The 241,267-nt window shown below is 53.7% G+C and overlaps 4 protein-coding genes across 8 annotated transcripts; 1 reads left to right on the forward strand and 3 right to left on the reverse strand.

Moving 5' to 3' along the window:
- Positions 1–57,526: 57,526 nt before the first annotated feature.
- On the reverse strand, positions 57,527–60,125 carry SOCS3 (suppressor of cytokine signaling 3). Its single transcript, XM_054047369.1, has 2 exons — positions 60,028–60,125; positions 57,527–59,574 (listed from the first exon to the last, which is right to left on the reverse strand). The coding sequence occupies exon 2, from the start codon at positions 59,504–59,506 to the stop codon at positions 58,877–58,879; it is 630 nt and encodes a 209-aa protein (XP_053903344.1). The 5' UTR covers positions 59,507–59,574; positions 60,028–60,125; the 3' UTR covers positions 57,527–58,876.
- Positions 60,126–66,999: 6,874 nt separating this feature from the next.
- Positions 67,000–110,230, forward strand: PGS1 (phosphatidylglycerophosphate synthase 1). 2 transcript variants are annotated; one of them, XM_054047809.1, is made up of 10 exons: positions 67,000–67,169; positions 82,465–82,654; positions 84,645–84,722; positions 86,370–86,469; positions 87,217–87,406; positions 87,968–88,146; positions 91,133–91,666; positions 97,431–97,579; positions 101,134–101,276; positions 108,783–110,230. In XM_054047809.1, the coding sequence occupies exons 1-9, from the start codon at positions 67,000–67,002 to the stop codon at positions 101,251–101,253; spliced, it is 1,710 nt and encodes a 569-aa protein (XP_053903784.1). In that variant the 3' UTR covers positions 101,254–101,276; positions 108,783–110,230. The 2 variants fall into 2 exon arrangements, with proteins under 2 accessions (XP_053903784.1, XP_053903783.1); XM_054047808.1 differs by lacking the exon at positions 108,783–110,230 and adding an exon at positions 103,645–103,733.
- DNAH17 (dynein axonemal heavy chain 17) lies at positions 102,678–190,219 on the reverse strand. Its single transcript, XM_054047581.1, has 80 exons — positions 189,875–190,219; positions 188,342–188,535; positions 187,719–187,911; positions 187,518–187,617; positions 187,119–187,204; positions 186,701–186,826; positions 185,674–185,829; positions 185,437–185,523; positions 184,086–184,253; positions 183,722–183,838; positions 182,398–182,663; positions 182,003–182,198; positions 181,545–181,691; positions 180,925–181,033; positions 179,879–179,982; positions 179,606–179,746; positions 178,846–178,989; positions 177,198–177,380; positions 174,388–174,642; positions 172,828–172,997; positions 172,022–172,244; positions 169,659–169,775; positions 168,572–168,658; positions 167,896–168,048; positions 166,405–166,653; positions 165,000–165,122; positions 164,376–164,723; positions 164,195–164,286; positions 163,506–163,632; positions 162,715–162,867; positions 161,523–161,648; positions 160,369–160,476; positions 160,099–160,230; positions 159,511–159,671; positions 159,181–159,337; positions 157,631–157,735; positions 156,611–156,768; positions 156,152–156,290; positions 155,367–155,594; positions 154,316–154,453; positions 153,274–153,406; positions 152,804–152,931; positions 152,521–152,669; positions 152,083–152,365; positions 144,909–145,082; positions 143,046–143,253; positions 142,782–142,947; positions 141,670–141,772; positions 141,225–141,372; positions 139,262–139,353; positions 138,922–139,083; positions 137,584–137,748; positions 137,193–137,384; positions 135,081–135,347; positions 133,481–133,642; positions 131,995–132,228; positions 131,254–131,418; positions 129,922–130,017; positions 129,325–129,542; positions 128,772–128,979; positions 128,369–128,484; positions 127,435–127,627; positions 126,505–126,740; positions 125,456–125,578; positions 124,163–124,367; positions 123,057–123,221; positions 122,746–122,886; positions 122,434–122,604; positions 120,611–120,733; positions 118,681–118,874; positions 117,377–117,525; positions 117,095–117,222; positions 115,515–115,742; positions 112,693–112,884; positions 111,344–111,523; positions 110,699–110,881; positions 107,439–107,621; positions 106,496–106,639; positions 105,228–105,453; positions 102,678–103,826 (listed from the first exon to the last, which is right to left on the reverse strand). Exons 1-80 carry the CDS (start codon positions 190,217–190,219, stop codon positions 103,579–103,581), a joined length of 13,392 nt encoding a protein of 4,463 aa, XP_053903556.1. The 3' UTR covers positions 102,678–103,578.
- A 10,136-nt stretch (positions 190,220–200,355) lies between these two features.
- CYTH1 (cytohesin 1) lies at positions 200,356–241,052 on the reverse strand. 4 transcript variants are annotated; one of them, XM_054047812.1, is made up of 13 exons: positions 240,978–241,052; positions 213,941–214,023; positions 211,723–211,787; positions 210,558–210,624; positions 209,895–210,013; positions 209,088–209,168; positions 208,749–208,861; positions 208,254–208,402; positions 208,034–208,145; positions 203,710–203,786; positions 203,228–203,299; positions 202,489–202,643; positions 200,356–202,184 (listed from the first exon to the last, which is right to left on the reverse strand). In XM_054047812.1, the coding sequence occupies exons 1-13, from the start codon at positions 240,997–240,999 to the stop codon at positions 202,106–202,108; spliced, it is 1,194 nt and encodes a 397-aa protein (XP_053903787.1). In that variant the 5' UTR covers positions 241,000–241,052; the 3' UTR covers positions 200,356–202,105. The 4 variants fall into 4 exon arrangements, with proteins under 4 accessions (XP_053903787.1, XP_053903785.1, XP_053903786.1 ...); XM_054047810.1 differs by lacking the exon at positions 240,978–241,052 and adding an exon at positions 230,930–231,170; XM_054047811.1 differs by lacking the exon at positions 240,978–241,052 and adding an exon at positions 224,632–224,753.
- Between the last annotated feature and the right edge of the window lie 215 nt (positions 241,053–241,267).

Raw genomic sequence — 241,267 nt, forward strand, 5'->3', positions numbered from 1 at the left:
TCCCCTTGCTTGGGCTATGGCAGGGAGATAGTGGCTGTGCCATCCCCAGCGCGCCCAGGGCAGCAGAGGGGGAGTGTAGGTTTGCCTGCAGTGAGTGAAGACTTTGGCTGGCTGGGGCAGGCTGTGTCGGTGAGGAACGCTGGGACTTCAGCTGTGCAGTGCATGGGGCCTCCTTCCGTGGCAGTACCCAGTTGGGAGCTGGAGGGACACAGACGAAACATTGCTTGTGTGATGGGCAGGAGAAGCTGGGCACGGCCAAGGGGCTCTGTGATTGTGTCCTGGAGCAGTGGACGGCTGTAAGAACCTGCATAGAGCAGAATGGGCCTGGGGGAGGGTCCCTGGGGAGCTCTGTGAGCTGGCTGAGTGCATCAGCGCAGCTGAGAGCCAAGCACTTCCCGCAGGTGTCTGCTGGGTCACAGGCATGGGGTCTGTAGCAGCCCCGCAGGAGGGGGCGGTGTAGCGGGCTGGTCACCCGCTCCTGCCCTGAGGGGTTTAAAACAGCCCTGGCTCAAGAGGGCTGTGGCTGGGACGGCTGATTGGGAGGAAGCAAGCCCAGCTGGCCCTATAAAGGCTTGAGACCGGAGCTCAGCACAGCCTCTCTCTGCATTCAGTGAGAGAAGGGCCTGGCTGCAGGGAGCTTAACCAGGTATCTGGAGTGGAGCAGGGCTGGGGAAAGGCCGCGGGAGCTCCGGCCTAGGAAAGTCCCAGGCTACAGGCCTGGTATGGCTTATTAGGTACTGGGGTTGCAGGGGGAAGCCAGAGACAGCAGGTCCAAATCCCTTTGCCTGTGATGAGTGGCTTATACATTGTAGTTTGCCCCACTGAATGGGGGTTAGATGAGGACTGGCAGTAGCCAAGACTGAGGCAAAGTGGGGATAGTGGGTGGGGGTTCCCCTGGGTGGGGAGACCCTGAGACTGAGGGGTTACTGCCAAAGGGCAGCACCCCAGACAACAGGGCACCGGGTCTGGGAGAGACACAGGGGCCAAGCGGTAGCGGGACACTGGCCTGCAGAGGGTGCTCCAATGGCTGGAGAGCTAATTCCTGAGATGATCAGCAGGAGGCGCCGCAGGGCTGAGTCGTGCACCTTTACAGGCGGGTTCAGTGCCAGAACCTGCCTGGCGTGTGGAGAGATGTCCCTGATATGGCTCTGAGCACCAGGATGCAATAAACCCCAGTGTGTCTGCCCCAGGAGCCCAGGTTGGGGTCAGTGGTTACAGGGAGGAGGGCAGGACGAATGCTATCATAGCACCCGGGGCCATTCCCCAGGTCAGGGCAGCCCTTGGAGCCAGGCCTGTGCCAGCACTGTCCTTAGAGACTCACTTCGAGCCCTGGTACTGGTCAGTCTCTAGCCAGGGAGCAAGCCCAAGAGGGGGTCCACCTCCCTCTCTGTTTGTGCTATCTGGGCCATTCCTGTGAGCAGTGTGTGGGGGTGGGGAGCATGGTGCATGGCCCCCAGTGCGCCCCCCCTTCTCCCGTCAATGGGCTCTCTGCACAAGCACCCCCCTCCCTGCACATAGGTGCTGGAACTAGGGGTGCTGCTGTACCCCCTGGCTTGAAGTGGTTGCCATCATATACAGGGTTTACAGTTTGGTTCGATGCCTCTCAGCTCCCCCACTATAAAAATTGTCCCAGCACCCCGGTGTACAGCTGTACTCACACACCTGCACGGCTGTACACCCCATCTTGCACAAGTGCACGCTGCTGCTGTCCAAACCCATAGCATACCCACCTGCACACTGCACAAACATCTGGACCTTGGTGTAGATACACACACACACACACACCTGTTTGTGTCACCCACACCCATCCTTCCCTTTTACTCTTCACCCAGCTGCCGTCTGTGCCATGCAGCCCCATAAAGTGAGTGACTGAGCCATAAACAGCCCTTCACAGAGATGTTTTTCACACACGGAGGCCATATGTTAACAGTTTCTCTTTATTTACTGCCTCTATTTCCTCTTTGTTCCAGTAACTTGTCCTCCAACTTCGAGCTGCCTGTGATTAGGCAGAAAGGCCTCTAATCTCTGCGATCTGATTTACCGTCACTGAGAGCAGCCGCTTCCCGTTACTGGTCCTGGACTTGGGAACATGGTCAGCTCTGCCCGCTGGCTCCCCTCTCCTCTCCAAAGCTTCCTTCATTACACGCTCTACCTTCCCAGCAGCTTCCTCTTCCAGTAAGCGCTGGGCTGTGGGTCAGTTACACAGCAGGCCAGGAAATGCAGAGTGTGGTGACGGGGAAGTGGGGCGACTAGGCCTGGGGATAGGGCAAGGAGCAGTCCAGAGCAGGAGGCAGGACTGTACACGCCTCACCTGCTTTCCAACGGTGGCTGCTCGCTTCTGGGGAACGGCCTGTTGGACTTTGGATGTGACTCACTTGCCTTGCCATGGTGCAGTTCACCTAGTTCCAGTTAAACATGGGCCTCGCTGGATCGAGGGGCCGTTTTCAGCCTGAGTCACTGCAAAGCCAGCGCAAAGCAGCCCCCACTCTCCTCCTCGTCAGATGCAGGAGCCATGGCCTAGAGTGGGCGGGGTGGCTCTACGCCCTGGCTGTTTTCCAATGTCACAGCACCTCGAAGGGCTGCTGGGGCACAAAATAGGGCAGCCCTCACGGCCAAATCAGCCCCGGCAGCCCTAAGGAGGGGAGGCATCGCCCCTCCCTTGCTGCAGCAGTCTCCGCACCACGCCAGGGACGAATTCAGGCAGCCATGGCTACAAGAAGCAGGCGACTGCTGCCTCAGCCCTCTCGCTGTGCCGTGAGCCTGCTCCAGGCACGTCTCAGCTAGCACGGGCAGGGCACCACTGAGGGAACATGCAGGGCAGGAGTGCCAGCTGAGGCACGTGGAGAGCTGGTGTTGTGCTGCCACTCAGTGCCACTGCGAATGCTCCGCACTCCCTGCCCAGATCAGCCGTGGTCTTGGCAGCCGTGCAGGAAACGACTTTACAGGGAAGGCGGCTCAGGGAGGAGTCCTTGCCCACAGCGGCCACCTCAGCCATGAGGTAACAACTGAGGGTGCCAAAGCTCTGAGATCATGCTGGCCGCCAGTGCCCTCTGCTCCCAGGTGCTGGCTTTGCTGGGCTCCTTGTGGGGCCAGGTCTGCTCCGCCAGCTGCACTGATCACCTTCATCGTGGTCAGCACCCACCACGCTCCCTCCATGCTGGCTCTGGCTGGGCCCCGGCCGCATTGCTTTGGCCAGACACAGGAGATCTGTGCTGTCCCCTTCCCTCTTGAAGAGCTCATCCCCGAGACTGTGCTGCAGCCACCTCTGAGGGGGGGCCCTCGGAGCTTGGCACGGCCAGGCCTGCAGAGCCATGCACACCTAGGGGCAATTTCCCCTGCGATGCCTTCTCGGGGCAGCTGCGGGGAAAGTCCCTCCCAGCGGGGGCTGTAGGGTGACAAGGCGGGGGGCTCGCTAAGGGCTCTGTCTTGTCGCCGCCACCTGCAAGCTTTGGTCTCCACCTGCTTTGCCTCTTGGGGAATGTGTCACTGCTGCTGGGGGCGAGGTCCTTCTGCATGGCTGGCCTCCCAGGGGCTAAAATCAGTTGCTTGGCTTTTCCCAAACAGCACAATCCTTACCCTGGCTGGGCAGACTTGAGGGTCCCTCCCTTTTAACTGGAGCAGACAGCTTCCCTGGGGATTCCCAGAGCCCACAGAGATGCTTCTCCTGTCTCAGCTGCAGCCTCGTGCCTCTTCCACAGGGGCAAAGACCCTTCCCGGGAGGGGCTGGAGCTGTGGGTGTGAATAGGGCACATCACAGACGAGGGGCCCTTCTCCACTCCACACATGTCCCTGGGGTTCCTCCCGGGGGAGGGCGTGGGAGGCTTCCCTGGCACACACTGCCTCTTGGCCTAGTCGGTACCAAGAGAATGGCTGCGTGGGCACAGGCAAGGGCCGAACAGCCCACTGGCTCCACGGATTTGCTGGGGGTGGCAGGGTAACATGAGCAAATCTTAACAGGGAAACCCCTGGCCAGGTGTTTTGAGACCAACTTTGGTGGCAGCCTTCAGCCTGCCCAGGGCCACGCGTGGGCACGGGAGATGTGGGCTGAGAGCTCCTGCAGCAGGGGCCTAAATCCCCTTAATAAGTCTGGAAGAATTGGCAGCCCTGAGTGTCACCTACCTACTGGTGAGGGCAGGAGGAGTTAATGAAAAGACAGAAGGGGCTGCAGGGCTGGGGGAGTGGGGAATGGTGGCAGGGGGTGACGAAGCGGGGCCTGCAGAAGGGGCTAGCAGGAGGGGGTGGCTGATGAAGCGGGTGGCTGCTGCAAGGGTCCTACAAGGACTCTTTATTGTTGTTGTTTTAGCTCTTCCCGCATGCTCCATGTCCATCTCTCTTCTGTGCCGCTCTGACCCCTGTGCCAGTTGCCAGGGAACAGGCTTGTCGAGCTCTGGGGGCTGGAGCAGGTTGCCCCTGAGAGCTGTTTGCACAAGCCCAAGGGTAAGCGGAGAGTCAGATCAGTCATGGCTGATGCAGTTGCCTGGGCATCGGGTGATTCCCACTCAGCAGAGGTGCAGCGCGGTGCCGGGAAGGACGGGAAGTTCAGCCGCTTTGCACACTCGGCTCCTGGCTAGTGTCTGGGCCTTGCCGTGATGTGGGGCAGCTATCAGAGTGCGTGGCTGGAGGGACGCCTGCCTCCCGTGGAATCCGGCTGACTGCAGGAGTGGAGCCCGGTTGGCTAATTGCTCACTGTGACCCAGGGATCAGCGTGTTGGGCCCCACCGACCCCCTCCAGCATGAGATCCCCTCACTTTGCTGCTGGGCTGGCTCCTGGCCTGGACATTTTGCCCCAGGGATGGGTCCTCGCTGCCTGGCTGAGGGGCTGGCAGTTCCCCCCTCCCCTGACGAGGTGCCACGCTCCCCGTTCAAACGCGACATCCAGACGCATCCCAGCTGTGGGTCACAGAGCCTAGCAGGCCAGCGCTGGCTTTCCCAGCAGAGATGGGAAGAGGAGATTGTCATTGTCTCCCCACTTACAAAGATCTCTGTGGAGGGGAAGTCCCATGGCAGACAGAGCAGGTTTTTGAGCAGTGGGAGGGCTGGGCTGGGGCAGACACAGGTTGTAGGGAAGCAGCCCCACAACAAATTCCCAATCCCATGCAGGATGCGCCTCAGGGAGGATTCCTGGAATGTATTCTGCTCCCTGCCCATCAAAGGCTTGGCAAGCAGACAGGGCTCTCTCTAGACTAATCCGGCACTGTGACGAAGTGGGAATGTTCTTAATGTTTTCTTTGACTCCTGGGTGGGTGCCTGTGACGCAGCAGGGAGTGGGGAGTGTTGGCCTGGGAAGGTTGCAGGGGAGTGTGGCTGGGACTGTCTGCATTGGGGGGAGACTTTCCTTGAGGGAAGATACCTGAGCATGTAACAGGAGAACCCAGGACGGGGGTTGGAGCCAGGTGACACCTCTGCCCGGGAAACTGGACAAAGGCTGGAGGAGGAGCCGGGGGTAGGGTGGGGCAGGGAGGCTGAGTGAGAAGTCTGGAGGGAGTTTGTTGGAGCTGGCTGGGGAAATGGGGGGGCTCTGGTCATCCTGCCTCCCCAAGATGGACCTGACTTAGGGGTCCTGTTTCCTGTACCTACAAGCTCCGTTTTAGACCATGCTCCTGTCGTCTAATAAACCTTCTGTTTTACTGGCTGGCTGAGAGTCACGTCTGACTGTGTAATTGGGGTGCAGGGCCCTGTGGCTTCCCCAGGACCCCGCCTGTGGGTACTCGCTGTGGGCAGGGCCAGCTCCAGGCACCAGCTTACCAAGCAGAGGGGCGGCACGTCCAGCTGTTCGGCAGCAATTCAGTGGACAGTCCCTCACTCCTGCTCGGAGCGAAGGACCTTCCGCCGAATTGCCGCCGCAGATTGCGATCGCGGCTTTTTTTTGGTTTTGTTGTTGTTGTTTGTTTGGCTGCTTGGGGCGGCCAAAACCCTGGAGCCGGCCCTGGCTGTGGGAAGCACACGGGGGGCAGAGGATGCTCAATGCTCCAGGGTCAGACCCAGGAAGGTGAAGTCGTGTGAGCTTCTTTCCTGAAGACAGTCTGCTCCCAGAGAGGAGGCTCCCGCAGAGTCCTGCCTGGCTTCGTAGGGAGCCGTTCCAGAGCATCGCCCGGGGACCCCGTGACAGGCACATCAGAGGCAGCCAGCATCAAATTCACTGGGCAGGAATAAGGCCCCCAGTGCTGCTGGCAGGCTGAGGTCAGGTGGCCGAGGAGCCCAGCTGGGCACTGCGGTACCCTGGCCTGGTGCTGCTGTAGCTGGAAGGACAGGCTGGTGCTGTGTTGGGAAAATGCTGTGGCATGAGGCTTCCAAGGAGAGGGCATGGCTGGGAATTCAGGGAGAGATCCTCTTCTGGGACCCCATCCCGGCGTGAGACTGCTCACCCCCAGGAAGGCAGGATAAGGCAGGCAGCCAGCAACGCGCCGGAGCAGAGACTGAGCCAGCCGGGGCTGTGGGCTGGGAGCTGTGTGGGAGCCTCACGCAGGAGGGCTGGCACCTCTGCCTGGGGAAGGGAGGCTGCCCCCTGCCCTGCCTAGGTGAGGCATTAGCAATGCCCACCCACAGGGCCCAGAGCCGTGCTGCTGGCTGTACACAGCTGGAGGGGGAGGGGCAGGGCTTGGGCGGCAGATGGTGGCCTTTAGGGGACCCAAACGCGCTGGGCATCCTTCTCAGGAACGGCCCCAACGACAAACCCAGCGGGGCAGAATCCCAGCCCCCAAGGCTCTTGCATTCACCAGAGCCAGTGAGAGCAGCCCAGCCCCTGGCCTGAAAGAATGGACCAGCCTCATTGCAGAGACCGCTCTGGAGAAATGGCTGCAGCCTCTTGGCCTCAGGCCAGGCGCTCTGGCATGCCCACATGGCACTCCTGTTAAGAGGATGCTTGGAGTCCCGGTTCCCAGCCGTCTCCCTGGTCTGCGAGCCAGCTGCTTCAGCTCATAAAAAGCAGTTCAAACCCTGGTGGTCTGTGGGCCAGGAACCAGCTAGGATATGGCAAAGGGCCACTGATAACAGCTGCCAGTGACTGCAGAAATCCACAGGATTAATTGGTGTGAGGCTGGAAAGAGCCAGCCAGACCTGCAGCAGAGCTACGGGACGGAGAGTCCTTGAAACTGGAAGTGAAATAGTTCCATAGCGAATGGCTGTGCAACCCCACTCCCCCATGCCACTCCATGAATGCACGGCTGGAAGGGACAAAGGACTGGACAAAGGACAAAGGTCTGCAGCATGCCTGCCCTGGTAAGAAGTGACTTGGCCTGGGCACCCCCATCATCAGCTCCCAGGACTGGGGCAGAGAGAAGGGCTATCGCCTCCAAGTTACCCACATACGGAGCAGCAGGTGGCTCACTCCCCCACCCCCCGTTCCTATCTGGGAAATCCTGAAGCATCAGCAGTGTGATGGCAAAGCCCACGTCCTGAACTAGCCCCAGGTGCCTGGTCAGCAAACAGGCAGCATGTCACAGCACCTGAGGCTTCTGAAACATAAAATGTTAAACATAAACATAAAACAAAAATCACAATAAAAGCAGAATCTAAGCCGGATTGTGCTGGCTTGTGTATTTCCGCTTATTGGAACCTCACACCACTTGGCAAATTGTTCAGCGATGCCCCCCTGCTCCAACCTTGCTGTCTCGTCTTTCTCAGCTGCAAGGAGACTAGAGCAAGGTCACTCAGCCGTGTCTGTGACAGTGCTGAGCACACATGGTTTTTACACGTCTTAATGTGCTCTTTATATGTTCAGCACTAGCCACTCCAACTGGAATGGTGAGAAACAGTCAACACAACGCTTCCATTGCTGGAAAAACGTCATCAAGAGAACCTGACACTGAAATTCAAGTAACTCTGGACGCCCAGTGACAAACTGATCCCTTCTGTGTCCTTTGTAAATAACACATCTTGAAAGACAAAATCTCATAAACCAAGTCTAAAGAAGAAGATGAGTATTTCCTCATGAGTTTAAGAACTTCCTTCTTTGCCTCTTCTAAAGTTATATTTTGAAATTGCCTGGGATAGAGGAACCATTTTGAAACCAAATAGGAAATCAAAGCACAATGGCCATTTGATCCGCATGGCTAGTATCCACGGTTGCATCTGCAATGACAATAAAAAATGTAGCTTCTTTGCCGCTATTAAGTATGTGCCTCCTGGCTTCTGATGCTAAGCAATTTATAAGTTCATCAGTAATGTCTTGCTCAAGTATTTGATTCTCTTGGTGTCACTGCTCCATCCAGAGGTAGTAAATTATATTTTTGTCAAGGTCCAAATTTCTTGGTCCAGGTCTAGTCAAGGTCCAGATTCCAGAGAAAATAATAATAATAAAAAAACCCAATAATGATGATAATAAGTAAATAAAAAGATTTCAGGGTCTGTTTAAAAGCGTCTGGTGGGCCGGGTCCGTCTATTGACTATCCCTGCTTGATTGGGCAAAAGTTGGATTATGTCCAGCAAATAGCTTAAAGATGCTCAAGTAAATGTCCCAATTGTTGCTCTCCAGCACTTTACGGGCTAGCCATGGAAGGGGAGACCTAAACTAGCTCTAGTTTTGACAAGGTCAAGCAATGTTTGTAGTATTTCTTGCCATTTCCTAATCTTATCAGGTGTTTGTGTATCCAAACATGCACCGATACCGTGACCCTTCGCGAACGGCAGAGCGGCCACATGTGAATGCTCCTCCCATGAACAGACATTGACTTGTGCATATTCTTCCAGTCATTGAAACCTGGTACCCAGGTTGATTTTTCAAGTTTCTGTATCCCTGAGCAACCAATAAATGTGACAGGATGCATAATCTGAGGATCTAGCCACATGACATGCAAATCGTCATGCAGTGCATTTTTCAGTCTGTAAAATGCAGATGAAAAATGGCAGTTTGTAGGAAGAAAAGGAAACTGTCTTTTCGACACATCACTCTCAGTGGGCTGGCAAGGGCCATCTGTACAAGCATACACGATTGCTCAGGTGATAAAGCTGAATCTTATCAGATGAGAACTTCAGACCCGTTTCAGCAGGAAGACTGCTTTGACCTGCTTCATTGTGGACCTGCTCATCTACAGGGCCTTTGGGGGGGGTTTCAGATCATTTATAGGATCTTTGGCTTTGTTGATCTGTAGCTCATCTGACAGGGTCTTCAGTTGAGCTGGTTTCAAGTTTCTCTGGAGATATTAGCTACTCCTTCAGTGGTACTGCACAACTCATTTTCCTGATTTAAACCTTGACACATGAACAGATTCAGCCCAGAATTGACATGCAGTTATTGTGTTTCTACTTCAGTCTGCGGGGGTTGATCAGGAAGTTTACAAATGATCATTTCTGCTGCTTAGGATCTTTGGAGGCAGTTTATAATAAAAATGTCTTTTTCTTTTTGTTTTCTAAAACCAGACCTGTATTGGTATTTATGGTTTTCATTGTCAGATGTCTTCTAATATGCGAATAACTAAGTTGGAAGCAAAGACCTAAATAAAGTGCATTTATGAATTGTGCTGCCTAATTCATCCTTCAGCTGTGGGGGTAATTCTAAAAAGTGTTGATTTTCTGTGAAGAATCTTCCAGAGATAGGCAGAGCTAGAGTGGGGCTGGCCGGAGAGAGCGCTGTGGGGCTGGGAGAGGTCAGGGCGGGCTGGAGAGAGCGCTGTGGGGCTGGGAGAGCCCAGGGCAGGCCGGAGAGAGCGCTGTGGGGCTGGGAGAGCCCAGGGCAGGCTGGAGAGAGCGCTGTGGGGCTGGGAGAGGTCAGGGCAGGCTGGAGAGAGTGCTGTGGGGCTGGGAGAGCCCAGGGCAGGCCGGAGAGAGCGCTGTGGGGCTGAGAGAGGCCGGAGCAGGTGGACAAATCTGCTCAGTGGCCCACAGCAAGAGGAGGCTATGGAAACAAACTTTTATTTCCCAATAGCAGTGGAGCATGCCCAGTGGCTGCAATCCCTACAGGGTGGGGTCGAAAACTCAGACGAACATAATAATGGCCACACTGGGTCAGACCAAAGGTCCATCTAGCCCAGTATCCTGTCTGCCGACAGTGGCCAATGCCAGGTGCCCCAGAGGGAATGAACAGAACAGGGAATCATCAAGTGATACATCGCCTGTCGCCCATTTCCAGCTTCTGGCAAACAGAGACTTGGGACACCATCCCTGCCCATCCTGGCTAATAGCCATTGATGGACCTATCCTCCATGAACTTACATAGTTCTTTTTTGAACCCTGTTATAGTCTTGGACTTCAGAACATCCACAGGTTGACTGTGCGTTTTGTGAAGAAATACTTCCTTCAGTTTGTTTTAAATTTGTGGACTATTAATTTCATTTGGAGACCCCTAGTTCTTGTGTTATGAGAAGGAGTAAATAATACTTCCTTATTTATTTTCTCCACACCAGTCATGATTGTATAGACCTCTATCATATCCCCTTTAGTCATCTCTTTTCCAAGCTGAAAAGTCCGTCTTCTTAATCTCTCCTCATATGGCAGCTGTTCCATACCCTTCATCATTTTTGTTGCCCTTTTCTGAACCTTTTCCAATTCCAATATATCTTTTTTGAGATGGGGCAACCACATCTGCAGGCAGTATTCAAGATGTGGGTGTACCATGGATTTATATAGAGGCAACATGATATTTTCTGTCTTATCTATCCCTTTCTTAATGATTCCCAACATTCTGTTCACTTTTTTGACTTCCACGCCCCACTGCACATTGAGTAGATGGTTTCAGAGAACTATCCACAATGATTCCAAGATCTCTTTCTTGAGTGGTGACAGTTATATGTATTGTTGGGATTATGTTTTCCAATGTGCACTACTTTGCATTTATCAACATTGAATTTCATCTGCCAGTTTGTTGCCCAGTCACCCAGTTTTGTGAGATCCCTTTGTAGCTCTTCGCAGTCTGCCTGGGACTTACCTATCTTGAGCAGTTTTGTATCATCTGCAAATTTTGCCACCTCACTGTTTACCCCCTTTTCCAGATAATTTATGGATAGGTTAAATAGGACTGGGCCCAGTACAGACCCCTGGGGGACACCACTATTTACCTCTCTCCATTCTGAAAACTGACCATTTCTTCCTACTCTTTGTTTCCTATTTTTTAACCAGTTACCAGTCCATGAGAGCATCTTCCCTGTTATCCTATGACAACTCCTACAACAACCAGCCACTTCTAGGCATGCTCAAATGTGATGGGCTTTTGCAAAGGCATTGCAGGACTGGTGAGTGTGGGTTCCCTAGGAGCCCTGTAAAGGTGGGGGCTGTTGGCCAGGGGCAGGGTTAGACACATGCAACCCATGCGATTGCATCAGCTGTGGCCGTGGGGCAGTGAGGGGGCCCCATGCCTGACTCAGTTACATAGGAGGGCGGGGCCCCCGAATAGCAGGGGGAGGCGCAGATGGCACTGGCAGAGGAATACCTGCTCGGGGGCCATGCTCAGGGATGCTTGGCCACACAACACGTGCCTGGGGCAGGCTGCGCCATTGTTTGCGGAGGGCTGGAAGCTAGTTTAGAAAGAGCCATGCGCTGGTCCCTGCTGCCTGCCCAGGGAGGGACACTCCAAAATGGTGGCTCTGGCATGGATTCTGATGAGTGGGAGCACCACTTTGGGGGGAGGCCACCCCCCCGTTGCCCAGGCTAATTCAAACGGGGCAGCAGGCACCAGCACGCTGCTCTTCCTGGCGGCTCTGGGGCTAGCTGTGGGGGCAGCAGTGGGGCTTGGCGGCTTTGCCGCCCATGACAGCTGGTCTGGCTCTGACTGCAGCAGTAGGACTGGCGCAGGGCCTGGGCCAGAGGGAGCCGATGGCAGGGCATGGAGCTGGGCGGAGGTGCAGAGGCAGGGATGAGGGTGGGGGAAGTGAGTTTATTTGGATGTGGGATGGAGAATGGCATGGGGGGAGGGGGCAGGGCCCGGCTATCTGTCCCTCTGCCACTGGCAGATGGGAGAGGGTGTGGGAGGTCCCGGAGCAGTGGGGCACGGGCAGCATTTGCTGACTGTTACATCGGCCATTGGCGTTGCCCGGCCTAGGTGTGAGGGCTGCTGCAGCTTTGGGGTGTGGGGGGGGCTAGGCCTGCCTGGAGATCCCTGTGAAGGGGGGCTGTGGAGTGCCCCGGCCCAGCTAACTGCCCCATGTCCCGTCCTGTTGCCTGTGCGCCTGGCTCCCCCGGGCCCCTGTGGAGGAGCCAATGTCTCCCTCCCTGCTGCTGGGGCCAGAGCTTTGGGAGGGAAGGACACCACCAGCTAACCTGTCACTGCTGCTGGTGTTGCCATGGTGACCCCCCCACCTTCGGCAACAACTTTTCCAGTAAAACCACTGCAGAAATCCAGGCTTCCCGACAGGCCCGTCCCCCAGCTGTCTAGTGTGTGGGGGTGGGGACCCGGCGTGTTGCTTAACCCCTCGGCGCCGGGCAGAGCCTGCGAGCCAGCCAGGGAGAGAAGCAGCCGGTCTGGCGCTGGGAAGCAGGGTTGTTGTTGGTACCTTGCCTTGTGGGAACCTTGCTCATCTTAAGAGATGCAACAGGTCTGTGTCTCTGGCCCTCCCCAAGCCAGCTGCTTGTCCCAGCCCTGGGTGGGGGAGCTGGGGAGGGAGCAGAATAAATCCGGAGCAGTCACAGTCGTCACCCAGAGCTGCAGAGAAGAGGCTAGTGGGACAGGGCTTGCTGATGTCCTTGTGGTGAGTCCGCTCCCAGCTGCTCAGAGCCCCTGGGAAAGCTCAGGGCTCGGACCTAGAGCGAGCGGCTGGTGGGACGGGCGGGTCTAGGCCCAGCCAGAACTGAAGGGCCGGTCCCTCAGCCAAGGGGAGGAACCACAGAACCCAGGCCAAAATGAACTCTTGGGGCAACAGATGAAAAACCGGAAATGGGAGTGAGGGTCAGAGGTTGAAATCAGGGACCCGGGGGGGACACGGAGCAGAGAAGCCTGGGCAGCGCCCACTGCTCCTCTGAGGTGCCAGAGTCAGCAGGCACTGCCCAGAGGCACTCCGCCGGAGCTGTGACTTACCCAGGCCCCATAGACCCCAAGCCCCCTCCAGCCTCCCCCTCCTGGTGTGAGGGATGGCCGTCTTTGCTCACGCCAGGACGCGGCTGGCAAGAGGTCTCATGACCTTGTGGGACGTGTAAATGGGGAGGTGGGGGGAGTGGTGCAGCCACAATCTCAGTGAGGGGTTCTGGAGAAGCTGGAAGAGGGGCTGCAGCCTGCCACACTCTGAGCGCCAGAGTCTCCCTCTCCCCGCAGGAGGGACAGGCCTCAGGAGATTCCGTGAACCTTGCCACATACGCGCCCATCCTCACAGCTCCATGGAGGAGCCGCCAGCTAATATTCCCACTGGGCCGTGGAACCGGAGTGCAGTACAGGCTGCCCCCCCGGGGCTCCCCACCCTCTGCTGATAGCAGCACCTCCTCCCGCCAGGTGTTGGGCAGGGGGCGAGAAAAGGGAGGGGTGCACAGGCAGACTGGTAGAGGATGTTGTTCAGTTGACTCAGGTGGCATGTCAGGGATGGCCAGGGAGGGTCACGGGACAGGGGCCCAGTGACAATATTCGGGGGGTGAGGAGTGGAGAGGGAATGCCCTCCCACACAACCTGCTTGAGATGTGCTAGAGAAATGGGGTCATGGCTGCCCTCACCTCCTGGAGTACTCAACGGGGGAGATGCAGGGTGGACAATGCATGCGCTGGCCGGGCGCCAGGGGGTCCACCTGTTCCTCTGGCTATAGTCTAGGCGGGTCTCCAGGTCTGGGCTACACCAGAACCATCCTCTGCTGTAACAAGGAGGGCGAGAGGCCCCATCTCGAGAACAGGGAGCACTCGGCAGTCCCTGCCAGCCTTTCCTGGGAGGAAGGAACAGGGTATGTGGCCTCAGGGAGCAGCAGAGGGAAGTGTGGACGCTCCCTTTGCGAGCCAAGGGGCTAACGCTGAGCTGCCAGGGGCTAACCCTGGGAGAAGCCAGCGGGACGAAGAGCTTACGCCCACGGCTGGCACGGCAGATGCTTGTTTCATACTCTGTGTCTGGGCTTTGAGTTGACTAGTGGCCTCCGGGGAACCAGTCGCTCTGATTGGAGAGGCAGGCTACAGAAGAGCCCAGTGTCTGCATTATGGTGATGGAGCAGACTTTGTGAGTCCGATTGTTTGGAAGCATTGATGTTAACAAATGAGCCTGGAGTAAGGACATTACTGAATCAATGAGCAAAGATGGAGTTCATGAGAAACCTCATGATGGGGAAACTGAGGCTGTAGGGCCTGCAGGGCCACCTCTAGCCAGGAGGGGGAGCTCCAGGAGGATCTGCCTTTCTCTGGGGGGGCGGGGTTTGCTGGGGTGGCAGTGAGGCGGGGGAGTATGTGGAACTGACTTTCCATTCCAAGCCCCTGGGGAAAGCTGGGCCTGATACTGCGAGAGGGAAGGCTACAGGGATGGCATCACCCTGCAGAGTCAGGGATGTTCCCCCGGGGATAAACCCCACCCGGGCAGGTGCTCAATGTTCTGTAGCTCCGGGTGGCAGCTCACCTGTACAGCCAGGGGTGATGTGGGTGTCCCCGCTCACGGGGAGGGCTGCAGGGGCTGGGCAAGGTGGAGTTTGCACTGCAGCCCGTGGCCGGCTCGCGGAGAGTCTCAGCAGCCCGAGGGAAGTGCTGTAATTGTTTTCTCTGTGGCCTGGGATGAATAATTGAGAGGTCTTTGAGGAGAATTAATTTGCTGTTCATTGGCAGTAAATGCTTTTCCGAAGATGATAAAATAAATCCTGAGCCACACGAGGGGGTGGACGGATGTCGCTGAATGTGAGCGTAGGCCCCTCTCCGTGTGCTGCGGAGAGATGGGGCACCGGCGCTCTGGGCTCGACCCTGCCTGGGCCCTCCCTGTAGCCACCCAGTCTGGGCCAGTGGACACGGCTGCTGGCCATGCACTGCTTTGCCCCGGGCCGCTGCTGGAGAGGTGTTTTTCGTGGGGTCTCTGTGCCAGCGCCTGTGGGCTGTTTAATTCTCTGTGTAACCTTGAGTCTGTGCTGGGTGCCCATCTGGCATGGCAACGGGAGTGTAAAATCCACAGAATAAATAAGCACAGGGCTTGCCTCCCTGCCACCTCTGGGGTGGAACACATCTGCCTGTTAATAACTGGACCACGCACCAATGGCTGAGGATGGGAAATGAAGACTCCTGTATCCAGTGGAGACTGCCTGGGGTTAGTGGGCAGAAAGGGTACTGGAGCAAACACTGACTCTTGTTAAAGTGCCTGGGATCCATAGTGAGCCGGCAATCAGGCTGGGGGGATGTCCCCCAGGAATTGGAACCCTGTGTGGCATGGTAGCCCCTAGTGCCACATCGTGGGCAGCAAGTTAGTTCTGGCTGTGAGGTAAGCATGCCACCTGCTGAATCACGGCTTCCCCTTCCGGCGTGCTCTGTACTGACCCAGCCCAGCCCTGCTTGGCTGCTGAGATCGCAGCCTCAGGCATCCATCTGCCAGTCAGTCCTCCCTGTTAACCATCCCAGTATCCAGTTAGCTGCCTTTCTCCTGCTGTCAGGTCAAAGTCTGGCCCTGTGACAGAGCACCCAGCCCCCCTCACCCCCCGAGGGCCAGTGGGGTGCAGCTGGCTGGGGGAGCTCAGTGAGTGTAGCGCGGCTGTGCTCTGAGTTCCCTGGGGCAGCAGGGTCCGACCGGCCGCCTTGTGCACCAGGGGCTTGGAAGAACAGAGGCCCGGGGCAGGGAAGCTGAAGCTGTCCTGGCAATGCGAGGGTGGCTGTGCACGAGAGCTCGGGCTGGCAGGGATTCCTCTACGGCATCTCCACTCCCTCCCCAGCCCCATTCATTAGAGCTGTGTGGCAAGTCACATGACTTCCCGGCATCTTGTCCATCAGGGACAGGCTGGTTACCCTCCTGCGTGCTTGGAAGAGGAGATTATCTTCGTGGGATGAGTGTGCAGAGATGAATTGTTACCAGAGCCACACGTGTACACAGCAGCCCTGGCTGCAGGGGAGGTAGCGCTAGGGGCCTGGTGCCCGGCTTCCCCCGCTGCGCAGAGAGCAGCGTGTCTGGAGGGCAGCAGCAGCCCAGCACGAGGGAGCACGAGGCCAATGAGCGGTGTGTGTGCCGGGCTATTTAAACCATGGCTTCTCAAGAGGCAGGCCGGGAGCAGGCTTTCAGGCACTGGCTGGTGCAAGCCTCCTCTCCACGAGGGGCTCGTTTTCTGCTGGAAACAGGCCCGGCAGCAGCGTCCTGGGCCATGCTCACACAGCTGCTGCTTCTCCCCTCCTCGTTCCCAGGGAAGCGCCTCATCCCCTGTGCTAGCGCTGCGGGGAAAGCCTCAGGCCTGCAAAGACCCTGGAGCGGCTCAGGAACGGCAATTAGCCAATGTGCCTCTGCCTCTGCTCGCCCCGTTTCCAGCGCTGGGTTTCTTGGCAGAGAGGCCTTTGGGTTACGCATTCTGCTTTTAGACACGTGAATTTCCTAGTGGAAACCAAATTGATTCCACTGCCCCGCACCTGGCTCTTTACTGACCCGAGGATGGGGACTGTGGGCGTCTCTAGACCAGTTCAGAGCCTCCCTGCTGGCAGAATCACCCCAGGTCACTTCCCAGCCATGGTTCAATGGGCAGCCCTGGGTGTCTCTATTGATCACAGGGAATTCTCTTGTGCTCTTGTTCCGCTCCTTGCCCTGGGGTGTGTGGGATCCAGCCGGACTGGGGGCCCGAGGCCGTGCCGCTTGGCGCGTCTGCCCTGCGGTGTGTGGGATCCAGCCGGACTGGGGGCCCGAGGCCGTGCCGCTTGGCGCGTTGCCCTGCGGTGTGTGGGATCCAGCCGGGCTGGGGGCCCGAGGCCGTGCCGCTTGGCGCGTTGCCCTGCGGTGTGTGGGATCCAGCCGGGCTGGGGGCCCGAGGCCGTGCCGCTTGGCGCGTCTGCCCTGCGGTGTGTGGGATCCAGCCGGGCTGGGGGCCCGAGGCCGTGCCGCTTGGCGCGTCTGCCCTGCGGTGTGTGGGATCCAGCCGGGCTGGGGGCCCGAGGCCGTGCCGCTTGGCGCGTCTGCCCTGCGGTGTGTGGGATCCAGCCGGGCTGGGGGCCCGAGGCCGTGCCGCTTGGCGCGTCTGCCCTGCGGTGTGTGGGATCCAGCCGGGCTGGGGGCCCGAGGCCGTGCCGCTTGGCGCGTCTGCCCTGCGGTGTGTGGGATCCAGCCGGGCTGGGGGCCCGAGGCCGTGCCGCTTGGCGCGTCTGCCCTGCGGTGTGTGGGATCCAGCCGGGCTGGGGGCCCGAGGCCGTGCCGCTTGGCGCGTCTGCCCTGGGGAAAGCAGCACAAGTGGGCAGTGGCTCTTTGTCTGAGTGGAATCTCTGTGTGGGCAGGAAACACAATCCTTCCACTGAGGCGGGCAGAAAAGCACAGGAGCCTCTGCAGCTGGTACACGGAGGGGTCCCCCATTTTGTGCCTCCCCAGGATGAAAGCCCCTTTAAGTCACTGCAGGGAAAGGGCTCTGAGCTAGTCCTGTGGGGGAATGCTGGGCACTCGGTGCGGCTGAGCATAGCATCCCTGCTGTGGGCTGGGACTGGCGGGGAGCTGGCGGGGAGCTCTCCAGCCTGCCTGAGTTAATGCCTGGAGCGGGGAGCTTGAGCCCTGCACCCTGGTTTGGATTTGTCATACAAAAACGCCGGAAGGTTTGGGAGTGTTGTCACTGGGGAATTCTGGGCGTCTGGCCTGGCCTGGCCTTCTGGAGTTTGCTGGGTGTTTTCTCCGCTGACTTGGGGAGGGCGTCTGGGAGCTCTCGGTTCCTAGCGGGAGGGGCGGGCTGCTGCATCGCTGCCCTCCCAAAGCCTTGGAACCAAGGAGCTGCTAACAAAACCCAAAGCTTCGATCCCAGTAACTCGGGCATCGCTTCCAGAGTGCCACCGGCCTCCCAGCCAAGCACAGTCCGCCGGGGCACCTGGAGGTCAGTTCCTGAGAGGAAAAGCACGCAGAACAATAGCGAATAGCCTCCTGTCTGCAGTGTACCCTTCCCTCAGGTGGCTGCTCCCCACCCCGAGGAGCAGCCCCTGCTCTGTGGGTTGGTGAAGTCTGAGTCCATCCTGTCCCCCAATCCATCTCTCTGCACCTCATTCCCTGTGCCTGGTGGTGGGCAGCGGGCACATGGGCTGGCAGGGTACTGGGGGCCGGGAACACCTGGCCAGGGACTCGCTCTCCTCCTCAGGACACGAGGGAAAGGGCAATGTGTCTCCAGAAACGCTTAAACAAGGATTTCCTTGTTGCTGTGCAGGCTGTTTGCCTTGCTCCCTGGCCAGCTGTTAATGAGGTTTGGCAGGAGGCGCTGGCAGCCCCAGCCCTTGGATTTCGATAAATCAGCCGATGTTAATGGAGAGGGTGCAGCCTGCCCAGCCTCCTCTCCGCTGGATGCCCCAGCCAGCAGCGCGTCAGGGAAGGGCCTGTGCTGAGAGCATGGAAAGGGGGAGCGCTTCCCCCCACACCTGCCCTGCAGAGCCCTGGAAGGGCAGGCACCGAGCTGTGGTGGGTGTGCGTGGAGCACAGACCAGGGGCCCCCAGGGCATGGAATCGCTCAGGAATGCTCAGGGGTGGCTGGGGAGTTAATGATCCACCACAGGGTCAGTGGGAGACTCTGGCCCCTGACACACCTGCCCCAGGATGGCTTTGTCAAGCCGGGACCTGCTGCTGTTCGCTGGGAGCCTGGCAGGTAGAGGGCAGCTGCAGCCACTCGGTTCCTAGGGGAAGCTATAAAGCAGTCCCAGTGAGGCCAAGCCTAGCAGTTAGCATCCTGGAAAGGGGACGGGGGTGGGGGGAGGACTATGACTTCCCAGCAGGCAGGTCTGCAGAGACCCTGCCAGCTGTTTGTTTCCAGTAATGACGGAAAGTGCAAAGCAAAATAAAGCAGCCTCCCCAAACCCCACTGAGCCCTGTCATATCCTGACTCCCAGCCCCCTTCCTTTCACAGCCTCCCTCCTTCCCTCCCATTGCTGTGCCCCCTCACCTCCCCGACTGGCTAGAAGCGGCTCTCCCAGTGCAGCAGACTGCCTGGCGTGGTGGTGGGTTCAGGCCGAGCTCCCTGCTCTCTGGGATGGTGCTGAACGTACGTGTCTGCTGGGGACCGTGGCGCGTTTGGGGCAAGCTGAAGAGTGCTGGTCACTTGTCCGTAACTGGAGGGGCTGCAATGGAGGAGGGAGATGTGGGCCGCATTAGGCCCCATGTCCCTGCTAGGAACCTGCCCCCCAAACAAGAGGGGCACCGCTAGTCTGGCCGCAGGCTGCCCCAGCAGAGCCTCCTGATCCCCAGGGCAGCAGAGCCGTCCTGCTGCACATGCAAATCGCGGCAAGCAAATCACCTGGCCCTCCAGGAAGTCTGTGCCTCGGCGTGGCCAGGTGGCCGTGCTGTCTTGGCAGGAGGCCACTCCTGCACATGCTGCCCTGTCCCTGTCCCTGGCCACCATGCCGGCACTCAGCCAGCCAGGAGAGTCCCAGGCCCCAGGCCGGGCTGTGCTCTGAGGGCCAGAGCCCTTCCCTCCCGCCAGCCCTGCCCGGAGCCTGAGTGCTGGAGAGAGGAGCTTGGGGGTGGTGGGTGGCATATACTTACTGCTCAGCCCATCGCCCTGCCCATCCCCCCTTCCACCAGGGCAGACCCCCCCCCCCACCCCTCACTATCCCTGTCCCTCCCAGCACAGCCGGAGCAAGGGATGGGGAGTGGGCTCTAGCAGGGCTGCCCAGACAGGGACCAGGCCCTGCTGCTTCCCCCGAGCCAGGCCCTGTCTCCCCAGCCTGTCTGGGCTAGTCTCAGACCAGGCTCCAGGACTCTACTTCGCTCCCTCCCCCTGGCCAGAGGAGCCAGGCCAGTCCCTGACCCTTTCCTCAGGGAGCCTTCTGGGCTGCCCTGCATTGGATCCTCCCAGTGGGACGGGGCCCAGGCGAGAACCACACTGGCAGTGGGATCTTGCTGGTGTCTCCAGTTGTATTCTCCAGCTCCCTGGCCCTCGATCTGACCTGAGCTGCCCCTGGGGCTTGCTGGAAGAGATTTGCATTGAGAGGGAGCCTTCTCGGAAGCCTTTGAACTCAGAGCTTTGCTCTGTTTTGTGTGTGTGTGAACTGTTTGTCCAGGAAAGGAGGAGCCAGGAAGTGGGGACCTGTTATCTCTGGTTTCCTAGGGTGATGTGCTGATAGGCTAGCAGAGCCCCAGTGCACAGCTGAGTGGTGCACGGGCCGGCTGGGTGCTGGGGGAAGGATCCAGGCTGGGTGTGTTTGTTCTCTTCACCTGAGTGTGGTTTGGTTGGTTCGGGGAACCAGAGCAGCCAAGTCCTCCCATCCCACCCCCACCCGTCTCTCGCCACACAGCGCAGCTGCTCACTGACACAGTCGCTAGTGGCAGGTGCTCACTTTCCCTTGCAGAAATGGCCTTACCAAGCAACGAGCTTCCGCTGCAGCCCAGCTGCAGACAACCTGCTTTCACCCGTAGGCAGTAAGGCAGGGCCAGGCGGCCACAGGCTTTGCATCCCAGTCCACTCATGGCCGACGTGAGGAGAGACCCCATGTGACCCCAAGGAGATCCAACCTCTTGTTGTGTCCATGCAGGGGATCCGGGTTGGGCAGATGAGACATTCTGCAGCCCAGCTTCGAGTCCCCCCAACCCTGCAGAGGAACAGCTGCAGCGCTCTGGACGGCTGCACTTTACCTCCCACTCAGACTTGACTGGCCCGTTAGAACCCAGCACTTACTGCTGGTGTCTGCTACGGGCAGGGAAGGAAATGGTTAAAATGAAGCACTGTGACCCCAGCTCCCTACAGCAAGCGAGAGCGGGAGATGGATGAACGTTGCAGCTCAGAGCTGCTGCTGCCTGTGGCTAATGGTGCAACATGGGCATGTGTGTGCATGGGAGCCCACCCTCAACAGCCCTCTGCCCCAGTGGGCTGGGCACAGGTCTGCTCCCCCTGGGGAGACCAACTCTGCTAACAGCTGGGTCATGTGGGCTCCTAGCAGATCCCATGGTCATTGTCCCAGAGTCTGGGACTGCTCCCCACAAAGCCAGTCAGGACTTTAGGGAGCCTCCTCTCCCTTGGAGCAGACTGTCTTCAGGGCACGAAGCTCACACGGCTTCACCTCCTGGGTCTGACCTTGGCGCATTCAGCATATGCCGCTCCGTGCGCGTCCCACAGCGAGTCCGCCCCGGCGGGGTCCTGGGGAAGCCAGAGGGTCCTGCACGCACCCCCACTTCGCAGTCAGACTTGACTCTTAGCCAGCCAGTAGAACAGAGGTTTATTAGATGACAGGAACACGGTCTAAAACAGAGCTTGTAGGTACAAAGAACAGGACCCCTCAGCAGGGTCCATTCTGTGGCCCAGTGAGCCAGACACCCACGTCTGCACTCACTCCCTGTCCCCAGCCAGCTTCAAACTGAAACCCCCTCCAGCCCCTCCTCTCTGGCCTTTGTCTCTTTCCTGGGCCAGGAGTCACCTGATCTTTTTGTTCACCTTTAGCTATTCCCTTGCAGTGGGGAAGGGCCCCAGACATTTTTTGCCAGGAGACACATTGTCGGCCATATATGCACACTGGAGACTTAAGAAATGCATAGGGGAAACCGAGGCACTCACACAGTATTTAGAGGAAACATTAAAAACAATTCCACTTCGTTACAGTCAGGAACTGGCATTGATGGTAAAGCAAGTTTGGCCCCTTGCTATGTGGAATTCATCAGCGGACTCTGGAATCCGGGTGGGTCTGGAAGCCCTGTGCTCAGTGAAGAGCCTGGAGCATTTTCATGAGGGATGAGTGCTCGCCCTGGCATCTCAGCCAAGTGCCACTTGGGGAGCCACGTTCTGCCACTTCACTCAGATACGGGGTGTCGTTTGCTGCCCGGCCAGTCCCAGATCAGTAACGCTGCACCGTGCACATGGCTTCTCGTCCTGGATTAACTCAGCTCTGGCTGCATCTCCCACCCCTCGCTGTGACACGGGCAACTGTGTGGACATGTGTGAAGGAACCTGCTGTATATTTAACGCTGGTTTTGTGGTGATGTGAAGCCTGGGTCTCCTGCCAGTGTAGTGGGGTGGCCCCTCCCGCTCTGCTTGTATGTGCTTTTCTCTGTCGAAGGCCTTGTACGAACACATGCCCCCCTCCCCTAGTGTGGACGCAGTTCTACCAGGCTAACAGTGCTTCCGTGTAGTGTATTCCTAAGGCAATAGATTGTACTGCTACAAGCCACCTTTGCCCCAGCAGAGCGGCATCCGTAGTAGGGCTTGTGCTGGTAACAGTGCCCTAACCCCTGGTTATTCCGGCACGGAGGCTGGGTGCCGGGCAGGCCAGGGGGTTAGCTTCGCCTCGCGACACTCCTGCTAAGTGGGTCTGACCACTAGGTGGAGACGAGCGTTTTGTATCCCCTCCGGGAGCTGCACCGGTTGGCAGCTGCTGCCTGCTACTGCAGGCTGGGTGGGGGTGCCTGGTGCTCTGCTGCTGAGAGGGGCACATAGCTGCCACCCTCCTAAATGTGCTGCCACCTTCTGGGGTGTGAGATGTCCAGGATGCAGGCCACTTGGCCCAGGTGTCCCCTACAGTCAGGGTTCCCTCCTCACCTTGGTTCCCTGAGTTCCCTGGCGCTTCCAGGAGCGGGTGGCAGCTCCTTGCACAATATCTCCACGTTATAGGGAGTGATTCCTTCCGGTGCCTCTCACTAAAGGGCCAGTGCCAGGCCTGCCTGCCCAGCAGGGAGCGAGGGGCTGGGCAATGGAGGTGAGCGGGTCTGGTGTCTCGTCCCCCTCGGTTCAGGCTAGGGCTGCCTGTGGCAGGGGACAGGGTGAGTGAACCCCTGGACTACCAGGCTGCAGTGGGCAACCTGGGACCAGCCAGCTGCAGTGGGGTGGGGCTGCAGGGGTAGTGGGCTGGAGCAAGGGACTAGGAGTTAGGACTCTCGGGTTCTTTTCTCAGTTCTTAAACCCTCCTTGTGCTTCACTCTGTATGAAGTGGGGCTAATACTGCTTGTCTCTGGGTGCTGGAAGCGGTGGCTAACAGCCCCGATGCCTGGTAGGGTGTATGTATCCATCTGTCTTGTGGCCAGTTGTCCAGGAATAGACAGGAGTGACCAGTGATCAGTGATGCTGGGGTGGGGGAAATCCTAGAGAGATGTTAAAGCCAGGGTAGAAAATGTGGCATATGGACCAATTCCCTTCCCACGAATGTCTGAGTGAGAGACCCATGGAGGATGAGCACCCCCGTTACACATTCAGCACAGCGAGCGCCCGCCCAGAGCTGCCCCTGTAGCATCCCCACCCAACTTCACTGCGCTCCCCAGCCGGGATCCCCGAGCTCCCTGCACATCCCAGCCTGGATCCCCGAGCTCCCGGCGCGCCCCAGCCCGGAGCCCTGAGCTCCCTGCGCATCCCAGCCCAGATCCCCGAGCTCCTGGTGCGCCCCAGCCCGGATCCCTGAGCTCCCTATGCTCCCCAGCCCGGAGCCCCGAGTTCCCTGTGCTCCCCAGCCCGGAGCCCTGAGCTCCCTGCGCTCCCCAGCCCGGATCCCTGAGCTCCCGGTGCGCCCCAGCCCGGAGCCCTGAGCTCCCTGCACATCCCAGCCTGGATCCCCGAGCTCCCGGCGCGCCCCAGCCCGGAGCCCTGAGCTCCCTGCGCATCCCAGCCCAGATCCCCGAGCTCCTGGTGCGCCCCAGCCCGGATCCCTGAGCTCCCTATGCTCCCCAGCCCGGAGCCCCGAGTTCCCTGTGCTCCCCAGCCCGGAGCCCTGAGCTCCCTGCGCTCCCCAGCCCGGATCCCTGAGCTCCCGGTGCGCCCCAGCCCGGAGCCCTGAGCTCCCAGCGCGCCCCAGCCTGGATCCCTGAGCTCCCTGCGCATCCCAGCCTGGATCCCCGAGCTCCCTGCGCGCCCCAGACCGGATCCCCAAGCTCCCTGCGCGCCCCAGCCTGGATCCCTGAGCTCCTGGTGCGCCCCAGCCTGGATCCCTGAGCTCCCTGCGCTCCCCAGCCTTGATCCCTGAGCTCCCGGCATGCCTCAGCCTGGAGCCTCGAGCTCCCTGCGCACCCCAGCCCAGATCCCTGAGCTCCTGGTGCGCCCCAGCCCGGATCCCTGAGCTCCCTGCGTATCCCAGCCCGGATCCCCGAGCTCCCGGCGTGCCCCAGCCCGGAGCTCCCTGCGCTCCCCAGCCTGGATCCCCAAGCTCCCGGTGCATCCGAGCCCGGAGCCCCGAGTTCCCGGCGCTCCCCAGCCTGGATCCCTGAGCTCCCGGCGCGCCCCAGCCTGGATCCCCGAGCTCCCGGCGTGCCCCTGCCTGGATCCCCGAGCTCCCAGTGCGCCCCAGCCTGGATCCCCGAGCTCCCGGCGCTCCCCAGCCTGGATCCCCGAGCTCCCTGCGCTCCCCAGCCTGGAGCCCCGAGCTCCCGGCGCGCCCCAGCCTGGAGCCCTGAGCTCCCTGCGCTCCCCAGCCCGGAGCCCTGAGCTCCCTGTGCTCCCCAGCCTGGAGCCCCGAGCTCCCGGCGCGCCCCAGCCCAATGTCGGGAATCCGGGCCTGCTGCAGAGCCAGTCTCTGGCCAGCGTAACGAGCAGAGGGCCTGGGGCAGGCTGCCTGATCGGCACAACCACCATTGACTGCAAGGGGCAGCAGATCGGCTCTTGAGCCCAGCAGTAGCAGCCGCTCAGTGGCTGCTCACAGAGTTTGCCTGCAGCTGTGCTAGCCCCCGGGTCTGACCCTTGGCTCTGGCTCTGGCCGCTTGGCCTGACTGCCCACAGCCTGGTCACCGACAGTCGGGGCTTGTGGTCCCAGCGTGGCCCTGCCCACCCACAGCCAGGGACAGCTCAGGGGGTTGAATTGCTTTTCGCAGAAGGTCCGAGCCCTCCCCCAGAACCGAAGGGCTCTCAGCCACAGCACAGGGTGCCAGGCCGGGGGGTTGTGCTAACTGGTGGGGGTGCGAGAGGAGCCTCCTGGCCAACGTGGTGATCACTGAAGCGCTGGGGAACCAGTGGAACTTCCAGCCCCCGCCCCAGCAAGGACTGAAAGGCAGCGCAGTGTTTCCAGGAAGGGTGTGGAAGAGTCAGGAGAAATGCCTCAAATTCACCAGAAACATGATCAATAGTGCGCTCTGGAGCGCAGCCGGCCCCGTCAGACCGGGGTTCTCACTAGTGCAGCCCGCGCAGGTTTCCACGCCCCCTCCCCTGCTCGCTGCACCCTCGCTTTAGTGGAAACGGGGCCAGCTGAGCTGACTGTATTTAGCCACTGAGGAGCCCCGCGCCTCCCACACATCTGCTTCCTGTCAGGTGGTGCCTGCACTCCGTGGGCCCTTGGGCTGTGCTGGGGTGTCAGAGCAGGAGCGCGGCACAGTCAGAGGCTGATGTTCTCTTTCGTTTCTTCCTTGGACACAGCCTCCCTTCCCCTTTCTGTGTGTTGGCGGGGTCAGGGAGGGGGCGGGGGGATTGCGTCTCTTGTCCCTTCTTGGAACTGGGGCCGGGGAGGGTGGGACGTCGGGGGCGGTGATGTCATTGTGCTTGGGGCAGGGTTTCTATGCACCGTGTGGGGCCTTGAGTCCAGGCTGGGCGCCAGTGCAGGATTGTCCCTGCACCCCGGTCCCCAGAAAGTATCCCAAGGACTAAGCTCCCCTTGGCCCTCAGGCATCAGTCTGACAGCCATAGGTCCCTTCTGCCGTCGCCCTCGCCCTGCTTGGGGTGAGCACAGAGTGGGGGCTGACGCTTCCCTCCCTTCGGTGCCCCCAGAGCAGCTCTTGGGGGGAACGAGAGGAAGATGGAGACAGCGCAGGCTGTCCACTGGCGAGCGCACAGGGGCCTAGCCCTCGCTGCTGCGCTTTGCACTCTACAGTTACTGCCACAGCCTGCATGGCAGACTGCTGGCGCGGGAGCTCCCTTCTGGGGAGACGTGCCAGGACTTTCCGTCTCTCTGGGCCGCCTTGTGAGCAGTGGCCGGTTCTGACTGTGTGCTGTGCTGTTGAGTTTCCTCTGGAAGCTCGTTTCCTTGTGAACTGGCCCCAGTGCTGGCTAGCAACCATGGGCCCCCCCACTCCACGAATCCTGAGTCTCCTTGGTGGAGATGTCCTGGCTCCTGGCTTTAGGGCTTCCCTCCCATGTCCCACCTCCTGCTGCAGGGCTCTAGTGCCACTGGCTGCTGGACCCGTCTCTCTCCATCCCTCCAGCCATGCAGCCTCTCGCCCGTGTCCACTGTATCCCATTGTCCCTCCCCTCCGTCCCTTTCTCCCCAAGGGCCACCCTCTAAACCCCAACCCCCTGTAGCTAATACAGACTGGGGCAGCCCCTCTCTGGGACCCTGGCCTTAGGCACCACATCGCCCTGTGTTGGCAAAGCACCAGGGGATGTAATGGTTATCTAGAATAATCCCTGCACAGGTCAAGGGCAGCTCACAAGGTCCAAGTCCCCCGTCTGGCAGAGCAGGGCTGCTTGGCTGCTGCACAGGGGCTAGGAAGGCAGGGGCAGGCCCTAGGGATGGGGGAGGGAAGCCACCGCCAAGGCCAGTGCACGGGGTCTGCATGGCGAGGCTGTTACCGGCCCAGCAGCCCGCCCGGCCTTCCTGCGGCTGGGACTGAGGCACGCGGAGCAGCTCGGCTCTGCAACGAAAGCAGCAGGGACTGACCCCTCCCTGAGCCCTGAGACTACCCTGGGGGATCTCCCAGGGACCCCTGGGCCTGGCTGTTGCACACACAAAACAAGGGTCCCTGCCCAGGGCCGCCCAGAGGATTCAGGGGGCCTGGGGCAAAGCAATTTCGGGGGCTCCTTCCATAAAAAAAAAGTTGCAATACTATAGAATACTATATTCTCATGGGGGCTGTGACGAACTGGGATTGTTCTTGCTGGGGTGTGGGAATGCTGACAGGGGAGTGTGACTAGGATGGTCTGCATCGGAGGATGGGAGTCGGCCCGAGGGAACATACCTGGGCTTGTAACATGAGAACCCAGGAGGGGGTTGGAGGTCAGGTGACTCCGGGGCCCGGGAAACTGAACAAAGGCTGTGGGAGGGGTCGCTGAAAGCAGAGTGCTGGAAGCAGGCTGGAGAGATGGCTGGGAGGCAGAGATGGCTCTGACCCCCCCCCCCCCAAAGGGGGGTGGGCTGGCATGCCCTGGGACCCCAAGCTGGACCTAACTGAGGGGGTCCCTGTTGTCTGTGCCTGCAAGACCTGTCTTGGACTGTATTCCTGTCATCCAAATAAACCTTCTGCTTTACTGGCTGGCTGAGAGTCATGGTGAATCGCAGGAAGCCGGGGGTGCAGGGCCCTGAGTCCCCCAATACTCCGTGACAACTGGTGGCAGCGGCGGGATCTACTGCACCCCGTGGACGGTGCTTCCTGCAGTAAGTGACTGGGGAGCAGTAAAACGAAGGGGGATTGACGGGGACCAGGCCTGCTGAAGAGTGGGAGAGAGACGGTTATTACCCCTGGGAGTGTGTGACCAGCGAGAAGGACTTTTGCAGTAACAGGGTCCCCCGGGGGGATCGCAGCGAGTGGTCCCAGGGGCGGAGGAGTCTGCAGCTCGACCCTGGCAGAGAGGCGGTGACCTCGAGAAGGGCTGGCACACTCGGGGTCCCCCTGGGAACTGTGGGGAGCTGTGAGCACACAGGCCGGTGAGTGGCCAGCAGGAAGATGTATGCCAAGCGGCTTAAGAGCGACCTGGTGGAGCTGTGCAAGCAGAGGCGGCTGCGCATTGGGAGGCTCACCAAAGAACAGCTCATTGCCCAGCTGGAGGCGGAAGATCGCGCGAATGAACTGATCCCTGTGTCTCAGGGAAGCAGCCTGGCAAATGCAGCGCAGGCACCAGTGTCTGTCCCAGCTGGGAGTGGTCAGCCGGCTGCTGAGGGCTTCCCGAGACCCCTCCTTCCTATGCCTAGGGGAAGGGTGGGGAGAAGCCCAGCAAATACCGAAGGTGCTGTGGCCCCGCCGGCCAGCAGAGGATCCTCCCGGCGACGTTCGGCATCCGTGGAGCGGAATTGGCTGGAATGGGAGAAAGAGCTAAAACTGAGAGAGCTGGAGGATCGTGAACAACAGAGACAGCATGAACGGGAGGAGAAAGAGAGACAGAGACAGGAGAATGAGAGACAGAGACAGCATGAAGAGAGACAGCGTCAGCATGACCTGGAACTGGCGAGATTGAAGAGCAGCGAACCCCCGGCTGCGGTGAGTGAGGGGGGACCCAGGACTGCACGGAGCTTTGATAAGTGCATCATGGCCCCATACAAGGAGGGGGAGGACATGGATGACTTCCTGGAGGCCTTTGAGACGGCCTGCGAGCTGCACCGGGTTGATCCCGCGGACAGACTCCGGGTCCTTACCCCCTTACTGGACCCCAAAGCCGTGGCATTGTACCGCCAACTGGGAGAGGCAGAGAAAGGGGACTACGAACTATTCAAAAAGGCCCTGCTACGTGAGTTTGGGCTGACTCCTGAGATGTACCGGGAAAGGTTCCGGAGTCAAGATAAAACCCCTGAGATCTCATATCTGCAACTAGCCGTCCGCATGGAAAGATACGCCAGCAAGTGGGCTGGTGGGGCCCAGACGAAGGAGGACCTGATTAAACTGCTGGTACTGGAGCAACTGTATGAGCAGTGCCCATCCGACCTGAGGCTGTGGTTGGTGGACAGAAAGCCAGAGAACCCGCGATACGCCGGGCAGCTGGCTGATGAGTTTGTAAAGAGCCGGTCAGGGGGTGGCAGGGAGGAGCCCCAAAGGAACAGGCTCGCCGCGATGCAGAGAGAGAGTCACCCTGGGACCTCCCAAAGGGGGAATATGGGGAATCCCCTCCCACGGGGAATGCCCAGCGTCAGGGACAACCGACCGGCTCGAGGGGACCCACAGGACATGAGCTGCTATTACTGCGGCCGAAGAGGCCACGTTCGGGCCCAGTGCCCCAAGCTCAAGGACAGACTGAGCAGACCGAACCCGCATAGGGTTAACTTGGTAGAGGCCCAGACGGACGAGGGGCAGGCTTCTCACGCAAGAGGGGCTGGCAGCTTATCAACTGCTCAAGAGAGAGAAGGGCCCCAGGCCAGCTCCTCTAGGGGGCTGGATGCCCCAGACTCAGGGTTTTTGGTTTATACGGTGGGCGCGGGGCTGTCCCTCCGGAGAGAGTACCTTGTTCCCCTGGAGGTGGATGGGAGGAAGGTCAATGGATACTGGGATACGGGCGCAGAGGTGACGCTGGCCCGGCCCGAGGTGGTGGCCCCAGATCAGGTGGTGCCCAACTCCTACCTGACCCTGACGGGGGTGGGCGGAACACCAGTCAAAGTGCCCGTGGCAAGGGTACACCTGAAGTGGGGGGCCAAGGAGGGCCCCAAGGATGTGGGGGTACACCCGTATTTACCCACTGAGGTATTGATGGGGGGGGACCTGGAGAACTGGCCAAGCAACCCCCAAAAGGCACTGGTTGTGACCCGCAGTCAGAGCCGGCGAGGGGCCCTGCGCCCTGGCCTTGGGGGGGGTGCCTTGCCTGAGGTGCAGGACCCTAACCTGGTGGGGAGGGAACGCCCAGGGACACGGCTCAGGGAGGCTGCAGCTTCAGACCCAGCGGGCGAGAAAGAGCAGGTGGCCATCCCTGTCCCAGCTGCTGAGTTCCAGGCCGAGTTGCAGAGAGATCCCTCCTTGCGGAAGATAAGGGACCTGGCCGACCTCAATGCGGTACAGACCATGGGACGAGGTGGCCGGAAAAGGTTCCTGTGGGAGAAGGGGTTCCTGTACCGAGAATGGGCTCCCCCAGGGAAAATGGAGTCAGGGGGGATCAGGAGGCAGCTGGTGGTACCCCAGAAGTATCGCCGCCAGCTGCTGTGCCGGGCCCATGACACTCCCCTCTCAGGGCACCAGGGAACCTGGCGTACCCAGCAGAGGCTGCTACGGAGCTTTTACTGGCCTGGGGTCTTTGTTACTGTCCGACAGTACTGCAGATCCTGTGACCCCTGTCAGAGGGGGAGGAAGGCCTGGGACAAGGGGAAAACAGCTTTAGGACCCTTGCCCAGCAATAAGGATCCTTTCCAGAGGGTGGCCAAGGTTAAAAGGGCGGCTCTAAACCAAGAGAGCCCAAAGCACAGACCTCCAGACTGGAGCGCTGGGAGAAGACCACAGTCCAGTTGGAACCCCAGAGGTATGGGGGTGGGGAAAGGGCACAGGCCGCATAAACCTTCCCACATGCGAACTGCGAGTGCCATCAAGCACCCCGACCTAAGGGGGGGCGTGAAACTGAAGGGGCCTGGTGTAATTCCCACCAAGGAACTGGAGGGATGCGGGGGCATCCATGGGAACGGGGGTAGGTTCGAACTTCCCCAGGTCACTGGCTAAAGTGACCCCGCTCAGTTCGGTCTCGAAGGGGGGAGAGATGTGACGAACTGGGACTGTTCTTGCTGGGGTGTGGGAATGCTGACAGGGGAGTGTGACTAGGATGGTCTGCATCGGAGGATGGGAGTCGGCCCGAGGGAACATACCTGGGCTTGTAACATGAGAACCCAGGAGGGGGTTGGAGGTCAGGTGACTCCGGGGCCCGGGAAACTGAACAAAGGCTGTGGGAGGGGTCGCTGAAAGCAGAGTGCTGGAAGCAGGCTGGAGAGATGGCTGGGAGGCAGAGATGGCTCTGACCCCCCCCCCCAAAGGGGGGTGGGCTGGCATGCCCTGGGACCCCAAGCTGGACCTAACTGAGGGGGGCCCTGTTGTCTGTGCCTGCAAGACCTGTCTTGGACTGTATTCCTGTCATCCAAATAAACCTTCTGCTTTACTGGCTGGCTGAGAGTCATGGTGAATCGCAGGAAGCCGGGGGTGCAGGGCCCTGAGTCCCCCAATACTCCGTGACAGGGGCCCCCATGGCCCCAATTGTCCCACTTGCCCCCCCCCCCCCCAACGGCCCTGCCCCAAGGAACTAGTGCCCACATGGGAGACGAGCGGCGCCAAGGCAGAATGTCCCAGTATGCCCAGCATGCTTCTGAGCAGTGCATGCTGGGAGCTGTCTGGGCCACACTGCACTGCCCCGGCCGCCCCAGGGGCATGTGGCAGGATGGGGCTCTGGCTGGCTTAGAGGAAAAGCCGCTGCTCTTGCAAGGCGACACTTCTCAGTTCCTGCTTTGAATGTGTTTCCCCCTTTTCAGGAAACCCCTCTGCTCTCCCTCTGAAGCAGGTTTCTGCTGTGGACAGAAACCGAGAGGAGACTGAGCTGAGCTGTACCTGCCAGAGCTCTGAGAGTCCTGGGCTCTCCCTCACATCAGCATCCCTCGCTTGGAGGGTGGGCGGCTGCAGGGCGGGTCAGTGCTGGTTACAGGGAAACCGCCTCGTGCAGCTTCGCCCCAAAGAAATGGTGGTTCTCCCCTCTGCTCTGCATGGACTTTGCCTGCCTCCTCCTGCTTTTCCCCAAAGTCGCCGGGCTCCAAACTCCCCTCCTGGTTCCTAGTCCTGCCTCTGACAGCCCGAGTTTTGGACTCTGGTTTTGTCTTAGCTCCAGAATTGTACCTTGGGAAGGACAAGGAGGCGAGTGCAGAACCCCAGTGCATGGAGATGCCTTTGCCATTTGTCTTCATGGGAATTGTCCTTCTGTCCTGAGCCAGATGCCTTCTTTCCCACATCAGCCTGCTGCTCTTCTCCCTTCTGTGCTGAATGCTGCAGTCAGGAATCCTGGTGCCTGGAGCTGAGTTTGGAGAGAGCCCGGTTTCTCCAGCTTAGGTGTGAGAGGATGTGCATGGTCACTTAGAGCTGATGGCACAGCAAATGCATCTCCTGAGCATGGCACTGCAGGTGCAGTTACTGGGGCTGTCCCTCTCCCCTCCCAACCTGCCTGTTGTTCTGGCTTCATCTGGGGGGCTCTGGGCTGCCACCCGCAGGCCAGAGCCACTTTGCTGGGCTGGGCTGGCTAAGAGCTCTGCTGCGGGAGCTGATCCTGAATGCCAGGCCTCAGCAGCCAGGCTGCTGCCGGTGGCCCGTGGCCCCAGAGGGATTTCAATGGCAGGGGCTGCTGGAGCCTGACTCTGCTGGGGGGTGAAGGGGCAGCTTAGCAAAGGGAAAGGGGGGGGGGGGGGCGCCTCTGATCCAGTCGGGAGCCTGCGGGCAGCAGCGTCAGTGGGTTGAAATGCTGGGGATGGATCTCCCCTGAGCACAGGGTGGACTTGCAGGGATGAGCAGAGAGCTGGCTCCCCTCCCCCACACTGGGCTGACGTCTCCTGGGGCAATTCACCGGTGGCACCAGGCCCCATAGCCCCTCTTAGCTGCACCCAAAGGGACGCTGGCTGTGTGGCTGCTGGGCTGTTAGGTGAAGTCGCAGCCCCTGGCCCGGGATCCCGCTGTGGGCGCCGGGCGCCCCCTGTGCCAACATTACCGGTTGTGCTGCGGGTGGAGGTGCAAAGCAGTAGAGAAGTGACTGATTGTGCCTGGGGTGGGGGGTGGGGCAGGGAGTGGTGGCTCCAGTATCTCCCACCCCCACCTATAGCTTAGGCTGAAGAACAGATGAGATGGGACGGTGCAGCCCCTTTCTCTCCGGCAGCGCTGCCCAGCACTGAGCACACGGAGCGTTCTTGGAAGCCACTGGCTGCCCTAGTGAAGCCCCCTGGGGTGTGTGCTAGGAGGGGTCTCCAGCACATCTCTGTGGGATGTCTCTTGGGGGAGGTGTCAGGGGGCGTCTCCCCATTTCTTGGGGGGAACTAGAGGGGGGCGACGTGAGAAGCCCCGGTGCCCCTGCTCGGGAAGCTCGGTGCTCTCGTGGGGGTCGCTCCCCTCCAGGGTCTGCAGCAGCGGCTGCCTGTGATGGAGCCAGAGGGCTTTGGGGGCGTTTCCTGTGGGTTTGCTGCTCTGCCTGAGAACAGGAACCTCTCCTGGCAGGTTGTGTAAGGCTGAAGGCAGATGCTCCCAGTGCTCGCACGTGCCCAGGGCGAGGGCAGCGAGGAGCCTGACTTCCCTCTGCTCATGTCGACATTCCGCCGCTCAGACAGAAAAGCCCCTGGGCAGAATTCCTGCAAGGCCATGACTCAGCCCCCTGCCGAGCTGGAAGCGATGACTTGACCGGCTCCGGTAATAGCTTCAGCCACGCACGCAAGCCATAGACAGGAGCCAGGGCAGCGGTGCCCTGCCCTGGGCTCAGCCAGCGTGTGGTACTCCTGTGGGCAGCTGTGGGGAGAGTGAGTGGGAACGTGGTCCCGGCCTCTCCCCAGGCTGTGGGGCTGGGGCTGTATGGGTGCCTAGCAGCAGGCGCTCCTGCCCTGTCCGTTCATGCCCTGGTGCATCCCCGGTGCCGCCTGCAGCATGAAGATCTGCAGCTGGGTTGGGAGCAAGAGCAGCTCTGAGCGCACAGACGTGGCAGAGGGAGGCTGCCAGGGTCGGGGGAGGAGGGGCAGTGCCTGGGGATTGGGATGAGCCCACTCCCTCTCCCTCTCCAAAAAGGGATCTGGTGGTGGCCTGGGCACTGGGCCTTGGAAGCCAAGCCCCCCAGCTGTCTGAATGCCATGGCCAGGTGCTCGTGTGCGGGGCTGTGGGCCACTCACCCAAACATTTGCACATGCTGTGGAGCCCTTTCCAGTAACTGAGCAAGGGAAGCCAGGCTGCCGAGTTCCCGACAGCCGTGGTAGCTCTGGTTTTAATAACAGCCAATCAATGGGTGCCTGATTCCAGCCAGAGCAAACTCACGCTGCTGTCCGCTTAGTGCTTCTCGAACGTTGCTGTTTCGTTTTAATGGATGGTAAAAGAGACGCAGGGAGAACAACTCCTGACCTGGCTCTGTCCCCGCGCGCCCTGTCCCCACGCGCCCTGTCCCCTGCATGCCCCATCTCCCTGCTCCCTGTCCCCTATCCCTGCCGCGCTCCCTGTCCCCCCGCACCCCATCCTCACGCGCCCTGTCCCCTATCCCTGCCGCGCTCCCTGTCCCCCCGCACCCCATCCTCACGCACCCTGTCCCCTATCCCTGCCGCGCTCCCTGTCCCCCCGCACCTCATCCCCGCGTGCCCTGTCCCCTGCATGCCCCATCTCCCTGCGCCCTGTCCCCTATCCCTGCCGCGCTCCCTGTCCCCCCGCACCCCATCCCCACGCGCCCTGTCCCCTATCCCTGCCGCGCTCCCTGTCCCCCCGCACCCCATCCCCATGCGCCCTGTCCCTGCGTGCCCCATCTCCCTGCACCCTGTCCCCATCCCTGCCGCACTTCCTGTCCCCCCGCACCCTATCCCCACGCACCCTGTCCCCTATCCCTGCCGCGCTCCCTGTCCCCCCGCACCCCATCCCCATGTGCACTGTCCCTGCGTGCCCCATCTCCCTGCGCCCTGTCCCCATCCCTGTCGCACTTCCTGTCCCCCCGCACCCTATCCCCACGCGCCCTGTCCCCTATCCTTGCCGTGCTCCCTGTCCCCCCGCACCCTATCCCCACGCGCCCTGTCCCCTATCCTTGCCGTGCTCCCTGTCCCCCCGCACCCGATTCCCACGCGCCCTGTCCCTGCATGCCCTATCCCCACGCGCCCTGTCCCCTATTCCTGCCACGCTCCGTCCCCCTGCACCCCATCCCCACGCACCGTCCCTGCGTGCCCCATCTCCCTGCGCCCTGTCCCCTATCCCTGACACGCTCCCTGTCCCCCCACACTCCATCCCCACGCGCTCTGTCCCTGCGTGCCCCATCTCCCTGCGCCCTGTCCCCATCCCTGCTGCACTTCCTGTCCCCCCGCACCCTATCCCCACGTGCCCTGTCCCTTATCCCTGACACGCTCCCTGTCCCCCCACACTCCATCCCCACGCGCTCTGTCCCTGCGTGCCCCATCTCCCTGCACCCTGTCCCCATCCCTGCTGCACTTCCTGTCCCCCCGCACCCTATCCCCACGTGCCCTGTCCCCTATCCCTGCCGCGCTCCCTGTCCCCCCGCACCCTATCCCCACGCGCCCTGTCCCCTATCCCTGCCGCGCTCCCTGTCCCCCCGCACCCCATCCCCATGCGCCCTGTCCCTGCGTGCCCCATCTCCCTGCGCCCTGTCCCCTATCCCTGCCACGCTCCGTCCCCCCGCACCCCATCCCCACGCGTCTTGTCCCTGCGGGCCCCATCTCCCTGCGCCCTGTCCCCTATCCCTGCCACGCTCCGTCCCCCCGCACCCCATCCCCACGCGCCCTGTCCCTGTGTGCCCCATCTCCCTGCACCCTGTCCCCTATCCCTGCTGTGCTCCCTGTCCCCCCGCGCCCCATCCCTGCTACGCTCCCTGTCCCCCCGTGCCCCATCCCTGCCACACGACCCTCCAACGCCCCGTCCCTGCCACACGACCCCCCCGCACTTCGTCCCTGCTGCACGACCCCTGTGCCCTCCTTTCTGACGGGGGTTCTGGCTGGGACCCTTCCCTCCCCCTCTTAGTCCCCTGGCTCCCGGCTTGCCCCGAGCTGTGTTTGTGGGAGGCCAGAAGAGAGAGGCTGCTGGCTGGGGAGCTGTACCCAGAGCCGGCGTGTGGTGGTGCCTGAATTAGAGGTGCTGTTCTCGGGGCAGGTTTCAATGACGAGCCAAGGGCAGCTTGGCCGAGGACCCAGGGCCTTGTGCTCCCGGGGGGCAGAGCCCTGTGCCTGTGTGATCCAGGAGTGACCTTGGCTTTAGGGTTCGTGGTGTCTGGGCTAGCGAGAGGGCTGCGGGGAAGCTCCATGTGCCAGTGCCGGGGAGAGCAGTGGGGTGGCCGGGGCATGGGGGTACGAGGAAGCACTGAACCCTCTGGCTCTCAGCTGCCCCTTGGCCTTGGGACCCAGTCCTGCCCCTGCATGCTGAGAGCTCCACTCCTGACGCTTGTGCGGTGCCCTGGGCAGCTGGCGTCACTCCCTCGGCTGGCGCCAATCTCAGCTCCTCCTCCTCCTCCTCCTCCTCCTCCTCCTCGCAGCCCTGACCGGGATTCAGCCCCCTCCCCAGGGCTTTGCGCAAACCTTTCTGCTCTTTTCTGCTTGTTTTGAGAACAGATTAGTCACGATTCCCAGCCGGGCCCTTCCAGCAAACACAGCCCCAACGCTATGGAAACACGAGTGCAGCAAAGTGACTCAGCAGTGCTAGCACTCCTGCTCCCCGGGCAAGCTCCAGGCCAGCCTCGGGGGGCCTCGGTGGGGTGCGGCAGCTGGGCAGGCCAGGCAGGAGAAACCCAGGGGGAAGCAGGGAGTGTCACACCAGGGCTGAGGCTTTCACAGAAGCAGAAATTCCAAGTGGAAGGAAGGGGAAATGCCCGTCTCTGGTGGGCGCTGGGCAGCCATGGCCTGGCTTTGCTGGGGGTTGTGACGGGTGCTCACCGGGACCCCTTGCCACTCTGGACCCCCAGCAGCCATAACCACAGGATGTCCTTCTCCAGCTGCAGCTAGGGAGAGTCCAGAGTCCTCCCTGCCAGGGCAGGACTCGACCATGGTGACGCCTGACAACGTGGTGCCTCCGTCCAGGGCCCCCCACCGCCACAAGGCCATGCCTGGCCCTTGGCAACCCGCTGGCTTTGCTCCCTTCCCCGCACTGACTTCATCCCCAACCCATCACTCCTCCCAGGGCCTCCCGGGGCGGGGGAGGGTGAGTCCTGTGCAAGGCTGTGCAGTGCGGAGGGCAGATGCTGCTGGCTTAGCTGCAATGGGAGCTGTGTTTCTATTCAGGAGCCGGCGGCAGCAGAGCACCCATCACTGGAACTCTTCGGATGCTCCACTGAGCGCTGTGGGGCTGCTCGGAGTTTCCCTCTGGGACCTGGTGGGTGGCAGTGCCAGTGTCGGGTGACTGAGCTCCGTGGGCAGGGCCAGGGGTGGGAGGGCCCTCGCCTGCAGGGGATCCGGGTGAGGGGTTCCTGCTGTGCCTGCTCCACTGGATGCTGTGGGTGGCAGGTGGCCAGGACAGCCTGGCCACATGGTCACTCTTCGTCGCCGTTCGGGCTGTCCCAGAGCGATGAGAGGTGGGTCTGGGTGGGGAGTGGCTGGAGTCCATGGCTCACCTGGCCCTTACGCTCTCCCAGTGAGGGGGGCTGTACCCTGACTCCCGGGGACAAGCACTCCCCAGGCTGGCTATGAGGAGCTGTGGCTTGGCCGGCTGCACACGGGGCAGGCTGTGCTGCCAAGCCCCTGTGCCAGGCGGTGCCTCGGTCTCTGGACGCCAATCGGTGCCTGCTGCCAAGGATGGATAATTGAATTGCTGGAGTTACTGTAAAGAGCCACTCGGCTCTCATTCCCAATCATCAAACTGATAACGAGGGCTCCCGATTCCGTCAAGGGAAACGCTCCCCCAGCTGTAACCTTTGCCTGTCGGACGGAGCAGGGATCAGCGCCTGTCCCTGGGGTTTGGCACGGTGCCCCCCTGGTGCGGTAGGGACAGGGACCCTACTCCCCGCGGCTGGGTGGCAGTGAGGACGCAGGGCTGGTGTGTTGGAGAGCATGTGTGCGTGCAGGGTTATGACAGCAGGGAGTGTGTGTGTCTAGAGTGATGAGAACTGGGTGAAGCCAATCTGCAGCGTGTTGTGTAAGTGCTTCCCCACCCCAGCTCCACACCCGCTGCTGCCTAGCGCCAAGTTACCTGCAGGATGGGTCACAGGCAGCCTGGCTCTTGCTCAACCGGCAAGTGACTCCCACAGTTCTAGCTGGATGCAGGCCAATGCATAGCGTGCGGCCCCGAGGGCCATGGGCGACGGGAGGGGAATGTGTGGGAGCAAAAGGTGCGCGACTCCCTTGAACGGGACCTGCTGCACGAAGGGAAGGGCACGTTCCAGGGCCAGGCCAGGGGCTCCTCTCTCCTGCTCTCAATGCCCTTCCTCCGGTCATTGCTTGGTCCGGGCTCTGGACTCCCACTCTGGCTGACTCTGTCAGCAGGGGGTCAGTGACACCTCCAGGGGGTCAGTGCAGTGAGACGCCAGGGCTCAGACCCAGCCAGCAGCCAGTTGAATCAATGGTGCTACTAATGCCCCAGTCATGGCCTGATCCAGGGGCCACGTGGTGCCCAGTGGGGAGGGGTCTCTGGGGCCAGGCGGAGCCCAGTGGGAAGGGGGCTCTGGGGTCAGGTGGAGCCCAGTGGGGAGGGGGCTCTGGGGTCAGGTGGAGCCCAGTGGGGAGGGGGCTCTGGGGTCAGGAGGGGAGGGGGCTCTGGGGTCAGGCGGAAAGGACTTGTTTGGGTCCTTTCCACATCCACTCCCTCAGGAGCACTTGGAGGCCCTGTATTGTGCTGACCCTCTGGTCAGGGAAGGCTGCATGTGGCTTCCCAGGGCCCCTTCCTCCTGTGCACCCCCAGCCTTGCGGGGTTTGTGGAGTGGGGTGCTCTGGGGCTGCCGTACCCGGCTCTGTCACCTTGCATCATCTGTCCAGCTGCCACCAGGCTGGGCTACTAGTGCCTGCAGAAGTTGTGCAGGGCCCAGGGTCTGTTTTAGCCCTTTCCCCTGTGTTTATCAAAGCTCCCAGACCGCAGCATGCCTGGCACTCAGGCTGGCTGGGTGGGGAGTGCAGGGGTGGCTTGAGTTCTGATGTGTCTTGTTTATTCCACATAACCAAGCTGCCCTTGAGAGACAGCCTGGGAAGCGAGAGCAGGTGGAAAGCACCTGGGGATATTCCGGCAAGAGTTCCACCCAGGGCCACCTGCGCAGGGGAGGAGCCATGTCTTGGGCCAAGGGGGCTCAGTTTCAGGGAGGAGCGGGCACTGCTTCCCCTCCCCTGCTGTTTCTTAGACATAAGGCAGTTGGCTGAGATCCCAGCCCTGCTCCTGTCCCTGAGCAGCGTGAGTCTGGCTGCAGCCTGTGACCTGGTCATGACAGAGGACCCTGCCCTGATGGAGGAACCTTTAGCCCCAGGTCTCCTTTGCTGTGCATCTCGTGTTGTCATTTCCAGCAGTGCCAAGTGAGTGTCCCATGCAGTAGCTAGGCCTGCTCCGAGTGGTGGCATCGCACGATCCCTTTGTGCTGATGGAGACAGCGACACCAGGGGCAGGGCAATGGATAGCCAGGCCCTTAGTGTTAGCCAGTGACACACCTGCCTGCACCTCACTCAGAGCCAGGTCAGATACACTTGCAATTTGGGGGGGCAGGGGCAGGGGTGCTGGGGCATTTTGTTTCATAGATTCCAAGGCCAGAAGGGACCCAGTCTGCCCTGCTGTATAGCACGGGCCAGAGAACGTCCCTAAAACAATTCTTAGAGCGGAACTTGTAGAAAACATCCCATCCTGATTTATAAATAGTCAGTGATGGAGAATAACTGGACCTCCAGTAAATTGTCCCAGTGGTTATGCTCACTGATAAAAATTTACACCATATTTCCAGTCTGAATGTGTCTGGCTTCCGCCGCCAGACACTGGGTCATGTTAGACCTTCCTCTGCTTGGCTGAAGAACCCGTTATAAAATATTTGCCCCCCATGTAGGTACTCACAGACTGGGATCAAGTCACCCTGAACCGTCCCTGTGTGAAGCGAAATAGACTGATTTCACCAGGTTCTCTTCGATCAGTCTCGGGGCTCTTCTTTGAGCCCTCTCCAAGGTATCAACACCCTTCTTGGCCAATGGGCACCGGAAATGGTTTCAGTTCCCCAGAGGCTCCATCATTGTGTGGGCCAGCCTGAAGTGCAGGCCCCAGCCCCTCTGCATCAACAAACCTAGCGCCTTGGTCTAGGGGCTGGGCCTGCCTGTTTGTGGGGCCGGGGGGGAAGCTCCTGCTCTAACGGACCTTGGCGCTCTCTCCTCCATGCCCAGCATCCCCAGAGAGACAGCAGTAGCATTCAGCCCAACCCTTTTCACACTGGGGGCCTGCCCAGCTGACAGTGAGAGAGGAAATGGGTGGCAAGGGGCAGGGGGGCCGGGATGACATGGAGGGGGCAGGGATGGTGCAGAGGGGATGGAGGGGATAGGATGGTGTGGAGGGGACTCAGAGGGGACAGGACAGGGACCGAGGGGACGTGACAGGGATGGTGTGGAGGGGATGGGGCAGGGACCGAGGGGACGTGGCAGGGATGGTGTGGAGGGGACGGGGCAGGGACCGAGAGGACAGGGCAGGGATGGTGTGGAGGGGACGGGGCAGGGACCGAGAGGACAGGGCAGGGATGGTGTGGAGGGGACGGGGCAGGGACCGAGAGGACAGGGCAGGGATGGTGTGGAGGGGACAGGGCAGGGACCGAGGGGACATGGCAGGGATGGTGTGGAGTGGACGGGGCAGGGACCGAGGGGACGGGGCAGGGATGGTGTGGAGGGGACGGGGCAGGGACCGAGATGACGGGGCAGGGATGGTGTGGAGGGGACGGGGCAGGGATGGTGTGGAGGGGACGGGCAGGGATGGTGTGGAGGGGACGGGGCAGGGATGGTGTGGAGGGGATGGGATAGAGACCGAGGGGACGGGGCAGGGATGGTGTGGAGGGGACGGGGCAGGGATGGTGTGGAGGGGACGGGGCAGGGACCGAGGGGACGGGGCAGGGATGGTGTGGAGGGGACGGGATTGCTCCGTGGGGATGGGAGCTGAATTCCTTGAAGAGTCTCCAGATCAGCGAGGCTGTCCATTGAATACGGTGGCAGAGTTTGCGTTTGCACTGTGGCATTGGCCTGGCTGATCATTTGACCAGCTTGTGCCAGGCTAGTGCCAGCTGTATCCCCTTGGGTCAGCCGTGCCCAAGATGGGAGGAATGACCATGGGGGTCGGTTTGAAGAACTCCCCAGCCCCGAGCTGTTCTGTGAGCCGAGCCAGTTGCTGCTCTTGTTGTTTCTTATTCTTCTCCCTTGGCTGTGTCCCCGGATCGGGGGTGTGGGGTGTGTGTGGGGGGGTCTGCAGTGACAGCCTGTGGCTCCTGTTGCCATGACAACGCGGCTTTGTTTGAACCGATCCTCTGAAATGTCAAGACTTTTTTTGGGTTCCAGCTGCTGCTGCAGGGAGGAAAACTTCCTCTGTTTCCATAGAAACCGAATGGGATTGCTTTTCTCCTCCTAAACATCTGTCTCCGTACAGGGCTGAAAGCTGGGCCGGCAGCAGGGGGCGAAGCCTGGGGCTGGGGCGATGGGGCCCAGTACCCTGCCGTGCCAGTGCAGCGGAGCCAGACCCAGGCGGCACCCCCGGGCGCTGCTCCAGTGGCTGGAGATTGGCACCGTGAGGCCTGTAGTGAGGGTAGCCGGCCCCCTTGTGCACAGATCAGGTGCAGCCCTTGGGTTCTGGCTGGAGACGGCTCTTACCTACTGCTGCTGGGGAGGTTGCTGCCATGTTTCCGGGGGCTGCTGTCACCGCTCTGGGGGCAGGGAAACATGGCCGGTGCCTCAGGAATCCAGCCCGGGCCACAACATTTTGGCACCTGAGGTGGGGAGCTCAAACGACGCCCCCATGCGCCCTGGCTTGGGCCAAAACTTTGAAAGTTCTCAATTCTGCCTTCTCCCTGTTCTACTCCTCTCATGGCACTGCTCTGCTACCTACCCCAATAAAGGAGAACTAACAACTTAAAATGCCTTGTTCAAAAATTGTAGGTAACTCTTAACTTTCAAACGACTGAACAGCAAATGTAACTTTTCTTGTCTGCATAGTAAACACTGGCATTTTTATCTGTTTGAATAATCAAAGTGGTGCTTTCCGTGCCTTCTTGGTTGCAAAGATTTGAACTGCTTCCTGAAGGTCCACAGTCTGGGTCAGCTCATGCTCTATTGAAATGGTTGCAAAGCCGACCAGCCTCTCCTGTGTCATTGTGGAGCGTAGATGTGTTTTTATTAACTTCAGCTTGGAGAAGCTGCGTTCTCCACTGGCAACTGTTACAGGAAGTGTTAGAAGTATGTGCAGAGCAACAAAAGCATTTGGAAAGAGGGTGGACATCTTATTTGTGCACATATATTCCGGAACAGCGTTTGGAGTTGATCCTGCTGAAATGTATCTTGAAAGGGCTTTCAGTTCATCACCTAAATCACTCGCATCAATATCGCGCATGTCATCATGTGTCAACACTGTCTCTAGTGCCCTGCATTGCTGGTGTAGGTCTTCTTCAGGTATAGTGAGGAATTTTGGAATATCATACAACATCCCAAATATACTGCTGTGTTCCTTGAGCTGCATGAAACGTTCAACTGACTGTACTGCACAATCTAGCACCTGGTTAAAGAATTCAACTTTGAATTGTTGTTTGGGGTCTCTTAAGGGATTATCCCGTGCCTCGTAATCAAAATGTCGTCTTCTTCAGTGACTCTTGTGTTCTTGAATGGGTGGGGAAATAATGTCAGTATGAAGTTCCTCTGCCAACTTCTGTGCACTCTTCAGAACGTTTTGAAATCCCTCACCTGATTGGTAAGACTGTAGGTATGACTTTGCTTTGTCCAGTTTCATTGCTCCAGATATATCAAGGTCAACACCTTGGAGTCTCTTGCTTACAACATTTATTTCAAACAGTATGTCATGCCACAACACTACGCCATACAGGAATTTGAAGTTATGTATGTTTCTGGTGATTCCATTTCCCTCTGCCACTGTTCTCCCATGAACAGTTCCTGTCATAGCATTCTCCTCCATAATGGCAACTATGGCATCATCCATCTTCCCAATTTGGTGTTTAATAGGCTTTATCGCCTCCACTCGACTTTCCCATCGTGTGGCACTCAGTGGTTTCAGTGTCAGATGTTCCCAGATGTTGCTTCAAAATTTACCATCGATGAGTTGATGCAGAGAAAAATACATAGATGCTTTGAATTACATTAAAAAATTCAGCAGCCTCACTAGAAGCTAATGCTGCATCACTGACCACCAAGTTCAACGAATGAGAACTGCACGGGACAAAAAACCCCCGAGGGTTTAACTCTCTGGTCCGGGTCTGCACTCTTCTGTTCTTTCTTCTCATGTTGGCACCATTATCGTAGCCCTGACCTCTCATGTCAGCTATCGCAACTCCCGTATCTTCCAGCTTTTTAAGAAGCACATTTGTCATACCAGCTCCTGTAGTATCATCAATGTCAATAAATTCTAGAAAATGCTCTCTGACAGTCACCATTGCAGGGACGTTTTCGCTAGGTCCTGTTGTTATTACAAAACGCACCATTAAAGTCATTTGTGCCGTATGGCTGATGTCAGATGTGCAGTCCAGAATAACAGAGTAATATCTTGCTGACCAGGGCCGGCTCCAGGCACCAGCGCAGGAAGCAGGTGCTTGGGGCAGCCAATGGAAAGGGGCGACACGTCTGGGTCTTCGGCGGCAATTCGGCGGCGGGTCCCTCAGTCCTTCTTGGAGGGAAGGACCGGATGACGAATTGCCGCTGAAGAATGAAACAGCGCGGTAGAGCTGCCACCGAAGTGCTGCCAATCGCGGCTTTATCTTTTTTTTTTTACCCTTTGCTGCTTGGGGCAGCAAAGAAGCCGGAGCCGGCCCTGATGCTGACTTCAGATCTGCCACAGTCTTCTGTTAGACTTTTGTTGGCAGTAACTGTCTGATCTCAGTTTCAATTGTTTTTCCAAGGTAGTGTTGTGTGTACATTTCTTGGGTGGTGACTCTTCTTAGATGTTCCTGGAATACAGCATCAAATTCAGCCATCAGTTTGGCCGGCCCGGCATGGCACTCGGGGGAGGGTGGGGGTTTGGCTGGCCTGGCGCGGTGCTCGGGGGTTTGGGCGGCCCGGCCCGGCGCTTGGGGGGCTTTGGCCGGCCCAGCCCGGCGCTCCGGGGGGCGGGGGTTTGGGCGGCGCGGTGCAGCGTGGCGCGGCGCTCTGGGGAGCAGGGGTTTTGGCAGCCCGGCGCGGCGCTCGGTGCGGGGGGGTTTGAGCGGCCCGGCGCTCCAGGGGTTTGGGCAGGCGCTCGGGGCGGGGGTTTGAGTGGCCCGGCGCAGCGCTGGAGGGTGTGTGTTATGGCAGGGAGGCACTCTTCTTTTTTGCCTGGGGCGGCAAAAAAGTTAGAGCCGTCCCTGCTCCTGCCCAGCGCAATGCGTGGCCGTAGCAGGGGTGTGTGTGGCAAAGTGCCGGGGACGCTGCAGCAGGAAGTGGGTGGCTGGGCAGGGGGCTGGCCTCACTGGTGCCAGGCATGACTTCTGCTCACACATGCACCTGGAGGTGAGCCTGGCACTCCCTGCTGTGCACCGTGCAGGTACCACAAGTCCTAGGTCCCTGTGTCTTTGCCTGTGCTGAAGAGCTGTAGTGAGAGGGCCTGGCTGGTAGGTTGGAATCAGCTGCCCAGTCAGGCATGGGGCCACCTCTGCTGCCCTCTGTGTGGAGCAGATTCAAGGGCCTGTGGGGCTCGGGACACCTGCAAAGGGCTGATGCTCTCGGCACTTGCTAGGGAACAGTGTGTCCTGCCCCCCGGGTGCTCCCCCATGCCTCCCTCTCTTCTGCCGGGGGAGTACACTGGGGGGCTCAGGTTCGACTCAGACCGCTCTGCTATTCTGCTCATGGAGCTGAGCTGTTCCTTAAGGACACAGTTATCTTCCTATCCTGCCCCAGACTCCAGACTCAGCTTGGAGGCAGCGCCTGGCCCCAGGAGTTAGTCCTGACTGACCCAGCACCAGCCCGGGCTGGAGTCACTCTGTGCTGGAGGGGCCGACTCTGCTGGCATGTACCCTGAGGCCTGGGACCCCAATGCTTTCCCCAGGAGCAGGGTACTTGCCATCACTCCTGGCCGGGGCTGCGGGAAGCTGGCTGAGAGCCAAGCTGGCCCGAGAAGGAGGATTGTTGGCGTGAGGCCGGGCATTGCTGGAACTTTGATAACACGGGGGGGTGGAAATTTTGTTCAGCGAATGGGACAGGAGGGAAGTCCTAGTCCCTGACCCAAGCCCTCCAGTCGGAGCAGGGAGGATCTGCTCTCTTCCTCAGTGTGGCTTGGAACGGCTCCCTGTGGGTCCTGTTGAGTCAGGGAGCATCTGAATTTTCCAGTGGCATCTGTCTTCATGTTTCCACTGGATCCCACATGTCCCTCAGAACAGCTGGCACGGCTGCCCTGACACGCAGCAGCCAGAGGCCCGAGACATGCACATTGCTCCCCCAGAGACAGAGGCCCCTGCAGCTGGAGCTCAGGGGATGGTTCAGTTTGTTCTGGGCTGGCCTGGTTGCCCTGATCTAACCCTGTGTTGCTGGGAGACAGGGCTGACGGGGGCTGGGAGGGAGCCTGAGTTTGGCTCTGAATCCAGGAAGCCTCCCCTGAATGCCCCTGTAAACCCCCCCCCCCCCCCCCCCCCGGGAGCTCGGCAGTGTCGTGTGGCACCTGCATGAGCCGGGTCCTGTGACACCCCTGGCTTGGGGCCGAGTGCCCCAGGGCTTGTGGCAGTGACGCTGGTGACAGAGCCCTGGCCCTTCCAGAGGACTGTCAAGGGAGTCCTGCTTGCTATTTTAAACTGACAGATGTTGCTTCCTGTTCCTCCTGGAGCTAGGGCACAAGACAGGACAGGGAAATTCCAGCTAACAAGATTCACCTGGTCATGGAGCAGGGCCCAGGGGGCTGCAGCAGGGGCGGGCATAAGCCCCCAGGTCCTCCAGCAATCCTGCCCAGGGCTGCTTGTCAAATGGGAAGCCCCGTCACGTCAGCATGGGATTGGCATGACTCTATGCAAGCACCCTGGGTGGGGTTAGACGGGGCCTGGACCTCCCCCAGCTGTCACATTGCCCAGCAGTTAGTTCCCTTTATATCTTCCTGCATGCATGATGCAAACGAGGAGGGGTTTTCTCCAGCACTCAGACGTTGAGAGGCAGGCCACACAATCATTAGACTGTTTTAAAAATCAGGAAAAGTGTGGGGGGGGTTTCCTTGTGCTATGGTGTGCGAGCTGTGAGGGAGCGCTCACATCAGAGGTGTTGGGGGCTTGGGGCACTCAAGTTGGGGTCCTCATGTCAGGGGCACTGGCACACTGGCATTGGGGGGGCATATCCAGGGTGCTCGCTTTGGGGGTCTCAGGGTACACTGGCATCGAGGCACTTGAATAGCGGGTGGGCGTGTCGGGGCATCACGGGGCGCTTGCCTCGGGGCACTTACATCCTCTTGTCAAGTTTTTCTTTGCTAGCACAAGTAGTGGAAACGGGCGCTTGTCAGGAGCTGCGAGTCTCCTGCACGCTGTGGGTTTCGGCACTGGGGCTTTAAGACATCACAGAAACCCACGAGATGTGTGACGTCGTGAGTTGGCCATGGGGTGTTGTCAGGAGCTGGCGTGCCATACCCGTGAGCAGGTCACAGGCTGCACTCGGCGGGTTTAAACAGGGGCTGTCCACATGCCCCCCAGAGTGGCGCACCCAAGCTAGCCCCAGTTCTGGCAGGGCCACCCGGGAAGCCCCTGTGGAGAGAGGTTTCTTCTCCATCAGCTGGGCAATTTGTGCCTGTGTCTGAGGGACTGACGCCTCGGTTAGTAGGACCCAGACGCCCGAGGGGGAAGTGGGGCTTTGTTCCTAGCAGCTCCCTTCCCAAGTCCTCTTCCACTTCGGAGGAGCCCCCCCACAGGGACCCCGGGGCCGAGGGGCTCGCCCAGGCTGAGACAGAGGCCATGAGGGGACATAGAGGGGTGAGGAGCTAGAGCATCCCACAAGGCCCAGGTGGGCAGTGAGCATGAGGGCCTTCCCGCGCCCCTGCGGCAGCCCAGCTAGCGGGCACTAAGGCAGGGCAGGAGACACACTCCCCCCATCCCTGTGGATTCTCCTGTCCCTGGCAGTGCAGACACGGGCAGTGGGGGAACCTCCCTGTGGAGCTGGCTGCCCCCTAGGCCGTCCCCCTGCTCCCTGGGATGCCCTAGCGCTGCTGGCACAGGGGGAAGGGCAGAGGCCACCCCACTGCTTTCCCAGATGTTAGTCGCTAGGTTGTATTGTCTCCGGGGCTCAGGATTAATGGTTAATGCCCGTCAGACTGGGCGGGCAGGGACTGAGACGGACACAGCTGGGCTCCAAGCAAGCCCAGGGGTGCCAATTGTGGTTGGACGTATTCCTGGAGGTTTTATCACATGATTTAACACGTCTTTAATTAAAGATTGAGCTTTAAGTCCTGGAGACTCCATGACAAGCCTGGAGGGTTGGCAAACCTAAGCAATCCTGTCTGGCCCTGTAAACGGACCAGGCCTCCCACAAGCGTGCAACTGCCCCTCAGCTTCCACCTGAATACAGGAGCTTGCTGTAAACGTCTGGAGCTCCTGTGTGTGTGTGTTGGTTTGTGTGTGTATGTGCGTGCGCATGGGGTGCTGCGTGCGCATGAGCGGTTTGTGTGTGTGTGGTTTGTGTGCAGGGGGTGGTTTGTGTGTGTGAACGTGGGGTGCTTTGTGCGCGTGCGCATGAGCGGTTTGTGTGCGTGTGGTTTGTGTGCGGGGGGCGGTTTGTGTGTGTGAACGTGGGGTGGTTTGTGTGCGTGTGTGCGTGTAATTCCTGCCCAGTGATTCAGGCTTTGGGGGATTTTTCAGGGCTGCTTCTAAAATCTCTGGCCTTTGGCTGCCCTCCTGTTGCAGCCGTCAGACCCAGAGACCGTGGCGGAGCGGCGAGGTGGGCTGCAGATCCCATCAGCTCTGCGGCTGGGCACAGATTGCTCCCCTGTGCGTGTGGAAACAGGCTTTGTGGACGCAGTTTCAGGTGCCAGGTTTGAATAATGCTGCCCTGACTTGCACGAGAACCAGCCGAACTGACAGCGTGGAGATAGACAGCCGGGGGGATCCAGCCACACAGTTGTTCGGTGGTAGACGGTGTCTGCTCAAGGCCAGTAGCTTGTATGGAGCAGTCCCAGGTCCTTTGGAGCCCCATTCTCGTTGCCACTGCCTGGGTTTGCACCCCAGCACCTGAGCCCCTATCCCTGCTGCACACAGGCTGTGCCCCCCTGGGGAGGCTGTGCCCAACGCTTGGCCCCATTGCACCCCAGCTCAGCACATTACCCACCTGGGCCGTTGGGTCTCTTCTGGACTGGGATGGCCAATGCACTTGCTAGTTACAATGGCTGCTCGGCAAAGAGTGAGCGCCACAGGGAGCCCCAGGATGGGCCCTGCTGCGATGTCAGTTACGCTGAGTGCGTGCTCCTCTCCACTGGGACCAGCAGGCGAAGCTCCGCCTGGCTCAGCGGTTAGAGTGTCTGGAAAGCCCAGGGAGATGCTGGAGGGGAAAGCAGTGACATCATGTGTCTCAGACTGGGCAGAGAAGACTCAGCTAGGAACTGCACTGATGGAACAACTGAGGAATTTGCAGCTGGCTGGTTCCTTTTAGGAGTTTACGTAGCGCTCGCTGGAGACAGAGCAACAGCAATGAGTTACTATGGAAACATAAACAGGACTTTTTATTAGCAGCTTCTCTGTCCCAAAATATACATCAGCCCTGGCGTGGAGCGTCCCCTCCCCCTGCCTGTGCTCACACTTCTGCTAAAAGTGCTCAGTTCCCTGAAAGGCTGGGCAGGAGGCGGGGTGGGGACAGGGGAGGGGGAAAATCAGGTTCCAGCAACATGTGTCCAACATGCCGCAATAAAGAGCAATTCCCACTCCTATGGAGTCCCTAGCCCAGCTCCTGACCTCGAGAGTGGCCCTCTGCCAGAGATGCCAGGCCAGAGTCAATGGCTCAGCCTCGTCTTACTGGTCTGATGGTGTTTATTCCCGCAGCACCCAGAGGCCCTGTCTGAGACCAGGGTCCCTTGTGCTGGGCACTGCCCATAGAGGGAGACGGTCCCTACAAAGAGCCAGGCGGCAGAGCCGGGGCACAGCTGGGGAGTGCCATAGTGTGGTGGTGGGTTCCTCCATCGCTGTGGTATATCCATCCCCTCGAGAGGGAATCGCTAAGGTTAGCTAAGGCTCCTTCCATCAGGCTAGCCACAGCTACCCCAGCTTAGAGCGCCCGACCTACGCTGCCCAGGGCGTGACGTTTTTCACAGGCCTGAGCGACGGAACTGGGTCAACCGAGGTTTTGGTGCAGGCAGGCCTGGGTGACTGGCCCACAGGGCACATGTGGCAGAGCAGGGACGTGGACCCAGCCCCGCGCCAGAGCCACAGGAACATCGTCATGGGGCTGTGAGGATTCTTCCCGAGCCAGCAGGAAGGGCTGTCCCGGAGCTACACCCCGCCCGAGCCCCTTCCTGAGAACAGCAGCCCTTGGGGGCGATTCAGGGCGCTTCCTAATGTGCTTGTCCCTCTTAGGGGATGAACTCACCTGCCTCTGAGCTTCCTGCGTGCCTCTGTTTGCAGTTTGCGTTCGGGGACACTCAGCTCTGGGCTCCAGGCCCACCTGGCAGTTACCAGCCCTTCCCCTTCCCCAAAGCCAGGCAGAGACTGAAATCAATCCTAGAGCATTGCCAGAGGCCCCTGCCCCCCTGCCCGGAGCTGGTAGGGACCCCAGCCTGGAGGCAGCAGATGTTGGAACGTACAGGATCTGCTCAGGCCTGGCTCTCAGCTCTGCCATCCCCAGCCCTGCCCAGCAGCCCCTCTGGTGTCAGGAGCATGTTTGTGAGTGGGAGCTGGCACAGGAGAGGGAGCAGATCTCTCAGGCCAGTGTTCCCAGATCTCCCTGGGATCCCGGCCCTGGCCAAGAGCAATCCCCCTGTGAGGAGCAGGTGGTAACTGCCCCGCAGCAGCACAGCCCCTACCTGTGCCCTACTGGGAAGTTCTGCAGGGGATGCAAGTGTGTCCTGGAGCTGGCAAGGACAGAAGGGACAGCAGATGGGGATGTGAGCCCTGGAGCTGGGCATGCAGTCACCAGTCACTCACAACAGGAGCCCCCCTGCGGATGCCTGGGCCTACTCCTCTCTCACCTTGCACAGCCGTGTCCTGCTGACCTCAGTGGGGTTCCTCTGAGCTCCGCTGGGTGGGGGAAGGAGCCAGGTCTCTGTGGGTACCTCATGGGCCTGGAGCACGCAGGATAGAGACAGGTGATAACCCAGCCCCTGCACAGGAACAGGCCTTTGCCCGGGGTATTTCCAGTGCCGGGCACTAAATGTGACATTCTTCCCACCTCCGTGATAGCCTCGGGGGCCGCTCAGCGCGACCCTGCGCCTAGGAACTGTTGCGCAGTTTTGGGGCAAGTTCCTTTGTTTTGGGTCCTTCACCTTGTTCTGGAGGCCAGCCTCCCTGCTGTGTCCTGCAGCCAGCTGCTTGACCCGCCCAGGCCTGTGACTGTGCCAAGCAGGAGCAGGGGACCGTCTGGCTGGATCTCACCTGCAGGCCTGCACTCCACTTACAGCAGCATCAGCAGCCGAACCCAGCCCAGGGTGTCCAGACAACGTAGGTCTGGATCTTCAACCAGAATTTCCCTCTTAGCTGAGCCCCATTCCCCATGCTGAGCCCCAGGGGCTCTGCCAAACAGCCCCTCCGCTGCTCGCAGACAGGGCTCCCCAAGCCAGGCGGGTTTAGCTTTCCAGCGATACTGCCTAGGTGGCTGCACGGCACCTTGGTCTGAGCCGCAGCCCTGCGGCCTTCACGACTGATGGCTGCTGGTTTGTTGTACCAACTGTGCTGGGTTGAAAGCTGCAGTCCTGCTGGTGGGGCCCAGGTCCTGGTCATTTCCTGCAGCCCTTTGACCTGGGTTTCCAGCTCCTGGCTGACAGCTCGTTTTCTCTCTTTTGGTTACAGTAACAGGACTCAGACCAGCGCCACGGGAAACTGGCTGGATTCAGCATGCCAGCTTCAGAGCTGCTCAGAGCCCCTGGGCTCTGCCAGGCTCATGCTGTGACCCACAGACAGTGTCCGCAACAGGTCAGTGTCAGGGGAGTAAGGAGCCAGCGCAGAGGAGGGAAGGGGAGTCTCCTTTCTGAACTCTCCTGGGGGCAGAAGGGGGTCTCTGCCCATCACCAGCTGGGGCAGCCAACCGCCTGCCTCCCATCCCAGCATCACTTCATTCTCACAGGCAGACAGAACACAAAGGTTCTGACACCAGGCCTCAGAGCTGTGGACGTTTGGGTTTTTTTTTCCCAGATGTCCCTGCAAAGGAGCCGCACTCCCTATTTTGGGAGCTCCACATTGGCTATTTCTGAGCTCTCCCTCCCAACAGCCTTCCCATGTAGGGGGACCAGACAGCAAGTGTGAAAAATCGGGACGGGCGTGGGGGGTATTAGGCACCTATATAAGACAAAGCCCCAAAAAATCGGGACTGTCCCTTTAAAATCGGAACATCTGGTCACCCTATTCCCATGCCAGGTGTTTAGTGATCTATTTCCTGCTTTCAGAGGCTGGAGCCTGGCAGGCATGGGTCAGTCTCTCTTGCCCGCCAGTTCTAGGCGTGCTGGCTGCTATGATCCAGTTGTGCCGGTCAGCACAGTGTGGGGAAGACAATGACATTGGGAGGCAGGCGGAGGTTACAGTTACAGAGTGTTTCATGAGTTCCCACTCATAGGCCAGTTTCCCATAGTGCAGAACAGATGGCTGCGGGTTCCCAGGGACTGGTCAGTCCATGGGGCCTGGCGCTCCTCTTTTCTTCTAGCTGATGAATCACATTACAGGAAGCTAACAATCCCTCTCCCACTTTCCTGATGTCATCTTTTCCCGTGAGCAGTTGTGGAGTTGCCAAGGGACATTGTGTGACTTAGGGAGCTGTATGCATGCTGGTCTCCCTGTGAAGATGAACCCTGGGAGGTTGGAGGGATTGTGTGTCAATGTTTGTTCCTAACAAGAACATTCCCTGTCCTTACTGTAGAGCTCTAAGGCAGTGGTCACCAAACTTTTTTGATCGCGCACCCAACCAGTAAAATCTTTTTGAGCATGCATCCCCTGCTCCCGGCCGAACTGTCGAAGGGAAAAAAAAGCGGCGCTGCTCCGGCGGCACTCCTCCTGCCGCGCACCCCGACAGATCCTCTTACGCACCCCACTTTGGAGACCACTGCTCTAGGGAATCCCTGGGCAGAACACAGCCCCACTTCCCGAGGGCCTGGAAATCAGCACGCTCCCTTTGCAGACTGGTTGGATCAAAGATAGGGAGCATGAGTGGCTGTTCTGACTACGGCTCTGTCTAGACTAGGCCGAGTGCCTCGTACTCAGCAGTCTGGTCCCCCGCAAGCCGAGTTAGCGTCCTGTCCAGCCAGATGGGCAGTGCTGAATGTCTCTGGTTGTGTTCCAGAGCAAATGGGGCATCGTGCGGTGACATGCCACAGCGAGGAGAGCCCAGGGGCACGTCCCAATTCCTCAGCCAGGAGCACTGGAGTTAATGGGATCATTCCATGTGCACAAGGGATGCAGAATCCCCCCCCAGACAAACATCGCCTAGCTGTGAATGGGCCCTAGGTCAGGCAGGGGTGCCCCAGGAACACGCCTCGACTGCTCTCTACATCTTTGGGTCTAGTCTTCCCAGCGGGGTGTCTCTGCTCTGGCAGGGCCTTTGCCATGTGCATCTGACAGCATCTGTCCCTCAGGGCTCAGTGAGTGGAGCAGCCAAGTGCTCACAAGCTGTGGTTCTCCGCTGCTTTGCTAGCGTGCAGCCCAGGGGCTCCGGGGAAGCCCAGGAGCGACAGAGCTAGGAGCTTGCGGACCAGGAAGAGGACTGAGGCGGGATACACACAGCACCTAGGTTAATCTAGCGCTCCCTTGGATTGTGAGGGGAGTTGGGGCTGTGCTCACCGGTGGTCGCACACTGAGCCAATGGGAATGGTACTGCGGAGTCAGTGGGTATTATTTCTTGAGATCTTCTAAAGGCCTTTGACTGTGTCCCTCACCTCAGGTCATTAAGGAGAGACAATGACCTCAGGGCCAGGGCTAAAGCACTGAGTTGAGCTTCGGGTTAATTGAGGGGAAGCAAAGAGCTGGACAAATGGCCGGTTTTTCTGGTGGAAGGAGATATTTTGTTGGTAACTGTTGAAGAGCTGCTGCTTTCCACCCCAGAGGTGGCTGCATTTAGTGGCCAGAGAATTCTCATACTGTATGGCCAAGATTTTCACACCTGACCAGGGATTCTGGGTGCTGGCTTCAGCTAGCTGATTTTTCAGAAAGAGCTGAGCATTCACTTTCTCAACCTCCCCACCCCACCCCATCACCAGTCACTGAACATCTTGGCCCACGTTGGTTCCGTCTCTCTCCTGGGCACTCGGAGATGCAGGTGTCGGTGAGCCCCATAGACGAGAGGCGCTGAAGAAGCCCAAAGGGTATTAATTAAAGGGCTTTGCCCCCCTGCCCCACACTTCGGGCCCTGTGCCGAGAGCCGCAAGATCTGGATGAAACTCATTCCTGGCACAACTCCCCTGAAGCCCATGTGCCCACCAGGGACGAATGTGGCCCAGTGTCACCTGGAGGAGAGACTAGGCCAAGCCCCCAAGCACAGCTGGGCAGCTGCCAATCAGCGCTCCGCCCACTCACACAGGACACGCCTTGGCCCAGCTGTCAGTGAGGTGCGGGTGGGGGAGTCCGGCCTTTACCTTCATTTCCCTCCAGGAGAAACTTGCCTCAGGACCTTGGGGCTCTGACGTCCAGAGAGGCTACGGATATGGTGCGGCTTGGGTCGCCCTTGAGTGCAGTTAAGCAGCGCATGAGTTTGTTGCGATTTGCTGGAATCCTGTAGTGGGAGCCGCACTCCCCGCTCGTTATGCTCTGAGCTTTCCAGAGCTCCCAGCCCTTGGCCAGGTGCGAGGAGGCTAGTTCCTTCCCCTCAGGGCGGTTGGGTACCCGGGTGCTTTCGGTGAACTGCGTGGGAAAGAGCTGGCCATTTCTCAGGGTATCACAGGAACCAATGCTGCCCAGGACACGGGGAGCAGGCTCTGCAGGCCCCGGCCGGGGAGAAGTTATTGGCCGCTGAGGTAAGAAATGTTCCTCTCCTGGGAGAGTAGGTGATCCTGGAGCACTGACCCATCTCTGCTGTGGCAGCCGAGGTGCCAGACTTGGCAGATGGGTGGGGTTTTCCAGCCAGACAATACCTAGGTTTCTAATTGTGTCACTTAGGGCCTTTGTTCCCCTCTGTGCGATGGGGCTTACGTCAAAATGGTGCAGAGCGGGAGTTCGGCTGTGAGGGTACTGGGGGGTAGGCCCGGTCCCCAGACTCCCTGCAGCCTGGGAGCCCAGTGCTAGTTTAACTGTGGCTCTGCCAGGGCCTGGCTGGGTGTCACGTGATTCACTTCACCTCCTTCACCCTCACCAGGAGGGGTGGGAGGTGAACTGGTTAGTGCTAGTGAAGCACCAGGTAAGTGCGGAGTTCTAATCCCAGCTCCCATCCTCCACTGCTCTCCTGCCCCTTCCCGATGTGGTGCTCCTGCGTGGCGCCTGCCGGCCAGTCTGAGAGCCAGCTGGGCTAATGGTCAGGCAGTGGTGACACCATCTTTCTGGCCAGTTTATTCTAGAGGGGCCCTGGCTGAGATATATGCAGCTGGCCTCAACCCAGCCCGAGAGTCTCTTCCACTCCCCTTCGGGTTCTGCCATATGGGGATATGGGCTGATGAGGTAAATGGACACAAGCCCTCCCCCTCCATTGGGACTGACTTAGGGCCCTGGTGGGGTGATACAGTACCTGGACCACTCACTGGTCCACCCATGTTCTACTCCCCCCCCGGTCGCTTCCCAGTGGGCTGTGGCTTCTCCGTCGGGGCGTGGTCACAGCCGCAGCCGCAGGAGGATCTGTTCAGTCCGTCAGTGGGCTAACGTCCCATGCTTTGGGCGGGGGGAGGGCGGGCAGCCTGGTTCATGGCCGCGCCAGCGTAGCCTTAGCCCTGCTCTACGCCGTATAACAGGGTGTGGATTTCCCCTCCCTGAGTGATGCAGCTACACTGACCTAACCCCGCTGTAGGCAGGGCTAGGTTAATGGGAGGGCATCTCCCATTGACACAGTTATGCCTCTCGGGGAGGTGGAGGACCTGTCCTCGACGTAGGAGCTGTAGCTGCAGTGAGAACGCTGCAGCCCCTCCTCTCTCAGCTCCAGGCATCAGCCTCACTTCCTGGTGCAGATCCCCCAAATCCCCCTGCCCCGGCTACCAGGGTCCTTTTAAACGATCCCGCTGCCTGCAGCTGCAGAGGGAAGCCGAGAGCCATTGAACCGAACTGTGAACCCTGTATAGGATGGAACCACTTCAAGCTGGGGGTGCGGCAGCTCCCCTAGCTCCAGCACCTATGGGGTGGGGCCTCCCTAGCCCAGTGCTGCTCTGTGCCTAGCCCTGCTTTAGTGCGGGGTCTTCGAGCTCATCACAATGATCTGGTCCACCTAATCCCCATGTGTGGTGGAGCAGGTCTTCCTGGTCCAGGAAATTACTGTGCTGGTGAGCTCAGCCCTTCTCCCAGGCACAGAAGTGGGGCAGCGGGGAACTGACCGTCCATGACGCACAGAAATAGCTCCTTACGTAATGCAGGGTCAAGTCCATTTGGCGTTTCTGGGGGAGGCGAGAGGCTTGTGAAATCTCTGTCAGGGGTTTGCCCACTGGTCGTCCGTGTCACTGCTGCTGTGGGGCTGGGGAGGTTCCAAGAAGCGGGTAGCTTCACAAGGCTTCCCGCACTCTCCGAGTCACCAGCTGATTGCAGCACGGCACCGGCTCCTGAGGCAAAAGGGAAGAGGCCCCTGAGCAGAGGGAGAGGAAGCATCAGGGGTTCTTGTGGGAGGCCAAGAAATCCCAGGTGGTTACAGCAGGAAGATGAGGGGCTGGGGGCCAAGGAGGCTCAGGGGCCATGTAGACAGGACCTGGTATTGAAACAAACCTTGGCCTTCCTCTAGCACGAACAGGCCAGGGGAGCCACCCTCCCCCTGCACTGTGAGGCCCCAGGGTGCTCTCGCTTCTCAGGGGCTCTACTGGGGACATGCCTGGGAGCCCCATCACTGGTCATTGGGGAGTTGGCACTACCCCCAGCTGCTAACCTGGTGCTCTCTGCCCAATGCAGCCCAAGAGAGGGGGAGTTGAGTGGCACCCAGGTGCAGCTGATATGGGTAATGGCAGGCCCCCAAGGAGCTCTGCCGGGCTGGCTGAGGGCATGGCAGTGATGACCCTGACTGCAGGCCGCTGCCGGTCACTTGTAGCTTATTCTCTGGGAGCTGCAGCTCAACGTGGGCAAACTGAGGGCTCTGCGCATGTCCCGCTGCCTCCGAGGGAGCCCGCTGGCCTGTGGGGAGCACGGCTGAGGCCCCAGGAGCTGAGACACCCTTCCTGGTCACACTTCTCCCTGGGCAGCACAACTCCCCTATTCCACGGCCACTGAGGCGTTGGGAGTCTCCCCAGAATTAGCCGAGTGCTGCCAGCTCTGGCCCAGTCTGGCCTCCCACCATCTCCCCCCAGGGAGCCTTTGGAACAGCCCTTCCCATGCAAATCATTGGCCCCTCTCCCCACAGGCTACCCGTAAGCACCCCTGCTCTGGCCTCCCCGGCTACCCCCCCACCCTCCCCCAGGCAGCAGGGAAGGGGAGGGAGGAGCACGGCCTAATTTCCTGGCACTGGGCTGAGAATAAACAGTGATATTCCAGCCCTGTTGCCTGGGAGACCCAGCTCCGGGGAGGGGCGTGGGTGTGGTGTTTGGGATCAGATGGTGCTGACGTCGGGGATGTGCCTCAGCAAGGCCTGGCAGAGTGCCACCCACTCTGCGCTGCCTGGACATTCTTCGCATAACTCCCTCGGTTCCTGGCCAGGCTGGGAAGTCACTCTTCCTGGCAGGGCTGGAACAATGGGCTGGAGAGAATGGTACCAAAATAGAGAGGCAGCGAGCCAGCCTTGCGTGTGGCTGGGGGTGCGGCTGGGACCCGGGCACCTTTCATGGCCCCTGCATTTGGCTTGGTTCCAAAAAATAAAGAGTTTCTCCCAAAGTGCTGCTGAGTGGGTGGTGGGGGGGTCCCTCGCCCCAGTGCCAACTGTGTGAATTCCCTGGCAGCCCTGCCCACGCCACTACACCTCTCTTGCCATAGCCCTCTGGCACGGGGACCCTGCAAACCTGCAGCCCTCCCGCAGCACTGACCTAGTGGGGTATTAACTAGAATTGGTTTAATGCTGCACTGGATAGAAAGTGTCAGGGATGGTGGTGGGGCTGAGGGCCTGGCTGGTCCCACAGTGGGGAGGAGTAGGAGCCCCCCTGTTTTTCTGTCAGGAGGCAGAGCTGTAGGAAGCAGCCTTGTGCACACAGCACAGGGACTGAAGCACAAGGTTTGCCAGAAGCTGGGAATGGGCGACAGGGGATGGATCACTTGATGATTCCCTGTTCTGTTCATTCCCTCTGGGGCACCTGGCATTGGCCACTGTGGGGAGACAGGACACTGGGCTAGATGGACCTTTGGTCTGACCCAGTCCGGCCGTTCTTATGCCCTTGTGGGAGTTGTTCAGACAGGCAAACCTGGGCAGCCCCACGACCGTCTCCCCTGAGCACAGCTCGCGCAGCACAGGCTGCTGCTGTGTTCTTGGGGTGGGGTGGGGGGGGGGGGGAGAGAAATGATCAGAGGGTTAATTCCTCTGCATGTGATCCATCCTCTGGCCTCTCTTTACTTGAACTGGCAGGTTTATTTCTGGGCCTGGAGCTCATGCCCATGAAATGGTGCCTCAGAATAGGTCTCAGGAGGCAGTTAATACTTGTCTGGAAAGTGACTTCCCTAGGAGATGGTTTAATTACCTCTAGTGTTGGCAATAGAAGTCGCTTGTCCCTTCAGCGCCAGCAAGATTCGGGTAGCTGCGACCACAGCAGCCTGTTTGCAAACCAGCATCTAAGCTGCTCCGAGGTACTTTACAATACCTCGCAGTACTACTGCAGGCTGGCCTGTCCAATGCCACCGCTCTCAAGAATCGCTCTCGCCTGACATAAGCTATGAATAATTGTTAGATCCTGGCATTAAAAATGGTCTGAAACCAGATACTTGTGACCCCATTATCATTAAAGCGATGGCAGTGGCTGCATGTGGAAGGCTGTGTCTACCGTGTGTGTTTCACTAAGGTCTGGCAGGCAGAGGTGGGGGGCGCGAGACAAAACCAGGAGGTGGGGTTTTCATTAAAAAATAGTGCTCTTTATTATAAATTACAGAAATGCTTCCTTTCTGAATATAAATATAAATATGTGCAAAGTTTCTTCTGAGTTTGGTTTATGTTGAGTTTTCAAGCATGTTCAGCTCAGCCCTCAAGGCTGGAGGTGAAGGCAGAATCTTTATAAAAGATGTGATTCAGGCAGGGCTGTAAATGGTGCTTTCTCTAAAAACCAGAAAAACCCAACTGCCCTTCCCCACCTCGACAGGGACAGCGGGTACCAAGGGACCGGTTCCAGGGTGCTCCGTTGTTGCTACATTCCTGTAGGGATCAGTGCCACGGTTGCCACCATGGAGCAGTGCAGCTGGGGACCAGGCAAACCCGCAGCCCCAGATCCAGCCAGAGACTGTAGAGAATCCCAACTTCTGGAGCCCTCTGTGAAGCGGAGAGTCCAGGGGCTGGGGCAGGCTCTGGGAGAAGCCCGGATGGGGCAGCACTTCGGAATAACGGTCTAACAACTCATCCCGTTGGTGCTCGTCCTGCTCACATGAAACTCCTTGGTGCCGATGTGCCATCGGGACGGGCTCCTTTCCCGACTGGGATTCACGATTCATAGCCTGGACCATCATTGTAAGTGTTGCCTGTAATGTGCAGTAACCCAACCCATGGGACGAGGATGGAGTTTAAGGCTTAGTCCCCTGGATAATGGTAGTGAGGGAAAAAGGCAGCATCCTCCAAGTCTGGGGCTTGGTGTGAAAGGAGCTTCCACCCACAAGGAGGCGGTGAGAGGTAAAAAAAACACTTTCCCCTTAAAACTGAGGAAGAGTTCTCAGGCACTAGCTGGATTCCAGTGCTTTCCTTCTACGGTCTTCAGACTGGCTTTGTTACCAGACCAGCTCCAGTTTGGTCCTGGTGGCCAGAAAATGGGGGAAGAGGATCCGAGCCACAGCTGAGCGACAGCAGTTTGCAAGATACACACCTTGCACGTGTTGTTTGCAAACGGTTCAGCACGGCTCCTTCCCAGCAGCTGCCCTCATATCTGGTGGGACCGCCCCAGAAACAGACACAGTTCTCACTGGGCTGCAGAAGGGGAGGCAGGCTGTGTACAGGAGCTTCAGTATGTTAATCCTTAGTCAAGTAACGTCAGCCTCTTGCCATTACCGAGAGGGGCTCCAAACCCCAACACGCATACACAACTGCAGACGTCTCTGTGCTGGGCAGGGCCCATTGGTCACCCCTAAGTTCACGGTCATCCCCCCACTCCCTTTCCAAAGGGGAAGGGGGTCTGTTTTTGTCCTGCAAGTTCATGCTCCAGTAGATCATTGTGCCCCCTACCCTTTTGTGCTTGTGCCATATGCTGCTCCCTCCTCCGCACTCCTTAGAGGGGGGCATCATACTGGTCCAGGAACTCCTTGATGGGGCCTGGCAGTTGAGTCATCTTCTCGTAGGAGTCCAAGTGTCCATTGACCGTCTTGCGGCAGAGGTGCTGCAGGCTGGACACGTTGGAGGAGAGCGGGCGGCTGAGCACCAGCGGGATTTTCTCGCCCCCAGAGTAGATGTAGTAGGCACGTTTCGGGTGTGGGGTCCCCCCGGGCTGCTCGGGGAGGGAACACGGGGAAGGAGGCATGTAGTGATGCACCAGCTTGAGGACGCAGTCGAAGCGGGGCACGGGCTGGCTGCTGCGGGGGTCGCTCTGCAGAGAGAAGCTGCCGCCCTCGCACTGGATGCGCAGGTTCTTGGTGCCCGACTCAGTCTTGACACTGAGGGTGAAGAAGTGCCGCTGGTCGGAGCTGTCTCTGATGAGGAAGGTGCCAGCCGGCTCGGCGCTCAGCAGCAGGTTGGCTTCGCCGCCTGTTACTGCACTCCAGTAGAAGCCACTCTCCTGCAGCTTGCGCACAGCGTTCACCACCAGCTGGTACTCGCTCTTGGAGCTGAAGGTCTTGAGGCGCAGGCTGGTGTCCAGCGGGCGGCTCATCCCAGCAGCGGGGAACTTGCTGTGCGTGACCATGGCGCAGGGAGCCAGCTTTGCGAGCTCTGCTGTGCTGCTGCCTTGTGCAGCGGCTGCTAAACCATCACCTGGACGGAGGCAAGGACAGAGTCAGAAAAACAGCGCTCCAGTACCAGCTCCCCCTGCCCCCCCGAGGTGCCCCCCCTGGTACCAGCTCCCCCTGCCCCCCCGAGGTGCCCCCCCTGGTACCAGCTCCCCCTGCCCCCCCGAGGTGCCCCCCCTGGTACCAGCTCCCCCTGCCCCAAAGGGTGCTTCCCCCCGCCCCTGGTACTAGCTCCCCCAGTACCAGCCGCCTGTGCCCCTGGGGTGCTCCCCCTGGTACCAGCTCCCCCTGCCCCCTCCCCCGGTACCAGCTCCCCCTGCCCCCTCCCCCGGTACCAGCTCCCCCTGCCCGCGGGTGCCCCCGGGCGCTCTCTAGGCTGCACCTCGCAGCGTGCCGGGTTGTACCCAGCTGTCATGCCCGGGGCGGGCCGGCTCCCAGCGGCGCTCGGTGCCCGGCGGGCCGGGCCGGGGACAGTTACCTGGGGCAGGGCGGCGGCGGCGCGGATCTCGCCTGCGGGCAGGGCAGGGGCTGCGGCGGGGTCTCAGCGGTGCGCGCCCGGCTCGGCGCCTTCCAAAGCTGCCGGGGCCGCTCGGGGCCGCCTCTTATATCGCCGCGGCCCGGCCCGGCCCCGCCCCGCGCTTCCTGGAACTCGGCTTCTTCTTGTAACGCCGCGGCCCCGCCCGCCGGGCGGCCCGGGCAGCGCGCCAGGCAGCGCCGGCCCATTCCGGGCAGCGCGGGGCTCCCCCCGCGCCTCGGCGCGCGCTTTCCTTCTAAGAAGCGGTGAGTCTCCGGCCGGGCCCCCCCGAGCCGCGCCGCGCCGAGCACCTGGGCCGGGCGAGCCGGGCTGTCCGGAGCGCCCAGCGGCTCCCGGGGCGCTGAGCTCGCTGGAAAACCTGCCCGTGAGCCCCCCAGGCTGGAGCTTCCTTCCCTGGGGCAGAGACCTCGGGAGCTGCGGCTGCCTCTGGGGAGCTTCTCTGTTCAAAGGCAGTTCGCTGGTGGGGTGCGGAGTGGCTCTTCCAGCTGCAGGGCACTGCCCAGGACAGGTGATGGAAACTTACAGCAGCCTAGGCAGTGCCCTGCCTGCCCTGGCCGCAGTGGGGCAGCTGCTGCCCGGGACAGACGGCAGGAGGGTGTCAAGGGCCCGGGGCGCAGAGGAGATGGAGGAGGGAGGGCAGTCAGAACAGTGGGGAGGAAGCAGGAGAGGCGAGCGGGGGCAGAAGCCCAAGGGCTGGCGGGTGTGAGCTCTTTGCGGTGTAGATGGGAGAGGAAGGATTGGCCTGGGATCCAGACACAGAGAGGCTGGGTTCTGGTCCCAGCTCTGCCTCCCATGCCCTTTGTGGCTTGCCCCTGTCTTCCTTCCTCCAACTGTGAGCTGGGCTAAGGCTTCCCAGGGGCTGGAGGCTAATTCACCAGTGTTTGCAAAGTGCTTTGAGTGCCTTGTGTCGAAAGAGGCACTGGAGGCAGGCAAAGGTACCTGATGTGTCTGGGGCTCCAAAGTTTAGAGGTGAGCTCCCAAAAGGTGAATTGTTTGTCCACTAGCCTCTAGCGCAGCAAACCAATTGCAGTTTATACCCCCCCCCCCAAACTACAGCATATGGGGAGATGTAGTGGAAGAGCCAAAGTACAAACAAAAATGGCCTTGGAGAACCCTCCTGCCTCTTCCCCTGATAGACGGCTCCTTATGTTGCTGCCACTCAAAGGACATTGAGGGTTCCCGGTATTCCCCGCTAGCATGCAGAATGTGCTGCAGAAGCAGGCATGAGATCAAAAATTCCAGGGAGTTCATCTGGGAGCCTTTCTCTGAGAAGAACTGCCATCCCCTCAGCCCTGCTGGTGGGAGGGGAAGGGAGTTACTAATCTGTTATGGAAAGGTTTGTGGATCAAATGTCTTGATGGCTCTGAAGTTTAATTCAAGTACAACATTCCAGGCCACCGTTGACCTCATTTGCACTTCCCAGAAGAGCTGCAGGGAAGGAAAAAAAAACCCCTGATTTAACATTTGGGAACAATAAGGGTGAAACTCTCCCCTAACATGATTAAACGCACCCGGGGCTCTGAGAAAGGGGTCAGGTTACTGGATTATTCAACAACTGGATGTGCAGCAGCACTTAAAGTGCCTCAGTCAGTGGGGAGAGGAATGACGGAGCAAAGGTTAGCTTTATATTCCTAACAAAAATAAAGGCTTGATTCTGGGCTCAGCTGCTATATAGAGCTGGCTTGACTGGCCCCTGGGGATCCTCCTCAGTGCAGTCTTGGCATAGGCAGTAGTGTGCCAGCCCTCAGCATAGGGGTGTGTGCATAGGAGGGGACGTGTCCGGGGCACTTTACATGTAGGAAGCCAAGCCGCTGTTAGAGCAGCCCGGGATCCCCTCATTCGCTGGGCTGTGCCTCTTCATAGCCTAGCAAAGAATCTGGTCCACAGGGTTCTCCAGCCCCAGTTAGAAGGGACCAGACCAGAGGCAGGGGCCAACGACTCTTCCAAAGAATTCAAATACACTTTGCTGGCAGGTCAAGCTGGCCAGATGCTGTCAGAGGGGGAAGGGCCAGGAGGTCCACCAATGTTCCCCATTTGCTTGAGGATTTACAGTGTAGTTGCTGTGTCAGTCTCAGGGTATTAGAGAGACAAGGTGGGTGAGGTCACATCTTTCATTGGAGCACCAATTCCTGCTGGGAGGGAAAGCTGGTCTCTCTCACAACAGCAGCTGGGCCAATAGAAGACCTGGCTTCCCCCACCCTGTCTCTTGGAGGAGTTGCAAGCAGGCAGATGAGGATAGCTAAGCTGGCTTCTCAGCTGGTTCTAAAACTTTAATTTTGGCAATTGTCAACTTTGACCATACAAAACACACATTGTCCGTGGATTCTGTTTTAAATAGTTTCATTTGCCCTGGAGCTGCTGCCAGTCAGGAATAAACACAAAAGGAGTAGTTCTGGGAAGTGAGGCTGTGGTGAAACAGCTGGTCTGAAATGCAAACGAGTCCTGGAACTCTGCCTAAAGCAGGAGTGGTGAAATCCAAGGGAAGGAGGAGCGAGAAGGCCCTGGGTGGCAGAGAGCCCCTGCTGGCAGTGCCGGGCTCCACTCTACAGTGGGGAGGATGAGGGGAGGGGCTGCTGCGGAAAAGAAGCCCAGTCCCATTGGCTGGATGCTAGGTCTGACTCTGCAGCCGGGTGGAACTGAGGACCAATGTACCTTCAATAGCCCCTTTTGCTCTCTCCTGAAACAAGCCTTAGGGCTGGGGTTCCCCCATCATCACTGAGGTAGGGGAGACCCTCTGAGATAGGAGCATGCCTTCTCTGTGTGCATGGTGGATGGCCAGCGCCCTGCCACACGCTGAGCACACCCCATCCCGGGATCAAGTATCAGGGGGTAGCCGTGTTAGTCTGTATCTACAAAAACAACAAGGAGTCTGGTGGCACCTTAAAGACGAACAGATTTATTTGGGCATCCCGGGATGCCACTTCCGGGATTCCTCTTTGGAATTCATGGACTGTTCTCCACCCTCTCCAAATGGGGATGCCAGCCTGATGCCTGAGAAGGCTGCAAGTGGCCCCTCCCATGTTTTAGGCACAAATTTACCCTACCCCTCAGACAGGCAGCTTCGCTTCTATCAATGTAAATAGCAGCCTCAAGAAACCTAGGAGCTAGGAAATGTCATTTATGCTAAAGAAATGAACCTGCCTCAACAATCCCCTTCCTGTGGGTGAGGTGGCCTGGGGATCGGGGGAGGCTGAAGATTCAAAGCACAATTTTGAAAGTCCTACATAAATATATGGCAGGTTTCAGAGTAGCAGCCGTGTTAGTCTGTATCCGCAAAAAGAACAGGAGTACTTGTGGCACCTTAGAGACTAACACATTTATTAGAGCATAAGCTTTCGTGGGCTACAGCCCACTTCTTCGGATGCATAAATATATGGGTCAGGGAAAGTCTCCAAGCCCAGCTGCCTCCTGCCTGCCACAGACAATGAGCCCTTCCCCCTTTGTGCCAATACAATTGTTCGTGTTTTGACTAGTTTCTTCAAGACCTTGATCAAAGGCATGGGCAGAGGCCCAAAGCTCCTTGCAGACTGACCTCTGACTGCATCTGACACATGCAGGGAGTGTTTGACAATCAGGACTGCACCTCCCCCAGAATGCAGGCTAGCAGCACTCCCCACCCTCCATTAGCATTGCTGGGTGTGGCCTGGGACTGGAAACAGGGAATGCTGCTTGTCAGGCCTGAGGGGCACTGGCAGGGCTGTGCATGCGTGAGGGAGAACTAGGGTTGGAATAGCAGGGGCTGGAGGTACATTGACAGGTGTGTGTTGAGGTCCAGGGCAGGGGATGCAGGTCAGACCTTAGGGAAACTAGGCTTTGCAGGATAGTCCCGTTAACACTCATGTGCTGTAAATTCTGCTCTGCCCTGACAACTTCTGTAGCCCTGAACGCTGGGAATTCCCTCTGAAGTAACCTGATTAGATAATGATGTGTTTCCCTGCACTATCTGCCAAAGGATGACTTGTGTAGAAGGCTCCAGAGCAGCCCCTGGCTGCCTGCCATGCCACAAACTGCTGAGATTCCCTTGATATCAAGAGAGCTTCATTTATCTGCCTGCAGTTTACAAGCGCAGGGACAGGACAACAAACAAGAAGCCCCATCTAAGGGGATTCTGTTCCAGAAACCTGGCTGCAGGGAGGACATGTTCATTTATCAAAAATGAGCTTCCTACGGCTCCTTGGAGTTGCCGCCCGTGTGGCTGAGCCGCTGAGTAAGAGGCTGTTGGGCAATAGCATCTCAGATGACAAGATTCTGGACAATTTAAAATATAAGTTGGAAAATAAAACCCACAAGAGCTGATTGTGCTCTTTCCCCAGTGAACTCACTCTCCTTTCCCTCCCCCCAGGCAGAGTGGGGTCTGGCATGTGCCTTCCACAAGGCTCTGTCTCAGACTTTCATCTGTCCTCTGCATCATCAGCCAGAAATTGAACCATGCCTCCCCCGGGCTGCCTCTTCTGGGGACTAAATGGTGGACTTGGCTCTGGACAAGCAATATTCTCTTCCAGTGGTGACCTGGCAAAACCCTTTTGGGAAAAACAAAGCTTTGATGGGATGGAGAATTTCAGGTTTCAGAGCGCATGGAGGAACTGCATTTATCTTGCCCATCACAGAAGACAACATTTATCAGCTTTAGAGGAGCTGTTGCAAAATGTATTCTACTAAAGGTTTTTAGTCCATGGTCATCACTGTGGTATCTGAGCACCTTAGTGTTCTGATCACTTCAGGGGAACTCTGTGAAATATGAAAGAGCATCATCCACATGCAGCCATCTTAGACTTGGGTCCCAACTGCAACCTCAAATATGGTAGTCATAGACCGATATGGGACTGGGGGAAGAGACATCTGAGTATGTCTCCCCCATAGAGCTTGACAGGAGACTACACTTAAAAGAAAGAATCTTTGAAGTTTTGGGGCTGAATCACAGAAGTTTTTCACTGAGTTGATAGGTCTGTTTTTTCTAAAATCCCCTCTAAATCCTTAAGTAGGTTTGGTTTTGATCCTCCGACTCTGCTTTGGATTTGCTCTTTTCTGAACTTGCATGGGTGAATCTGCTAGTCCCTTTGGTTTCTGAAGGGCTCTGGAGAGTCAGAAGGCTCCAAGAGTAATATAACTCTTTAATATAGCACAGTTCCTAGTAGTCTTACCAGGGGGAGGGAGGAAGAGATGTACCCTTTTGTCTTATGTGGGAAAGTGGCAGATTATGGCCCCCCAGAAGGACCCCAGTCCAAATTTGGGCAGCAGTAATCTGCAGGACATGTGCACACACAGTAAATCTAGCTATGAGGATGGGACTCCAGTAGCTGACTGTTGATTCTGGTGTCCAGCTGCCAGTTACAGCAGAGACAATGGTAGGGTATGAGGAAAGGCAAAACTATGTTTTGATTAAAAAAAAATAATAATTAAAAGTTGGTTTTGGTCAAATACTCATGGGCATAAGCCAGATGGGGCCTAAATCTGAAAGCCAACAGCCGCTGGGCAGGGTGTCTTTCCGGCTGTTATTTGTGTTGGTTTTGCCTTGGGGGTGAATCACAGACACTTTGGCAGCAGCAGCCCTAACTCAGGATTTCCTGCTTTTTCTGAATCAGACGGTATCCACGGACACCGTAAAGAGCCCAGCAGTTCCTTACAAAAGCGTCTTACTGTGGAGAGATTTTCATTCTCTGGTTTCAGTACAGGGAATGTTCTCAGACATGCTGCCCCAAGCAATATTGCATTCTGCTTGTTTATTTGGAAAATGGCGAGAGGATTGAAAGGGAAGATGTAGAGGCTGGCATGGCCCTGACGTGGCCAGGCATTCTGGCTGTGGCACTCAGAAGATGGACAAAGATGTCAGGATTTCTGCTGAGTCCCTTGGAGATCAATAGTGACAATGCAGCACAGATGAGTAGGATGTCAAGGCATTTTTGTTTGACTTGTAATGCTCAGTATTCACGTTCACACCTCCAGCTGCTAGGTGAACCCTTTCATACTTCTGGGCCCAATTCAGCATTTGTGATGTAGGTAAAACTGCCACAAATTTCAATGGGAGTTTTGTCTGTGTAATAACTGCAAGGTCAGGTTACTTCTATACTTTGTATGTACATCTGCCTCCCTTCAGCACAGACACCATTGTCCTGCTGTAAACTCACTACCCAGGCAAACAAACCAACTTTCCTGTACCTAGATAAATGATGCATTATTATTAAAAGTGCCTTCAATGTGCTTAGCACTGTGTAGCAAGACAGTCCATATCCTAGTGACCTTACAATCTAGAAGATCAAGGAATGCTATTTTGTTGCCAAACAGGGTGTGATGCCATTATTGTCCCAGGAGGTTCTGAGCACAGTGAAGGTGCCCGATCATTCTCCGCAGCAGTGAGTTCCATAGTGTAGGTGCACTGCCTGTGCCGTTCCGTCGTTCACGCCCACAGGCCTCCCCGCACTGGCCAAGTGTCACTGTTTCATAGCTGGCGGGGTGGGGTGGGGGGAGGACCATGGACGCCAGGTCCAGCACGGAGGGCTTGAGCAGGACTCTGGCCCCGCTGGGGGACCCGGCAGAGCGCAGCACGGGCCCGGCGTTCATGGGGCCCTGCAAGGCTGAGCCAGGGGCCTGTGGAAGGGGCTGCCTGCCCAGGCCTCTCCTTCCTGTGACCTGCCCCACGTGCTGGGGCCTGGGCCCCTCTCTCAGCCTAGCCTGCCCAGCCCGCCGCGCCCTGACACCCCGGGGGATGCGGAGGCCGGCGGCCCCTGGGCCCCACAGCAGCAGCAGGCCCGTGCCCCCGGGGGTCCCAGGCTGGGGGACGGAACCCAGGCGTCCGGGCCGGGCCGGCTGCGCAGGAGGGCCCGTGTCCGTGCCTCGCGCCCCAAATAAAGTTTTCGCTTTTGAAGGCGGTGGCTTGTTCGCCCCGTGGCGGCCGGAAGCGGAAGTAGCGAGGTTTCCATGGCGGCGGCCGGAAGCGGAAGTAGCCTAGTCTCCATGGCGGCGGCCGGCGGTCCCGTGTTGTGGCGGCGGCTCTTGGGCCTGCTGCCTCACGGGAGGCTGGGCCTGGCCGCGCTGCTCGGGCGCCTCTCGGACCGGCTGTCCCTCGGCCGGGACCGGCGCTCCCGGAGGTAAGGGTGGCCCGTTCCCGTTCCCTGCCCGCGCTGCGAGCCGGCCGGCGCCGGGCGCGGGAACGTGGGGCCGGCTCCTGGGGCGCGGCGCGGCGCGGCGCGGCGGGGCGGGGCGGGGCGGGCGAGCCGGCAGCCCGTGGCAGCGTTGGGGAGGCAATGGGGACCCGCCACCCGCCTGCCGCCGGGGCGTGTCTGAGGTGCCCAGAGCCCACGGGGGCGGCGCGTTTGAAACAAGGCCTCGGGCTTATCACGGAGCTGGATACGAGCGAAGTCTGTGAACTCTTGGAACGGTCCGGGAAAGCGCGTTTGAATTGGCCCCAACCCGAGCAGCAACTGTCCCTCCGCTTCGCCTTGCCCGCCCTTCCGCCTCCGTTCATGGAGGGGAAGCCCAGCCACACCTGAGCGGCTCTGACCCCACCTGCCTGGCTCTACACCCAGAGCGAGGAGCCGGGCCCAGCCCTGTGGGACAGGGGCAGGGGTCTTGCTCTCCAACACTGCCCTTTCTGTGACTTGATTTCTTTTTCCTCACAACTCTGCTGTGAAATTTACTAAACATTTCTGTGTCAAAATCATAGCATCTGAATAGAAAGAAATGCAGATACTGAGTGTATTTGACAGGTTTCAGAGTAGCAGCCGTGTTAGTCTGTATCCGCAAAAAGAAGAACAGGAGTACTTGTGGCACCTTAGAGACTAACAAATTTATTAGAGCATAAGCTTTCGTGGGCTACAGCCCACTTCTTCGGATGCATATAGAGTGGAACATATATTGAGGAGATATATATACACACATACAGAGAGCATAAACAGGTGGGAGTTGTCTTACCAACTATGAGAGGCCAAGTAATTAAGAGAAAAAAAACTTTTGAAGTGATAATCAAGCTAGCCCAGTGTAGCGGATTGTGGGGGAGTTAGGGCCCTGCACCCCTCTTCCCGAGATTCACTGCGACTCTCAGCCAGCCAGTAAAGCAGAAGGTTTATTTAAGGACAGGAACACAGTCTCAAGCAGAGCGTGTAGGTACGACCAGACCCCCTCAATTAGGTCCCTCGGGGAGGTTCAGGGAGCTTAGACCCCAGCCTGGGGTTCCCTGCGTTGCACCACCCAGCCCCAACCGAAACTAAACTCTCCACTCCTCCCGCTGCTCCTCTCCTTTGTTCAGTCTCCTGGGCAGAAGGTGTTAATTCTCCCCACCCCCGTTCCTGGCTCAGGTTACAGCTCAGGTAGCTTCCTTCAAGGGAAGTCCCACATCCCCACTGCAACCCCCCTGCAACATTCCCAGGTCAAATCTGCCCTGCTCCCTGCTCCGTCACATCTCTCCCCCCTTCGAGACTGGACTGAGCGGGGTCACTCTGACCAGTGACCTGGGGAAGTTCAGGGCTCCCTCTCCGGGACAACGCGTCCGCTATCAGGTTGTCACGTCCCTTCACATGGACCACGTCCATGTCATAATCCTGCAGGAGCAGGCTCCACCTCAGGAGCTTGGCGTTGGCTCCTTTCATCTGGTGCAGCCAGGTCAGGGGAGAGTGGTCGGTGTGCACGGTGAAGTGACGCCCAAAGAGATATGGCTCTAGTTTCTTGAGGGCCCACACCATGGCCAGGCATTCCTTCTCGATGGCCGCGTAGTTCTGCTCCCGGGGTAGCAACTTCTTGCTCAGGTACACGATGGGGTGTCTCTCCCCCTTTTCATCCTCCTGCATTAACACCGCCCCCAGTCCTGTGTCTGAGGCGTCGGTGAACACCATAAAGGGCTTGTCAAAGTCTGGGTTTGCCAGAACTGGGCCACTGACCAGAGCCTCCTTCAGCGCCCGGAGAGCCTCCTGGCACTCCTCGGTCCAGACCACTTTGTCTGGCTTCCCCTTCTTGCACAGCTCAGTGATGGGGGCGGCTATGGCGCTAAAGTGGGGCACGAACCTCCGATAGTACCCTGCCATCCCAATAAAGGCTTGGACCTGCTTTTTGGTTTGAGGAGCGGGCCAGTCTCTGATCACCTCCACTTTGGCTGGTTCCGGCTTTAGGCAGCCGCTTCCCACCCGGTGGCCTAGGTAGGATACCTCAGCCATCCCCACCTTGCACTTCTCCGGTTTTACGGTCAGCCCAGCCTTCTGGAGTCGGTCCAGCACTTGTCTAACCTGGGATATGTGGTCCTCCCAGGTCTGGCTAAAGACACAGATGTCATCGATATACGCCACGGCAAAACTCTCCATCCCCCTCAGTAGCTGATCCACCAGGCGCTGGAAGGTGGCCGGCGCTCCCTTGAGGCCGAAGGGCAGGGTCAGGAACTCATAGAGCCCCAGAGGGGTGACAAAGGCCGATTTCAGCCTGGCATCTGCATCCAGCGGCACTTGCCAATAGCCCTTTGTAAGATCCATGGTGGTAAGGTACCGAGCACCTCCCAGCTTGTCTAGGAGCTCGTCCGGCCTGGGCATGGGGTAGGCATCGGCTACAGTGATGGCATTGAGCTTCCGATAGTCCACACAGAACCGGATCGACCCGTCCTTTTTGGGGACCAGCACCACCGGCGAGGCCCAAGGGCTGGAAGACGGCTGGATCACCCCCAAAGCCAGCATGTCATTGACCTCTCTTTCCAGGTCCTGAGCAGTTTTCCCTGTGGCTCGGAAGGGGGAGCATTTTATAGGCGGGTGCGATCCTGTCTGCACCCGGTGGACAGTCAGATTAGTGCGTCCAGGCTGGTTGGAAAACAGCTGCTGGTACAGATGCAGCACCCCTCCGATCTCAGCTCGCTGGGCAGGGGTTAGCCGATCAGAGAGGGGAATTGCTTCCAGGGGGAAGCCAACTCTTGTCCCAGGGAATAGATCTACTAAAGGGTCATCTCCCTGCCCCTCCCACTGTCCACACACGGCCAACACCATATTCCCCCTGTCATAATATGGCTTCATCATATTCACATGGTACACCCGGTGGTGGTGTGCCCGGTTCGACAGCTCCACCACATAGTTTACCTCGTTTAGTTGCTTGACAACCTTGAAGGGCCCTTCCCAGGCGGCCTGGAGTTTGTTTTTCCTCACGGGGATGAGGACCATCACCTGATCCCCAGTGGCGAAGGCGCGGGCCCGTGCTGTGCGGTCATACCAGACCTTCTGCTTCCTCTGGGCTCTGGCCAGATTCTCCCTGGCCAGGACCATGAGCTCGGCAAGTCGTTCCCGGAAGGTCAGGACATACTCCACCACCGACTCTCCGTCAGGAGTGGCCTTCCCCTCCCATTCGTCTCTCATCAGGTCCAGGGGCCCCCTTACCCGCCTTCCATATAGCAGTTCGAAAGGCGAAAACCCGGTAGACTCCTGGGGTACCTCCCTGTACGCAAACAGCAGGTGAGGTAAGTACTTGTCCCAGTCCTGCGGGTGCTGATTCATAAATGTTTTCAGCATCATTTTTAGCGTCCCATTGAACCTCTCCACCAGCCCGTTGGATTGGGGGTGATATGCTGAGGCCCAGTTGTGCCGGACCCCACATCTCTCCCACAAGCACCGGAGTAGGGCCGACATGAAGTTGGACCCTTGGTCCGTCAAGACTTCCTTGGGGAATCCCACTCGGCTGAAAATGGTCAGCAGCGCATCCGCCACAGTGTCTGCTTCAATGGACGATAAGGGCACTGCCTCGGGGTAGCGGGTGGCGAAATCGACCACCACCAGGATGTATTTCTTCCCAGACCGGGTCGTCTTGCTGAGAGGTCCCACTATGTCCATGGCCACCTTCTGGAAAGGCTCCTCTATGATGGGCAAAGGTCTCAATGCTGCCTTCCCCTTGTCCCGGGCCTTCCCCACCCTCTGGCAGGGGTCACAGGATCGGCAGTACTGCCGGACGTTGGTGAAGACCCCGGGCCAGTAAAAGTTCTGTAGCAGCCTCTGCCTGGTGCGCCGGATCCCCTGGTGCCCTGCGAGAGGGATGTCATGGGCCAGGTACAGTAGCTTGTGGCGAAACTTCTGGGGGACCACCAGCTGCCTCCTGATCCCCCACGACTCCACTTCCCCCGGGGGAGCCCACTCTCGGTACAGGAACCCCTTCTCCCACAGGAACCTTTTCTTGCATCCTCTCCTCATGGTCTGTACCACACTGAGGTCAGCCAGGCCCCTTAGCTTCCGCAGGGAGGGGTCCTTCTGCAACTCGGCCTGGAACTCGGCGGCTGGGGAAGGGATGGGGACCTGCTCCCTCTCGTCGGCTGGGTCGGAAGCCCCAGCCACCCCGCGGCCTGTCCTTGGGTGTTCCCTCCCCACCCGGGAAGGGTTCGGTGCCTCCGGTGGGGCATCCTTCCCAAGGTCAGGGCGTAGTGCCCCTCGCCGGCTCTGGCTACGGGTCACGACTAAGGCGGTCTGGGGGCTGCTTGGCCAGTCCTCTAGGTCCCCCCCCATCAACACCTCAGTGGGCAAATGGTGGTGCACTCCCACGTCCTTGGGGCCCTCCTTAGCCCCCCATTTCAGGTGTACCCTCGCTACGGGAACCTTGAATGGGGTCCCGCCCACCCCGGTCAGGGTCAGGAAGGTGTTGGGCACCACCCGATCTGGGGCCACCACCTCGGGCCGGGCCAGTGTCACCTCTGCGCCCGTGTCCCAGTATCCATAAACTTTCTTCCCATCCACCTCCAGGGGAACAAGGCACTCGCTCCGCAGGGACAGCCCCGCGCCAACCCTGTAAACGGAGAACTTTGAATCCGGAGCATCTGGCCCCCCAGAGAAGCTGGCCGGGGGCCCTTCTCTCTCTTGAGCAGTTGATAAGCTGCCAGCCCCTCTTGCGTGGGAAGCCTGCCCCTCGTCCGTCTGGGCCTCTACCAAGTTAACCCGGTGCGGGTTCGGTCTGCTCAGTCTGTCCTTGAGCTTGGGGCACTGGGCCCGAACGTGGCCTCTTCGGCCGCAGTAATAGCAGCTCAGGTCCCATGGGTCCCCTCGAGCCGGTCGGTTGTCCCTGATGCTGGGCCTTCCCCGTGGGAGGGGGTTCCCCATATTCCCCCTTTGGGAGGTCCCAGGGTGACTCTCTCTCTGCATCGCGGCGGGCCTGTTCCTTTGGGGCTCCTCCCTGCCACCCCCTGACCGGCTCTTTACAAACTCATCAGCCAGCTGCCCGGCGTGTCGCGGGTTCTCTGGCTTTCTGTCCACCAACCACAGCCTCAGGTCGGATGGGCACCGCTCATACAGTTGCTCCAGTACCAGCAGTTTAATCAGGTCCTCCTTCGTCTGGGCCCCACCAGCCCACTTGCTGGCGTATCTTTCCATGCAGACGGCTAGTTGCAGATATGAGATCTCAGGGGTTTTATCTTGACTCCGGAACCTTTCCCGGTACATCTCAGGAGTCAGCCCAAACTCCCGTAGCAGGACCTTTTTGAATAGTTCGTAGTCCCCTTTCTCTGCCTCTCCCAGTTGGCGGTACAATGCCACGGATTTGGGGTCCAGTAAGGGGGTAAGGACCCGGAGTCTGTCCGCGGGATCCACCCGGTGCAGCTCGCAGGCCGTCTCAAAGGCCTCCAGGAAGTCATCCATGTCCTCCCCCTCCTTGTGTGGGGCCATGATGCACTTATCAAAGCTCCGTGCAGTCCTGGGTCCCCCCTCACTCACCGCAGCCGGGGGTTCGCTGCCCTTCAATCTCGCCAGTTCCAGGTCATGCTGACGCTGTCTCTCATTCTCCTGTCTCTGTCTCTCATTCTCCTCCCGTTCCTGCTGACGCTGTCTCTCTTCACGTTGATGCTGTCTCTCTTTCTCCTCCCGTTCATGCTGTCTCTGTCGTTCACGATCCTCCAGCTCTCTCAGTTTTAGCTCTTTCTCCCATTCCAGCCAATTCCGCTCCACGGATGCCGAACGTCGCCGGGAGGATCCTCTGCTGGCCGGCGAGCTTCGCCGGGGGGACCCCCTGCTGGCCGGGGGGGTCACGGCGCCTTCGGTATTTGCTGGGCTCCTCCCCACCCTTCCCCTAGGCATAGGAAGGAGGGGTCTCGGGAAGCCCTCAGCAGCCGGCTGACCACTCCCAGCTGGGACAGACACTGGGGCCTGCGCTGCATTTGCCAGGCTGCTTCCCTGAGACACAGGGAGCAGTTCATTCGCGCGATCTTCCGCCTCCAGCTGGGCAATGAGCTGTTCTTTGGTGAGCCTCCCAATGCGCAGCCGCCTCTGCTTGCACAGCTCCACCATGTCGCTCTTAAGCCGCTTGGCATACATCTTCCTGCTGGCCACTCACCGGCCTGTGTGCTCACAGCTCCCCACAGTTCCCAGGGGGACCCCTAGTGTGCCAGCCCTTCTCGAGGTCACCACCTCTCTGCCAGGGTCGAGCTGCAGACTCCTCCGCCCCTGGGACCACTCGCTGCGATCCCCCCGGGGGACCCTGTTACTGCAAAAGTCCTTCTCGCTGGTCACACACTCCCAGGGGTAATAACCGTCTCTCTCTCACTCTTCAGCGCGCCTGGTCCCCGTCAATCCCCCTTCGTTTTACTGCTCCCCAGTCACTTACTGCAGGAAGCGCCGTCCACGGGGTGCAGTAGATCCCGCCGCTGCCACCAGTTGTAGCGGATTGTGGGGGAGTTAGGGCCCTGCACCCCTCTTCCCGAGATTCACTGCGACTCTCAGCCAGCCAGTAAAGCAGAAGGTTTATTTAAGGACAGGAACACAGTCTCAAGCAGAGCGTGTAGGTACGACCAGACCCCCTCAATTAGGTCCCTCGGGGAGGTTCAGGGAGCTTAGACCCCAGCCTGGGGTTCCCTGCGTTGCACCACCCAGCCCCAACCGAAACTAAACTCTCCACTCCTCCCGCTGCTCCTCTCCTTTGTTCAGTCTCCCGGGCAGAAGGTGTTAATTCTCCCCACCCCCGTTCCTGGCTCAGGTTACAGCTCAGGTAGCTTCCTTCAAGGGAAGTCCCACATCCCCACTGCAACCCCCCTGCAACATTCCCAGGTCAAATCTGCCCTGCTCCCTGCTCCGTCACACCCAGTACAGACAGTTTGATAAGAAGTGTGAGAGTACTTACAAGGGGAGATAGAGTCAATGTTTGTAATGGCTCAGCCATTCCCAGTCCTTATTCAAACCGGAGTTGATTGTGTCTAGTTTGCATATCAATTCTAGCTCAGCAGTCTCTCGTTGGAGTCTGTTTTTGAAGTTTTTCTGTTGTAATATAGCCACCCGCAGGTCTGTCACTGAATGACCAGACAGGTTAAAGTGTTCTCCCACTGGTTTTTGAGTATTTTGATTCCTGATGTCAGATTTGTGTCCATTAATTCTTTTGTGTAGAGACTGTCCGGTTTGGCCAATGTACATGGCAGAGGGGCATTGCTGGCACATGATGGCATAGATCACATTGGTAGATGTGCAGGTGAACGAGCCCCTGATGGTATGGCTGATGTGATTAGGTCCTATGATGATGTCACTTGAATAGATATGTGGACAGAGTTGGCATCGGGGTTTGTTACAAGGATAGGTTCCTGGGTTAGTGGTTTTGTTCAGTGATGTGTGGTTGCTGGTGAGTATTTGCTTTAGGTTGGGGGGTTGTCTGTAAGCGAGGACAGGTCTGTCTCCCAAGATCTGTGAGAGTAAAGGATCATCTTTCAGGATAGGTTGTAGATCTCTGATGATGCGCTGGAGAGGTTTTAGTTGGGGGCTGAAGGTGACAGCTAGTGGTGTTCTGTTATTTTCTTTGTTGGGCCTGTCTTGTAGGAGGTGACTTCTGGGTACTCGTCTGGCTCTGTCAATCTGTTTTTTCACTTCAGCAGGTGGGTATTGTAGTTCTAAGAATGATTGATAGAGATCTTGTAGGTGCTTGTCTCTATCCGAGGGATTGGAGCAAATGCGGTTATATCTTAGAGCTTGGCTGTAGACAATGGATCGTGTGGTGTGTCCTGGATGGAAGCTGGAGGCATGTAGGTAAGTGTAGCGGTCAGTAGGTTTCCGGTATAGGGTGGTATTTATGTGACCATCGCTTATTAGCACAGTAGTGTCCAGGAAATGGATCGCTTGTATGGATTGATCTAGGCTGAGGTTGATGGTGGGATGGAAATTATTGAAATCCTGGTGAAATTCCTCCCGGGGGTGTCAGGGCACAACGGGCTGGGCAGGCTAGGCTGAACATTGATTCTATCTCCCCTTGTAAGTATTCTCACACTTCTTATCACACTGTCTGTACTGGGCTAGCTTGATTATCACTTCAAAAGTTTTTTTTCTCTTAATTAATTGGCCTCTCAGAGTTGGTAAGACAACTCCCACCTGTTTATGCTCTCTGTATGTGTGTATATATATCTCCTCATTATATGTTCCATTCTATATGCATCCGAAGAAGTGGGCTGTAGTCCACGAAAGCTTATGCTCTAATAAATTTGTTAGTCTCTAAGGTGCCACAAGTACTCCTGTTCTTCTTTTTGAGTGTATTTGATGCATTAGCTGATGCTCTGGAGTGCAGAGTAGTCCAGAAACCTGAGGAGACCGTTCCTTGTTGTGACACTGCTGATGCCCGCTGTCCCTAGTAATAAACAGAAATCTGTAGCGTGAGTGATTATGCAAACTAATGGGTAATCGGAAAAGAATGACATCTCTTTTAAACTCTAAAAGGATCTGATTGTTTTGGGCTACAGATCAGTGTTTATTTTATCTGGCATGTGTGTTCCTGCTCGCCATCTCTGGAGCTTCTTGCAGTGTCTTTTGACTAAAAACTCAGTATCATCTCAAATTCCAAATCTACGCCTAGCTAACAAAAATCCCTCTAGAGTAGGGCAGAATAATTTAGTGATCTTTTTGGACTCCCAGGTTTGGCCTAATCCATGGCATCTCCAACTCTTTTTCATTCTGTGGATTCCTTGGTAACACTTGCCTTCCATTCGCAACAGCCCATTCCCCCAATTATTAAATTCATTCCTTTGGCAGATCACCAGGAAGCCCAATTTGAGAGCTGCTGGCCTAATCTTATGGAGGGTGACTTCCTCTGGAGAGATCAAGAGAAGGAAATTTAATTTAGGAAAGCTTATGCCTGATTTTGGTTGGAATCTTGTTTGGATTCTTGAGCAAATATTTAGTTTTAAAAGAAGTTACAATACTGTACAGCTTCCAGACAATCCAAAGACAAATCTGCAAGATTCTGCATTGTCACAGTCTCTTGAGATCTTGCTGTTTTCAGAGGAGCCTCCTGTTACTGAATGACACCCCCCCCCCAAAAAAAAAAAAAAAAAAAGGGGGAATGCAAAGTCTCAGGATATAAATTATTACTGAGAGGAATTGTAAATGCAGCATTTACAGAGCACAGGCCAGCTGCCTCACTGTATATGGCATGGTTTTGAAACAAAGCCCTTTAACAATTACCTTTTTTCTGGCACCATGTACGTCTTATTACCCTGCTTTCTGAGATTTCATCTGGGATAATTCCATGCACATCTCCAAATCTGATTCATATTAAGAAAAATCAGCATTCCTTATATCCTCAAATCATATCCGTATCTTGAAGGGAGGCATCCAGTTTTCTTTAATTTTTTCATTTCCCCTGAAGTTGGGTACAGCATTTTGTGTCTCTATCTTTAACATTTTTGCATCTAAATTAAGTATAAAGAAGTGATTGCTGAATTAGAGCCATGTTGTGGTTCATCCTCTACCCTTTTGCTCTCTTGTGTTGGAGCATAAGATGGCCACATGCTGCCCTTTACTCTGGGCAGATTGCATACTGACATTCCAAGCTCTGCAGCCATAAATTCTTGTAGAATACCATATATTGAGCTATTCTCAAGTTCAGATGAACTTTGACTTTAGCAGAAATCTCCTGCTGATAATGCTCTGCAGTTAGCATATCAGGGGCAGGAAAAGCTCCTCACTAAAAATGTTGGCACTTGTACAATAGGAGTGTAGTTATTATATGTTTAAACAGTAACGCTCACCAGCTGGTCACTTACACAAGATGTGTGGGGCATCCATGAGAGGTACATGACAGAAGGCTACATTTCCTTCATTCATCCACTAAATGGAGGCATCAGATAGAATGAACCTTGCTGAAGACTCTTGCTTTTTTAATGTGTGGTGTCATGTTTTGTAGTAACTGGCGAGTTGGCTACTTTTTCACCAGTGTATTTCTGTTAGATACCTACACCATCCAGTTGGAGACTGAGTGCCAACACTAGCAATAACTGCTACTGATGCCTTTTTGCAATGTACAAGAATTTTAAAGTCTTTAAATTGTCTTGGATAGTTGTGAGGCTTGCATTATTTGGGAAAGACCATCTGCTGCTCGTATTACAGGAAGTTTGTTACATTCTCATAACTATCTGACCTTGTCTCCACAGATGTTCTGACTATTCTGTTCTCACCAATTCACTTGGGTACAGTAAACTTGCTTAAAGATTTATTATCAAGAGATGGTGAACAATGAGTTCCTTATTCAAAAGCTGCCCCCACCTCTTGGCCAAGAGATGGGGGCAGCTTTTGAATAAGGAAGTCGTTGTTCGCCATCTCTTGATACTTAAAACTTACTTAAAGATTTCTTAAGTGGCAACCAAGCCACAATTTCTGTTGCCAATTTCCATGAAGTTGTTGAAAAAGTGGTTGGATGCATTAAATCTGGCTCGCAAAGCAACTCCAGTATTAACTTTCCATGTTGTCTCCTGGGCAAAAGGGTGCACATCTTTCTTGTATTTAGTCTACTTAATTGCTGGTATTTTTAATATAGTAAGTTATGTTTGGGGAGGGGTATCTTCTTATCCTGTGAATCATTGAAACTTTCATTTCACTTAACAAAATTCTCACAAGCATCTCATGGTGGTGTTTTGTTTTTCTAATAGTACAACTTCCACAGCATGAGCCAATGCACACATGACCTTTTTCATTTTACAACCTGTGTGCTGCTTTACCCTCCCTGGTCGCCTGGCATCTTCTTTCACTGATACTTTTCTAGTGGGTAAGAGGTGAGCAGCAGCCTGACCTGTGAATGCTGAAGTGACCTTATAGACTCCAGTGAGAATGGCTGGCTTGCTTCTCTCCTCGGTGGACTTAAAAACAGAGAGAGCAAGAGTCTGGGAAGAAAAGAACAGGCCATATGTTTAGCATCACACTGCTGCTTGGTCTTGGCAGTTCAAAGAAGTTGCTCTCAAGCTTCTCTGCCTGTTGGCTGCATCAGCGTTTTAACCACAAAATCAATTTTCAGACTCAGCCATTGACCCTTAAAGCTCTATAGAAACTGTATATACCCAAGTGCTGAATTTCAAGGCAAGAGCAACTTACAGATCCCACTGTGTGGTGACTTCTGTGTGGGTGAAAGGACTGAGCTGGATTCTGCAGTTTCAGTTCATTTCCTGTGCTGTAGCTGAGGTTTTACAGTGAATCGTTGCTTCTGAGTTCCCTCTAGTATGTATAAGTCTGCATGACAAAACCACAATTCTTAAAAATAGAATGTCCAGAAAAACTCCCATCTATAAATAGGGAATGGATTTTATGCAGAAAAGATTCGGTTTTACCTCTGCTAGTTCTGGTTTCTTTTTCAGATTAAATCGGCATTGTTTGTGGACGGACTTGAACGTTTTTTCCGTCTGTTCTTGGATACTGTCGGTTTGTTGGAAATGTGGGTTCTAGTGGGTTCTCCTTAACTTAGGGTTCCAATGGCTGTATAGGCAGAACGTTTTTGGGATGATTCGCAGGTAGTTGCTTGAGCTATTTTCAGTGGTCTGGGTACAGGTATCTGCTTCCATACACTGCTGTTAGTTACAGTTGACGAGCGCTAAATTTGTATTCACTTTGAAGGGTTTTGTAGCCCCACTTATAAAATCCTGTAGACTCCACCTCAAATTATAAACACCAAATCTGGCTTACAGAGATCAAGTGATGTACTTACACATTTTATTTTTAATCTTAGAGGCATCAAAGAAGATTACAAAGGGCAACCAATGCCTATCAACACACATAGAGAACCTGGCATAAAGTAAAATCTTTCCCACAGTGGCAAAGAATTTCCAGAAGAGTATTTATTAAGCTATACCTAGTTCTGGGTTTTTTATGGAGGAGCGTAGTTTAATTTCGTTCTTCAGACTTTCTGCAGTGAAACAACTTCCTTGAAATCTCAAAAATGCTATTGAAAAATTTCCTTTTGAAACTTGATTCTAGACCGTTGTCATGTATTTTGGGAAATGCAGTTTGCGTCAGGCTTGGCCAGCAGTCTAATGAGGAAAATATTGATTCTCGATTGTGTGATTCGCTAGTTGCTGTCATGTTGCATGTAAAATTTGCTGCCACCACCTCCTATGGAATAATTCTAGGGGTCAATAAGCCTTTCTGATTTAAGAGTAGCTTATAGTGCTGTCTCCATTGTGGCTCTCCAGGCCTTATACGTGTGTGTGTGTGTGTGTGTGTGAAGCATTTCTGCATACCAGTGTGAACTTGGGCAGTGTAAGCTTCCTGATTCCTCCTATTTCCCAGCTGGCTTCAGTGATAAGTCTGTTGCCATCACAGTGGGTCTCTGCTCAGCCTGTATCTGTGTAGGTCACGTTGCAGGACATAGTAAGCAAAGACCTTCATGTGCTTGCATGGTGCTGCTCAGCTCCTGTAGGATGCAGATGAATAACTTAAAAAAACAACCCTTAAAAATGCATTTCACATAGGGAGCTGCTTCTGGAAATGGCTAGGGAAGTGCTTTAAAATGCCTTTCCTTTGGGGAAGGTTTCCGTTCCTCTTCAAGATCAAAGTACTGCAGTTCATGGCTGCTAAGTTAAAGTTCAGTCTGCATGATCTGCTAGGAATTCTTGTACAAGCTGACTCCACTGAGATGAATAGGCAGTGACAAACTGTTGGATTTTTTGGGAAATGCCGCTGCAAACTGTCTGGCTTTTATGCAAGGGCTTTTGCAACCTTGTGAAGATTCAGTGTTTTATCATGAAGTAAATAAGTGAAATCATCTTATCTTCCTGGAACCTGTGGTCATTTTGGCTTTGGATGGTGGTAATATGGAGTTCCTCATAAAATTCTGGTAATACTCAAGAGGATTTTCTTTGTATGAGATGACAGTGTGTGTCAGGGCAGATCAAAATTACAGGGTTGCATGTTGGCCCTGAGGGACTAACCATTCCTCAAAGATATGAGGAGTTTGAACTGTTCTTTGAAACCTTTTTTTTTGTAAAAGTGTTTCCTGCAACTCATTTTCCAGTTACACTTTGTAGCTTCAGTGAGTGAAACCGTGACTTCCTCCTTCCAATCCCTTATGTTCTCTGTGACGCTGTATGTTAGCTGCAGTTTCTTCCCATTCAGTTTTCAGCTCTTATATTTTATCTGAGGCATACTTCAGCACTTGGCAGCTTTCTCTGGGTTTTTCAGTGAGGGGAGTTCCTGGATTGTGGTGTTTCTGGCTTGCAGCATTATGCATTCAGTGGCTTTGCTAGGACTGGTGTTGGGTGCTTTGGGTGTTATACATTTTGTTTCGGATCAGTCCTAAAGTACTTGGTTTATTAAAAATGTGGATTCAAAATGTGTCTTAAAGGCCACACACAGTTGTGAAAGTGGTTATAAAGCTCTTGGATTGGATTATAAGAAGTGTGTGTGTGTGTGCGCGCGGGGGGGGGGGGGGGGGGAATGACACAAATCAGAGTGGCTATAACAGAACGGAAAACAGCGTTTGGCCACAGTGAAGCTGATGTTTGTGTAGTAAAGGCAATGAGGAGGAGTGATTTGTCCCAGAGTTGGCAGAGAGCCTTTGGAAAGCTGAGTTAGAATGGGGAATCCTAGGAGTTAGCGTCCTCCATTTGTTCCTCTAGTGCAGGGGTAGGCAACCTATGGCACACGTGCCAAAGGCGGCACGCGAGCTGATTTTCAGTGGCACTCGCACTGCCCGGGTCCTGGCCACCGTTCTGAGGGGCTCTGCATTTTAATTTAATTTTAAAGGAAGCTTCTTAAACATTTTAAAAACCTTATTTACTTTGCATACAACAATAGTTTGGTTATATATTATAGACTTGTAGAAAGAGACCTTCTAAAAATGTTAAAATGTATTACTGGCACGCGAAACCTTAAATTAGAGTGAATAAATGAAGACTCGGCACAGCACTTCTGAAAGGTTGCGGACGGCTAAGTGTCTCTTTCTGCTCTCAGTGCCATTCATTGTCTTTCTTCCTCTTTGCATGTCTGCTCTGCTGCCCCTCAGGGAGCCTCTCCCTTTGTGGAATCCAGGGGAGTCACTGATATTCAGGTCTGCCTTCCTCTCTTTTGCTTGTAGTTTCCTTCCACATGTAGCTCTGGTGATCCTGCTGTGACACAGAGGTGAAAGGCAGTCTTAACATCCCTGAGATGTGTAATGCTGCAGGCCCACTTGCATAGACTTACAGACTTTAAGGCCAGAAGGGACCATCATGATCATCTAGGCTGACATCCTGCACACTGCAGGCCACAGAACGTCACCCACCCCTCCTGTAACAGACCCCGAACCTCTTGCTGAGTTACTGACGTCCTCAAATCATGATTTAAAGACTTCAAGTTACTGAGAATCCACCATTTACAGTAGTTTAAACCGGCAAGTGACCCGTGCCCCATGCTGCAGATGGAAGGTGAAAACCCCTGAGGGTCTCTGCTAATCTGGCCTGAGGGGAAATTCCTTCCCGACTCCAAATATGGCGATCAGTTAGACCCTGAGCATGTGGGCAAGACCAACCAGCCATACCCCTGAGAAGGAATTCTCTGTAGTAACTCGGAGTCCTCCCCATCTAGTGTTCCATCACCAGCCTTTGGGGATATTTGCTGCTAGCAGTCGCAGATTGGCTATATGCTATTGTAGGCAGTCTTATCATACCATCCCCTCCATAAATTTATCAAGCTTGAAACCAGTTAGATTTTTTGCCCCCCACTGCTCCTGTTGGAAGTCTGTTCCAGAACTCACTCCTCTGATGGTTAGAAACCTTCGTATAATTTCAAGCCTGAACTTGTTGATGGCCAGTTTCTGTCCGTTTGTTCTTGTGTCCATATTGGCGTTTGAATTAAGTAACTCCTCTCCCTCCCTGGTATTTATCCTTCTGATGTATTTATAGAGAGCGATCAGCTCTCCCCTCAGCCTTTGTTTGGTTAGGCTAAACAAGCCAATGTCTTTGAGTCTCCTCTCCTAAGGTAGGTTTTCCATTCCTTGGATCACTCTAGTAGCTCTTCTCTGCACCTGTTGCAGTTTGAAATAATCTTTCTTAAACATGTAGGACCGCACATAGTATTCCAGATGAGGTCTCACCAGTGCCTTGTATAATGGCACTAACAATTGCCGGTCTCTACTGGAAAGACCTCGCCTGATGCACCCTTTGCTCATGTACCTGGGCGGCGTTTGTAGGAACTGCAATTCCATCATGCAGAATTCCTCAGTCTGTCTTTCCTTTGCCAGGTCATCATGGCTGCTGGTGGCCCCATTGCTCACCCCTGCGGTTCCTCAGGTCATAGCCCCATCGTTCTGCGTTTGTCCTGAGGGGGCGCACAGGTTCCAGTGGATCAGGAACCTGGTTCCAGAGTTTGGGGTCTCCAGCTCTCACATCCAGGTGCTCTCCTCCCCAACTGAATTCTATGAGCTCATGAAGGTGAGTTGTGTGCTTCCAGCATGCATGTGGGGAGGCGGGGGCAGCTGTTAATGTGGCTGGTATGCAGGTTCCATAATGTATCTCTCCTCAGACATGCAACAGGGCTGGTGTGAGAATTTCCTTGCTCAGTTTGATTGTTTGGATCTTGTCACTGTTAAAATTAGCAACCCTACATTTCAGAAATTCTCAAATGTAGGGATGCGGAGTTCTTAAAATGACAGTGTTAGGATTGCCTTATGACTTGTAAGTTATTGGGGAACAGGATTGGCCAGATCGATGAATGAGTCAGTAGGACCTCCAGGAGCTTCCACAGACAGGCCTTCCTTTGTAAAGTCAGTGCTGGAGGAGAGATGCTACTGGCAAATGCCACATTTAACCTCTGTGTGGGACAAGTGAAAGCACCCAGAGGCATAGGTGCTGACTCTGTGGGTGGAGAACCCACGGGAAAAAATGGTGGGTGCTCTTCCTCCCCCCAGCACCTTCTGCCCACCTGCGGCCTCACGGATCAGCACCCACCCCCAGTGCTTGCCGCAAATGAGCTGTTTCGTGGCATCAGGAGGTGCTGGGGGGGAGGAGCGAGGGCACAGTGCGCTCGGGAGAGGGGCAGAACTGGGTGGGAAGATGCGGACCGGGAAGAGGTAGGGTGGGAGTGGGAAGAAGCAGGGGTGGAGTGGGGACGGGGCTGGGGCGGGGTCTGGGGGAACACTGACGGGCAGGTTAGAAACTCTGATGCCCAGAGGCACGGAGGCTCAGTCTCGGGGCAGGATGGAAACTTGAGCCCTTGAAGGGGAGGAGACAGGAATATCAAGCTCACTGGCTGGTCCTGGCCAAGGAATGCAGCAGCATTGAATCCTGGGGAAGACATGAATCTTGCCCTCTTGTCCAGAAACAAAGCATTAGGATAGGAATCAAGGGAGTTAAAATGACCCCAGAAGGAAAAAGCCTCGCTCTGTTGAAGTTTCAGGTGGTGCAGAGTGCCTCCTGTGCCCTGAATGCTTATTGGTGGTAGCTCCAGGGAGCAAGTTACCCACTTTTCTGGAGGCTGCATTGATTTCCTGCTTATTTCTGGATGAGAATGTGGATGTAAAGGTGTTGAAATTGCTCTATAAAGCCCCTACGTGATTTGCATCCTGGCCGCCCAAGACCTGCCTTTCTCCTTGCATTTCCCCACTGCACTGAGTGAGGGCTTTCCTGAAGAGTCCCTAAATCAGAGGTTCTCAAATATCATTGCACTGTGACTCCTTTCTGACAACAAAAATTACTACACGACCCCAGAAGTGGGGACAGAACCCTGAGGCCGTCCGAGCCCTGCTGCTCCGGGGGGAGGGGGGACCAAAGCTGAAGTCCAAGGGCTTCAGTCTTGGGCAGGGGACCTGTAGCCTGAGTCCTATCACCCATGGCTGAAGCCAAAGAAGCCCATGGACTTTTGTCCCAGGGAGTGGGACTCGGACCTTGGCTTCAGCTCTGGGCCCCAGCAAGTCTAACGCCAGCCCTGGTGACCCCATTAAAATGGGGTTGCTATCCACCTTGGGGTCCTGACTCACAGTTTGAGAACTGCTGTCCTGTATGGATGTCTGTGGGCAGGAGGTGTATAATATCCTTGCTAGAATGTTCCTGTTTGTCTGACAGAACCTGTGATGACCTTCTCAGACTTTCACCTGAGTGAGGTAGTTTGGGGTTGGGGTTTGCAGATGGGGAAGAGCCTATTTTTCACACATTCTTGTTTTGACACTTAGCAATTGGTGCCTTTATGAATTGGAGAATAAAAATAAATACTTGGGTAACACTGAAGGAGGGAAAGTCAAACCCCTCTAAACTGGTTGAAGTTAAATGTGTCCCATTGTGAACCTCTGCTGCTTGTCTGTGGCTTAATTCTGTAGCTGACAGGGCTACGAAAGGGATTTGGTGTTCTCTGTAGAACCAAGAGTGTTTATGAAATCACAGCTCAGCCTGTGAACGTGCACTTGTTTTCCTCTTTCACTGTCCTCAGGAACAGATAAAGGCAGCCAAGCAGCGAGTGGTGGTGGCTTCGCTGTACCTTGGAACAGGACTCCTAGAACAGGAGCTGGTAAGTGTGGATGGAGGCTTGAAAAAATACCTACTTGGGTAGGTGCCCCGTGCATTCACCTTTGCTCTAGCTAGAATGGGGTAGGTGCCCCGTGCATTCACCTTTGCTCTAGCTGGAATGGGGTAGGTGCCCCATGCATTCACCTTTGCTCTAGCTGGAAAGGGGTGTCCATCTGAGCACCTGGATTCAGACTTTCCCTATGCTTCCGTCCTCTCGCTTGGGAGCCTTTCAGCATGGCTTCAGACTGCACATAGGCTTGGCATGCAGAAAGGGCACTTGAAGGACAGGCTTAGGGAGCATGTGGTGTAAACCTATTACTGATCTAAGGAACTGTCACACATGCCACGAATCTGGATGGGTAGAATCATAGAATATCAGGGTTGGAAGGGACCTCAGGAGGTATCTAGTCCAACCCCCTGCTCAAAGCAGGACCAATCCCCAACTAAATCATCCCAGCCAGGGCTTTGTCAAGCCGGGCCTTAAAAACCTCCAAGGAGGGAGATTCCACCACCTCCCTAGGTAACGCATTCCAGTGCTTCACCACCCTCCTAGTGAAATAGTGTTTCCTAATATCCAGCCTAGACCTCCCCCACTTCAACTTGAGACCATTGCTCCTTGTTCTGTCATCTGCCACCACTGAGAACAGCCAAGCTCCATCCTCTTTGGAACCTCCCTTCGGGTAGTTGAAAGCAGCTATCAAATCCCCCCCTCATTCTTCTCTTCTGGAGACTAAACAATCCCAGTTCCCTCAGCCGCTCCTCATAACTCATGTGCTTCAGACCCCTAATCATTTTTGTTGCCCTCCGCTGGACTCTTTCCAATATTTCCACATCCTTCTTGTAGTGTGGGGCCCAAAATGGGGTTAAAAGTTATTGGCACAGTTTCTGCAGATTTTCTCCTACTGTAGGGTTGCTGGTACCCACACATTAGCACTTGCCTTCAAAAGAGTGGAAGTAGTTTTAGTGATGCTAATGTGGTAGTCTGTATCATGTGGCCCCTGTGTACTGCATGCAGGTGCAATGAGTGTGATCTGTATGCGTACAACTTCTTGTCAGCCTGTCGTAGCAAGGGGGAGGTCACTGTTTTGCCTCATGTTGCTTTACCTTCTCTGCTCCCTGTCTTGCCCTACTGGAAACAAGGCTTTTCTCTACAAAGAGCTTTGAGCAGAAATCTTGAGCCCTGAAATTATTCTGTAGCTTGAACTACAAATTCCCACTATGAGGACAAGTCCAGCAGGTGGGCAGATTGTCTTGGATGTTGATTTGTTTGGCTTCCTCTGTGGATCTGCAACTGATTTAAGACTTGTACACAGGACTTTAATTTGTTCATAATAGGAGCAGAACAAGTTCTGCAGCTCATGGGAACTGCTCCCTCCCCTTTTGGATGGCAGTGGAAGTCTCTGATCTAGGAGTGAGGTTGGACTCTCTGCTGTGCATAACTGGAGTTCAGAGGCTTGAATCATGGCTTTGTGTGCAGACAAAATCTATACCTTTGTTGTTTTTGATGCCCGAGATGTTGTTAGTGCTTGATATATTAAAAAAGAGGCAGGGTCGCTGCCCCAAAGAGGTTAGGTCTAAATCAGAAAGATTGATCACTGGAAAGTTTCACTTTCTCTGTGTAATGTGCAGTGTGACTCTTTCCCCTCAGGTGGATTGCATAGAAGAAACACTGGAGAGGTCACTGCAGGCAAGTGGGCCCTCTGACTTCAGAGTTTCCATTCTCCTAGATTTCACAAGGGGATCTCGAGGTAGGTATTATGGGGTGTCCCTCCTGCCCACTTCAAAGGCTCTTTTACAGCAAGCAAACTGGATTGGTCAGATGAGCTTGGAGGTCCTCGCTCTAAAATATAGCTTATCAGACCCAAAGATTTAAAATCTGCCCTCTTCTAAAACCAGCTCTGTTTTGCTATGAACCACAGGTCATCAAAATACAGTCACTTTGTATTCTCAGGTAACTTTCCAACATGGTAGTATTGCTTCAGAAAATAAATGACAGGAACGTTAAACTAGCTGAGTCAAATCCTGCCCTCAGTTACATCCAAGCAGCCCCACCAAAGCCAGTTCCTGTCAGTGGCATTTGCTTCCCCCCCCCCCCCCCCCGCTCCTTCACCTTGTAAAGGAGGATTGGAGTTGGCAGAAGTGGTGGTGCTGTAAATCCTCACTCCAGTTCAGTTACTGTTACATGTAGCCAGGGGAAGAAGCATGAATGTGATCATCCTGCTAAGTAGTTTATAAAGCCCACTCACCAGTGGCCTTGGAATGCTGGTTACATCATGATAACATTAATATAAAATGCAAATAAATCCTCTCTTAAAACAAGAAACCCTCTCAAAATGTCAAGCAAATAAAGCAACAGATCCTAGGGAAGGCAGCTTCCAGCTTGGGGGGGGAGAAGGGGGGGTCTATTTTTCCCTCTTGTTGGGGTCCTGTCTGGCAGATCTGGTGGTGTGGTAGAAAAGTGTCTCCATGTATAACTATTCCCATCTGTCTCACAGGCAGGAAGAACTCTCGAACCATGTTACTTCCACTGCTGAGAAGGTTTCCAGAGCAAGTCCGTGTATCCCTCTTCCACACTCCAAATCTGCGTGGGCTTCTCAAACGCTTAATCCCTGAGCGTTTCAACGAAACCATCGGGCTGCAGCACATCAAGGTTTACCTCTTTGATGATAATGTGATCCTGAGTGGGTGAGTCCTGGCTCTGTCCATCTTTATAAGTATTTTGTGCCGCATTTGGGTGAGGGGGAATTCCTGTCATCCTGACTAGAGTTACAGAGAGCGGTCCAGTCAGGGATGTGGTAAAGAAGCAGCACTGTTAGAGCTGAAAATGCATATTATTGTTTTCATTTGGAACCTGCTTGTACCTTAGTGAGCGGTATGGTGTTGCAACTGTCCCAGGATTCAGAGGGAAACCTCTTTGCATCTTGCTTTTGTGGCTCTCTTCCACATTAGCTGCACCAAGTTAGGGAGTGCATTGTAAGTTGTTTGGGCCAGTCCTCCTGTTCTGTGTTTGTACAGTGCCTAGTGCAATGGTGTCCAGGTCAATGAATAGGGCTCCTAGGTGCTAGGATAATACAAAAAATAAATATCACTCTTGTTGGGGAATGTTCTTTAAAAAGCGAAATCAGGGCATTTTGTATTGTAATTCTTCAGCTGTATCTAGGCCTGTGCAATGAGATACGTGATGAGGATCATATGGTTGTTCTCTTTATCCTGGCATTCTTACCCTCCTCTCCTCCCCTCCCCCAGCGCAAACTTGAGTGACTCGTACTTCACCAATCGGCAGGACCGCTATGTGTTCCTACAGGACTCTCCGGAGATTGCCGATTTCTTCACTGAACTAGTGGATGCAATTGGAGATGTGTCACTGCAGTTACAGCCAGATGATACAGTCCAGATGATGGAGGGGATGGTGCATCCTTACCAAGGTATGATAAAGTCATCTGACCTGTAATATGAGGGTGATATGGTCCAGGTGAAGGAGGGAATAACAATGGGAAGAGATGAGTGAGGTGGGTCTGACTCCAAATACTTTATGGATCACTGAGGGTTTGATGTTGGTTAGCTGGGTGTGGGGAATCCCCTTCAGCCCACCTGTTGCAAACCAAGATTACTAGGAATTGCCAGACTGGATCTGCCTGGAGGTCTGTCTAGCCCAGTACCTTGTCTCTGACAGCAGCCAGTGCTAGCTGCTTCAGAGGAAGATGCAAGGAACCGCAGAAGTCAGTTATAGAATAACCAGCCCGTAGGGTGCGTTTCTTCCTAACCCCACTAGTTAGTAATTGATTTAGGCCCTGAAGCCAGAGGGATCGTATCCTTTCCAAGATTCTTAGCTATATTAATATAGTTCCCTGTAAATATCCTGAGTGTATGTGTGACTCCAGTCTGTTTTCAGTGAATAGTATTTTGCGCTCAAATGTGTTCTTGGCTTTCAGATAAGTGCCCAATTGGAAGGAGGCAGGGACCCTATGGTGGAGGAATGGGCAGACAAGAGGGGAGAATATTTCAGATGACATGTGGTACTCTGGTAACAGGGTGTGTGTGGGTAAAGCTTATGCTGTGGACAGGAATACGTATTGCATAGTGCATTGTTCAGAGCATTGGATCCCTGTGTCTTATGGAAGCAGTACTAAACATAAGTCGGTCTCAAGTACAAGGCACGCAGGACTGTTGCTATGTTCCATGGGGAAGCCTAGTTCAAGAACTGCCGACTAGCAAAGCTGCTTCCTGGCAGCAGGATGTCTTAAATGTCAGTAACATTCCGATGTGGTGCTTCCAAAGCTAAATGTAATAGAAGTAGGTGGATCCAGTGAGCAATGACAACCCTTCAGCAGGCTGATTTTGTGTGGAATAATCCTGGAGGCAAATATGCCTGATAAAGAACCGAGTCCTTCTCAGGTTTTAGCTGGGAGCTTCTTTTTGGTGGGTAGCATGCAAATATTTATTTGCTGTGTCTAATCAGATAAATAGTCTTTTACAGTAAGACTCCTTAGTGTGTTTATCATTCACAGGCCTAACACCCCACTGACCGGTTGCCTAGACACAGCTCTTTTACACTTGGAAACTTGCTTCCAATGGGTGTAGATTACTTTAGTACTTGAGCTGGTTGTTTGGAGCAAGTATACACCCTCTGGGCCCTGTCAACCTTCATCAGCTTGCTTTACAGGGTGGTCCCTGCTAGGAGTCTGGGACTAATCTTTAAGCCCAAGAGAGAAGCCTGAGCATTCTTCAGTCGGTAGTTAGTGTTGAAGAGCTATATTAAATGTAGTGTGTAGCTCCCAGAACGGTGGTAGCAAAGGGTGCTTTCAGCTCATCCTGCCCACAGTGACGTAGAAGATAGGCCAAACCTACCAAAGGAGGATGAAAAAGAAAGGTCTCTCTTGAACGAAGGATGCACATCTCCTTACTTTGTAGCTCCCTGTTCTCTTCCACAATGGCTTGATAGGTCAACTTAATGCTTATCGTTGCTGTTCCTAAACTGGGCAGCAGGGGTCACTGAAAGTGACCTCAGGGTCACCTTCCCCTTGAGAGAGGAACAGGCCATGTCTGCAGCTGTTTAATGTTTCTTCCCCAGCCCATGGAGATCTGGGAACTGCCCTTCTGCTTAGGGGCATGTTATTCTGTGGCACTACAGTGTGGAGAATACCAGACATGGGGAACTGAGTGAAATCAAAGGGAGACTCTTTGAATTGAGCCACATTGAAATACTGTAGTCAGGCCTTCATCCATATGACATGATGTGGTTGGGCCTCTGGGTGTGAGCGCGTGTAATGGGTGACAGTGCTATCCAGTGGGGGTGTAGAGGGCACTCTTGCATTTCCTCATAGGACAGGTAAAATTGCTGAGTCAAATCACAGGCTCTAAGTAATGGGATTCAGCAGGAGAGGAAGGTGGAACAAACGTGTCTCCTTCACAAACCCACAGTTCAAATTGCGATGAGATTCACAGATCCACCATAGGCTTGTTAAGGCTGCACGTGTGTGTTTTCCCAGTTCTAGTTCCAGCAGAAGAGACCGGAGATCCCTTTGTTATAAAGTACAGTAGAAAGTTGCTGTGATCCTTTGACTGGAGCAAATTTCAGTCCCGAAGGAAAGCCCCAGTCTGATTCACAAGGGATTGTTCTGCTCTGCAGTGAAGTTGTGGGTGGTGTATCAGGTCTGCATCTGGCACTGCACTCTTGGTAAACAGCACTTTACCAGCACTCAGATACCACAGTGAGGGGTGCAGTGTAAGAACCTGAGCAGAATAGGGTGGCATCAGTTGAGTACTGTTCTGTGGGGCAGATGTGGCTGGTGTCTGCACTCTGCAGGTCAGAGAGAACCTTTTGTACAAAAGTAAATGAGCGGCTCTTAGTTCCCTCCGGCATTTGCCTAAAATCCCCATCTGGAAATTCCACTGACACTTGGTTCCTGAGGGTTCCCCCACTAAACCACCTGTGCAAATAGACTGTGCGAATATAGGCTGCCTTTGGCACCTTCCAGTCCTCTTCAGAGGGCAGTTGTGGTGCAGAGCTTTCCTGGACAGCCATTCTGCCCCAGCCCTGCTTGGAGGCTTTTCACTTCTCACTGAGCACGAAGTGCTGCCCACGTTCAAGTCTTCCCTCTATGAAGTGACTATTCTCCCTCTGTCATGTGCTGCCCTAGCTGTGCTAATGTCCACATTTTGGTCTTGGAGAGGCAACAGAAACTTTATTCTTTATTCTCACAGCAAAATGACTGACCAAGCATTATTATTTTATCAGCTACAATTGGTTAATAACTTAGGTTGGTTAATAATGAAATCACACAGTGATTTAATACCATGTGCTGCAAAGAGCCGCGGGAGACACCTCAAAGAGCCACTGGTGGCTCGCGAGCCTCAGCCTGAGTGTCACAGCTCTATATCTTCTGTTAGTCATTCCTTGTTTTCACTCAGGAGACAAGACGGCGTATTGTGAAGTGGCAAATAGGAGAGTAATGGAAGTGATCAACGCTGCCAGGACACGACAAGAACTCCACACGCAGACTTTTCATGGAAGGCGATCAGAAGGAGATCCGTTATTGCCCCAGCGAGAACCTAATGCAGGAAGGGACCAAAAACCAGAACCGGACACCTGGATTTATCCACTAATTCAAATGAAACCCTTTGGGATTCAAATAGATGAGAGAGTCACAGAGACGTTGCTGACAGAGGCAGAGCGAGGTGCCAGAATATACCTCACCACTGGCTACTTCAACCTCACGCAAGCCTACATGGATCTCGTTCTGGGCACCAGAGCAGAGTATCGGATTCTACTGGCCTCACCGGAGGTGAATGGGTTCTTTGGTGCCAAAGGGGTGGCAGGTGCCATTCCTGCTGCCTATGTTTACATTGCACATCAGTTTTACAACGAGGTGTGCTGCCTTGGCCAGCAAGACAGGGTCCAGCTGCAGGAGTACTCCAGGAATGGATGGACTTTCCACGCTAAAGGTGAGACAGCCTGTCCTTAGGAGGCCTTCTGTAGAGAGATTGAAGGTTAGCATAGATACAGAGCATCAGGCCAGTGAGAGGCTGGGTGGGGGCTTCATCCAGTTCTAAGCCATATGTCCCTGTCACAATATACTAGGTCCAAAACATGCATACATCTGGATGGTTCAGGGGACTGAGGATGGAAATTGGTCTCTCATCTCTAGGATTCTGATTCAGTTCCAGTCCAGTCCCAAGTCAGTAGTGACTAGAAGCAATTATTATTTAACAAGCAACAGATGGTCCTGTGGCACCTTTAAGACTAACAGAAGTATTGGGAGCATAAGCTTTCGTGGGTAAGAGCCTCACTTCTTCAGATGCATTATTTAACAGTTCTTAATTATTTGCACTTTGAGTAAAAGTCAAGGATGGACTGAGCTCCCTGCTCCTTTGAGCTGGCCTCTTCATAGAAGTTTAGGGTAGAGGAATCATGGTGTAGGGAAATCGTGCACTGTATTAAATTACAAAATTACTTTACCTCTCTCAGACATGTAGGTGGGGGGGAAGAGAGTGGTTCAGACTACACTTGGTGGGGGAGAAGAGGCATCTGGTTCTACTCATGACAGTGATAGCAGTTCTGATTCATAGTTTCTCAGTTTCCTGTTGCACTGATCTAACCGGTTTACAGAACAGGAAGTGATGCAATTAGTCTTGTTGTAAGGATGTGAAAGGGATTGGAGTGCAGGAAATTGGCAGGATCTTCAGTGTAAACAGGAGTCACAGTGAGCCAGCAGTGATTCCAATGTTCTGGGGTATCTAGGCCCCCATGAGGATGGGTCCCTGACCATCTTTACAAACCTAACGGAGGGCTGGATATACATAGAAGCATCTCCCTCTGCTGTACAAGAGAGTTCAGCACACAGAGACCAGCATGGCAGAATAAGTAGAGATGAGTAGGCAAATACATGTGATCTCTTAAAGGGAGTCCCTAAGAGATTGCTTCCACAGTTCCGCTGCAAGGAGTCATGTGCCAACCCGTGTGGCTACAGAACTTTTCTGAGCAGTAGTTAGTAGCTGCGGGCATGTCCAATTCCCACAAATCCAACACTGCTCAGATTGGGGCATAAATTCCTCACTTTCTTCAGCTCCTCTGTAGTCTCCTGCCAGAGCAGTGAGACCCATACTCTCCTGCTCTCCAAGTAGTTGTACATACGTAGTTGTAAATTGTTTGCAGTTCATGAGTGGTTTTCATAGTTGAGGGTCGGTAGGAAGTCTCTTTAATTGTTGTGTGCTTTGGTACGTAGGATTGCTGTGTGTGGAGTTCAGCTCACCTCTTTGCAAACAGCTTTTCTGTCTCTCTAGGTTATTATACAGCTCTATCCCATAGCATCTGACCTCACAAATATTCACGACTTATCTTTGCAGCATCCCTGTGATGTAGGAAAGTATTCTATCCATCTTGCACATGGGGAATATAGGCCCAGAGAGATTAAGCCATGGTCCCACAGGAAATCTTTGATATCCCTGCTATTCGAGTCCTTGGTTTCACTCAGCTCTGCTGATGGCCTTCAACCCCAATCCACAGCACCCGCTGCTATTCCAGTCCTCCTCAAGTAGAGCTGGGAGTTTTGCCAGGTCATGTGGTGGGGCACCCTCCCCTCGAGACAACTACAGGGTCATTGCATGCAAGATCTAGTCCGGTGTTCATGTTTGTTTCAAGACTCAGTTTTGCACTCTGCTGAGGGGCCTGCACATTGTCTGCAGCATAAATCCAATTAGAACAGTGGAACGGTGCAGTTAGTCCCTTGAGCCAGTAACACCACGTCCCAAAGGCCAGGGCCTGCAGTTTTTGGAGGATGTCTGCCTGTCTGAAGACACTGGCTGTTAATGATTGTGGGAATGCCACTATCTACCCTGGTTCCTGCAGGGCTGCTCGGAAGAGGGTTCAGAGGTGATGGGAGAGGAAGCTGCTGACTAAAGCCTTCTCTTGACTAAGAAATGTGTTTTTCCATATCTGTGCTACCAGTGGTGAGAGCATTAGTGGAGACAGCTGCAGACCTTTTTAGCAGCAGGTCCTCTAACCTGTGTATGCAATACCTATGCCACAGCTTACACTGCTTGTAGTACCTGTACAGGAGAATGCTTACAGATGGGCCTAGACTAGATGTATCCGTTCAGAAGAACCCGAGCCTGCTTGACTGGGTAGCAGTGGGTGTTTTGATGTCCAGGAATGACCTGCTCAGGTGTCTATGGAATACTCCTGCTGCTGGACAATGCAAGTCTGCAAGTGAGATTCCCCAGGGCAGGCATAGAGTGGTGAGCTAGGAAGGAATGCATTGCTTTTCCAAGGAACCGAAATGTTCCTGTGGAGCAGTTCTTTACCACATGGGATTTGCCTTCTTAGAAAGAAGCCAAAGCCTTTCCATGCACCTGGGCTTAGAGGTCGATTTGTTATGTTATCATTGCGCAGGAGCAAAGGAGTCTCTTGAGCTTCAGCAGGATCAGTGCTGGGGAAGATGTAAACCTGAAGAAACGTGGCGTGTCAGCCATTTAGATCTTGTTTTCCCTTCTGGGTGCTAGAGGGGCCGTCTCCAGTCCCCATTTCTGGTATGGTTCACCCTTTGGCTGATCTGTGATTCACCTGACTTGTTCTACTGTGACCCTAGGCAGCAGAATGATGCTCAGGGCTGAGAGTGGGCTGAAAGAGAAGCAGGAGGGGACCTCAGAGGCAGAGTTTGAAATAATCAAGCTTAGAGTTTGGGTCTTGGAACAGGGTGTGGGATCAACCCCAATTCTCCCTGCTTCTCAGCAGCAGCTGGACATCTTATTTCCTTTGACAGTCTTCAGAGGAAGGCACCCTTTAATCTCTTATAGGACCTGGCACTTCTATGCTACTGTGTTTCGGCCGGGCAAGCCCCGGTTAAACACTTGGTGTCCATACAGACAATGTTGCACAAGCTTTCCCACTGCTGCTGTGACTGAACTTGCCCTGAGTAAGGCTGAGTGCTCTTATAGCTTACACAGTTGCAGCGCCAGTGTGCATGGGAAATGTCAGTTTTGTACCTAAGGAGATTTCCATGGCCCGTGCCTGAGTGCAAACACGCAGTGGTGGCAGTTCCTGACCTGGTGAGATGAGGAGCTGTTGTCTCCTGCTCCAGTGTCAGGTGATCAGGTGTGTGTCCTTTGGGACCTAGATGAAGGTGCTTTATTGCCAGAGGGCTGGAAAACTCTGCCTTTCCTCTCCTGGAAAAGTGAGTCATTGTGTGAGCAATCTCCTCCTGGCACAGTCACAAAGCCAAGGCCACAACAAGGGCTGCAGGGTTCCCTCCCTTGGCTACATGAGAGAGGGAGGTGACTAGATTCTCCCTTTAATCACGACCCCAGCTTGGCAGGTGGGTTCTTGCCATCAAGTTTTTGCCCCAACCCCAGCTCTGGATCCCATATGTGCTGTTACCAGACCGGCCCTATCTGGGAATCTGCTCTAGTAAATCAAAAATGATTGTGGGACATGCTGGATCTCTGCACAGCTCATGTGTTTCTGTGGATTTCAGGGGCTCCCTGTGTGGACAGTGTCCAGAAATTCCTCCCAGGCTCAGTGGGTGTGGTAGGCTTGGGGAGCAGCCTCCAATCAGGCTGTGGTATGGGCAGCTGCCATTCTTGAACTGGAAGGTGTAACTGAAAGTGGCCCTGGGGAGGCTGCTGGCTTTGTGGTGCTGTGGGGGTGGGGCGTGTGTTACAGGAACAGGCGGTGAATCGGCAGCCTCTTACTCAAGGCATTCTTGGAAGTGCTCTTGGTCTGAATTAGGAAACCTGCGTCTATTCAGGGACTAGGTGGTTTTTAAGCTATAGCTTCTCTGCTGTGTTCTGTGTGTGACTTGTGGGCTGGGAAAATGCCTCTGTCGTTAGGACTCACATGTGCCCTGCTTAGCAGAGAGCAAGCAGTTCCCTTACATCAGCTTCTGTCCAGCAAGTGGCCTGTCAGGCTCCCTTCAGCCATAGCTTAATAGCACCTCTGGGCGCTCTTCCACCTTCCATCTTACAAACGCTGTGACGTGCCTGAGAACCAGGCCTGGGCTTGTGAACTGCCTTCCTGGTTGCATGACACCAGACCCTAATTCCGTTTATATCTGGCAGGGTTTGGGTTTCCCTGGAGCTTTAGGGTATGTTTCTCTTGTGACTAGAGTTGGAAGAATGAAGAGGAGCTCTCCAGTATCTTTGTTTGGAGACTGGGAGTCCCAGGAAATTGGATTGTGCTGTGCTATAAATAGGAGCAGTTTAATTTACCCTCTGGTGATGTTCAAGGGGAAGAGTGGATGCGATCATTTGTACCTGCCCTATTGGTAACAATCTTGTAGGAATTCACTGGCCAGAGCCAGCCAATGCCATTGTTCAGAGTCTTCATGGTGCCATCTCTTGCAGACTCTGCCCTCAGGACTGGGTAATGTGACTTACTAGCTCTCAGTCCAAGAGATTTTTAGATGTAACCTGGGGGCGGGGGGTGAAATTGGGCTTGTGCCCCTGCTATGGTATGGGTTTTTTTTCTTGCCTGGTGGAGAAGGTCCGAAAGCCATTATAAGCTTCAGAGAAAAGGCAAGGCCGTCTGCACACATGCACTGATTCCATTCAAAGTTTGTGGAGAACTCCAATGAAAAAGTTACAGAACTTCCCAACCACAAAAACCCGGGAAAAGTCGCTAAAGATGAGGCTGTTCTTTGCCAGGGTATCTGCTGCTTACTTAGAGAAATTGGAGGGATGTTATTCAAACCCTTTCATAACAGCTGACACCAGTGACCTGATTACCACAGTGCACGATGTTACCTTTAGATAGTGATGCACTGAGCCAATTTCCCTTGCACACAAGCTACTGGCAGTTGAGAGATACGATAAGGGAGCTGCTCACTCCCACCTGTAGTAAGGAGAAACAGAAGTGTAAAAATAACACAGGGGTGAGGTCCAGAATGGCGCTTAGTCCTGTTGCTGCCAGTGCAGTGGGCCTTTGGCTCCACGCAGGGAGGAACAGCCCCTCAGTGCAGGCTTGGGGGTGGATGACATGGCGCAGAATATGCTGCATAGTCCTCTGTTTCAAGAGGGCAGATCTGCTAGAAGGTGGGAGGGGCAGCATTAAGGATGATTGTTTTGTAGATGGACAGATTTTTGGGTTGCATGTTGCTGTTCAGATGTGATATCTCTCTAGGGGAGCATTGAAATAGCCATGTTTCCAGAATATCTGCCTGTGTTGGGGGGGAGGGGGAATGGAAACTGAGTCAGGATTGCGGTGCAGATCTCCAGGGCCTAGGGGATCAAGAGCTCTCTTTCCAGTCACTGAAGAGAATGCTGCAGACACATCTCTCCAAGGTATTTCCTGTGTGGCCTTTCTTTATTGGATACTAGCCATTTAGGGTTATGTTTGGAGTCTTCACGGGTAGAGCTGCTGTGTAGTGTATTAGGCTTGTCGAAATGATAGTGGTTACCCTTGGGAGAGTCGCCGATGAGACCCCCCTCAGAGTGCCAAAGCCACGTTGTCCCCCAGAGCACACACAGTAACAAGTGTAGAGAGCCAGAGCCAGCCGTGGCAGAGGGCTCTCCAGGGCTCCGCAAGGCTAAGCTGTCCATAAGGAAGCATCTCTGTTTCCTGTCCGCTTGCTTTGTGTCATGACTACTTGCCATTCCTGTAAATCTAGTAAAGCTTTTAAAAGAAATGAAAATCATTGAATAAGAGCAAGTGTTGGAGGCTACCATGGTCACTTCCCTTGTCTGCCCTATTTCCTTTCCCCCTCTTTTCCTGCAGGCCTCTGGCTGTACTTGGCAGGAAGCAGTCTACCCTGCCTGACTCTGATTGGCTCTCCTAATTTTGGGTACAGGTCGGTTCATCGGGACCTGGAAGCTCAGGTTGCAATAGTGACAGAAAATCGTGACCTGCAGCAGCAGCTCCATCAGGTTGGTGGCAAATATGCGGAGGTTTCATAGGGTGGGGGAGTGTTGGTGAGATGATTGCTTTAAAACTCTTCAACTACTAGAACTTCAAACCTTCCCTAGCACAGGAGAACTTGAGGAACTGTCAGTTAAGTGACTATTGGTGAGCTGTTGGCTACAAGTGCCCACTTCTGGGAACTAGAGGCCATAATGAGAATGCACAGCTGAATTTGGCCCTGGAGATTCACCAAACACAGATGAGCCATTCAGAGTAAAGCTACTTATTCTCGTACACGCTGCACATTCATGCCTTGCCTCCATGGCTTGGGCATCTGAGCTTGCGGAAATGGAATTCAGGTTCACTGAGTTGCTGACCTCTCACTTGTAAAGTGCTTTTATCAATCTACTTGCAACCAAAAGTGTCTCTAACCCCATGTAAATATTTATATAAACCCTACCCTGGCTGCCTTCAGAGAACTTCTTCTTCCCCAGGATTTGGGGGCTAGAGACGGGAAGGGGATCTGCACTCAGCATCTCCTCTACAGTAAGAGAATTTCTGTCCTCCTCTCAGGGAGAAGTGTGGTCCTATTTTTAATCCTGACCGTAGGCTCTTTTCCAGTGGTTTAAAGACCAGTGTTCCAGTTTAGTGTATAGTCAGCTGTAAAGGGGTGGGCAGCTTGGGTTGTTTGGTATCTTCTTGTCTCCTCTCTTAGATAGTTTTCTCCAACTGACCTGCTTTTCAATCTAGTCCTGGAATTGGCATCACCCCGAGTAATTCCTGTGATACCAAAGTGTTCAGCAGTGAAGCAAATTGGATCAGTGCGTGAGTTTTATGTGATGCTTTGCAAAACATGTATTGGATAAAACTCAGACCTGGCATAAGGCTCTGCCTGCATAAAAATCAATGGGAATTGCATCTCTTACCCCAGAGCTGAATTTGGTCCACTGAGTCAGCCTTGTATCTAATCCAGCAGGGTTCTCTGTCTTACTGGAAGAGTCACATGAATGTTTCACTTTATTTGGCCTGTATTTGTTTTTATCTGTAATGAGAAAAATCCGTGAAAATATTTTTGTAACAAAGGGATTGTGTAAAGCTGAGAAGGATGACTGCAATGACCCAACAAAGCATTTTAGCTAAATGCATATGGCTGAATCGCCCCAGTATACTAGAAGTGACCTGGAATTTGACCACCTGTTTCATTGCTGTTTGTGATCTTTGTGTGGAGACTGTTCTGTGCTGAGATGAAATCTAACAGACCCTCTAAGGAATCAGTCTCTCACTTCGTCCTTCCATTGTATGCTGGTTGGAATAAGTGTTAGAGACATTGTGCTGTTTTGTGAACCCTATGCAAAGCTCTCAATGAAGACTTCATTTCCAAATCTATGAACAGTTGAGGGGTTTGGATCTTCCCGTATTGTGAACCCTAGCATTAAAAAAACATGAGAACCTAAACTGTATTTAAAATATCTTTGCCTTCTCTTCTTTGAACCTGTAAGGTTCATGTTTTCATGCTTTTCTTCACAACCAAGAGGGTAGAAACTTATTTTTTTAAATGAAAGTTGAGATTTTTCCAATTCCAAGGTGCATCTTTAAGAGCAACAAATATTGTGAGCTGGTAGTACTGTTCATTTGTGAAACTCCTGTCCAGTGTGTATTGAACAGTTCAGTGTGAATCATTTCTCGATCATCTGCCTTGATTTGATGTGGGGAGGCCCAGTTGGCATTATGGGAGATAAATCACCTGCCTCACATATGGTAACTAAGATCTTGTAGTCCTATCTGTAAGTAAGGCTAACAGAAAAAGCACAGCCTCTGGGGCTACATAGTATTACATTACAGATTTGGATGGGGTGTCTGAGTCCCTTCTCTTCCCTACAAGAGACTGCCAGTCTTGACCTGCCTTTTTTACCCTCAGTGCAGCATGGGATCACCCCCTGTTCTGACACCCCTGCAATGGGGGGAAAGCAGCAGGCTTCATTTTGTTGGTATTTGGAACCTTTGTCACTTTTAGTTTGTTTCCTTTGTTGCTGATTTGTCAAATAACAAATTAGACAAACAGTCTCCTGTTAGCACAGGGGCTGGTGAGACAAATGCCTGACTAATGTATACTCCTCAAACGACTGACCTTCGGGTACCAGTAGGGTGGGGGCTGCTGTGGAACTCCATATGACTACCCAGGCCTTTCATTACTGCAGTCCTGTACATTGTATTGTTTGAGATGTTTCCAGTGCAGATTCCTTTAGTCTGAAGGAAATTGGTGATACATTTTAATAACCACTCTATACCTGTATTGTAATTGACAGCATGAACTAGAACCCACATTAAGCGCTTTGCAGCATTGTTGCAAAACATATGGACCGATCACTTTTCAAACTAACTCATCTCCGGCCATGTTTTTCAAACCAACCCAAGGTCAGGGGTTAGCCCATGTTGAAGTCCAACTTTCACTTCAAAAAGGAATGCTGGAGAAGATGCTGAGCAGTCCCAGATGGCTTTCTGGCTGCTGCAGTGAGAGAACCAAAGTAAATATTTTGTTACGAGTTTTGAGTCTCAGTACAAATAACTGAACTGCACCTAGACTATCGGCATGAAGTGATTGACACCCTGCCTCTAACGGAGGGTTTATAGTGGGATTTGCAACACTCTTCATTTCTAAAAGCAGGCTCGTTACTGCCAGAATCTTTTACATTCAGCCCTTTGTGTTTATTTCCCATAATTTGTGGTTCCTTTCCTGTTGTGTCAAAATTCAGAGTGCTTACGGGCTTTCTCACAGGGAAAGATTTCTGTAATCTGTGGAGTAGAAATTGAGGTATTTTGCTACATCTGACAAACGTCCTGCTTCTTGTTTGCATGTAGAGTAAAACCAGAAACCTTGCTAGTTTTGCAGAAAGAGCCACTTCTGCCTTTGATCAAACCACTATTTTTCATGTGCTATGTGAAATGTCTATTGTAACAGAGATGGTTCACTTCCTCTTCCAGTTGTATTGTTTATACTTTAAAGGCACTTAAGCATTTCTGGTAATTTAATTGAAATCATGACTGCATATTCATTTGAAAACACAACACTAGAGCTGTGTCTAGGATGAGTTCTGCAAACCAGTCTCTTGAGATTAAAGTCAGGTTTCCTTTTCAGGCAATTACAGCTAGGGGTTTGACTTATGTTATTCCTATAACTGTAGTTTAGTTACGTAATTAGGGATAGTTGTAGGGCCTGATCCTGCAAAGCCACCCACCTTGGGCCCTTTGAGTTCCAATGTTCAGGTTCTGAGTACATTTCTCCAGAATGTGATGTGAATGTGGCTCTTCAGAATGCAGCTGTCAAGCCTCAGGGGCAGCTGCCATGTGACATTCCCCATGCTCACAGCTCAGTGGCTGGGCTACTTGTCTACAGTTCACAGCACATGGAGGGGCAGGCTGGATTCTTAGCCCCTGATGTGTGTGCAGCCCTATGAGAGAAGGGTGATATGCCTCTCTGGCCAGGCAAAAGCTGTGACTGTAGGTGCACCAAATCTGGCTAGGGTGCCAGATGATGTGAGGGCGCAATGGTGAAACTGGCTTTTGGGATTTTGTCTTGTAGGAGCAGGAGCAGCTTTACCTCAAGTCAGGCGTCGTGTCGTCCTCTACATTTGAACAGCCAACCCGCTATGTAAAGCTGTGGGTGAAGCTGGTAACGCCTCTGATTAAGAACTTCTTTTGAAAGGAGAAAGGATCTTCCTCTGGGTGAGTCTGAAGTTTTGCTCCAGGAAGAACTAAAGCTGCAGGAAATGATACTGAGATGATTGCACTTATTAATGCAGCGGGAAGAATCAGCCCAATGCTTCCCTTGCATGGGGAAGGTTTTCAGTGCAGTGTGAAGCTCTTTCCTGAGGGCCTATATTCGATTTCCATTTGAGTGGGTTATATCTCCAATGCATGTCGTAGTCTAGCAGTAACTAAGGATCCTTTTCAGGAAGTGGGAGGCAGGAGTCCAAGTTATCCCCATGCATTGATAAGACTTTCTCTTCTGCAATGGCGACTTAACCTAGGGTCAGGCCTAGATTTTACCCTGGCCAGCCAATGGGAGACACTGTGGGGAAATCTAAGCTGCTCTCCTGCCTGAGTTGGGATTAAAGAGGGGAAAAAGTCAGCATTACCTCTGGCTTTTGCTTTGTAAGAATGAGGTCTCCTCTAAAATACCTTTATCACATGAATGTTGGCTGACACAAGGCCATTTGCTGTCTGTCTTCCTATGGCGGTGGACTCACTGATCCAAGACTTTTCACCCAGTTAATCCCCTAGACTTGGTGAAAATGCCAACTCAGACTTCAACTTTTGCCAATTTTCATTCCCAAGACCCTTAGTGCTGGAGCATGTGTATGTGTTTTCTGGTCCTTTACCTTCACTCAACCCTCTGGTTCTGGGAGCCCAGATTGCTTGCTCTGGGTAAGTGCCAGCCACCTGCCACATCAGGGTAACTGGTTCTAAACTTCCTCTGTTTCCAGGGATTGACGAACCAGGACTACTGAGGCCTCATAAATGGCCAGGCCAGCCTTGGGCCACAAGCAGCCTGGCAGTTGCCTGTTGCCCTGAGCATTCCTTCACAGCTCTCCCCTCTCGGCCAAAGTCAGTGTTGAAATAGAAGATGCTGAAGCACTGGGGTTTTATCATTTTGTCTTCAGGCAGTTGAGTGGTGCTAGCAGATGTTAAATAACAAACTACTCCATACAGAAGGGAGAGGGGGGTTGGGTTCTTCCGGGTGGTCAGCCCCTAACTATCAGTGCTGAGCTGCCTGGCCAGGCGGCAATAGCAGTGGCATGAAGGCGAACCCAAATCCTTTATGCTCCAAACAGCTACACCAAGGGAGCTTGTCCCTGCTTCTGCCACAATGTTCCCCTCGGGGGTGAGAGGGGAGTTCGCTTTCATGGTCCCTGCACACAGTACCAGCCGTAAGGGGCCTCCTAGCCACTGGTGACGGGCCTTGCCACTCCTAGTGCTTTGGAGAGCACCATTTCTCACCTTTTTTCTCTCTCGTTTCTCATGAGTCTTGTAACGACTCTGGCTGTATTTCAAAGGCTGGCTGTAGTGTGTGGCCTTGTCTGACACAACTGCACTTCTGGGAGCATAGGGACAGATAGACATCACATCCTAGAAACAGAAGGACATGTGCTTCCTGACTGACTCCCCCCCTCCCCCCCCAGCTAGAAAAATGGGTAGTAAACAGGGAGCATGGCCAGAGTGTATTCTTTATGCAGCCCTGTGGGACAGGTGCTGGAAGGCTTAATAGCAGATGCCTAAAGGTTGAGCGGGGTGACCTGTGTGCACGTTTCCACTGCTGGGAAGTAGAGGATAGCACAGAGGCTGTGCAGAGCGGTAGCTAAGGCACTGGACAGTGTCGGTACCTGGGCTCTCTTCCTGGCTCTGTTTCTCCTTCACTTTTTGTCTGGTCTGTTTACGTTGGAAGCTCTTTGGGGAAGGGACTGGAACTCCAGCACATAGGAGCACTGAACAGGCACTGAGGAATCCAGACGGCCACATACAAACTTTGGGTGTCTTCACTACTAAATGTTAAAGCGCTTTAACGTGGCCGTATAGTCACGGCACCAGTGCTGTGAGCACTGTAAAAACCCCACCCCCAGGAGGGGAGTATCTACACTGCCGCTTTACAGCACGGAGGGGGGTGTTTTTTCACCCCCCTGAGCAAGAAAGTTTCAGCGCTGTAACGTGGCGGTGTAGACAAGGCCTTTACTTTGGCTTCCTCCTTCTCTTCGGTGCTGGGCCTGTAGTGCTTTACTGTAACCTGCCTTGTGGAGTTCCCCACGGCTGGCACCTCTCTGATGTGTATTGTGACACCAATCCACCGCTGGCCAATTGTTTTATCTACCTGAGCACTAACACTTTCATTTCATGTTTATCTTTTATTGTCACTATTAAAATACTTTAGGGCAGACAAAAAGCTGGGTGGACTTTCTGACGAATGGGATTAGTGTTGAGCTGGGTGGTACTTGGGCATGTAGAGCAAGTACTTTGCAGAGGCAGTAAAAGTTTAAACTTGTAAGAGCAAAGCAACAGCAGCAAGAATCCACTTAGCTGGCTTCTCTTTTGTCTTTAGATTGAAGGTCCAGACGTAGGTGGGGCCTCGCATGCGAGTCTTGTAGACTGGGCACTCGTAGACGTTCTTGGTGTCCATACGGTCCACAGGGATGGCTCTGATGAAGATGACTGGCATCGAGGGCGTTAACTCCTTCAGCCGAGCGTCTGTGATGACACCACTAGGAATGTCCCACCGAGCACCTGCAGTGTTATGGCTTAGTCAGTATACCAGCTGCCATGGGGCTTTTTCAGTCAGAAGGTTCTATTTGCTGGGGGGAAGAGTTCTCCTAGAAGCATGGTTAAGGGTCAGCTGGAGGACCAAAGGGCTGTACTGAAGTAGCCTGGGCTTAGTCACCCTTAACAATATTACTAAGGATAAGATCTCTAACTACAATGGTCAATTCTGTCCTTACTCTCCCCCCCAGCGCCCATGTCAGCGGAGACTGCACAGCTTGGGGAAGAATGGTAAACATGGAAACTCTCCCATAGCATCTGCTGCGCATGGACCTAAGCTTGACAGTACAGTGATCCTGCCAGGGCCTCATCCCTCTGGGTTTATTAGCTGTAAGGGACCTCAAACTACAGCTGAGAGAATATTCCCTGAGTCCAGTCACAGCTTCCCTATGAGACCCCAATAACATCAGCTGTCTCTGCTCTGAGGTTCACCTGTAGCTGTCTTAATTTCCAAAATAAATACATACGAATGCTCACTGTCTGTTAGATGAGGGCTGCCCTCTGCTGGCATGTTTCTGACAATGATGCACAGTAAAGGCAGCTGCTACCCAAACTGAACCTGGCGGCTCTATTAATGGATTCTGTTTATTGCCAAATAAATGAGAGCTGGCTCCAGTTCACACTACACTCCTGCAGTGCTGACAAACATGACATCAGTTATTCCTCGACTACTGCTTGGGAAAGGCTAATTGCTACTTTATTACAGTAATAGGTGCATAAGCATTAACTAGGTAACTATCTGTACGCTACCTTAAAGTTTAGCAGGGACACAATGGGTATTAAGCTGCAGGAAATATCAGCACTGAGATAGCTTCCACTTTACCTGACACTGTGCTGAGTAGCGCTCACAGGTGGGGTGGAATCATTGTTGCAGCAGAAAAGTACAGGGACAGAGCAGGGCTTGGAGATTAGAAAGATGCACAGTGTAAACCCTGCTAGAAACTGCTGCCTCAAACCAAGCCAATTTAGGAGTGAGGCGGAAGGGCCTGGATCACTTACTGTAGGGCAGGAGAGCAAAGGCTGAGATGGTTGTGGAGAAGATCAGTACATGGTAGCAGGGTGCTGGAGATTAACATTCAATGTTCAAAAATAGGTCTGAGGAGCAAAAACTGTACAAATGCAGATTGCACAGCATTTGCCTTCAAGAAGGGGAGCAGGGATAGCTCAGTGGTTTGAGCATTGGCCTGCTAAACCCAGGGTTGTGAGTTCAATCCTTGAGGGGGCCATTTGGGGATTGGTCCTGCTTTGAGCAGGGGTGGGACTAGATGCCCTCCCGAGGTCCCTTCCAGCCCTGCTAGTCTATGATTCTAAGTGTGTGCTGGGCTAATTGTTCAGGCGTGGGTCTGCCAAAAAGAGGTGGTCCTGTACCTTCCATGAACAGCCCATGCACATAGGAGCCTTCTCGGGGTGGAGCCGTCATATCCTCCCGGTTTTTCTTGGTCACTTCCACTGAAAGACACATCTTGTCAAGTGGCCATTCATTCTTTCTGGCCATAGACTGCATGATAGCTGTGAGAAAAGACTGGGGATTGAAGAAGCCTGCCAGCCACACTGTTGTGGGTAGTGCAAAGTCAGTCGTCCAGGCCTCTAGTTCCTGAAAAATAAAGCAGCAGCAGTTTAAAGCCAAGTACATCGGCTGTGGTGCATCTGTTGAATTGGTGGAGTGATCCATTGGACTTGTTACTACATTTACTCCTGTAATCCATTTTGGGAGAACTGTCTTTACAGCCCCTCTTTGATTTAAGACCCCCATCTTCAGTGGATTGCAATTTCAGGAGGGCCAAGTTGTGAAAGTAATGGCATGTGGCAGATAGAGAAACACCTGGAGTAAGTTTCCAAAGAACAACCCTATCTCAGCAGAGCCCCTCTTGGATCTGCGATGCTGCAGGTGGACAGGGTCGTCACCAAGGAGAAGGGCACCAAGCTGAGACTCTTTGGAAAAACTAAGGCTTTGTCTTCAGTGAGGCTTTGCATCAATTGCTACCACTGCAAACCTCATGTGCAGGTGAAGAAGGTTGTGCTTTGCACCAGAAAATCTTTGTTGGTGCAAAGTGCAGCTGTCATGAGCTACCTTTTGGGGTTTGTACTAATGCAGCTCCATTAAGTGGCTGGACATTAAATGCTGGAATCAGGGCAAATTTATAATGAAGATTACAGATTTAGAATTACTGTTTGGTTCTCCTATGGCACCTCCCACACTGGTTTGTAATGCCAACTGTGTACTTGAGAGAAGAGCTACACTCCACCTTCCCTGCTTCTTCGAAAGCCCTGAATTCCAGGCACGAATTGAGGCAAGAGGGGCTTGCCATCTCTTTAGACCCTCAGATGAAGATGTAGCCCTGGCTCCTAAGTGCACTTAGCCCTTATCACTTCAGCACTGTGCTTTCAAGCCATGGTGGTGGTCTCAGCACCCCCAGGTTCTTGCAAAGCAAGCTAGATTTTCTGGGCTTTTGAGAAGTGTTTGAGCTCTGATGCTCCTTTTAGTACATAATTTAGATCCTTGCAAGCAATGCAAAGCACCTTCACATGCCCAGCCCTGGCCAGACAGCAATATATGTTCCATGAGCAACAGTTTGAAGGGAGATCTTTGGCCCACGAAGAGCCATGAAGAGAGGCTGGAGGTGTAGCAGACTCACCCGGACCCGGAGCAGTAGGTCAGCATACCAGGCTCCCAAGCCAAGTAAGGAGGGGTAGGCCCGGTTTGTCCAGAATTCGGGCACGTTGTCATAGAAGAGAGCATTAGACAAATCCTCCATGTCTGTTGTGATTGTCAGCTCCCCCTTCGAAAGGAAAAGAACCGTGCTTTAGTTAAGCAAGAACTGGCCCACTGTGATGAGAGCAAAGCTCTCGCCAAGATGGCACCCTGCAGGTCGGTCACAAAGGGCTCAGCGACTGGTTCTGGAGTTGGGAACATTAAAGCTTGGTTTACTGACAGGGCATTTTCCATCAGCCCTGGGTCTGTCTTTAGTCTCCGCCAACAGAGAGGGCCCCATCCCTTACGCCTGGGGCTCTACAGCAAGTCCAAGGGAGTTCAAATTCCTGTTAGAGATTTCTTCCCTGAGAAGTATTGGTGGGGACACAGAGCAGCTTTGCTATTTTTTTTGGAAACAAGCCAGCATTTTAGGCAACTGGGACATAGCCTGTCTTACATGTGCCTTTTCAGTGCTGACCTAAGGCCTCAAAGGCTATCTCAGCAGAAGCAACTGCCCATCATCCCATGGCCTCTGCAATCTGGCTCAGTCTCCCTCAGTGTAGGTGTTTGTCCCTTTGTGCATGTGCACCTGCGCACTCAGCTTTTAGGCTGCCGCAAACCTGCAGGAGTCACAATGAAGGAGAGAGTAGTGTTGGCTGCCTTAGAATGACCTGTAGTTAGAATGTAAGTTGTAGTGGGTGGCAGAAGAAGAGAAACTCATAGTAATCCAGCAGCTCACATTACCTTGGTACTAAACCTGAATTGAACATTTAGTTCCACTGACTTTGTAAAGGCTGGTATATTGAAAAAACCCAAACACACACACACAACCCAACAACCTTACCGAAGTTACTACCATGGTGTAAAACAGTATCGATGTCACACACCTTCAGCCCCAAATTTAACTCTTTCAAAGAGCGTCTCATTTCATTTGTCAAGATGTTCATTCTTTCACATTCCTGAAAGGCTACCACGACATACGGGGTCTTCTCTGCTGCTTTAGCCATGATTTCCAGCATATTAAATGGTTCGGGTAGCTTGTCAATGATTTCATCTAGGACTTGCTTGACCTGTAATACGTAACACCATCAAACATCTTTAGCAAGGGAACAAATTCCACGTACAGGGCATGTAAAACGTTGTTCTTCCACTGATTTAACATTTTCAGTCTCCTGAAAGAATTTATCACTAACCTTTAATAGCCTAGAATTAAATTGGCAAATGAACTTGGTCTGTAGAGTCCACCAGAGCCTTAGAATCAAGAGAGCAAACTGGGCAAGGCCGGACTTGCCCCTCCACAGGCTGGCGCTCAAAACCATCAAGGGTTGAAGTGGCTCCTGTTCCATTAAGTAACGAAGCTGGTGCTGCTCCCATGACTCTGTGGCTGAGTGGCATGGTACAGCAAGAACCCAGCACCTTTCAGCTCACCCAGGGGAATGGCTGCAATATCCACTGCCTGATTAGGATATAGCCCACTGTGACCACATGCTTTGCATGTTGTACGCGCCACATACCTGTTTATTGGCAGCCAAAGGGATATGAGCAGAGGTCAACAAAGAAGTGGAATGCAGCCTTAAAGACAGATTGTTCTGGGGAAGATGAGGTTTAGCAGCTGCCTGCGTTTCATTTTTATGATTACAAATTTCACCTGCTCATAATCAGCCCATAAGTACTCTCTGCCACCTACCTCAAAGTACAGTAACTGAGCAAACTCCCCACATCACTAGTAATATTCATTATTTTACAGGTGCAGTGCTAGAATCATAGACTTGTAGGCCTGGAATGGACCTTGAGAAGTCTTCCAGTCCCATCTCCTGCACTCCAGGCAGGACTAAGTATTATTTAGACCATCCGGTGTTTGTCTAACCTGCTCGTAAAAATCTCCAGTGATGGAGTCCACAACCTCGCTAGGCAATTTATTCCAGTGCTTAACCACCCTGACAGTCAGGAAGCTTTTCCTAATGTCCAACCTAAACCTCCCCTGCTACAATTTAAGCCCATTGCTTCTTGTTCTATCCTGAGAGGTTAAGAACAACAATTTTTCTCCCTCCTCCTTGTAACAACTTTTTAGGTACTTGAAAGCTGTTATCATGTTCCCCCTCCCGCCCTGTTGTCTCTTCTCCAGACTAAACAAACCCAATTTTTTTACAGTCTTCCCTCAGAGGTCATGTTTTCTAAACCTTTAATCATTTTTATTACTCTTCCCTGAATTTTCTCCAATTTGTCCACAGCTTTCCTGAAATGTGGCACCCAGAACTGGACCCAATACTACAGTTGAGGCCTAATCAGTGCGGAGTAGAGCAGAAGAATTACTTCTCGTGTCTTGTTTACAACTCTCCTGCTATTACATCCCAGAAGGATGTTTGCTTTTTTGCAACAGTGTTACATTGTTGACTCATATTTGGCTTGTGAGCCACTATGACCCCAGGTCCCTTTCCGCAGTACTCCTTCCTAGGCAGTCATTTCCCATTTTGTATGTGTGCAACTGATTGTTCCTTCCTAAGTGGAGTACTTTGCATTTGTCCTTATTGAATTTCATCCTATTTACTTCAGACCATTTCTCCAGTTTGTCCAGATCATTTTGAATTTCAATCCTGTCCTCCAAAGCACTTGCAACCCCTCCCAGCTTGGTGTCGTCCACAAACTTTATAAGTGTACTCTCTATGCCGTTATCTAAATCACTGATGAAGAGAGTGAACAAAACAAGACCCAGAACTGATCCTTGCAGGACCCCACTTGATATGCCCTTCCTGCTAGTAGAACTCTGGATCCAAAACGCAGGTGGATAATGTGCTTTGGGAACTCTGGTCCCACTGTCTCTTTATGCCCAGCGGTGGGGGTGAGCAGCTCCCAGATGCTTTAGGGCTCTTGCAAAGCTGAGTGCAGGACCTGAGGCGATGGAAAGTGGCTGCCAGCCAGTGCAGCTGGAGGAGGGGTTGTAGCTTTGGAAAAAGGAAGCCAAAGAGATTAACCATTTCCTCTCTCTCCTGCCTGTAATAGTCTCTGCCGAGGTTTGGCCCTCAGCAGGGCTGTGGGGTATCCCACCGCCTCGCTCTGGTCTGCCGTCAGTCCTGGTCCAGCGGTAGTGTGGGACAGCAAACACACGGTTAGGGGCTCAGGCCCGTAAGCAGGGGATGAGCCCTCAATCAGGGCAGAGCAGTAATCATGCAGTCTGGAGCCCAGGCCCTTAAGCAGGGGTTGGGTCAAGGAGCAAGAGGTCCCAGCCTCTCTAGGCCAGGGAAAAAAGGGGGAGTCTGCCACCCAAGGTGTGGGTGGCAGGGGGGACGCAGGCCCTCCCACTCCACTGCGTCCCAGCCCGGGGCCCTAGTAGCGGCGGAAACTCGCTGCTGTCAGTGGGGATCCTGGCCGCAACACACTGACATAGGCTCTGGCCGTGCAGCAGCCAGACTGGGGTCAGCTGCCCTCGGGCTACTTCCACACTCCCCCTCGTAGGGTACCTGGGCCGTACTAGTGTCCTCGGTGCTCTCCACCAGCATCGGTTCCTCTGGGTAGGAAACGAAGGATATGCTCGGCTCCTCCTCGGGATAGCTGGAAAGGGGCAGGCTCGGCTCCTCCTCGGGGTAACTGGAAAGGGGCAGGCTTGGCCAGTCCTCCTCAGGGTACCGGGCGAGGGGTAGGCTTGGCCGGCCTGCTGCTGTCTCCCAAGCGGGCGCTCAGCCACAGATGTCTGCTCTCTCCACCGGCTTGTTCTCCACTGAGCTCTGCAAGCGGGCTTTTATACTTCCGGGTCGGCGCCGTGACCTCTGAGGGGCGGGCGCCGGACCCAGTGGCTCCGCCCACGTTGGTGTTAGGGGAGGTTCAGCCCTCAGCGGGGCTGTGGGGTATCCCACCGCCTCGCTACACTGCCCTACTGAATAATGCAGGAGGCTGCAACTCTCTGCAGCCGTAGGCAGGCGTGCCCCTGTTCAGTTACTGTGCTAGTCCATGGTAACGGTGGGAGGGAGAACTTGGTCAGGAGCACTGAGGCACAAATGTGCTTAAGAGACCGTTGGAGGTTCTGTCACTGGCGGGAGATGAGGCTGTTACAGTATGGAGCCTCCCCTTAGTTGGTGTGTTTGTTTCTTTGAGAACAAACCCGCAGCAGATGAATTCCTGGTTAGCACCAAAGGACAGAAACGTTTCCTACCTTTTCCTCTCGGGACACACCCGTCCCGCCTCCAGCATCAGACTCCTTAGGCTGCATCTCCAGAACTGTACGGAAAAGCTTTTCAGACGTGACAGTGAGGAAGCCAATTTCGGCATTGGGGTGGAGCCCGTAAAGGTACGGGCTCTCTGGGGGGAGGTTCTCATCAATGTATTCATGATAACCCTAAAAGACAGGGCAGATAGCAAACACTGAGTGACTAGACCCCTATTCCTAGACGAGGCTTTTAAGACCTTTGGGCTCATCTAGCCCCACTCCATCATGGACTAGGAGTCTTTGGTGTTCCCGCCTGGAGAATATCTAAACCATCTCTCAGTCTCCCACTGAGGGTGCCGTAGACCTACTGCCCTCCCTCCCTAAGAAGTTTTTACTCATGTCCTTCCTCAGCTTTCTCCTGGTTTATTACTGAACTGCTTTTTCTTGTCCTGCCACTCTCCCTCTGGGAATCTCTCCAGGTTTCCATGGACTCTCCCCAGTGTCTCCTTATGTCATCTTTACAGGGTTCTTTACAGGTTTTGCAAGGCAGTGCTCTTATCACACATACATCCCCAAGAGAGCCACAGCCTTTTGACAGCTGCAGTGAACTGTGGAGCTCTCTCCCCATAGAAGAGAAGAGCCTTTCCTCACCTTGTAATCCGAGTTGGGTGGAACTAAAAACCCTGGAGCCAAGGCCATTTCTCCCTCCAGCATCTCCACCCGGATGTATTCTCTCAGGTAAGTTCTACACAACCTGCGATCCCAGTCATCTGTGATGTGTCCCCCATACATAATTTCACCAAAGAGATAGCGAAGATCGTCCCATGGAACCTAGACAAGATGCCGACTCAGTGCAAAGTGATTTCTATAGAATGCGTGTTCTGAAAAGTCCCAGACAGCAGCGGGAAGCTTCACATGTCAAGTTAGCTTTGCTGTGCCCTCACCATGCAAGGAGCGAGCCCTTGGAGTCAGTCACACATGAACAGCTCAGCATCAACATCGGGGGGGAAGAGCAGCATGGAGCCGTCACTTTCTTGACCATGTTCACTGGGGATTTCACCCCTTCCCCAGCACAAAGACAGCCCCCCAGAGTGGCGGATGAGCCTTGCCTCTAGATCATGTCTCTTTTCATCCCAACTGAATTTAATTAAGCTTTTGCCACTTCCATAAGGCCGGGAGTGTGCTTAGGGTTCCCATCTGTCCATATTTCCCCAGACATGTCCGGCTTTTTTGTCTTTAAATAGCCGTCCAGGAGGAACTGGTAATAAGGGTAAAAGGTCCGGGATTGTTCCCCCTCCCCTCCCTTCCCCTCCCCTTTCCCCCATGCAGAGTGCGGCGCGGCTGATTGGGCGGCTGGGTTTGATTGAGCTGCTCCCATTGGCCTCCAGCAGCCAGAGCCCCTTCCCCCCCCGCCTCAGCACTCTGCGGGGGTGGGGCTGTGCGCTCTGCAGCCTGGCAGCTGTTTTGCCTCCACCTGGCGCCAGCGGCTCCAGCGGCATGGTGGTAAGGGGCGTCCCGGAGGAGGATTGGATGAGTCGGGAGTTCTGGGGGTAGGGGTCTGTCAGGGGGTGGGGAGAGGTTGGATGGGGCGTGAGAGTCCCGGGGGTCTGTCTGGGGGCGGGGGTGTAGATAAGGGTTGGGGCAGTCAGGGGTCAAGGAGCCCCCGGCAGAGCCTTCTTCAGTCCAAAGGTTGTTGGAGCCCTGTGCTTCCACAATGCTCCCCCAACCCAAGAATCATAGAATCACAGAATATCAGGGTTGGACGGGATCTCAGGAGGTATCTAGTCCAACCCCCTGCTCAAAGCAGGACCAATCCCCAACTAAATCATCCCAGCCAGGGCTTTGTCAAGCTGGGCCTTAAAAACCTCTAAGGCAGGAGGCTGGGAGGGGGGCACGAAGGGCAGGTCTAAGCAGCACCCTGCGTTTCCCCTGTAGTGCTGCTTTTTGTAACCTGGGGACAATCAGTCTGACTTGCCGATGTTAAACAAGCACGTTCTAACCTTGACATTAGCCTCCAGGTAATTATACAGCACGTTGATGGATATAGTCAGATCTCCATTGTTGAAAGGATAAGACCGATTCCAGCCCTGCGCACCAAACTTACGCCTTTCAGCTACCACCGCATGAAAGTAGCAGAGAGCAAACAAGATGCACTTGAATTCAATTTCTTTGGTGCACATTTCTAAAGTGTCCTAAAGCAGAAGAAAGAGGAAAAGAACATGCTTGTGTGCAGAAGAGGAAATGTCCCCAATGGGTGTCTGAATATAAAAACAACTTCTCACAACTAGCCAGCAAAGACGGAGCTGAACCTTCTTTACCACAAAGTGCACGTAGGTGTCTCAGCTTACGCACGCTCTCAAAAGCTCACGTGTAGGCTCAGCAACATTCACTGCTGCTTGCCCAGAATTTACTCATAGTACATTGAAATGTGTGAGAGGGAAACTCCTGGCCTCGTCCACACACCTTAATGTGATGTGTTTATAATCTGATGAGAAATGACCTCTTAATTCTAACTGTCTGCTCGTTTTAAACTCTTGCACTCTATCAGTGAGTTAAAAATAACCAAAATCTCAATCATAGTAATTACTACTACAGCTACTGGTCACACGGCTCTGTGAAAGGTTAGTTGTGGTGCTTCAGAAGCAGGCAGTAGAGGCATATTTTGATCAGTCTTCTTCCTAGAACTGCATTATCTGTATTGTCTCTGATACTTAGGCACACCAAGGTGACCTACAATTCTTCCTTTCAGAAGCTCATCTTTTGCACCAGGCCCAACAATGCTCAGATATAGGAAAAAAGCGTTAAGTATAAACCCTGCCATGTTTTCTTCTAAGCAAGTCCAAGTTACCTAGTCATCCCTCTGCTCTCCTAGCCAGTACGTAGCTTACACTGTATCACAGGCCTGCACAACTCGTAAAGCGGCGAGGGCCATATTACTCCAAAGAAAATAGCTGAGGGCCGAAACCCCCCGGCCGTGCTGAAACAGGCCCCCCTCTCCCCCCAGTGCCGCCGAACCCCGTCCCCTCCCAACCCCCCCAGCCACGCCGAACCCCGTCCCCCCAATCCCCCCAGCCCTGACCCCCAGCTCCGAGCACAGCCCCTCTGAGCTAAGCACCCCCCGACCCCATCCCCCACCCAGCCCTGACCTCAGCTCCTAGCCCAGCCCCTCTGAGCTGGGAATCCCCCTGACCCCAGCCCCCGTGAGCTGCGGCTCGAGCCCAGGCCGGGTGCCTCTCCCCTCGCTCGGACTTGCCGGCTCTGCCTCGTGCCCAGTGCTTCCCGCCTCAGCAGCCCCGGAAGTGACGCTGGACGCCAGGCAGGAGGAGCGGGAGACGGAGACGTGGGGGGGGAGGGGGCGACCTCACCGCCCCACGCGCTGCGCTCTGACCGCCCTGACAGTCAGAAGCGCAGCTGCCGGGTTCGCCCCCTGCCCAGGGGTGGGGGAGGTCGGGCCCCCCTGCCCCGGCAGGGGGAGAACCTGGCTGCCGCGCTTCTGACTGTCAGGGCGGTCAGAGCGCAGCGTACGGGGCTGTGAGGTCGGGCACCCCGGGCAGGGGGTGAACCCGGAAACCGCCCCCCACCGCTTGCCCGCGGGCCGCACAGTGGGCCCACGTGGGTCGCGTATTGTGCAGGCCTGCTGTATCATGTAGTGTGAAACCAATTCAGACAGTTTGGAGAACACCAGTAAGCGAAACACCTGTACAATCCCAAAACACTCAACAAGAATGCTGCGCTCTATTAATAAATTGGAGACCTCATCTGTGGTGAAGGGCCCTTCCCTGCACTTAGTACCTGTGTCTTTGAAGGCCAAGGGCAGTAGGGCCCTTAAAAAGCTTCACCTGGTGGAAAGATTCTACCAGTTCTGGAACTGGCTGTGGAACATTCTAAAGGTACACACCATAGCATGCTGCAATTTTCTATTATTTACAGGCAGAGAAGAAATGACTCTTGCAATGACAGACTATAGTATATTAGCCTACAAATAGAAACTTGCAGCCAGGCAAAACACACAGCTGCAGTACAGTGCTTGTATAATCAGAAAAAAGAACAGGAGTACTTGTGGCACCTTAGAGACTAACAAATTTATTAGAGCATAAGCTTCCGTGGACCCGAAAGCATCGAAAGCATGTTATGCATCCGAAGAAGTGGGCTGTAGTCCACGAAAGCTTATGCTTTAATAAATTTGTTAGTCTCTAAGGTGCCACAAGTCCTCCTGTTCTTCTTTTTGCGGATACAGACTAACACGGCTGTTACTCTGAAACCTGTATAATCAGACAGGCTTGGCATGATCTCACCTCTTAACATCCCCATCACTAGCAGCTTTACATTTAATTATTTTTTAATATTGCTGAACAGGACTGTAAAGATTACAAATTTGCTCTGTCCCTAGTAAAATCTTATGTTATGGGAACACTGATACTAGGAACACCCAGAGATCTTTAGTGGACATCACAAGGGTACCTTTTCCAGTACAATGCAGAAAGCACGCAAAAACCTTTGAAAAAGCCCTGTAATTAATGCCAATGTGGCGAAGATGCCTTTATGAAGGGCATCAGTATGAACTAGTGCACTGAAAAGAACAGAGCTAAGAGGAGTCAGACTAGATGACTTAGGGGTAAACTATGAGTCTAGACTCTAAGAAATCCATTTCCTAGGCAGGCTGCACTCTCTCTCCTGGGGAGAAAAGCCCGAAAAGAGAGAGGCCTTACAACTTCTAATAAAGAGCTGTGACTGCAGAAAAAAAGTATAAAACAACAACAAAACAAACCCAAACAGCTTAAAAAAAAAAACAACCAAAAAATCAATCCTGTCATCTGAATACCTGAGTAAAGAGATCCAGTGCTTTGTGCAAGTTAGCATGCATGCCAGTTGGTGGCTCATTGGTAATTTTAATGGCATTTTCGAGGAGTCCTTGAGGAATAATATGCGAGTCTGGAGTGGGAGCAGGTTCTGCACTCATGAACACCCTGTAATCCTCGTGGCTGCCAATGCTATATCTCTCAACCTTCTTATCCAGAGTGCTCAGCCACTTTGCAACCAGGTGGATATTCTGCAACACACACAATTTGACTTTACTTCTTGCTCCTAAATTTGAATCCCGTACGGCCGAAGTCCCTCACAGTGCTAGGTGGGAAGTGCTGTGCTGGAGGAGGTGATGCTATTTCACATCTCTTAGGCCTAGCAGCCCTGAGTTGTTCCCTGTTGTTTCATTGGGATGTGATACACTGACAAGGCCCCATGCTTCCTCTGGTGACATAATCACCTGTTTAGATTTGACGCAGGTCAGTGGAAGCTGCCCACCAAATACTGTAGTCAGTCTCCTAGGGTTTGTACCCATCATCATCTTTTAACATTTGGATGAATAGCCTGGAAGGCCAGAAGAGACCATGAGCAGCATCCAGTCTGTCCTCCCGCATAACATAGGCCACAACTTCTGGTGGACGTAGAGCAGTGGCTCTCAACCTTTCCAGACGACTGTCCCCATTTCCGGAGTCTGATTTGTCTTGCATAGCCCAAGTCTCACCTTACTTTAAAACTACTTGCTTACAAAAATACAAGTGTCACAGCGCACTATTACTGAAAAATTGCTTATTTTCTCCTTTTTAACCATATAATTCTAAAATAAATCAACTGGAATATAAATATTGTACTTAAATTTCAGTGTACAGTACACAGAACAGTATACACGAGTCATTGTATGAAACTGTCGTTTGTACTGACTTTGCTGGTGCTTTTTGTGTAGCCTGTTGTAAAACTGGCCAAATCTCCAGATGAGGAGATGTACTCCCGGAAGACCTCTGTGTACCCCCAGGGGTACGTATACCCCTGGTTGAGAACCACTGATGTAGAGCACCTCTTTAGAAAGAAATCAAGCCTTGGTTTAAAGCTTCCCAAGTGATGGCGTATTCGCCAGTGTTTTTCACTGAAACATTAGACGTCCTTTACTAGATGCTATACAGGACATGCTTCTCCCAGCACTGTGCTGCTGTATCAGCTGGATGGCTAGCCATTCTCCGGGGCCCTAATGCACTGCCTACCGCCACAGTGGTCTTAGCTTCTGCTGGCCCATGGGAGTTAAAGATCAGATGCAGCAAATCATGCTGGGTGGCAGGTGATGAGGTAGAGAGGTGATGTACTCCAGAATCTAACCAACCAGGAAGTTGGGTAACATGATGGCTGAAGGCATTCAATACAGACAAGCGCGAGGTAATGCATTTAGGAAAGGACAGTTCACTTTGAGAGGAGAGGCAGGACTTTTGAACAACGTGCGTTATGTAGAACTCTTTGCACCGACATGGAGAATTTCTGAATGTAGAATGGGCTGCTCTAAATACTATTAGATCACGACAGAACCCACAAAGCTACAGCAGAGAACCGACAATGCAATGATGCGTCTAATACCTGCAGAATGACCCAGTGTCCTTGAACAGCAGCCACATCCAGGGCATTTTCTGCCACAACTTCCTGTCCTTGCCCTAGAGACACATTATGGATTTTGCCGTTGTCGATGGTAAAGCCTAGCTTTCTTCCTGGGGGGGAAGCCACAGGAACACATTAAAATTAAACAAATAAAAATAAATAAAAATACAAAAATTGCACGCAGTGTCTGCTCTTTATTGATAACGTCTTCCATGACTACCCTGCTACAGACCCTACTGTTAGTGAAGGGGAATATTGATTTACCCAGTGCCTCTACGTCTTTCAGTGGGTCAACCCCTGGAGAGAGGATAAAGAATATTGCAGTGGATGGGCTGCTCTCTTCATATGATTTAGAAAATTCAACACTTCTGCCTTCTACAAACTTACTTCCCATCTTCTCTTCCACAAAGTTTCTGTGAAAAAGAAGTTGATGCACAATTAGTCCCAGACTTTTTATCCGATTTATTACAAATAACTTGCAGGGCTAGGCCATGTGTTTCTACAGTTAGCCTCGAAGGCAGATCAGGGCATAGGTTTTAAGTACTGTATGAAAACAGAAAATGTTCCTACAATGGCTCAGTAGGTGTTAAGGGCAGAGAGTGGAGCTGCAAATCAAAATAATGCACAAAAATTTAATCCGAGCAAGGAAATCCCAGAGAAGAGCGGATAACAGAAAAACTGGATTACACAGCATGCCTGGAGCACTTCTAAGGAAAGTATCTGGGCCAGATCTACACCATTGTCACCTTGAACCTTTAGCTTGTGTAACCCACACATCTCCTGGGTATGGTGTTCTGTCCCACCTGGTGGCACCAAGACCACTTAGTGAGAGAGATTAATGAGCCGGCTCTAGCTCAGGCTGTAGAGGCTCCAGGTTTGATGCCAGCCGCTGACAACCGGGGTCTGTAGGTGTTACACTTGCACAGGCAAGAGAGTTCCCATCCCCACCATAAAGAGGGTAGCTCCACACCTCCAGTGACTTTATACATCCCTTCAGTGTTCCCCCTCAGCATTGCCATCTGCCAGGGCAGCCTGGGCCAAACGAGAGTGTTCTGCCGAGTTCTAGTTGAACAACAACCTCAACAAGTGTCTGCTCTAGATACACAGCGGGGCTGGGGCGGGAAGCCCTAGCAATTGCAGTGGGCGTAGAGGAGGTCTCTGCGGTTAGAGCTGGCTGCAGAAAGGATGAAGCTGAGGTGTTGGGGTACATGGCACACGTTCAGGACCACCACGGGCGCTGGTGTGGCATGGGTGCCGGAAGCTGGATGTCTCTGGGCACATGTCCCACAGGACAGGCTGGCTCTTCACAAGCGGACGAACAACCATAACCCCCCTTTTTCAAACGCCCTTTTGGAAGCCTATTACCATGCGACAGGCCGCATGCCGTCAGCTCTGTGCCTCATCCCCATGCCGCAGGCAGGTGTAGTTACTGCACAGCTGCACGCTCCATCATGTCCCATTTCTACTGCACCACCGTGAAATGCCTCCCCAGAATCACTCCGCGTAGGCTTGCCAAGACCCTTCTGGGCACTGACGGCACGGGTCCCTCCAGGATCACGAGAGAATACCTGACTGCGTAGGTCATTCTGTCTGGCCTCATGCACCTCATCATACACAGCTTCTGCAGAGCTGATTTATTCTTCCACTCCTTCGGGAACACTTCCTTCTCTGGCGCCTCCGACTCAACAAATTTTTTCCATCGCTTTGCCGAACCTTCAATGTCACTGTCTAAATTCTTGAACTCATCCATATCTGAGAGGACCTTCAAATACAGGAAAAAAGGACCAGCTGCTTATGTGTTCTAGTGCCTCCTCCTGCTCTGTGACCCAGTGGGATTGACTTGCTGGAGACATTGTGGCTTTTCACAGGTGTGGCTGACAGTAGACTCAAGTGCTGAGTGTTTCGTACAAACTGTTGCCAGTTACATGCTCTAGCCCAACATCTGGTAGCCTTTTATTTTTATTTAAAGTTAATTTAAGTGATGTAAAATCACTGCCTACAGCTTTCTGTGGCATCATGCCTAGGCTGTGAGCTTTCAGTATAAAGATACTCAGATACTCTGTTGAACACTGAAATAATCAAGATATTTGCTGCCATCTGAGAAAAATAAGGTAAGATGTGGTTAGCATTGGATTCCTGTTGTGGAGGCTTGGGGGTTCTTGTGGAGCAGGTGGAGATTTTGTGATGCGCCCAAAATATGCTAACAATTTAGGCTGTGCAATTATGCAAGAAATGAGAGGCACATGAAGGGTCTGCTGTGATAATGGTGATCCATGTTCACCTTCCCTCCAGCCAGAAACCATCTTTGGAGACAGCTAATAGTGGTATGTATAGGAGAAACTTAAGAGGTAGACATGTCTGAAGCATAGAAGAGGTGTCTAAGCTACTGACGTGGCACAGCTGGTGGTGCTAGCCAGGGGCGGCTCTATGTATTTTGCCGCCCCAAGCACGGCAGTCAGGCAGCTTTCGGCGACATGCCTGTGGGAGGTTCGCCGGTCCCGTGGCTTCGGCGTACCCGCCGCCGAATTGCCGCCGAAGCCGGGGGACCGTTGGACCTCCCGCAGGCATGTCACCGAAGACTCCCTGACTGCTGCCCCCACAGCGACCGGCAGGCCGCCGCCTGCGGATTGCCGCCCCAGGCACGCGCTTGGTGCGCTGGTGCCTGGAGCCGCCCCTGGTGCTGGCCCAGCCAGGGAGGCAGTGTAGGCACAAGAAAGGGAAGGATAATATTTGTGTTGAAAGTATCATTTTTAAACTCTCAACATCAGGATCGGTATTTTTTAACACCGTCATGTTCTCCCTCTAGATCTTATTCCATTTGTTGACTCTGACTTGCCTTATTCTCTAGGAGTGAAACCGTGGCTCTCTCCAGCACATGCCCACTGAAGCCAATGGGAGGTCCCAGTGTGGAGCAGAGGCATACAGTGCAGCGGAGAGCTGCCACATGGCTGTGTGTATCTACTGGGCAACATCCGTAACTCAGGGGCCAGTCAAACAAACATGAACAATGTTGATTTTAACGCCGATACTTTCACAAACAAAAGGGACATTAGCCGCTGCCCGGAAACACCTCAAAGCCTGGCTTCTTAGCTTTCAAACGACACCAACGCGAAGATGCCTTCCCAAGTGATGCTGGGTTACACAGTGCTGCAAAATTGACTGCTTCTCGTGCCACCTTCTGCTATGGTGGCTACTTTGGTGATTAGCTGATTATTTGATTAGGGGTTTTCTAATCAACATTATTTTTAGAGAAATATTCCAATAATGTGACTGTTCCACAGCAGCATTTTTAAGAGCTACAACTCCCAAGGGTGTTAGTTTAACCAATAATCTCCAGCATTATTAAACTTATCCTGTCTCCTGTTTCAACCTGCATATTAGTGGGCTCACAATAGTGTGGCCTGGTTTACTGACTTCCACAGTGCAGTGTCTTAGTCTATTCTGTGTAGTGTTTACAACACAAGATTTTGTACAAAATGTTACATTCTTCAGACACACCTTAATTCCTCCCCAACCTTGAGATTGTAAGAAATCCACAGGGGACGTCAGTCCAGCCTTGAACGGAAAGCGCAAAAGAAAGTCCAGTTCAACCGGGTTCACTTCTTTCTTCATTAGCAAGACCTGATGAGAAAGCAGAGATTACAATGCAATGTTAGGCCTCTTGCCCAAGGTTACATAATCCATTTCTGACCAGCGTGAGTTGTTAGCAGAACTGCTGTGTGTCACAAGCCCTGTGCTCACATGTGCTGGGAAAATGGACATTGCAGAAGTGGTGCAGATGCATGGGCTCTCGGAGGAAATGGGCTGGACCCCTCAGGCTCTGGCAGTGGAACTCTCTGTGGGCAGAGCCACGTTTACTGCGTTTGTACAAAGCCTCGCACAATGGGGCAGGGACCTGGCTGGCCTCTTGGCGCGATGCCACTGTAAATGTTAAATGCGTAACAGCAGCAGCACTGGAGAAGGCTGTTGGCCCACCAAGACAAGCCCACTGGGACCAATGATGGGGCTACAATGAAGGGAGGAACCCCTGTGGCTTTGTCTGCACTAGCATTCCATTTGGATCATTACTGCCAGCTGGATCGGTCACCTTCCTGCTTCTCCCCCCTACTCTACCCAGTGCAGCCATAAGGGTCACCCCTTTCCTGCTGCTCTGACCATGACAGCCCCTTCCCGCCTGCCCCAGTCTCCTCCTCTTCGCTTCACTCTCACACACACTTGGAGCAGCCCGCCAAGCACCTCTCCCCACCTCCAACTCACTTCTCCCAGGAACAATTGCTACCCTGCGTTCTCCCAGAGCATCTCAACTCTGCCCCTCCCCACGTGTGCAGGCCCAATCCTGCCAACACGGCTCAGCGCTCACTTACCCGACTAGCTCTCTGGAAAGCAATGGGATTACTCCACTATTGAGCATTGGGGTGAAACCCTGGCCCAATGAAGTCAGTAGGCATTTTGCCATTCTCTTCAGTGGGACCAGAGCGCCATACAAGGGCTTGATGCAGGAATCACTGAGTGAGATTCTGTGCTACACAAGTGGCTCGATCATGACGGTCCCTTCTGCTCTCACAAGTGTTGGTAGAACTGGGCCCCGGGGTTCAATGCAGTTGAGCACATTCTCAGGCATCCTAGTGGATACAGGTGTTGGGGCCTGAACCAAAGTCCCCTGAAGTCTGGGGGGAATCTTCCATTGACATCAGTGGATTTTGGCTCAAACTTTAGGATGTAAATTCTCCGGGTGAGAGCATGACTGACTGAGCCCTGACTGTAAAGCAGGGGGCGTTTACACACCATCCAGAAGATTATTATTAAAGCTACAATTTTGGCATGGAGCTCACAGTGTTCATGGCAATCGGAATTTTAATAAAGTCTGTGACCCTTGCAATGATGGCTCCTGTGGGCCTGGCTCTCTGCTCTGGAAATGGAGAGCTGGGCCATGTGGTCAGAGTGCCACTGGAGTCTGGTATCTCCACCTTTCCATAGCTGGAGATAGAGGGGCGGATGGGCCAAATTTGATTGGAGTGGTGACCTAGCGCATGGGGTTGCAACGCCCAGAGTGAGGAGCTGGACCCAGCCCTGCAGGTCAGGAACTGCCAGGGCAGGTGGGCTCGCACTCTAAAACCCCTCCCCACAGGCTATGACACTTCCTCGACTAGGAGTTTTTTCCCTGCAGCTCTGCCGTAAAAGTTTGCATGACAAAATCATCATAATAATAATTAAGGCTAATATGGGGGACACATGCTTTGCCCCAGAAATAAGAGACCACCATGTATTACATATCTGAAAAATTGTATTAGCTACTAATTTTAACTGGAGTCCAGTATTACCTGAAAGGCAACTTGGGCCATGAAAATGAGTTTGTCTCTCTCAAAGAGTCCCCGTGCAGTGTACATGAAGACTGAGTAGGTGATCTCATCTGTTAGGTTTATCACCCGGTGCTTCACGTCTTCAGCTGGAGGAGTTCGCTGGATGGCCTTCTCAAAGACTACATTGAATGCCTAGCCAGAAACGGTTAGAGATGGATGACCCAATTGTTGTTTTCAATAAAACACTCAGAATTGTAGCAACAATGACCCTTGTGAATTCTTTGAAAATCTGTTCAGTTACATAGAACTGTCTGCCCCATATTTGTTACTTACCTTTAATGAGAACTGGTAGATGGGGTCAATTTTGTTGAGGTCATTCAGTATAAAGTACAACAAGGATGCCCTTTCTGCAGCTGGCCTGTAGTTTTCTCTAGCTTCATTAATTTTAATTTCTGTAATTTTAGCTTCTCTCACCTTAAAAACAAACATAATGTTACTACAGCAGCTTTGTATGTCCTGGAAAACAACATGTCTCCCAGTCCTCTCCCCTGCTTTGATGGAGTTGGACACCAAATTCATTTTCTAAAAGAAACTCTCCTGGTTCCACAGTGTAACCCGCAGGAGCCTTGGGGCAGCTTTCTTACTTTTTCCTCAATTTCTATGGCTGTTTGCTTTGTTGTCTCTAGATTCTCCACCAATGCGGTGTCTCCCAGGAAGTTTCCTGATGCAGCAGAGAGGCGGGCAAGCAAAGAGTCCTCCAGCTCTTTCAATAAAATCTTAAATTCATTTTGACTTTTTGTGAGATTTGCCTACAGCATCAATGCACAAAAGAGGAAAATTAGTTAGCAAGGGATTTACAACTAAAACTTTCATAGCATCAGTTTGGAGTGATTTAAACTAGGTACCCTGGACAGGCACAATGGAATAATGCACCAATTAGCAGGTGCTATTGTTGGTTTTATGCTCTTTTACATATCAGTTTAGTTTATAATGTAGTTATGGGCTGTATAAGTCACTGAAGAAATGACGGAATGTATTCTATGTTTACAATTTTGCTGTAGTCATGTTGGTCCCAGGATAGGAAAAGATTATTATCTCACCTACCATTTCTCTCGGAGTGTATGCTACACTTTTATTTAAAATATATTAGCTGGGCCTGCTAACCACACCATGACATGAGAATACCACTAAAACGCTTTCAGAAGTGGCTGCAATGCAGGGGAGAGGCAGGCCCTTCATATTTAAATCACAACATTCTGACACATCCTAACCTTCATAGAGAACCAGACAGGGCAATGACACTCCTGTCCCGTTATGGTGGGGTTGCAACTCCAGAATGATATAGTCAGTTTAATGCATCAAAATAAAAATGATTGTACCCCACCATCTAGTGTGGATTGCTGAGGTTGAATGGATCTGATGCTGCTTCCCTTTTCTATAGGGGTAGAGTTATTAGATATAATTTTTAGTAGATCATGTGTTGTCTATTGATCACTGTTACATGTGTTGTACATGCGATCCACACCAATATTTATAATTTAAGGAGCAAATCTATCCGAACATTATCACTCTTATTGGCACTGGAGATTTCCTGGAGAAAGTACCTAGCATAGATGACAGTGAGTCCTAATTAGGGCTCAGTCAGTTTTCTGTAAACAGCGTAGGTCTGGCTGGAACAGCAGGTGTGTTTCGCTATCTGTAAGTAAAGTTACAGCAGGCTCTACCTTCTCTCCAGTAATAGCATCGATACCTTCAGTTGCTCTAGATCTGGCCTCTCTTTTGCAACCACTGCTGCCAACAGCTGATCCTCCAGTCCATCTCTGGTTACCAGGAAGTTAATTAAAGTGCACTGAGCCTGCATCTCTGGCTTGTAATGGGGGTTAAAGTATTTGGTGTGCAGAATCAGACGGAAGTCTGGATGGTACTCCACTTCTTTATCGCCTATCCTAATGTATCTGTTTAATTGAACAAAACAAGTGCTAAACCATTTGGCATTAAACAAACCAACACAGACACTACCCCTCCTACCAATGCCCTAACTGCTAGTTATGAGAGATTCGTTACTTTGAGCCCCACTTTACTGGAGCACATACAAAGACACAGCTCTGCAGCAGAGCATGGACTGGGATTGTCCCAGCAGCTGGAGGCAGGTAGGTGCCCAACTCCTGTTGGACTGCAGCTAGGTTTGAGCAACTAACTCCCTGAGATGCCTTTGCAAATGCCAGCCTGACAGTCTCCATTCAGACAAAGCACGGCAAAGAGAGGGCCAGAGTACAATAAACCCATCAAGCAGTGACTCAGTCGGGCTCTGACAGGTCAATGGGGAAATTCCTGCGGATGTCAGAGGGTTTTGGACCAGGTGCTAAGGCAGCCTCCTTAGTCAATAATGATTAACATCCCCAGCCCTGTCACACAGCAGGAGGGAGTTTTCAGAGAGCTTTGAATGGAGAGATGGAAAGGCCCGGAGAAGGGACTGGAGATGGGCACAGAAGCAGGAGTGGGAGAAGGGACCGACCAAGGGGTGAGGGCACTTGGAGTAGCTCTCAAGGAAAGCCCCCCACTGCTGGGTGTGTACCTGCATCTGCCATTTAGTGTAAAACAAAAGAAATCTTCTTGTTTATTTCACTTTATTGTGCAGCCCAAGCACCTGTGAAGGCTTCTGCTCTCAAATCATTAACCAACCGTGACTCAGTGGCCCAGAAAATTAGCCTTGTGGTAAAACACAGTAAGAGGGACAGTGAAAATCCCCCCAAGGAAAGGGTTGTTAAAAAGGGAAGGAAAACTGGTCAGAGAGTCACAGCTCTGCCCAGAAAGGTCTGGTCCCAAATCTGCCAGCACATTTCAGTGGGTTGAAAATTGAACTGCTCAGAGCAGAGGATTTTCAAAGAGGCTGGCTAGCCATCTGTCTCGGATGGTTTAGACACAGCAAATGCTACATCTTGGCAGGGGATCACACTCAGTGACCCATACAGTCCTTTCCAACCCTTTGATTCTATGCTAGAAGCTCCGATTCCTTTGTCAAGAGGAGTGAGAATACACTTACTTTCCCTTTTTGATGGTGTTCCTGCCTAGCAAAGGGTCCAGCACAGGCTCCACCGACTCTCCGATGTTCTCAATGATCAGGGGGTGTCCCTCTGATATAGCTTGCTCAATGATATCCAGATAGCTGCAGCACATTGGAGAAGAGCCTTAGCCATGCAAACATTGCCCCAGGAAGCACTATGCGAAGGGGGAGGAGCACCAGCACCCTCCAGACCCTCACACACCACGGTGGCTTGCCAAGGTAATCCTGGTTCTCTGCAGAGCTTTACAGAGCTACGTGGGCTGAAGAAGCCCGAGGCCTTGTTCAAATAGAGGATCCAAAGGGGCCCATCACCTGCAGACTCAGGATCCAATGAATAATTCAGACTACGTTGACCAGGGAGGCCCAGCACTGTCAGATGCACAGGGTCTGACAAAGGACCGAGCAGCATGGATCTGAGCAGCCCCTTATCTCTGGCCCAGGTGACCCAAGGCGGCCGTCTGCATCAGGACATAGCCAGCCAGGCTCACTGCCGGCAGTCTGAGTGCTCTGGAGACCTGGTTTCCTTACACTTCTTTCTCTTGCTACCTGGAGTGCTCCAAGTGCGCTGAGGACCTGACTTCTTGACACACAGGCTAATGGGCCAAACACCCCCCTCCCTCCTGCAGGATGGGAGAAGATCTGTGGCGAGGCTCAGATCCTGGAGCAGAGAGAAGACTGGGTTCCACATCTGCTCAGGAAGTGAGGGGCGGGGGGCAAGGGTACCCTTGGTTCTGGAATGGTGGAACAGCAGAGCGTACGCCCCCACATGCTCTCCATGAGGCTCTGCAGAGGACATGGCATGAAGGATAGTAATTGATACATAAAACAAGCACTGAAGAGTCCCCAGAATAAACCCAGTCAGGTGTCTCTTTACACAAATAACGTCAAAGGAGAGGGTTCTGCTGGACCTGACGCTGCCTGCTTGGTCTCATCATTAAGGCATGTCTTTCCGGCAGAGGAACTCTGCAGAGTATTGTGAGGGCAAATTATCAGACAGCTGTGTAAAGAACCAACGTGGCCAAACAAACCTTCTCTGTCCCAGTCTGATTGATTTCAGCTCTTCTCCATATTTGTTTTTAATCCATTTGACCCCTTGTAATTGGGCATCCACAATGAGCGGCCAGCGCTCCGTGTTGCACAGAATCGTGGCGTTTTCGGTAGACATGCGGTCACTGGGCAGCCCTTGGTTATTCCAAGTAGCGATATCCGCATCGTCAGTCAGAAGGCTCAAAGGATCCAACCCTGGTGTAACAGGAATTGGCACCTGCAACACAACAGGTACCTCTGAAGCACCTGCCGATCTAGGGTTGTGGGTGAGGCTCTCTCTAGCTCATCTCAAACTACTGAGCACGAAATTATTTAACAACGTACAGGCCAAAGATGTGATTAAAAACTTAAAACACCAAGACCATTCTGAGGGCTTGTCTTCACTACCCGCCTGGATCGGCGGGTAGAAATCGGTCTCTCGGGGATCGAATTATCGTGTCTCGTTGGGACGTGACAATCGATCCCCGAATCGATGCGCGTACTCCACCAGCGCAGGTAGGAGTAAGCGCCGTCGACGGGGGAGCCGCAGCGGTCAATTTGCCGCCGTCCTCACAGTGGGGTAAGTTGGCTCGGATACGTCGAATTCAGCTATGCTATTCGCGTAGCTGAATTTGCGTATCTTAAATCGACCCCCCCACCCCCCAGTGTAGACCTAGCCTGAGATAAGGCAGCTGTGCCCCCTGTTGGCTAGAGTCCGTTTGAAAATGCATTGAAATGCATTCCCACCTACCCGAGTCCATCAGAAGGTGCCATGGGCCAGGCTAAATCACAACCCCTTGCAGGATCTTCACAAATACAATGTAAGGGGGTGAACAAACTGTGTATACCAGTCCTATGCTCAGCCTACATTGCTTTTCCTAGTGGCATGAAACAAACACCGTTGGCTTTATGCCTGTGCTATACTGATTTACCTTCAATTCATTTAAGTATGGTATCCAGTACTTGTCCATCAGCTCAGTCCGATATTTCTTAGTAAAATAGCCAACATAGGAAACAAAGGCTGAAATCAGCAGGACATCTCCACACAAAGTCTTCTCCTGCTCTCTGAAGTTTTCCACAGACTCAGCCCAGCGAACATTTTCCGATGCTAATCCTCCAACAAGCCTGCAGTGACGTTTCAAAGGAGAGAAGTATCTTATTATTACTGAGTTTTGACCCCGTGGGCCTGCCCTGGCCTGGAGAATTTACAGTGTCTCCTAGAAGTAACTGCAGAGGCTGGAAGTATCAATAAGCTCTGCATATTTATCCATTTAAAACTCTTCCTTGTGAGCTCTCCAAAAAGCTTTCTGGGGCTGCAGCTCCGAGATGCTGGAAAAAGATGGTACAGCTGCTGTCTCCAGAGGGCTCAGTGGCTTATGGAGCTTCCCAGTGACTGATATTCGGAGATAGATAAATACAAATATTCACGACTAGTTGTGCACTACCACTGGCTGGACAAGTCTGGGGAATGAAGGCATAAGCAGGGGAGATTGCTTCCGGGGGCGCAGAATGGATAGTAACTGGACAGCGATACAAAGCTCTTGCTGGGAAGAACATTATTGACTGAAAATGTTGAATATTAAACTGACAAACTTCAATTCTATTAAACCAATGACTAAAGATACATATTCACGTCAAGTGACCATTCCTAAATGAGGCAACTGAAATCATGCCCATCTCAGGGATTTTTCAGTGCGTTCATCTTGTCTTTCATACCATTCGAGAGAGTTTCTTCCCCCAGGAGGTGATGTTACAGAATCTCAGGTCTGACCCTTAAACGGCCGACATTGAAGACTGGTGGTTGAACAGTCCTGGCCGGTGCCAGGGACGTGCGTTATGAGCTGGGTGTTGGCAGTGGCACTGTACCTGTTTGCTAAGGTGATGACTCTGTTAGTAGCATCAGCCTCTTGTTGGCATTTGATTTTTTCAGCTGTGGCCTTTTCAAATTCTGCTGTGAGAGTTGCCAAGTTGGCATTTAGGTCCTTTAAAAACAAGATGTTTGCAATTAGCTATTCAATATGGCACCTGTGAATGCCACATGATACAGAGGAGGGAGAAAGCTCTGCAGGCACAGGTATCTGTTACAAAGCAAGTCTGCACTTCACAGACTTCTAGGAATCTGTCTCACTTACCTTTGGCTCCATTCTCTGATCCACAGTTTAACCATTTATTACCAATGATGGACAGCAACCAATTTAAACAGAGATATTGACTCAGGTAGCAAGTTTGTGGTTGGATTATTTTGCCAGTGAGAGTAACATGCACTTACTGCAATCTTGTTTTTAATGTGACTGAGTTTATCTTGTGCCTCGGCCAATTCTGCATTAGCCTCCTCTAGCGCCTGCCTCTTGGGTGCGACATCACAGTACACTTCATAGAAGCGAACAATATTTAAACACCAGGAGCACAGACCTGCTGCAGCTGTTGACTTTGAGAGTATGAACTCAGGGTCAAAGGTTGGATCTGACTGGTAGGGCCTGAAGAGAGAAATACAAATCAAGATAGCATTAAAGGAGATGGTGTTGGCTAATCTGGGTTATGACACGGATTCTCCTTTGGGGCCTTGGACAAGTTACTTGCAGCCACATTTTCAGAAGTAGACACTGATTTCGGGTGCCCAGCTTAACCCACCAAGGGCCTGGTTTTCATTAGTGCCGAAACCTTTGGCTCTGGTCCCAGAACTGCCTCATGACAGAGATTCTAGTGATGGAGTGTAGCTCTGTGGAGACAACTGCATGGCCGGAGGTGCTGAAAAACACTCCGGGACCCCCAACTTTCATTCAGTCCCTGCCTCAGTGGACTCCAGCCCTCATTTCACTCACTTAAATGCTTTCAGACAGGGTTCAGGAATGTGCTCTTTATCATACTTCTTTAAGCTATCCAGGAAAGAATCTACTTTCCCCATCATGATTTTAGCTGCCTTCCAGCTTTTGTCCTTTGGTATCTTGCCCCCTGGAGCTGTCAGTATCATCACAGCTGCTGTGACATTAACCACTGCTTCGGGAGGGGAACCGAAAGACTTCAGCTCTGTCAGGTTGTTCTAAGGAGAACAGAAAAGACTGATGAGTTTTGCACAGGGTGGAGGGTACTGAAAAGTGAAGTAACACTTCACTAGCTTTGCAACAAAGCTTGGAATCCAGTTAGTCTGGTTCCCACCGGCAGGGGCATGCACAGGAATTTAAATTTGACCCCTCTTGGAAAGGGGTGCACAGAAACTCCCTGGCCCCGGGAGAAGCTTGCTGCCCCCGGCCCCCTGCTCTGAGGCTGCGGCTCTCTCCCCACCACAGCCCCGGGACAGGGAGAATACTGGGGGGGGCTCGTGCCTCCGCTTGCCCCCCTTGCGCACGTCCCTGCCTAGCAGCCAGAAGATAAAAACTAACCAGGGAAATCATTTCCTCCCCACTCAGGAAAATATTTACCTTGTTGAGAGTGTCCAGAGCTTCTTGTGCCGCTAATAAAGCAGGTTCTGCTTTAGCCAAGTCAGTCTCACAGGCTCTTTGTTTTTCGGTTACGTTCTGATGGAAGCAATGCACACAGTGAACGCAGGCTGCACCAGGGGGTTGCTGGGCGCTGGCTTGTTCCCTTTGCACAGGTGCCTGTTTCACATCACAGCTGAGGCTCGCTTGCCCCTGGCTGGGATGGGCTCAGGCTCGATGGGCTGGAATGGTCCCCGGGGAGTAACCGGGACAGGACCCGGGGGGCGGGAAACTTGAGCTGCCATGGCCCTGCAGTCCCCACCTCGCTTCAGTCTGCGGGTCTGTCACGCCATCCCTAGCACAAGCACAAACGCCCGGCAGGGACGGGGATGGCTCTGTTTGAGCTAGTCAGAAGCAGGGCACTTGGCGAGGGGAAGGGCCAAGTTATCGACAGAACCAGGGATTCGCACTCGGGGTGGAGGGAGCATGTTGAACTGAATGGCAGCTTATTCAAAGATGCCAATTTGTCCCTTTCTCTCCCAGGCATCGCCCCAGTGTGTGGAACAACCTCTCCCACCAACTGTAAAGCCACTGCCCCTCCTCCTTTGCCTCCCCAATCACAGCTCATGGCTAACGGCTGCCACAGAACCCTGCTAGCTGGTGATGGCCAGGCAGGGGCCAGGTGGGGATGCCTGCTACCCAATTGCTTATCTCCAAGAAAAATAACCCCAACACATACACTCTATAGCTACATGGGCACAGGGTGACTCCAGAACAACAGAGCTCCTGTTCCTGTGAACCTGTCCCCTCCCCCCGGCCCCGCTTTACTGTCATCCTCTTAGACAGGGAGACCTTTGGGACAGGGACTGGCTGTACAAAAGGGGCTCGTTCTCCCCTGGTTGGGCCCCTAGGAGCCTTCCCAAAGTACAGTAATAACCAACTCTTCTGGGCAGACGCCTAGGGAAAAGCGTGAGCTGCAAGAGCTGCAAGTGCTGGGTGTGTAAAGGAACCCTCGCAGCCTGTCATTGCCGGGCTGCGTGCACGCAGCTCACTGGGCTGGGGACCAAGCCGAGGCTTCAGGGGCCTAGCCACTAAATATCAGTTTGGAAGAAAAGTTGTTCTGTCTCCAGATTTCTTTCCCCTGTTGCAATATAGCAGCTGGCAGCAGGGATGCGCTGAGCTCCTTCAAAACACACCCTTGGGCAGCCCCATCAGAGGAGCTTTCTCTGTTAGTCAGTAGCTGATGTCCCTAGTCACGGAGCCTCTTGTGGTGGTGCCATGGCAGGAGAGAAGCTTTAGCTAAATGCACTGATGTCCTGGGAGATGTGAACATACCGTGTTAATGACCTGAACCTTCAGCTCCTCCTCATCAGCAATCACCTTCTCCTTGCTCACTTTCTCAGTTTCAACACCTACTACCTGGATCAGTTTATCTGCATCCTCATTCTTATGCTTCAGCTCCAGCTCTTGGACAGCAAGTTTGGCTTTTAGGTCCTCAACCTACACAGAGTACAGTAGGAATAGGAACAGTCTGCTCCCAGACACAGGAAAACAGCTAGGTAATTTGCACAGGAAGGCAATGCCTGGTATCTACGGTTGTTTTGGAACTGTTTAGAGAAAAGAGGGTTTCAAGTCGTAAAGGAGACAGAAAGAGGCAAGGGGAGCACCAGGACCACTGCTCAGTTATACCAAACAGATCATTCACCACTCCATATCCTCCCCATCCTGCTGCATCTGTTGTCTCTCATCACACGTTAAGGCTGTGAACCATCTGGGGCAGGGACAGTCATTGTGACGTGTGTGCAGAATGGGGCTCTCAAGGCCACCCCAAGAATGATGTCACTGCTCACCCAATGTTTCCAATATAGAGAACAAAAGCAGTGGGACTTACAGTAGCACGCGGAATGGGGATGGATCCCAGACATGGGCTCCCTGCCCATTTGCTGTAACTGACCCTGGTCTCTGCCAAGATGAAGAGAACTAGAACATTTCATATCTCATTAGCAACCCCGAGCACTGACCACCAAAACCTGGGGATCAGAATGGAGGGGTGAAGGTGTCTCTGGACACACGCACCTGGGAAGCAGTACTCTGAAGTTTCATTAAGCCGTTCTCCAACCTGTCGATTTTTGCAATGAGCTCTCTTCTCTTTTTAAAGAGCAGATTCTGGTAAAGTTTGATCTGTTCCAGAAAGGTTTTCGGGGTTGTATAGTTATAGCGCCTCTCGGTGGCTAGGTAGACTTTGGACATCTCATTTACAGTTTTGTGGACATAGGCCATGAACTGACTGATGGAGAGCTTGACGTCTGGCTGCAATAGGACCATACATGCCATCAGTTACCCCGTTACTAAATACAGGCTCATTATAGACATTCAATGCAAACCCCTGCCTTCATGTAACGTGACAGTTACTTATTTAAATACCAACACCCAGGGTAGGCAAAATAACACCAACTTGCCCACGGCATTGCTGTGCATCAAATAGCAGAATAATCATTGCAAATATGAGGTAAGTTATCACAATTATTATTATTCAGGTCCTTCACTTTTGCATTCCTCAAATTCTGTATGTTCTGCAGATAACCTTTGGTGCATTAGCAGAGGGCCCAGTTTTTCAACTATTGGATTTCCCGGGGTATTCTGTGTGTGTGTTTGACAGGAACCAAAGGAGAAAAGAGAGAAGAAGGTTTATCCACCATCTGTGCTTGGCAAGAAGGCTGCAGCTGTTCCTTTCCTTCCTACTATGAACTCTGTGTACAAATTCACAGCCTGAGGTTTCTACAGCATCTGAACACCTTTGAATTCAGCTAAAACGAAGCAGAGAAGCAGCAGGGGAGCTTTCCAAGAGTTCTCATGTTTGCAGTTGGGTCAATACCCCTTGGTGTGAGGAGGGCAAAGCAGCCAGTGCGCTGAGATTGGCTGATGGCTCATGTGACGACGAAGTGGGACTGTTCTTAATGTTTCCTCTGAATACTGTGTGGGTGCCTCAGTTTCTGTCACCTGGCAACTAATGGCCAGGCCCTTCCCCCCTGCAAGGACCTGCTGGCCGGGGAAAGGAACTCAGCAGAGAAGGAGGGGCTGGAGGGGGTTTCAGTTTGGGGCTGGCTGGGGACGGGCAGTGAGTGCAGATGGGGGTGACTGGCTCGCTGGGCCCCAGAATGGGATCCCGTTCTTTGTACCTACAAGCTCTGTTTTAGACCATGTTCCTGTCATCTAATAAACCTCTGTTTTACTGGCTGGCTAAGAGTCACTCCTGACTGACTGCAAAGTGGGGGTGCGTATAGGACCTCTGGCTTCTCCAGGACCCCGCCTGGGCGGACTCGCTGTGGGAAGCGCACGGAGGGGCATATGCTGAATGCTCCAGAAGTGTGAGCTTCTTGCCCTGGAGACAGTCTGCTCCGAGGGAGAGGAGGCTCCCGAAAGTCCCGACTGGCTTTGTGGGGAGCAGTTCCAGAGCATCGCCCGGGGACTCCGTGACAGCTCAATCGTTGCCCATCAGACTGGTTCATGACACCCGCTGCTAGGGACCACAGCACTTCAGGCCAAGCAGGCAACTGCTCACCTCAATTCCCTCCGTTTCCTCCAAGAATCTGCCACTGACGGACACCAGAGCATCTTCAGGCCATTCATGGAACCAGTCTATGGCCGCACAGTTGACCACAGCAGGGAATTTCCTTGCACGTACCCGCAGCGTAGAACCCACAGGAGAGAAGCACAGGATGACCTGGGACCATAGCACATTACAGCACATGTGACAAGCTGGCATCAAAACAGAAAGATGAACACGGGGGCCAGACGTGCTGCTGCACCCAGCACCTGTTCAGCACAGCTTAGGGGTCTCCTTGCCCGACCTTGCAGCTGGCTCTGCGCTGGCCTGGTGTAATGCAGCTGAAAGGCCGGTCTAACCAATGCCAGCTGCCTGGAGCTGGGGATCACTGCAGCGCAGTGGTGCTCTAGCCAGGGTCCCCTCACACGCTCCACAAGGGCTGCTGTCTCCACACCAGCTGTGGACTCCTTAAAGCCAGCACACACCTCAGCTGGAGACCCCCAGCCAGGGTACAGCCCGTCTGTGCTGCTGGCGTGGGAGAGAACCTGATGCACATTCTCCACTTGCGTTTATCACATCACATGGGCTAAGCATAACCCAGTGCAGAGTCACTTCCCCGTGGGCCAGGCTCACTGCCACACTGCTCGGGAGGCCCCGGGGATGGAATCTGCCTCTAGCTACATCACGGTTTGCTACCGCTGCCCATCACCATAGTATCTGAGCTCTCTCTCATCTGGTGTGTGGGAGTCAGTGTGATCAGCCCCGAGACCACCCCTGCAGCCCCCAGCACAGGGGTATGTTGGGTAGGGAGGGGAGGAGGTGTGGCTGGAGCATCCTGATCTCCAGCTGTCCTCCACTGACTCACAGCTCCCCAGGCTAGGCAGAAAATCAGGGAGACTCAGCCCCTCCGTGCTGCACTGAGCGAGAACTGTGTGCAGCAGGTGACCTGGTCCCACATGTATAACAGCCACTCGCAACAGAGAGATGCAGATTTGGACATGACAATCAAAATCTGCTCCTGGGAATGGCACATGACAGCATCAGGGCAGGAACATTGAAATGGCAGGTTAATAGGCGTGGATGAAAGCATTAACTCCGACGTCACTCTTTACCACTGTGAAGAGTAGGAAACTCCAGCACCCAACCAACAAGTTATCCCCAAACTGCCTCTCACTCTACATGCCCAAAACCACGCCCCCCAAGGTCTGTGGATTTGGGGCCATATCTTCAGAAGAGTTCAGCACTCACCTGCGGGACCAGATCTTTAAAACACCAGCTCCCACTTAGATGCTTGATACTGCTGGATACTGAACTCTTTGAAAGTCCATCTCTAGATGGCCAGCTCCCCGATGGGAGCGAGCGCAGTTTATTTACACACACAGGTCTGAGTGGGTAAATATTTAGAATGCAAAACTTGCACACTCACGAGCGTGGAGGTACACATTTAGGGCCTGGGCTGAGGTTACTTTGAAAATGGGTTTCACTAAAAGTTATCACAATATAATACAAACAGGCAGATAGCAATGCCTGGGCACTGGTTCCTAAAAGCTCTGGGGTTAAGACAAAGTCAGAACTGCTGGGAGCCCATGTACATTCTAAACAGATTCACTCCTACCTTTAACTGCCGCCTGACTTTGTCTATAAAGAATTTCCAGCAGTTTTCCCTTGTATCTTGCATTCCAATAGATTTCACTTGTGGCCTCATGGCACCGATAATATTTTCCACTTCATCATCCTGAAAGAGTCCTGGGATCTCTCCAGAGGCTAAGAGATCATTGATCAAGACCAGGAATTGCTCCTCAGCAACCTGTGAATCTGTCATTAGGAATACGGTGGGTGTATTCTTCACAGCTGCTTTGATATACTGAGAGGCCAGATCCAGCTAGTGCAAAAGACAGAAACCATTACGCCTCTGTCACCCAGAAACTTGTCCTATTCATCACGTTATCATGATTAGTTCTCCTACAGTAAGCACCTCACTCTAGGGTAGGGTGGGAACATCTCTTCCTAGCATAAAAAGATGACAGGACTGACTGACCCAGGAGGGAATAAGGAGTCTCTTGGTCAGGGCAAAGCTAAGTTCTCACGCTTAAGAGGCCACAGCTTCAACTGGGGGCAATGGTGAGACGCAGCAGCTACAAACCTAGAGCTGGGACAAGCGCCCTTCTTGTGATCAGGACAGTCAAACTCAATAAGTCCAGAACTGCTCTGTCCAAAGACTGTGTGGGGGCAGGCAGAGTAATTCTGGCTTTTCTTACACAGGAGGAGGGTGGATGGACATCTCCTCGGCATAGCTGCTTTGAGAACTCATGGGAAAGCATGTTAATCTCCTACACTGTCACACGTGTCCAGGGAACACAGAACCGCGAGGAATCCCATGGTCACTAGATGCCACACTGGCTCTGCACAAACACATCTGAAACACACATGGGTTAAACATGCCTGTTTCTTGTACTTCTATTGCCAAAAGTAACTTGGAAGCGTGAAATGGGTCTGACCCTACAAACTGCTCTGTGCACATGCACAGGGTCTGGGGCCCTAGTCTGCAGTGTGCGCCCACACAGGAACGAGCCACAAAAGGGTGTATGTTGGAGATAACGTACCTAAGGGAGGCCCCAGTGTGAGACAGGCTGAAAGCCAAGTGCCTTCAGCCCCCAGAAAACCGCACCAGCAGCCCAAGCGGGAGTGCTGGCCTGGCTCATTGCTCTGGCAGTGCCACTCTTTGTTCAACGTGAGAGGTTGGTGCTGGAGGCTGAAGCAATGATACACTAGCAGAAGCAGATCCAGTGGGCGGAGAAGCAAGAACAGTAGGGAGACGGGTACGGTGACATTTCCCCTATGGTTGCTAACACATCCCTTGTTTGTTAATCTTTTTTCTACCTGGTTCTTTCCTTTATTAGTAAAGGTACAACTTCCCCTCTCTGTTTGGGCCCAAGTCTCCCTTTCCTGACCCCCAAAGCCCACTTGCCCTCCCGGCAAAGCTGGTAACTTAGCAGTCGCTATTGCAGACACTAGAGCAGGAATACTGACTGTTTGCCTGCAGAGACCGGAGCAGCCCCACTGTGCTGTACTGAGGTGGATGCTTTCTGGTTCTCCAGCTTACAGCACAGGCCTCTAATTAGCTGGCATCTACAGAAAGCCACCAGTCCTAGCCTTTCACCTGAAACACGCTGCTGCATGAGTTAACTCCAGAAATCAGCTGAGTGGAATGAGACCAGCATTGTGACCCCAGTACGCTACAATATTCCTCGTCTCATCTGCCCAGTGATCAGCTTCTCCTGCAGCCCCTCTGTCCCTTTTTCCAGGTGACTCCCTCCCCTGGGCAAGTCCGACCCCTGTGAGCTCATTGCATGGCCCTTGCCCTGTATGTGTTTAAATCCCCCTGCTGTGCTGCGTACAATGACCTGAGCGGATGTGTATAGAAACTGCCTAGTGCTGTTCCCCTTCCCCAGTCTCTTTCTGTTCTGTGTGTGGGTCTCTCCAATGTAAGCGCCTCAGACCAGGGATTCCTTCCGGAGGGTTTGGGGAGTGCCTTGCCCAGAGTGGATGCCAGCATAAATACCCGATAAATAAGATAATGGAACATGAAGCCTTTACAAGCCTATTTTTGGCCATAAGATCAATGTGAGGCGCTTGCCTAGCAGGCTTTTAGCACCATTTATCATGTCCTCTTTGCGTGAGCAGATTGGATTTCCCCAGCAAAGGGTGAAGAAAAGCCAGTGCTAACCTTGAGGTCAGGAATTCCATATCCTTTCTTCAGTGTGATCTGAAATACATCCAGAGCACTAATATAGGCTGCTAGTCGGGAAAGACTTTGCTTTCCGCTCCCTCCTACTCCCACCAATAAGGCATTCCCTCGGGGAGACTCTAATATCCGATTAATTCTGCAAATGTGAGACACAGCATCTTCAAACAGCACCTGAACAGAGCAGACAGGAGAGGCCTTTGCTAGTCTGAACCAACATAAGAGCTTGCAATGAACTCCACTACATCAAAATGAAAAGCATATGAAGCAGAGAGAGTACAGGTGTAAAAAAGTCAGATTTCACCCCAAAATGCTAGGAGAAATCTCTTGCCCTAGCATTTCACTCTTACTGCCAGTTCACACTGATACTCACCAGATTCATCACGGCATTGACCTCATTGTACGTCTCCAGGGCTTCCACTAGCACCTTGTTCAGATACCCGGAGTCTGACACAGGGAAGTACTTGGGCTCGCCAATGCCCTGGGCAAAGTGACAGTAAATGTTGGGCTTCGCAAACAGCAGATTCTCACCAAGTTCCTAGTGAGAAACAGATAACAAAGATATTCCACAGTGACTGGCCACCCTCACTTTCCACTAGGGCGCCCCCAGACTGTCTGTATCTCCGACCCAAATGCTGCAGTCCGTTCACAAGCACAAGGGCTGGGTGTGGGGAAATGTAAGACCTGACTCCTCCAGCCAGGGGATAGTTTTACTCCACAGCATAAAGTTTCAGCCCATCTAAGAAATACCCTATTTCTAGGGTAGGGCCTCGACCTTGCAGCTGACTACCCAGACACTGGGGTGCACCTATGCACAGAGCCCCATTGAAGTCAATGAGGCTCTATGTGGGCACAGGGGTGTCCTTGCATACACTCAATTGCAGGATCAGGCCCTCCACCCCAATGCTGAATGACCATGTATGCTCTCACAGCCCATTATTACTTCTGCCACTAACCCTCAACTCTCCTTTTCCTCCGTCCCACTTATCGTCCTGGATGTGCAGCCAGAAGTTCAAACAGGATCACGGTGAGACCCCCTCCCTCCCTTCTCCATCACTGCGAAGGAGTCCTCCATCTTGATGGCTATCCAGGCTGTCACCTCCAGCTCCCTGCCAGGCCATCTGGGCTGAGGCCATGTCCTATCATCTCGTCTTTGTCTCCCACACCCTCCAGTCCTGAACTGGACATCAACCGTGGTCAAGAAAAACAATGGCCAGGTAGTCTTAAGCAGCACCTACCAAACCTGCTGTTCTGGAAATGAAAAGGACATCCAATCCAGGCACAGGCCAACAAGTGCTGGAAGCCCCTTTGCAAAGGTCGATTTCATAATTCATGTGACGAGAGAGAGGTTTGGAATCTACGCATTGAAATAATCTCTGGAAGAGTCGGGTTCTAACTGTCATGAGAACCCATCCATAGCGAGCGGTTACTAACTGGCAGCTATGCTTGCCACGAACTCTACAGCTAGCTCCTTCTGACATTTCTGAGACGCACTCTAATTCCCACCCTGACAGGTAGATTATGGGTCAGCTCCAGAGGCAATATGTATGAGGCATAAATTACATATTGGTAAGTGGTATCATTTACACTCCAAGCAGCTGGAAGGTGCAAGTTAAATGATTTAAACATCACCACTGAACCCAGCTCTGTCACCATCACAGACTCAGCACCTCAAACCTAAAAGCTCTTAGTATTTCAAAACATGGCTTACGTCAAAGTATTTTTTACAGGTAGCTACTAGAACTCTTTCAAAGCTTTCTTTATCTTTCTCGTCAATGAGTTTATCTCCATACACTCTCTCAGCTTCATGCAGCCAGAGCCGGACTAGGTCAATCGGAGTTTTAAGGCATTCAGCAGTGGAGAACAGCAGTCCCTGCCAAACATACAAATCGGTCAGTCCTAGTTTCTTGATTGATGCTCAAAATGGAAGAGCCAGCGCTGGAGAAAGCTAACAGCAAGAGATGGCAGGGGCATGGTACATGTGGAAGTGGTAGAGAGAGAGAAGACAGACATAAATTAAAATGAAATGACTGAAATAAAATACACTCTACCTGAAATATGTTAGAGAGGTCCCGGAGGTTGAAGACATAGTGAAATTTGATGGCCGTAGGCAGAAATGTTGATGTAATTTTCTGATGTAAGGCTGTTTATGGGAAAACACCCTGTATGTGAGAGCAGCCGGATACCCGAAGAGTACACATTTTAAAGTATTCTTCAAACATGACTCGAGTTTTCATCCTCTCTGAAGTTTATCAAATAAACCAAAATTGAAATTTTTGCTTCATCATTCTTCAGTGAAAGTACTGTGTAATTTCAATGCAAAGATGAGAAAAGTGGATTTTTTCCCACACTCACTCAAAACCCTAAACAACAGAATCAATTTTGCTGAAACTTTAAAACAGAACCATCTTTTCATTGAGACCATGCTTGGACCATTTCACCCCAAAATAATTTATTCATCAGGTTGTGAGACACAAAATAGGAAGGTGGAGAGGAAGCTGAAACTTGACCTGAATTAAAGCCACAGCAAAACCACACAGAACCTAACCACCACAAGCATGGAACAACAATGCAACAAGAGGTTTCTTGAAACCAGTATACGTGTTACAGAACCTAGACAGAATTAGAATGAAACCAGATCATTTTCATAAGAGTTTTGTATCATTCATGGTACTGACAGGGGAGCTTTAAAAGTGTGTGTAATACAAAGAAATACTAGGGACTGACTCACAGGTTTCCTACACTGTATAGTACGTTTATTTAAAGTGGGAGCGGAGTCTGTAGTTTCACAGACCATTTACTTTACCAGCTGTGTTTTACAGCTACTCATCCTGATGCCAGTAAAAATAGGGTATCATGTACAGCAGCAGAATCAACCAGATGGCCAAGAGTTCCCAAATGGGGGTCTCTACAGATAAGCACTAAATCCATATTTAAGCCCCTAATAAGAGGCCTCATTTCCAAGGTGCTGAGAAACCGAAGATCCTGCTGATGCACATGAAGCTGCAGGTGCAGCCAGTGGCATAGATAGGGATCTGTGTGTGTAACATTAGACATCCAGTGTAAACAATATGTGCACACAGCAAGAGAAACAGGACACTAGAGCCCCAGGTTAAAAGCTGGACTTTGTAATGAGCCGGGGACGTGGGGCTGGGTTTCTGGGGAAAGGATTCAACTCCCCAGGCCATGAAGCAGCAGCCTGCGGTGGTCACATAAGTACTGTGCACAGGGAGGGATTCTGTTCCATTGTTTCTGGTCTATCCAGGTTCTTATCCCGTCTCCCTCGCCAAAGAAGCCGAGCTCCTCCTAGGGGCACGTTAAGCAACGGGGCTGACACTTGTCATGTGTAGTTAGTGGCCGTGGGATACATGGAGTGGTAGATTCCTAGTCCCCACATCCCATGCATGGGAGCAAAGCAGCACTCCCCACTGCACAGGGCTCTGCAGTGCCCAGGACTGCACTACTCCCCATAACCTGCCTCCCACTAGCATGGTGCAAGCCCATTGGCTCAGGTACATCCCAAGCTGTCTGACTCCCCTCTCCAATCCCCAGAGCAGCTCTCTGCTGCCCCCCCCCCCACCCCCGAGGCATTGGTGTCAAGGAGCACACGCAGTAGAGAGCTGCAGTACAGGTGGGTGGAACAATCCTGCTGCAGTCCGAACATGCATTCTCTCGCTAAACAGTTCAGGTGGGATTTTCACAAGTGCTCAACGTTGGCCTAACCCTGCTTCCTTTGAGTCAGTGATAAACCTTCCATTGGCGTTCTGGGAACAGAGGTGGGGCAATGCCCAATTCACCCTTCCACCCGCACGGGGCACAATCAATACCCTGTACAGTTCCAAAGTGCTGCACAGGACTTTTCAGGGAGGTGGTTATTTGCCCTCTTTCCGACACAGTGTGCACTTTACAAACACTGGTACAACAGATACGATAGATACTGGTGAAAAAATGAAGATAGAGATCTGCCCTATATAATGCTGCCTTTCTAAACATGAATGTGCTATTGCTGCTTACCCAGCACTCCCGCAATTAGTGGTGACAGGATCTTCTGAATGGGGACCGGAATGTTACGGATTGCCATGTGCTGTGCAAGGATGGTGCTGTAAATGGTCACAAGTGCTTCTTGGCCAGGAAAACTCACAGCAAACACACAAAAGTGTCGCTAAAACAAAGCAATTTAAAACCAAACCTGTCAGGAGAGGGCGTGACTTCCATGAGAACCCCCACGTTTCCACCTGCCACACACATTGCCTGGAAACGAACCCACCACAGCAAGTGAGATGGTGGATGTCAGACACAGACACCACAAACTAGACACTCCAGCCTTCTACTAGTGTCAAAGGACCCATAAAAGGGGAGAGGAGGTAAAATCTAAAGAGAGCCAAACTGCTGGCAAAGGGGTGGCTACCACTGAGACTGAAGCTAAAAAGCCCAACCCAATCGTTTCTCCATTGCATACCTGAAGTCTGGAGTCAATCGTAAAGGATCCAGATGTTGGATTCATGCAGGCTACATACTGACAGTTGTGAATGTCCTTTAACGTCAGCTTGTTTCTGTCATACCTAAACAGCAGGTGAAGGAGAAGGATGTGTCTTTATTCTCTGAAGACTAAAGGAGCTGTCCCTCCCGTAGTATGAACCTGGCCCCAAACAACTTTCACACACACTGATCCCTCCCAGACGCCTTTACAGAGAAGATCCAGGGGAGATGTTCATCTGCCCAGTTTCCTCTCTTGGCAGAGCATAACATCTATTGCATAGGAAAAGACATTTTTTGCTGTCCAGAAAATAGTTACAACTCAGGGCAGTTCTACACTTAAAACACTGCAGCGGCAGAGCTGCACTGCTGTAGCACTTCAGTGAAGACACTAATAGGCCAATGGAAGAGTTTCTTCTGTCCGCATAGTTAATCCACTCTGCGAGAGGCGGGAGCTGTGTCGATGGGAGAAGCTCTCCCACCAACGTAGTGCTGTCTACACCAGGGGTTAGGTCGATAAAATGGCATCACTCCAGGGTTGGATTTTTCACATCCCTGAGCAATGTAGTTATACCAATATACGTTTATAGTGTAGACCTGGCCTAAGAGTAAAAGTAGGAAAGGCCAGTGAGATGGACCCACTGCTCCAATGCCACTGGGCAGCACTTCTAGGGGGGCTCACACTGGGCTCGCTATTGGCAATTCTGGACTGTCCTGGTCTCTAGAGATCTCATGATCCAGAACTGCTATGTTATGGATCATTCTCTTTGTGTACTTCAAATGTGCTGACCTAAGACTCAGAAGCCCCAGTTCCAATTCCTTGCTCTGCCATAGACTGCCTGTGTGACCTTAGCCAACTCCCTCAGTCTCTCTGTGCCTCCGTTCCCATCTGTACAATGGAGATAATAGCACTGCCCTGCCATACCTTGTGAGGATAAATACACCAAAGATTATCAGGCATTCAGATACTCTGGTGATGGGGCCAGATACACTCCTTAGACAGACACACAGAGCCCATCACCACAGTAGCATAATCTGAGCAAGAGTAATTCAACACATGGATGAAACAACTGAAGAGTTTAGCTACACAATTACCAGTGCCCATGGTCTATATGCTGCCTGATCAGTGTATGAGGTGCTACTGTGCCATATTTGTCCACTTCAGGCATATTCATATCATCTATGAAGTAAATAAGCTTCTTTGTGCCCGGAGGACCAAAATTTCTCCCGGATTTCTTCTCCAAGGGCTTCTCGAGAATAGCTGCAGAACGACAGCAACACCAATCCAATAACTTGTGCAGTCATCGCTTCCCGGTAAGATGAGCCTGTTTTCAGGCTGTTTCCAGCTAAGCACCTTACCCTGCAGCATGGCCGAGGTCGTGTAGAAGTTAAAGGGGACAGCCTGCAACAGGTAGTCCTCAGTGTTCAGAGACTGCAGTTTGTCCACCATCATGACTGACTTCCCTGTACCTGCATTCCCCACTAACATCACAGGCCATTTCTTTGCCACTAGCAAATCCATAAAATAGCGAATTCGGATGGTTTCTGTCGTATGGACCACGGAAGCCTGTTGAAAAGTCATCAATGAAATAAATTATTTTAATCAAGTTTAGTCAAACTGGGTTTGATGATAGATTGTATCTGAAAGTGAGATATGGAAATGCTTGTGCGTGAACATCTCAGGAGCCAGATTCTTCGAAAGGTTCTGCAGTTACAATTGGGGCTTGCGGTTACAGAACTGAACAGGCTCCAAATACGGTTTCCGAAAACCCCAGCCCTTGTCTTCCCAGCTTTGCAGTCAGTCAATGCACTGACAGGCTTTCCCCCTTTACTGGGGTTTTCAACATGTACAAAGCTAGAGTACAGCTTGTGAACCAGGAGCACATTGTATCCAGGTGAGAAACGAGCCTGTTGATTACAGCGACTGTTTCCTCAGAATCAGCCCTTGGCATGGGAGCACTGAAGGCTTCATCCTGCAGTAAGCAGCCCAGGAGACGGCAGTAGAACAGCTCACATGAGTATGGGCTGTCAGATCAGGCCCTAGATTCCTGAGGCCTGTGTAAACCCAGGACAAGCAGCAAATGCTCCCAGAAATAGGACGTTAATGGCCAACCTCGCTCCGGTCTCAGCAAACCATTGCAGAGGAACACTTTCCCAGAGCTGCTTCCTTCCCAGCAGGAGCAGATTTCCAAGACAAAACCGCTGAGTGCAGGGCACCATGAATACTGTGCAACGCCTGCGCCTAGAACGTTACCTTACCCCCAAATACTGACGCTCCAGGAAACCCAGACGTCAGCACTTCATAGTTGCAATGCTTGTGCCAATGATTTTCTTAACCATGCCAAATACAGCCTGGGCTCTGCTGTATTTCCTCCTCAGTATTTCTGTTAAAATGTGTAGTCTTTTGGACCTCGTTATGCTCCCATAGCATGCCAGCCGGACAGGCATTATACTCAGCTCCTTGTTCCAGTGCTCAGATAATGCTGGGCAGGGTTGCTGTGCTTGTGATATATTTGGGCTGTGCTCCGTAGACTTTTCGCTGACCCTAAGTGCAAGCCGCAGCGTGCGACTCAGACACAGCAAAGCCTGGTTTGTGTGTACAAGGTAAGGTTACTTAGCTGGTGCCTGGAGTCAGAGTTGGGAAGCTCCACTCCCACTATTTGCATTTGTTAATTAACTCTTTCTTTAAGCCAAGTGCAGCATGCTTTGCCCCTATTTGCCATCTGACTTTTTTTCATTTCCTGAGGGTTAATAGTCTGGAGCCAATATGCACTTGGGAGATGCTCAAGTCTCCCTCCTGTTTGGGCATCCATAATTCCCATATGTTCCCTCCCAGTTTTTCTGCCCCAGGTCTGGAAACAGGTGTTTAAAGACAGGATTGAGAGCACAAAACACACCACAGTGAGGAACAACTGAGATGTGTATGAAATAAACAATAGCCATAGGACTTGCCCAGTGTAATCAGAGTACATTACCATCTTGCATCCTAAATATCAGACTGACTGACCTACGTCACTGGCTGAACTTGCATAGCCAGAGGTTTAGTAATGGAAATAAAATAACCCATGCGTATGCCATGCTGTTCTTGTACCTTATTATGATATTGTCTGCAAGATCTTGCATGATTTATCAAGACGCCCTTTACTCCAGTGTGGAGGGGGGCAATAAATTAGTAAGTAAAGTAAAAAGAAAGAATCAAGGAAGATCATTTTTGGGAATTACCTGTAAGGGAATGTCTGGGTCCAGCTCAAATGTTGGCACTTTATCATTCCAAAGCATGAATTTCTTACTTTCTGGATCTATGTAATAGTCAAAAATAGTCCCTTGAGACGGAAACTTGATGGTTTTAAATTCATTCACCCACCATTTACTGAACTCTACACGATAGTCCACCAGCTGAGGAGGAGAAAAACAAGCTCATTATACAGTTTCTATTGCCTTTGAGGGACATGTTCAGTTAGTCACTCTGGCCCAAGGCTTTGCAGCACAGGCTGTTTGGAGCCGAGATGGATTCTGCGTTCTTAGGTCGCATTGAAACACCTTTGTGGAGTGCTTTACAGTAAAGCACAGAAGTCTAGCATGCCTGCCCCTGCAGGAGCCAGATACAAACATCTTTACTCAGCCAAAGCCAGGGTAAAGTAATCTCCCCACAGCCAATTCCATAGAGGAAGATGAAAAACACTGTCTCCCTCTCAGCTCCAACCCTGGCCTTCAAGATCCTGCCTCAGCCCCCTGCTCTCCAGTGTGAACTCGTGCTGCATAGTGAGAGGGGGAATTAAATAATTCTCCCCAGCTGGCAGAATCCTGCTCCCTGGCCAATTCTTGCTCTCAGGCCAGGCAACTCTTTTACACGATTAGTTTGCAGAGTATGACCACACTTAACTTCTCCCCCTCGTGCCTTCATAACAGGGTCATGCACTATAACGTACAGAACAGTTCATTAAAAGATTGTTATACAGAGGATAGGGATCAACTGTTTGCCTTATCCACCCAGAATTGAACAAGGACTCAGCCAGGGAGATTCAGGTTAGATATCAGGAAACACTTTCTAACTCTAAGGGTAGTTAAGGTCTGGAACAGGCTCCCAAGGGAGGCTGTGGAATCGCCCTCACTGGAGGTTTTTAAGAACAGGCTGGACAGGGATGGTCTAGATTGACTTGGTCCTGCCTCAGTGAGAGGGGCTGGACTAGGTGGTCCCTTCCAGCTGGACATTTCTATAGTTCCCTTTGTGTATTTGCCAAAGAGCATGTCACAGTTCCCAAAGACTCCCTTGGATTTGGGCTTAGACATTAAAACATGCACATTGATATTTACTGACACTTTCTATGTTCAGCCCTAGATCTCAAAGTGCTTTACAGACAAGTGTAAATATGATTATCCCCATTGCATTCACAGGGTCATCAAGCATAGGCACTGATTGTTAACTTGCCCAAGGTCACGCAGCAAGCAAAGGGCAGATTCTGGGATAGAATCCAGGTCTTCTGACACCTAGCTCTGTGCTCAGCCCTCTGGCCCAGAGTCAGCCTGGTACTGGGGTTTCTGTTGTGTGGAGGGGCCCTCCGGCCCCTTTCAGCTCCAGTCCAGCCCAATCTGCCATCCCTGCTACACACAGCAGTCTTTGGATGAAGATGGTTACACAGGGGAAGCCTGAGAGAGCAGATGTGAGCTGTGTGACTGTGCTCAGAGGATCTCCCTCTCTAGGGAATTCCCAGGAAGAATCCTTTTCAGGAGACACCTAAGCACTTTCTATTACATTGTTTTCTGATCAAATTCTCAATTTTTGCATTAACAAAATGTGGGGAAAACACCAAGAATGTTGCTACTTGAGCTCCTTCTATAAAGTCTGTGAGTCTGATCTAGCAGCAGCTAAGCCACTGGCTGTGTTACCCTTTTGAGCATCTATGGCCCTGAATCCACAAACACAGAGACCTCTGCTTAACTTTAACCACTGACTTCAGTGAGAACATGCCTGGGCTTAAAATTAAGTATGTGCATGTGATGGGTTCGGTCACAGAGACCCCCTTGGGACTGTCCCCTGATGTGCTGAAATTACCGCTGAGCCTGTTTTCCCTGACGGCTTGGGACTCCAGAACCCTGCCTTGTTGAGCCAGACACGCCAGTCTGCTGCAACCCCGACCCAGGTCTGAACCACGCCCCCAAAGCTGCGGGCTTTAACTGAAAACCACTCAGTTGGTATTTCTGTCTCTAGCACCCAGACACCCAGCTCCAAATGGGATCCAACCCCCAAATAAATCCGTTTTACTCTGTATAAAGCTTATACAGGGTAAACTAATAAATTGTCCGCTCTCTATAACACTGATAGAGAGATATGCACAGCTGTTTACAGCTGGCATGCAAGCCGTTACTGTCGAATGCTGTGTGTGAGAGAGAGGTGGGGGGGGAGGGTGGGTCTGCTGCTGTCTGAACTTACATGACAGCATGCTGACATGCTCTCAGACCCCCAAAAACCCACTCTCTCTCCCCGCACATACACAAAACACACTCCCTGTCACACTTCACACACACACCCCCATTTGAAAAGCATGTTGCAGTCACTTGCATGCTGGGATAGCTGCCCATAATGCGCCGCTCCCAATGCCGCTGCAAGTGCCGCAAATGTGGCCACGCCAGTGCGCTGTCAGCTGTCAGTGTGGACAGAGTGCAGCGCTTTCCCTACTGTGCTCTACGAAGGCGGGTTTAACTCACAGCGCTCTAGATCTGCAAGTGTAGCCATGCCCTCAGTCTCTGTAAGGCCATCAGTTAGCAGCAGCATCTTGCAGAACGGGAACATATTGAGTGTCATGAAGTGGTTTCATATGAGATGCATTTCATGTGATTTTATGGGATCCTCTCTCAGTAGCGATCATCACACCTTTGACCATTGTGACCGTATACGGCTCAGGATAAAAGGGCGTAGAGTTTGTTGTGAAGCTGGAAGTTTCTGACAAGAACTACGTCCCTCACATTGAAACATATGGTCCTAGCCTGTCTGTGGTGGTTGGCATATTTTACATGAAATTAAATGATGAGCTTCACTTCATTGTCATGCTGATGCAGAGATTCATCATCTGCCCTTATCTCAACTTGTGGCAATTTTGTTCTTAGCGGTTTGCCGAACAGGACAGTTGCTGTTGCTGTGCCAGGAGAACAGTGGGGCGGGGTTTGATAACTACGGTGGAAATGAAGTAACTCCTGTGCATGTCGAATCTGTCTGCTGCAGCAATTCGCAGCGCTTTCTCGAGTGTTCACATAAACCTCTCCACTTCTCCATTGGCTTGTGGCCAGTTTGGAGTAAGTTTACGATATCTGAAATTGGGTGAATTGCGAGCCTTGAAAAGGAGGACCATGTTCAGCTTTAATAAAGATGGGTATTCCACAGGCTGAGAAAATCTTGGCAGAAATAGTACTGACCCTCTCAACTTGTGGGTAACGAGAACAGTCACCTATAACAACCAGCAAATGTTTTCTATTAGGGAAATCACAAAAATCCCTGGTAACTTTAATCCAAGGGGATGTGGGCAGAGGAGATACAGGAGGAGTGTGATTTTGAAGAACTGTTGCCTGGCATAGTCTGCAGGACGTATGTTTCAGTAAGGCTATCAATCCCAAAGAACTTGACTTTTTCTCTGACCAGAGATTTTGTTTCTACCAGTCCACGGTGACTTTTGTGAGCCAAACTAATCATGTGATCCCACCACAGACACGGAAGAGGAAGTCTTCTATCTCAGAGTAGGAGATCACCACCTGTGATGGTAAACTCACCTGTAACATGGGCAAACAATTATAGAACAGCTTGTATTGCAGGAATCAAATGTTGGAGGCTACACAGAAGTTCTTTCCATTGAGCACTTTAAACAGTTTTGATGACCATTTGGAGACTTGTGTCAGATTCTCTGGAGGTGTTTAAACAAGAGAGCTTAGGGAATTGTGTGTGAGAGGACGACGTTTACAGGCACTGCTGCTTTCTCTGGAGTGTTACAATTGCTAGCTGTGTGCCCGGAGAACCAGTCAGCAGGGTTAGCCTGTCTAGGAGAATAGATAACTATGTAGTCATCTACTGCTCAGTGGGCGCTGGTGGGCAAAAAGAGGGATTGTTGAACATAAGTTCAAGAGGTTCACTATTATTCTGAATTGTGAAATGACATTTGTAAGTGTATAAATGAAAATGGGATTGTCCCCATTCTACAGCAAGAGCTTCTCTTTCCATCTGAGAGTATCGTTGTTTAGTGGACAAAAAGCCTTGCTGGCATAAGCAAGGGTGTAAGTTGGATCACATTGGTCAAGCTGTGTGAGGACTGTTCCTAATCCAACAGCGCTGGCATCTAATAAAAGTTCACTTCTCTTACCATAATCAAAATATGACATGACTACATCACCGGTAAGGGATTTCTTTAGTTCCTCAAATATATGTTGATGTTCACCTGACTAAACCCATATTTAATCTTTCCTGGTAAGATCTTTCAGAGGCTGTGTAATGGTAGCTAAACTTGGAATGAATCTGCCACAGTAATTTGCAAGCCCTAGTAGGCTACGAACTTCACTGGAGTTTGTGGGCATGGTGGCATTGTGTATGTTCTTCACTTTCTTAGGATCTGCTGAAGCCCCATCTTTGGAGAATGTGTATCCAAAAAATTCGAATGTGGGTTTATTGTACTCATATTTGTCTGGGTTTACTGTGAGATTCTGCTCCTGCAGTCATTCAAAACCAGCTGCTAGTCAAGTGTCGTGCTCTTCAGATTGGTGCCAAATACTAACGTGTCATCACTCCCATTAAGAGCTCCAGGGATTCCAGCTAGTACCTCACATATGGTGTTTTGAAATATTTCTGAGGCTGAAGAAGGCCACAACTGTGTTGTTTATAGTTGTGTAGACCCACATGTGTCATGAAGGTTGTTATGCGTCTTGACTCTAGGTGGAGCTCAAGTTGATGGTATCCTACTGTGAGGTCAAGCTGGGAGAAAAAACTTTGCTTCATTAAGATCTGCACTATTGGCATGCACAGTGGGCAGGGCCGGCTCTGGCTTTTTTGCCGACCTAGGCAAAAAAGCCACTCGCCGCGCACCACACCCCCCAGCGCGGCAGGGGAGGGCGCCGAGTCCGGCTGCGGGCCCGCAATCCCTGACCAGCCAGAGCGCCGGGGGGAGGGCAGAGAGCCCCCGGCGGCCAGAGCGCCGGGAGAAGGGCAGAGATCCCAGCCGGGGCTCTCCGCTCTCCCCGGCGGCCAGAGCGCCAGGAGCAGGGGGGAGAGCCCGGCTGGGGCTCTCCGCTCTCCCCGACCGGCCGAAGCGCTGGGGGGAGAGCGGCGAGCCCGGCCGGGGCCGCTCTCCCCGACCGGCCAGAGCGCCAGGGGGAGGGCAGCGAGCCCGGCCGGGGCTCTCCGCTTTCCCTGGCAGCCAGAGCGCCGGGGGGAGGGCAGAGAGCCCCCAGCAGCCAGAGCGCCGGGAGGAGGGCGGCGAGCCCACGAAAGCTTATGCTCTAATAAATTTGTTAGTCTCTAAGGTGCCACAAGTACTCCTGTTCTTTTTTCAGACTTTTGTAGAGTAGTTTTGTTTTCCATATTTATGACAGAGGACCCCTTTTGCTGAGCAATCACCTTGGTGTGGGTATGAGCCTCCACATTTGTAGCATTTTACACTTGTCATCTTCGTGGCTGGACCCTGAGTTTTCTGGGGTTGGTTACCATCTTGAACATGCCAGACGCAATTCCTCACGGAGCTCCTAGCATGGAGTACACGTGCTGTCTCTGGGCTTGGTGCCAGCTGTCACTGCTCTAGTTGTTGAGCATGTGTTTCTGACAACTGGTTTGCTCAAGCAGTGTCCAGTATTCTGACAAGTCATTTGTGGGGGTGTCTTGGAGAGTTTGTCTTCTCAGCTTATCCGACAAACATCCTTGTATCATTTGGCCTCGTATCTCGTGACTCACCTTTGTGAACTCACATGAACTAGCAAAGTGACATAGGTGGGCATGATACTCATACATACTTTCCCCTTCTCACTGATGTGCTTGACAGAAGGTATATTGACCACAGTTAATGTTTTTATGCGATTTAAAGTACCGCGTAAGGGCTGTTTTTGCTTTCTTATTCCTTGCTATCCCCAATGTCAGGCAATGTTTTAAAATATGGCACATCTCACTTCCAGAAAAGTGTAGGATTGTAGCTTTTTTGTGGTAGAGTCAGCTTCCTTCATCACAACAAACAGCTTTTCTAACCTTTCAAGCCAAAGTTTCCATCTGTGTCTCAGACTGGAATGAGATTCATGGACAGGAAACTCAGGACAGTTCGGGAACTTTTTTTTCTTTTTTTTTAAGTGGAGACTGCAGTCTAGCAAAGCGTATGTGTGGCTGTGAGAGATGAGGCAGACCCTGGATAGATTTCTTGTCACAGAACCTTGGTTAGCAGTGTTCTGTGAACACTGTTCTGTGTGTTCTGTTTTTTTAAAATAGCAGACAAACATGTTCAAGCTTTCTGATGCAGCCTGGCGGATACGCCACACTTCGAACGGCACACGGGGTCTGGCGGAGCTAGGCACATTCGCTGCCGTGATGATTACAGCATGGGAGGAGAGGTCTCTGCCAGTACAGCAGGGAGACTATTGTTCTTATGGGCAGCTCATCCCTTCTTTTCTTATGTTGTGGGGTTTTGTTTGTTTTCTGGTTCTTGTTGATCCTTGTGGCCAGTGCTGTGTCCTCGCTGGTTAGGAGCTTCTGGGATGAACTGCTCAGACACCCTTTCAAGTGAGAGTCCCCAGGCTACCGGGTCCATCCTGCAGCACCCACTCTTTGTAGCTAAGGGAACTCTCTCTCCCCCCAGTCAGAACCAAAGCCTGGAATGGACTCCTGTGACCTAGCTGCTGTACTTGCTACTCTAAAAGACTGGCACAGATTTCGGAATGGATTCCCCATAAACACTACGGCAGCCAACGCTGCTCCTGTGTTCAGAACATAGGAACTGCCAGACTGGATCAGAGCCATGGTCTATCTAGGCCAGTGTCCTGGCAGTCTTTAATAGTGGCTAGAACCAGATGTTTCAGCAGAAGGTAAAAGAACCCCCATTTCATTGCAACTATGAACTAATTTCCCTTTTGCTCTTTTTGTTTTCTGTGACTCAGAAATCAAAAATCATTTAAAAATACAAACCGCCTTTTTTTTTTCCCCCAGTCACAAACTGCAGAAATCTCGTTTGATTTCCTCAACATCTTCCAGACAAATTCTATGGTAGGCTTAGACTAAGCATGAGATATTTCAGAACCAAATAAAATAAAAAAAAAGACAGGCGATAGAGTAGCATTAACTCTGGGGTCAACACTTCAGCCTGTTCAAGCAAAGAGATCTAAAAAGAAAATTTTTTGTTACCGTCCAAGTTTAACTGGCCTTATATTACAAGCTGTCACTAACCTGGTCTTGAAACATCGCTCCTCCAAATGCCCAGAAACACGCAAAAACAAAGTACAGTTCATATAGCTCTTTTGAGGAGTCTGGAGGTGTGTTAGTTGGAGTCAGGAGACATTCCAGCAGATACAGTATGGTTTGTATGACAGTAATTTCAGGGACTGGGGTAATCTTCTTGAACCCAAACCTCAGTTTATCTAGACATGTAGGCAGGTATTTATCAAACAGAATCATTAAGTTGGCTTTTTCAGACTGTACATTTCGCTTCTCAATCCAGCTGCTTACCACACTACAAAATAATGGACATATTTCACATTTCAACATATGGCAGTAAGTAAATATAACAGTAATAAGCCTTTTCCTGCTGTGCTATGGGAAAACGTGCTGCACTTTGAAATGCATGGCATTCACACTTCAAAGAGGGGAATGTGAAACAGAACTCACGGGTTCCAGCCCAGATCCGCAGGGTTGATGTAAAGAATTCCAGCCCTGGATACTGTTGCTGGCGTTGCTGTCCTCAGGTGGCTGATCTCAAAGAGGAGTCTCATGGTGGGATTTAGTGGGATTCGCTCATTGCTCGCTAAGGTGAGCACCTAAGATGAAGACAACCAGACAGAAAAAACCATGTCGTTCCACAGGAGCAGAAATACACATGAGCTGGTTAATTTAAAATCATCCTCAAGTGAAGTTCTCTGATTTTTAACTCCAATAGCATCTCAGTACTGACCTTATTATCATCCATGACAGTATTCAGAGATTCAATCCACATGGGATCTATATCTCCATCGAGAATGATCCATTTGGGACCAAGGTGAGTGATGTTAGCCAGGTCTCGCATCGTTGTAGAAAACAGACCTGCCCAACACAAACAGTGTCTTTGCTTGTTTTTTCTTTCTAGTACTTGGTTTCTTCATTTAAGCTAAATTGTTCAGGAGGAGGTGGTCAAGAAGCAGCCACAATAGTTCCTCAATAAACCTGCCAGCCTTGCTAAAAATTTTCCCTTCTAATTCTAGGGAGAAGCCAAAGAAAAGATCTTCCCATTTCTACAGTCATTTTTAAAAGGTTTATGTATTGTTATGAATGAACTGCTTGCTGAGGTTTTTGAAATGCCAACATTTCATTCAGTATGATTTACAGTAAATGCAGCTACTTAAACACTATTAGAGTGCATTGATTGGAAGACGGTCGATTTCTTACCATCTTTCCATTCTCTAGTAGCTGGATGAATAACTCCAAATAGCTCATCACAGGTTACAGCTTTAGGGTCAAGGTCCACAGCAACGGGCCTTTTTTTCAAGGTTTGGTAAGTCTTATTCAGGGATTTCAGTACCTACAAGGAAAGATGGACATGCTCATACAGGACTGCGGTTCTCTAAAGAAGGCATCTACATCCTTTGACATGGTCTCTTGGGACTAAGCAATGAAAGCCACAGAAAAGAGTGGTAGTCTTCCCCCTTATCTGATAGGCTTTGGCCCTATGTCACAAATGGAGGCCCTGGAACCTCTGAAGATGTCTAGGCCCCTCCGAATGGCTGAAAGCCAGTGAACAGCACCAGCTGGAACTACTGCTGAACAAGATGATGGACATTTCCTTCAGAGCAGGCAATCTCCCACCCTAGAGCACACTGCGCTCTCTTCACTCTGAAACGAACTGGCTCTCAGAAGTGAAAGTGCCAGCTCCTCTCTTTTAATGAAGAACTGAAATTCAGGCCTTCCTGAATGATCAGCAATCTCCCCTTGCCGACACTCCTCCACTCTTCACCTCTCCTGCTAACAGGCCGGGCACCTACTGTCCTCTCAAAAGGCCTCATTCCAAACCCATTGAAATCAGTGGAAAGACTCCGATTGACGTAGTGGGTTTGGATCCCTAGGTGCCAGGGGAGGAACATGAATTTCCTGCCCATGCATAATGCACTGGCCACGTGGTTGTGATCACGGCTCCCACTACTTCTACCAGCAGCACAGACCTGGTGCCCACAGGGAAGGAGGACGCTGTGTAGAAGTGGCACTTCCTTTACCATTACACTTTGCTTTTTGAAATGTCATAATTAGGCTTGCTCAAGGTTCCAAGGTTTTGCCTGCTCCCGGTCAGCATTAGACATCTGAGGTGGGAGGAGTGAGGAAACTAGGAAATGTATTTTAATTGGAGAAGGGCTCACTAGCTCCTAGAGTTTGGAAAAAGCTGCCGCAAGAAATCTCTGCCCATTTAGTCTGCCCCCCTCTCCCCGCTGCCCCGTACCTGGGTCTTGCCACTGCCTGCGTTGCCAATGACAAACACCGAGTGTCTCACTTGGAGTAGCTCCTCAAGCTGCACCACCTTCAGCACAAAGCTCTCTTCTGCCTGCAGCTTGAGTTCAAGGATGGACTGCTTAATAATCTGTGACGTTCAGAAAAGATAGGAGAGCTTGTCCTGATCCACTGCACAGAACAGAATCACTACAGATCACAGCTACTACGTCCTTAGGAGGAACCAGCCTTTGAGGGTGGGGAGGTGCAAGTTAAATGGGGGATATCACAGGGTGACATTGGCCCTTTGAGAGAGAGCAAGGCCTGTGACTCACCAGCTCAGTGCAGTTGGGTTTAAAAGAAGGTACCTGGGCCATATAAATGTGGGAGAGCCTGGAAACAGGACAGGCGCATCAGTGCGGAAAGAGGCCGGTGAGAGAGAGACTCTGCAGGCCCTCCCTGGGATGATGGAGGAACTGTCTAGGAGGCCAGCACAGGGCTAGTTTGCTGACTATCCTGTCTAGAGAGCAAGTGCCACAAGGCTGAAAATGGCAGAGGGCTAGGAAGCTGGTGGAGGGGCTAGCCCGCTGGCCGGACTGGAGAGGGCTGAAGGCTGAGAGATGCCTTGAGAGCTGAAGCTGGAGGCCCAGAGAGGGCGGAAGGTTGGGAGTGAGGCATGGGGAGAGACACTGGGGCTGGACTGGAGAGCTAGGTGTGGTGAGACACACCGGGGCGGGACGTGGCGGGTTGCATATACTGTTTGGACTGTGCTGGGGAATTCTGGATTATGGTTGAGGGACTTTTGTTAGGATTTATGTGTATGGGACATGTGTAATAAATTAACCCTGTAAGGACTATATATAATTGGAAAGCCTTTAAGGGCTATTTCTGGGGACTCTGAAGGGGAAACTGAGGCAGACAGGTTTGTTGTGCCGCAACCTGCTGCAGGAGGACATGCCAGGTGGGTGTTGCCCTATGATAGGAAAAAATAGGAGACCCAAGAGCTACCTCCCACAAATAATCTGAATACCAAAGGTCAGCAAGGCCCGTGCCTGTGCATTCACCTTTTCAAAGTTCAGATCCCGTTTTCTAGGTACGTCCAGTGCTGGGAAAAGGTCTCCAATTAGTCCCATGAACACCGGCAAGTCATCCGTCACAATCTTGGGGATGTTGAAGTCTCGTAAAGCTCTCATTAGGACTTGATCCTCCGGACGGCCAGGGTCGCCTCTCTTCAAGGAGCCTGCTACCACCAGCACAGACTTAATCGCTCTCAAGCCCCAGTCATAATGATCCTGGCAAACAGTGAGCAAAGCCTTACATTGCATTTGGGTGAAATAAAATGGTTTTAAATAAAAGAACCAGAAAAACCACAACACCGTCCCAAAAAACCTAAACTCCAAAAAGTCTCCACAGCACCCAGAAGAAATGCCATTAAGTGTGTGTATTTGCAGGGGAAACACCGTTCAACACAGGAATGAACGAAACCCTAGCAACCTTTGGCTGGGTAGTGTGTTTTGCTTCCCTGGAAGCAGATTTCCATTAGCTTTTAAGTCAATTGACATGAACAATGTGAGGATGGAATCATCTATACAGGCTTTATTCTACTTGTAAGCACTGTGCTGCATCTCTTCATTTTCCTGCTGCCTGTCCATGCCGCAGGCAGGCTGAGTCTGTCAGAAGTCACATCAGTGTCTGAGTGGAATTTTCCAGCAATGTAGCTTAAAATGCTTGGAAAAATATAGGCCAAGTTGCTACTAATAACTTGTGATTTTTTAAAATATATGTATGTCAGATTTTAAAATAGATAAACTCTTCCTGCTCAAAGAACCATGGACTAATATTAAATTACCTGCTTAGAAAGTAGCTCTTTGCATAGTGTATAGAGAGTAATAAACTTTCTAGCAAGAAGTCTGGCATCAAGAAAACCTTCTGCAACAAGCATGATTTCACAGATAAGCTCAAAATCCGGGACAACCATAGCACAGGGTCTAAAGGAAACAAGGTGAACAAAGTTCCATGTCAAATTTTGAGAAAATTAGCCTTTGCCCACGTACATTCTCTGCGTCCCCGTCTCTGACATACATATGCACAGAGCTGAGCTATAAGACGATGGAATTTTGTGTGTTTGGATTTTCAGTATAGAGTCTTCATTATATTATATACATGATGTGTTTGCACACACACAATCTCTCTCACTCTAATAAAATAAAAGAGCCCTTGGTACAGCACGGTGGCAAATCAGAGTGTATAATCAGCATACTGTCAATTAACAACCAGGTTCTGATGAGAGTCATCCACACACAAATACCTGAATAAAGCCTTTAGATTTTCAGGCAATTCAGTCCGGCCTGCATAGCCGGGGTTCATTGTAATGAATAGTCCAACTGTTGGTATAAGAGCGATTATCTCTCCAAGGAAATTAAATGTTTTCTTTTTGGCACGAATTGCATCTTGCACACATTTTACCTACACAAGTAAGAGGAAGATTCAGTATCAACAATGTAGTGAATTACAGTGTGTATCTTAAGCAACCAAGCAGCACTGCCCTGTGCACTCTAAAAACCCTTTAAAACAAGTACTAACGGACGGGCTTATTGGGTGCAGTCACCCTTACTCTGAGCTAGACTGTGACTTCCTGTACTCACATTCGCTAGGAATTACTCCCAAGTAGTCCCATTGACTTCAATAGGTCTATTTGGTGAGTAACTGCTCCTTATTCTGCGGGTGGGACTCAGAATCTGGCCCTGCCTGTGTGGTCCCATTGATTTTGTGTAGCAAGGTGCTACTCAGCCTGTGTCAAGGATGGAATTGATCTCTCAGGGAGCACACTGACCTTCATGATAAAGAGATTGCATTACAGTACTTGTATTAGGTGAATTGAAAAATACTATTTCTTTTGTTTTTTACAGTGCAAATATTTGTAATCAAAAATAAAGTGAGCACTGTATACTTTGTATTCAGTATTGTAAATGAAATCAATATATTTGAAAATGTAGAAAACATCCAAAAATATTTAAATAAATGGTATTCTATTATTGTTTAACAGCGCTTAATTTTTTTAATCGCACGCTTAATTTTTTTACTTGCTTGACAGCCCTAATATATATATATGCATTAAGCACAAATATTAGAGCAATTACATTGCCTAAATTGGCCTATATCTTTATTATAATTCCATTCACTTATGCTAAGTATCCCATAACACCTTGCATTTGTTGAATGGCTTAAGTAGACAAGGAAATTGTCACAATCAGGACAGACGAGTATTTACCACAACATCACAGTAATTTACATAAAGAATAGCTGGATACTGGAGAAAACTTCCTACCTGCACAGCAATCACTGATAAAACTTCCACTGAAATGCGATTGAATTCATCAAAGCATCCCCAGGCTCCAGTCTGTGCTAACCCTTTGTAGATATTTCCACAGGACTAGAGAGCAAAGTGATTGGAGAAAGCTGACTGCACCATGGGTATTCATTACAAAAAGAACAGTTCTAAGGCATTAATCTGGCATTTACACTACACACTTTCTCTAGGATAGCCTCACACAACATAGGGTCATTCAAAAATAGAGAGGAAAAATCCCCCTCCTGTAGGGAAATTTTGCCGCCTTTGCGAAAACTCCTTTGCAGCTACCCAGGATTTTCCTCTAGTTTCAGCATGTGCTGTCCAGATAGCTGTAAATGCAGGAACTCCACAAATGCTCCAGTCCCGGCTTCCTGCCAAAAAATGCCTGAGACACACAGACTGAGTGTTCTCCCGCTGAAGTCAAAGCCAGAACTCCCATGGACCCACAGTCACTACAGGTGTGTGAATGACACTGCACAGCATAGAGAGGTACCCCTGACGCCTGGGCTTTTCCCTAGCAACTGGAGTGGGAAAGGAAGCTCACCCCAGCTGCCAGACTGTGTGAAATGACAGGATTAGCAGTGGGAAAGGGCTCTGCGGCTCATGGCAATGAGTTCCCATGCCTGACTTTGGTTGCAAAGCCACAAACTATTGCAGTAGCTAGCACAGCTAATGCAGGGGACACTCAGAGACACGGTGGAGGGGCCAATTAGAAATGAATAGGAGAATGCAATCTCCTAGCAATTGCTGCCCTCAGCACACATTGTGCATTGCTTGGGAAGATGAGATACTGAATTTGTCATGAGGGGGAGGAAAAGGATTGGAATTCAGCTTGCTATGCACTCCGTTTGCTGTACCCCTCCCCGAGAGATGGTCTCCGAGGGGCTCACTCCTGTCATGGTTCCAACACCGTCAATAGCCTCATGATGAACTCAGATGACCTGCTAATCTGTCCCCTGGCCAGTCTGGGCTTTGTCCCTGCGATATATTGGCTAGCCGTCTGTGCTGTCTAGTTTCAGGTAGCTGTAGGGAGAGGGCTCCCCCTGGGTTGACTGTCAAAGGTTTATACACTCACTGGCAGGAAGCCTTTCCTGATATTTAGTCTAAGTTTTCCAGCCCCCATTCCCCAACAGACCAGAGTTCATGCTGACCCTGTCACCACCACTTTGCCAATCAGTGTGTCCTGGGCAAGACTGCTTCAGCCACAAGCCTTTGGGGCAAGGTCCTTAGCAGCACCCAAGTTCCACACAAAGCAGGGGAGAAGGTTGGGGGTGGAGGTTCTGAGTGGGTGCTTCAAAGCATCTTTGCTTTCCCTACGTCCTGGAGTTTTGCGGGGCTGGTTTGCCCTCCAGTGTAATTTAGCCTCAGGAGCCTTTTCACAGCCAGCAAGAGGCAGAATGCAGCAGCACTTTGAACATGCCGACCCCCACCCCCTTCGAGGACTGCTCCCTGACATGGCCTGGGGAGGGGGCTCTGGGATCCTATCCACTGAACTCATTCATTACTTTCACTCATTTGAGTTTTACCTTGTAATCCATTTGCTCAGAGCAGTTGAAGACATAGACCATGATCCCTACAGCTCGGCCCAAGTCCTTAGTGGTCTCCGTTTTCCCTGTACCAGCAGGGCCTGCAGGTGCACCCCCCATTATCAGGTGAAGGGACTGGGTCAGAGTGATGTAGCATCTGAAATGCAAGGCAAGTGCACCATGTCTAAATGGCCAGCAACAGTCCCCTCCCCGCCACTGCCCAGCCTACCAAACTGCCGTTTCCCACAACTGCTGTCTAGTTTTAAGGCAAATCTCGACTGCACGATGTTAAATACGGAGGTTAAGTATGAGGAGCTGAACCTTGCGTACCGGTCTGTAAGTGGAGTAATGACCAGTCGAGGGGTGTTACCCAGATATTCATAGGAATACTGAAGTTGAGCATCACATATATTAGCATAGCAATGCCTTTTTTCTTCATCCCACCGATGTCTGAGCTGGGACTGCCAGGTGAACGCTTGAGAATTCTCCACCTGCAGAGCCAATGGAAAATGTATTTACTTTTTCTGTGAATGCTTTCAGTGAAAATGCACCCTAGTGATTCATTCCCCAAGCCGTCCTCATATATATTAGAGTTATTTATTTATTATGGTGCTCAGAATGTGAACAAGGCACCAAACAGTACAAACCCCTCACCCTGGTCCCTGCCCTTAACACATTAAGGTTTAAAGAACATGTATACATTACCCAGTCACCTGCGAATCCCTGTTTGGTTGTTACCTCACTGGATCACATGTACTCTTAAATTTGCAAGCAAGACTATTTTGTTCATGCTTTATTGCTCCACTCCATTTGGAGTATTTTTAAAATATTTGAAAATAATAAAAGTTATTACAGGAAAACATTTGTTCAAAAAGTACCAATGAACAAAGCAATGAAAACGTAGCCTGCAACTTATACCTTAGCAAGGATCATTTTTGCCACAACATCTCTGGCATGTACATCTATGGTACAGATTGTCATGATCTTCATTCTGTCTCCTGAGGTTAAGTTCCCAATGAGTAGTGTAATTAGCGTGTTTAACTGATTAATCTAAGAAAGAAAAGAATGGATTGACAGAGGAAAGTGATGTAATATTTTGCCTAGTTTTCCTGCCAAATAAAAGCTATTCTAAGGAAACTGCACAGTTTGCTGCAGTACAGGTGCAATCATAAATATCTGGCTACACACCTGCTTTTTGTTGTAATCTTTAATTGCATTTTCATAACCTTCCTCCAGTCTTGAGAACGCAATGCCGACCTCTGTTGTCCACCAGATCTGAGTGCAGGTTAACGCAATCTACCATAAACCGCATAGAAAAAGGGTCACAGACTAGTTGGTGGCAGAATATTTCATGTTCAATGACAATGCTGTTACCTGTGCCCCTCAGCCCCAGCTCTTGCCTGTGGTCTTTGGTCTTTCCCATGTTCTGGGCATCGGCCTGGCCAGCGCTCAGACAGGCACTTCAGGGAAGGGTCCCTGTGCCACACCTCTGCCCAAGAAGCCTAGCAGTGGGTCTTTTCCAGACCCCCACTGCCTCTCCTCAGAGGCCAAGATTCATTTACTTTTTCCAGGACAGCTCTGCCTGCTCCCACTGCAGACAGAAGAGGACCCAATTGTCTCAAATAAAACAAAGTTTACTAGAAAAATCAAAATCAAAGATAAAATGGTCCAAAGCTAGACCTAAGCCCAGCCCAGGCACACTCAAACCTTTTAAGAAATCAGAAAATCCTCAGCTCCCTTGGCTTCTCTGTGAGCCTGCTAGGCTTCCCTTAGCTCATTCACACCAGGAAAATTCTGCACAAATGTCTTTCCATTGCTCACAGTGGTGCCACTCTACCTCCCTTGCTAGTAGGGCGCAAAGCCCCAGACAGACAAACTACTGACACGTCCCACGCCTTGCCCTCTAAACCTGTTCAGAACTGTTCTCCCCAGCTCCTGGGGTATTGGCTGCATTTCCTTGCTTCTGTGTTAAACACTAGGGCTGAAATTCTGGCCCCAGCAAGGCCAGTGGGAATTTCAACAGCGCCAAGATTTCACCCTAATTCATTTGCTAGTCTCAGTCTAAGCCAAAATTTCAAAAGGGACCACAACACTTTAATTGTTCAACACTACTCAATAATTCCAGTTTCCCTGTAACTTGAATTGATCTCAAACATGGTCCCTGGACAGAAACCAGCCCACCTCCCCTGTCACAACTCAATATCCAGCTAAGAAAAGCGATACTCCAGAGTTCAGGGTTAAACACAGGATCTATGGCACATACAGTGACTATTTTATGTGTGTTGCACATGTTGAATACAACAAATAAACCCCATGTTCTACTCACATGACTAGTTCCATACCTGCGCTGGGTAATCAAATAACCATTGTTCTCGTGGCTTTTCTTCATAAGTCACTACAGCCTCAGGAATTTCATGGCGTAGTGTGGAGCACATTCTCTCGAGCACTCGATTTAACCAAACCTCAACCTAGGTACAAAGCCCCATTCTAATAAGTGTCCTTGCTAGTATAGTTCAGCATTACTTGCCTATTTTGTTTGTCTATTTTTAAATTGACAGCTGCTGACGTAGACTTGTAAATCTTACTGTGGGCTATGGTGTTTAACTGCAGTTGTTCTCTTAACAGGATGTACCTTACAAAGATCCTGGCATCTATCAGTCACATGTAGGGTGACCAGATGTCCTGATTTTATAGGGACAGTCCCAATTTTTAGGTCTTTTTCTTATGTAGGCTCCTATTACCCCTCACCCCATCCCGATTTTTCACATTTGCTGTCTGGTCACCCTAGTCACATGACTTTCTGTACAGGAAATCAGGGCTGCTTTTAAACTCTTGGGGGTCAGATTCTGGTTGGCACCTAGAATAACGGGCTCCCAAACAAGTGCTGGGCTATATGGTCACAGTTCCATCCAAGACCTGTCCCTGCACAGATAGGAATAGGCTGTCTGTGGCACTGTGCTCACAGGCCACTGCTGGGGAAGGGACAAAGATGTGGCCCACCCCCCGCCTGCATACAGCATTCCTCTGAAGCACTTCCCTGCACAGAGGCCTCTGTCTGTGATGCTTTGGAGGAAACAAAACAGGGGCAGACAACTTAGGCTCTTCTACCCTGTCTCTTGCTGCAGGTTTCTGGAGTGCATGTAGGTGACAATTAGCTCCCCCACTGCCGCTGCCTTTCCCCAGCTGTTTTTAGAATTCCCTCCCTAGGCTGCCATCTCAAAGACAATGGAACTTGTGTGTGTGTGTGTGTGTGTGTCTTTTCAGGGGGCTTTTCCCTTGACTTTGAGATATTCCGCACAAAAGAGGCTATGTGGATTGCCTCAAATGGGATGTTTTCAAGTCTAACTGATGAAGCATGGTCTTACTCAGATGAACAAAAGACAGAGGAAATAGACTCCCAGTTGATTGACTAGTTAAGGTCCCAGCTGATAGCAGCAAGGAGAATTCAGGCTTAGACACAGAAACCACTTTATTCTTGTATTAGTGCAATTCAACCTGCATGTTTAAAATGCAATTTTAAATAACTCCACTAACCTGCCCGGAACAGTCACATTCCTTATCAAAATCCACATACTCATCCTCCTTACTGTACATTCCCAAGCCAATCTTCAAAGGCTTGTTGTCTGAATCCATTTTGAACTTCAGCTTGGCCATGCTATCAAACAGTTTAGACAAGTGGCGGCATACCTTAGAGTAAAGCAACACAAGGATAAATCAGGAATTGCTGTCAGTGCACAGAAATATTTTACAGTTTTGACTAACTTTTCATACTTTTCTTTATGATCTTGCATCTCTGACACACTGTTATAACCAGGCTTGGCAGAATTTGATTTTTTAAATACATTTTGATGGATAATATGGATATTGATTTTAAAGCATTTTTTTCTATTTTTGTCAATTTAAATTTTCACAGCTGCAGGAAACTATTGGGGGCTTCAGCCAATAATTATTTAAAGACAGTAGACACAGATTCAAAAAGTTAAAGCTTTACAACCATTAAGACACAAACTATCAACATCATGCGTCAAAATATACAAAGTCAATATCCTTAAATCAATCTCTAATAAATTCTCACACAGAATTTTTCTTACTTTGCCTCTCTGTAAATTTCAATTTTATTGATGGAAATATTTTTAGTTGCGTGTGTGTGTGTGCAGTGAAATTGATGTTTACCAACATTTACCAATAAAAAAAATCTACTCCTTCCAAGCCTAGTTATAAATTTGGTTCAGCGTTTTTAATCCTTTCAGATTAAAGACATTATAATTACATTCTAAAGATTTCATGTAAGAAACAAAGGACTATCCATTAAATTTAAATCCTACCTCAACAGGGTCATTTCCATTTGATAAAATATCCAGCAGGTCTGCAGATGAAACAAAGTAGAACCTGGGAAAAGCCAACCTTTTTGTCTCTAGATATTCAGCCAAAGCCTTTTCACAAAGTGCCAAGCTAACACAAAGAAAGGGAAAAGGTGCAGTAATTTTATTCTTTGCAAAGTAAAGGTGGTGATGGGATCATGCTTTGTTGACTGCAGTGGAACAAAAACCTTCATTTAGCCTTAGAACAGGCAGTGGCAATTTCCCCATCTGACTTCACCAATATGCCTCAAACCTTCTCTACAGAGCCTAAGGGTCAGAGGGCAGCAATAGAATCAGCACTTTGAAAATATAGCTAGTATAATTCAGCTTTAATGACCATTTCATCATTAGCCTCTTTACTGAGATCCCAACAATCTGGCCATTTGTGATGGTTGCTTTTTGAACTGGACACATGTCCAACACAGGAACTGGACTGAGTCTAGTCTCTGATTTCACAAACTACTGAATGGCTATTAGACTAAAACTTAGAGTCACTACTGATCTGGGGTAAATTTGGCCTAGTGATGTAGGGGAGTGAGGCTGTTAGTCCCCATTACCAATCCAGAAAAGCATTCACTCCCAGCAGCTCAAATTTATCTGGATGTTTTTAAAATTGACCAAATGTTTCTCCCAAAATATGGCATCATCCTAACCTTTTCTGTAAGGCCTCTAACTTCTCATAAAGGCCTGGTTTATTTGTTGCTTCAACTACATTAGGGGTTTTTACTGCTTCAGCCATTAATTCCTGCAAGAAGAAAAGATGATCTGTGACACATTAAATTTAAATTCGTCCTTCAGGCTAGAATTGTTGTGGGGGAGGGGTGACTTGCTCACTTTAAAATCTCTATCGATAGAATCAAAACGTTTAGAATCTTCTGGCAACTGATTCCGGATGTCTTCAGAACCAATGAAGATGCTCTCCAGATGGCTCCAAGTTCTCTGCACTTCAAACCAGATACTAATAACAGAGTCAGCAGTAGATAATTTCTGTTGCCAGCCTGACACCTCCTGAAGAAAGTGAGCTAAATACTTGGAAGTCATCAGGTTTTGAAGTTGCACTTGGTTATCCTCCAAGGTCTCTACGAGTAATTCATCAGATTTGAGCAGCATGGTACCAGTTCTAGCATGGGGTTCATGTTCAAACTGCATGGTTGACCACGTACTATCCAGGGCTTTCAATACCTTTGAATAAAAAGATATTCAGAAATGCTCTGAACACAAAAGCTTTCAAAATGTACAAAAAATAAACAACATTTCATGAAAGAAAAGTCCTAGAACTTAAAATGTGTGTCTCAGCACAGACGCACTTCATGGAAGGGTGAGACTCTATGCATTAACCTTCAGCCTTTTCATAAGAGTGAAAAACTGAAAGTTATAGCTTCTGACTGTGCTACATCAGAGTGCAAGGCTGTTTTTAGGAATGATGTGGCAGAAATGGAACGGAGGCACAGACAGTACCTTCTCCATTCCTGACTCTTTCACAGCCTTGTCTACGATACTGCGAACTTCATCCTCAAAATTGTGTAGATTCAGCTGCAGCAAGTCGGCGAGGGTTGTCTTGTCTGACATTATAAAGTTCACCTGGTGCAGAATGGACATAGTCAGCAATACTCTTCACGAGTGACACATCTAATATTTTCTCCCACACTAGCTGTCTCACACAATACATAAGGCTGTCTTTGTCTCTAAGATTTCAAACAAATACTTATGGACAGTCACCTGGTAAATATTATTTCTGCAGTTCATTAGCTTGTTAAGATTAATTTCTCTCTCTCACACATACACATACACACACACACACACCCAGGGCCGGCTCCGGGCACCAGCGCAAAAAAAAGGTGCTTGGGGCGGCCAATGGAAAGGGGTCCTGGTCTTCGGTGGCAATTCGGCGGCGGGTCCCTCAGTGTTTAATGCCTATTTTGCTTCTATTTTCACTAAAAATGTTAATGGTGATGAGATATGTATCTCAATTAATATTAATAAGGGAGAAGGAACACAAGCCAAAATATGGAAAAAACAGTTTAAAGAATATTTAGATAAGTTAGATGTATTCAAATTGGCAGGGCCTGATGAAATTCACCTTAGTGTACTTCAGGAACTAAATTTTGGAACTATTAGTGATTAGTCTTGAGAACTCCTGGAGGATGGATGAGGTCCCAGAGGACTGGAGAAGGGCAAACAAAGCACCTATCTTTACAAAGGGGATCAAACAGGACCTGGGAAACTATAGACTAGTCAGTCTAACTTAAATGCCTAGAAAGATACTGGAACAAATTATTAAACAATCAGTTTGTAAGCACTTGGTGGATAATAGGGCTATAAGTAATAGCCAACATGGATTTGCCAAGGACAAATCATGCCAAACTAACCAAATTTCTTTCTTTGACAGGGTTACTGGCCTAATGGATAGGGGGAAAGATGTAGATGTGATATATCTTGATTTTTAATAAGGCTTTTGACACAGTCAAAATTCTCTACAGTGAGTCAGAGTTCAGTAGATACAATCATCATGCTTTGTTTAATTTTTGTTTATTCTATATTTTGATGAGTGTCCAGGTTTGATATGTTTGGATACTTGCTAGAAGTGGCCATCCAGCAATAGTAAATCATGTGACAGATCATTTCAGTATGAAAGGAATGATATTAAAGGCCTGAAGTAATTTAGATGCTTTTGAAAATGTTACCTAGGAGCCGAAGTTGCATTTTCAAAAGAGAAGGAGGCACTTCATGACTAAAGTTACTTTCGAAAGTGGGACTTAGGCACCTATGTCATTTAGGTTCTTTTGAAACTGTTCCCCCTTCCCGGGATTGGGGAATGATGGCATTTACTTATCAATACATTTTTGAAACCTGCTCAGCTTACCTTGGTCGCTTGCATGAGCTCATGCCAATGACGTTCTCTAATAGCAGGATTCTGAAGGTCACTCACAGCTCGGAGGGAGGTTATCATGTTTTTCACTGTGTTATCCAATCCTATGAATGCATCCCAGGGCCTCATTTCTTTATCCAGACTTCTCACATCTTTAGCAAACTTTTTAGAATCAATATCCATCTGTTCCACATTAATCTCTTTCCATTTGGTGGTCTTCCAGTCATCGATGCTTGCATTAACCTGAATTGGGAAAGCAGTTCCACATGCCATACTGTTAACAAACATGCAGATCAATATTTTCTATCACTTATTCATCCTAAGTGTATTATTGTTCCACTTTCACAATTCTTATTCCTGTTTCCAAACGACTTTAATGTTGCTTTCACTCCAACACAGCACTGCAGAGCACACATTCGTGGTCCCCGCCGTTTCTCCTTGTTGCAAGGGCTGAGTGGTACAGTCTGTTGTGACATGACTGGCAGATGGCCTACTACCTCTCCACTAGACTGCTGAGAAACCTGGTTAACAGGGCTTCTTCATTTTCATCTTCCAACAACACAACTGTCTGGGGAACTACAGGAGCGCCTCGCTGTGGTCTGTAGTTTGGTTTTGTGTATGTAACTCATGGTGCTCAGTGTGGAACTCTGTCTCCCCGACCCCCCATGATGGCTAGGCTAGCTAGAGACTGAGGAGCCGGCTACAGAGCTGGCTAAGTCACATCTGTCTTTCAGCTCACGTATTAAGCTCAAGAGGTCCCAGGTTTAATCCCCGCTGCCAGCAGGGTTACAGATATTTTGAATTTGCTGCTTGTACTATCTTGCTGGAGACTCCTGCCAGGTTGGTGCCACTCCGGATTACAGCAGTATTCCCACAATAAAACCTCTGCTGGTTGAGAGTAATTTGTGCTCAAACAAGAGCCTCCGGCAAACTTTCCCTTTTTGGTCATTCTGCCCGGCCATGAAACTGCCAACAGCTAGCCCCACACGGGGCCTTGGAAAGGGGATGTTGCCACCTATAGCCATTGTGATTTTTAACCACACTAGCACACAGAACGTTTGCTTTTCACACACAGTCATTTAAAAAATAGCAACTTCAGTATTCTGAGTGCCAGCCCCAGCCTGTTAAGACATCTCTTGCTTTCTGTTTGCAGGTCACAAGTCCAGGGGGTTCAGTTTAAAAAGCCAGCAAAGAATTTCTTTCCCTTATTCTGAGCTTCCTGCAAACACATTCTCTTGTCTGAAACAGTGAGCAATCTCCCCTGAGCAGGTGAGATCATCAGGCAGGTGCCGTTATTATTAATATGCATTGTTTCTCTGAGGGTAGTGCATAGCATCCCCGACAGGGGTCACGGCCCAGAATGCTAGGCACTGCAAACACAAAGATAAAGACAGTCTCTTAAGGGGAACAGTGAAGTGATCCTGATTAGCCTGGCAAGTAGCAATGTCTCAGCACTTCAGATACATTCCAAAGTCAAACACTTACCAAGACAATCATATCCCAGAGCTCTTTGAGTAAACGTACTTCTTTATGGCATGCTTTGAGTTGTTTATAATCTGGGACTGACACCTCAAACAACCCAGCAGATTTGGACAGGGCTTCCATTTCACTCTCCATGGCAGTGATACTCTTTTGTTGCTAGAACCAGGAAAAGAAAAGGACTGAGCCGGCAGCGAGGTGCTGGTGCGGCCTCACTGTGCGTTAAGAGAAATGGAACATCTCCACTTTTATAGAATAACTCACTGGCCACAACATACATAAAGGGCCAAGTGCTCTCTCTGTGCATGGCCCAAGCCTGGAGGGTGGGGAGTCTAAGAGAGAGGAACCCTCATCCTGCAAATGTAGGCCAGACTCACAGAAAGGTAGGACTGGAAGGGACCTTGAGAAGTCATCAAGTCCAGCCCCTGGTGGAGTAGCCAGTGCTCAGGAAACATCTCCCTTATGCAGGAATGCACTAGGGGTGGATCTCCGCAGCCAAGCCCCTCCCCTTCCCTGGGCCTCGGTCACAAACTCTAATCAGAGCAGAGGAGCGGCGCAGACTCCTGGAACCGTGCTGGCCAGCTGTGCAAGAGAATTGTGTCCGTTCTGCGGCAGCCACAGTCCATGCGAGGCAGGTGGAGAGAGGATCTGCCCCAAACGCCCTCCCATCTCAGCCAATTACCGTGTTTAAGGACCGGTATGGATCTGGGTCAGTAAAAGAAAAGGGAGCATCTTCTCGAAATTTCTCCCTGAACTCGTGTTGTTTAATCTGCAAGGAAGCAGCGACAGAGAGTGTCACACGCAGGTCGGGGTAGGCACATTCAGCAGTTAGAGGCCCGGGTGTGGAGGAGGGCTAGCTGGCCGAGGCAAGGCCACTTCAGACTGAGCGAATTCGGCTTGTTTGGAGCTGGGTTGCAGCTGCAGTCCTGGACAATGAAGTGCATCCACTGTTTACTAGCAGACTCACAACGCTTGAACGACCAGGCATCTGGTGTGACCAAGAGCACTGGTTTCCCATATATGCTGGTTTCCAAGCGTGTGCGTTTTCTTTTGGCTACAGGCATCCAAGCCATGCTGTCATCTCCAGGACAGATGAGTCCAACATGCTCTTCATGGGGCAATACTTTAAAACTGCTGGGAAACCACTTAGTGCAGGACGTGGCTGCTTGCTTGTTGGGCAGAGTTGCAGACAAAGAGCCAGTAACACTGCTGCTCTGGGATCTGCCCTGGCACCTGTCAGCTCCCTGCTGGAGAGGAAGGGATTAGCCTATAAAGCCCTGCATGGCTGGGGACCGTATTGCCTTCAAAGCCCATCTCCTTCCCTATGGACTCCACAGTTGTGATCAGGGTGGGGATACTGCACTACAGCCCTCTCGCATTCAGCAGGGTCAGGGCTAGTCGCCTGGGGCACTCCACAAGAGGCCTTGACCGGGGAACACTTCCCCACCCATTCGGACAGGGCCTGGATTCACTCCTGGCACATGGGGAGGGATGTTACTCTGTTGGCTGATGTGGGGTGACCAGGACTAATCTGGTGGTTCACATGTGGGCAGTTCATTGCCTGATTGCTTAGTGGTTATTTCCATTACTGCCTTGTGTTGAGGTTGTAGCTTTTAAGCTTTGTGAAGTGCGTAGAGTCTCAGGGACAGGTATCTGAATCAAAAAGTCTGCACAGCGTTAATGTAGGTTCACACGAATCCTAGCCTAGATGAGAAGCTGAGGCCAATCCACTCAGCCCATTACAGCGAAACATCCCACAGTAACAGTACCTCAAACTGCTGACACTTCCTCCGAAGGATTGCGACCTCGGTGGCCTGCAGAGGAGCCACATTCTGTTTCACCTGGAAAGATAACTTCTTGGTGTTGTTCCATTGCTCCGGCAGATCCTACAGCAAGCAAAAGTAGAATCAACACCAAACCCCATTTCACCCGAGAGAGGTAACAGATGCTTATGCTTTGTCTGGCAAAGATGAACCCAAATACATCCTGAAGTTCCTTACGAAGGAGAATATGTGGGCAGCGAACAGGCAGGGCAACATTTGCAGATAACATTATTTAGGTTAGTCGAGACTAAAGAACACAAACCTGGGAGGAACGTTAAAGGGACTGGGCAAAGCTAGGTGAATGGGCAGCACAAGGGCAAAGCAAACTCACTGTTGACAAACATGTGGAACGGAATTATTCAAACTCTGCATACACAGTGGTGGTGTGACACTGGCAGACCAGGTGCCAGCTCATGCCAAGGTTCCCAGGTCTCAATGGAGCACTGACAAATACAGAGATGGAATCAGCCTGGCTCATCTGTGTTTAGCATTGTTAAAATAGGGATTAGAATTATGAGTGTGTGTTTAGTGTTTAGACTTGAATGCATGCAGCAGTTCACAAGCATTCAATAATCTCAGTCTATGTCTACACTACCGCGGTAGGTCAACCTAAGTTATGCAACTCCAGCTACGTGAATAATGTAGCTGGAGTTGACATAGCTTAGGTCAACTTACTGCAGTGTCTACACCGCACTGGGTCAACAGGAGACACTCTCCTGTCGACTTACCTTACTCCTCTTGTTCCCGGTGGTGTACTGGGGTCAACTGGAGAGCACTCGGTCATCGATTTAGTGGGTCTTCACTAGACCCGTTAAATTGAGTCCCGATGCATCAATCGCCAGAGCGTCGATCCTGCAATAGTGTAGACATAGACATAGCCTCACTTATAATATTAGTCTCCCATATTAAAAGGGAATATTTGAGCATTGGTGTTGTAAGACTCGATAACTATGTAAATCACCACATAGGAGAGAGACATTAACTAGTGTGACATGCCGATCGGGAACCAAAGGTGTTGTGTCCTGGTCAACAGCAGCCAAACTATTGTGGAACATTAAAGAGGACAAAAGATGTTGTGCTCTGCTCCCCCACCTCCCATGAAGATGAGTCATGCAAGTGGATTCCTCCAATCAGCTGAGTTTACAGCTCAGAGCACATGGGAGGAGGGGAATAAAAACCCTTAATCAGAAGAAACTGTCTCTCTCTGCTGCTTGGACTCTGCGAGACAAAGTTTCTAGGCATACACAAGGGATCCCCAGAGCTTAGAGCTTGCTTATTATAGAAGTTTCTATTACTTTTGAAACTTAAGATTGTAACTCATTTGTGTATCTATGTTTACCTGCTTTAACTTTGTAAATAACTCTCTTATTTCCTTTTCCTGTTGAATAAATCTGTATATAATTTATTACAGGATTGGCTACAAACATTGTCTGTGGAATGAGACCTAAGGTGCAGTTGACCTGGGAAAGTGATTGGTGCTTTGGTTCTGGGAGTAACCTGAGTATTGCAATGATTCTTGGTGTAAGGGACCATCAAGGCAAGCTCACCTTGGTGGCAAGACAGATTGGAGTTTATCCCAGGGGACTGTCAGACTCCTGATGCCTGAGGATCTTACATGTAATAATTGGTTGGTGAAATCTAAGTATAAACTCATCACCAATTTGGGGATTTGTGCCCTGGTTCTCAACAATCTGCCCTGAGGTTGGAATTCACACTCCTGAGTCACTGCAGGCAGCTTGACAGTGGGTTCTAAATTAACTAAAATCATTCAGGAAAATGATTTGGGCGTGACTGCGGGCAGCTCAGTGAGCCTCTCGTCTCAGTGAGGAGCAATGTTGAAAACAAAAAACCATGTCAAAAGTCTGATAGAATGGAAGAGAAGAGAGGACAGACTCCTCACACGCCCTTGTGTTACCCAATGGGATCCCTCCCTGAATACTGTAATGCCCTCTGAAGCATGTGGTACCAGCCACTGTCAGAGAGGTCTAGACAGACCCTTGGAAGATCCAGCAAGGCCACTCCTATGGTCCTTCTGGTAACAAATAAAGAGTGACCATCTCAGAGAAAATGTTTCCTGCTCTCTTTTATAACAGGTACTTATTTTTGCAGCACAGTAACAGATGGCATTAGTAATGCAGTGATTGATTTCAGTCATTTTCTATAAAGAGTTAGAACCTCTTTGCACCTGAATGTGCAATAAAAATGATTAAAGGTGAGTTTGGATCTCAGCCTACTACAAAGAAGCAAATTCATCAGATTTCATTATTAAAAATACCCCAAAGCTAAGCTAACAACATTAAATAACCTACATGCAGCTGCATATGAATTTCTTCCGGCATTTCTTCTCCATAAGTCTTTAGCAGTTCGATTGTTTGCTTTAAGGGCTCAAACATGTGGTCTGTAGCTGTCTGTCTATCTTTGACTCTCATCAAGTGTCCCATCACCTCCACCAGCCCATTATAATCTCCTTCTTTCAAAGGTTTAGTCAAGCCCGCATTTGCGTCTTTCATGAAAGCTGCTAGCTCCTGGAGACTAAAAGAAAAGAAGCCAGTGGGAGCCTCTCTGAACAGCCAGTTAAAGGATCAAGAAAAATCCAAAGCCTGGTTGCTTCTGACAGTCACCGTGGCTCCCTGAGATATCAGCCCAAATGGATCCACAGCCCTGGCTCATGGGGCTCTGGCCAGGGGAGCAGCATCCAGTGGGGCTACACCCTTTCCAAGTCCAGGGGCCCCAGGAGTGGGGATGCCGGGGGCAATTCTCCAAGCAGAACAAAAACTGGCGTCTCAGATCCTCAGTGTGTGTAAATGGATGCCATTCCACTGGCCTTCAGGTCTGAGCACGACCCACTAGCACCTCGTTAAACATGACCTACTCTGGTCTACACTGGGTGCAAAGCGATATCATTTCATATCACGTTACTTTGAATTTCTTGGCCACTATGTTTAAAACACACCCCATTTTCCTAGTCCAGAACTGACCTTAGTCTTGGTCTCCATGTACGACAGCCATTGGCACAGCTACAAAATCCTTGCCTCCAACGTTAATCTTAACCCCTAGTTCCCATCCCGGGTGTGTCAGGCGAGATTTGCTTTGGAGAACCACGCTCTTGTTTTACCTGGTCGTGACGTGGTCAATGAGATGCTGCTTAAACATGAGGCTCCAGCGCTTGATAATATTTAGAAGTGCTTGTTTGAATGGACGGCAGTCGCTCTGCAGCCAGCCATTGAACACCTTGGTGTTCTCAAACTTGGACACTTCCTCGTAGAGCTTCTCGTAGGAGTCGATCTGAAATGCGCGTAGAAATGACACGCATGGAGCAAGCTCGGAACGGCCAGTGGGGCTCTTGTCTGGGGGCTTCACAAAATCATTGTTTGTAATTCAAGATTTTTAACAGTAAAACTTTGAGCACAACTATTTCTAAACTATTGAAGCCCCAGATTTTCCAGTGTTCGGGGGCACCTAGACACACAGTAATGCTGCATTAACAGCTCTCAGGGAGGCTGGAGCAAAATGCTGTCAGGGCAGCTGCTACCAAAGCCAGACCCCTCCATGCAGGTGCCTTCCTGGCTGCTCTCCCACCCGAACTCCCAGGTAGCACAGGGCTGCTGAGCTAGCGAGTCCCTCAGCGCTGTGCTTTGAAACGTGCTTGAGGGATAGGTCTAAATGTAAAAAACCCAACATTTTATCCATCCTGGGCCAGATCTTCCAGCGGCTGTAAATCGGCCCTGCTCCATTAGAGTCAATGGGCCAGATCCCCAGTTGGTCTAAGTCAGCGTCACTCCACTGACGTCAGTGAAGATTGCCTATGTTACTTTAATGGAACCACATGGATTTGCACCAGCTGCTCGCTCTCCCCCTCTATTTCAGGGGCCTGATTCTCCACAGTCGTGCACCTTGCCTCACCATTTACACCTATGCAAAGTGGATACAGATTCTCTATTCTGACTTGGTGACCCTGTTACACCCACTGTGGACAGGCATAAATGAGACTGGGGCAGGGCAGTGGGGGGTGGGTGGGGAAATCAGACCCTAGATGTCTATCAGTGCATTAGGGTTGGTGGATGCATGGTTGTTCTCCATACAATGGCAAGATGGAAAAGAAACTTGTGTCCTGGGCCCCTGTGAGATGGGTATAGAGCAGAGGTCCCCAAACTATTCAGGGGTGTGTGGTAGGGACCAGGCCAGCCCCCACTGGGGATAGGGAGGGAGCGCCACCCAAGCCCCGCTCTGCTCCCAGCTCTGCTCCGGCCCTTAGCTATGCCCCCAGCTCCCAGCCCCACGCCAGACCCTTCCCCAGACCATGGCTCCGCACCTAGTCCTATGCCCTGCTCCCGGCCCCAGACCCACCCCCAGCCTCAGCCCCATTACTCCTGTCTGCATCCCCTCTTCCCCCGCAGGAGCTCCAGCCCCATTCCTGGTTCCACGGGGGGCGTGGCCCTGAAAAGTTTGGGGACCACTGGTATAGAGAGATTCCCTCAATGGTGTGTGTGGGAGCAGTCCCTCTGCTCCCCTGAAGAAGGATGGAAAGAGCTTGGGTGCCATGGGAAGGATGGTCTATGAGGGGAATGGCTGGCCCTGCACCAGCATCGCTGCTGTTCTCCTCATAGTACCAGGCTAGTATCATAGACCTGCCATGCACCGAGCCACAGCTCCTTTGCTTTGGGAGTTCTCTCACCTGTTGCTGGAACTGCTCTAGGGTGGGTGGGATGCGTGGTAAGTAGTCCTCTGCATGAGACTCCAGCTCCTCTGGGGTGAACACATGACCAAACATGAGGAAGCGTTGCATAAACTCGTGGTGATCATCCATCCACAAATAGGAATATTTCTCAAAGGAGTCTTCATATTCCTCAGCTTGTTTCATGGCACTGACAACTAGAGAAACCACCTCCTCTCTTATTTCAATTAGATCTGACATATCTTCCAGGTCACTCTGAAAGACACACACTTCTCATCAGGGTCAGGAAGTAAACGAATGCAATATACGACATTAAATGTCACATTAGGGTCACACAGTAATGCTCAACGCAATACATGTAAAAGTGAAGGTTTCTCAGTAACATTATCTCACCTGCATTGCACATACATACTGTTAATATGCAGTTACAGTGTACATACACCAAAAATGATACACATGTGCAGTATGGGAAATCTAGTGTTACTATGACAACCTTCACTTAAACGTTTCTTGACATATTAGTGTTTTAATCAGGGCCGGCTCCAGGCACCAGCCTACCAAGCATGTGCTTGGGGTGGCACCTGGAGGGAGGCGGCGCTCGGGGAGAGCGGGGCCCCAGCCGGGTTGCCGCCCTCCCCTGGCGCTCCGGCCGGCCGGGGAGAGCGGGACCGTGGCCAGGCTCTCCACCCTCCTCCCGGCACTCCAGCTGGTCGGGGAGAGCGGGGCCCGGCCGGGCTCTCCACCCTTCTCCCGGCGCTCCAGCCGGCCAGGGAGACCAGGGCTGCAGCCGGGCTTGGCGCCCTCCCCTGCCGCGCTCCCCGCCGGGGGGCGGGGGGCAGGGGGCGGCGGGAGGCCTTGGGTGGCAAAAAAGCCAGAGCCGGCCCTGGTTTTAATCCATAAGCATGTTAGGTTTCTGCATTTAATTTCCATCATGGTTTATTCAGAGAGAGAGAGAAAAAAAAAGAGAGAGAGAGAGAGACTGTTTCTCTCTACCAAGGTCAGCATGGAGTCAACATCTACATGCTACGGTCCTCACCACCCCATTGCTCCTCTTGTTCAACTGACCGTTCTGGATCCCAGTGTGATGGGTTGGGTCACAGAAACTCCCTCAGAACTGTGTGCTGGGATACAATGGAGAACAAACCTCCCACCAGAGAAGGCTTTCCTCCACTCCCGTCCTGCTGAGCTAGACACACCAGTCGGCTCCAGCACAGACCAAGAGGTTGGGCCACACCCCCTTCAGTTCACAGAAACCAAGATTCACTTAGCCCAGGGGCTTCTCAGTTAACAGGGACTTTCCCAGCACCCAGTAGTCAGTCTTTCTGGGAGCCTAAACCCCAAATAAATCTGTTTTACTCTGTATAAAGCTTATACAGGGTAAACTCACCAATTGTCCACCTTCTATAACAATGATAGAGAGATATGCACAGTTGTTTGCTCCCCCAGGTATTAATTACTTTCTCTGGGTTAATTAATAAACAAAAGTGATTTTATTAAGTATAAAAAGTAGAATTTAAGTGGTTCCAAGTAATAACAGACAGAACAAAGTAAGTTACCAAGCAAAATAAAACAAAACACGCAAGAAACTGAATACAGGTAAATCTCCCCCTCAGAGATGTTCCAATAAGCTTCTTTCACAAACTAGACTCCTTCCTAGTCTGGGCCCAATCCTTTCCCCTGGTACAATCCTTGTTAATTCCAGCTCAGGTGGTAACTATGGGATTTCTCATGACTGGCTGCCTCTTTGTCCTGCTCCACCCCCTTTTATAGCTTTGGCACAAGGCGGGAATCCTGTGTCTCTCTGGGTCCCCACCCCTCCTTCTAAATGGAAAAGCACCAGGTTTAAGATGGATTCCAGTATCATGTGACATGATCACATGTCACTGTAAGACCTCATTCTTCATTACCCACAGGCTGGCCCACAGGTCCACAAGAAGGCTTGCAGGTAGTTAAACCATCTACAACCAATTGTCCTAGTCAATGGGAGCTATCAAGATTCTAAACCACCATTAATGGCCCACACTTTGCATCATTACAATAGGACCTCAGTGTTCACTTCATATTTCTAGTTCTAGATACAAGAATAATTCATACATACAAATAGGATGAACACACTCAGTAGATTATAAGCTTTGTAATGATACCTTACAAGAGACTTTTTGCATAAAGCATATTCCAGTTACATCATATTCACATTCCAAGCATATTTTCATAAAGCATATGGAGTGCAACATCACACCCAGGTTGCACCTGGAATTGCACATGGCTTCACAGTCAGAAGTGCATCTTTTTCATCTGCGCTGCGTGTGATACTTGTGACGGTCTCCCTGATATTCACATCATCACAGTTATCCAAGCCTTTACCACGGACACACTGTGCTCTATATAGGACTAGCCTTGAAAACCACTCTGAAGCTACAAACAGTGCAAAATGCAGGGGCCTATTTACTTAGCAGAGCTGGCCATAAGGAGCCTGCTACATCCTTGTTCCAAATACTGCATTAGCTCCCTATTCACTTTGGGCTGCAATTACAGATATGGATATTGATACTGAAAGCCCCCTATATTTTGAGTTTTGAAACCCTAGAAACAAGCTTTCTCCCTATGCACCATTACAAAGATTCATTTTCTTGTAATCTAAAAGCTTATGTGCATGTTCCCTGAGAGGCAGTGACAAGTGCATTGAAAAAATCACCAAACAAGCCAGTCAGTCATTCAGCTCTCAGGAAATGCTGGTGCGTGGCAAGGAGCTCCGTGCGTGGCAGACAAAGATGGCTAAGGGAAAGAGTCCAGGTCACAGAAGGACTAACCTTGTAGCTGAGTTTCCCCTTAGCCAGCCGGGGTATAAGTTTAGCCGTGTTGTAGATATCATTCATTAGATTTTCCACCACTTCCAGAAAACCATTATCTGCTCCCACTTCCAGCGATGGACGGTATCTTAATTCATCATTATGTAGTTCCATGTGCACTTCAAACAAAGGAGCTGCATTGGCCTGCGATACATTAGTGCAAAGCGCATTACTGTCTGCCTTCCAAACACCTGCCCTCAGCCCCATCTGGAATGTGCTATTTAGCCCACTACATTCACTGCCTCATTGCTAAGCCTCTGTCTGACCCCCTTTCCCTGGCTTCTGCCCCAGCACTCCACTGACAGTCGCCTCTTCTCCACGCTCATGCATGGCCTCTCTGCTCCCCCCTTAGCACCTCTCTCTTCCCCAGAGGTCTGGGACGCTGTGCTCCCCTACATTGTTGACTGCTCCTTATCATTATCCTCTCTACAAGGGGGGCTACTGCAGTTGAACTTGAGGCAGAAAGTAATGGCATGCAGCATTTTAATTATCAGGGCCAGATTTCTTTTCTATTCCATTCTATTCAGGTTTTGGACTACGCTCGTTACCACAGTATCTGAGCAATTCAGTGGCAGCCTGGATGTGTGGGTGAAGAGGAAAGACGTGTCAAAGAGGACACTGATGTTATGGCCTATGACAGGGAGGGGAACATGGTGAGAGCCCAATGGGGAAAGAGGGAAGGGTAGAAAGTGTGTAGAAGAAAACACAGGAGCTCATTTGGCCATGTTAAGCAGCGGGGTTACACAATGATGCATCTGGGACTAGACAGAAGGGGCAACGCAGAGGAGGAGAGGCTGATTAATGATTGCAGAGCAGAGGAGAAACTCAGAATAGAAGAGATAGCACAGGGCTGCAGATGGAACTGGGGACTTCTCCACTGTCTCACCTGGGGGCACTTCTCCTCCCTCTCTCTCTGAAGGCATCGCTTCTAGGGCTCTGTCCTTGACCTTCTGCTCTTTGTCAGTGGGCGCACTTGTGTGGTCACAAGTAACGATTCACCACCCTCATCCTGTCTTCTCTCTTCAGTCTCATCTCCCTCTGCCAGAGCAACACCATTTGCTCCTGGACACCCCGCACACACACACACACACACACACACTCCACACCAGGGCTAATCTGAACTCCCCACCTCTGCTCCCAAGCTCTCCTCTCTTGCTCCCTTCTTTATTATAGTTAGCAATTTCAAAGACCCACAATCCTCTGCTCAGCAGCTGCTGAAGCACTATGGGATAGTGGTCGAAACTGTCCCAGGATTCACTTGCACATCCACAGAGGGATTGGTGCGCACGTGCTCAGATGGCTGCAATGGCAAATAAGAGGTGAGAGGGTGAGGGCAGGTCACACACTGAACCATGTTATTTGTAACGGATTACAATAACCGGGCCACTAACTAGGACAAAAGCATGGCGGCAGCTGTCCTGTGGACAGACCTTTATAGGATGTACTGAGACAATAAATTCAGTGCATGCAATGTAACTTCAAGAGATGTTCTAAGAAATCAGAAAAACGGTGGTTTCCTTAAATAATTCATAAATAATAGTGGCACAAGCATTATATATGTGCAAACACTGACAGTTCATACAAGGGAAGAGGAAGCTGGATAACATACATCAGCTGCCATGTTGGTGAGCAGAAACTGTAAAGATTTGCGAATAAACTGGAAGAATCCATCCAAAACCATGTCATCCACATATTCCACATAGTCTTGCCATGTTTTGGATGTCTTATCAGCCTTAAATAAGTCTGCATTCTCCTGCAAAAAGAACCAAGCTATATTAACTTTTTGTTTGACAAATGGTCAGGCAAATGTCCTACCTTCTTTCAATGAAAAACGGGAGTTAACATTTGATTAAGTCAAAAGTCTAGTTTTCTGGTACCAAATGTATATGTTGTTGCTTCTCTACAATTCCATTTGAATGTAAGGGAAAGAAACAACTTTTATGTAACGTCCTCTGAAAAGAAACTGTCCCCAGGGCATGCCAAAAAGCCATACATGTGTCAAAAATTCCCCCAGACAGCAGTCATATAGACTTTTTTTTTTAATCTCAGTTGTACAGTAAGAACATGAGAAAAAAAAATACATGAATCCAGCCAAAGGTCTTTAACAAAGCACTACAGACTTATGCATGAAGTCCTTACTGAACTATAACGCCCATTGACTTCTGTGGGAGTTTTGCCAGAGTAAAGACTTCAAGGCTGTGCCCCAGATCGTTTGAGTCCACCATTTACACCCATGCATGGAAAACATCAGTACTGTATGTGGAAGTGGTTAGAAGTTTAAAAGTGCTATAGCACATAAGTGCTAGATATAATTAACTATTGTTAAAACAGTTCCAACTCGATTGAGTTTATCTTTCCTAGTTTCTTACCATAAGCATAGTCTGAATCTTTTGTCCAGCATCTTTAATTGCTGCATAGCGTTTGTTTATGGTATTAGCTTTTCCATCCAAGTCTAAGAGAGACGTTTCCTTATTGTCTTTCCTTTCAAACAGAGGACTGGCTGACCATTCCTGTATGGAAAAAAAAGACCTAAAAGATGCACTTTTACTACCCTTGGGAAATACTATGCCTGCAGAGGAGAGAGATTTAATATATACCAAGAATATTATTTTCAAAAGTGCCTGGAAAAATCTTTCACCCACCTGCATAAGCTGGCTGATATTCTCCACATTTAACTTAGTTTTCTGGATTCTTGCCTCTAAATCATGCAAGACATTTCTCATCTCCTGAATATATTCCATAACACCTGAGAGAAAAATGCATTTCTATCTAGTAGACAGATAAGGTCTCCAGTCATCAAAGTAACTGCTTGCCTGATGGCTCTGATCATCAGATTGTTGAGGAGAGATACAAAAGAAATTCACCTGTAATTTGGATTCTCAGATGGTAAATCTGACAGTGGATTCATGCTCTGCTTTATGCATGTGGCACGGGAGGCTTCCCCAACTGAAGGCTTTGGCTGCCACACAACTGAATGTCAGCACCCCCCAGCATCTGCTCAGTGGGTCTAACACCCCGACTGCCTCCCATCATTAGCCCTTTCTTAGAGATAATCCCAGTATATTCTTGATCCATGCAGGAGGTAGAAAGGCTTTTCATAATGAGTGGGAACTGGCAGGGCTTCCATATACTCCAATTGCCTTGGCGGAATAAGCTAGGACTCCGAGTAGTTTAGTGTCAGTCATGAGGAAGGAGTTGCTAGTGTACTTAGCAATGGCATGTGAGCTCTATGTGCCAGTGGCAGGTGCTCAAAGACTGCAGTCACCCACACAGGGTACAGACCTTGGGAGTGGGGACCTCTTAAGGGACTCACTTTGGAGGAATTAGGGTAAAGGCTTCAAAAATGACATCTGCAAATCAGCACAGAGAAGCACGGCTGGCCCAGCAAATGAGCAGCTGCGTCAGCCTTCACTCCCTGGGCTGGGAGCAGTGTGTGCTCGGCCTGGGGGGCAGACAGAGCCACTCTGCACCACTGACAGTGACTGGCGCTTGAAGACCCCCCATGCTAGCAACATCAAAGCCCTTCTAGGACCCGAGAACATGTCAGCCCAACCCGGGTCCTTTGGGCCAAGGAAATAAATGAGAACTCATGGCTCTAATGTCATGACGCAGGGGATTCTCCCCAGAACGCGCACAGAAACATTTTGTCAACTGGAAACAGGTAATGATGACGTGACTGACTTTGTACCTTCATTGCTCCAAAACAAGGTGGTTTCGGCTTTCTGCAGCTTGATATCATTCTCTTCTAACTCCTGCTTCACCAGTGGAAGCTCTACTGACAGTATGGTTGTCTTGATCTGGAAAACAAAAGCATCACTGGCTTAGGATCCAAAAGTAGTTCTGTGGGACAAAGGGTGAGCGGCTGCCGTAACTGCGGAAAAGCAGCCTTTTCTGAGCACACTCATTTTTGAACCATCTTAGCTGGTTTCAGAGAGAGAAATGGAGGCTTCACATTCCACACAGACAGGCTGGAAGGGTGGAACAGCGGAGGTGACATGGGAGAGGTCCCAGCAAATAACATGCTCTTAAATATTACAGTGATGTGCAGCAACCTGCAACCCTAGGATAGCACTGCAGGAGAGAGCTGCCTAAGCCATGAAGTAGGGCTAGTTACACACGACAGTTTGACTGGTTTAATTCAAACCACCTGGATTTTTTATAACCCAGTTTATAATAGTCGGAGCACAATTTTAAAGTGTTAGCCAGTTTTGTACAAACTTGAATCTAACTCTTCTAAACAAGGCAAAGAGACAGACACACGCTGATCCTGTTATCTTTCCACATTGCCTCCCCCTTTTTCAAACTTGCCTTATTGTACCAACCGACAATGAGATCCAGATTGCCCACAAACTTCCGGAAAGTTTCATTTTGAGAAAAGAGATTGCCAGCACTATCTGGAATATCTTTTTGCTTCTGAAAATTCAAATACTTGACTTCACGTAGAACAGCAACTAGCTACGAAATACAATAATTAGAAATAATTACCTCTTCATAAAAGGAAAAGCTTCAGCATCATCCCATATTGAAAATCTCTCAAGAAAATCAGATATGAGTCCAAATGGTTTATCACTGCTATTCCCTGAGGTGCCAGTCCAAACCAGTACACAAATGCAGCAAGGTTACTGGAAGGGGTTTGTCTCAGCAGTAGTAGTCAAAATAAAACAGACACTAACAGAACAGGGCTCATACAGTATCAGCTACAAACATTTCATTTCTGCCCAGACTGATTTCAACAAGACAGCTTTGTGTACAAAGTTGCCACCCACCTCCTTGCTGAAGTTCACGCTGATGAGAGTAGCGTCTGGATCTCTCCGTATCAGCGGCTGTTCGAGGTTAAATTGGCAGTCTGCATCTACTCTACTTATCCACTCTTCATAGGTCTTCTCTCGGCAATTCTGCAGCAAACGTATCATCTCCTTATACTTCTCGGACACCAGTTTAGCTTCAGCACTGACCATAACACTGTAACCAAAGGAAAAGTTGGAATTGACAAAACAGATACACTGATAGAGCTGGGGATTTAATCACAATGCCAAACAGAACCTTGGTGGTCTAAGTGGATATGTGCTTTGTCCTCTGTAAATGATCATTGCTGCTCCGTTGTACATACACTGGATAACAGCATATCCTAAAGTGCAAAACACCAACGAAACCTACTTACGGGTGATCAATGGCTTGCAACTCCTTCATTGGAGTCTCTAGTCTTTCTTGGAGCTCCAGAGCCCACTTCAGCTGCCCAGCAACAGGAGGCATATTTTTGCTGATAGGTGGCACGCCTCCTGATTTCGTGGCCGCTATCTGGGCATCATACATTATCTTTGCATTGTCCAATTCAACATTAAACATTTCCAAAAGGGTGGAGTAGTGAGGGGACACTTCTGCCTTTATCAGAGGTCGGTCCAATAGCGATCCAAACATGTGTATTTGCTAAAGAACAAAGAAATTGGTAAACTGTTTATACGTCAACGTATCTGCTGACATAGGCTATTGAGAATGCTGCTGATTCTTCCAAAAGGCATTAGTTAAATTATGCTAAAACCACTCTAGATGTATATAATGCCTTTCATCTACTTTTAAATACTGGATCACCTAAAGAGTCACCTCTTCCACAGGCCCCTTCCACAAACCACTTCAGTTAAATGGCCTCATCTCTCTATCTGGTCCATGTGCAGAAGATTGGATAGATACTAGAGCAGGAAATCGGAATTTCCAGGCCATAGGAAATTTCCAAATTTTGACAAAAAAAAAAGTTCTAAATTGGAATAAAAAGCTGAAATTTAGACATTTTTCCACATAAAAACTTCAAAATGTTCTTATTCACAACCATCAAAACATTTGATGGTTTCATTTCATTTAGACTTTTCTATGATATTAAAATGTTAAATGTAATATGTATATAATTAATATTGTAGTTTATAGGCAACATTTTAAAATCATAGAAAAGTCTAAATGAAAATGTCAAAAAACACTTCAGCATTGTTGAAATGAAATGAAAAAGTTTAAACAATTAATTCATATAGGCTTTTTCCTATTGAAAATGTCATCGAAATTGACAAGTTCCTGTAAAATTTTTTTTTTTTTTGACAAAACTGCATTTTCTGATGGAAAACGGCTCCACTGAAAATGTTTTGACCAGCTCTAATATTTACATTCCAAGTTAACATCTTCCTCTGTGACCCTGCCGGGGCGCACCCCACCCCCCCGCCACTAGCTTCCTCTGTCTGACCTGCACTCACCCCTACAGACTCTGCCTCCTCTAAGGAAAATCAGCCCCCTTTGAAGTGTCTCAGGTTGGGCCCCCAAGATCTCTAAAGTCTTGACGTTCAATCGTTATTTTAATGTGTATATAAATACAGAAACTTCTTCTCTGACAAGAGTGTTCATAGATTTGGTATCAGACCCCAAAGCAAATTCACCCTAATTACAGCATGTGCTAACACTCTTGCTAGAAAAGAGACTCACCAACCATACATGCACATTTATACCTTGACAGCAGATTCAATACTATTACAGTCGTTAAATCCCTGAGAAAAAATGGTTGCCAATCTTCTATCCAAATCCTGAATTTTGGTCTGGAACTCTGCAAAATCTTCATCAAATTCCTGTCAATAAAAAGAACAAAGGATTTAAATAATAGGATTAAGCCATGCTTAGGTATTTTATATAGAGAACCATTCAATTTAAATGAACTGATTTTATGGATGAGTGCTAAGATGAGAGTTTTTCCCTAAAGTAAGTACATTTGTTGCCATGGTGATTGTTCTAATATGCAGGTCCTCTGCCTTGTTCAAAGCAAGTAATTTATTCATCTAACAAATGAATACATTTTTCATACTAACATTTACTCACCTTTTCTGCAGGATCTAAGGGATCATATCCGCAATCAGCAAAAACCTTAATGAGTTCAGAGACTTCCTCATAAATCTGAAATACCATGCTCCCAAGGATGTTTCCTCTCACTCCTCCCAACTCAATTTTCTCCAGCTTCAGAAATTCAATAGCTGTTACGTACAACTCCTAATGAACAGAAACAATCACCACACTCAATACATCTTCATATCGAAATGCTGTTACCTACACGCCAGGGTTCTAGTGAAAGAGAACAGGGACCTGGTGATCAAGAAGAAAAATGCAGCTGCTAACTAACTAATAATAATGCAAGTTCTATGTTGCACTTAGTGTCTTTCATCAGAGGACTTCAAAGGATTATCTCCTCACCTTTGCAGAAGGGAAAACAGAAAGCCCTGATTCAGCCAGGTACTTAAGCACACATCTAGCTTAATGGGACTAGTTACGTACTTACATTTCGGCACACGCTTAGTGACTCAGGGCCTGAGTGATGAATGAGAGGTTTCTTATCTTGTACAGTAACTGGAGTTCTCCCCATCTGTATTCCACTGTGGGGGGCGTATGTGCGCCACGCGCCCGAGACCAGAAGACATTGGTCTGCACCTGCACCCTTCCTCTCCTCATGCTCCAAACCAAGGAGTGGCACAGACCAACCACATCTCCTGTGCCTTCTCTCCCATGAATTGTAAGGATCCGAAGCAGAGGGAAGGAGGATAGGTAGTGGAATACAGATAGGGACCACGCATCTCGAAGAACTCTGGTTATTGCACAGATACATAACCTCTCTTTCTTCTTCAAGTACCGGCCCCTATGTGTATGACAGAGTGGATGACTGACAAGCAGCACTCGTTGAGGAGGAAGGCACGAGGGTGCTGATGACAAAAGGATCAAACCAAAGGATGCATCAGCTGCAGAAGCTTTCATGAGCCTGTAATGCCTTGTGCCCTATTCTGCTGCAGCTCCTCCACCCACACAAATGCCTGCTTCTCTGGTGACCACTGTGCAAGAAGCACCTCAAGTTCACCCAGAAGACCTCTCCTCTTTCCCTGTCACATTCCTCCTGGAGACCCACTGCTGACATGGTGACAACTGGTGTAAGGATTTGGCATTTGGGACCAGTTTACACCCTGTAGGTATATTTGGTTGTACCCTTTCTCCTGCCCTCTGCCTGATGGCTAATTCATCTGTCTTTAGACTGGGAGCACCTCAGGGCAGGGCTTGTAGCTTCTGGGTGGTTTGGCAGGCTCCTGCCATTTTGTGAGCACTATCGGAAACATGGAGCACACAGAAAGGCTTCCCAATCAGAACAAGCACCAGTTGAACTACCAGACACAAAATATTTCATAGGCACCTCGATAGTCTTCAGTCTGTGCAAAAATGAATTCATTCTGGTAAACACAAGAGATGAAGGGAACTCCCATAGCCTGGCCTCCTTGTCCTGAAACCAGAGAAAGATTTGTCAGCGTAATACGAGCCCAGCATCGCTATGGGATAGGGTTAGTAAGATGGGGATGTGGTGCTTTCGGCTGAGTGCTTTCTCCATGCCCCTGTGCCCAGCTGATCCCAAAGGCGGTCAGCAGAAACATACCTTAAAGAACGTGGGCATCAGCTCCGAGCAGCACCTGTGGTAGGTTTGGTAAAGTCTCTCTATAATTGAAGGGCCTAGTTTGATCCCTCCCAAGATCTCTTCTATTTCTCCTTGCAGGCCTTTCATCACTTCCTCGGGGCTCAGGAAGGTTCGGGTCTAAACAAAGTAAAATGCAGTAACAGGCCTTTAAGAGCAGTTCCAACTAGAAGGTCACATGCTTTGTTTCTTCTGTAGGCAAGGAGTTCCCCCAGTCGGATCACTTATGCAAACCAGCAATCGCAACACACCACTGTCGAGCCCAGTTCATCCCTGCGCCGGGGCAAGAGCTGGCACAGGGAGTGAGTGGCACATCCTGGGCCTCCCCTACTCGGGGGCAGCCTCTAGCACAAACTTGGCAGCTCAGGGAATTGCCAGGGAGGCTGTAGGATTGTCCTGGCTACAGCACCTCCTCTGCCCTCTCTGCTGCCCGTTCTTCACCTGGCCCATGCCAGAATGAACCAGGGGTTTCTGCCATGGTGGCACAAAGGCCTCTGTGTGGATGCGATTCATCGGGGGCTATACAACCCCCGAAGCCCCTTTGCCCTGTTGGGCAACAGTGAGTTTGGCTCCTGGCCCTTTAAGAACGAAGAGAAACTGCCTCTATAAATGGTCACCCAGCAACAGGACACTGACTGTCTGACTGTCTTCTCCCTCCTTCCAGCTGGCCCAGACACCTCACCTCACCTTCCCTGCTAGCGTTTTTCCAGCAGGGGCAATTTCTAGCGTTCCTGAGTGCCTCAGCCTGAAGCACAGGTCACTTCTGGGCTTGACTCTATCCCAAAATGTCTGAGGGAAGAGTGCCACTGTGGGTGCTGCTATGGAACAGAGGAGGGGGATTTAAATCAGAACAGCAGCAGCCCAGAGCAATTGTCCCTCCACCGCTCCAGGCGCTCTGGAAAAGGGGGGCAGCAACCCACTTGCATATGGACTTTACCCTGGAAGGCAGACCCACACTGCGATGCTATTGCACCCTTCCCTAGGACAGTACCATTTCAATTAAGAGGTTGCAGATCTCCTGTAAGATGACAATGATCCGGGACGGCGTGTTATAGTGTTCCGAGTTAGCCCATATTAAGCAGACGGTGTACATGACACTGTCAATGTAGGGAGACAGCTGTGAAGAAAGGACAATACTTTGAATCCATTTAAAAGCAACAATGGGCCCATCAGTAAAGCAAGTTAGTTTCACTTGGAACTTCCTGACCTTTCAATAACGAAATCTGAAAATCATAAAACTTAACGGAATTTCAGAATGTCAAACATGGCAATATTCTGACGACAAGACTAAACTGACACGCAGAAAACCCATGCATGGAAATATCTGGAAACTGCTTCATACATCCTTGCATGGAATTTGCAGCTTGGGTGGTTTAGAACTGGGTACTAGTTCTCTGCAAACAACATACCTGAGGGTATTCTGTTTGTTCCATTTCCTCCAGCAAAACTTTAAGCGGTTGCAAGTATAGATTAATATCATTGGCTTCCTTCACTCCTGCATCAAATGAAAACTGCAGGGTAGGTGAAGTCAGAAGATACAATTAAATATAATCTAAAATGAAACCATCCCTTTTTGTGACTAAAGGGGGGAGGGATAGCTCAGTGGTTTGAGCATTGGCTTGCTAAACCCAGGGTTGAGAGTTCAATCCTTGAGGAGGCCTCTTAGGGATCTAGGGCAAAATCAGTACTTGGTCCTGCTAGTGAAAGCAGGGCCCTGGACTTAATAACCTTTCAGGGTCCCTTCCAGCTCTATGAGATACAATATATGGAGATATACCTTTTGTTAAATTTTTATCTGGGGCTTATACCTGCACTGACTTCCTTGAAAACATTCTTCAGAGCGGGCCAGTAGCAACTCTTCGCCTTCTTCAAAATCTCTGCTATTTTATTCACTTTCGGTGCAAGCAGCTAGACATCAAAAAGTATCAACACGTCAGCATTCCAAGAGCGCACAACAGCGTATTTGAGAGAAACGTTATCAGCCCAGAAATGGCCAGGAGACACGGTACCTGCTCATGAATGCATTGTAGATTGACCAGCCTGGAGCTCCAGAATTCAAATTCCACCTTTGGCAGTGGGTTCGATCCATCCAGCAGGGGCTGGGCAGAATCTTTGCTCAGTACGTCTCTTATCTGATGAGACCAGTCTATGATTATCGTCTCAATGGCATGTAATAAGGAGCTGTCCATTGCCGCAGGGAGTCTGAAAGGCAGCATCCGTCACTCGGTGAGACTGCATCAAAAACCAGCTCCAGGAGTTCATGCTGTGTACGTGGGGGCCCCACTCTTTCCTAATCTTGCCCTCATTTACTTCCACTAGGTGCCAGAGCAACTGCAGCCTTATTTTCAGCTTTAATCCTAAACACCTTCCCTAATGAAAACCCAGAGTGTCCCACACTCTTCCACAGAGCCTATGGGTTAGGGGTGGTCACATGACCAGAGCCCTGTTAGACCCATTCCTTTGACTCCCGATTTCCCTTCCCAATGGTACTTCACAGTTTGATGCATGTGAGAGAGAGCTGGTACCAGGTGAGAGCACAGCCTCTGCAACAGAGCAGGTCCCTGGTCCCTAGGGATTCAAGGTTATATTCTTTGCAGGAAAAATACAAGAGTGAATTTCCTGGAGCACTCACCTGTCTAGGGAATCGGTGGAACTGGCCAGGTTCTCCAGGTGCTCTGGGAGAGGGAGCAGCGTCTTCCCTTTGATCTTTCCTCCCATCACAAACATTTCATTTTTCAGTCTGTGGCCTTGTTTTACAACATCATCAGACACCACTTTAGGCCACCCGCTCATGTTCTCCTGGTTCATGAATAAGGAATAAACAACCTAGAAGAAAACACTTCCTTAGTTCTGTTAGTTCTCTGTGTGTATTTTATGGGGGACAGAGGCCGAAGATAAAACTGTGCTGAGAAATCATCCTCTTGTTTGCAGAGGTGACATCACTACCAAGTGATATAGCAAAGCCACAGCTGAGAAGAATGGCTTGTGCCCTGCTTGGTGCTGCACTTTCCAACTCTGGCAAATGTATCAAGAGCCTTGCAATGTGTGGCATTTTCCTTAAAGCCCTAGCTCCTGGAGTCAGGTGATTCCATGAGACTCTCAGTTTTCAGTTAAAACAACATTTCTAGTCCTTGTGGTTGCAGAGAAAAGTTTGAAAAGATGACAGGAGTAAGACCCCGATGGCTCAGAGAGAAAAGAAAATGCTCCTGGCATATTTTTTAATGTCTCGTGAATTTGGGGGGGGCCTAACACGATTTTTGAACACTTGGGGTTGACAATACTGTAAATGTGAATATTTAGTAGTTTGAAAAAAATCCAGACAATTCCAAGTTATCTCAGTGAGGGGGGAAATTACACACTCCACGATATTTTAAAGAAATAGATTTTTTCAACATAAATAACACCAGAACTACTAAGCTGAGATATGTGTTTCCCCTCACAGAGCCACTGACATTGGGGGAATTGGGGGGGAAAATTACAAGCCATAAATTATTAAAAATGTGTTTCATGAATGTGCAATAAGGTTTGAGGTTTTTTATTCCTTGTGCTATTGCCTTGTGCAGCCAGGGACCCAGGTAGCCCTCCCCCCGATGCACCACTCGGCTATTGCCTGGTGCAGCCAGGGACCCAGGCACTTCACATTAAGGCAGGAAAAAAAAACCACAGTATCTTACAAGATGTAAAGAGGAGGAAACCCAGTCAAAAGAAGCGGTCGTCCAGGGCTTGGCCCTTGTGAAGGAGACAGCATTCAGCTCAGGGCATGTGTCATGTGCAGGGCCTGGCTCTGGAGAGGGAGCAGCTGCTGAGGGGGAGTTTGGTGTTGCTGGGGAAGGTTTGGAAGCAGCCTAGCAGGGAAATGGGGTTTCAGAGTACCCAGTGCTGGAGGCCCATGGGGAGCAGAGATGGCAAACAGACAAGGGAGTCAGGGGCAAGCACCTCAGCAACTTCGGAGCCACAGTCTTCCTGAAGGTCCCTGGGACTCCGGCTCATTCACTCAGCATGGAACGCGATGCTGGCGTGGAAATGATACACTCTAGGAGCCAGCCTTGGGCCAAGCGGGTTTGCTCTGCCCCCATGGCCTCAGCACTGGGTACTCTGAAACCAGCCCTTTGCCTGCTCCCAAGGAGCGGAGGGGGGCAGGAGCGTTTGCCTCCAGGACACCCACCTCCTCCACCACTGCCATTAGCTGATCCACCGGGGAGGGGCTGATATCACCCACCAGGAGCCCGATCTGGAAGTTTTCCTTGGTGATGTTTTCCCTCTTCTTCTTCACAAAGTAAACCGCTTTGCTCTTGAGCGCGGGAGGGAACTCCAGGCAGGGCGTTAGCTGCCCGGCGGGGTTCAGGGTCAGCACCAGCGCCAACACGTCCTGCTTCTCAAAGAACTCCATGAGCAGGGCATTGATCTCCTCGCTGCCTATGAACTTGGCCCATTTGTCTGGCTTGAACCGGAGGGCGAGCGTGGAATAGTTCTCCAGGAACTCCACCCTCTTGTCCGACACTGTGGCCATCCTGCCCCTCGGTGCTCAGCTGGGTCCTACTTAAAGGGGTAACACCGAGCACACTGGGGTCAAGGCTGGTTTTCTCCTAGTCGCTCCTGCACTCAGGGCTAGCTGTGCTTCCTGCAATGTGAGACTGAAAGGACAAGGTAATTAGTGACTAATTAGCCCCACCTGCACAGGTGCCCATGCTCTCGCTCTCCTTGCTGCCAGTCTTTAGCTGCAAAGGCTGAGCCATGGGGCTGAAGTTTTAGACTGAAATGCTCCCTGCGTTTGGCTGCCCCGTGGGCTGGTGTGCGGAAGTGCTGGCACCCACAACGCCAAAGGCAGGAGGAGGGAGCTGTGGCTGCTTGGCTCTGCTGGAGGCAGGGCCTCAGTGCCTAACACCAGGCACCCACACCGAGAGCCCCAAAGGGAGAGGCCGCCTTCGAGGGTGAGCGGAGTGCTCAGTGCCTGGCGCGCTCAGTGCCCGGCCTTTAGAGCCTCCTCTTCTGTTGTTTTCACCTCCCTCCTTTTGGGTCTTGCCCCCAGAAAGATTGGGGTGAGATTTATATCAATGGGTTGCCAGCCTCTGCCCCCTCACGGCTCCAGCTGTTGGGAGGGGACAGGAGCCAGGAAAACTGCCCTCACCCCCACTCCAGGGAGAGGTGCTGCCTGCCGGACAGAGGCAACAATAGGTCCCTCACGTTCTCAGGGAAAGGAAGGGGGCAATTCTTAACATAGCCTCCACCATCCCATTTTCCCCTCAGACCCCATGTCCCTAGCCCCAGCCCCTTCTCGCAGCCCCATATTAACCCCACCCCCCCGTGACCCACTCTCACAGTCCCACCTTGGCCCCTCCCTCAGCCACCAATCGCCTTCAGGCCCGGGACTGTCTGGCAGCCTGTATGCCCCCTGGGCCCAAGCCTATATCCTGCCCATCAGCTTCACAACATCCAGGTCCATATTTCTCCCCAGAGCTCTGTCCAGCCCCACAGCTCTCCCGGCTCCATAGCTGCTCTCCCATCCTGTGAGCTCACAGCGCATGCCCAGAGTTAGACAAAGACATAAACCCTCTTGCCGGAAGGCTGCAGCGTGACACTGGGGTGTGTCCCAGAGCGACAGAGACAAAGCCGGCTGCCCCCAAGGCCAGGGCGCCTCACCCCCGTGTGTCCTAGGCTGGCTCTTTGCAGACTGACTGGGCTGGCAGGTGGGACTGATCGCATGCAGGCCCAGAACCCCCCCCTTAAACTGCAGCTTGCAACTCCCCCCTGTCCCCCCACAAGCCCAGCCCCAGCTCCACAGCCACTATAGCTCTGCCCGGACTCTATTCCCCCCCCCAGCTCCTTCATCGACCCCCCGTCCCGCTTCCCTGGGCCCTGTGGCCACAGGAACCCCAGCGCCTCCCAAATCACCGAGCGGGCGCTCTGAGCCGTCTCGGCACCAAGCTCCCCTCAGAGCGGAGGCCCCCAGCTGGCTGCTCCAACTGCCCCGGAACCCCCCGGGTCAGGGACATCCGCCACCAACCGCCCCTGCTGCCGGAACCTTCCGCCCGCCCCTGCCCTGACACTGCGGGGCCGGCCGGGGCCAGGGAGCCCGGCAGCCGCACGAGCTGTCCCCACGCTCTGCCCCCATCTAGCTTGGTGCACGGCCCTGTGCCCCCCACCACGGGAGGGCCTGCTCCAGGGCATCGCAGCCTGCTCTGGACCCCCAGGGAGGCGCAGGGATCCCAGCCTGGCTCCCATCAGGCATCGTGCTTTGCCATGGCCCAACACAGCAGCCCCTTTCGCCCCTACCGGGTGCTGAGATCATCCCCTCTCCTTACCCCTCTCAACAACAGGGAGTCCCCAAGTAAGTCTCCACCTCCAACGTTTATTGGCACAGGACAGACCCAGGTGAGACGAATCCCGAACTCTTGTCAGCCGTGGTGTGGAACATGCCCACTGCTAGAGCAGGCAAAGAAACCGCCCGGGGCAGCCAGATTTTCCAAAGAGCTCTGCACCCAACATGTGCCCAACCTGCCAAGCTCTCTTGGGAACCCTGGCCCATGTTCACACTTCACCTTGGTCTCTTTCCAGTTTTCCAGGAGATTTGGGGCCACGTCTGTTTCTTCAGGATGCTTCAGCGCAAGGCTTGGAGTGCATTAAAGACGCTCTCTGTTCTGCCAGAGTCCATGCTCTGCACTGGGGCAATTCTGCAAGACAGCACATGGTTCACAAATCTTCTGCACAGACACAGACTGGAGGTTTTCCTGCAGGATTTAGGGGACTGGCTTTTTTCCAGACCCTACCCGGGAATTATGCAACCCTGCAGTCAGGGACCGATCCCCAATTCTGCAGGAGGTCTGAGATTGCAGAGAAAGTCCATGTCCAGTAGATGCTGGACCACACTAGACGTGCCCCTGCCCTGAACATGCCAACCCCCTTCAAACTCTGTTTGACCTCCAGAACAGTCAGGGCCTTTGTCCTGAGGGGTAAAGATGAGACACCGGCTGTAACTCACCCTACTGTTGCCTGATATTGCAGCAAGCCTTGCATCACCCAAGTCCAGCTCTTCCCAGGCACACAGAGGCTGTCACGGGGAGCGTGGTAGCCTGGACGGCGGTCCAATCGCCTGCGTTTGCCTGTTTTGCTTTCACATTAGAAAGAAACAGAAGCAGAAATAGGGGAAAGTTCTGGAAGCACCAGAGACTCGGTCCCAGGGGACTCAGCGAAGCAGCTACCTGCATGGACACGTCAACGTTTGGAAACCTCCGCGTTGTTTTCTCCAATTGCAGCTCTCTCATGTGGACATATATTGACATCGTGTCCGCAACGTGACTTACCCCCTAGGCCACGCCAGCCGACGAGGCCATAAATGCTCCTCAAGTTCAAAGTGTTCACCAGCCACATTGCCCACTGAAGTTGCCTTTTTGCATGATAGGGGAATGACCCAGCTCCCAGCCTGTGAACTCAGCACTGAGGGTCAGAGTTGGTAGAGGTGGGAAAGCGGGGTCAGATCACAGTCTCCCCTGCATAGTGACCCTGCTAAGAGAGCGTGATGGGACATGGCATTGCACACGCACTTCCAGCGCTTGGAGCGATCTCCCAGCGCTTTGTTACAGCCTCTCCGCTATACCTCATCATAAGCTACCTATTCCTAAACTCCCTGTGAGCAAACCCCCCAAAGCTGTGCTAGACCAACCCTCCCTCCACCTCTATCCCGTGGGCAACACGTCTTCCCTCTGGGGAAGAGATGGGGGTTTAGAAACGCTCACGTGCACTCCTGCCATTGCAGCACTAGGGGTGCAGCTCGGTTGGGGCAGTACCAGATGCTCCGGGTTACATGGATTTACACATGGCAGGTGAATCTGAGCAGATTCCAACCCCTTCCCCCCTCCCCCCGAAGGCGAAGATGAAGGAAGCAGACTGCTCCCTTGGCTTGGATAATGGGGTTAGTGACACTGAGCCGCACTAATGCTCTACATCTGCCCAGCGCCTCCCATCTAACCAGGCTTCGCAAGCACCGATTAATTCCCCCCGCCGTGAAGGAGCGGTGCTGCCAGAGTGCCCCTGCGGAGTGCATTTCCGGGAGCCTGGCTGCCTGGCACTCCGTGTCCCTCCCCCTCCTCCCTGTTATGGAGGGGCTGTGCCAATTCAACGGGAAAGCCCCTCCTGCGCCCGCGGAGCTAGCAGCACCCTGCACCCCCTCGCACGTGCCGTGTGAATGCCACTGCCAGGGGCTCAGCAAATGCACTCAGCAGAATCCAGAGAAAAGCTCCATAGATTGTAACAGTTGTAGGCTCCCTGTGGAGGGGCAGGACAGTCCAGTGATTCCGCTTCTAGCCTGGGCCCTGGACACCTGGTTCCAATTTCCTGCTCTCCTGTGCCGTGGACAAGTCGCTCGGGCTCCCAGGGCCTCAGTTCCCCCCGTAGCATCGAGATCACAGCCCTGCCCCACAGCACAGGGGAGCAGCCCCAGCACCTGTTATTTTCTTCTGCTACTGGCAGTGGCTCCCTCCTAACGGCATGGACGTTTGGCTGGGACGGTGTGGGGGGCTGGTGCAGCCAGTGACCTTACCGGAGGTCCCCTGCTCCCCTGGCAGCTGTTTAAAGTAGCAATTGGCGTTGGCAGGAAGGCGGAGATTCTTGGGTACGTTCCCTTGATGGAGAATCTGCCTCATCCAGCCATGTCCTGTCCCTTCTCTGCCTCTCACTGCAGTGTTACTCTGCCACATTTTAGGGGGACAGGGGAACATGTGTCCTTGGCCAGTTTCTGCAGTGGGTTCCCTTTCCAAAAATGCAGCTAGTGCGGCTAGAATTACTGCCCCCCTCGCTTTGCCATGTCCTGAGAGCTGGCCCCTCCCCTAGGCCTGTGCTGCCCATCAGACTCACCAGTGATGCCCCAGCCAGCATGACCCTAGTAACTTCCTCTTTTTTGCACCCAAGGTTTTCAGCGCAAAGTCTGCAGCGGTGCCCATGCCTTGCCTGCAGACACATGCAGCATTCGCCCCGGCAGAGCCAGAGGCAGCACCCGCATTAGCTACACCTCACGGCTCAGCCTTAGCACATCGAACCATTCCTCCTGGGGGCTGCTCACTGGGCATCAGTGCTGGAGGTCTGCCCGGGGCCCCCATTAGCCACCTGTTAGCTGTTGTGCAGGGAGGTGGATTTGCATTTTGGAAAGGTGGCAGCTGATCCCCGTTTCCAGGGCAGCTCTTTGCTCAGCTCTGGAGGATGGGGAACTTCCTGGCTAGACAATGAAGGTGAAGCTCTGACACCTCTACCCCCCATGCACAGCATCTCCCACACTCCCCCCGTATTGCCTGCTCCCCTACAGCTCACTCCCTGCTGGCCCGGTCACTGGCCTCTACCTCCCCTTCGCCCTGTTCTCCTGCATGTGGCTATTTACTCTCTGGGATCTGGAATTACCTTGACCCAGCGGTGGATTAGCCAGCCACTGGGCCAACAGGGCTCATGCCCAAGGGTCCTGGCCAATTGGGGGGCCCTGGAAAAATGGATGCCCCTGTGCCCCAACCCTGCTTCCCAGCAGGAGTGCTGGGAGAGGGGCAGAGGGACTGCAGGTGGGGAGGGGCCCCCACAAAACCCTAATCCACCCCTGGCTTGACCCCAGGGAGCAGCAGCAGCCAGAATGGCTGGTTGGACGGGTCACTAATGAATCGCCACCACCGGTGCATGATGAGGACGCCATCATTGAGATCACAATGCCCCAGGGGGTCTCCCTGCAACAATCAGGGCAGGATTAAAGCCAAGCTGCGCTGGGCCCCTCTGCACCCCCCTGCGGGCTTGACCTTTGTTCCAGCCCCGTTCATGCAGTGAGCTCACAGCATCTACAGTCCAGCTGCGCACCGGGGCAGAGACCCATGGGGCACGGCCGTCAGGGAGCTCTCAGGGCTGGAGCCCTGGCCCTGAGCTCGTTAGCACACTGGGCTGGAGGTGGCAGCCTGAGCTCTGCTATGGGGGTGGGGGGATGCTGCCATGCAAGGGAGGAGTGCAGCTGGGACCGGGCGCATGGCCATCCCCACAGGGGCTGCACGCGGAAGCTGCCCCCAGTGCTTAATCTGTGCTAGGGCCAAGCCCCGGCCCCTCAGGGCCCAGCAGCTTGGAGCCGCGGCCCCTCAGGACTTCCTGCATCAATGATGAATGTAAGAAAATTGCTTGAGGCCTGGCCCTGCTGTCATTATCAATGTAGCCCTGGCCCCTGGCTGCCCCTCTGGGAAGCTGCCTGGCCCTGCCCCACAAGCGCAGCCTGCTGGGCTCCTTAGGGCACACTGACCCCTAGTGGCCTGAGAGCACAGTGCCAGTTCGCCTGCGGGACGCAGAGCTGCAGGGAATGGGGGGTTGGCCTGGTGCTGCTAAGCCCCCGCGGTGTTTGATCCCATGCAGTGCCTGTGGATCCCCAGCAGGGCCTCGCCTTGCCCAAGCTGAACCTCCTGCGGGATCACTGGCTGCCCCACCGCCTGCCAGGGCCCGACGGCAGGGCTGCTTGGAGCAGGGGTCCTGAACCCTGCCTGACACCCACATACATCTGCTGCCAGGAGCCCATGTCCCCCACCCCAGGCCAGCGAGCCACACGTCCATTGCCTTCACTTACACTGCCTATCCCTGAGGGATAGCTCAGTGGTTTGAGCATTAGCCTGTTAAACCCAGGGTTGTGAGTTCAATCCTTGAGGGGGCTACTTAGGGGTCTGGGGTAAAATCAGTACTTGGTCCTGCTAGTGAAGGCAGGGGGCTGGACTCCTTGACCTTTCAAGGTCCCTTCCAGGTCTAGGAGATAGCCCCAGCGAGCTACTGACTAAACATCTCCTCAGACGCAAAACCTGTTTCTCCACCTCTGCGGGTGACTAGGCCCCGATACAGACGCTAAGACCATCTCTCCGGCATAACTCCTTTCATCGCAGTTGTACGCACGTGACAATGTTACGGACCTGTGTCCGCAGCTTTCATTGAAGACCTCACGTGACAGTCTTTGGTGCCCCAGAACGTACATACCAGGTGCAGACGTAACTGTCTTGCCAATTGGCATGAAGGGGTTTTTGGGTCACTGCTTGAGATCAGCCTGTGCCACCAAAGCTTGGCCTGCAGAGCTGGTAAAAGGGACCATGGGGAAATTCCCTCTGGGGCTGAAACAAGGGGTGGTGCTTTGAACGACCTTGGGGGCTGTCATCTCCGGGGCCTGCGGAGAAGGCAGAAAACATATAGATCTGGACTCACAGCCCATGGCTCCTGGAGCAGGATGCGCCTGCCTTCCCTGCCCTTGGGAGTGGGGCTTTCCGGACGCCTACAGGCTTAGGCTATAGGGACGAGAGGGGCTGAAATTAGACCACCTGTGGGAACAGATCCTCTGCTAGGTCACCAACCTAGGGCTGAGCATGCTGCAGGCATTTCACATGGCAGCCACAGCCCCCAGTGGCCCCTTCCAGCTAGGGAGTTGCACACCTGGCTGTCCCAAGCCCCCTCTGGCCAGGGGAAAATTGGAAAACCTGCAAAGTGCTTTTTACCACACTCCATAGGCTCTGGTTAGAGCAGCGTCCCGCAGCCTGCTCAAGTCAGGCCCAGAGTTTTTGTTGATGCACGGCCGAGGAAGTGCTGCCATCCAAACCGAGGTTTGCTTCATCCCTGTATCACACGCGATTGGCAGGGGGGAGGAGGTGGGGGAGAAAATCAGGCTGTTCTGATTCTCCAATTGTCCCCTAAGCCCACAGGATTCTTCCCACTGACCCCTAGCACCTTCCCCGTCCTTCTGGAATTCATTAGACGTGACATTCCACAGTTAACGCATCACAGACAGACATGCCGTCAGGGTGAGAAAACGGTTACTCGTGTTCTCGTGCCTGTTCTTTGAGGTGTTACTCACGGCCATTCCAGCTAGGTGTGCGCACATCAGTGGGCTGTAGTCCACGAAAGCTTATGCTCCAATAAATTTGTTAGTCTCTAAGGTGCCACAAGTACTCCTGTTCTTTTTGCGGATACAGACTAACACGGCTGCTACTCTGCAACCAGTCGTCGGAAAGTTTTCCCCTAGCAGCACCTGTGGGGTCAGCTGTGGAGCCCCCCGAGTGGTGCCTTCATGGCGCTCAACATAGGACCCGGCAGACCCAGCGCCGCCTCAGTTCCCTTGTGCCGGCTGCTCCTACAGAGGGAGGGCGGGTTTGGAATGGACATGAGCAATACATCTCAAAGAGGAGAAGGTGAGTAACCGTTTTTAGGTCTTCGAGTGCTTGTTCATGTCCATTCCAGTTAGGGGACTCCGACCCCACCTCCGGGGTAGGGCGTAGGACTTATGGAATCGCTGACAGGAGCACCGTTCTGCCGAATGCTGCATCGTCTCTTGCACTAGCAGAACTATGGCGAGAGCAAGTCCCTGCAGTTCCAACGACCGTCACTGGCGGTAAGAAGGAACTAGATATTGAGCACCATGAGGGCGCTACTGCTGGGGGCTCTGCAGCCGACCCGACGGGCGCTGCTAGAGGGAAAACTTTCCAACGACTGGTTGCAGAGTAGCAGCCGTGTTAGTCTGTATCCGCAAAAAGAACAGGAGTACTTGTGGCACCTTAGAGACTAACAAATTTATTGGAGCATAAGCTTTCGTGGACTACAGCCCACTTCGGATATGCATCCGAAGAAGTGGGCTGTAGTCCACGAAAGCTTATGCTCTAATAAATTTGTTAGTCTCTAAGGTGCCACAAGTACTCCTGTTCTTTTTTCCAACGACTGTGCACACAGCGCGCACGCCTAACTGGAATGGATGTGAGCAAGCACTCGAAGGAGAACATAGGGCTGCGGTCAGCCAGTAGGTTCCCCTGCAGGGCCTATGGTGTCAATCCCCCAGTGCCGTAACTCCCCAGATGTGGAGAGTTCCCATCTCAGTCCATGGAAGCCCTGGGACCCCACTAAGTAACTGATCAAACCAGGCCCGACAAACGTGGGCAGTTTGCAGCCGTGTATCAGCACCAGGCGCGTGGCAACAGTTCTCCTTTCTCCGGGGAGGCGGCCAGGCCCCAGCTGTGTCTCCAGCACTGTGAGAATGGGGATGCACAGTACGGCTCCTGGACCGGGGCCCCTGCAGCTAGAGGACACTCCCCAGCCTGCTACACGAGCACCTTTATGGACGTAAGCCTATTGCAGACTGCACCGGGGCAGTGGGAAGACGGGGGGACAGGCACGTTTCCTGACTCGCCCAGTTCCTGGAGACAGGTAGTTCTCCGTAGCTGGCATCCCTGCCCAGCCATCACCAGCAGGCAGCGCAGCCACACCAGACTTGGGAGGGCAAGGAGAGGTGCTTGTGGGAGAGTCGTAGGGGTGAGGAGTCGAGGTAGGGCGGGTCAGTGATGGGCACCAGTGACTTTACTCCCCATCATCACATGTGTTCTCACCTGGGGCATCAAAGCAGCAATCCAGGCCCCCGGGACACCTCGGCTGGGTTACGAGCTGCCCTTCAGTGGTACCCTATAAACCACCGGGCAGCAGGCGCAGTAGCACGAGCGCTGGAAAGCCTTTGCCCCATGAGCGACCGACGCACCCACCCCCAAATGGCCGCCAAGCGTGTCAGGGTTTCACCAGAGCAGATCGAGCCCTAGACTCTACTGGGCAGGTTTAACTGAGGGAGCCTGGGGCCCGTGCCCATCACAGCCACCAAAGCCTGGGGCCCGTGCCCATCACAGCCACCAAAGCCGCAGGGCTGGAACCACTGACGGCCCAGATAACTGGAGAGGGCCGAGGCCCTTGGCAGCTCCCCAGGACCCTATGGGGGGTGGCTGACGACTGTCGCTGCAGCCAGGCAGGAGTAGGAGGTGGAACCTGCTGGCTTCCGCTGCGTTCATAGCTCACACCTTGAGCCTGGTGCTTCACTTGTTTAACTTTGCAATGTTGCTTCCTGCCTGTGGGGCTTGGCCGTTTTCCCTTCCCAGCCAAACCCTACCCATGGACTGAGCCCTGGGGCAGGACAGCAGCACAGCAGGGCTAACGCCACCCCTCCCCCAGGCCGAATCCTGCCAACAGCAAAGCCATTTCCCCGAGGGAAGGGGGAGGGGGAGGGGCTAGAGGAGAAAATGACCCCAAACTGAATGACCAAGTTGCTCGCCCCCTCCCTGCGCTGCAGGTAGAGCCAGGCTGGCTGATGCAGCGCGCAGAGCAGATGGGCGCGGGGGTCCCTGGGGAATGTACCTGTGGGGCCGGATCTCACTGGCCACGTGCAGCGTGCAGTCTGGGTGGGTCAGGCCAAGAGCAGAAAGCCCCAGGCCCGGTAAGAGCACAGGGCAAGAGAGGGATGGACCCAGCTAGGCCGGCAGTGCAGGGACCAGTCCTCCACACCTGGGAGGAGCAGGCTGTAGGTGAAAGGTTTGAAGCTCCAAGGACACCCCTTTCCACAGGGACACCCACAGCACACTGGGCAGGGTCTCTCCCCAGCCAGCGCTCTGCAGTGCCAGGCAAGACCGTCTGATTTGGCTCCAACATTCTGGCCTAGGCCAGAATGGAGGGGTGCGCGGCTCATGACAGAGCGCCGAGAACTCCCTCTGTAAGGCCAGAGATCCCCCAACACGGCGGCAGATGGGCCCCTGCCCTGAGCACTAGGGGCAGGGAGATGCTCTCCCGTGCGAGCAGAGGCTGTGGTGTGAGCCCCCCACGCAGCTGAGAACGGAGAGAGCAGGCGAGACACGAGCAGGAGGCTGAGCGGAGGTTTGACGTTTATTTGCTGCAGACCCTCAGCGCTAGTTTACAAGGCCGTGGCAAAAAACCAAAGAGTTAGAATCAGACTAAAAAACCCTGAAACGCTGCCCGCCCTGCCAGAGAGGCCTCTGCACAGAACTTCAACAAATACAAAATAACCTGAAAGGAGAAAACTATACAGACTATGTACACCTCTGATAAATAGACTAATACTGCTGTGGGGCCTCTCTCCAGACCCAGTGCATCAGGGCCAGGGGGCCGCGCCGGCTGGGGGACCAGGCTGCTGGAGCTTGGGCAGCTGCCAGAGGAACCCTGTGCCCCAGACTAGCCTCTCCTTCAGCCCCTGGGAGCAGCTGTCTTCCAGGCAGGTTCCAGGCCACTCATCTCCCTTCCCATGGGTTTCACAGCCCCCTCATTCCTGAACCCCAGCTTGCGCTAGCAGCAGGGCCTGGGACACCCTCACCAGCCCGACCCCTCCCTGCCTGGAGGCTGGGGAGTTCCCTCTGCAGGAAGCTGTGCATCCCCTCTCATGACACCTGGGCAAACCCAGCCCTGCTGCTCCAGTGTGCCTGGAATGTCGCTGAGCCCTTCGGCTGCTCCCTGAGCTCCGCTCGTAGCCCACGAGGCCCAGTGGTGCCAGCTCCAGGAATAGGCCGGAGCAGGAGGCTGCCTGCTGGCAGCTCGGCACTGCTGCGTGGCACTGGGCACCTGTGGAAGCTATGGCTACATAAGGGCACCATGATGGTTTTCGGACCCTTGGCCTCCCCTTCCCAGAACCTCTGTGCCCATCTGCTCCCATCTCTAACGAGCCCAGCTGCCCCGTGCGTCCCAGAACTCATTGGACTCTCCAAGGAGCCCAGGACAGACCGGTGCCCTCTAGAACGAGGGTAGGTGGGTGGGCAAGGCACATGGGCTCCCCTTGGCTCACGTCGTGCTCACACCCAAGTGCCTCCTCCCTCCCCACTCAGTGATTCCACCCCCCTCCCAAGCGAAACGCCTGCTGCTGAACGGCCCAGCACCAACTGAGCAATGACAGACGGAACACGCCCGAAGTGCTTCCAAACAAGTGCCCAGCTCAGCCCATGGCCCCCGCAGCTTCCTCCCCCAGGGGAATTAGCAGAGGCAGGGGTATAGTACACATGGGCAGACAGCAGTCGAGCCGGAGGCGGCCCCAGGCTTGGGCAGGGCTCCCAGAGCTCCCATCACATCTGCCCTGCCCCTCCCCACGCAGGCTGCCCAAGGCTGACAGGTGCCTTTGCCCCCATACACATCGACCCCCGCCCCCAGAGATCACTCGCTGCCGGCCTCAGGGGCTCCAGCTGGGGCATCGCTGACAAATCCTCCTTGAGCTCCTTGCAGGTGAAGTGTCTCACTCGCAGACGGCTCTGGCCCTCTCCCCCAGGCCATCCGGACCTGGGCTAGGGCCTGAAGACGGCTCCCTGGGAAGGGAGCCCAGAAGGGAGCTGCCAGCCCCAAACTCCTGCTCATCTCGCAAGGAGGCTGCTGTGCCGATGACGACCGTAGCTGCAGGCTCATCGCTGTGGCCCTAGGACCCTCCCAGCCCCCCCCCAAACTCCTGCCCACCCCCCAATGGTAAAGAAATTGCAAAAGCTGAAGCTAGTCCCTGGGAATTCAGGCTGGGCTGGGCTGCAGGAGAGGCCCTTGCCTGGCAACCTGCTCTCTCCATCTCCAGGGGAGGGGAGCCTCTCGCTGCCTGGGAACGCTGACCTCGCTCAGCTGGCCCAGGCCGCTAATGTCTCTTCATGGAGGACACTTTCTTCTTCCTCGCCGCCAGCATCTCATAGAAGGGGTCCCTGCTGATCGCTGCCCTGGGCAAGGAGAAAGGACGTGTAAATGGGAGACCCAAGAGACCAGGGAAATCCCAGGTCATTCCTGTCCCCAGCGGGGAAGTGTGCTCTGGCAGCAAAGGAATTGACCAGGATCCAGGAGATCTAGGCTCTGCCCCAGACTCTGGGGAACCTTGGGCAGGTCTTGGGAGAACGTATGCAGGTCACCCGGGTACCACGGCCCGGCCAGTGCAGCACCCTCCCTCTGCAGGGGCAGCCCAGAGAACCTGGCCCAGTGCCCAGGCGGTACCCCCCCCCGCCACGGGGGGGAGGCAGTAACACTCACTTGATGCACTTCATCCACTCTTCCTTCTCCTCGGGGGTGGGGGCCGAGATGCGATACACCGTGTGGTTCCCCTCCACCACCCGCCCGTCTGCCTCCGTCTTACAGGCCTTGATCACTTGGTCTTTGTTGTCCGGGATGTAAAGCTCAAAGCAGTTCTGAGAAGGAAGGAGACCCTTTAGCAGCAGCCTCCAGCCAGGCACATGGGACCTGCCCCTGCCGATCAGGGGTCCTGGGGCCATGCCTGGGGAGGGGCAGGCCCTGGGAGTCACACGCCCTCCCGTCCAGTTACAGTCTGGGAACGTCACCCCCTTGGGCGAACTACTAAGTGTGCAACAAGAAATGCTTCTACTGCAATCACTATATTGCAGCTGCCCGGTCCAGAGCCTGCCCCAGAGCCGAGTGCTGGAGACGGGGGGGGGGGCAAGGGGGGGCGGCCCATCCTCTGCCAGGGAAGGATTGGGCATCTGGGGGCCAAAGCAGCGAGCAGGTCTGAATGAGCGACACCAATGCTGCCCTGAAGCCAGCTGTCCCCACTAACAGCCCCTGCCCCAGGTGCCTGGTCATGAGGGGAGAATGCTGCAGCCCCAGGCTCTCTCCTTGCCCGGCTGGGCCCAGGCCGACATTCACACTACATCCCCCAAGGGCTTCTGCTGGAGAAATGCACACAGCCAAGTAAGGAGAAACTTCCCAGCTGGAGATTCCCCCTCCCACCACGGGCAGGGGCCGTGCAGAGACTCACGGGCTTTTTGGAGTCCTCCACCTCGCGGATGCTCAGGTTCTCCAAGGGGATGATGCCACGCGGCTCCTTATCCTGCAGGAGGCCAAGCAGAGAGGGAAGACGTTAGCCACAGAGCTGTGGGGGCCCACTGACATCCAGATCTGCTCCAAGGGCGCGGCTCCAGCCCTGGCCAGCCACTGGCTGCCCCCCAGGAGCAGGGCTGTGAGGGGAGGAAGTTGGTTGCCCCACAGCCTTAGCCAGCCATATAAAAATTCCCCGCCCTGTGCCACTACAAGGGAGCCCCTCAATTCTGGGGGTGCAGCCACCTACTGCTAGAGTGGAGCAGCCCAGGGCAGCTAAGTGGAGCCCCATTGTCTCCCATGGCCCCAGGGCTAGGAATATTCCTGCTAACCACACCCAGCTCGGGCCTGGCACTCGCAGCCTCTCCCAGCATCAGCTGAGCTCCATGACCCTGCGCAGGTGGAGGGGAGGGGGGCACTCACCGTCGTGTACTCGAAGTAGTAAAGGCAGTTGTCGGTCAGAATGAACCAGCGTCTCTTCCACGTCTTCACCCTGCCCCCTGCCAAGTAAAGAGAGGTGCCGTTGACACAACACCCACCCCCAAGCCCCTGGGGTGGGGGGCCGGCTCACGAGCACGTCTAGACTATGGCAGAGCTAGAGCCCACGGACGAGAACAGACAGAACAAACAAGCGTCTCGCAGAGCGTGGAGCCAGGGCACAAGCAGCGCGAGCCAGCCCCGCTCGGTGACTGCATGGGGCCAGCGTAGCAGAACAGGCAGCACAAAGCCACGGTGGCCGGACGCGAGCGGCAGTGAGAAGCGGATCGAGGAGCTGGAGCTGGGGGCAAGGGCTGATCTGACAGCCAGACGGTTCGGAGACGCGCAGCACTGGGAACTTGTTTCTGTACGGCACGGACACAGAGCGGCCCACGCTGGCCCCATTTCTGGGGTTTTCAGGCCCGTCGCAATGCGTCAGCCCAGGGTTGCTGGAATTTGGGTTTGTGGCTGTTTCACTCCAGAAGTTTCAAAATAGGAAACTCGCCCTGAAACGAAATGTGTGGCTCCGCACAGCTCCATCCCCGAACCCAGGGGGGGACATGCCAGGAGAGCCAGGCCCAGGGGAACCCCCACTCCTGAGTCAGGCTGCCCACCCCAATCTCATCTCCCCGGGGACCCAGCCCCCTTTAGTCAGGGCAGGAATGACCCATTGTGGGCCAGAGGGAAGGTGCCGACGGCCTGGAGAGCAAATGCCCTGGCAGCAACAGGGCAAGCTGCCCCTGCCAAGGTGCCCTGGAGTGGGGTGAGATGGAGCGCAGCCCCCAAGGTGAGGGGGCCAGCGGGGCCAGCCTGGGGTGCTTTGTGACAGACAGGTGCCCTGCTAGGAACCGCACACCACTCTCTTCTGCCCACCAAGAGCTGGTGCTCCCTGCTGATGGGGGCTGGATTGGACCCAGCACCCCAGGGGGAAAGGCCCTGGATCACATCCCACAACAAGCCAGCCAGTCTTTTGGAGAGGCTCGACGCTTCTGCTGAGGGCTGTTTAGATTAGATAAAAAATAGAGAGCAAAGTCACTGCTGGGCCCAGCCCAGCGGCCAGCCTGGGCTTCTGGTCCGGGAAATCCGGGGCTTTAAGGGGAGCTGAGAAGACTTCACCTGCCAGGGTCAAGCCAGGGCCTCGGACGTCACTGGCTTGGTGAGGAGATGAGGGTAGAGGCAAGGAGTAGGGCGGCTGCCTCTGCCTAGGAGCTAGTGGGTGAGGAACGGGTCCACAACTGCCATGTCTGCACAGAGACGCAGAGCACCCGGGGCCCCAAACACTGCTGGGACTCCTGGGGATGGAGGCCTGGCCCAGCCTCTCACGTCGGGATCCCCGTGCCCTGCGCGGCGAGGACTCCTGGGCTGATCGTGGGTGTTGGGTCCCCCTTGGTCAGCACTGGGCAGCAATAGCAAAGCTACTCGGCTCTCCACCAGCCCGGGGAAGCAGGTGCTGATTCTGGGAGGAGTGAGCTCTGCTCACAGACAGCGGGTGACCCTTCCAGCCACCCCCAGGAGCAGACGCTGCCCAGCCCTGCACAGAGACCTGGACTCTCAGCAGAAACAACACAAGCAGACAGTTCCAGTCAGCACCTGGGACAGTCCCCAGGGAACTCATGCCCCCCCCCCCCCCCCCTCCAACACGCGCCAGGGGTCCTGAGCCCTGCTGGCAGCAGGCTGAGGGCTGCTCCCCTGGCTCCCCGCAATCCGCATGGCTGGTCCAGGAAAAGGAGGATTCAATTTCCCAGCTGCAACTAGAGCCCTGGAAACGACCTCCCTTTGCCACTCGCAGCGGGGGGCACTGCACTGGCTCGGAGGACAAGAGCACCCCAAAGCCAGGCCACCTGGCCCTTGAGGCCTCGCGACCACCAGTGCAAGAGGTGTGGACACAGGGCTGCAGCAGCTGCCCTCTCACACGCTGCCGGATGCGCTGAGCCACCCCGAACATCTCCCGACACGTCACTCAAATGGGAGCTGGCATGTGAGCGCAGAGAGGCTGGGCTCCACCCGGGGGCTGTGGAGTCCCCAGGGCTATGGCCCAGAGCTGGGGCTGGGCTCAGACCTGCAGACTCGGGAGGGACTGACTGGGTTTGAGTTATGGAGGGCCACTGCCACAGCCCAGCCAAGCGGGGAGAGGGGCTGCCAGGGGTCACGCAGGGCCCGAAGCGGAAGACTCCCTGCCCTCAGCCCAGGATGCAGAGCGTGGGGGCGAGTTCCCCAGGGACTGCGGTCAGTTAGCAGCAGCAGCGGCAGCAATGAGACGATCACCAGCAATTCCACCCAAAAGAAAAGAAATGGAGGAAGCACTTTGCCACACCCCAGCAGCCAGAGCAGAGCGAGGGAGGGGGTTGCGGGAGGGAGTGGGGGTACGTACCTCCTGGAGTTTGGGGCAAGGAAAGGAAGAGCCAAAATCATGGAAACATACAAATGAGGGAGAAAAGAAAATTAAAACAAAGAAATTAACCCCGCCCTCGCCCTGGTGCAGCCAGCGCTGCACGTCGTGTTGGCCAGGAGGGGGCACTGCCGCGGCCATCAGCTGCTAGAGCAGTGGGGACAGGTGCCATGGAGCCGGCCACAGGGGACCGGGCGGCTGTGTGCTGGCCTGGCAAATAGGAGTGGTACCTGCAGTCAGGCCCATGCCCGGCACGGCCAGCAGGCGCCTGACTCGCGCCCTGGGATACAGAGCCAGGGAGCTCTGCTGGTTCACGGCCCTGCGTGGGCAGAGCTGCAGGCAGCACCCCAGCTGCAAACAGCCGGCGCGTGGGACTGCTGGGCCTAGACAGGGGCTTGTTTGGGGCCCATTCACCCAGTGAGTCGCTCGGCAGGCAGGGCCCTTTACCTGTCCTGCAGTGGTTTGCTGCAGAGCCACCCAGCGGCTGGAGGCCAGTGGGTTTCGAGCTCAGACAGACGGGGGTAGATGGCCTGAGCTCAGTGTCCGGGACAGGATACCAATGCCAGGGCTTGTGGCCGAGGTACTCTGCTGCTGTCTATGGAGAGCCCATGTGGGGACGTGGCCCTTCCCCCATCCCATCGCGACAGGCTGGGGAACGAAGGATCCCCTGAACCCTGGAGAGTGGGAGGGGATCCCTGTCAATGCCCAGCCCAGGCTTGTGCGGGCCCAAGGGCAGGTTGGGCACCCCTGCTCTAGGCACGTCTGTGTGCGTGGCAGGCCCTCTCCTGCTACCGACGGGGCTGGCAACAAGGCAGAGAGATGTTAGAGGGTAGAGTCTGAACCACAGCAAGAGCCCCAGGGAAAAGCCTCCAGATGGAGTCAGCTCCTGCCAGGGCCTGTCGGGTCTCTGCAGCCCCAGCTCCTGACCGGGGCACAGACAAGAAAACCCCAACATAGCTACTGAAACGAAGAAACCCATGAGCCGGGACGGTCACGCAGCTGGGGAGGGGCTGTTGGTGCCGTGGGGAGCTACAGCCGGGGCGCGGGGATGCCATGCATGTTGCCTGCATGTGGAGCCAGGATGTGCAAGGTGATGATGCTCTGGGGAGGATGTGCCAGGAACCAGGCTGTGGCATGGAGGAGATGCACACAGCCTAGGGCAGCTCGCAGTTCGCCTTCTGAGTGAGTGTGGCGGGAGGCACTCCAGCAGGATGTAGCCAAGATGCTGGGCGCCGTCACCAGCCCCCAACCAGCCCCTCCCTGCCAGTACTGCAGCCCCCCGGACCTCCGCAGCCCTCCCTCTCAGGACCGCAGCCCCCAGGAACCTCCCCATCCCTTCCCCCCAGCACTGCAGTCCCCAGAACTTCCCCTCCCTCCCAGCACCGCTGCCCCCGGGACTTCCCAGCCCTCCCCGAGCACCACAGCCCCCGGGACCGTCCCCTATCCCTCCCACACTGCCGGCACCATGGGACACCCCCCCCCCAGCACTGCAGCCCCCAGGACTTTCCCTTCCCCTTCCTCCCAGCACTACCAACCACGGGACCTCCCCTGCCTGCCAGCGCCGCATCCCCCAGGATCGCCCCATCCCGTCCCACATGGTCACCAGAAAGTGAGGCTGGATTCCCAGGGAGACCCGGCCAGCCTTGCTGAAGGCCAGCAGGGCTGCACAGTGCCATCGAGGGCAAGGTGGGGCCGACTGGGGCTCCATTACCAGGGAAAGTGCCTTGGGGAGGCTGCAGAGCTGGGGCCAGGACATGCAGCTTTCCCGGCAGGCTGAGCCGCAGAGCTCGCTGCCCGTCGCTAGCGCCCCTGAGCAGGGGCTCGAAAGGCTGCAGGCACATTCCTGCGGGCACGCTCGGCTCCCGGGGGCGAAGCACTCACCGAGTTTCAGCAGCCAGCCCTCGCGGTCGGGGTTGAAGAAGGTGTGGGTGAGGTCGTTGCCGTCGTCCTCGGGGATTTTGAAGGGCTCGTTTTTTATGCTCTCGTAGAGATTCTGGCACAGAGAGAAGCACACGAGGGTCAAATCCAGGGCGCAGCTCCCCGGGGCCAATAAGCCCCAGCCCCAGGTGCCAGCCAAGGCAGTATCCCCGGCCTGCCTCACCCTGAGCAGCTCCTCCGGCAAGTCGCCCCCATCGTTGATGCCGCGGTTCATGGCGATGAAGCGCTCCACCGTGGGCTTGTCCTTGACGTTGGGGTTGTGCAGGCTGGTGTTCAGCATGATGATGGCGAAGGAGAGGACGTAGCAGGTGTCTGCAGGGCACAGAGAAGTGGGTCAGCTGGGCCCCGGGCAGGCCAGGCACACGATGAAGGGCAGAGAGGCCAGGCTGGGAGCAGTCCCCAGGCTCATTCCTGGCAGACGCGGCCACACCGGGCCTGCAGCCCAAACCCAGCCTCCACTCCCTCCCCGGGCCCCCAGGGCAGCGCAGACCCCATCCCCAGCAGCATGGGGGAGGGGGGTGATCAGAGCCAGGAATCAGGCAGACCTCTCCTGCTCTCTCCGGGAACCTCTGGGTTTGGAGTTGGCCTGGCAATGAGGGACTCGGGCGGCCTGAGGCCCGTCCGTCAGAGTGCCCTGCCCCGTGGGGAGTGCTGTTACCTGTGGACTGAAAGACGCCGGGATTGCATTGACAGTACCGCTGGGCAAACGCCTCCATCATCCGATCGATCTTCTGCGCCTCGCCCGGCAGGCGGAAACTCCACAGGAACTGCCTGCGGGACAGGGGTGGGTATCAGCTGCGCAGGGGGCGGTCTCCCCAGGGATGGGGCGCATGGCCTCGGAGTCCTTCCTCCCCCATCTCGGGCTGACACCCTACAAGGGCAGGGGACAATCCCCACCAGACCAGCCCGGGGCACCCAGCCAGGGCTCACCCATGCACACGGGGATGGGGAGACAGGTGCCCGAGGTGATGGCTCAGCCCCCCGCGTGCACACTCACCGCAGTGCTTGCACCAGGTTGAGGTCAGTGAATTCGTGCAGCTCCACGAAGGCGTGCAGGACCTGGATGTTAAACTCGTCTCTGCGGGACAAAGGCAGAGCCCAGGGGCCCGAGTCATGGCTGCACCACACCCCCAGGTCGCACTCTGCCCCACCCTGCCCCAGACTCTCAGTCCTCCCCAGGGTCGTGGGCTGCAGTAGCACCCTCGCCCCTCGGGGGCAGCCCTGGCCCAGCCCTAGACAGAGTGAGCAAGGAGGGGAACAGGTACAGCCCCACCCCCAGGCCTAGTTTACACATTTGGGTCTCCCATAAGTCTTGAGGGCTGCCCATGCCTGCCGGGCCTGGAGCCCAGCACCAAGCCAGGGGGCAGGTTATGGGCACTGGCACCAGCTGCTTATTTCAGGGGCCTGGTAGCTGCACCGTCTCCTCCGCCCCCCGACCGTGCATGGTGCAGGCGGGGTCTGGAGCGGGGCCCTGCCACCTCTGTGCAGCGCTAGGGGATGCCAGCAGGATGCCGGCGCTGCCAGTAGCTAGCGGCTCCTTTGCCTTCACCCCTGCACGCTGCATGCCCTCCGCTCCAGCAACCACCACACGCCCCTCCCACTGCTGCCACGGCCACAGGACCCGCGGGCAGATGGGAACTGCCAGCCCCATGTCCTTGCTCCGGCAGCAGCCAATCCCTGGCGCCCTAGCCCAGCCTAGTCGCCCCATCCCATCAGACACTGAGGGGAGATTCCTCCCTGCCCCCTGCAGTGATCAGCTGGTGCCCTGGCCACAGATGCCACCACCCTGGCCAGCAGCTGGTACCTCTCGCCCAGGTAGTCGCCAATGGCCGTCTTGTTGAGCCCCTCCCCCTTGTAGAGGAACTGGGCGATGTCCTCGCAGGTGTTCTTCAGCAGGTCGTTCTCAATCAGGAACTGGATCCCCTGGGAAGGCGGAAGAACAAGGCCTGTGACTCCAGCTCAGGACTGCCGGGCACTGCCTCGAGGGGCACAGCCGAGCCCGTGCCAGGAGGCTCCTTGGCATCCCCAGCACAGGGAGCCCTTGCGAGCAACCGGCCGGAGCCCTCTGGGTGCAGGAGGCTGCCCCCTGCCATGGGTCCCATCACCCAGGAAGCCACCCTTCCAAGGGAGCCCGGGAATCCAGCCGTGCTCCAGCCCCCATGGGACTGGGGCCCTAGGTAAGAGCGATGGGAAGGGGACCCCGGAGACAGAAGCAGTGCAACAGTGAGAAACCCCCTCTGTGGATGGGGTCCCCCATCCCCAGACCCTTCCATTCTGTCCAGTACGTGGTGCCCCCAAATCCCAACGTGGAGCACGGCCTGGAACGTGTCCCAGCGACCTGGGGAGGCTGCGTTTGCAATGCCTGGACCCCAAGCTGAACGGGGCAGGAACCACCACCCTCCCCTGGTGCTGTGATTGCAGCTCTGCGTCTCTGCCTGCAGCCCAGCCCCTGGGGCATTGCCCTTACCTTTTTGGGGTCCATGTTGAACTTCTTCCTGCCCATTGCCACTTGCTTGTTCCTCTGCATGGTTTTCCTAGAACGCACAAAGGCCAGCTCTGAACTCCGGGAGTGGCCAGGCTCCCGGCCTGGGGCTCCCGGCCTTGGAGAGGCAAGCGTTCGGCAGCCAGAGCAGACTCCCTGTGCCAGCCTGCGGCCTCTTCTCAAGCCCAGAGAGACCCATGTGAGCCCCACCGGGGCAGAGTAGGAACCCCCTGCTCTCTGCGCCTGGGTCTGGAGGCTGCAGCCCCTGAATGCGGCACGAGCTAGAGCCCAGGGCACCAGGCCATTTAAAGAGCTGTTTTGGGGGGAGGTTCTCAGAGCCCTCAGCCCCTCATTGTTAAAGGATCCCACGGCATGCCAGGAAAACCAGGAGGCAGGCCCTGCCCCAAAGAACTGCAGGCCTGCCCCGGGCCTGGTGCATGGAGGGGCAGAGGGCCCAGTGCAGACACAGCCCGGGGACCAGAAGGGGCTTTGTGCAGACCAAGTGCCCAGGTGGCTGCTCCCGTCTGGCCCCGCACTCTGCTCTTGGGGGTGGATGGGGACTTGGGGGCCTGGGAGCTCTGGCCCTGCAGGCTGCAGCGTCGCAGGGTGACTCCAGGGGGAGGGGAACCCTGACGTGAGGGTGATTGGAAGTGACGCTGCAAGTCAGTTTCCATTGGCCATCAGGGCTCCCTAATCCTGCGCTGGCACCGTCTGCACCAGCTCAGAATAACAAAGGCAGACAGTCTCCAAGGCCAGATGGAGGGGCTGGGCAGTGGGAAAAACAGGGCCATTTGGAGCAGCGGATCAGACCGGAGATCCCGTTACCGTATTAAGGAATAAGATGCGGCCTGGGAATTCCAGCCTGCGCCGGCGCTCATGGGACTTTGGCCTCCTTAGCCAACACCCCTCCCTCAGCCGGCAGCCAGGCTGGGGTTACGCTGGGCCGAGAGCCCGAGAAACTCCCGGCTCGTCCCTGCACCCACCGGGCACAGCTAAGGCTGCCGGTGCTCAGGCTCCCCTGGGGCCTTGCTCCCCCCCGCAGGGACTGGGCCCAAGAACAGCCTGCGGCTCAGGGGCAGGGTGCACAGCGCCAGGCAGCTGGAGGCCGCTCCCCCTCTCGCTCAGCAGCCGGGTCACGGGCAGGACTCACCTCTCTTCCGTGGATCCCAGGTTCTCAATCTCATTGGTCACTTCTGCTATCTCATCTCTCAGCCGCTAAGAGAGACCGAGACACGTGGTGAGGGGGGAACAGGGACAATCTCACCACCTCCCCCAGCGCCCCTCCAGCCTCCTCAGTCCAGGAGCTCTCACCCCATAACTCACCCACCCTCCCAAGCCCCAGGGTGGGGCTATTGCCCAATTCGAGAGGGGAATGACCTGTCCAGGGTCACACAGCCAGCAATAGGACCCAGGAGCCCTGAAGCCTGGGTCCCTGCTCCGAGCCTAAGGCCAGCACTCCCTGGGGCGGTGCACCCGGAACCAGGCTCTGCATTGTTCTGCCAGGACAAGCCCAGACAGACAGGCAAGGGACACAGACCGTGCCAGATACAGCCCAAGGTTAACTGTGCCAGCCAAGTCAGGAACCTCCCCGCACCCGCCCAGACAGAAGGGCAGCCTTGACCCTCCCCAAAGAGGGCCAACTGAGGTGAGTGCCAAGACCAGAGCAGCCCGGAGACCCCAGCGAGCCCCTCGTCTAACTCCCCCTCCCTGAGGTGCAGTGCTGCAACCCAGCAAGCCCGTGGCAGTGCTCAGCTAGTGAACGGGGAGCCGGCAGCGCTGCGGGCGCTAATCTCCAAGCAGCACCAAGGCGCTCTGCTCCCACAGGAAGGAAGAGGCCCAGAGGTTAACGTAATTACGCTCTAATCCTTTTAGTTCATGCCCAGCATATGGCGGTAATTAGACTCCGCTGCCTTAATCACTGACATGATTGACGAGTGTCCCAGATGGGCCCCAGCACCCCACCCAGCAACCAGAACTCCATGGGGCAAAGGCCTGGCCTGACCCAGCAGCCCCCAATCGCCCCCTGGCTGCACCACAGGACGCAGCCAGCACCTGGGCCTTCGGGAGGGGTCATAGGTCATCAGAAAAGGCACCAATGTGAAATAAGGAAAAAGCAAGGAACCCAAAAGCCCAGCATCCCTTAAGAGAGGAGAACAGACTGGGAGAGGGGCCCTGCCAGGGAGGGGGCAGCAGCAGCCCCCAGTGCCAGGACACCCCATGAGATCAGTGCAACCAACCGAAAGACTGGCCCCCCCCCAGCCCCCAGCTGTAGGGAGAAGGGGACATCTCTGGGAAAGACAGCGCCGTGCACTGCCAATGGGGTGGGGGGGGGGGCATAGCCAGGACAGGCTCCTGGCCTGCTCCACTCTGCCCCCAGCACCCGGCTTCAGCCTCCTCGACTTACTTCCCTTTGGCTCTAGTGCTCTGCCCCAGAAACGTCAGGGGAAGAGCTGCTCTGGGGAGGGGAGGGGGATGGTACGTGAGCTGGGAACTGCTCCCAGCCGGCCAGCCCGGCTTTGAGAGTGATCCGTTCCCTGACGGCACTGGCTAGGGGCCCCCGGGCTGAGGCTGGAGGGGCAGGTGACAGGGCCCTTCTCCCAGGTTGAGAGGAGAGCGCCAGTGACCGTGCTGCAGTGCCCGGGGAGAACACCCCCAGAGCAAGGGTGCTGTTCTGGAGATGGGGTGGAGGGGACACTGACTCCTCACTTCTTCCGCTCATGGCCCTCACCGGTTTGCGCTGGGCAACGGGAGGCCGGTGCCAATGAGCTAACAGAGCCGTGCCCCGTTGAGCACACAGCGTGAGAGCTGGGCATGGGATAGCGTCCATGGAGCAGAGGGCATTGGGGGGGGAGAGAGAGAGAGAGAAATGAAGCCAGGAGACAAGTGCCGCAAGTCCCCCGTCCTCCCCTGTCTCGGGGGGGCAGGGGGAGCTCCCCATCACGGCCACAAGCCACAGCGACCTGACAAGCCCGGGCGAGAACGGGGGAAGGCCACAGCGAGGTGATGCTCACACAGGGAGCTACGACGGCTAATTGGGCCCTTCAGCAACTTCTCTCCGCCCCCGGCAGCAGCAGTGCAGAGGAACGCCCTGCACACTGATGTGCCGTGACACTGTCCCTCTCCCGCGGCGACGGTGCTGAGGAAGAAGGGCTGCTGAGAGCAGAGCGTCTGGGGCGGGAAGGGGAGAGGAATACCAGGCCAGCCGCAAAGCTTGACATGCCGATGGGGAAAGCGTCCCAGGCTCTGGCCAGGCCTGGCCCGGCCCACAGCGCATCTCAGAACGAAGGGCACCGGCGGATAATTCCAGGTCTAAGCGGAGCTGGGCTCCTCTCCAGCACCTTCCACCCCTTGGCCTCCCGCCCCCTCACCTGTATGTCGGCCAGCAGCTCCTGCTTGCGGCGACGGATGTTCTCCAGCTCCTGGCACTCCTCTGGGGTCAGGTCGCTGGGGACTGCGAGGGGAGAGGAGAGAGGGTTAGGCCTGGCACATGCACCCTCCTGAGCCCTGCGCTGCCCAAGCGGGGAGCTCCCCAGTCCTGCCTAGCAAGCAGCGCTTCCCAGGGGCTACCACCACCCACTCTGCCCCCAGCAGCCTGACTCCTGACTACAGGTTGGGGTCTGCACTGCCTGCCCCCCTTTTCCAGGGCTGAACCTGGCTTTGCTGCTGGCCTTCCCAGGGCCCTGCTCGGGCACCTGCAGGCAGAGAACAGCCGTGCTGGACCACGGGGAGAGCTGAGTGAACACCGCACGCCAGGTCTGGCCTCAAACCTGCCTTCAGCCAAAGGGCACGTCTGGGGGCTACTCCCACCTCAGGAGCCTCCCACAACCCACCCAGAAACTCAACCTCCTCCTCCCGGCCACAGCCCCCTGCACCCAGAAGGCAGATCCCGGGCAAGCCAGCAAAGGGAACACAGCACCCCTTTCACAGGGGCCTGCAGGAGCAGGGGTCCTCTGGATTCAGCTCATCCAGGCCCTTATTCCTGGCTGCAGGGCCCACCTATCTGCGTCCATGGGCCACGGCCCCTTCCCCTGGGATCCCTGCCCTTTCCAGGCCCCAGACAGCAGGGTGGCGGGGCACGCTGGGAGCCCCACCCGAGGAGCGCGAGTGTCCTTCACATTCCACACTCCTTCCCACCAAGCCAGCGCTGGCGGAGGGGGGCTCCCTCCTGGCTTGACCCTGCCAGATTCCTGCTGATTCAGCAGCCTGGGACGGAGCAGTGAGCTCTGCCCAGGGCCTGCCACCAGCCAAGTAAACGCAGGGAGAGCGGCTGCAAAGGGCCAGCTGGCCAACCCCCCCCGCCCCCAATCAACAGGGCCACGTGAGGCCAAGACCAGGGAACTGGCTCAACCCTTTTTAGACAGAAAGCAGGCACTGCAGAAGGTCCCTCCCCCTCCACACACACTCCAAGGGGGGCCAGGGATCCTGCCCTGGGCAGAGATTAACTGGGAGCCCAGCCCAGGGGCTGTCTCAGAGAGCAGAGCGCTCCTGACACAACAAGGGCCCATTGTGTCGCCTGAAGAGACAAACCAAACAACAAGGGAAGCTGCTTTGTGTTGCTTTGCAGTTTTTAACATGCGGGCAGGAGCCCAAAGGAGCCCATGCTGCATCTGCTGCACACAAAGGAGACAACTCTTGGAGGGAGAGGCAGTGCCCTGTCCTGGCGGCCGGGTCACACGGCAGCCCACCACTACCCCAGGGAGGATGGGAAGAGCAACAAATGCCATGAAGTCAAGTGACTTCCCTTGTGCAGCCCTCCTGCCGCAGGGACATGGGACCCAGGCGCTTGTGCCCCCCAGCAGCAGAGTGGGGGAGGGATTTCTCACACCTGGAATAACCCCCGAGGGCAGCTCAGGGCACCAGCCATCGGGCTCCCAGCAGCAGCCCAGCCCAGGGAGAGCACTGCCACCCACGGCACAGATCCAGCACAACTTGCCTGAAGAGCAGGGGGCCCACCTGGGTGCTGCCTGCTCCATCTCCCCCGCCCTCGGCTCCAGGCTGCGTTTCAGTCCCCCCACATTTAGTTCCCCCCCAACTTGTGGAGCAGAAGGAACATGGCAGTGCCATCTCAGTCCCCACTATCCCTCACACCGTCTGGGAAACTGAGTCACGGAGAGGGAAGTGACCCTGTCCAAGGCCTCACAAGTCAGTAGCAGCGCTGAGAACAGAACCCAGGTGTCCTGGTTCCCATTCCTGTCCTAGCCCGCAGATAAGGTTCCCGAGCATTGTCCCTCCTGAAGACAGAGCACCAGGCAAGTCCTGCAGGAAGCTACCATTTCAGCCAGCAAATCGCATGCATTACGACTGGCTGGGCCTCTCCCCACTTGTGGGATGAGTGTGCCAGTGCCCAGCTCATTCAGAGCAGATCCCTCTACAGAGAGGGGAGGGCTGTGCGAAGACCCCCCCTCCAATGTGTCCTTCCTGCCCAGGGAGTCTCCCCAGGGGATGCTGGTATCTCACTATCTCGGCACCAGCCGCCCCCCACCCACACCCCGGCTCCTCTCCCCTTGCCAGGTAGCCCGTCCAGAGCTCAGGGAAAACCACCTGCAGGATCCAAGGAGCTGCATGCCCAGCAGCCGTCCCAGCGGGTCATGGCCAGCCCGGCTCTGGCGATGTGCCCCCCCAAGGGCCCCACTCCCATTCCTATAGCCCCTCACCCTCTGCCTGGGCTGGGGGAGCGCCTCGCAGGCTGCCGTGTCCCTGCAGCTCACGGGGCGCCGCTGACAGGTGCTGCTGTTTGAGCGCCCCCCACCCACAGGCTGTTCTGGGTGGGGGTAGCCTACAGCGCCCCTGCCCCATTGCAAATGCCAGGCCAACCCTGGGGCCCCCCGTACCCCAACCCGCCGGGATCGGGCTCTAGGCAGCGAGGCAGGGCCAGGGGGACCCGCTCAGCCCCGTCCAGCAGCACCGGGGCAGGGCCCAGGACCGAGAATCGAAGGGGGGCGGTACAGGGGGAGCCCCTCAGCCCCCCCCCCCAGGACCCGAACTCCGTGTAAACGCCCCTGCCACCAGCCCAGCCCCCATCAGAGCGCGTCCCGCCCCCGCGCAGCGACGGGCTGTGCCCGGCCAGGGACCCCCCCGGGCCCGGAGCGCGGCGTGGGGCAGGGCCCCCCCATCCCGGGGCGCCCCCGCTCACCGGCCCGCACCATCCCATCGGCCCCGGCTCCCGCGGCAGCGGCCTCCCCGGCCCCTCCCCACCGGTGCGAGCCCCGCCCGGCCCAGCGTTAACCCCCGGCTGGCCGGGGCCGGAGCCCGAGCCCGGCTCCCTCTCCCCGTCCCCCTCCGCCGCCCCAGCCGGGCTGGGACCTGCCCCCCGGGGTGCGCTCGGACAGGGGCCGCAGTGGGGCGGCCACAACCCCCATTGCACCATTGCACATGCCCGGGACAGGGCAAAGCCTCCGCCCGCCTCCCGCTGCGGGCACCGCCCAGCAAACAGCTGTGCGCTCACCCCGTGCCCGGGCAGCACTCCTCGGCCCTCAGCTCCTTGCCGTCCTACTGCTCCTGTACCCAGCAGTGAGCAGCAACCCCCCCTTGAACTCCTCTGGGCCATTCCTCTCTCCCGGCCCTTGTCTCCACATTGTCTCTTTACAATTCCAGGGGATTCAGAGGCACCGTTTTCTTGTTATTGCTGTAACAGCTGCATGTGTTCCCCATAGCAATCTAGTGGTAGCCATCGTTTCAACCGTGTTTCTCGGTTACTGGCCTGCGGTTCCCTAGCAGCTTGAAAAATACCCCAAACATTTACAACTCTCCAATTCTGTAGGGTCAAGTCCAGCCCCTGCTGTCACATAGCTCCATGGATTCCGAGTGCCAGTGGGACCACTGTGACCATCTAGTCTGACCTCCAGTCTAACACGGGCCAGAGACCTGCCCCAAACAATACCTAGAGCAGAGCTGTTCGAGAAACATCCCATCCTGATGGAAAGAATGGCCAGTGAGGGAGACTGCACCATAACACTTGTAAACTGTTCCAGTCCTTAATTACCCTCCCTGGTAGAAACGTACTCCTTAGTCCAGTGCCAAATACAGAGCTAAAATCGCCTCTCGGCTCCTGCCCGAGAGTCCCGTTTATGCATCCCAGGATCGCATTAGTCCTTTGGCTATAACGTCACACTGGGAGCTCACGTTCAGTGGATTATCCACCACAGCCCCCTAGTCTTTTTCAGTCACTGCTTCCCATCCCTGTCAGCATGGCCTACATCCTTTGTTCCTAGATCCATACATTTACATTTAGCCATATTGAAATGCATATTGTTTACTCACACCGAGCTTACCAAGTGATCCAGATTGCTCTGAATCAGAGACCTGTCTTCTTCGTTATTTACCACTCCCCCAAGGTTTGTGTCATCTGTAAACTATCCATGGGGATTTGGGGATCTCTTTCAGGTCAGTGATACAAATGTTAAACAACATGGGACCATGTACTGAGCCCTGTGGGTCCTCACTAGGAACATGCCCGCTCAATGGAGAGTCCCCATTTTGAGACCTGCAGCCATCTTTCAATCCAATTAGTGTGTGCCAGCTAATCGTTCTTAAATGTAACCCAGGCCATATTCCCCTACTTAGGCTGTTTGCCCCCAGTACTACTATTAGGAGGCTGTTCCAGAACCTCCCTCCTCTATCGGCTAGAAACCGTCTTCTACTTTCTAGCCTAAAAGTATTCGTGGACAGTTTGTCCCCATTTGTTCTGGTGCCAGCATTGTCCTTTAGCGTCAATAGCGTCTCGCTCTCCCTGGGGTTTACCCCCAACGTGTTTAGAGACAGCAATCAGATCCCCTCTGAGCCTTCACTTTGCTAGGCTGAACAAGCCAGGCTCCTTTAGTCTCCTCTGGTCAGCTCGGCTCTCCACTCCCCTGCTCATCCTAGGAGACCTTCTCTGCACCTGCTCCAGTCTGAATTCAGCTTTCTGGAGGTGGGGGGACCAGAAGTGCACACGGTATTGCAGGTGAGATCTTGCCAGTGCCTTGTACAATGGCATTAATCCTTCCCTATCTGTACTGGAAATACTGAGCGCATACATCCTAGGATCGCATTTACCTTTCTCACAGCCACAACACATCGGCAGCTCATAGGCCCCCCGTGATCGATCAGCACACCCAGGTCTTGCTGCCTGTCATTACCAACTAATGAGCCCCTGGCACAGAGATACTAATAAGAACTTCTGCTAAGTGCATGACCTTGCACTATTAAATTTCATCCCATTTCTATTACTTCAGGCCTCGAAGTCATCCAATTCTTTCTGTAGACTAGCTACTAATTTTAATGACATTGCCTACCTGTTAGTAGCATCTCCTCTTTTGTCATCTCTGGCTTTATTATTATAATTATTTATACTGTGGGGTGCCTAGAGGCACCAGTCACAGATCAGGACCTGTTGTGCTAGGCACAGTACAAACAGAACACAAAGACAGCCCTGCCCAGATCACCAGAGAAGAGCAGGTCTCTCTCCCCAGCATCCTCTATGATGAAGACCAATACAAAGAAATCACTAAGTGTCTCTGCAATGTCCTTACCCTCCTCCCTTTAGTCCCTGGCAGTCAAACTTCCTGCAGGCTTTCTGCTGCTGACATATTTAAAGAATTATTTGTTCTTCTTCCTTTTACAGTTTGCTCTCAAATCCTTCTTTGCTGTCCTAATTTCTATGGGATGTTCTCCATCATGGCCTAGGGACTTTCTAGTGCCCTCCCTAGGACTGGACTTCTGCTTTCTGAAGGACCAGCCCCGGTTGGCTGCAGGACTCTCCTGTCCCAGGCCCTTTAAGCCTGGTGCTTTGGCTACACGGCTTCCTCTTTCCATTGGGCCAGACACGCCACTCGGGCAGCTCCAGTCACTTCACCTCTCCAGACTCAGCATGGAAATTTCCTCACTTCTGATGATGGGGCCTTTTTGACTAGCTTCCCCTTTCCTGGAACTCCCCCTTCTAAAGGTCAGTGCCACCAGCTTTTGGTCTGATCCCTCCACATTTGACTGGATCGATTCCGCGCATTACCAGCCCCATGGATGTAAAAATCCCCAGGCAGGCCCTCAAAGTTAGAAGACTGTCTTAAAAAGCATGTGGCATTTTTAGGAAGTGGGGGGCAGTTCTCTGCCTCGTGGTCTGAGGTTTCTGGGCGCACTCAGGTCATGCTTTCGAGCTTCTCCACAACCAGCTAGAAACATTGATCTAAAATAAAGCAGAGGCTCTCACCTAATCGCAGAGCTGGAACTGGAGCGTTAAGGCCACCACCAAACACCATGAGACTTGCGATAACGTCACCTGAGTTGGCATCACCAGACCCCCGCCCCCAAGGATGCTGAATGTGGTCACAGTGACTTCTTAGCTCAGCTACAGACCCGATCAGCCCTTCCTGTAGGTTACAGCCACAACTTCCCACACATCAGTGACACGGACACTGGCACTGCCATGACACTCCACACCCCAAACAGAGGAAATGGAGAAATGGTCTGAGGTAAACAGGATGAAGTTTAACAAAGACAAATGCAAAGTGCTCCACTTAGGAAGAAAAAATCAGTTTCACACATACAGAATGGGAAGAGACTGTCTAGGAAGGAGTACGGCAGAAAGGGATCTAGGGGTTATAGTGGACCACAAGCTAAATCTGAGTCAACAGTGTGATGCTGTTGCAAAAAAAGCAAACATGATTCTGGGATGCATTAACAGGTGTGTTGTGAGCAAGACACGAGAAGTCATTCTTCCGCTCTACTCTGCTCTGGTTAGGCCTCAACTGGAGTATTGTGTCCAGTTCTGAGCGCCGCATTTTAAAAAAGATGTGGAGAAATTGGAAAGGGTCCAGAGAAGAGCAACAAGAAGGATTAAAGGTCTTGAGAACATGACCTATGAAGGAAGGCTGAAAGAATTGGGTTTGTTTAGTTTGGAAAAGAGAAGACTGAAAGGGGACATGATAGCAGTTTTCAGGTATTTAAAAGGGTGTCATAAGGAGGAGGGAGAAAACTTGTTCACCTTAGCCTCTAAGGATAGAACAAGAAGCAATGGGTTTAAACTGCAGCAAGGGAGGTCTAGGTTGGACATTAGGAAAAAGTTCCTAACTGTCAGGGAGGTTAAACACTGGAATAAATTGCCTAGGGAGGTTGTGGAATCTCCATCTCTGGAGATATTTAAGAGTAGGTTAGATAAACGTCTATCAGGGATGGTCTAGACAGTATTTGGTCCTGCCATGTGGGCAGGGGACTGGACTTGATGACCTCTCGAGGTCCCTTCCAGTCCTAGAATCTATGAATCTATGAATAACCGTTCGAACCCAAAGCTCCTCCCCCAAAGAGACACGAGACAGGACCTGCAGAAAGCACGGCTGTCTGTGCTACCCACTTCATGTGCAAGGTGCTCCGATACCACAGTGATGGGTGGCAAAGAAACCCCCAGAACACAGCACGCCAGGGCTCAGGACTGCGGTTATGTCAAGGGCCAGGCACCCTAGCTTGGCTGTAGCCACACAACCGTCCTTCCTCACCTCTATTCTCAAAGCCGCCCTGCCCAGGGCTTAGCACATTATAGGAAAGTGGGTCTCCCCGGCCCCTTGGCTGCCACCAGCCAGCACTGAGTCTTCTAGTGCTCACGACCCCTTGTGTCGCTTTGTGGTGCCACTCCCACGTGGAGTCATGCACAGGTGGGGTGCGGAGCCCCGCTTGCTGCTAGGCCACTGAGCAGCCAGGCGCAGACAGCAGCATGGAGCCTTTGGAGAGGGATGGAAATTCATACCACTAACACACCCGGCGCTTGGAGGACAAGGTGGCTAGGAGAGCTGGCACGAAGGAATCGCTGGCACACCCCAAGCACTGCAGGGTTCCAGCCAGCCCACTGCTCTCCAGGCATTGCCAGGGAGACCGCCCAGGCGAGGGAACAAACAGGCAGGCAGGGGACTGTGGGAGAGAAGGGCCCAGGCAAGCAGCCATCATGGCCCGAGGAATCTCCATTCCACTACCCAGCTGCCCAGAGATCCCCCGCCACCCTGAGACGGCGACGGGGCACCGCCAGGCGAAAGGGGCCCGGGTACAACAGACGGGAAGGAGTGCTGGGCACAACGAGACCTCTGCTGCCAGCTCGTCCCAGCCTACGGGGTTGGGGCAGGCCCAGAATGGCTGGGCTCTGGGGCCCCCGTCAGGCTGGGCAGTGGGAGCTGAGACTGCAGATAGCAGCGCTGCTGCACGGAGGGTAAACAGGCTCGTGACACAGACCTGCTGGGGTCAGCATCAAGAAAGGTAAGAGGGAACCTCCCCCGGCATGGAGCCCCAGGTGTCTGCGCAGCGGGGCAGCCTGTTTACACAGGGCTGGCAGGTCCCCCACGGTGCCTGCGCCCATCAGCGCTCATCCTCTGTCCTGAGTGGAGGCGACTCTCAGGAGCCGAGTCAGTTACAGGCTCATCCCGTCAGAGTCCAGAGGCAAAAGGCAGAGAGGAGAAGGGAAGCCCGGGGGAGATCTAACCACACCAGCCCTCCCAGGCCCTGGGCACAGAGAGATGGAGGGGGGCCATTTCCCACTGTCCAGCTAAACTCTCCCCCCTTCCCCAGGGCAGACCAGACAGGACATCAAACTGCTGAGGCTGCATGGGACCTTATCCCAACCTGGACAGTATCGACTGCACAAGGACTCAGGAGTCCTAGCTGGGTCCCCCCAGCACGCCTCCCCCGCATTTTCCCAGCTACAATGAGAAGCTCAGGTCTAGAACTCCAGCTCCCAGCAGCCTGTGGGGACAGGTGGGGAAGCCCCACGATGGAGGAGGGGTGGGTGTGGGGGCCTTCACTGCCCTGACACCCACGGGGGCCGCCATTTGGCTGGGCCAGAGCCCATGTTTCAGCTGAGACAGTGACTCAGTCCAGGTGCCGCCCAATGGGGCAGCTTGGCCTTGGCCAGGGCCCCATGCCAGGGAAGGGCAGCTGGCCCTGGGTCTCAGGGTAGTGCAGCAGCGCACCATTCCCAATGGACCCAGCCACAGGCCGCTGAGTCAGGCCAGCCCTGCTGCAGCAATGGCCGCTGCTCCCCGCCAGGCCATGGCTCGGGGCAGGACAGACCCCAGCGGCTGCGCTAGGCTCGGGAGCAGGACTTGGCTGGCAGCAGTAGGAGGAGTGCAGAGTAGCTGGGGTACGGGGGTGGGGGTATTCAGGGTTGGCCCCCTCCCCTTGCAATGCCAAGAGCAAGGGAACACTCCTGAAGTGACGGGGTCAGCTCCCCCCCTCCCCCGGCCTAGAGCAATCCCACTGCCTCCACCAACAGCACAGCCCTGTCCTCCTCCCACCTTTAGGAGTGGACCTTCTTCCTGGAGGGGGTCACCGCTAAGGCCACCCACCCAAGGAGTCAAGCGAGGCCGCCGCTGGGAAGGGGGTAAGCAGAGACCTGCAGGGAGGCGCCAGGGACTGGCTCTTCCCTTTGACGTTGGCCGAGACGTGGACAGGCGCTGCAGCGATTCTGCATAAAGCTGAGCCCAGCTCTGAGCAGAGGGAGCCAGCTAGGACCAGTGCCCATCTGAACCAGCCCCACAGGGCTAAAGGGGGCATTTCCCCATGCCAGGCCCCAGGCCAGAGCAGCGCCCCTTCCTCCTGACACATCCAGGCTGAAGGAGACCCCCTCTCCCCCAGAGCACTGTGTCAGACAGTGTCGCTGCCCCCAGACTGCAGGCTCAGGAACAGGGGCAGTGCAGCAGCCTGTAAGAATCCCTCCCAGAGGGACTGAGCCCACAGTGCCCCAGTCCTGGCACAATTCTATGGGATTCAGCCTCCAGAAACATGCACAAGATCTCACTGCCCAGCTCACATTCCACCCTTTAGAGAGGTGCCATCCCCACGTGCCACCCCCACTTTATTCCTGTGGAGACCAGGGTTTAAGTGTCCAAGACTAGAATAGCCAGGGGCTGGGGTCAGAGTTAAGGGGCATGGGCAGAGCTGAGAGGCTCAGGGTCAGGATAGCCAGGGCTGGGAGTCAGAGTTAAGGGCATGGGCAGAGCTGAGAGGCTCAGGGTCAGGATAGCCAGGGCTGAGGGTCAGAGTTAAGGGGCATTGGCAGAGCTAGGCATTGCTGGTTAGGCACAAGGTCCCTCTGTCACTGAACAGGGTTTGCCAGTCTCGCTGCATAATGCGTTGGGGGGGGGGGGCAGCTGAGCCCATCAGCTGGAAGCTCTGGGAATTGCTGCCACCCCACCCTCTGCTCTGCACCCTGGCAGATCCTGATGGGCACCTGTTCAAAGGGACCCATCCCCCTCCCCCCCCCAAGATTCAAGGCGAAGGGGGCCTGGGAGGGGAACTTGCAGAGAGCAGGGGCCAAGCCCCACCCCATCCCAAACAGCTTGGGAAGGAGGGCCTGTGGGACTTGTTTACTCCACTTGCAGTTTGCCCAGCACCCTCCCAGCTGCCTGGAAGCTTTGGGGCAAGCAGCAGCATGACCTGGAGACGCACTGGAGCCTGCAGCTGGGAGGGACCCAGGGACGCCTTCTCCCAGGGAGCAGCACCCTTAACCCTTCACTGGGAGGGAGAGCAGAGACCCAGCTCCCGACAAGCTGCCCATGCGCTGCCTTGGCCGGCAAACCAGGAACAGCCATGCAGAGTCTCTGTGAGCCCATGGGTCAGTGTGGTTACTACGGGGGCAGGCAGCGCCCCATGGAGCTACCCTCTGGGGCAGGGGAGAGCACAGTCCACAGGGGCTGATGCGGTGAGGGGATTGGGGCAGGGCTCGGATGGCCTAGTCAGAGTCCCTGTGCTCTCCCATTCTCCAGCATATGAGAGAGGTGGGATCATTGCTTCCTTAGCACCCAGGGCATGGGCGGAGCTGGGTGCATTGGGCAGTGCCAGCCAGGCACCGCTACAGCGCTGACTATGGCCTACGGGGAGGGCTGGACTCAGGCCCAGCGTGCATTTGGGGGCAGGAGCAGAAATTTGGAGAGGAGGGACCCAGGAGTGCCCCCATCACCTCCCCAACAGCCCACCCATTAACACTACTCAGAGAAGTGGGGCTTGGATGTACCCCAAACTCCTACCTGAGCCACAAAGCCATATGGGGGGCTGCAGAGACACCCTCCAGAACGTAGAGCAAACTACCCCCACCCTGCCGACTCACCGCTCCCCTCCTCTGTCCTGAGGACCATCCTGGCCAGCGCTCCTGCAGGGCCTGTCCTGTGGCCTGTTCTGTCCTCGGCTCCCGCACTAGGTAGCTCCACCAGGCCAAGCGGGGTGGGACACCTGCAGTTCACAGGACTTCCTGGAATGACTCACAGTCGCTCTGAGCCAGTGATCTGTCAGCCGGATGGGCAGGCGTCATCCGGAGCTACAGTACCAACACCCTGTTCCTGCCGTCAGCAGCCATTAACCCCTCTGCTCCCAGCCCCAGCTCGGCACACAGCGCTCGGAGCCACAACTCCGGCCCAGGCACTGTCCCAAGACACGCCAACCCGGCCCATGGCATCTTCCTCAGACCCTGGGCTGGGCTGGAGGGCACCATTCCTGCCCTGCCGTGGCCACCCTGGACTTTCCTACCCCCAGGATCTGGGGCAAATGCTCTGCCCTGTCACATGGGCCCCAGGCAACAGCAGCATTGCCCACCCCAGACAGCCGGGTCCAGGGCTTCAGACTGCGTCTCTGGAGGATGGGAAATCCAAACCTCCCTTGGGGGCCCAGCAGGCCTGGTGGATGGGTAGGGGGACAGTTTTGGACCTAGGGGCTGGGGGTGCCAAGGACACCGCTGGGACGTGAGAGATTTCGAAGCATCCAACAGCCATGTCCCCTCAGACGGCTCCTGAGAATACCCCCAGCTCAGACCCTCAGATGCAAAGCACTGTGGAGAACAGCAGCCAAGCCCCAGGCCTGCCAGCCCTAGGGGCCCTGCTTTCCCCTGCCACAGGAGCCAGAGACCTGGCTTGAGGCCAACCTTGGCACAGATCCCCTCCCCCATGGGCTTCCCCACCCTTCCCACTGCCTTGGGGTTCCCTCTCCCAGTTCAGCTCCTAGCCACAGCCCTGGCAGGTCACTGCTGCTGCTCCAGGCACTCGCCAGGCCCTCCCAGAGCCCCTCTCCCTGCATCTCTCCAGTGAGGAGGGGCTCACAGGGGAGTGCAGCACCCCGGCGAGTTGGGGCCGCAGCGGGGACTGACTTCTCCCTGCTCTGGGACATCAGGCCTCTGCACACGCAGCTGTATCTTCTTCAGGGCCAGGTCTCGCTTGCTGGCCCCAGGCACTGCCCTCTGTCCAGTGGGTGTTCCAACACCTCGCCTGCCAGCCCGTCTCCCTACATCCCCTCCTGTCGTCCTGCTGCTCCCGGGCTGCTGGCAGACCCTCCCATTAGCATTGCTGGCTTTCATCCCCTCCCACAGCTCATTAACAGACCAGGCCCAGGCCGATGCCTGCAGGACCCGCTGGACATGGCCCAGGGCTAGTAAGGCAATTAACTGGCTGCATCCCTAGGTAGCATTGCCGGCTCCTGCTCCCGCACTGTCCCCTGCCGAGCCAGGACCATGGCCTCTCTCGCCAGGGACAGACAGCCGCTTGTGCCGGGCCTCAGGGCAAGAGGCCAGATCCTACCCTCCCCCCCCCCCCCACGGGAGAGACATGCCAGTCACTGGGCCCCACCTTGGCCTGTGCTGCCCTCTGCTGGCTACACAGGAACATGGGCGCTGCCAGCCTGGTTCAGCCCAGGGCCCGTCCTGTGGCAGGCAGGCGTGGGGTGACCTGCTCCAGGGATGGTTCTTCCCACGCTGCCTTGGAAGCTGGCCCACATCACGAAGCAGGAGGGTTTGTCCTGTCCCATCGGCCCGGTTATTTTACATATCATTGATTGTCAGCTATGTCCCCGCTTTCCCGAACCCTGCTGAGCACTGACCTCGGCACGTCTCATGGCAACCAGGGCTGCTGCTGGGTTCAGGGACAAACCCATCGCAGGGCTGGGCTCTCCAGCGCACCAGCCACCAGCAAAACCCACCTATGCCACGAGTCCCTGCCCAGGGCCAGCGCACGGCCCGGGGGGAGCTCACCACCATCCCATGGACACTGTGGGGCTCGGGGCGGCTTGGCACTCCGCACTCATACTACAGAAGGGCAACCCAGCTCACAGGGCAGGACCCCGACCAAGCACAGGCTGCACTAGGAGCACTCCCGGCGAGCCGGGGTCCCACTTGAAGGCAACTGGCTTAAGACAAAAAACAAAACCATTCCTATTGGTTGTGACACTGCCCGCCCCAAAGCCAGGCTCAGAACCCCTCCTCCACACCAAGCCCAGGCGCACACTGTCCCAGGCCTCCGCAAGGGGCACAGCACTGCCCTGCTGTTTGGTAACGCAGGACTGGAAAAGCAGTGCCAGGACTGGCCAGGGCCAACAGTGTTTGTGGGAGCCATTTGTTGGGACAGCAGAACTCAACCTGTGACACCCTGCGAGTGGCTGACGGGACCGAGTGCAGCAGGGCTTGGCCCCTCCTTTCCCTGGTAGATATGCTGGAGGGTAGGGATAGGATACAGAGGGACCTAGACAAATTAGAGGATTGGGCCAAAAGAAACCTGATGAGGTTCAACAAGGACAAGTGCAGAGTCCTGCACTTAGGACGGAAGAATCCCATGCACTGCTACAGACTAGGGACCGAATGGCTAGGCAGCAGTTCTGCAGAAAAGGACCTAGGGGTTACAGTGGACGAGAAGCTGGATATGAGTCAACAGTGTGCCCTTGTTGCCAAGAAGGCTAACGGCATTTTGGGCTGTATAAGTGGGAACATTGCCAGCAGATTGAGGAACATGATCATTCCCCTCTATTCGACATTGGTGAGGCCTCATCTGGAGTACGGTGTCCAGTTTTGGGCCCCGCACTACAAGAAGGATGCGGAAAAATTGGAAAGAGTCCAGCGGAGGGCAACAAAAATGATTAGGGGTCTGGAGCACATGACTTATGAGGAGAGGCTGAGGGAACTGGGATTGTTTAGTCTCCAGAAGAGAAGAATGAGGGGAGATTCGATAGCAGCCTTCAACTACCTGAAGGGGGGTTCCAAAGAGGATGGATCTAGACTGTTCTCAGTGGTGGCAGATGACAGAACAAGAAGTAATGGTCTCAAGTCACAGTGGGGGAGGTTTAGGTTGGATATCAGGAAAAACTTTTTCACCAGGAGGGTGGTGAAGCACTGAAATGGGTTACCTAGGGAGGTGGTGGAATCGCCTTCCTGAGGGTACATCTACACTACAGGGGGGAGTCGATTTAAGATACGCAAATTCAGCTACGTGAATAGCGTAGCTGAATTCGACGTATCGCAGCCGACTTACTCCGTTGTGAGGACGGCGGCAAAATCGACTTCTGCAGCTCTCTGTCGGCGGCGCTTACTACCACCTCCACTGGTGGAGTAAGAGCGCCGATTCGGGGATCGATTGTCGCGTCCCGTTGGGACGCGATAAATCGATCCCCGAGAGGTCGATTTCTACCCGCCGATTCTGGTGGGTAGTATAGACCTAGCCTTAGAGGTTTTTAAGGTCAGGCTTGACAAAGCCCTGGCTGGGATGATTTAGTTGGGGATTGGTCCTGCTTTGAGCAGGGGGTTGGACTAGATACCTCCTGAAGTTCCTTCCAACCCTGATATTCTGTGATCTTCCAGGGCCTTCCCAGTTCCCAGGCACCTGGGGAGTCCTGCCTGCCCGTCTCGGCGTGCCATGGGGCAAGGCGGAGGAACGGGGAGCTCGGTGGCCAGGACCACACATGGCACAGAGAGGATTTAGCTGCTGCTCTGCACCAAGGCCGGGCACCAGCACACGGCAGTCCCACCCCCCACTGGCTGTTCCCCGATGCCGGCTCAGGAGCACTCAGGCCTCCCAGCCATTGCAGGGGAACTTCCTGCCCCACCTCCCACCCCTGCCTGCTGCCTCAGCACTGCGGGCACAGGGCCACCACATCCTGTTTTCACTGTGCGGTGCGCACGTCCCAGGGTTACATCAGAGCGAGCTATTCCCACAGGGTGCAGCCAGAGGTCCCCTGCGGAGGGGGGCAGCACCAGGGACAGGCAGCCAGACACTGCCTGGGTCCCTCGTGCAGCCAGGCTGGCCCAGGCTCCTCCCACGGAGTAACCCCCGGCCATGGGCAGCCAGGCCCCAGTCACCCACAGCCGAGCCCCTGCCCAGGCCAAGAAGGAGAAGCAGCAGCTCTTTGCCCGCAGCCTCCCGGCTGAGCAGAAGACCCGTTACCATGGACACTGGCTCACTCAGTGCTCTGGCTGCAGGCTCCCCAGTTCCTTCCAAGCGAGAACCCCCTTTCGCCCGCCGGGGCCGAGCAGCAGGCCCAGAGCAGAGGGGCTGTCACATGAGCTGTATCTCCCCAAACAGCACAAGGGCAGGAATGGCAGTGCAGCTGTGGGATCCCTGCCCTGGGTCCCTTCTGACCCACCACCTCCAGGGCTGCACTAAGCCCCAGCCAGGCCTCCCCAGGCAGCAGCCCTCACCTGGAGCCTGGCAGTGACCGATGGAGGAAACAGTCACAGGAGCTTCCCCAAATGCCTGGGCTTAAAGCACCAGCCGACTCCCTGGAGACCCCGTACCCACCTGCTGAAGGGAAGGGAATCGAGCCTGTCCTGGCCAGGCACAGCACATACCTGCCTGGCAACACAAGTGAACTTTGGGGATGATTGAGGGGTACCGGCAGAGCTGCGGAGAGCCCAGGGGTGGGATAGCAGGGGGCTGTGGGTCAGGGTGGGGGGGAACCGAGGGATGGGATAGCAGGGAGCTGAAGGTCCCACCTGTCAGCCATGCTCCCCCCAGCTGGTGCACAGCGTGTACCTGCCTCCCTGCTCCTGTCTGACAACCTCTCACCCTGTCCTCTGCAAACTGCAGGCAGCCTCCACCTGTCTGCTTCTGGCACAGGAGAGGGGTGGAAGCAGGGGGCCGAGGGGATGTGGGGCAGACCCATTGCTCCCAGCTAGCGACAAGCAGCCAGAACGCCCCTTTCAGGCCAGCCAAACGGCAAATCAGCCTCCGCAGACACCTCTGTGTCAGTAACGCTCTCAGGAGGGTGGGCACCGGAGCAGCCAGTGCTGCCCAGGGAGCCCTCTCTGCCTCCTCGTGGAATCGCAGCCTGATGCCCAGTGGGCCCTTGACTCTTTCTTCCTGACCTGGAGCACTGCAGGCACACGGGGGAACAGCCATTCCGAGGGGGTCAGAGAGCCGTCCTGCCCTTCACAGCCCTCCCCAGCAGCTAGTCCCTGAAGGGGGAGCCCAGAGATGGCTCCTCAAACTCATGCCACTCTCAGGTCGGTGCCCCTGACGGGCCCAGGGACTCTCACCAAGTACAGCTATGCCCGAGGGAACCAGCAGAGGGGAATGACGGCCACGAGATGCCAGCATGGGGCCCAGTCTGCAGGCAGGTCCTGGGATGTGAGGGCCATCGCAGGCACCATGTCCCCAACACACAGCGCAGAGCTGACCCAAAGATGTTCCATACAGGCCCAGCTGGAAGCAGGTCAGAGCCAGGATGAGGTGCACCCCACTGCTCTGCAGGGAGCAGGACCCTGACATGCCTATTTCCTGTACGCCTGGTACTTCAATGCCAGCCTAGAGACCTGAACGCTGCTTGGTATCAAATGCACCCAGTAGATGGGAGCTCTGCACACAGTGCCACCTCTTACAGCCCGGTCCACCACCCCTCATCCACACGGCTGCTGCCAGACACTGCCAAATGCCCTACGGGTCCCTACGGTGACACAACCCTTCCCCACCCCCTCACTCCACGACAAGACCAGGAATCCGGAGACTTCAGCAACTGGGACCTAGAGTTGCCTGCACTCCCTGTGCATGCTACCCCAGAGGTGTCGTGCGAAAGAGCAATGGAAACAGGCAGTCTCAGCACTGCACTGCATTTGGTTTCTGTGGTTTAGCCAAGGACACTACACCCAGCAGCTCCCCCAACACTCGTGATCACGCCCGCGCCTGGCAGCAGAGCAGCTGCACCCCCCACAGGGGCTGAGAAGCAGCCAGATCCATCGTGAGGTGAGACCCCCGAGGACAGCACACTGCGCACACATGCTGAGCACTGCTCGGGAGAACCCTGGGCCTGGCCAGACCCTCTGAGGGGCTGCAGCAGTCACCGACTCCTGGCACTAGTCACTGTCCTGGGCACCACACACAGCTCCTGTGTACAGGGGCGGCACTATGCCAGCCCCCCAGTGACCCCATGCCCCCGGCAGGGACGGCTCAGCGCCACAGCAGCACTGCCCGGAGCTCCCAGGGAAAGGTCAGGAGCCGGCAGCACACAGGCAGCGAAGGGAACGTGCGCTCTCCCTGCACTACGGTCAGCGAGAGCCACAAGGGCGCAGAGCAGCGGGCAGCATAAGGGCTTCCTGGGAGCCGGGGATCCTGCCTGCTCCCCCAGCAGCCTGCACAGGGAGAGGGGGAAGGTAAAGCGCATACCTGCCTGGGCGATCGCAGAGGGGCACAGGAAGGCTTGGAAACTCGAGGCACAAAGCTCGCTGACCGTCCCCATGCTGCAGGGGCCGTGGGGACGGAGTGCCGTGTCACTCCGATGCCAGTGGGCAGGAACAGTCAGGCCCAGCAGGTGTCCACGTCACGCCAGGCAGCGCACCTGCCAGAGCCCTGGCTCCGCAGCGCTGAGGACTCTCCAAGCAGGGAGTGGGAGGGAGACAGACAGACAGACAGAGGGTTCCCCGGTCTGGCTCCGGCAGGAGGAACTGATTATCTGGCAACTGGAAGCTCCCAGCTGACGAAGCCCACGCACAGAGGCCAGCCAATCCCAGCTCCCCGCCTGAAAACTAACCCAGGTGGTGCTCCTGCAGTGGCAGCTGGGGGGGCTCAAAACCACTTAGAGGACAGTTAGTTGGGGAACTTCCCCTTAGTTGCCCCGGCCTATCAGCTCCAGCCCGCCCCTCCTGCCCCAGGGGAGCGGGGGGGATTTCTAGGTCAGTTTTCGCCTTCGGTATTATTAGAGCCTTAAGCATCCAGTGAGCCCGGTGGTTGCATAGCAACCAGCACTGCATAAAGGGAAGGTGCATAAAAAACTACAATGCACACAAGCCGAAGTGATGGAGGGGGGGAGAGCATTGGGGGGGAGGGTGTGGCTAGCTCCCCTCCAGCCCTGCCGAGGGAGGCCAACAGCATGATGTGCACCAGCTGCAGCAGGAGGGGGATGCTCCCCCGGCTCTGACCCACTGGCTCAGCCTGACTTGGAGCATCACGCACGGGCAGAGGGAGGGAGAACGTCTGCCCAGCCCCTCTGAACCCGACGCCCCACACGTTAGGCCTGGGCTCCGGCTGGGTGATGCCCCATGTAAATCCTCCGCTCATGAGCACCTTGCCCTGGGACAGCTGAGCTGAGCTGAACTGCCCATGCAGTGTGTAGCTGGGAGAGGCCCGAGGCACCTCAGACCCAGCCACAGAGGCCAGGCCTGGGAGCTTCAGCCCAAGCTGGAAGGACGGATGCTGCCTGCTTCACCATCACCTCTTGCCCTAAGCCCTCAGCACCTTGCAGCCCTGGCCACCTGCCTCCCTCGCCCACACCTGAGCCCCTCAGGCCCCTGCAGCTGCTGCTCCACATGTGCTCCAAAGAGACCAACAATGGGGCGGGGTGCGTTTCCCTCTCCAGAGAGGGGAGCTGGCGTCTGCTCTGCTCTCAGAGCCTGGTGGGGAGCGTCCCAGTGCGGCCCAGGCAGCCCAGACGGACGCCAGCCCTCGGAACTAACCACTGCTGCAGCACGAAGGCACTAAGCAACTAGCTCTGAATCAAAGGCCGGGGCCCAGAGTTTCCCCTGCCCCGAGAATCCGCCAAGCAACCGAGAGATCTGAGCCCACCACATTGCAGCCCAGCTAGAAGAGTCAGGAGCAGAAAGGGCAGCCAGGAGCTCCCTGGCGGAGACATCGGAGGGGAAGGAGACCCCCGCCGGAGCACCTCTGGTAGGAGGTCCCGTGGGCACTTGGGGCAGCAGTTTGGCCTGCAGGGCAGCTCTCTGCAAGAGACGAATGGCGCAACGGATTGTGCAGACACAGGGAAAACGACTGTTCCCAGGAAGAGCTGGCTTACAGGCCTGACCTTCAGATTGCCACACGCTTTCACTTCCCCAGAGGCCAGCACTGCCACGGCCACATGGCTGAGCCTTGACCTGAGCATCACCAGCAGCTCCAAGGCAAACGCTCATGCGGAGGAAGGAGCCAGGCACAGAGGAAGCTGTTCTGTGCTCGCGATACTCAGGCCAGCGACAGAGCGTACACAGTCCTCTTGCCTGAGGCCCAGCGTCAGCCGCCAGAGGAAATCCTGCTGCAGTAGGAACATCCCTGTGTGCCAGGGAAGCGCCCAGCTGGTATGAAATCAGGACAGATCTGTACCTCACAGATAGACACCCCGAGCTTCCTTCCTTCAGCCAAGGCAGAGACGTGTCCTGTGCACTGGGCACCAGCTCATTTCCCACAACCCACCTGGCCACGTTTCTCTGAGCGAGGGTCCTGGCCTGGGGCGCTTTGGAAGAAAACGGATGTGAACTTCACCCCAACTCCAGCGGGCCTGGCCCAACCATATCCTGCATCCCCCCCAACCGTGCTATAAAACCCGGCTCCAGAAAGCGAGCACCCACTATACAAGATACATGTCTGGCCCTTTGATGGGGGCAGACAAACCCTTCGGATGTGACCCAAGCACAGCCGGTGCAGTGATGCCTGCCCGAGTCTGTAGGCAGCCTGAAAAAATAGCTCCGTGGGGCATGCACTGGCCACACTGGGGTCAGCCGGTGGTTAACTCTGAACCCTACAGATAACAGGCTAGATTTACCTCTCAGCTATTTCAATGGTTGATTTTATTAGAAGAAACATCCAGCTATGGGCTTCTCCCACAAACCTAAACAAAAACCCCCAAATGACAGCAGCCAAGACCTCCAGCTTCCCCTGTACAGGACCCATAACACATTGGAAGTGCAAGACAACAGAAAACCCTTTAATTCACAGTAAGCAGCAGGAGCCCATGTGCACAGTGGGTTTTAATTTAAAATTCTCTGTGCTGCTGCTCCAGATCCCAGGGGCCTGGCTGTGGCCCACCTGGTCCATGACGTGCTCACAGCCAGTGACTGCCACGGGCCTGGGGAAGGACTCAGCTCTGCAGGGCACTGCTGGGGCACCAGGAGGCTACGGCTGTGTGATCAGGTTTATAAGGGGAGGAGACACCAGGGTTTCCTGGATTCGGGGTTCCAGAAGCTCAGGGCTGGAAGGGGAGAGAGAAGACGGCAAACTCCCCATGGGCTGGCCTTTGCTCACAACCCTGACTCTCCATTGCGCCTGCCTCTCCAGCATGTCCTATTCCCCGGCAGTCCTACGTGGTCAGCTGTTTGGGGTAGGGCTGCCAGACTACACACAGGACCCACGCTGGTGCAGGCCTCTAAGCTCTGCCGCAGGATAAATGCTAAACCCGCCCGGGATCACTGGCAACAGAGGATGCCCAGTGGCTGGCTGAGGTTGGGGGGTGAGCCCCTAACAGACGTTCATGCTGCTGCCTTACACCCTGGCATGGAGCTGCAGCCACATGGTTGCGGGGGAGAGCCCAGGAGGGATGGGAATGTTGCACCGGAGTGAGGTGTGGGGCTGCTACCCCTGCTGTCCTCCAGCCAAAGGGTCAGGCTTCCCAGTGCAGCAAGTGCCTTTGAATTATTCTCCATCAGCTTCTGCAGCATCACCCTGCTCCCAGGCCTGGGCTCCCCACCCCAGCCCCTCTTACAGAAATCCCTTCGTCCCCACAGCCCGAACTGCCACTAACCCCAGAGTGCAGCAGGTCTACAGCTACCTGCCAATCCCCTGCCAGGAGCTGCCACTGCCCTGGCACCCACAGGCTGGAGGGGTGGGGTGTGGGCCAGTCCCGGCTCCTACTGCCAACAAGTCAGTGCATCCAGCAGAACAGCCCCGCTGAGTCCCCTCTGCCCACTGCCGGCGGCTCTCCGATGCCCCAGCCCCGCCGGGCACTGCTCAGCCCTGATTTCCTTCTCCCCCCAGTTAGTTAGTTAGATTTAAAGACAGAGAGATGCCTCTCCACAGCTCTAGGCTTCCCGATTAACTGCCAGCAAAACAACATTCCTAGTTACGGACACCTGGCACCGCCTGTGGTTTTCACAGCCGCCAGGGACCCCCGGCAGACCCTTTCCCGCTGTTAGCCCCATTGCCCAGCTTTGAGCCCTTGAGTGAATGTGATTCACTTCTCTGAGCTCTCTCCAACATGGGGAGCGCTTTCAATGGGGCAGCCCCGCTCGGCGCAGCATGGTCCCAGAGACGCACCCATGCCACCCGCTGCTGACCCAGGGAGTTGCTCTCTGCTGAGCAGGCAGCTGGGGAAGGTTGCACACCACGTGTGCCGTGAGGAAGAAGTACAGCACCAGCGGAATCACTCCACTCGCAAGGGGCCAGGACACAGACCCCTGCCTGGCCAGGGAGGGGCCCTTCCTGCCCTGCACTGTCCCTTAGGAACAAGAGGGCCCTGGTGACTAGTGTCCCCAGGCAAAGGTACTGCCGGTCTCCACCACAGCAGAGGGCCCGGGTTGCCACAAGGGCCCTGGCACCTAGCCTGCTGTGTTAACTAGCTCCCCAAGCAGTACTGAGAGCCGCTGGCACAGCAGCCAGACCATGAGGTCCCAGTTTTAGGCTGCGAACCACCTCGCAGGCGGCAGAGGAAACTCGAGAGCGCTGGGCTCCTCGGCTAGCTGTGGACTAGAGCGCTAGTGGTGAGCCACTTACCATACTGGGTGGCTAGGCTAGCAACGGATTTGCAAGCTCGGGTGCAATGAGGTGTCCCTGCTCAGCCACTGGCCACATGAAACCCCATCACCTGCCACAAGAAAAATCTGGCTCTGTACTCTCCAGCTACACAGGCTGCTTTGCCAGCGCCCGTGCTGAGGGGCCCCTAGAGAGAACAAAATGTCCCAAGAGATCCAAGTGCTTTCCAAACTAAACCAAAATGTCAACACATGGGGAACAACTCACTCATCACCAAAATGCAGACACTTCTGGGGTGCAACGTGGCAGCTCTCTGCTACACTGCACAATGATTTCAAACAGGAAGGGCAGCCCCACACTGGCCTGGAACTGCAGGGGCAGTTTAGGAAGGCAGAACAGAATTAGCCCATGGGAGTTTGGCCCTGGTGCTGTGGTAGACAACCCTGGCTCTCAAGAAAAATAGACTCCTACATGTCCCAGGATCGTGGTCTACCATCATCTGGGAGCAGCCGCCTTGGTAAACCAGCGAAGTGTGGCCGTCAGCAACCTGGCAGGTGGTTTTTGCCAGGTCTGTGGCCCCTTGCAGTAAGCACCGCAAGGGTCAGAGTCAGGATCTCAGTTTCACATCTCATCAAACCAGCCCCTGGAGCAGCACCGCAGGGTGAGTACTAACTCTCCAGGAAGATCACCACCTGCTGACTCACCAGCACCGCTGTCCTCAACACTGAGGTGCACCATGGAGATTGCCCATTAAGTACTGGCCTGGACCAACCTGCCCTGAGATGTTAAAGTAGCAGGGGTCCAGCTGCAGAGGCCGAGGAAGGCCCTGAGAGACCTGGGAATTAAATTTAAAGTGTTCAATATATTAGAAGTGGCAGAGCCTGCAGCCAGAGAAGCCTCCTCACTTTGGCAGATCTCAGAGCCACGGAGCCTCCTCACGTTGCTCCGTTAGTTCGGGAGGACCTGGGCAACTGCACTACCTGGCCCAGGTCTGTATTTGCCTACAGCGTGATCACATGGTGCATGGCACGTGGCGGTGATCAGCTGCAAGGGGGTGCTGTTTGCAAGCAGTTCAGCTCGAGACACGCTATGAAATTCGAGCCCAGCTCCTACCCTGGAAGGGTTTGCAGGGCATTGGCTGAGAGTTTAAATTCAGCCAGCGTTCAGAAGCATCAGCTGAATGCAGAGCAGGTGGAGCAGCGAGGGAAGATGCAGGCAGCGGAGTCCTGCAGCCCAGGGGACGGGAAGCTATAGTTGTATGGGCTGTGTGACAAGGCAATCTGAAACCCGCTGTGTCAGACACCACCAGGCTCAGAGCTCACTTCAGGCGGTGCTGGCTGCACTGGGACAGAGGGGTCCTAGCACAAAGGGCAGGTCAGCAGGGAACCCTTGGAGAAGGACAGCTAGGTGAGAGTGAGGGGAGGCCAGCCTGAAATCTCATATCCCTGTCGGCAACGGTCAAAAGTAGAGATTTTGGCTGGTTTCTTGGTTTATTCCGAGAGCCAGTCAGAAGCTATCAGTGATGCTGAAACTGACAGTCACCATATCATGAAGCATCATTCCCAGCCAGAGCTGCTAGGGCAGAGGGGAGAGCCAGTGTCACAACCCTGAGAGGACAGAAAAGGAACTGAGAGAGACGCACACACGAGCCAGCCGGGCCCACAGGTGGGGTAACAGACCAAAGGGGTGTGAGCAGCAGCTGCACAGGATGTGGGCTGGGTTTCATGAACACCAACAGCAGTTTCTCTCTCTGTTCCCAGGACACGATGCAGATAAGCTAGACATAGCCTGGGTGAGAGCAGGGCAGGTGCTGCAGAGACTGCTCCCTGGAGGACGCTGTCTGAAGTGACAGCAAAAAAACCAGTCAGAGGCAACTTAATTTTAGCCCCCTCTCGTGGGTCTCCTCATCCTTCCCTCCCCACGAGGCTCCCGCAAGAACCCAGCACAGCACATTGTGAGAGGGAACACCAGGAAGTAACCAAACCTGCCGAGCTGCACACTCCGAAGCCTCCCTGGATAATTCCTTCCATTGCAGACTGGAGCGTGCATGTGGATTGGAGGTTAGAACCCTGGGCACGACACCCTTGCACGTGCCTTGGCTCACCCCCCCAACCTGGCCTAGCAGATGGACACACCTCGCATCCACAGCCTGTTAGCAAATAAACCAGGGGAGTATTTCTTAAGCAGTGTCAGCAGCTGGCACAGAACAGCACCTAGCTGTCCCACAAGGGCACCTGTCTGTCGGCAGCAGGCTCATGTTGAATCCGCAGGCTGCTGAACAAACCCACTGAGCTTCACTTCTTATCATGGAGAGACAGGCCAAGGACCCCGTTCCCTGCCGCACTATGCCAGCAGCAGTGTGTTGGGGACACCTCGCCTGCTGCCCTGCCACGTCCCAGGAATGGACCACACTAGCCGGGCTATGGACTCTCTGCCCCTTGCTGCAATACAGATCACCCAGCCCTGCCTGGCTTAGCACGTTCCTGACAGCTGCTGGAATGGGCAGGACGCTTCGTAGGGCAGACTGAGTTTCTGCCCAGATCTATGGGTAGAAAGAAAAGCTACAGACCAGCAGCAGTGTGCACTGGTCCATTACTCAGCCCGCAGAGGGCAGGCAGAGCATGCTCAGTGCTGCTTCTCTCCACAGCCTGCTGGCACAGCCTAGCCTATGCTCAAAAAGTCATTACATGCCCCTGGGGACGGTGCATCGAGGCAGAATTCCTCGGCCTCTAAGCCACCTCCCAGGCACAGAGACCAGGAGGAAGGTCAGTCTCAGAGCGAGACTCAGGAGCTCCTGAATACAGAATGCGTCTGATGGGGTCACCTCCACAGTCCCAGTGGGGCACTTGGGGTGCATGAATCCCAGGGGCCAGCAGCACATCCTGAGGAGTTTTGGGGTGCATGGGGGGCACCCGGGATCTTCCATCAGATGCCTCCTGAGAGCCACTGACAATCACCAGCAGCCCAGGTAACGCCCTCTGCCTGCAGCTGCACCAGCCAAACAAGAACTCTGGGTCCTTCTTCATGCACATGGCAAGCAGCAACGCTGCCCTGGTGGCAATTCACAGATCCTAATAACATTCTGCGCGGCGATGGGCAGCCTGCCACTTGCCTGAAAGAGATTACCACTGCAGCACGAATCCAGCACTTCCAGTGCACGCTGGCTGAGAAAGCAGCTGCCCTTGGCTTAGGCCAGCACATTTTGCGTTCACCAGACAAGGCATCCAGGACTACAACAGAAGCCACAGGAGACTCCAAGCACAGCAGCCATTTCCCTGAATGAGTTAGGAACAAAAGCAACACTAGCAGGTGTGTAGACACAGGCACGCACCCAGCTGTTTGTTATCTAGCCACTCCCACCAAGAGACTCATCTACACAGGGAGCTGAGAACAGCTACCCCATCAACACATCCAGGCAAGGCCTGGGACATCAACACCAGGCCCCAGTGACTTACCAGGGAAGTCCAAGCTACCTGAGATATGAACTTCGTAACACTCAAACCAAGTGAACCGACAAGTCTAGCCATCATCATCATCATCAGAGCTCCAGCCAGTTCACTCCAGGCCCCTAAATCTGAAAGGCCAAAGATACCCAAGTGCAATTGCCTCCAAAGGGTTAAGAAATCCTGGTGCAGTCTGTAGGACGAGAGATGTTCAGCAGCGTAAGAGAATAATTTAAGCAGGTCTGTGTTGTAGCTGTTAGCAGGAAGGTTGGGTTCATGCGGATAACTGGGTCATACATATTAATTCACTGACTTGCTGCAAGGATGTCGCAGAGAGATTCCAGCCAAGAGGGAATTTGGATTTAAAAAACAAGTCCTTTAACTAGAAAAGAGCCAGAGGGGTTTCGAGAGAGAACTCCCGCCACAGGCTGTACACCAGGAAAACTTGAATTAAAACGGCAAGCTCACAACAGTGCACCCTGTCCGGAAGTGTAGTGAGCAGCCAACTGAAGCAAAGACAAGCTGCTCTGTCCTCACCTCCCCTAAGCACGGTAGCCCATCCACCTGGTGTCAGTGCACACGATCAGCTCCCACAAGACACAGGCCTGCTGGGGAGCAGGGGTCCGCTCAAACCCTGCATTTCACAGCTCTGGAGAGTTCAGGCCCAAACTCCTCTTTGTAGTTCAGGTTACTAGGACCATTACACCCAAATCCACAGCAGGCCGAGCACATTGATTATACCCCAGCCTCCCTCTCCTCAACCAATTCACGGTGTTTTCATGCTCAACCTCCCAGGCCACCTTGGGGTCTGTTCTCCCCCAGCCTGCAGCTCATTGCAAGCTACACATTCCTCATTTAGACAGCTAAGTCCCCCGGGACTGGTCCTCTCACTCCCCATTTCGTGACCCACCTTTTAGCTTAGCCAGGGTTTAAGCAGCATATCACATCATGCTCATCAGACATGACCATTTCTGTGACCCGAGCACACGGCCAGAGAACTGAGGGCATCTGCTCCATGCACCCAGAACTGCAGTTTGGGGTTTAGCACCAGCAGAGTCTGGGGACCGGCTTGCCCGGGGGTGACCAGCGAGCAGCCTTAGCAGGGGTGCCCACATCCCACCCAAGCACAGCTCTGACCTCCCCCCACTCCATTATGCTCCTGCCCCCATGCTTAGCGCTTTGCCAGAGGAAAGGACCCAGGCGATCACTTGCAGCAACAGGAAACAGCAAGGAGCATCAAATGCAGCCACAGAGAGGCACTAGAGAAAACGCACCCAGTGACTGGCGGGAGCCCATGTGCCCAGCTGTTGAGTGGCAGCTGGGGCAGCGCCAGACCTCAGACACAGAGAGCCCTGCCCCCCCCGGGGGGGGTGACCCACAGGAAACAGCCTACAGCATCTGCCCCTGCAGCTGTCCTACAGTCCCCCCCACACGCCCCACCACTCTTCCCAAGCCCAGTAACGCGATCCTCGGCTCGCTCTCCACACTGGGGGGCACCCTCCCTCTCACTGCCCCCCAGCCCAGCAGCCCCAACCCCTAGCAGTGTCCCAGCTGCCCCCCCAGCCACCCTGCACTGCCCCCTCCCCTCCATCCCCCCTTCCCCACAGCCCCACCCCCCCAGCCTAGCACCCCAACCCCTAGCAGTGTCCCAGCTGCCCCCCAGCCACCCTGCACTGCCCCTCCCCTCCACCCCCCCGTCCCCCACAGCCCAGCACTGCCCCTTCCCCACAGCCCAGCCCACCCCAACCCCCCACAGCCTAGCACCCCAAAACCTAGCAGTGTCCCAGCTGTCCCCCAGCCACCCTGCACTGCCCCCTCCCCTCCACCGCCCAGCACTGCCCCTTCCCCACAGCCCCAGCCCCCCCAACTCCCCACAGCCCAGCAGCCCCAACCCCTAGTAGTGTCCCAGCTGCCCCCCAGCCACCCTGCACTGCCCCCTCCCCTCCATCCCCCCATCCCCCACAGCCCAGCACTGCCCCTTCCCCACAGCCCAGCCCCCCCAACTCCCCACAGCCCAGCAGCCCCAACCCCTAGCAGTGTCCCAGCTGCCCCCCAGCCACCCTGCACTGCCCCCTCCCCTTCACCCCCCTTCCCCCACAGCCCAGCACTGCCCCTTCCCCCACAGCCCAGCACTGCCCCTTCCCCACAGCCCAGCAGCCCCAACCCCCCCCAGCCTAGCACCCCAAGCCCTAGCAGTGTCCCAGCTGCCCCCCCAGCCCCCCAAGCCCTAGCAGTGTCCCAGCTGCCCCCCCAGCCCCCCAAGCCCTAGCAGTGTCCCAGCTGTCCCCACACCGCCCCCTCCCGGGCCCCGCGCTCACCGTAGCCGCTCTCCTCCTCCATGCTGCCCGCCGCTGCCCCCGGCTGCCTCTGGCGGCGGCGGGGCCCCGCGCTCGCTCCTTCCCCGACCCCGCCCGCCTGGGGGCGGAGCTCACCAGCGGGGCGGGGCCTCTGAAGCCGGGCTGGGAGCGGCCATGGGCTTGGGCCACGTGATGCCGGTGGGCGGGGCGGAGAGCGAGTGTGCGCGTGCGCGGACGCTTGGGTTTTTCCCCTGGGGAGTGGGACCTGGGGTGGGAGAGTGGAGCCAGGACTCCTGGGTTCCTTCCCCAGC

This window comes from Malaclemys terrapin, chromosome 13 (assembly GCF_027887155.1).
Source record: "Malaclemys terrapin pileata isolate rMalTer1 chromosome 13, rMalTer1.hap1, whole genome shotgun sequence".
Taxonomy (NCBI): domain Eukaryota; kingdom Metazoa; phylum Chordata; order Testudines; family Emydidae; genus Malaclemys; species Malaclemys terrapin.

Excerpts from the sequence above, each read along its gene's own strand:
- SOCS3 (XM_054047369.1), bottom strand. The coding sequence starts at position 59,506 with ATGGTCACGCACAGCAAGTTCCCCGCTGCTGGGATGAGCCGCCCGCTG.
- PGS1 (XM_054047809.1), top strand. The coding sequence starts at position 67,000 with ATGGCGGCGGCCGGAAGCGGAAGTAGCCTAGTCTCCATGGCGGCGGCC. Across the intron at positions 86,470-87,216 it reads TTTCACAAGGGGATCTCGAG|GCAGGAAGAACTCTCGAACC; the intron begins GTAGGTATTATG and ends TCTGTCTCACAG. Across the intron at positions 88,147-91,132 it reads GATGGTGCATCCTTACCAAG|GAGACAAGACGGCGTATTGT; the intron begins GTATGATAAAGT and ends GTTTTCACTCAG.
- DNAH17 (XM_054047581.1), bottom strand. The coding sequence starts at position 190,219 with ATGGCCACAGTGTCGGACAAGAGGGTGGAGTTCCTGGAGAACTATTCC. Across the intron at positions 152,670-152,803 it reads CTGTCATGGATGATAATAAG|GTGCTCACCTTAGCGAGCAA; the intron begins GTCAGTACTGAG and ends TCTTCATCTTAG. Across the intron at positions 139,354-141,224 it reads ACTAATTGCGGGAGTGCTGG|CCTTACATCAGAAAATTACA; the intron begins GTAAGCAGCAAT and ends TCCCATAAACAG.
- CYTH1 (XM_054047810.1), bottom strand. The coding sequence starts at position 231,002 with ATGGGGACGGTCAGCGAGCTTTGTGCCTCGAGTTTCCAAGCCTTCCTG. Across the intron at positions 210,625-211,722 it reads CTGGGATCCACGGAAGAGAG|GAAAACCATGCAGAGGAACA; the intron begins GTGAGTCCTGCC and ends TGTGCGTTCTAG. Across the intron at positions 202,185-202,488 it reads GAGTGGATGAAGTGCATCAA|GGCAGCGATCAGCAGGGACC; the intron begins GTGAGTGTTACT and ends CTCCTTGCCCAG.